The sequence below is a fragment of the Pagrus major genome, chromosome 13 (assembly GCF_040436345.1).
Source record: "Pagrus major chromosome 13, Pma_NU_1.0".
Lineage (NCBI taxonomy): Eukaryota > Metazoa > Chordata > Actinopteri > Spariformes > Sparidae > Pagrus > Pagrus major.
This window is the reverse complement of record NC_133227.1, coordinates 11,200,612-11,428,166: the sequence shown is the minus strand read 5'-3', so window position 1 is coordinate 11,428,166 and position 227,555 is coordinate 11,200,612. Positions and strand designations below refer to the sequence as shown.

General features: G+C 41.9%; 6 protein-coding genes across 13 annotated transcripts; 5 read left to right on the top strand and 1 right to left on the bottom strand.

Moving 5' to 3' along the window:
* The first annotated feature begins 26,806 nt into the window (after positions 1 to 26,806).
* On the top strand, positions 26,807 to 74,475 carry atp2a3 (ATPase sarcoplasmic/endoplasmic reticulum Ca2+ transporting 3). The gene is made up of 21 exons (XM_073479850.1): positions 26,807 to 27,186; positions 40,360 to 40,377; positions 41,030 to 41,112; positions 46,946 to 47,050; positions 47,607 to 47,745; positions 53,446 to 53,526; positions 53,789 to 53,874; positions 54,205 to 54,669; positions 61,675 to 61,763; positions 62,741 to 62,843; positions 63,787 to 63,918; positions 66,597 to 66,713; positions 66,893 to 67,111; positions 68,282 to 68,617; positions 69,575 to 69,795; positions 69,893 to 70,095; positions 71,120 to 71,205; positions 71,495 to 71,628; positions 72,330 to 72,447; positions 73,705 to 73,822; positions 74,120 to 74,475. The coding sequence occupies exons 1-21, from the start codon at positions 27,069 to 27,071 to the stop codon at positions 74,161 to 74,163; spliced, it is 3,015 nt and encodes a 1,004-aa protein (XP_073335951.1). The 5' UTR covers positions 26,807 to 27,068; the 3' UTR covers positions 74,164 to 74,475.
* A 12,256-nt stretch (positions 74,476 to 86,731) lies between these two features.
* On the top strand, positions 86,732 to 157,091 carry camkk1a (calcium/calmodulin-dependent protein kinase kinase 1, alpha a). The gene is made up of 17 exons (XM_073479722.1): positions 86,732 to 87,061; positions 110,727 to 111,181; positions 117,742 to 117,789; positions 119,875 to 119,928; positions 126,320 to 126,371; positions 129,669 to 129,802; positions 134,779 to 134,815; positions 135,198 to 135,219; positions 136,932 to 137,020; positions 139,504 to 139,703; positions 142,545 to 142,598; positions 142,856 to 142,929; positions 145,522 to 145,609; positions 147,193 to 147,321; positions 148,366 to 148,469; positions 150,683 to 150,730; positions 151,030 to 157,091. The coding sequence occupies exons 2-17, from the start codon at positions 110,849 to 110,851 to the stop codon at positions 151,097 to 151,099; spliced, it is 1,536 nt and encodes a 511-aa protein (XP_073335823.1). The 5' UTR covers positions 86,732 to 87,061; positions 110,727 to 110,848; the 3' UTR covers positions 151,100 to 157,091.
* Positions 157,092 to 157,139: 48 nt separating this feature from the next.
* Positions 157,140 to 173,418, bottom strand: p2rx1 (purinergic receptor P2X, ligand-gated ion channel, 1). 5 transcript variants are annotated; one of them, XM_073479211.1, is made up of 14 exons: positions 173,131 to 173,418; positions 168,467 to 168,611; positions 163,623 to 163,694; positions 163,198 to 163,267; positions 161,958 to 162,045; positions 161,691 to 161,771; positions 160,390 to 160,531; positions 160,138 to 160,283; positions 159,693 to 159,783; positions 159,538 to 159,603; positions 158,462 to 158,557; positions 157,966 to 158,055; positions 157,774 to 157,818; positions 157,140 to 157,691 (listed from the first exon to the last, which is right to left on the bottom strand). In XM_073479211.1, exons 1-14 carry the CDS (start codon positions 173,265 to 173,267, stop codon positions 157,686 to 157,688), a joined length of 1,275 nt encoding a protein of 424 aa, XP_073335312.1. In that variant the 5' UTR covers positions 173,268 to 173,418; the 3' UTR covers positions 157,140 to 157,685. The 5 variants fall into 5 exon arrangements, with proteins under 5 accessions (XP_073335312.1, XP_073335311.1, XP_073335309.1 ...); XM_073479210.1 differs by having other exon boundaries at positions 157,601 to 157,691; positions 163,623 to 163,699; positions 168,472 to 168,611; positions 173,131 to 173,361; XM_073479208.1 differs by having other exon boundaries at positions 157,601 to 157,691; positions 157,774 to 158,055; positions 163,623 to 163,699; positions 168,472 to 168,611; positions 173,131 to 173,361.
* Positions 173,419 to 179,720: 6,302 nt separating this feature from the next.
* Positions 179,721 to 189,021, top strand: dhx33 (DEAH (Asp-Glu-Ala-His) box polypeptide 33). The gene is made up of 12 exons (XM_073479207.1): positions 179,721 to 180,094; positions 180,370 to 180,530; positions 182,617 to 182,844; positions 183,033 to 183,203; positions 183,516 to 183,701; positions 183,938 to 184,049; positions 184,869 to 185,028; positions 185,165 to 185,253; positions 185,337 to 185,464; positions 185,577 to 185,780; positions 185,882 to 185,968; positions 187,166 to 189,021. The coding sequence occupies exons 1-12, from the start codon at positions 179,884 to 179,886 to the stop codon at positions 187,472 to 187,474; spliced, it is 2,046 nt and encodes a 681-aa protein (XP_073335308.1). The 5' UTR covers positions 179,721 to 179,883; the 3' UTR covers positions 187,475 to 189,021.
* Positions 189,022 to 190,366: 1,345 nt separating this feature from the next.
* c1qbp (complement component 1, q subcomponent binding protein) lies at positions 190,367 to 194,137 on the top strand. The gene is made up of 6 exons (XM_073479251.1): positions 190,367 to 190,774; positions 191,563 to 191,713; positions 191,806 to 191,896; positions 192,024 to 192,119; positions 192,219 to 192,344; positions 193,287 to 194,137. The coding sequence occupies exons 1-6, from the start codon at positions 190,522 to 190,524 to the stop codon at positions 193,434 to 193,436; spliced, it is 867 nt and encodes a 288-aa protein (XP_073335352.1). The 5' UTR covers positions 190,367 to 190,521; the 3' UTR covers positions 193,437 to 194,137.
* Positions 194,138 to 194,861: 724 nt separating this feature from the next.
* mlxipl (MLX interacting protein like) lies at positions 194,862 to 222,114 on the top strand. 4 transcript variants are annotated; one of them, XM_073479008.1, is made up of 17 exons: positions 195,054 to 195,432; positions 197,876 to 197,982; positions 198,258 to 198,340; positions 199,154 to 199,243; positions 200,196 to 200,237; positions 204,435 to 204,609; positions 206,995 to 207,075; positions 211,022 to 211,173; positions 212,101 to 212,713; positions 212,821 to 212,894; positions 213,977 to 214,244; positions 215,842 to 215,957; positions 216,166 to 216,288; positions 216,510 to 216,637; positions 218,517 to 218,640; positions 221,348 to 221,477; positions 221,609 to 222,114. In XM_073479008.1, the coding sequence occupies exons 1-17, from the start codon at positions 195,086 to 195,088 to the stop codon at positions 221,773 to 221,775; spliced, it is 2,820 nt and encodes a 939-aa protein (XP_073335109.1). In that variant the 5' UTR covers positions 195,054 to 195,085; the 3' UTR covers positions 221,776 to 222,114. The 4 variants fall into 4 exon arrangements, with proteins under 4 accessions (XP_073335112.1, XP_073335109.1, XP_073335108.1 ...); XM_073479007.1 differs by having other exon boundaries at positions 213,974 to 214,244; XM_073479011.1 differs by lacking the exon at positions 200,196 to 200,237 and having other exon boundaries at positions 194,862 to 195,432.
* The last annotated feature ends 5,441 nt before the right edge of the window (positions 222,115 to 227,555 follow it).

Here is a 227,555-nt window from a genome sequence, read left to right as displayed (position 1 = left end):
ACTCGGAGGAGTTCCCTTTTGACAAGTTTTTCCTGAAATCAAGGTTTTTACTTGATTTAATACAGATTTGCCTCTTTTACCTAAAACGCATAAAGTTGATTAGTCACTTTATTCAAGGACTTTTCAAACTTTTGGGCTGGAAACAGGTGAAATCATCTCCCTGCTCTGCCAGAGGTTTGTAGTACAGATGTGAGTCTTTGATAACACAAGGGTCACCACGCTGTAATCGGACAACTCTCTTTCGTATTCCAGTTTTGGCGTGCTCTCCGTCCCGTCTTGTGTCGTGTTGTACTGCACCATACTGTACTGAGCCGGGCTTTGCATCTAGGCCATGTAGGCACGCTGCCTTCTGCTGCATGTGTCTGAAACTGAGCTCTGTGCCGGGAAGAGAGCAGTATAATCAGGGCAGTGTTTTATTTAAAGACTGTAACGTGGGCAGCAGCAATTCTCCGGGGCTTCGATGCTTCACAGCACAGCTCTCTCATAGAGGTGATCAGACCTCCTACTAACTTTTAACACCTCAGCCCTTTTCTCCCCCAACTTCGAATCTGGTGCAATCTGGAGCCGGACAGCCGCTTTTCTCCAGAGCGCGTGATGCTTTCTATAAAACGTTATAAGAGATCGAGAGGGGATGGAGATGGAGATATTTAAAACTAGAGAGGGTGGACATCTGTTTTGCATACAAGACCATTTGTCACACGTGTTTGTGCCCGCAAGGTCAGTGACTGTGTGTTTCATTAGCACTGTAAACATGTGGGCGGGCAAGTGTATGTCATGTGCCTGTGAAAACATGACGAGAAGGTTTGTTTATCATGTGTGAGTGGCTCTTTTTCTGTGAGTGTGACCCTTTATGAAGATGGCAGCTCCGTCAGTCACCGAGCTCTTTGTGTGTGTGATGGAGGCCCCGGCGAGAAACAACAACAATAACAACTATTACAATATCAGGATTTGCACAACAGTCGCAGCACCACAAAGGACAAACAGGAAGATAATTATGTAACGGCGAGTGGTTTCAGCTTTAGAAATTGTGTGTGTGTGTGTGTGTGTGTGTGTGTGTGTGGCCAAGAAAGTTCTTTTTCACACACTAATCACACTAATCACACAGCTTGCACAAGACCCATAACTGAAGATTTCCGCCAAGGACGTAGATCCGGATGCAAAACACAGCTCAGTATTGGTGCACCACTTCCGAAAAAGGGCCAGACTAAGACTGAAAGAGCAGTGAACGCATCAGTCCTAAAGTTCCTGAAAACTTGATTAGAGTTTATGGTATTCTTCTAAAACAGTTAATATTCATGGCTTAAAAAGCAAGGATAAAAGTTATTTATTCAGTGTTTAACTCAGCTAATCTGCTTGATCAGGACTGCGTGGGTGTGGTTTTATCAGATTTGGCTGACATTAAAAGAGCTGTCTGCTGAGTTAGCATTACACTCACAAACAGTGACTGTAGAGAGAATCTTTCACATATTTAGGGGCCACCTCCAGATATGGGGTATTTTGTTTGTTGCAATCTACAACCATACAGCTGGATGTTACTGAATCCCACACACTGGTCCTTTAAGATACGGCCAGAATTCGAAGGTAGCTCCAGAATTATAGGGGGCAGCATATCACCAGAGTGACCGATAACTGCAGGTCTTTGCTGGAGCTAGCTACTGTTAGCTGATTAGTTTGGTTAGATGTGGAGCTAAGTGGCCCGGAGTTTGCCTGGTACATGACTTAGGATCACTCGGGGAGTCAGCTCAACCAGGTTCAGTCGCCTCCCAGTGAGCACGGCTGGACACCAGACTGGGACTGGACAGGGGATTTACAGCAGCTCTGAAAAGGACTAGGACTGCAGGGATGAGAATACACGGCAGGTGTTCTTGTGTCTCGAAAGTGGTATTAGGAGACAGGACAGGCAGCTCTGAATACAGCCTAAATAAATAGGGATAATTAGCTTGTTATGGTGTCTGACAGTGTGTTGACGAAAACTGAGTAATGACAGGAAAAAAGTGTATTTAATGAAAAAAGCACAAACTCAGGAGGTTGCACCGAAATATTGCATGATTGCTGAGACCTTGTTCCATCAACATGTAACTGTAGATTTCTAAATACTTTTTAATAATTTTTTTCTTTTCAAAAATTGAAACCTGTTTTATCCAAATTCTCAAGAATCAGTGAGTTCATTTTTTAAACGTTTTAAACTTATTAAACAATTCTGGCCATATCTCACAAATGACACCTTCAAGTGACATCACTTGAGGCAATGTATCTTCATCACACAGCTCCCCCCTCCTCCCCAACTACTGGAAACTGGAGTTTGAAAGATTTGCGTGACAACATAAAGTAAGCCCGAAACTGACGTCAGATTTTGTTTCAAATATTGCTAAATCCTGGTTGGTGCACAGAAATACATGACATCACATAAGGACCAGTGAGTAGAGCACAAGACAACAGAAATCATGAATGTGAAATAACGAAACCTGTTTTAAGAAAAATAGCGTGTTCATGTAGCATAACATCCGTCAGAGTAAGACAGTGATTGAGACAAACGTTTTCCAGGGCCTTTAAAGTGTCCATGCGGTGTGTAGATCCTCACACGTGAACGACACCTACACAAATTGCTCCCCTGCCTGCGTGCCAGATTGGAGAAAGTGTTGAAAGACACTGCAGAGGCTCTAGTTTGCAGCATCACACTTCCAAGGAGCTGTTGACCACACAGGTATAAAACAGAGCCGTTAAAAGAGGAAGAATGTGAGAGAGGTATAAGAACGGGAAAAGCTGGATTCATAAAGATGCCTTTGAGGTTGATCTTGAGGGGTTAAAGGCTGAAAGATTTTGAGGAAGTTTTTAAAAATCACTTTGCAATCTGATAACACAACACTTTCCAAAGAATATTTGAAAAGTGTTTTCTTCTTATGGTGTTACATAAGTTGTCACCTAGGACCTCTCCTGAGTTGACAACACCACTATAACTCAAAATGTAAGGTGGCCTGTAAACTTATCAGACTTCAGTGGTTTTGTCTTTTCAGCAATTTTCGAGCGAGCGGAGTGGGGCGAACCTGCCTTCGACACCAGATGACTGTCAGGTCCGCTGATGAGTCATTTCTCCCCTGCTCAGACACACCACTGCTTCCTGAGCTACTTCCCATCTGGAGGAATAAACCTGCTGGTGTTCTGCTCATTAATGCTGTCATCAGCGATGTGCAGGCCTCTCTTTGCAGGGCTGTTCTCCACACTACAGTATGTCTGCACTGACTCTGTGGAGCTGAGTTTACCTGTTAGCTGAATGAGAGTGTCTAACACATCTCCTCCTCTGATAGAAAATCATTTTTCTCTGCTTCTTGTACTCAAAAAAATAGTCCCAGAAGCAGCCCAATCACCAGAATAGATGTTGGCAATGTATGTCTCGCAAACCCCAGATATGGTGAAACTTTATGTTTAATATGTTGAAACTTAACATTCTTTTATGTTGCAACTTTACATTTCTTTAGGCTCAATTTTAAATTTTATGTTGTGACAACTCTGTGCTTATGCTCTGGTTGGGTTTAGGCACAAAAAACACTTGGTTAGGGTTCTGAGTAGATCACGTTTTCTCTTCTCACAGCTGGAAATTCGCTTAATGTTTAGTTGAAAATATCACGTAGTTTCACTCTTACAAATGTTGAAACACCATTTGAAAAGTGGTAATTGTGTCACTAGAGCTCTATAAGAGGAGATTTCACTATTCCATTGCAGAAAACTGCCTGTAGGGCCCGTGTCCTGTACGGTGGTTCTGACTGAAATTAGCTAAAACTCTACGGTAACAGACAGCTGACTGACAAAGCCATCAACATGCTCACAGACATTCAGTGTATGATAGTATGCTCCAATGACTTGACATTGCCTTTTTTTTTTTTTTGACTGTTCTGATAGTTTCCATCTGATAGCACTCAGAACAGACAGAGACAGCCAGAGCAAGCTTCTCCTCCTTTTTTCTTGGTTACCAGGGTGACAGGTGACAAGTCCTGCCTGACCTAATATATGATTGGTTGCCTGACAAAGAGCAACAGTGACGACCCCGGCGTCGGTCTGATAAGTTGATGGATTTCCAAGGAGAAGTGCTCGGAGCAGCCGCACAGAAAAGCAGGCAGTGCTCTGACAAAAATTGACTCTCCTCACTGGGAACAACTGAAAAAAGACGCTGGAGCACAGAAATACACTTTATGTGGACACGGGCCCTTAGTCAGTCAACCTGATCTGTCAATACAATTCCAATTCACATTAGGCCACTTAACACCTATAGATCCTTTAGTAAACATCTGAAACAGTGTGAGATGTCCACTGACTGTCTGCCTGTTTTCCAGGCTTTAAACTGCATGCTATGTTTTATTTTGTTGTGTGCTCTCGTTTGTTCTGCTTGTTTGTTCTTTTTGTTTTAACACCTTTTATTTATACCTTGGCCAGGGAACTGCAGATGAAAAATAGACTTTGGGCTAAGTCTGGTATTTTCACTTGTGTTACCATGTGTTTTATTAATTTGCCTTGTCCCTTCTTAAACAAAAACTAAACCCTCTACCTCTACCGTGAAAATCAGTCCATATACATGTAATGTGAACGTGATATGACGAATATGAACATATCAGATGATTCGCAGAAACGTAAAACATGCCAACATTTTATTCTGCTGTCTGTTGCATTTTATCGGCTCTCCAAATTTGCTATTGGAGGTGTATGTTGGTTCCTGTCACCCACCAAATGCTAACATTATTGTATTGTGTAAAAAACATACATACAGAAAGTAAATATCCTGGTTTTCTTGGGTTCAAATAATATTATTTTGCACCTGTTGATGATAATAAATGTAATAATGATCCCACAACAATACACTTTACCAGACTACCATTACCAGACTCCTCTGCAGCCCTGTTTTATTTGTGATATTCATCCTCTCTTGTACGAGGCTCCTCTGTTAATTATAAAAGCTCTGAGCTCCGTGTGGTGCTGATGCCTCTGCACACCACGACGCAACAGAAGTAAATGTGTGCTTCCCATTTTGATTGCCTGTTTGTGCTGCTGGACATGGTTTTAGTTATAGGGAAAGCATTAGCATGCCTATTAAGCCTTTATTTCCTTCCATGACGTCATAAGTGCCATTTCTCTTCACATTTGGTAAACTGAACCTTCCCTGAACTCTCTCTGTTTTGCACATTTCCCTCTCCACTGCAGCAAAAACAGTTGTTCTGCTTTAAACCTTGCCTCACACAGAAAAAAAGAAGCTCTGTTCATACAAAAGCAAATGCAAAACTGCTGGGCGCTTTAGTAAAACCACTGAAGTGAGGAGGCCCTGTGTTTAGAAAACCAGATCATTGTCCGGGCTGTTCACAGGAGACCTTTCCTGTGAGACTACATACTTGTACATGAGTGTGTGCGTGTGTGTGTGGCTTTATCTCTGCATCAGAGCCTTACGGACTTCAGTTCTCCCGGCAAAGATGACAGGAAATGTTCTGTCTTACATCTTTGAGCGTCACCGTGCAGGATGACGGCTGTGCAGTTTGACATTAGAAGGCTGTTTTCACATTCAGCCAAAGGGGGAAAGTCTCTCTGTGCTCACCTTAAATCTGAGTTTAACACCTGGACGTAAAAGCAGGATCTTATGACATCACTAGCTTGCAAGCCAGTCATGGTCCAGTATCTCACCTATATGTGGAAACCTGAAACGTCACGTACACTGAGGATGGACTTTACGGTCTAGAAGAACAAGACAGACAAGTCGAGCTGTATGAAATGTACCAACGTATTCTAGTGAAACTGAGGTATCCTCGTCCTGACCTTTGTCTTTCAGCACTGTTGACACAAAGAGCATGACGTGTTTATTGAGTCTTTTTCAACCCATTTTGTCAACATCATCCTCAGACTTTATGATGAGATGTTGGCGTTGTGACCTTTGGCGGCCATCAAGTTTGCTCTAATACATTTCACAATGGACATCAGTCTACCTAAGGCTTCGATAAGGAGAACTGGTAGAATATTTTAATGCAAAAATAACAGATTACCTTAGCTGGAAAACAGAATGGGTCTGCATCATGTAGTCTTACGGTCCAAGTTCAAGTTTTATAATAATGTCAATGGCTCAGGAGAGAGGGGATGGAACAAGGAGTGGTCTCCTGTCTATGAAATCACTCGTTGGCAGCTGCAGGTTATAGGGCAGGCGTAGAAGCACCTGACTGGTCAAATTAGGTGTCAATCAGAAGTTCATGATCACATACATTAGTGTTGGCAAATGCAGTCGAAGAGCAGACAGAATAGCAGAACACTGGCTAACTGTAGCTCCAGTTTGATGAGCACCAATGGAAAAATACAGCACTGTACATGAAGGAGATTTATTCCTCTGCAGTGGCAAGCACGACCGACAATCTCCCCCACAAATACACACACACCTGAGAGCCTCTTTTAGGTGAGTCGCTAGTTGATCTCCAAAACAGGTGCCCACACTGTGACTCTGTCAAAGGGCCATAAATGTGCTTTGAGTGAGTGTCTTTCCAGTGGAGAAACTCCGGAGTAGCTCCGCTAGCAGACCGGTTCTACCTCGTCCCCTGACCCCCTGCATCACACACTAAGCAGCCACAGGGCCTCGTCTCCTACAGTCATTGCTCCCTCACTCCTCTGTTGAATTTTTTAAATATGCTGGTAGAAAGTTTTAGCAGAGCTGGATGGTGCACTTATCTTTCGAGAGCACATTTGTTCTGTAATGTGCACCACTAATGTATGAGGGCCTGAAAGTGGCTCCTGTATAATTGCTTAATACTGAAGCCCCCTTAAAATCTTAATAATATTTCAGTTCATATTCTCTAGGGCTGCTCAGTTAATCAAAATATTATCAAATTAAAGGTGCAGTATGTAAAAGTTGGCCACCTGTCGAATTCATACTCTAAACAAACAGGGGGCAGTGTATCACGAGAGTAACTGCTAACTGCTGCTAACTATGGCTGCTATTAGCTAGTTAGCTCAGTTAGCCATGCAGCCATAGTGGTCCGGACCGGGCATGGTGGTGTTTGTGTTAACCAACCTGCTCCGTACACACAGGAGCTTTGGACCGGGACGAGAGAGGGCTAGCTGGTTAGCATGCTCACTTCAGTAGATATCTCTGCAGTGCAATATACAGACATCATAACATCAGAGCTGTTAAACACAGTTTTAGGTCATTTTTGAATCTTTTTTTCTAAAAACCTTCAACAGTAAGTGCAATATCCAAATCACGGAAGCTGCATTTAAAAATAAAATAAAGGTCAAATATGTGACACAACAGCATTCTAATGAAGTACTGTAGTGCAGCAGAGATGTCCTGGCCTACAAATCTTGTTCTCCAGATGTATGAAAACACGTTGATGTTTGGTACAGACCCAGACAAATGCCACATCATCATTATTTTATTTGTTTTTTTTCAGTGAAAATGACATTTGGCTCAAAAAATGATCATTCCCACTAATAATGAATCATATGAATCATATCACAACCATAACATGTGTCTTGTGGCTTTCCATTTCCTGTCTTTGTCTTTTTCCGCCCTATTTTCTGCTCACCTGATAACAGTAAAATAAACAGTGACTCTCCCAGACTGTCTCCTCCAGGCGGTCGAACAACGAGTGAGAGTCAGTACATGTGAGGTGTTTATTTGAGCAGCCAGTTCCTGGCCACTATGAGGGAAAGTCATGGGGAATGCTTCATTTGTGTTTCATTTGTTAATTAGTCCTTCTGTATTTAAGCCTGTGTTTGTCCCTCACTCTTTGTCAGTTTGACTGTTGACCTCCTGCTGTCAGTTTGCGTTTGCTCCTCGTGTGTTCTCTGTGGTCCAGCTTTTGTTCCCCATCACTTTCTGGTTTGTTCTTAGTTTTGTTACTCTACAGTAAGTGTTTTCTCGGATTCTCTTTCACAGGCCTTTTTGTTGCCAGCCTTTTTGTCGCCTGCTGTTTCACAGCCTTCATCTTGATTTTTGGTTTCCAGCTTTGTGAATAAAGAGAGCAATATGATTTCTTTTACCATATTGTGCAACCCTAATATTCTGTTTTGCATTTAATCAAATTGTATTCAAACTAACTTGGGGAACCCAGCAGGGCAATGGAGAATGGGGGGAAGGGGGTCTGATTAGGGGCCCACAGCTCACTTTTGCCCCAGGCCCCGTTGATGTGTTAATCTGGCCCTGACCATGGGGTGGTTTGATTGGATTTTTAAAAAAAAAAAAAAAATCTTCAAAATTAGCTACTAAAAAAAGCCGTCAGATAAATGTAGTGGAATAAACAGTACAATACTCTCCCTGTAAGTAAAAGTATAAAGTAACTGGAAATGAAAAGTAGGTACAGGCACGTCAAAATTAAGTACAGTAGTTAAATAAATGTACTTCTCCTTAATAATATCCGGCAGAGAAGGGCATAAACAGACTAGAGGAAGGAGGACATGTAGAAAGGAGGACATGAAACCAAAGAACAAGACAGACTAGACACAGTGTGTACAGTTCATACTGTACAGGCCACTGGGGACGAACAGTCAGGGAAGTGTAGCTGACCAGAATGTTTGGACAAATAAGTGGAGGATGTCATTGGATCTGATGGAAAACTACTGTGGTTATAGACAGAGAACGAGATAGAGAGGCAGGAGGTGAGCTGTGTGTGCTTGTGTTTCCATGCGGCCCTCCTCCTCCTCCTCCACCACCTCCTCCTCCTCTGAGCCCGTCCGGAGTTTAGAAGCTCCAGCTCAGCTCACAGCTTGTTAAGCTGGACTGTCTGCTCATGTTGTCCCACCCACAGACAAGATGCAGCCTCTCACTGTTCTCAGAGCTTGTGCCGCACTCTGCCTGTGTGTGTTTGTACAGTTTGCACGCACACACACACACACACACACACACACACAGATCACATGGGTGCCTCTGTGTGTTTGCCTCTTTTTCTCACATTCCATTTGTGAATTTCTTTACATAAGCGTCGACTGCATTCCTCCTCTTAGAGACTCTCTCTGGATGTGTTCTTCGCTGCATAAATCTCAAGTGATGCGTCATGAATGCCATTTATGTCTGATAACAGTAAAATAAGCAGTGACTCTCCCAGGCCGTCTCCTCCAGGGAGTCGAACAGCGAGGGAGAGTCGGTACATGTGTTGTGTTTATTTGAGCAGCCAGTTCCTGGACACTATGAGGGAAAGTCATGGGGAAAGCTCAGTTCTTCAAATACAAACACTGGAATTATGTTGGCTTTCGTTTAGAGGAGACGGACGGATAAAGAAATGAGGTGTCAGGTGGACTGTATGGGATCTCAGCAGCTGACCACTGAGACTATAAAAAGAATGAGACTTCCCAGAGGACCAGCACTCCCCGAGGAATCAACATCCGCCGGCCTAATCTCTGACCTCCATCACAAGCACTCCTCTCTCCCTCTTTTTCCTCTCCTCCATCTCCTCTACCTGCAGTCAGGAGACATGCAGATCACACGCACATGTCAGCGGGAGAGTGGAGCACGAGCCCGTCAGCTTCTCGGGGACCACAGAAGAACCCTCCATTGATATCATAACATGACAAATGATCAAGGTTAATTATCTGTCTGAGTCTGATGGCGTGACAGCTCATTAAAGCATTACAAGGCTGCGTAATCTGCCCTGTCCCCATCTTTCTCTGTTAAAATTCAGCCTGCGTTGCGAGGCCTCTGACGAAGGGGGGGGGGGGACATCCCCGGGAGGATGAGCTGAGCATGACCAGACAGGCACGATCAAGAAGCGAGGCAGGTACAATCTCACAGTCATGACTGAGCATGCACCGGCGGCTCTCAAAACAAGGCGAGAGAGGGAAGACTTTTCTTCACCACTGAGCTGATGAAAAAGAGGCATAAATGGTCTCTTTTCTGGTTTGGAAAGAGTACTAAAAGCACTAAAAGATAATGACTTTTTGATTTACAGATGAATTATTCTGGCTAGTGTTGATGAAGTTAATGTCCTGGTCATTCTGGATGGAGGAGCTCCAGAGTACTACATCAGTGTGCACTGAGAAATGTGTAATATGTTGTAACAGTAACACAGGGACATGACAAAGTTCACACAGATGAACTAGGACAGTAAAAGCTAAATTGTAAATGAAGTAAAATGCAGTTTCAGAGAAGAAGCAGCTTAACAGGAAAGAAAAACATCTGCAGAGGCCAGAAACCATTTATTTAAATTAACTTAATAAGAAATTGTAAGAGCTGAATGAGAAAAAGTTAGAGGGAAGCAGGAATAATACATTCAAGGTGCTGCTGATGAAATGAGACCATAGCTTATTTGCGTCTAGACTGCGAGAAGCAGTTAGTTTGACTCTCAAAGTGATTCACTTTGGATATTAACTCAAATACAAACCGTCTCCTAAAATGTATTCTGCATTTATTATCAGTTTCAGCAATAAACGGCTTACCGCTGGCTCGCACTCGCCTAAAGCAGCGAGGTTTCCTCCCTGTCAATCATTTAGTGCGGCTTCAAGGGTATTCATGGTGATTTTCTCTAAGTGGTTGTATCTATGACAAGCAGATAAACTATTTTCCACCCCGAGTCGAGTGGAAACTGGGGTCCTCTAGATAAAATATGACACTTTGAGGCACAGTTACATTATTAAAGAGAAATCCATTCATGTCACAGCCTTTTAGTCTGTTACTTTGTATTTATTTATAAGCACTCTCATGGTCGTCTCTTATGATTCAGCCCTATTACATTTCATTACACATTCAAACTCGGACTTTTCTTCACATTGTGGCGATAATCACTTTTCTCTGCCATATTAAAGTTTCGTTAAAGGAACAGTTCACCCAGAAGTCAAAACTCAGTCATCGTCTACTCATCCTCATGCTGATGGAAAGTCGGGTGAAGTCAGGGCTAATCAACAAAACACGTCTGGAGCTTCACAGCAAAACAGCGCTGCAGCTTAAAACAAGTCCCCATCTGCTTCAGTTGTTTAGGAGAACGCTGCAACGCTGCTGTTTCGCTGTGAAGCTCCAGGAAGGTGAGTAGATAATGAGTGAATTTTTTTTATTTTTGAGTGAACTGTTCCTTTAAAATAATTCTCACACACACACACACACACACACACACACACACACACACACACTGTTTGCATGTCTGTCCTGAGTCCATGATGGAGGGCTGATTTTTGTTTATGTGGTTGTTCTATGCTGCATTTACAACTGGCACCATTTAACACCTGGTACTGGTTCCATTAAGTGCAGCTCTAGGTCCAGATATCTGCTGCTGATTGTTACAGACTAGATTGTTGCATGACTATTGTAAACATGTTGTGATCGCACAGATTATCCTGTGTTTCCACTATGTTTCCATCACAGTTGAAGGACTAAATCTGTCATAAGTTGGTATTTTTTCTCACTGCTCTTTACATGAGGAACCTCTCACTTCACTTCTGCATTTGTCCAGGGTTTAGAAATCGTGCCTGTTCACAGCAGACTGGTCTGTGCTGTCCACACCGAAGCTATTTTCATCTGCATTATGTGAGTGGAGCACACAACAGTTTTTGACAGCATGTTGGACCCTCCTGCCTTCAGAGTCTCACTCCTCCCCTTCCTGTTATTCTTTCCTTTACTGTAACACTCTCTGGTCGTGACTGGCAGCACACACACCTCACAAGTGTGGTTAAAACTGTTGTGAATGAAGAGGCTGACAGTGTCCTTAACCTGGGCTGTAGATCGTTTGTTTGGGGGACTATTAGAAATGTTAGCCTTCCCACGTGTTTACTTTATATACATAATATCAGATTTATTTATTTTTTAATCTTTGTCTGTATTTAAAGTGCCCATAATTCATATTTTTGGACAACCAACTTGGTTATATTTAGTCTGATTGTGTTAAGTTTATCCTCTGCTCAGGTGGTAGGTAGTCTCAGGTTAGCACCCACAATAGCACCCAACACCCACACTTAACCAATGACGCTGACTTCAAACATTGTAGTTTGCTGTTTCTGAACAAGTCGGGCATAACAGGGGGCAGGTGGAGCTCGCACACAGAGAATTATCACCCAACTCTGCAGTTCCCCTCAGCTCTATGACGTGTTTTACTTTATAGCCCCTCTAAGGTTTTGGTTCACTCTCTCCACTCTCGTAGTGGTGTTTTCGCTCGCAGCAGGCAGCTCTTTTCAACTAAAAGTCTGTGTACACCACTTCCTCTGCACCAAATGGCAGACAGACTCCTTCAGGTGTTGGTAGAGACCAAAAACAGAGCTAAAAAGGAGGGTGATTATTGGACTTGGATTCATCAGGAGGTCATAAAAATGAACTTAAATGAATATTAATGTTGTTCCGTGTTTGTTGGATGTGTAAATAGGCCACAATTTGCTAACATGCATGCAAATGTTAAAGGTTGTGTCAGTCATGCTTTCGCAATTTCTCTCCACTGTGTTCAAGTGGCTGAAAAAATTAGTTATGGCAGATTTGAAGTTGCTATTCACTCAAAAATGTGTGCTTATAATGTGCCTGTTATTACTTCAGCAGAATGATGTTTGTGCAGTTTGACACAATAAGGCTGTTCTGACCTTCATCTGACATGTGTGTACAAGACTGAGCTTGTGACATCATAACTAATACACTGAGAACAGACTCAGTGAAGTAGGAGACACCTCGTGTGCTTTCAAATGCTCAATATTATTTAAGAGAAGTCAGCCCACTCATTTCAATCTGGGTGCAAATAACATGTAGGTGATATGCCTATTCTTCCCAGCAACTTCTGTGAGAACAGATGCATCCAAATAGCATGCATACAAAAATGTCAGATGACGTAGTGTAAAGAGCAAGAAGGTCCAAGCAGGGTGGAGGTCGGGGTTGATGGACGGGTAACACAAACACAGCTTTCACCCAGGAGACTGCTTTTCATGTCTTGTGTGAAACCAAGAGTTGACGTTGACTAACGCACGTCCGTAAGTTCACTGACATCTTTAAATAACTGCAACATGTTTATTACCATGATGACGAAGGTTACCTGACAATGGATCTATTTTGGAAGGATTGGTGTGTCACCTGCGTGCAAAATTAGATTGTGTGCGAAATGTGTGTGCAGATTGTTGAGACGGGGCTAGTGAAGGAGTAGATATGATTTTAAGGACCCTTTTAAATGGGTGATTATTATCAAACATTGTTATCTACAGTCAAACATGGACAGTACAATATATGATGAAAATCTCGTTAAAGGATAAGTTCACCAAAAAATGAAAATTCAGTCCTTATCTACGCACCCTCATGACGATGGAAAGTTTCATAGTCCACAAAACATTTCTGGAGCTTCGCTGAGCTTAACTGTAGTAGAGGGGGACTGTTTTCAAACGTAAAAACAAAAGTATTAAGGCGCACTGTGTCTGAAGTGGGTGCACAAGCTCAACCGAACATCCAGGGTGCAATTAATGTCTTTTGAAATCAGTTTGGGTTCTCTGGGCTTCGGGGGACTTGAATTATGTCAGATGAGCTGTATGGAGCCATTTTATGTGATTTTTCTGTTGTTGTTGTTTTTTTCCCCCATCTGGTCCCCATCTATTTCAGTTGTTAAGGAGAATGCTGCAACACTGTTTTGCTGTGAAGCTCCAGAAATATTTTGGGGACTACGAAACTTCTCTTGACTTTCCATAGCCAAGAGGGTGAGTAGATAATGACATCCTTTTAAATTTTTAGAAGAACTATTCCTTTAAGGTGAAGCACTCATATAGAAAAATGTGTTTTGAACCACACATTGCTCCTTCATGCTAACTTGCTTTACTTCTATACATTTTGGCAGAATCTTACACTGCATTGTCTCCTCCGGGAAGCTGAAACACAGAATGTTAGTTAGCATCATTAGTCAAACTTCTAATGTTTCGAGGAAATTAAATGTTCACTTTCCCTCCTCTACGGGGCCACAGCACTTCCTCTATGTCTAGTATTTCATGGAGGTCAACAGGGTAAGCTGACGGGAGAAACTCGTTCTTCTTACAGTGTCGCACACGTGTAATCAGACCCAGAGGAACTCAGTCGTGTAATCTGGTGTTGCTGCTGTTTGACTGGAGTGAAACCTGTTCCATAGTGGCGCTGCTCTGTGACAGGGAGGCAGGACTCACGCAGAGGAAGTGTGTCTCTCTTGGCTCGTTTGAATAAGGTCACACATTTATTCTAAAAGGGGAAGTGTTGATATTCTAACTGAAGAGTTACCATCCTCGCCCATCTGTTCCATCTGACCGTGTTTGTCGCGTTGTAAGCCAGCCTCATCTCTGACAACAATCTAAACAACACCTCTGTACTCTCACTGAGGATGGAAGTCCCCATATGAAGGGCTGTGCACCTTGCACCCAGAGCTTTTGCCGCCGCTCTGCTTCTTTACATCGTCACACGGTAGACTGATGAAAGGATGATGAACAGAAGAGGTGATGACAGAGGGGGAGCCATCTGTCCCTCATTAAAAACGATCGGAGAGAGGGTAGAGCCAGGTCATCACTGGATGCAGCAGTCCTCATACATGCAGCCACACACACACACACACACACACACACACACACACACACTGAGAGAAAAATCTCCCCTGGGATGCTGGATCAAGGATGTCTCCCTGTCTGCCATGGCAACTTTGAGTGTGGAAAGACTAATAAGAGCTGCATCCATGTTAGGAAGCTCGAACAGTGCACATGAGGCTATGTGCGAAAAGGCCCTGGGTTCTGTCTTACAGGAATGTGTGTTGTATGTTTGTATTCAAATGACAGCCTGTGTGTATTTACCTTGCCAGGCTGCTGGATTCGTATGATCATATGATTGCGTGAATCTACCTGCCAGGCTGCAAAACAAAAATGGCGGCTCCTCAAGATGTTACTGTAGCTTGGCTGCTATAGCATCAGTTCTGTCAGAGCTGGAGAGTATATTTCATTGATAGAAGAACAAAGAGTAGGGATGGAGGTGAGTCTGATTTACCAACTGGCTTTGCTAGACAGGCAGTTTGCCCAAGTATTTTTTTAAAGTGTTATTTTAAACAGTTTCTGTCGGCACCTTTTCAGATGGCTCTGTGCCTAAAAGGAACTCAGCCAAGTAAAATAAGTATATTTTTCTGTAAAGAGCCGATACTGTAGAAGTTGCTTTCATAATAGAAACGGCTCTAGAAAGTCCCTGAACGCTACCTGCCCGGCAAAAATCAACAAAAAGACAAAGTTGGTGATTAGTAGCCATTAGCTGCAAGTAACCCTGAGGTGAATTCCCTACTCAATCTGCAGAATAACTGTTTGCCAAGTATGATTCTGCAAAACCACAGAGTAGTTGAAACTTTACGTTTTTTTAATGTTACATTTTCAATTTCTCTCTTGTCACACAGTTGTTATGCTCTGGTTAGGAAAACTTCATGGTTTGGCCTAAAATACCTGTTTTGACAGCCACAAACATGGCTCTAATAGCTGCCGCATAGCTGGAAATTGTCCAAGGGTCATCTGAAAAATATGAGGTCTTTTCACACTTTCAAATGTTGAAACGCAGACACGAACTGCAGTCACCGGCTTGGCAGCCTCATCGCCTGCAACGTCCTCTCCACCTCCAGACTTGAAAGTCAGGTAATAAACATGCAAAGTGAATGTGAAATGACACGTTTTGGGAAAATTTCAATATGGTACGTAGCCTGTGACTTGTACACATTTGAACGTATCTGTTGTTTGGAGAAACTTCTAACTGCTAACATTGGATCCTGGTGACTGGGCTGTGAATGCCAGTTGAAGCTAATATTTCCTCTTCTATAAACTCTCTCCTCTCGTCTTTTGCACCTCAATGTTAACTCGGGTGCAAGGTGTCACATGCAGGGACAGCAAAACATTTGTCCTACCTGCAGTGACAACAGGTGTAAATTAGCCGCTAGCTAACTAAATATTGTCAGCAGCTCCGGGCACTCTCCCTCATTCAGATCTTATGTTATTGCTTTGTGCATCACCCGCCTCTCTCCGTCTCCCCCCTCCCTCCTCCCTCAGCCATGCCGTCTATTTCCCAGGTCACTGATTGGTAATTGGAGCTGTCTGACAGGAAGTGACAGCCTCCGTTATTGTTGCACTCTGTCTGTTGTGATGTGAAGAAGCGTGTTTGTTGGTAATTTACATAAAAGCCCTTGGGGGATCGGGCGACCCGGCACTTGATCCTCTTTAATGGCCCAGTCTGTCCTTGGTGATGATCAGTGTGGAGACACGATTAGAAGAGGCAGGGGGCCCATGCAGAAGTTACTTTTGAGAAACAAATATTATTCAATGGGGCGGGATTATTAAACCATCACTTCTTTGATTTGTAGTACAATCTCAGTCTCAAAGTGTTGGGAAGCATCTCCATTTTTAAATATTCCAGATACAGACAGCCACCGAAGCACACAGGCCGACCTGTGAACGTATTCATCACTGCTCCGTCTGGATATTTATACCAGCAGCTCTAATGTCATGTCAAAGCCCAAGGTTCTGAAACCCCTGCACTTGTTGACAGCGTTTCATGCTGGAGTTAATTGGTGTAGATGACCTGTCAAACTGGCGCTGAGGAGCACAGGAGGAGATAGAAGGAGCCTTCAGAGGTTGATCATCGCTGCTATTAATAGCATTAGCAGGCTGGAGCCAAAGACAAACTAAAAGAGCAAATTCAGAATGCAAAATTCAATCCATCACCTGGACAGGGGAATAGCACCTGCATTTATTATTCAACGTTGTCTTTTCCTTGCCAGAGGACAGTACAACATTTCGTATTTGTGAACCTCTGTCTCCAGCAGCCCATTTGTTCCGCTAATGCTGATTTACAGTCAAACTGATTGAAAAGGTGACTGGAGATTTTTCCCTGGTGCAGTACATGCACAAATCTATCTGTTTTAGATTGTTAATTGGTGCTATAAAAATCAAGTGCATTTCAATGTTAATGTATTTGTACGCACAAAGTCATTCTCCCATTTGTCATGACCAGGATTAGCTCAAAGTTATACGTCTTTGTGACATATAAAAATTATATACTTGAGGCTTTTGGCTTCTTCCAAAGAGCAGAAGATGGTGAGATTTTAATGAGCCACATCTCTGGGTTGTCTGATGAAACCGTAGATTTTACATACGAAAAACATGAGACAAAGAAGTCAAATAGCAGGTGGCTGAAGTGGGAATTTACAATGCACGTGTTGTGTCACTAAATGTTAGGAATCTGATGGAAATATTTTCCTCTGACATCTCTAATATATCAATTTTTCTTGCTCTCGATCATTCAAATGCATGCAGCATCCACATTAACAAACCAAACAAAGCCTCTCAGGGCTGCTTGTGATTGTGGCACAGGCTGCTTTAGAGACCACTGATTTGATTGTGGGCTGAGCTCTGAGGCAGAGATACAGGAATGATAACACAGTAATATACTGTAGATATCTGTGCCACCACTGTGTCCGGTGCGATGCTATGACGGACACTAAAACCATTAAATATGAGTTCTGTAATGTCATGTAATCAAAACATGTAACTATCAGCTGTGTGATGTTGATCAGATGGAGGCTCAAGTAAAAGATGGGCGAGTTTCACATTCTTCATTTCAACGTCATGAATCAACTACTCCTTGTCCATGTCACGCTCAAACAAGAGTGGAAGGAATTAAAGTAGCAACAGTGCATTCGGCACAAAATGGCGTGCCATGTCGCTTGTGGCCAGTTAGATCATTCCAATAGAAAACAATTGAACCAAGCTAATTTGACACTTGCGTTGCCTACAGTTAGGACACGTGTTTGCCCTTAAAAAAACTAGAACGTTGCCAAGGCATTACAACATTTTTAAATATCTACAATAGCAAAGAATGCTTTATTGGGTACAAAAGAAGAATGTGCACATGTATGTTTTAAAAAATACCAGTGCCCAGTAAACCTAAAACAGCTGATATTTTGGTCACTTGGGGGCAGCAGACACAAGCTTGGAACAAAACATTATCGTATCGTCACCTTTTAAAGGAGACGTATTATGCTTTCTCGTTTTTTCCCCTTCCTCCAGTGTTTTAAATTTGTTCCTGGGCATGTAAAAGTTTAAGTGGTCAAAGCCTGCACCAACAGAAGCTCCTCTCTCCCGCCTTTGATTCCGTGAATTTGTGACATCACACTACGTCACCATGTCACACATCTGCATAATTTATGCCTAGCAGCTAGTTTGGCAGTTAAGAATTGATTTGGGTCAGTCCTGTGTGAGCTGACCAATCAGAGGAGACCAGGTATTCGGGAGGGGGGACCTTAAAGAGACAGGAGCAAAAAAAGAGCATTTAAGAATATAGCGCTGCAGCAATGGACGGTATGAGAAAACTGATGTGTTTTGTGAGCACTCAAGCATGTAAACCTGTTCTAGTAGTAACCCAACCATATGCAGAAAGCAGTTTCTGCTAGCAGAGATCACAGTAACACTAACCTACGTGAAGCTCTGCCATTGTAGCATGATGCTAACTGTCAGTCACAATCATCCGTTCAACAGTTAGACATTTAGCAATTATGCAATATATAAATAAATATGTCACAATGTCTTCAAGCACCAGGTGGGAGAAACTGAAATCCGTTCTATTGATATTGATGATGTCATGAGCACAGTTTCCATCTTGTCCTTTCCTTCTAAGATCTGATCTGGTTATGTGTGTGTGTGTGTGTGTGTGTGTGTGTGTGTGTGTGTGTGTGTGTGTGTGTGTGTGTGTGTGTGTGTGTGGGCCCATGCATTCATTGCTGCACTGGGCTGCCTATTAAACACACATCATAAATGACTCGGTTAATTGCTTCATACGCAGCGTTTGATTCCATTACAGACGGACTGATTGACAGGGTGAGCCTCGTCATTGCACGGTGACTCATCCTGCCCAAAATGATTGAGTAGACCATCACCAGTGTGCTTGGATATGGTGATGATGATGATGATGATGATGTGTGTGTTTGTGTGTGAGTGTATGTGTGTGTGTCTTGGAGCCTCGCTAGCCTATTTAGAATCGGAAGGTGTTGGCTTTGGGAAAAAAGGAAAATGAATAGTGACAAGTGTAGAAAGTGGGCTGTCAAAGGTTGTGGAGTTTAATCACATCACAAACAAATATCAACGTGAATCAATAGAGTAGCTCTGATTAATTCAAATGGCTTATTTAAGCCCTGCTGAAGGGAGAAAGAACGGCAGACGGACTATTTAAAAGTTCAACCTAAACAGTTCTATTAAAAACAATGATGTTAATATACACAATATGTTTTCTAACTACATTGGTTTCCCTCAAAATCCCCAAAATATGGGAAAAAACGGAAATTTTACCTCAATCAAATCTGATTTACTGGTTTCAAACAACACTGTAAGTCAGAGAGATGTTATCCACATTTCCCTTGCAGTGGCAGCTAAAGTGAGAGAACTTTTGAAAAAAAAAAAGTAACACATCCATTCATCTTACTTGGTCTGGTCTATGACCATTAGGTTGTGGTGGCTAATCTTAGCTAATGTTAGCAAACTTCAGATAGATATTGTGTGATGATGTAATATCCATTATTGCCCTTGTAGCCACAGTGGCCACTGTTCATCAAAAAATGTATAAGCTTGCTGTAAGGATGCAACCTGGGAACTACCTCAATATCTTAATTGTAAATGCGTTCTGATGCGTTTGAACGGTTTGACTTGCAAATAGAAAATGAGCCTGTTTTGATAAGCACACTGTTGCTCTTCCATCATGCACTGTCAGACTTTGTAGGGAGAAAAATGTCAGACAATCATTAACATAATTAAAGCAACTCTCTAGCTGCACAAACCGCTTTTACCGGCTTGTACAGCACATTGACGGTCACAAGGTCAGATTTTGGTTCATGTGTTTGATTTCTTTCCAGCGAGAAACAGGAGATGGGTGCTGTTCGTTTGGCTTCCTGCAACAGCAGATAGTATGAAGAATGGGTGACTGGTTAATCTTTCATCCATCTTGAATGACAAAATTACACGGACATACCTTACCAATCCAGTTTTCGCAAGACACAACACAGAAACAGCCTTGATTTATATAACCAATGACCTGACTTTTGACACCATGTCCCATCAGCTCCTCATTGACCGCCTGGCCTGCACTGGAGTTAGCAGAACTGTGTATCAGTGGGTTGCCTCCTACCTTGCAGACCGGACACATAGGCCATGTTCACACAGCGGCCATTTTACCCTGACGTCACGCTCTGGGTGGAAGGCTTGAATGCTGGGACGATGTTGTGCTGTTTTCTAGCTTGAGAATCTGAATGAGAATCTGACACATTTTTATTGTTTCACTTCCTATTTGATCCCCAAATGAAAAGATGATGAATAGTGAAAATCAAGGGTGAACTTGGGCCACATTTCAAGGTAAAACAACATATTTAATAATCCCGTTTGCTTCTGTTGGACAACAGCTAACATTAGCATTTAACCTCTTCCTAGCTAACCTTAGCCTACTGTCTCTTTGACACATTTATTTAAGCCTGTAAGTGAAACACACTGGATGTAATCAAACAGTAATGTTAGCTATGAAGTGGCTGAATGCTAACATTAGCTAATGGATAACTGAATATGTTCTTTTACCTTAAAATAAGGCCTGATGTCCTGGTGAAATGATAACGTTTGTTGGATTTCATATGTTTATACGACAACCCATTAGCTAACATTAGCATTCACCCACTTCATAGCTAACATTATTGTTTGAATAAATCCAGTGAGTTTTACTTCTAGGCTTAAATAAATCTGTCCGAGCTATGTGTGTTGATATTTTAGAATGAATTCACATCATTCCTGTTATAGCCTGAAGTGTAACATTATAAAACAATAATGTTAGCAAAGGAGTGGTTGAATACTAACATTAGCAGTTGTCTAATGGTAGCTGATGGTGATCAAATATGTTGTTTTATCTTGAAATATGGCCCGATGTCATCTAGATTTTTACTACCCATTGTCTTTTAATTTTTAATTAGGAAGTGGTGAAATTAAAAGAACTTTCCCTACATTTATAGGACTTGAACCTGTAGTCTATTATGTACAGATACAAGATTACCAGTCAGTGAGTTCCTCAGGGTTCAGTGTTGGGCCACTTCTCTTTACTATTCACCTCATCCTTGCTGCTTTTTGTATATTTAATGGTGCTTTGTTGTTTGACTGTATATTTTTATGAAGTAAGGTGAGTGTCATGAAAGGCACCTTTTAAATATTATGTATTATTATTGTTGTTGTTGTTGTTATCATTATTTGTATATTTCTAATTATTTCTGATGTTTAAAAATGTACTGCCTCTTTAATGCTAGATATGGAAGGTGTGCAGTGCTATTTCAAACATCATGGGACAACTACATTTAAACTACTGAATTGCTATTAAGACAGCATGGAAGCAGACGGTCCTCACTTGACCTGACATAAAACATTTCCCATCTCTTCCCGGCGCTGACAGGCTGCGTGGCATCCTGCTGCTCCAGATTGTGAAATGATGACTTTCTCACAGATGTGCAGAGCCCCCGAACAGGGTAGAGGGGAAGGAGGATGGAGGAAAGAGGGGAGAGGTTTATTAATGGTGAGGCGGCTGGGTGGGGCTGTCTTGCCACTTGGGCTGCTTGTCAGGTACAGCTGCTCCACAATTTTTTTTTTTTGGACTCGAAACACATCTCCTTGAATCAAAGTCAGTGGCAGCAGCAGCTGTTTGTCCCCAACACTCCAGCCTTTTGTGCAAGCAGTAAAGATGTTTCAACTAGACAACAGTGAGGGGAGTCAAACTAATCAAAATAATCTTGTTTTCATTTCAAATGTAAAAACCTGAATCATGCTTTGTTTTACATGGAGGCATAGTAGGTCTGTGATGCATCACGTGCAAGGTGGAGGGAAATATCTTTCTTTTTTTTATGCTTGGGAGGCAATGGCTCATTTCCCTCATGCAAATGAAAGCTGCAAGCAAAAGGGGGAAGGCAAATGCTATTGGAAGGCTGACAGTGCTGTGTGGAAAATGTTGTGTGACTGGCGCTGAGGCTAGCACAGTCCCCCAGTGTGTACCACTGAAGGGAAAGAGGGAGTGAGCTGTAGAGGGGGTCCGGGGTGGGGATTTCCTTTTTCACGAGGGCTTTGGCACCGAAGGGGTTCTCTCGAAAACTTATGTCACCTCCAGGGCTGTAGCTCTCTCTCTCTCACACACACACACACACAAACACACACACACAAGGTAGAACTTCAAAAAGTCGATGCTGATGATGACTAACGCTAATCTCACTGACTGCATGTGAGTGGGCAGAATAAGTTGGAGCCTGTGGCTGTCTGCTGGGGATCTGCGGATAGTGAGGTCTGGTTTTTAAAATAGAAGTCTTTGGATCTGAATATTGACGCAGAGGCAAAGGCAGAACCTCCAAAGCAAGTGAGAGGGCACTTGTAGGCACTCACCATCCAAGAACTTCATGTAGCCAGCTACCATCCTCCAGACAGCAGCTCTGGAAATTATGTAAGCTCCAGATATAAATACACTTTTTTTGCAGTGCGAGAGAAGAGGCCAGCTGTGAGCAGGGGACAGAATTGGAGCACCTTGTTCTCTTTTATACTTTGTGCCCAACGAGGTCCCAGTCCAGTGCCTGTGATCTCCAACAGAAGACCCATTTCAGTGTCTGCATACTGTGGGGAGATTGTGCTGCAGTAACCTTACACTCAGGATAAAGCGATGGAAGGAAATCTGGAGCGCTGGTTTCCCTACTTGCATTTAGTTGGCTGATTCTTCTCAAGTCAGTGATGAATGGAGAAATTCATGAAACTTCTACCACTACATGAATAAACTGCTGATTTCCCTCCTAAAGACCAGCTCTACTTGGGCCTCCACAGTCAACAGCTGAAAGGCATTTTTAACAGAAATGCTCCTTTAATAAACAATGCAAATTGAGGTCAAAGCAGCCAAGGCAGACAATACACAGTGAGGTGTCATTCAAAAGCAAACCAACAGGGCGTGTTCACAAATGTGTGATGGTTTCATTGGTTGGAAGTTTACTGTAGGTTACACCTACTGCACGTGTCGCATGAGGACACCTTCACTGTTTTCCAGGAAGTGGCAGTTTTCCAGGAAGTTCATGTCTCAATGGGGTCTTGGGTAAATGATATGCAAAATGATGTTTTTGTGTACACCGAGGGCAGAATCAAGTTTGTTTCTGATGCTCCGAGGCACCAATTAAGCCAGAACACGAGCAACCGGGGGGCTAAAAGTCTGAAGGAAAAAGCATTTTGATGTGTTGCTGCTGTAATTTCATGCATCTCTGGTGGAAACAGGGTGTTGGAATGGGCCAAAGTGAGTGTGCTGGACCGTGATAAACAAGGAAAGTGAATTTGTGCTTAAATGATCTGTCAATTGTGGCTGCATAAAAATGAATTATTTCAGTCATCAGGATGTAATCATGGAAAAGGAACATTTATTGGGAGGTTAACATGTCAAATATCCCCTGGTACTATATCGCCGCCGGTGTCATTTTGAAACTTATGAAATTCTTTCCTTGTCCTCCAGGAGGGCAAAATAAGTCATTTTAAAAAGGAACACATTCGATCCACTCGAGGAGATGCTACAAAATAAAACGATTTAAACAAATATGAACTTGTAGGTTATTGTTACACAGGAATGCCAAAATGTGTTTTATCATCCGTTTGAGTGTCTTGAATTGGATTTTTATGCTACACATAAGGGTAATATTTCCTTCTTCAGAGAACTATGTATATATATATATCTATATATATATATATATATATATATATATATATATATATATATATATATATATATATATATATATATATATATATATAATATTGGGAACCACTGAACTAAACTACCTAACAGTTCCACCTTGAGCAGATCCAACAGTAAAATGCTACTTATGCACTGATGCATTAATATTGATAATCAAATGATATGTGTGATATTATATCAATCAGTCAGTCACTCTGCAGAGCAGGTACTTTTGAAGCTTGAAGTACATTTAGCTGATAATGCATCTGTAGTCTTACTCACTATAAGTAACTTATAGTGACTTTTGAATTCATAACTTTACATTGCAACTATTGTAATGACACCTTAACTTGAATGAAAGATCTGAGTACTTCTTCCCCTACTGCACGATAGTGATTGATCGACCATGAATTAATCACATTCCAATATGTGGTCACTTTGTGGCCGTTATGAGAAATTATAACTAAAATTTTCATGTTTTTCACCTATAACAGTGACTGTCGATATGTGAGTACAATTCCTACGGATAACAATTACTTCCTGGGCCTTGATGTGTGATTCTGAGTGGAAAGCATGTTCCATGTTTCCATTTGAAGTGAAAATCAAGCTCCTGGGTGCAGACCCTGAGCTGGCAAACATCCTTTGAAGCAGTGGTATTCAGCCTTGGTCCTGAGGACTCAGAGGTGTTTTTTCAATACCAGGACAGCTAAGAATGGACTTGAGAAGGATGTTCTTGCCAAGTCTCCTTGAGACAACAGTCTGGCAGGACTGCAAGGACAGAGAACACAGCTGTCAGACTTTGTGACATTCTGTTTAGCTGCTATTGTGCAGCTCTGAATGTCCAGCTCCTTTCACCGGTGACAGGACCACACCAGCCTCATGCTGGATCGTGTTTGTTGGACATTTATTTTGCTTTCTTACATCACACATACTACTGATTTAGTTTATCTTATGTATGCTCATTGTTTTAACTATATTATCCTTAAATAAATAGAGTACAAACACAGTCAAATCTTGAGTTATTTAATGTTGATTTTAAGTGTTTTGATGCCTCAGTTCTGTAAGAAATCTTAAAGGAACAGTTCACTCAAAATTAAAATTCAGGTATTATCCACTCACCTGCATGCCAATGCTATGTCAGGCGAAGTTTTGTAGTCCAAAAAAATATCATGAGCCTCACAGCAAAACAGCATTGCAGCATTCTCCTAAACAACTGAAGTAGATGGGGACTTGTTTTAAACGGACACTATGTAGTTTTGGAGAAGAAATTCAAAGTCAGTTTCAAAGAATTGTAATATTTACAATATTAATGAGATAATAACACAAACTCATAAATATTTCTCTTTCCCATGACTGAATAAACAAGCTGTTCTCAGAGGAAAATAAGGTTTGAAGCCAGGAAGGTGGCAGGGTCCGCCAAAAACATAAAAAACTACTTTTACAAAACGCATAAAATGGCTCCATCCGTCTGCTGTAATCCAAGTCACTGGAGCCCAGAACCCAAAGTGATTTAAAAATATGTTTTTCAGACCCTTTCAAAATTGAAAATTTTAGTTATTTTGACTAAATACATACTGACAGAGCTATTAGCCGAAGATGCTCACCTCTCTTCTCTTGAACATAAGACACTGGAAGAACTGAACAGTTACAAGGACCATTTATGAGGAAAATTCAGTGATATTTCTTTGCCACAGCCTTCAAGCCATGATTTTCCTTGTGTTTTATAACAGAGCAATTTCACAGTGGCAAACAGCCTGGGGGTGTGTCTGAAGATTGGTCTGTTTTATATTTGTATGACTTGCAGTAGTCGAGTCTCAGAGCAAAACAAAGTCTGGCCTAATTGACCCGATTAACCTAATCTTTGTGTAACTGGCCACAGGGCTGCTCCACACACTCAACATGTTGTGCAGTACATGTATGAGTGGTGGAAGTAACACAAATTGATTGATTCAAATGGGGGTGATGGAGATGTTTGAGGATTGAAGAACAGAGGGGTAAAAATGGATGTGACCCTGCCACCTTCTAGCTTCAAACAGTGTTCTGCACCTTATCTTCCTCTGATAAACAGCTTGTTTATTCAGTTATAGAAAAGATAAATATTTCTGAGTTTGTATTATTACCTCATTAATTTAGTAAATATTAAAATTCTGAGTTTGACTTTCTTCTCCCAAATGACATAGTGCCTCTTTAAAACCAGTCCTCATCTGCTTCCTTTGTTTAGGAGAGTGCTGTAAAACTGTTTAACTGTGAGGCTCCAGAAATGTTTTGTAGACTTCACCTGAATTTCCTTCAGCACTGGGACGAGAAGATAATGACTGAGTGCTGTATGTAGGCAACTGGACTTGTTTCAGTGTCCTGAAGACGTTTCACCTCTCATCCAAGAGGCTTCTTCAATATAACTAACTGGAGGGGAGTTGCAGGCTTTTAAACTATGTGTGGGAGTGTCCTTACAGAGTCATTAAGGACACGTTTGAGCTCTGAGTGTCAGAGTCCTTAGGGCCACTTGTTGGTCGTTGACCCAACCGGTTAGCCTAAGTGAGCCCAGGTGTGAATGGTTGTTAAGCTGTCTGGGGAGGGAACCCAGTACAGCATTGTAGGATGTTGTTGGATGAGAGGTGAAACTACCTACGTGCCAGCTACATTCATCAACATAATGACTGAGTTTTCATTTTGGGGTGAACTTATCCTTTAAGTGGCAAGGTGGAAAGTAACAAAAAAAAAAAGTGATGAAAATGCTTTAAAATTCATTAACATGCAACTAGTACTGCTGCTCTGCACTGGCTCCCTCATAAAACACAGTGGTGTGGGTGCTGATGGGCGTGAAACCGCCGTGTTAACTGTGTCCTTGAGCAAGGCACTGTGTCTCCCCCAGCTGCAGGGGCGCTGATGTGCGGCTGCCTGTGTTTGAACTCGAGATGATTCCCCTATAAGGAGCAATGAAATGACGTCACTCGGCAGCATTAACCATAACCTGTCTGCGCGTTAACAACCTGCGGCACGACGCACACACGGGAGGCCTGACGGGGCCGTGCGCGTCCTGTTTGGAGGGAAGGTGCCCGAGGCGGCTGAACCCTCCGCTCAGGTGCGCGCAGCCAATGGGAGCGCAGGAGGGAGTGCTCAGCGGCGGAGAGGCGGTCCGCCCCGGCACACACACAGCACACCTTCAGATGGAGATGAAGTAGCAGCGGCAGTCGATCAACAGAGCTACAGCAGCGTGTGTACCGCGGACCCGGAGGTTTTTCTTCAGGGGGGACAGGTGACAGAGCACGCCGAGCGACTCTCCGCAGCCTCAGCGTCCATCGGTGGAAATTACTGCTGCTTCAACCCCCCCTCCACCCCCCGCGCTCCCTCCCCGATTGCCACAATAGATGTTTCTCAACTACATGCATTTCGACCTGATCATCTAAGCCCCCTCCGCTCCAGCAAGATGGAAAATGCGCACACTAAATCTGCGACTGAAGTTTTAGACAACTTCGGTGTGAACGAGAACACTGGGCTGACTCTGGAGCAAGTCAAAGTCCATCTAGAGAAATATGGACCGAACGGTGAGTAGTTTTCTGTCTTGCATACGTTTTTGCATCTTTAATGTTGAGTTGAGACCCGCTGCGCATTACAGCCCGCATCGATTCATGTGCCAGGAAATCCCAACTGCTGCCGTTATATGTGAGGTTGGTGCGAATCGTGCGCGTAAAAAAAACAAACCAAAACAACCATATTCCCTGTGGCGCACAGTCAGTGGAAACGTTGGGGAGCGTTCATTGATGCACATGCCTGCATTGGAGTAATGCACTGCGTATCAGACTAGTTAAAGTTGAGTCACAGCTGGACAAGGGTGCGAATAAACCTTAATTAAACTCTGGATTGATTGGAATGATTCACCCACAGCCACCTTTTTGTTTTTTATACCCAGGTTGCTTCATGTCAGCTCTCCTTTCAAACAAGTTCTCCAAAGAAAGCTTTATTCTCCTGGGAAAACAAACCCTGCAGCCCTCCCTCACTAACTATTGACACAGTAATGTGCTGCTGCTGTGTGTGTGTGTGTGTGTGTGTGTGTGTGTGTGTGTGTGTGTGTGTGTCTGTGTGTGTGTGTGCATATCTCTGTGTGTATATCTGTGTGTGTGTGTGTGTGTGTGGAGACAGACATCCCAGGCTGACATGCAGGGATCAGGAAGTGCAGAGCAGGCAGGCTCAGGCTGCTGGAGTGGAAGAAGGAGATGAGGTGTTGAAGATAATGAAACAGAAAATCTTGAACAACCTGTTTTCACTTTCAACAGTTGTTCCACACGTGGCCCGGACACTTTCCAGTTCAAATTACAAGATAAAACAGGCGGAGTGGATGTGTGGAGTCAATTGAAATCAAACTTTGACTGTGATAGAGCTCATTAACCTGTATTTTTGAAAATGGTGTCAGTGCAAGCTATTTATCAGGTGATGAAGCCTCCACCATCTCTTACACCCAGCTGGTGTCTGATGAGTGTTTTTCGTGCCGAGCTCGGACCTGACACTACCACACCTTTCCCTCCTGGCCTGTCATTTGCATGTGTGGCCGAGCTGTGTGGAGCAGAGCGGCACATTGTGCCAGTCGAACAGTAGCCCTTTTGTTGCAGCCAGCCACTCTACCCAGGGGCTTGTGATGACTTCATGGAAAAAAAGCAACGTCTTGCCACAGATAGCATCTCTTTCGCTTTTAGCTGTGAACTTCCTGCCTTGTGCGAGAGCGCGTTGCAGATAAACGCCGGAGGGGAGGGGATACCCTTTTTTTTTCTATTTGGGGATGAATATATAGGGGTCATCCACTCATGAGCCAAAAAAGGGGAAAAACCAGCATTAAATTGGCTCGGCTTTGTTTACTATTTTAGTACATGTCACTGCAGAGTGATGTACGGCTGCTAAACGGCTCCTTCCCCTCTGCTCACAAACCGCAGACTCTGTAGTTGACTGTGAGGACTCCACTCTGCGTGAGCCGGGGTGTTTTGTTCCAGGGAGCGTCCGTTTGCGGGTGGTATGCTCACCCCACATCGTGCACGGCGTTTCACTCTGAGGCGTAGTTAGCTGGATCTCATTATCGGCAGGATCATTAACCTAAATCAACAACATCTCCGCTGCGCTCACGCAGTCAGTGAAGGCAAGAAGGAGGTGGAATTGACATGATCTGCTGTCAGTTCACAGCCAGCACGCTGCTCCGAGTGTCCGCAGGAGGAGGAGGAGGCGTTGACATGCAATGGGGGGGGGAGGTGATGTGACATGTTTGACTCAGACATCACACTCCTCCGCGGGAGAGGGGAGGTTAACATGCTCCGTCGGCCTCTGGATCAGTGGGATGGATGAGGGGGTTTCATCACAACATCTGAGAAGTGTCTGTTAGCTGCTCAATTAAAACATGACAAGAGTCGAGCCTCGTTACTTCTATAGACGACTTGGAAGTAGAAAATGTGGTGAAACCGCATTGAGGTCAGATGTTCTGGCCTAGTTTTGGGCTTTCACTCTTATATCATCCATTCAAACCTAAAGCTGAGCGCTCTCATTAATTGCTTTTTAACGGCAGAATGGTGAGAAAGTCTCATCAGGAGGAGATCTCATTGATTTGACCTTGTTCTTAAGATTCTTGCCTTTCATAATGCTTATAGATGTAGGAAAGCACTTAAAATGTTGCCTTTCATTGCTACACAGTGAGTAAAGGCAGGTGAACAGTGTCGAAGCTTTGGCGCTTTCATGCGCTGCGACAGTAAAAACCCAGCTGAGCTGCGTCACAGTTTCTGATCCCTTTCTGAGATGTTGGAAAATGAGCTTAGCCGCCACATCTGGACAGTCTTTCACAGCTGAACTTTTATTCACACCTTTCATTCATGGTCCACGAGCAGCGCCTTTTATTTGCAAGACACACACACACACACACACACACACACATTCACACTCAAGAAATCCAGCTAATTTACTGCTGAGTATATCAAGCACCTCAATTGACAAGACAGTTTATCACTTTCATTGTGAAGAAGTCGGTTCTGATGTAGTAGAGGAAGTCGCAGGCGTCTCTCTCTCTCTCTCTCTCTCCCTCTCCCTCTCTCTTTCAAACACACACTCTTTCTCTCTCTCTCTGTGTGTGTGTGTGTGTGTGTGTGTGTGTGTGTGTGTGTGTGGGTGCACCAAGAATGTTTGTGCTGTTACAGCTTGCGCCCTGTCTGATGATCGTGTCCTGTGCACTCACAACCCCGGATTCAAAGGCGCAGTGGGTTCAGTTTTAGAAAGTGTCAGTAAAAGGGCATATTGTCCTCATGATCAATCATCCTTCTCTTCTGAGGAGGGGTGAGGGGGTCCCAGACAGCCATTTTTCTTTTTCTATTTTCAAAGGAGCTGACGCGCAGGTGAAGGAGTGTTACAGGAGCTGCTAATTTATTGATTCCTCTTCCTTTATTTAACATTTGAGTGGATTTTTGTGCCTTTTAATCTCACAATCAAAGCCCGAGTTCCTGACACTTCGAGAATTTCAAAGTAGTTTTATATGAGAGGCCTTATTAATCAAAGAACGTTAAAGCGAGTCCTGCTTGTGTCTCTCGACACTCCCTCCAGGAGAGTACAGTTGCGCAACACATTCAGGTTAAACAACCTCGCAATACATGTCATTGCACCATCGTGACACAGTGTCCAAAGTTGGATACAAATGTTGACATTCAGCCACAAAATGGTACCAAAGCTCTCAGCAAAGTCAGAGGCGATCACACGAACCCAGCAGCTTCCTGCACACGAGCTCCACTGAGCTTCTGTTCATGTCATCGACTCAATTTTACTTCATTGATCTGATTATTAGACACGTGGTGTTGTTTTGCTAAAGTGGAAATGCAATAAGTCTCTGGTATCTAAAAGGTGTTCTGTTTTCTGTCACTGATGCGGTCCCAGGAGTGTGTGACGTCGCTGTTTGGGATTATTAGATGATGCCTTTCTCGGTAAAATGATGCAATCTTGGTGAACTTTCCTCACTCTAGTTTCTGCCACGAATAATAATTACAACTTCCTCTAGTGGAACCTCACTCTGTGTTGTTTCTCTTCCTGTTCTGCAACTTGACATAAAAGCAGCCTGACTTACTCGCTCTTGCGTTTGAAATACGAGAGAGCGGCTTCCTGCTCCTCCTCCTCCTCCTCCTCCTCCTCCACACCGACACTATCTAGACTGAACGTTGCAGTACACTCCTCAATCAGTGGTCGTCGGCTTCCACTTAACTGTCACTTGTGCTAAAAAATTGTCCAGTCGGGAGTTAAATTGTGGTAACAGCGTTGGAGTTGTGTGGGCTGAGGAAGGAGAGTTAAGTTGTAGAAAAAGTGATTTGAAGTCCTCTGGGTGTTGAGTCACTTCCCTCTTCTAGTGGGCTCTGTGTGTGCCTGCCCAGCTGCCTTCAAAGGAGCTGTGATCCTGTTCGAGCTTGTCACTTGTGTGCCTTCTTCCCTCCCACCTCTGCATCTGTCACTCACCATCATGCCCTTATGGTGAGGTGCTGTTGAGTCACCGGACTCTAACGCACTGTCGCTGCCGTCTGCTGCCCCAGCCGCTCCGCCACAACGCGGCCCGGTCCACTCGGGAGACGTGTAGTTAAAAGTGTTTGTGTTTCGGGGAGGGGAGGCTGTGTGTACACAAAGCATATGTTGTACTATGTCTGCCTTCAGGCCATACTGGAAAGTGAACATAAGGTAATCTAGATACATATAGAGAGATGAGTTGTGTGTGCAGTGTAATGAGCTGGTAGAATAATGGAAGAGTCACATGGTTGGATGTGATGGATAAACCTGTTCAGAGACAAGTGAAGACGCCACAGTGTCAAAACAGAAAGATGACATGAAGAGACATGACAGTTATCTTTCATAATAATCATTTCATAATGAGTTCTTAAAGTAAAAATGTAAAAGTCATTGTAGCTTTTTATCCAGATTCTTTCTCTTCTCTAATTTAAACAGGTTCGTGTTGATACTGTTTTCAAACCAGTCACACATTTTCAGATCATTTTTAAAAGATACAGGATTTTTTACACCTCAAGATGAGTTATCTCATGATCAGTTCCTCCTCATGGTTTTAGATTCCTCACTAAGATAACATTTACATTTCTTTTTTTCAAATTTAAGGTGTGACAAAAAAGTTGTGACATTATCTAGTAAGTTTCCCACCATTTATTTTTTATATATTTATTTATTTTGACATACAAAAAAAAACAAAAACTTTAAAATCCTTACAAAATGGCTCCTACGTCTTCACCTCCACTAACCTTTCAGAATATATGAATATGCAAACATTTTTCGGTTCACAAGTTTAACTGCTGGATACAAGATGTCTCAGACTTGTGAAGTCATTCTCAGTGTGCACTGGAGGCTGGAGTTTTCATATCACACTTACAATGATCGTAGGCCCCACCTCTAAACATTTCCAATGAGCACAGAGAACATTTACACTTTCGTCAGATTAATGTGAAGACAGCCTTCGAATGTCAAACTGCACAGTGAAGCTCAAACATCGAACTGTAGGAACAAGAAGAAAAAGACGTTTTTGACTGCAGGGGGACTAACATCATGAATGCCTCATAACATCACCTGTCAGAGAATTTGGAATAACATTACAGAGTAAATTGACTTTTTAGGACAACATGGCAAAGTAAAGATATCAAGCTTTCAAAGCTTTAGGGATAAGGCTGGGCTTATTCTCTATTTTTGTTGTTGTAGGCAAAACATGTCAGTGTGTCTCTCAGTACTTTCCAACTTCTCTGTACTGTATGGCAGACTCAACCCGAGGGCATGTGATTCGATTGAAGATTTAAAGCTCGAAAAACGGGTCTTAAATATATACTTACTTCCTTTTTCAAAGGGTTAATCATTTCATAAAACAATTAGGCACTGTTGTTTTTAGCAAAGGCCACTCAAACAGGAATAAATGGTGCATTTACTCTGGACTATTTTCAGCTGTGGATGTAGTGCGCTCGTGTCCATTTACAGCTGCGGGACAGTGTATATTGCATCAACTTTAAAAAAACAAAGTGCCTGGTTCATTGTAATAATGTGATGCAACATCACGACTCGCTCATGTCATGTTTAATCATTTTTGGACAACAGTGGAGCTCTATGGCTCACAGAAATACAATAAGCCTTACTTTGGGTACCCAAACATGATTGTTGGTTTTGGTCTTTTTCATTGAAATATCTAGAATATCACCAGACTTATCCTTTAATATCATTTTGGCACATCAAAGAGGAATGTAATCCAGTATAGGGATACTAAAAGTGCAGTTTGTCACACCATACTTCACAGTCACATATACGTCTCCTGTTAGTGGGTGTATGTGTAAGTTTCCTCTAATCGTTTCATAAATAGTCCCACTTTTTGAAATTTGTACTATTTTCACAGCGGCCTCCATTACTGCAGGCCTCAGATCAGTAAAGTTGTACTGAACCTGGCATTTGATTGGATAAAAGTGTCGCTCTGGTTTCTAAACCCAGAATAAAGCCTATAAATAGCATGGTGGTAACACAGATATCTCAGTCCGCTGTTTCAGGGGGATTGCTGACTATTTTTCACTGCGTTCGGCTTCTGCAATTGGCTACTGGGTGGCCGGGTGCCATCCTCCTCGCTAGCCTGTTGGGATGTTCAAAAAATGGCTCCTCGCACAGCTGTGACCTTAAAGAGGAAGCCTCGAGCCCTGACGAGATATCGGCTCTGTGCTAATCACCTCATGCATGTCCTGCTCTGTTGACAAGCCCTCTTCCTCTTCCTCTGCAACGCATCATAACGTGAGTGGCAAATGTGGAGCAAAGGCGCTCATTTGCTGTGTTTATCAAAACTTTAATCTACGCAGATGTTTGATAATTTGCTCAGAATGGTCAGAAGTGTCACTGTCACGGCTCAGATGACCTACGCTGTTTGTGGCAGATGGAATTTCATAATCAGACCGACGTAAATGTGTTGATTTCAACATTAAGCAGTCAAGAACAGGCTGCTCAGTAAGATACGGTTTGGTATTTTTCGGTAGATGTCGTAGATACTCTCTCAGGATGGATATGAGAGTGATGGTGCAGTTTGATTTCAGCATACCCTATCCTGTGCAACATCCTGAGGAAAAATCCAGTCTCTTTTTCCCTGACCACAGCCTGATGACGGCAGAAACAGCCCAGCCAATAGGCGGCCGCTGCAGCCACTGAACTGAATCTCATGTCATTTTCTGTCCTAATTGGCTCGAAAAGACAAAATCGCCACTTTGAAACTAATTCTCCTTCTCTGACACGACAGCCTCACAAAAGAACTTATCTCAGCGCAGCTCCGACAGTTGATGGTGTTTCCTCTCTGTGTGCCCAGCGTGGAGACAATTACAGGCCGGTCAGTTGATCATACAAAGCAGCGAAAATAATATCAGTTATAATGAGCAGGACATCTCATCATCCCTCTGCGCGGGTGTCTTCTCTGTCTCCCGTTTGAAATTAAACTCTCAATTCACTTCTTTGTCCAGAGTATGCAACACTATAAAAAAGTCAAAGTCATTTCAGCTTGGGAGTCCGGATGTGTCAGCAGGTTTTAAACATTTAACTTATGTTAGTCGGGAAAAGTTTCTGCAGATTGAGACTTGAGAAAATCTACTGTGGTTTATGGTTTAGTGTTTTTCAACCCTGGTCCCTCGGGGTCCTGCCCTGCATGTGTTAGATGTTTCCCTGCTCCAGCACACCTGAATCGAATGAACGGGTCATTGTCAGGCTTCAGCAGAGCTTGATGACGAGCTGATCATTTGAATCCCGCGTGTTGGAGCAGGAAACATTTAAAACATGCAGGGCAGGACCCCGAGGACCAGGACTGAACTGGACAGACAAAAGGTAACAGCTGCTAGCTTGTTTACGTTGGTAGGCTACTGTTAGCAACCAGTTTAGGGACTGGGTAACTTGCCATTTTCACCGTGCATGTCGCTGGCCTGGCTGTTGCGGACGTCACCAGGTCAAAATTAACAGGTTCCCTCAGCCTCAGTTATACTTTGAATATAGTGCTCATTAGCAAATGTTAGCATGCTAGTAACTAAACTAAGATGATGAACTTGGTTAACATTATACCTGCTGAACATCGGCGTGTTAGCATCGTCGTTGTGAGCATGTGTGAGCTGCTAGCATGGCTGTAATCTCTTACTCCTGGTTTTTACACAGCTCCATGTGTGAATTCGAGTTTCATTGTTTTTTACGGTCTGAAATGTGCCTTATTATAAAAAATAACTTTTCCGGACAGGCCGTATGCACTGTGTTCCACAGGAAGTTAGCATAAATAAATTAGCTAACCGATTGATGAACGTAATATAGCTCCATTTATACATTTGTTCTAAGAGAAATGTTCAATGTCATATTTAGCATTTTTAGCATGCTAGTTGTGTAAAATATATAGAGTGCAACATATTTCACAACACTGGCTACACAAGTGGGAGGCATTTGTTATTGGACTTTTTTTTGTCTAGCTATCAAAACAGAAAATGATCTCTAGTGGTGGCGTTTCTATCCACCTGTAAAGAAACACATTACTCCACATTACAGTTACTCCTAACTGTTAATCACAGACATAACTATAACTATAAACTACATGGAAACGAGGCACGAGTCTTGTTTTATTTGATCCTTGTGTTAAAGTACAGCAGCTTTAATCCAGTGCGAGAGCTTTCAGGGCCTGTAATGACTGAAGAGTAGCTGCATGTCAGGGCTCCGTGTCCTTGTTTCATTACGCTGCAGAGGAGCGATTAGTGACTTGGTACCACTTCCTCCTCTGATCCCGTTCTGTTCTGTTCGGCGGGGCTCTTAAAGATAGCTGCTGACACCCACCCACTTGACATGGTTGCGTATGACTTCCTCAGAGAAGGAAACCCCTCCGTCGACAGTTATGTAAATGAAGGAAACATGGACTGTCAGACTGCAGACGTCTCCCCTGCATTTACCTGCGACGTCTTCTGAGGAGCAGAGATGATAAGGTTAGGGAGGAGAATGGGCTTACATTTATAATTCACATTTGATACGGTTAATGCATTCAGACCTTTTTCCGGTGGGGAATACATTAGCAGAGTGAGCGGATATAGGAGGCTATAGTAGATGTCATTAGGGGTTGCCTCATCATGGTATTTATAGCCTGTTTTACATCCTCATGGTTAGTGGATGGAGGGAGATCCTGGAGCTGCAGCTACTTACTGAAGTCGGACTACTGTAGCTCCATGCACCCACTCTACTGCTGCTCGCACTTAACCAGCTGTCTGCTAAGCTGTTTATTCGGAGGTGTGTCTGCTCGCCTGCATGCTAACTATGTATTAGCAGCCTGCGGAGGCTCGAAAATGAGCCTGTTCACATCAGAATGTGTGGGGTTTTTGATGCCTGCAGTCAGAGCGTGCTGTATCAAGGCCCTGCTGATTGCATAACAGTTATTCTTGGTGAATTTTGACAGACACTGGCACATTATCTTGTGAAACGCCTGTTTTCAAGGAGCCTTCGTGAGCCAAGTCGCCATGGTAACGGCGGAAAACTTTCTCATGTTTGTAGTTTACACAAGAGGGCCTGAACTCCGGCTCGTTAATACGGTTTAACCACTCTCAGATGTGAGGTTTACTGGGGGTCCCAATAACCTGGGATGTAATTAGTTAATGGACTCGGTCAGACTAGAAAGCGGAGCTTGCAGTCAGAGCTCCTTCATCCACAGATCCTATGATGCAGTGCAGATGGATGGCCACTTTCCTGCTTTTCTTCCTGACTCTCTGGACACACAAACCAGCTCCCCGCTGTTGTTGGCAACCGTCTCCAGGAAGTGTCTCCCCTCTGCTCGGCGCTGCTCGCTTTTTCTGCTGCGACGCGTAAACAAGCTCTTTTATTCATTGTCTGGGCCGGGAGGGAGGAGGCGGGGGGAGGTGCTGTGGGGACACGGAGAGAGAGGTGAAGTCAGTATTCAGGAATGTGCCTGGGCAAGCCTGGGGTTGACACGGCCCAGATGACTGCGAGGGAATCCTTGGCAGAGGGAAGCCGGGGAACCCCGTTCAACACCTCCAGCCCTTTCCCTCCCTCCTCCCCCTCCTCTCCCTCTCTCTTTCTCTCTTTCCCCTTGCGTCTGTCCTTTGAGTCAGTCCATCTTTGTCTCTAGCCCTGGAGTCCCAGCCAGCCTGTCTGCCATAAAAACATTATACAACCAGGGAGGCACTGTAATGGGGAAACAGGCTTATGTCAGACTGGTGGAGCATGGAAAACAGCAGAACCCACTTCTCCACATTTCTGCAGCCTGCAGTGCAGCCAAAAGTCCCCCGTGAGTTCAACCGTGTCCAACCTGAACTCTGAAAACCCTCCAGACAGCAAGTTAGGAAAGCTATTCTCAATGACTCATCAGCTATTATTAAACAGGCTGAGGATGAGAGGCGACCTCTGCACAACGGTCAGTCGTATCAAGAAGGTTGTTTTCTAATAATTGACGCGAAACCTACAAAATTCAGCTGAGGTTTGACTGGAGGTGTTTTCAAATCAAAGTGCTCGTTTTAACGGCTACTTAAGAACGTCAGTGTTCTTTTTTTTCTTGTTTGCACCGCAGCAATCCATTTTTCCTCCTCTGGTTTTATTTCAAACCAAATTAAGAAAGTTATCAAACAGCTTTTTCGTCTCTACAGGAAAAGTTTGTGGAAGTGAAATAATTCCTCTTTCTGCCAGTGGCATGTGTAAAGTGAGTGGCTGCAGGGCTTTTTAGTTTTTGGAAGGAGGCTGCAGGTTCACGTCATGGCCTCTGCTCTTTTCCAGCCTCTCTCTCTCGACAGGGTCACGTTTGGTACTCGTGTAGCGCGGTCCGGTCAAAACATGCGCAGGGACACGAGGTTTCCACTGCTTAAAGGAGAAAAGCCACTTTTCCGGAAAGAAATCATGTCAAAACCAAGACTTCGTGGCCGCCAAGTACACAAAATCGAGCAGAAAATTTGCCGATCAGACGTGTGCTACGATCACTCATCTTGATCCTCAGATGTGATGGATGCGGTTTGTTATATTGGACCTGTTCGGCTGTGGCTTTGCGTCGGACTCAACGAGGACCTGACAGTGACTAAGCACGCCGGTGTCTCATTGTGGTGACACTGATCAACAGTACTTGTCAATTGAAATGTTTTTAGAATATGACTGATGTGTTTTCTACTCAGACCAGTGACTCATGTGTGTGGTGGGTGTTATGTTCTGGTCATAAAATCAGAGTGGAGAAGATGATCATGTTGCCTCCAAATGCCCAAAAAATACAGCTTTTCTTCTGAGATGACAGATGAAAAATGACAAGATGATGCAAAAGAGAAAAAAGCAATGTGTTTTCATTCTCTGGTTCATTTTGTGGGAGCTTACCCACATACTGATGCGAAGGGAGGAGGGGAGCTGGTGCACTCCAACAGTTTGGAGAGCGAGGCTGCAGCATGAATATCAATGACATCACCACACTTCTGATTCAGAAAAAGTGTTGCCTGAACAAGCTGACAAATGCTGCCTTTATCCTGATATTGCTGTCAGATGGAGCTTCGACTGTTGATTATTTTCATCGTTTAATCTTTCGTTTATTTCCCAACTAATTAAAAATTAGGCCACCAACCCAGAGACAGAAGTGACACCTGAAAATTGCTTGTTTTTGTCTGAGCAACAATCCAGACTAACTCACCAGGGCTGGCTGATATTTCTCAGGATTTTGACAACTCCTCAAAGTGCATTTCATATTGATTGTTGAAGAAGAGGAATCTTTATTTAAGTCACATGCGATGTATAACATATGACTGGCACTCTGCATTTAACCCATCCCGAGGGAGCAGTGGGCAGTGTGTATGCACCCGGGGACTAACTCCAGATCTTAGCCAGTGCTTCTGGTCAAGGGCACTGACTGGAGAATCAACCTGATGTACATGTTTTGATTCCTCCCTGGAGGAAACCCACACAAGCAGGAAACCAGGACCTTCTTGCTGTGAGGCAACAGTGCTGACACCACTGCACCACCATGCTGCTGAAACATTAAGGCAAAGAGAGTCTTAGTAAATAATCATCAGTAATATGGATATAATGACTAAGTGGGTAAAGTCATTTCTGGTGCTGTGCTGCTCGTCTGTGGTGCCTTCACTGCCTCGGTTTGGTGGTAAGCTAGCTGGTGATTCTGCAGATTTCCACAGAAGTCGACAAACAGCCTTATCTTTATACTTCCACACACACTTCTCAGATGCTTCTCAGATGTTTTGGTGTGGCCTCTCAGGACGGCAAAACAATATAACAACATTAACGTTAGCTGAGTTTACTGATGGTGAGGTTTTAGAGCACCCTCTGAGGGATCACAAGGCAAACTAGAACAAAAGGCCTATTGCTGTTATAGACTGTCCTTTTCGGACAGGTTATTACTGCTCGGATATGAACTTTTATGAACCCCACGTCCTAATGAATGTCCAAATTTCAAATATAAAGTAACAACCCTAGTATGTGCCTTTTTAAAGTTGGTAAAGGAGAATAAGGGCAGCCATGCAGACACAACAAGTCTTATTGGAGGTATGCAATGTTAACTTTATCATCTTTGCTCACTGCATCTTCACTGTTCTCACCCTCAGGTGTGCTTAAACTAAAGCTAAATCCATATCCATATTGTCCATCCCTAGTTTCTTTATACAAAAAAACCCAAAAAGTCAAAGCTTCCAAGCTCTCAAAGCTCTCAAATGCTCTATGACTGTTCAACCCTGGTACTGGTCCTGGTCCTGGTCCTGGTCCCCTGTCCTGCATGTTTTCGATGTTTCCTGCTCCAACACCTGATTTAGATGATCAGCTCGTCATCAAGCTCTGCAGAAGTCTGATAAAGAGCCATTGATTTGAATCAGGTCTGTTCGGGCAGGGAAACATCTAAAACATTCAGGGCAGGGTGCCCTCAGGACCAGGACTGAAGAACAAAATAATCTTTTTGAATATGCCATCAAGGCCTTCGGATTATTATATGGAGCAAATGATTGATCCAGAAAATAGTGGACGGGTGAATCAATAGTAAAACTCATCAGTTGCGCTCTACAAGATTTATTAAAACTTACAAGATTAAGTTTGAACGTTCATAGAAAACAGAATTTGTATTACAGAGAAATGTGATCCGACACAACTGAGATATTCAGATATTCATCACGCGAAGAAGCACTCGATCCACTTCATCGGAGATATATCGAGTCCCGCCTCGCAGGTGTTTTGAAACTATTTGTGTGCTGACGGACCATCAGTGATTTCATAACCTTTACAGGAGCAGGAGATGAGCAGTCAGATTGGTATCAAAGGCCTCGGTCGGGTCTGATGAAGCCGTTTGTTATTACAAAATGTTTGAGAGGGTCATTATGCAGCGGAGTTGATACTGTTGGCCTGAAGCTGCACACGAGGCGCCGAAGGTGGAATTTAAAACCTCTCGAGTCGAGAATCCATAAAGGATCATTTGTCTCGGTGGCATTTTGTAGCCTTGGATCGGTAGTTATTCAAGTCGGTAACAATTCCATGGCAGATAATAGTCCGCTTGAAAACCTCCCTGCACCGAGCATATTATCATCATAACCAAGAGGAATGATTCTGCAGAGCGGTTTGTGCGTCTCAAAGTCAGCCTGAGTTAATCAAATGTATTAACTGCTCTTTGTCTTTCTCCTCCACCCTCCCCTCTCCACCCTCTCCACCCTCCCCACTCTCTCGGGCCCCGCCAATCCGATTCCTTTACAACCGCCGTGGTGTGACATCCACAGAGCTCCCAGCTGAAGAAGGTAAATATTGATTTTTCCAGGGAGCTGCGATCCTCCTCCCTTTACTACCTGATTAAGTGTCTCAAGCCAGGATCTTTTCTTTTATGTAGAGCGAGGGCTAAACTTTGGGAGTGTACACACACGACTGCAGCTTTCCATCCATGGACACACAAGCATACGTCTCTGTAAATACAGGGATTGTCTTTCTTTTCAGCTGCTTATCAGTGCTGTGAAGCTAATGTCAATACATCTTAGATATCCTCTCCATCCTTATAAGGACACACTTTCCTTGCTAACAGTGCATGACTCAGACATTAAAGGATAAGTTCACCCAAAAATGGCAATTCAGCCATTATCTACTTACCCTCCAAAGATTGAAAGTTGGGTGAAGTTTCTTAGTCCACAAAACATTTCCCTAGCAAAATAGCTTTCTCTTTTAAGAGCTGAAGTAGATGGGGACTTGTTGGTTTTAAAACTTAAAAAACAAACAACTGAAAGAAAACAAAGTGGCTAGTTGATTAGGGGAAACAGTGTTTTGTGGACTAGGAAACTTCATCCATCTTTCCATCTGCATGCGGCTGAGTCGATGACTGAATATTCAGTTTTGGGTGAACTCATCCTTTTAATTGCGTGTGATGCACACAGATGTGTAACATGTTTTTGTCTATTTCAGGGAAGTCCCTGTGGGAGCTGGTGGTGGAGCAGTTCGAGGACCTCCTGGTCAGGATCCTGCTGCTAGCTGCCTGCGTCTCTTTTGTAAGTATGACCCAGCTAATTAAAATGCCACTGGCCTTCATCTTATTTGTTCTTGATCTTGGTTCTCAAATGAGTATTTGAGACCAAAATTGGACACAGGCCAGGAAATTGCCACTTAATAGACTGCTCCATTAGCTTTAGGCAGCTTTACACCCCTGTCAGAACATCCCCCAGCCTAGTTAGTGGTCCCTTTTCATGTGGAAACATGTGTATTGCAGGCTTTTCCACCCAGTGATGATATGGTTTCAGTGGAGCGAACAGACAGAGCACAGCTGAAAACAAAACTATCAATCAAAGCTGTCTCTGCTGCAGCGCCTCAATCTGTGACCCTGGTTGCAGTCCGAGGGTGGTGGAGGTCGGAGAGGGGTGGAGTGGGGGAATCCTGACTGCATAATAACTTTTTTCCATCTATTACAGCATGTCCCCGGTGTCTCGGGGTGGAATTGCTGTTGCTATTTCTGAAAGTAGGAAAATTGCTCTAAAAATGTATATGACACAACATATCTTCTCTAACTGTTGTTGGTGAGAGGCTCTTAGAGCAGGCGTGGGTTGTAACTGCAGGATGTTGCAGTGTGGGCTCACTTTTCCTCATGTAAATCAGCCTTTCCTTACTTTTAAAAAGGTTGTTTATAGTGGAACACGGCCCCTGTTCCACTGCCGCACAGACCCTTATGCTTTATAATGTCATCGCTGCCTGGAGTGGTTTCAGCTCAGCAACTAAAGTGAAGTTCCTCGTGACCTGATCTGACTCGAAATCACAAATAAAGTATATGACAGTCCGGAGCAGCTTGTCTTAATCACACACATTTGCAGAGCTTGTCTGCTGATGAATTATATTGCTTTAGTCCTCTATAACCTTTTGTATTTGCTCAGTGTTTTGTATGTCACCAGTATACTCAGGGAGTGGCTGAAGTAGAGTCAACTGGAGAGAAAGTTAGACCTCAGCCTGGGACTCATTTGGCTGTTATTTTGAATATATTCAAACTGAGATGATTAGACTGTCCTGCCTGCTTTGCATAACACCAGAGTGAAGCTTTTCATTAGACAAAACAGAGCAGGTCAGTCTACTTTATGTTGTTGTTTCTATGACAACACATTTACAAGTTAATAGTTAATTCACTGTTAACAAGCAATAAAATGCTTTATCAACCATTTATTGAGTAATTTTATAATGCCATCCAAATAATATTTATAGAATAAATAATAAGAATTTATAAATAAACGTAATGTAAATAAACATTTACAAAGTAAGACAAACATTAGTTTTCACTTTACATAAACTGCCAAATAAATAGTTTATAAAGCATTTCATAGTTTAACAGTGAAATAACTGTTAACAAATGTTTATTTAACTGTAAATTTACCATATATTAAAGGAGACATATGCTCATTTTCAGGTTCATAATTTTATTTGAGGTTACTGCTAGAATAAGTTTACATACTTTAATGTTCAACAAACACATCAGTGTCCTCACACTGTCCAGTGCTGCAGCTCTGTATTCACCCTGTCTGAAACGCTCTGTGTCAGCTCCTGTCTCTTTAAGGCCCGCCTCCCAAATACACAGTGTCCTCTGATTGGTCAGCTCACACATGCCTGACCCAGCACCATAACAACAGTGCAGCTGTGCTAAATTAATTCTTACATGCCAAACTAGCTGCTAGGCATACATTATGCAAATGTGTGACATGGTGATGTAGTGTGATGTCACAAAGTCACGTATTCAAAGGCGAGACTACTGACGAGGCGTTTCAGGAGCAGTGTTTTCTGTGGGAGAGAGGAGCTTCTGTTGCTGGCTGACCTTTTTAACTTTCAGGATCTTTTACATGCACGAGAACAGATATAACACTGATGGACAGGAAAAAAATGAAAAAGCCTGATAGATCTCCTTTAATTGTTAGTTATTTTATTAAGTGTTACCTCAAAAAAATGGGGAAATTAATACAGAAACAATTCAGTGAGGTTCCTGAGCTGTATCTCAGTTTATCAAATCATTTTATATCCTTTTTATAATGATCTATTTTGCTGAAGTGACAAGCTGACAGTCAGCCCACTGCCTGGTCGGATTAAGTGGAGCAGAGCCACACAGAAAGCCACCCTCGCCACCTGAAACAATCACTGCACTTCCTCCCTTTGAGTTGAAGGAAGAGATCTTTTATTTGGTTTCCACGTCACTGCAGAAAATTGAGCTAATGTTGAAGAGGTCAAAATAGAACAGGAAGGGTCATGAAAAGTCAAGTGACACTTGAATTGATTGATTGACTTCTTGTTTACTGCACATTTTTCAATGGGTGACCTTTAGTATGTGATTTTCTGATTAATTTGTTATGAATAAAAGACGTGTTTTTCCATTTTTGCCGAGCACCACGTGATGTTCCAAAACTCTGGAGACGTTCAGATATAGTGGGCCATCTGTCGGCATGTGTCTCAGCCTTTAGTTATGCATGCGGGGTGTGAGGAGTGCAATGTTTAAAGCTGTTAGGAGAGGTTTATTTTGGATGAAGCTTTGATTTTAAAACCTAATGTTGAATCTGAGCTTAATTTGGCCTCAGATTGCCAAATGCAAGCAGTTAGATTTCCTCCAGACTCTCTCCATTTAAACTCCTATTCAGTGTGAAAGTAGGAGTTAGGCATTCAAACCCCTCTCTGAATGTGTGCTGATTGTGTAAAGCGTCTTCTGAATCGTCCTCACTGAGAGGACTGCCATTGTTGCCCTCCAATCTCAGCTCAGTCAGAGGGGAGATTTACCGTCCCAAATGATGTGGAATGATGAGCTATCGACCAGGCTCAGGCTGCTGTGACGTACACGCCGGTGCTCAATACTTTGTGGAGAATATACTCTTTTATCATTTGATAAGCCCCTTCAGATCATGGAGAAGTAGCTCCACTTTATCTCTCCTTCTCTCTCTGCTGCTTTTGTTGTGCAGTAGGTTTAGTTTCTATCCCTGTCATTGATAAAATAATGGCGACGTACGGTAGATTTGACGTCATTTCTGTGTTGAAGCGTAGATCTTTTTTTTGTTATGATCTCCTGAAGATGTCCTTCAGTGCTTATTATAACATCTAGCATTGAGTATAGCTGTCATTACTGTATCTGGTTATAGAGAAGCTGAAGAAGAAGTGTAGTGACATGACTTTGATTGCACAGGATAATTTACCATTTCTGTGCATTCTCCAAACTCACGATTTGATTCAAACTTTCGATTTAATTTCAAGGTCATGATTTGTTTCCTTTGGATTTTGGATTTAAACATTTCTTTCCTGCCCTGACAGCGATGCCATTGTTAGACCTGCACATCTGGATATGTAAAGATCAACATCATTTGTTTTGTCCCCTGACAATTATATTACTATATTTTATTCTTTAAAAAGCTGTTTTACAACAACAGCTTGACTTTATCATGGTGGCTTTTTGCAGGTTAGGGTTGGGCAAGTTCAGATAATATTAGGGCTGCACCTATGATTATATTTTTATCAATGAATCTGTCGATTGTTTATTGGATTAATCTAACTATTATTTTTTTATGACTTGATTGATGTAACAACGAATTTACCCAAAATGACAATTTAAAACTTGTCGAACAGGTCGTGGATTTATCAGTTTAGCATTTTGTTTTGCTGACCTGCAACTTTTTTGATTTATGGTTCTCATCAGCGCTGTTTTCAGCCACAGTAAGCAAATGTTGGACAAGATATTATTTCAGGTTAAAGTCATGTGGTCAATTTTTGCCACATATGTCATGATTTTTTGAGTGACATTAGTGAATTAATATCACCACTAGTATGACAACAGCAGAACAGAGCATGTTGTACTAAACTTAAATGTGTTTTTACGTATAAAAGGGACCAACTTTACTCTATTTTAACGGTCTTGTCGTTCAACCCACTCAAGCCCCATGTTCTGGTACAGTCAGCCGAAAAGACAAAGAAGTAGTTCTCGTTAATCCCTATGTAAATGTTCATTTGTATTTGATTTTCCTACCATCCAGGAGCTTTGGTGTACTGAGTCTAAGCCGTGCTACAAAAACACTCCTGCAAATCTAGGCTTTGTAAGAATGACTATGCTTAAAGTTAGCCCAGTTCATCCAGTCTAATACCAATGATTTTATTTCCCCGATGATCTAATTTCCTGCAGGATTTAATTTATTTTTATTGCCCTTGTCATTTCAGGCATCGTATTGCTGCTCGAGGCTACCAAACTCATGAGTTTTCTCATTGCTTTTTTTTTTCCCGTGCATTTTCTTCTTTTTTTTTAGCAACTGTTCTATTAAATTTATGTTTTTACTTATGAGGATTGTTTTTGTAAAAAATCACATCGATCATGTTTTTTATTTTAGTTTGATCCTCAATTTTAACTTTAAAACCAAAATGAATGACATGGTCCACTGAGGGACAGAGAAATTCTTGCACATTACACCAATTTTAACTCTTACAACTGTATTAATTTCATTCAGAAGCTGCAGTATATTTCTGTTGCAGTCAGTTCCAGTCTGAAATGTCTGAAATGTACTGCAGAGGCGCAGGTCTGGACCCTCTGGCCATTTACCAGCCTTTCTGTTTCAAGTGTCGGGGTTGTGAAAAGAGCGGAGCCATGAGTGCATCTCTCCTGATTTCAGTTACACTTAATCACCTGCTCCTGGCTGTGGAGGTCGGAGGTTTACTGCATAGAGCAGCCATTCATAACCAGAGGTACTTGTACCTCAGAGAATACAGTACTTCTGCACCTGGTGTGTAGAAAGACTGTATAGTGGCTTCAGCTTAACTAATAATAGAATGAATCAGTTTGAATTAGAATTAATCAATTAGAATAATCAGCTTAAACACCTGTTAATAGACATGACTATTAAGAGTTCATGACAAATTTAGCAAGTGAGCAGAGCAGTCTAAACAGTCAGACAGAGGTAATGGATGAACAAAAAGATGGCTAAAGTGATGGATAAACTGTTAGAATGGGTAAAAGTCATGGATAAAAAGTTGAACTTACAGTATTGGATAAAGGTAAGTTAATGGATAAATTGTTGAAACAATAAGATAAGTAATAAATAACAAGTTGAACTAGATAGCTCGCTATAGGTAGTAGATGAATGGTTGAAATATATAATGCTAGCTAATAGTAGGCTAAGCTAATTTATAAATGGTTAAAGTAATTGGCTAAAAGTAGCCTAAGTTGATGTATTAATGGTTGAAGCTTAAAGTAATGAATAACAACTTGATAAGTTGAATGTACATGGTGTACAAGGTTAAAATAACCAGCTAACAGTGAGCTAATGGCTCCTCTTAAAATAGACAGCTAAAAGTAGTGGTTAAATGGTTGAAATAATTACATCTAGCTAATAGTAGCCAAAGCAAAATGATTAATAGTTGAAATAATAAGCTAAAAGTAATAAGTAACAAGTTGAAGTAACTAAAAGTAATTCCAAAATGGTGGAAATAATTATTAGCTAAAATTAGGCTAATGGTTCAAATAAATATAATAGTATGCTTATAGATAAATGGTTGTAATAATACGCTAAACATAATTAACAACAAGTTTAAATTGATGGCTAAAAGTTGTGGATAAATGGTTGATAAACGTAATGCTAGCTAATAGTATGCTAAGGTGAAGTAGCGAGTCACTGCTAAATGTAACACTGGAACCGAGCTGCAGCTCCTTTGTCCAGATATACTTTGAGTTGGTTTGCCTTCTCTACAGTTTCCTGCAACAATATTTAAGCATTGTTCCTCCCACACATGAGCAACTGTTCCTGAAAACTTATATAATGAAGCTACTGTGGGACTTGAGGAGTTGCAGTATAAAATGTCTGCTAAGGTAATGTGTCCTGTGTGTTCATCTAGGTGTTGGCTCTGTTTGAGGAGGGAGAGGAGACAACCACCGCCTTTGTTGAGCCTGTTGTTATTCTTCTTATCCTCATCGCCAACGCTGTTATCGGGGTCTGGCAGGTGAGATACACTCTTCTTCCTGTGTAAAGTGTATATACACATGATTAACATTTTCTCTCCACGAGGTGATCACATGATAATGAAGGCTAATGATGCCTGAGAAGACGGCGAAGTCAAAACATTTGATCCTGTCCTCCAGCTGTTGCAGGATACATGGATTCACCTTTAGCGTTTTGTTAGGCGTCAACATGTGCTAACATCTGTATGTCCAAACGGCGCATTGGGATGGGATGAGGCTGTCAACACTGGAGAATTTGAGTCTGTCCGTCGAGTGAAGACATGCACAAAGCAGGGAGCTAATGCAAAAGGACCACTTGGTTCATTTAAGTTGAAGAGGAAGAAGGAATTTTTTATGCATGTGTCAAAAATAGAAACAGGGCGACCATCAAGGCTTATGACTCTGTTATGACACGGTGTACCAAGTGAATAACTCTAAAAACATTCTAAATTGATGTAATGTTCAACAGAGATTAACTTAATTTATTGTAAAACATCATTTTACCAAGAAATGTACAAAGTGCTGTTGACTTCCTCTTTTCCACGTCTCTCTCAACAGGAGCGTAATGCTGAGAATGCCATCGAGGCTCTGAAGGAGTATGAACCAGAGATGGGGAAGGTGTACCGTATGAATCGCAAGGCTGTCCAGAGGATCAAAGCCAGAGACATCGTCCCAGGAGACATAGTGGAGGTGGCAGGTAAGCTGCGGCTGCACCCAGCCAAACTCTTACTGCCACTCACCTAGGCTAATTTATGCTCTGTCGACTTCCAGAGGACTCTCGCTGCTGTCACCTAGCTGCCTGTTTGCTCTCAACATGCACAGAAACACACTCTCACACAGCCTTTTGCCTCCCATTCATGAGTCTGGAAACACTATTGGAATATCTCAACCTAGATTACATAAGAGTCTTTTCTCTGGATGTGCAGGTGCCAGGGCTGCTACCCAGTTGTGTCTGTTTGTGTGTGTGTGAGGTTCTGTGTAAGTGGCTGTGGTCACCCCTTGTATTTAAGGCCCAGTTTAATTTTCCACAGCTTTCCCCCCGTTTCCCTTTGCTTTCCATGCTCTCAGTCTCACCACCTGGACGCTGCTGGATGTTTGTCAGCTCCTCACTCACACTCCCCCACGTTACATGCACATACACACAATTCCCCCGCTGTAAACTCGCCCATGTGTGGGCAGCCTCGTCTAAAAATAGTCTTGTTGTCACTCTGGTTCCAGAACATCTGTGTATGCCAGAGTTAGTGTGTGTGGACACACATGCAACACCAAGGAGATCACTTCACCGTCAACGTGAGCAGTTTCAAGAGTGTAATCCTCTGCTTTGGCTAGTGATTCGTCTCAGGCGGCTCGGAGTGATGTGTGGGAAAGGAGGGAGAACTACGGATGTGTGTGAGAGATCACAACGTTCATTCATAATCGCAGCACAGAGAGGCAAGCAGAGATGCATGCTGCGTTGGTTACAGTGAAGCCCTGCCGCTGTTTCAGCAAGGTTTCAAAAATGACAATGAAATTATCCATCCAAGGAAGTCTCATTGAGTCTCAGATCAGCCCCCTTAAAAACTTTTACAGAGAGCCTACTTTACATCACTTGCATGGGAAAACATGAAATACACTGTGTGTGTGTGGTTTTGTGTGTGTGTGTGGTTGTGTGTGTGTGTGTGTGTGTGTGACAGGTAGCGCTTCCTTGGAATTCGGGCTTGTTACAGCCGGTGTCCTCGATCACACATGCGTGCGCACACAGCCAGGCACAGACAAGCCCACACAGGTAGCGAGCACCAAAATGACTCTCTTTTTCAACCCCCACCTACCACCACTACCACCGCTACCATGGCCATCACTGTCAACACCAACAGTGTCACCATGACAACGATCTGTGCTCCGTTCGGCTCGTCTCTGTGTCGCTTAAGTTCACAAGGGGTTGAGGTTTTAACGACACCTGATGACAGTGTGGGGCAGGGGCAGATATGACTTGAAATGAACCATCTGCTGTTTGAATAAGGGATGTGATATTATTACACAGCCAGTCAGCCAGCAGCTGCTGGTGGATCCATGGTGGTTGTCCCATTGTTGGGGAAGAGGGGGCAGGCAGCAACACTGACTACTTTTTATATTCAGTTTCTTTTAAAAAAAACTGGCCACAGACAGTGAATGGAAATTAGATTTCATAGTCGGTGTTGCAAAGTGTTGCAGAGTAGCACGATTCACATTTCACTTGTAACGCGACAAGATGAGGACGACAAAAAGATGGTGGAGGATTTGTTGTCAAAGCGACAAACAAAGCACCCATTTGGCAATATTTCTGATTTAAACCCAGTGCTAATAGGGAACCTGGTAACAGTTATGAGGGAAAATGCTGCAGCTGTAGGAAACATTGAGTTTCCATTAGCAGTAAATGAAAACAGCGAGCAGATTTTCTTGTAAAAAGCCAATTGTTTTTGGTAACAGCAGTGTTATCGTTAACAGCGGCGTTATCGTTAACAGCGTAATCCGTAACGGCGTAGTTTTCAGTAAAAGGGTGACAACACCGATATCGAGCTTATTAGTTGTGGGGAAATTTTGTCAATGCAGCAACTGTATAGTTGACAATATTATATTTATATAAGGTTTATGATGATGGAGATGTATATTAGCCACCGTTGTTGGTAGTGTGCACTCATTTTTTAACGTACTTCATAACTATGGTGATGTAGCATATATGGCTCAAAAGGTGAGGATATTTGCTTTGCAGCCAGTAGAGACGGCTGGATCTCGACGTAAGTTTAAAAATCTCTGTTTAAGTCAAGCGAATAGTTGAAGCCGTAATTCAAGCTTGTTTTAAGTACAGAATGCATTAACTGTCAAAGTTTACTCTAAGAGGAGTGGTGTTATGCACCCTGCTGCATTTTTTGTAAAATATACACAGTGATGTATTAGGCGCCTCGTTTTGTCTGACACAATCTTGTTGCTAAGCAGTTTTAAACAGGGGTAAACAGCTGAGGTAGGTGCTGCACCGCACACACTTCTCACTTAGAAAAATGTGTGTCAAGGATCTTCAAGCACACACCTCTGACTAAAATGTAGGGGTATGGTGACAAAGAAAACAAGCAAATATTTTCCTTTCCTCTGCTGATTTCCCAGGCTTTACTGTACTTCAGATTAGCCGCTGGTTGTTCCATGGGGGCTTGATTCTAGGGGGTAAAATAAACTGTGTGGAGGTATCGGAAAAGGACACTTCTGACCAGAAGTGCCTTTGAGGAGAGAAAACATAAATATATTTACTCGAGTTTCCACCACTGCTGCCCGCCTGCCTTCTTGTAGGTACATTGCCAGTGATGCCAGCCACGGTTACGACATAGTTGTGATTTGCGCCTCAACTGGAACTTTCCTGGGTTTTTAAATGGAGTGACTGCAGCGGTCAGGCTTTCAGGGACTCCTAGAGGGTTTCCACAGGACCTGAAGTGATGGAAACCTGCCCTGTGCCATTCCCACTAACAAGTCACGGTTATCCTGCATGTGAATTAAGATCTCTTTGCCAGTATATTATGCAACACATTTTAGGTTTTGTTGGGAGTCCAGTTTTACCAAATGGAAGGAGAACTCTGACTGCCCAAACCAGCTCCTCCTCATTTATTCTGATCAAATGTCCAGTTTGTTCATGAATCCAGAGCGCGATGCACTACGAAAAACAGTCAGACAGATTTCTGATCTTTCTGATATTTAAAAGACTGGTTATCTGAACTCACCATGGCTGTATAGCATTTAAATTTCTCTTCTAGCAGATGGAGAGTGTCTGTGGGAGGCCGTGGCAGAAAGTGGAGGTTCGATAGGGGAGCAGGAGTCTGTGGGTAGGCGTTTGAAAAGCCTCTCTTTTCTGCCCTCGGCCAGTCCTGCTGCAGTGAACCTGTAGCCCCCAGCCGTCTCCCACACATACATATCACACACTTCTCTCCCCCTCCACCTCTCCCACTCCTGTTCTCTCACAGCCCATGGGCGTCAGACGTAGAAACATGGAGAAATATGGACAAGGAAGTACTGGCTATTCAGCTACACACAGTCTCTCTCTCTCTCTCTTTCACCATCTCTGTCCCATCTGGAAACAGACTGTGATATATTCCCCCTCCAGTCTCTGAACATTGACCAAGTGTCAAGAGGAGATGATGGAACTCTGAGAGAAACGGGGAAAGATCAAGAAACTGAACCCTCAAACTTATCAGCATGAAAACCACTCTGAAAAGTTTTCACTGTGAAGTGTGCTACAGTAGACGAACTGCCTGTTGAGTGTCTTTCAGTACGTGAGCGAGGAAAAGCAGAAAGATGTCCAACCTTATTCATGTCTGAGAGTCCTTGTTTTTGTTGCGATTACCATTGCGAAGAACTGATGGCTGATGACTGGGAATTGGCATTAATGAGGCGCTCATTACAAAAAGTAATGATCTGGTCTTTTTTTTCCTTCTCTGTCATGCTGGAAATAAACTTGAGACAAGAATATTACATCTGTCTGGAGCGCTTGGAGCAGTTTCCCACTCTGAGATCATCGTCTTTGATCACATCAAACAGTCCATTTTTCACAAGCTAGCTCTGTCCTGCTATTATGAAAATATTTCCATTAAATGTTCATTTTCAGACTCTGACAAAGGGGAAGCAATAACCATTTTGTTTTGGGGCATTAGAATCTTACAATGCTCTGGCCATGAAATACGATTTTAATATGCAGGCTTAATAAGCACTGTGGTGGATAAGATGAAGCGCATTTTTGTCGATTTAATGCAGGCTTCATCTGTAGTTTATGTCTGACATAATGTAAGGAAGTGGTGTACCAGAGAGGAAGAGAGAGGGCTGCAGAGAGTGAGGAGAGAGCAAAAGGGAAGGGGGCTGATCAGTCATTTTAAAACTGCAACGTGACTCCATCAAGGTTACATCGAGCAGTTGTTTACCTGCGGCTGCAGCCTGAGCTCGGGCTAAACCGGCCGATGCTTCTTTGCTCAAGGATTTATTGTTTGAACACAGACGTTCAATGAGATGTAACTGAGTGCTCACCTGCAGCTACACCTACAAGCACAAGTGGACTCTCCTGAAGGTTTAAACACAGTCCTAACCTTCCGAGGGGAAACTTATTAAAAATTTATCTTGCCCTGTTAGCTCCTGGAGGATGGTATTCGTATCATTTTTTACAATGTCAATATCGTGCCTCTAGAGATTACAGTGTTTGTCTGTCGGTTGCTCAGCCCGTCCAAAACTTTGGCCCAAACTGAAATAGCTCAACACCTACTGGATGGATGGATGTGTTTCAGATATCAAAGGTCTCTAGAGCATACATTTTGTGACTTCTGTGATCTCCTGACAGTTCCTCTTGTGCCACCAGCTTATTCAGGAAATAGTTTGACATCTATGTAATGGATAGACACTAGATTTTGTGCCGACATTTGGCTCCCAGATGGCTTTGTGAGCCTCTGACTTTTCCTTTGGGTATAATGTCTCAACAACTGTTGGATGGATTGCTGTGAAATTTGCTCCAGATACAATAGAGTCAAACAGTCTGAGACCGGTCAAAGACTATTTTGCACTTGTTTGTGTGTAAAGCTATTTTTTTTCATTACAAATAATAATATCTGCATAACGTTTTGAGTGAAATGTTGAATCTTTGAAAGACAGTCATAATGTGTTTCTGTGTTTGGTACTTCCCTCTTTTGCTTTAATGATCACATGCACTCGAGCTGGCATGGGCTCCACAAGCAAAAACCTGCTGACCCAGCATGATTTGACAGTGTTCCAGTGAACATTGTGACGGTGGATTATGACCCCAAACACACCTCAAAGCTTTACAAGAACTACCTGAATACCAAAGAATCCCAACTGTCATGGACATTCCTCCACAGTCACCTGACCTCAACCCCACTGAACATTTATGGGGTCATTTGAGGACTGAGAAGGTCAAGCATCCTATGACATCACAGGAAGCTTCGGGGAGCACTGGGAAATCATGCTGGGATAACATGAGTCATCAGGTTTTACACAAACTTGTGGAGTTTGCCATCTGAAGATATTCTGAAATTCATGAAGATTTTCTGAAGATTTAACTTTTCACTCCAGCTGATATATCATTTGTAGTAAAAACAATACCATCACATTAAACACAAATGGAAAATAGTTTTAAAATACTTCCTGCATTGTGCTAATTATCAATGTCATCATGCTAACAAGCTAAACTAAATGAGTGACCATGGTCCAGATGATACCTGCTAATCATCAGCATGTTAGCATTGTCATGTTAGCATGTAGCACTGATGTTAGCATTTAGCTAAAAGAACCACTGTGCTTTCGCCTCACAGAGCTGCTAGTATGGCTGTAGACCCTTTCAACGATTTTAATATTTTTTGGTAATTCCAGCTTGTTGAGGTTTGTGTGTTTGTTTTTTCAGTTGGTGACAAGGTACCTGCTGACATCAGAGTGACCTCTATCAAGTCCACCACCCTGCGAGTGGACCAGTCCATTCTCACAGGTACTTATCATTTCCCATCAGGCGCCAAACAATCCCGCTTCAAGGCTCCGCTCCCTTGCACCTTTATTGCTTGAAGACCTACAATTCTACAATTTTAGCCTCTGATATTATCTATCATAGCAGTTTCTCTGCCCCTTGAGGCTGTAAGTGTTACTTTGTCCTGCTCCGTCACTGTTGAAATATCTGATGGTTGATCTCATAGTTACCTGTCGCACTTACAGATCTAATTCTCTGCATTTGTCTCATACAATCTTCTCTTTAGGGGAGTCTGTGTCCATCATCAAACACACTGACCCTGTTCCTGACCCCAGAGCTGTCAACCAAGACAAAAAGAACATGCTGTTTTCTGTAAGCAACAGCACCCCGCAGCTTTCTGAGTCATGTTTATCTTCTGCCTTCATATCAGGAAGTGATGATGCCTTTTATAGATAAAACTTTACAGCCCTGACTTTTAGTCGCTTAGTTGAACGTAGTTACTGCAGTTCTCTGAGAGGTTATCACATTTTATGATTCATTGCACGGTTCAATGGAAATACTCTTTTCCCATGTTCGCCGAAATCTGTTAACTGATCTGGTCATAGAGATTAAATTATAAGCTTTCTCCAACATTCAATTTGTGAAATGTTTTTTTTTTGCTTCATTTCCCTACACTCATTGCTGTGACTCTTTTTCCCTCAGGGCACAAACATCGCTGCAGGCCGTGCCATAGGTGTTGTCGTCGCTACCGGCGTTACCACAGAGATCGGTAAGATCCGAAATCAGATGGCAGCCACTGAACAGGAGAAGACGCCGCTGCAGCAGAAGCTGGATGAGTTCGGCCAGCAGCTCTCCAAGGTCATCTCCCTGATCTGCGTGGCTGTGTGGGTCATCAACATCGGCCACTTCGGAGACCCCGTCCACGGCGGCTCTTGGGTCAGAGGGGCCATCTATTACTTTAAGATTGCTGTGGCCCTGGCTGTGGCCGCCATCCCCGAAGGCCTGCCTGCTGTCATCACCACCTGCCTGGCCCTCGGCACGCGTCGCATGGCCAAGAAGAACGCCATCGTTCGCAGCCTGCCCTCAGTGGAGACCTTGGGCTGTACATCTGTTATCTGCTCCGACAAGACAGGCACCCTCACCACCAACCAGATGTCTGTCTGCAGAGTAAGTGTCATTCAGGAAACTATAAAATGCTTTTAACTGCTGATCATACAGTTTAGCACATGGACCAACATATTACTGCATCTTTTAACACAGCTGAATTGGTTCAGAGCATAAAACGAATCCTAAGTATTTAATGTCCACATCCTGTTGTTTGATTGACATTTCATAAAAAGCCTTTGGGAGTTTCCTTTGTAAAGGTGTAATGGAGGTGAATTCTACTAGATGAATTCTCTTCTAGTTTTTTTTTTCAGTGTAAGTAGGGCTTTAAGAGGGATGGAAAATCCTTGTGGTTTTGTAATGTTTACCTCCGTTTGGCAGGTTTGAGATAGCTGCTGGTGGAATAGCACAGGCTGGCATGACCCAGCAACACCCAGCGTGTTAGAGAATATCACCAGATTAGCTCTCACGTACACAGCAAAGGTTCCCCAAATGTCACATTGCCTGAATAAACACAATACAGCGATCCATAGTCTGAACTGTCTTTAAGTTTCAATGTATAAATGGTCTATTTATGAACACATTACACAGCAAAACACTAAAAGATCTTATCCACAACTATTCACGAGTAGTTCAGTAGCACATGGCCTCACCCATGCCTTTGTCTATTTGTGTGTGTGTGCGTATGTGCGTGCGTATGTGCATGCGTGCGTGCGTGCGTGCGTGTGTGTGTGGAGTAAAGACGGCTAGCAAACAACACATAAGCACCAAGTAAATGCCAGCACTGCTGCTTGTCTTGGCTCCTGTTAAGGGCTATTCTAGGTCTACACACGCAGAACACACGCACACACACATAGTCTCAGTTAATGCCTCTTGTCCTTACATTCTCCATCTCACCTCTTACCTCATCTAATGGCCTAGGAAGACGTACTTGGCAGTATGAGAAGGGCAGCACAGAAGTTATATCCAGACAAGACTGGTATCACTGGACAGTGTTGGCAGCTCATTCAGTGACTTCCAATTTTGGTAGAATACTAATTCTAGGTACTACAATTTGACAGTTTGCAAAAAAAAATCAAACATTAGCATTTGACATCGTAAACAGGTTTTTTAAAGACATTTGAAGTCTATAGTAAAAAGTCTTTAAGGGTCTAAAATCTCTGAAACCTCACCAGAAACTGACCAGCAGAAAAACCTACCCAGTGTGCATAATAGAGACCTGATTCGAAATAGACTTAAGAATGATGAGACCTGATCCAGTTTTGCAGTTGAACTGAACAGCCCCTAATAAGGAGAGAAGCACACTAACACTGGCAGCAGCTTGATGTGCTATCAGTTAACCAGCAGCTTCGGTCGAAAGAACAGCAATACAATTATAATGTTCCAAAAATGATTTGAGTTCATAGAAAAGTAATTCCAAAAATAATTTGTTTATTTAAGTCTAATTAATAGATATAATTGAAAGTCCTGTTTTCACCTCCTGCACCAACAATATAAACATTCTGTTTCCAACTTTGGAAGTAACAGATTTAGTCATTCACTAACTATTTATTATCTTTGAATTAAAGTCCAAAAAGAGAATTGTCACTCATTAGAATGAATCTTTTGCAGACTGCTTTCCTAAAATCTTCTCTCCCATGATTATAACACACCACATGATCAGAGCTGATGCTGTGAAGACTCGTATCCATTTGGATCCACACAGGTATTAGACATATTAACACGCAAACCTGAGACCCACAACAATAAAACGAGACCAAAGCCAAACCAATTAGACTGAGTATAATTTCCTGCTCCAGACCGGGTCTCGGTTCCACAGGACCCATAAAGACCTCGAGTCTAAAGCTGATATTACTTCTGAAGCTGGATGAAAAGCACAGTTGGGCAGAGTGGTGGTGCCTTGGTTGAGGTTTTGTGGGCTCAGTAGCAGGCTGAATGTGACAGCCTGAGACACATGTCAATCAACTGAAACCTTACCACACGTTAAAGCGATCCTACAGTGTGACTTCTGCTGAACAGAGTCCAGTGTGACAACAGATGATAACCGCAGGATAATGGTAAACGTTTATCACTGAAGTTAAAGATGCAAAATGTATGAATGGGCATCTTGTAGAATTCATACTCAAAACAAATAAAGTATAAAGTATATTACCAGAATAACCGCTAACTGCTGCTAACCGTAGCTACCATTAGCTAGTTAGCTCAGTTAGCCGTGCAGCTAGCAGTTGGGACTGGGCAACTCGGGGCACTGAGGGAGTGTTGGTGTTTATACTGCTAGCACTGGAGCTTTGGACGTAGACAGGCCAGGGCTAGCTGGTTAGCATGCTAAAGTCATTCGATATCTCTCTCTGCAACATAATGTCAAAACTGTTATTTCTTCAGTCTCTTGATCATTTTAGTTAATTTTTGAATGTTTTCAACAAAAATTCTTATTTTTTATGAAATATTAAATATTGCATTTATAATGCAGAATCTGATTCTCCTGCAGACTGCATGTAGTGCTTTGGCTGTTTGGATATGACTCACTGCAGTCAGGAAAGGAAGGAGAAGACATTTTCTTTTTCTTTCTTTTTTCTTTTTACTTCTATATGATCTTTGCGTATGCATTTTATATTCTTGCCATTTCAAAATGGAGTTTGCATCAGAGGTCTGTGCACTTCCTGTACAGCAGACACTCGTGCTCTTGCCATATGAGCGCTCCTCCCTCACCTTGCCCACCGAGATGACGTGGAGTATCTGTGTGATTAATGCGTAGCAGCAGGGAGTTCCCTCTAGCAGGGAACCAACCCGGACAGGAGCAGAGCGAGGCAGCCCGCTGCTGGTAAATATTGACGCTTCTGGCTTCACCTGTACTCCCTGGCCTGCTGCTCTCGGCCCTCTGCTGGGAGATAAGGAGGCACATACACACTCCAACTCTCACAATTACAAGTCAAACTTCCGCTTTACATTTTCTTTTTTTTATCATGGTGTTTCCTGGAGATAGCAATTTGTGTGCTTGCTCAACTCCTCATGCACACTTTGACAGCTCTGTTTTTATGGTTTTTGTGCGTCAAGGTTTAAATGCCCACATGAATGTTTGCTCAGGATTATCCATCTGTGCTTATTCTCTGACTGGTCTCCAGCCAGTGGCCCTGATAGCGCCATGTGTCTCCCTTGCCTCAGGGGCATCCCCATTTCCACAGGATTTCCAGGGATTCCCTTCTGTATCCTGACATCGTACTTCCCTTTTCCCTCCACACACACACAAACATAAAGGGACACGCACACATAAGAAGGGTTACTCATCATTCATCCCCACAGCAGCTCAGAGGAAATGAGTAGCAGAACACAAACTTGTGCCACTTCTGAGTCACGTGGTTCACACTGGGCCTTGTTTCCTTGGAGACCACAGCGGATCAGATAGAAAACTGACCACAGATGAAAGAGCAACCTTATTTTCTTCCTTGCGGTGTGTGCTTATGTGGAGGTTATCGGGTCCCTGAGTAATCATCATTGTTGATTTGTTGTAGAATAGTGGAACAGAGAGTGCTGAGCCTAGGGCCTAAAATGAAATGAAAATTTTGTGAACAAAAATATGGGAAATAATGGGGAAGCCTGTGGTGCCCATATTTCAGTCAGAATTTTAATGTTCATTTTGGGATATCTCTTAAACTAAGGTAATGTACCCAGGCTTCCCTCGCTGCCCGAGGTTTAAGCTGTTAATTATGAGACAGCGAGGCAGTCAATAAACTGACTATTTAACGATCTTAACTGGCTAACCTTTTATATCTTATATGGCTTTTTGAACTTAAAGTTGCTCATATTCTGTCCTGGTTGATTCGGCGACACCCATGGTTAGTGCTGGTAACATCAGGTGTGTTTTAATTATGCTGCAATCAGTCGCTGAGCAACTACAGAATATGAGACATTTTCCAGGTAAGAGCAGGACACAGTAATGTAGTTTGACTTACTGAGAAGGTTATGGAGTTATGCAGCCTGTCATCTAACCTGACTGTTGCACTGCTGCCTGCTGTAGTTAAAAGTAATTGGCTGTCAAAAATGCTCAAAATGACCAAGTCTTGTTGCCTAGATGCATTTTTGTGTTAAACTCTGTGACCACTGCACTGCTTCACATCATAAGCCACCTCAGCTTCCATCTGTTGAATGTTCGTTTTTAATGTGAACTAGCAGGGCTGAACTAACCTGGGCAAAACAAGGGCCCCAATGAGCCCGAGCCCGCTGTGCTCCCAAATTTAGTTCTGTTTGAAGTTGATTAAGTGCAAATTTAGGAATATGCACCATGTAGCCAAGAGATCAACTAAAATATTTAAAGTATTTAACTTGGTGTTGACACAAGGTCACAAGATTACTGTAGGCACACATGCAGGAAATGTCTTTCCAGTTCCAGTTTAGTGACTCAAAGCTCGGGTTAGTAAATTATTCTCGAGCGTTTTTTGTTATATTTGTAGAAAATCTTTCAACATCACGACAGCAATCAATAAGTAAAATGCTCTTACAGTAGAAGAAAAAAAGAAAACTGTTGCTGTTGCAGACCTCAACAATAAGCCCATCCAATTGTCTTGAAAAGCTTGTTCAGTGTAGCAAACTAGCTGCTAACACATCTCCCTGTTGGCCAGTGAGAACTACAGGGCCGTCGGTGTCTGTGTAATCAGATACTGCCGTCTGACTCTGAGGGGAGGTGGTGGGAGTTTACTTTCAAAATGTAGTTTGTTCTTGCTGGTGTCCACAATCTTACCAACCCCAGCTTTAACACAGTGTGATAAGATACTGAACAGAAAACTGTGAGACCAATTTAAACGAGATGAACGATAGCACTGCGTTACATATATCATTTTCTGCATCCCTTGTGCATAGGTAGGTAATTTGAATCTGTGTTGGAATGGGCCTCACAGTGAAAACTTCTACATTATAAAAAGAGGTAATTACAGAATGTAAATCCATTTAATGGCTATTGCTAAAAGAAAATAAAAACTGCATACCATAAAGAGTATTAAAAACAGGGTTTGATTCATGTTTATAAGTTTTTGACAGACTTGCTTCTGATATAGTGAAAGTAACTAATGATATCCCTCCCAATAGTACCACTGTTTACCTGTGTAAGAAGGAAAATTTCAACACTGTTGATGTAAAAAATTACAAACGCAAAATTGCCTGTTCTGACAAAAGCTATAATTTCACAGAGGCTATAATCATGATTCAGTATGACAGTTATTTATAACTGACTTTCATCTTGTTCAGACTAGACTACATCAGTAGACTTAATGTAGTAACCCCGTTGCCGCAGTAATAATTACTCCATTAAAAGGCTAAAGTGGGCCTTTTAAGCTCATGTGCGATAGGGACGACAGCAGCTACCTCTCAATTGAAATCTGTCATTGATTTTGTGTTCCATTTTAAATTGGTAGGTGCTGGTGAATGACACACACACACACACACACACACACACACACACACACACACACACACACACACACATATATTGACGGAAGAACCAAATTTAACCAAGTAGCTGCTTCATTAATTCTTCAATCAGTCAGATTTAATGGAGTCTCAAACAAGTTAAGTTAGGTCGTGGGGGTGTTTTCCCTCTGCGTGTGTGTGTGTTTGTGTGTACTGTTGGCTGAACTTAAAAGTCAAGTTATTAAATAGCTGAATATTAATAAAGCAATAAAGGTCAAGGGCAGTCTCGTAAACTATTGTATATTTGATTATGTCATTCAGATGCAATGTGAAGATGCACAGAGAGGCCTCAGACTGTGAATGGTGGTCTATCTCATTCTTATAAACCACCAGACACAACACTCCCTCCTTGTTTTTATCCTTATATTAGTATTAGCAGTACATCGTAGACCGCCCTTCCTGGGGGAATTTCAGGAAGAAGATTTGCCAACAAAGCAGCCAACAAAGCAAATCCTTGGACAGCTCTGGGACTCCAGAGCAGAGTCCCGACTTTTCTCCGCTTTGCTTTCCAGCAGTTGACTGGAGCGTGTTTGGCAGTGCGAGTGACTGATGAAGCTTTACATCAAGACATGTGAGCGGTGCAACTCCCATGTTGCCTGCGTGTTTAGAAATACTAAAGAATCGGGGAAAGAGGCGACGATACAGCGACTGCTGCACAAACTGGCTGTCAGTGGATAATAGCCTTCAGTCGACAGGGTTTCTTGCCTCTCGGTCGCGGTTTAAACTCTCTTCTGTGACCCTTTTCCAGCCAGCAGCCAGAGTACTTCCTGTTTACATCCACTATTTGATTTTCATAAAGCTTTTTTAGCATTTTTATATTTCCGGAGCAAGTCAAATAGCAAGGCAGGAATAATTGGTCTTTTGTTAGCTGCATCCTGTGCGTCTAAGTATTTACACAAGCTGCAGCCTTCACTGTTTATCTGAAGTGTGTTTTGACACCATGCCACCTTCCAATTCACACACAGCCCAATTGGAAGCTGATACGCCACGGCAGTGAATTACTTCTGGCAATTTGACTGCTCAAGATGTACTGAAATCACCACTACAGTTCCACGTTGGCATACTATGACAACAAAGGTGTTATATCACCTCTGCGGGCACATTAAATTCAAGGACAGGCCCACCCCTTAGAGCTGCCCTTTAAGACCGGTTTTCATTGTATTAAAAATTCAAAGATTAAACTCCTGAACCAAGATTTCCATCTTAATCCCTGAGCATGGGACCAGGGGTCTCAGGAGTTTCTGAATCCGTGATTCTATTTGACTTTGATTTGAAGGTCACGATTGGATTCATTCAGCCATATTTTTTTAATGTAGCACTCTGAGGGCATGTGGTCAAATTTAAATAATGTATTTAGAATTTAATAACGGTAACTTGTTTTACAAGTCAATTGGAAACAAACTGTTAGTCATTTGGTGGCAGAAGGATATTGTAATGTGTGCATTATTTTAAATGCGTTCCCACATGTGAAGACTATGTAAATGAATGAGGAATGGAGGAAAAGTGTACTTCAAAATGTACCGTAGTCATTACTCTAACTATCTACTGTGCAGTTTTGCTCATTAAGCTAACCATATTGCCTCTGTGTTTGTCTTCTCTCCACTCCAGATGTTCGTCGCAGACAAGGTGGAAGATTCAAACTGCTCCCTTCATGAGTTCTCTATTACTGGTTCTACATATGCCCCTGAGGGACAAATGTGAGTGTCACATTTTAAAGATATATTACTTTTATTGGGGATAATAAGCAGACTGTTTGTGAGCTTTTCAAATTCAACCAAAGAATTTCACACTTAACTCGAATTTAATTCTATCCCCCTCTTTCCCTCGTCAAGCCTTTGATCAAACTCTGAGTAGCTTTATTTCAAAACAAAATATAATATAAATAGCTGTAGTCGAGCAATCAGTGCTAATGATTCCCAAAAAGTGCTTCTAGCTTTGCTTTATGCGTTTCTATGGCAATTTCTGTGAAAACCAGGGAAATGGTAGGAAATTTCTGTTGCACATTGTTATGTGTGCTTGTTACTTAAAGAAAAATCCATTCATAGTAACCATCATATAAAATCACTATTACAGCTGCACCTATAACTATTTCACTACACCCCCTTTTGGTTTTAATAGTGTTGAAGTGAAGCGTTTACTTGGGCAGATGAACGGAACAAAGCGTCAGATTTTCAATTGTGTGGTCACTTTGGTTTGAGGAGGAATGTAGGTAGTTGTCGAGTTATTAGGTAGGAGAGAGCGTCTGCAGTTGATTGTGTGTGCGTGTTGTTTATTTGGCTGTTTGGTGAGTACAGCATTCTGACTCTGCATGAACCTGTCGATTTCATAACAGCAGAGTGTGGGTTATTGTGTGGGAGCTTCGCTAGCAACCGTTGCAGTCTCTTCTGGGAAGGGATCCATGGTTGTCATGCAATCAGCACTGCTTGTCAGGAACACACGCGCACACACACAGACACGCACACACACAAATAGACTGTTTACTACTGTACAGCCACTGTTTCTTCAGTCAACTTTGGGATGCTAAACAACTGAATGTGTTCCCCACTCATACATATTAATGAGGTTCCTGTTTTTGATGTGTAGTGAACTGTGAAGTGTCTTTGCGATTTATTTTGCTTTTGTGAGTGACGATCGTGCGTGTGTTTGTGTGTGCGTGTGTGTATTTTTCTCTCAGACTGAAAGGAGACAGGCCCATCCAGTGTGGAGACTATGATGGACTTTTGGAGTTGGCCACTGTCTGCTCTATGTGCAATGACTCTTCACTGGACTACAATGAGGTCATTAAAACAAACACACACACACACACACACACACACAGGCATGCATGCGCGTACACACATTTGAATATTTGTATAGTTAGAATTTGCTTCCTCTTCTATGCCTGACATCATGTTTCTATGCAAAATAAACCCATCTGTAAAAAATACAGGATTGTGTAGGTTAGGTGTCTTTACAATATATAAGACATGTATACACACACTGCAATGACTCCATGAAATGTAGAGCTGGAGCACAAACACACCACAGAAAGCTGTCTCTTCTTTTCTTATCTAGCTGAGCTAATTTTACTCCGATTTCTGATCTTTTTTCTCTGCTTTGGATTGCTTTTTCTCACCTCTTTGTCATCACCATGGTATCGTGGTAACCGTGATGAGGAGAGAGGCCAGGGAGAAGCCACATCTCAACTCCCATATATCCTCCAAGGCTAACTGTTTCTGTTCTTGCAAATGATCGTTTTGCCACCAATTTTGTACGTTTTTGAATAAAGAGCCCGAGTGTGACATCAAAGCACGCTCGTACAGGAGAGACAAGGGGGCCAAGTAGCCAAGTGCCGGAGGGGAGTGAGGTGTTTTTATTGCCGTCTGCGCCCGCTCAAACAAACAAACAAATGATGTGTGGTATGCCATTACTGCGTCACCTCACCTACTCCACATCTCAGCGGATAGGGCCACACTCAAAAACACTTTGCATGTATGACTCAGCGTTTGCGGAGGCAGAGGTGAATGACCCACAGATTTGCTCAGGAGTCGTTCTCCTGTCATTGTGAAGAGAGTCGCTCACATGTAACAATGGAGACAGTTTAAGTCTGTTTATGTTCAGACGTCTGCTAAAACGTGTCACTATAAAGGGTGGAATTTAATGGCTGTCACTCAGCTCCTGTAAAATACTTTCTGAATCCAGTCCAGCAGCATGTTCTGATGTATTTCTGTTCCCTCCCAGGCCAAAGGCGTTTATGAGAAGGTGGGTGAAGCCACAGAGACGGCTCTCACCACCTTGGTGGAGAAGATGAACGTCTTCAAGACTGACGTGTCCGGACTGAGCAAGGTGGAAAGGGCCGGCTCCTGCAACTCGGTAGGCTACATGTGGAGATGAGTTTGTGACCCAGAGCTGTGATGTTGACATGATTTAAGTCATCAGATATCAAACTGACTCCATGTACCGATCCAGATTTGGTCATCTGATGTTTTTATGAAATTTTAAGCTCATAGCCAAAATGTTGCAGCACAGATTAATTAAATGGACATTAATTAAATAGTTCTACATATCAAGTAGACGCCATATTTGTGTCTTCTAGAATTCTATGAGGAGCTTGTGCCAGACCATAAACCCTCCTCAAAGGACCTATTAGGCACCTGAATAGCCTCGTCAGTAGTCCCACCTCTAACTCTGTGACTTTGAGACATCACACTATGTCACCATGTCATGCATTTGCATAATCTATACCTAGCGGCTAAGTTTTTGGCTAGTTATTGATTTAGCACAGCTGCTCTGTCGTCGTTAGCAGCGCTGGGTCAGGTGTGTATGAGCTCACCAATCAGAGGAGTCTGGGTTATTTGGGAGGAGGGCCTTAAAGAGACAGGAGCTGAAACAGGGCATTTCAGAGAGAGGGGGAATACAGAGCTGCATCACTAGACAGTGTGAGAACACTGATGTGTTTTTGAGCATTGAAGCATGTAAACCTATTCTAGTAGTAACCCAAAATAAAATTAGGAACCTGAAAAAGAGCATAATGTGTCTCGCCTTAACGAAACACGAGACAGTTTGCATCTGAAAGAGCAGGTAACAGATGGCTTACTCAACAAGTCTTCAGTTTGGATATATTTTAGTCTCGAAACACAGAAAAGAAAGACTGCAACCTGCATCAGTATCAGCAGATATTCAAATTCAGGTACTTGCATCGGATAGCAGCTGCAACCCAAAAAAGTGGGTCAGTGCATCTGTGATTGAAAGGGACCTCCACAGATTTTACACATCTAAGATACAAAGAAGTGACCTTGCCTGACCTCCATAGTGCATTACTCATCTCTGCTCGGGGCTTCATTGGCTGTTACTAGCATAACACATAAATCTCCAGTCAGGGTTTATTGTGGTGTAATGGAGATGCCAGGTTTTGACTTCCTAGGAAAGAGGGCGTGTGGAATAAAACAGACAATATCTCTGGTTCTGCTGCAGTCTGGTAATGTTATAGGAGTGCAATGGTAAATCAGTGAAGCACTATTTTAGTATGTCTGATCAATAATGTATGAGGTATTCAAACCAAGTCTGGTGGGATCTGTAGTTCACATCTTAATTCATTCATTCACCTACAGTGAGCATATTGTTTGCTTTAACAGCTGGCGTATCTGCTGCAGGCGCTGCACTTCTCAGCATGAATATGTCAACAAGACTGTAATTACTCTGCTCATTATACTGCACTGTACACTGCCTGGCTGTCGGGGTGACATAATGTGCCCCATGTTTGTGCCAGGTGATATTTTATTATTTTATTCAATGTTTTATCCAGAGCGACTTATAATGAGTCAACAGGTTAGGATTTAGTGTCTTGCTAAAGGACTATTTAATAAAGGTTGTTGATGCACACATCTGTATGACTTCAGGGTGTGAACTATGATTGTTTGGTTATGAGTTAAAAAAGTCCTCAGCTTATCGTAATTTAATACTTGATCTCCTGTGATAAGGTCAACGTGGACAGTGCTGAGTCTGACCTGTGTAGAGAGTACGTCTTGATTAGATTACTAAGCTGTTGTTGGTGTTCCAGTGCCGAGGGGCCTGTCATCCACCGAGCTGAAGTCTGTCACCTCTGGGTGCGAGCCTTTTCACTCCACTGTAGATAAAGGTCATTAAAATCCCTGTTGGTATCGCTTCCAGGAAGAACAAAGCTCATCAGTGATGAGCCTTGTAGTGACAGAAGGCAGGGGGGTGGAGAAGCAGAAGTGTGACTGAATATTTCCTGGATCAGCCCAGTTTACCTGTTTAATAGATACATGGATGAACTCTTAACAATAACCTGCATTGTCAGCAGATTTTAGATGAGATGACCTCACCTTTTCCAAATCTCTGCTGGGTGCACACCGCTTGAAAACGGAAGTCAGAGGAAGAGAATATTTTCCCTGCTTGTCGTGCCAAGACAAACCTCCATGTCTCTGCCTGTTTGATGGAGAGGACAAGTTTGTCACATTGACAGATTTCAGGACATCCATCTCCAGTCCCCTGACAGGGTGTGTGAACATCACAACAGTGTGACCAGACAGAGAGCATGATCCGTGTTAATCTTTCATGTGTACCGGATCAGCACAGACTCTGAACGAGAGGGACACCTACTGGCAGGAGAAGACTTGACACTGAATGCAGATAATGCAGTATGTAAGGAACAGGGATGTTTTTAGGATGAAATTTGTGTTCCTACAGTAAACCTGCAGTAATCTGGTCTGCCTCTTTGTTTGCATTTTGATCAGTTGTTATCGCTAACCGGCTTCAGACAGATCTCCATTATCATGTGCTGCTGTGTGCAGACACCTGAGGCCGCAGCCAGACATCCAGACAAGGTGTTTGAGTGCTCAGTCTGAAGTGTCATCCTTCAGCTGTCAGTAGCTCAGCCAAACCTCTCAGTCACCCACAGGCTGCCAGCCTGACAGCTGCCCACGAATACAGCTACTTAGCTCAGCCCGAGGCTCTTTGTCACTTTTTCCTATTTCTTCTTCTTCTCTGACATTTCTTCTACTTTTTTCTCCATCTTTCTCATCCATCAGGTGATCAGGCAGTTGATGAAGAAGGAGTTCACCCTGGAGTTCTCTCGTGACCGCAAGTCCATGTCGGTGTACTGCACCCCCGTCAAGCCGGGCTCCCAGAGCAAGATGTTCGTCAAGGCATGAATGAATAATACAATCACAAATTGATTGATGATGATAATAATTCTAATAACAAATATTTTACAAATAAGATGCACGGTATACTGAATAAATATAAAAATACTAAAATGATAGAACTCAAACATGTTCTGATGAAGTTCTTGATGTTCTTCTCTTGTGTCAATTCTTCCTCACAGGGTGCTCCAGAGTCTGTGATTGAGCGCTGTCAGTACCTGCGAGTGGGAACAACGAAGGTGTCGCTGACCCCAGGCCTGCGCGACCAGCTCCTGTCTAAAATCAGGGACTGGGGGACGGGCAGGGACACCCTGCGCTGCCTGGCGCTGGCCACTCATGACACCCCGCCACGCAAAGAGGACATGGATTTGGAGAATTCCTCCAAGTTTGTGCAGTATGAGGTACAGTAGAGGACTGCAGTAACATCTGATGTTTAGCTCAGAAATCCATGTTGTTTAAATAACCTCGTATTTAAATCTGATGACTCATGACTCATGAATTTGAAGAAATAGTTTGACATTTTGGGTAATATGCTTGTCTGCTTTCATGCCAAGTGTCTGTCTGCTAACTATGAAGGTGGATCCAGTAGGCAAGCCAGGTAACTTAGCTTAGCTTAGCTTAGCTTAGCATAAGGACAGGTAGCATGGGGAAACAGCTAGCTGTTCTTTAACAGGTTATATCTCAGTTTCCATCCTTACAAGTTTTCACTTGGTTTTTGTATACATTAAACAAACGAGCAATTGAGAGCCAAAGTGACAAAGTCACATCTGGGCTAGCTTCTGTTTCACTCGCATGTTCATGAAGTACCGGTTTCACTTGGGCTCTATAATGTGTTAATGTGGACAGAGCCTGGCTAGCCATTTCCCCGTTTCCAGTCTTTATGCTAAGCTAAGTGTCTCCTTGCTGTAACTTCAAGGGGTAAGAGATTGTGATGTTATGACATCAATGTATTGTGTTGCAAAGCGTGTTAAGCATGCTAACCAGCTAGCCCCGGCCCGTCCTGGTCAAAAGCGCCTGTCCTGGCAACGTGAAAACCAACACATCCTTGATGCACTTAGCTCCCAGTCCAGACTGTTAGCTGTACAGCTAACAGAGCTAACTTGATAATGGCATCTACATTAAGCAGCAGTTAGCAGTTACTGTGGTGACATGCTGCCCACTATTTGCTCTGAGTGTGAATTCAACAGGTGGCCAGCTTCTACATATTGCACCTTTAACAGACAGATAGGAGAGATATTGATCTTCTCCTCTAACTTTTGGCAAGAAAGCAAATGAGCTTATTTCCCAAAATGTCAAACACTTCCTATAATGTCATCTTTGCTGCGGTGTTTCTTTTGTTTGAACCACGGCGGTGATTAAATCTGTATCCAAGCTTTTACAATTGGTTCCTCTTCCCTGGAACCATTCTTTTGTTGCGTAGAAAGTAATCTGTCTGATGTTTTCAGCAGCAATACGGCTAAAATGAGCTGAATTCAATTTCTGTGAAACTGAAGTGAGATTCTGTTCTCAGATAGTCCTGTGTGACCTTAATCCCCCTTTTTCTCTTTCTTTTATTCTCTGTTTCTATTCAGCTGGGTCTCACATTTGTTGGCTGTGTGGGCATGCTCGACCCACCCAGGAAGGAGGTGATCGGGTCAGTGAAACTGTGCAACGAGGCCGGTATACGTGTTATCATGATCACAGGAGACAACAAGGGCACAGCTGTGGCCATCTGCAGACGAATCGGCATCTTCGGCGAGGAGGAGGACGTGACGGGAATGGCCTACACGGGCCGCGAGTTTGATGATCTCCCGCAGGAAGCCCAGAGAGAGGCCGTCAAACGGGCACGATGCTTCGCCCGGGTCGAGCCGGCACACAAGTCTAAGATCGTGGGATACCTGCAATCATTTGATGAGATTACTGCCATGGTGAGGAGAAGTGATGATGACTCTTTCTAGTTTATTCAACTTTTACACTTTTCTCTGCTTCCTACAAATCCACACATTGTATTTCTACTTTTTCATATATTTCTGTATGCCTTTTGCAAGTAAAAAAATGAGAAAAAAACTTTTCTCCTTCCTTCAACTGCGCATTATTGGAATGACTTGCGGAGAAGAGGCCAGTGAGGCATGACATGTTCCAGGTCTCTCTGAGGCTGCTCTCTCAGACACTGCTATCAAAAGCTGTCATCTCCGGCCCGCTCTGTTGCTTCCTATCTCACATGCGTCTCAGATGAGGGGTTGATCCGGGGGGAAGACGGGTGGGAGGGAGACAGACAACAATATCACCATTTGCCTGTCAGACTGGCTCCACCATTCACCACTGTCTGAAGCTGCTTTAGGCCCTGCCATGACGGATTAATACATCTCCCTCTCTCAGCTTTGGCTTAAATCTTGTCTGGATCTGAAACGATAATGAGACTTAAACATAATGAGATAGCGGTTCATTTTCAATCATCGTTAGATTGTTGGACCCATCACTTCTCTAATATAAATGTAATGTGGGTATTCTAAGAATAAACAAGCAGAGACGCGGGTAGGAAAATAGATTTTAATTAAATCATGTTAATACACCAAAGAAGAAGAAGAAAAGGAAAACAGTTATTATAATATACTTTTATTCTTCAAAGAAGTTTTTCAGTTTTCTGCTCCTGCAGGTATTCCTCCGTTACTTTAAAGTCATTTTTGTTAATAATGCTGCAGTGTCCATAAAATCTGCCTCTGTTTACAATTAATGTCTTATTTTTAAAGGTGCAATATGTAGTTTTGGGGAAGAAATTTTAATGAGAAGAGAAAGATCTTCATTGACTGATTTTTTTTTTTTCTGCCTAAACAAACTGAGTCTTCTGAGGCATCAGTGACACAAGAAATCTTCTGTCATCACAGACAGGAGATGGTGTGAACGACGCCCCGGCCCTGAAGAAAGCAGAGATAGGCATCGCCATGGGCTCCGGCACAGCTGTGGCCAAGTCGGCATCTGAGATGGTGCTGTCTGATGATAACTTCTCCACCATAGTGGCTGCTGTGGAGGAGGGCAGAGCCATCTACAATAACATGAAGCAGTTCATCAGATACCTCATCTCCTCCAACGTGGGAGAAGTCGTCTGGTGAGGAACGGAAACACGCTCAGATACAAACATTACTTCACCTTCGACCTGATGTCCTCAGCTGACTTCTGTGTGTCTCCTCACTGTCTTTTTCCAGCATCTTCCTGACAGCCATCCTGGGTCTCCCTGAGGCTTTGATTCCAGTCCAGCTGCTCTGGGTTAATCTGGTGACTGATGGCCTGCCTGCCACCGCCCTGGGCTTTAACCCTCCAGACCTGGATATCATGGACAAACCTCCCCGCAACCCTAAGGAGCCTCTCATCTCTGGCTGGCTCTTCTTCAGATATCTGGCCATAGGAGGTAGTACTAGCTCTGACCTGCAGATGTGTAATGTAATGTCACAGTATTGTCTAGATCACTGTGACATTGTACCAGCAACAGTTACTTTAGGTCAGACAGCTAAAGGTATGATATGTGAACTTGGCAATCCTATTTTAGTTTCTGTTGTAATTTTCAGCCATAATGGTAACTCTAACATCTAAACACTGCTCTGACCGGTCTGACCTTTCTGATATTTGTGATGTGTTCAGATTATGTACTGTGCTGAATTACTATCGTCTTTGATAGTCTAAAAACTACCCAGCAGACATCTCACCACCGGTCAGACTAACTCGAGCTGTCGTATTATTTAGCCTGTGGCATGACAGGTAAATTGGGTCTCCAACGTAATGTTAGTGGGAGTGTTTTTATTATATGTAAGCATCAAATATACATTTTATGAATGAGATGGATATAGCACAAATAATGCTAAGTGAGACTAGACATAGCTGTGTGCCCAAGACCATAAACAGACATCTCAGGTTAATACACAGAAGCCCAGCCTCCCATACATGTAATGTTAGCATTGCAAAGCACAAAAAACAAATAATGTTGGCATATATGAAATTAAGTCAAACTGTGTCGATATAGGATTTAATAATAATTGTATTCATCAGCCACAGAAATATTATTTGCGTAACAACGTCATGCATTTTCCATCTAAATCCACGACTCTGCCATCTTTATTAACTGTCACCAAGTGACAGTACATGACGATCTGCAGATGAGACTCAAAAATCAACTATCTTTCTCCAGGAAGATACATTGTGTTGCTTTAAATTACAGGGCTCTGACCAGGTCACTGCATTCACACAGCTAAATATTTAGCTATTATTTAGTCCACATGCATGCACGTCTCCAAATGACAGTGTTCTAAAACCAAATTCCTACCTATATCTAAACAGCATCTATCTATATAATGATGGTAACTGAGTCCTTTCTTTCATCCTAACCACTGTCTCTGACTTCTGCTGTAAACAAATGTCTCTTGCTGTTTATCCTGCAGGATATGTGGGTCTTGGAACAGTCGGTGCTGCCACATGGTGGTACCTGTTTGATGAAGAAGGCCCACAAGTGTCTTTCTATCAGCTGGTGAGTTGCGTTATTCTGCTCAACCTCCTTTGTATATGTACCGTCTCTCTGTCTTCTTTATGTTCCCTGCTGTCAGACACGGTAAGGTGGGCGATCCTAGCAGTTTGCAGAAATAGAAAAGGAAGTAAGACCCATGTGGTTTGATTGCACACAGGGTGGGAACGAGGCCAAGATGCTGCAGCTGTTCCCCCATCAGATCTTAGCTCCATCGAACCAGGTCACAGAGGTTGTGGTGACATCCTGCTGACACACAGACACACACTAACTCCCCGTCTATCTCTCTCTACAGAGACACTTCATGCAGTGCACTGAGGAGAACCCCATGTTCAAGGACATAGACTGTGAGGTGTTTGAATCACGCTACCCCACAACCATGGCCCTGTCCGTGCTGGTCACTATTGAAATGTTCAACGCACTCAACAGGTCAGTCATCTTCTGCTGTGATGTCGGGGGGGGTTGGACATTCCTTAAATGTCACGTCTGTCAGATATTTATCAAAGAGGAGACGCTGTCATCCAACGAGACAGCACTGCCTTTGAAAAAGAATTACAGAGGCGCGACAGGGAGACCAGCACATCCATCACAAACATCAACTCTTTTCACTGCTGACGGGCGCAACGTTACTGTTTATAATGCCCATATCTTTTAGATTCTGCATTTGGTTAAAGTGAGAAAGGAATTTAGCTTAGGCACACATCTTAAGAAATGGAATAATGCTTATTTGAGGAGGCAGGAAATAAAAGGAACAGTGGTATGAAGGGAAAACTTCTCATGTTTTTGCCAGGATTGCTCATGGAGCAAGTCAGTCAGTAGCTCCCTATAGAAACAAAGGCGGATGTCTCATTTAGGAAAGAATCTGAGAAAAGGAAGGTTCAAATAAAGAGCTGGACGACCAGTGAAAATGTTCTCCACAGCCGAGACAGTCATTGAAACTGTCAGACGGGACACGTGAGGCAGACTTGTTATGATGAATGTAGGGTTACATTCAATTCATTTCAAAGACAGTCTAATTCAATTGTGTGATCTTTGCAACATAAAAGAAAAACCTCCATGTAAGTCCTTAATGTCAAGTCGAGCAGCTACATTGTCAGCATGTTTTGATCTATTAAACTTCTCCCCGACAGTTTGTCTGAGAACCAGTCTCTGGTCAGGATGCCTCCCTGGGTCAATATTTGGCTGCTGGGAGCCATCATCCTCTCCCTCTCCCTGCACTTCCTAATCCTCTACGTCGAGCCTCTGCCGGTGAGTATATTCATACATGGGACACTTGTAGACTCTGTCAGTGAGCCTGCCTTGTATCTTTGGGGGAAGCTGTGAAAACATACTGATAATACGTATTCATATCATGGTCCAAATGCATGACAGTCTATGACAATGTTAACATAATAGTTGTTTCTAATGATAAAAAAACTAAAGTGGCCCTGAGAGCTCAACGTACTGCAAACAGACAAACCACAAGCAAATGACAAAACATCTCAACCTGAAGGGCAACGTGTGTGGAATTATACAAGAACACAACCAAATACAGTAAAAACCCCTGCACCAACCGACTATGGGAAGTTTCCAGGGGTCACTAAATATAATGGGCCACATTCATCACTTTTTATTGCCTCCTGGAAAGCCGTGCTCTGTGCAACTGCAGCTTTTCTTTATTTGGTTTGCGTTTTCACTTTGCAGCAACTTTGTGTAATTGCTGCACGTGTGTTGTCAAGTTGCTGAAGATGCTTTCTTCATTTGCTCATGTGTTGTCTTCTTTTGATTGTGTTTGTTATCTTAAAGGGGAATTCAGGTATTTTTCAACCTGGGCCTTATATTTACATGTTTTGGTGTGTAAATGATTCATACACACCAAACGTTTTGGAATCGGTCCAGTAGATCACCTCAGCTGGCAGCTGCGACACTGCTGCAGTGGCTGCGATGTAATCCTTCAGAGCAACTGCGACTGTCAAAGTTAGATTGATTGTCAAAATCATGTAGTCAACCATGACTTTGGACCTTTGTTGGCAGTTCCTCTAGGTAAACTCCAAACTCCTCTCCAACTCCGACGTTTCCACTGTAATCATCCTGCAACAACCTCAAAAAGGATCTTGTTTTTTAACAAAACGGTCTAGTTATGTCGGATTTTTTCCCAAAATGTCATCAGACACTGAGAATAACAACCGCAGACTGTTCGTAACAAAAACAAGCACTTGTAGTGGACGTAACTTTGTCAGTCGCAGTTGCCCCGAAGGATTTACATTGCAGACATTGCAGCCGTGTTGTGGCTGCCAGCTGAGGTGATCTACTACACAGATTCCGAAACTTTTGGCAATTATCAATTAATTACACATCAGAACATGTTAATGTAGAGCCCAGGTTTAAAAATACCAGAATTCCCATGCTTTGAGCCGTCAGGACCGCTGTAAAAAAGGCTTCATCGCACAATGTCTGTTGTGGCTCCGTCTACCATCTGATGCATTACTAGACCTTTCTGACTTTGTGGTTTCCTCTGTCCTCCAGTTGATCTTCCAGGTGACCCCCCTGCACTGGTCCCAGTGGATCGTGGTCCTGAAGATTTCCATCCCAGTCATCCTCCTGGATGAGGCACTGAAGTATATGTCCAGGAACCATCTAGAAGGTACGTTGAGCCTTTTTAATTCAGGTGTTATGCGTCTGAAATCAATGAATGATCTTTAGATGCTGAAAATCAGATTTCACTGACACGTCTCTTCTGCTCTTTTTTTCTCTCTCCTGCATTTCTAATTCAGCCTAAATTCTTTTTGTCTCACCTTCTGTGAAAAGGTACTCTATTTCCAGCCTCTTCATGCTTTTCTTCTCTCCCCTGTAGAAACTCGCAGCTATAGACTGATCAGATCACCTAGTATGTTTTCTAATGATGTGCTTTTTTTCTGTTTTTTTTGTTTATCCCCGGCAGGTGATGAAGACAAGAAATATCGGAGGAGATGGCAGCGGGACTAAGACCTCTCCCTCAACACACTCACACACTTAGACACACGCCTACCCTCTTCCCTTTATGAGCTAGGAACCTTTTCTCTCCCCTGTCCTCGTTCCCCACTCCTGCATGTCCAACAGACCACCACTAGAAATGAGCAGCGGCTTGCATGAGGGCGAGTGTGCAAGAGAGAGAGAGCATGCGTGTTCCTGCGAGCATGGCTTCGTACGAGTGTGTGAGTGAATGAGCAAGCGTGTGTGTGTGAACAGGCAGATATCAGCCTGTCTTTATAGTTGCGAGAAACAACCGCAGAAAAAAAAAAAGATAAAACTCTGCTTTTTAAAGATTTCTGCTCATTTGGTTTTTTGACTGTACAGTACAAACATAGTGGTGCAGTAACTGGACTTTGGGGGGGGAAGGAGAGGGAGGACAGGGGGATGGAGGTTGATAATACGGGGTGGGAGGCGAGGGGAGGGGGGGTGGGTTTAAATTAGTACAGAGAACCAAAAGAGAGATTGAGAGGCCTGGCGTGGAGAAGAGACTGGTGTACACAGTGGCGAAAGAACAGCGTCAGCAAGAACGTGGAAGGTGAAAACAGCCGGCTCTGGAAGCGGCATGACCAGTGTAGAGAGCCATCGTACCTGTGTGTGTGTGTGTGTGTGTGTGTGTGTGTGTGTGTGTGTGTGTGTGCGTGCGTGCGTGCATGTGCGTGTGTGTGTGCACAAACACATTATCTAGAGGTACGGCTTTGGCTCCTGCCACCCACACTACTGGCAGCCAGCTCTGCAAGAACACGACCTTGTCAGCACAACACAATGGTATCTCTGGCCAGTTTGTCACAGCGCTGCTCCTTCATCACTCTTTGTCCAACTCCTGTTGATCGTGTTTTATGCAGAATTACTCTCCTTCCTCCTGTCCGATCTCTCCATCTCTCTTTCTCACTCTCTGTCGAGGAGGCAGCTGTGGGGCCCGGGCGTCGGGATGCTTTTTCGGGCTCTCTAGTTTGGGGTGTGGAGACGTCGCTGCACCTAAAGGTGTGAATAGCTTTACGCTGCTTGGCCGCTTCCTTCGGCTCTTAATTCGAGGAGCTGAGGCCAGCTCACAGATAGATAAATAAAAAATAAAAAAAGAATTTAAAATGTCAAACATCAACCAAACCAGCATATCAGTAGAGTAGTTGTCAGCCAGTTCACCCAGCTGGTCCTGTTAAGCCTCACTTTAATGTCCATGTGCTGTGCTGCCAGTGGAGTTTTAGCTGTCAGATATCTAAATTAAATGTAGATCTGAACAACAGGATAATGCTCCACAAAGATAGTCTCGGAGCATCGTGTTGCTGATCTCCCTTTAATTTCTTCAGTTATTTCTAACCCTGCACCAGCGCTAAGGTGTGTGTGCATAGAGCCTTACTTGAATTAATTTGTCTAATTTGACTCTTTGATAGGATTTCAGTCGTTGAATCGCACAGATGATGTAGTTAAAGTAAGTTAAGGAATGGCATCTAAACTGCTTGACTGTCTCAGTGTCACTCGCTCATCTATCATTTATATATTAAGCACATTTTAACACCATGCCTTATACAGCCCACTGCACCTCCACATGAAATATGTGGTCGAAATGAATGTGTTCCTGCTAATCTTTAATTAGCCTTTTACCCACAACCCCCCACTGCTCTCACTCATGCGCGCCCTGTCTATCAGTGATGTTCATTCTGATCACTCGAGGTCTTAAAGACTCTGAAGGTCCACCTGGACTGAAGCATGTTTGATAGGAGACCCGTTTTGTTGTGCTTTGTGCGCTGCTCCCTCAGCTCCTCCTGCTCTCTCAGTGCTTTAGCGACTCACTTGGGTATTGTTTTATAATGACTAAATAGTAATGTATTTGACTGAATTGAACCCCCAGGGTTTGGATTGTGTCTTTAAGTCTTAATTATGGGTTTTGTGATGGGCCCTGGTGCTCTGTGGACTGGGTGAGCGGTGTGTTTGGCCTCTTCCACATAGGAAAGAGGAGAGTGTGTACATTAAAGAAAAAACTTAGTAAAGGTGCCGGATCAGAAACAGGAAAAAGGATCTGCAGTAATGAGTAAAAATGAATTTAATAAAATGTTTGATGACCCAAGATCTTTGAGGCAACTGCTGCCTGGAGAAGATATATGTACTATTTTCTTTAAAGGATAAGTTCACCCATGAATGAAAATTCAATCATGTACTCACCCTCATGCTGATGGGAAGTCTGGTGGAGTTTTAAGTTCACAAAACATTTCTAGAGCTTCACAGCAAAACACTGTTGCAGCATTCTCCTACACAACTGAAGTAGATGGGGACTTGTTTTAAAATGTAAAGAATACCACAAGAAAACAAAAAAACAACATAAAACTGCTTGTTTTCCAAGTGTCTGGAAGCCCTGAGATCCCAAATTGACTTTAAAATATGTTATTTACACTATTTTAAGCTGAAATCTGCACTGTAGCTGCTAAGCTAAAAGTGTTAGCGTGTAGCCTGTCTACGTAACTTAAAACATAAATGAATAAATAAATTATAAACATAAATGGCTCCATACAGCTCATCTGACGTAGTCCAAGTTTTGGAAGCCCTGAGATCCCAAATTAATTTGAAAAGACATTATTTACACCCTCGATGTGCAGTCAGGCGTGGCACCTACTTTGGTGTGTGCTAACACTTTTAGCTCAGAAGCTACAGTGAAGATTTCAGCTTTAAAAAAGGTGTAGCTAGCATCTTTTGGAATCAGTTTGGGATTTGGGATGTTTTATGTTTGCTTTTTGACTATTTTCAGTTGTTTTTTTTTAAACATTTTTAAACAAGTCCCCATCTACTGCACTTGTTCAGGAGTACGCTGCAACGCTGTTTTACTGTGAAGCTCCAGAAATGTTTTGTGGACTACAAAATTTCGCCCGACTTTCCATCAGGTTGGGGAAAGTCGTGTAAATGATGGCTGAACTTTCAGTTTTGGGTGAATTTATCGTTTAAATTAAATTAATTGTGAGTTAATGACAAAATGTGCAGTTGTTTCTTCCTTTACCTTCCTCTTCTTGCTTCCAGACCTGATATCAACACGCAGTACTGATTCCCACAGTTTGACATAGAGCCTGGTTTAAAATCTAAAGGAAAATCCATCCTTAAACACTTTGACTTCAGTGGTCCGTCTGCTGTCTGCTGCTTACAGGACTGTATGTAGTTGTATTCATCTGTTTTGTTGCTTGGTGATGTTTTTTTCTTACTCCAGGGAATAACTTAGATGGCATGACATCATTGAATCCAGATTATTTCCAGTTCCACATGCTCTCTGGGCTCATTATTGGAAACATACAGAAGGAAATCACTCGCTTAAATTGATGAGAAGTACACGAACATCACCAGGCACAAAACATCTCAGCCTGATGACAATGTGAGAAGGCGTAAGGGTGGAATATTCCTGATTATTTTAGACCAGAGGCTGGATTTTATCTCAAGTAAATAATGATTCTGATTATACTTGACATAAAACTTATCTTCAGTGATTTCTTCAGTTCTTTATTAAGTTTTTTTTTTTTCACCACCATGAGAATGTGGCGCCTCTGTCCAGACCAGCTGTCCCTGTCCCAGGTCTCCATGGCTCTGTAACATGCTGGCACTCTGGCCACCAGGCACTATAGGTCTGTATAGCCTTGTTATTTACTACTGAATCCTCAACTCTGTACAGAAGATGAGAATATGATCGCATGGAACCTTGTTACTGTAATAATAACCTATACAGTATATAATATTTAATTTTTTGATAACTTACATCAATGAAACTTACTTACCAACAACAGACAGACTTGCGAGAAACCATTTTTTTTATTTTTCTTCGAGCACATGGTATCTAAGGATCTCATTTTTTTTTTGTTTTTTTTTGTTTTGTAGAATAGAAAGGTTGTTTCTTCATTGTTCCCGTTTGGTTTTTACAGTCGCTGGGGTTTTGTGTCTTTTACTGTAGGGAAAAGAATATGACGTTACCATGTTTAAGATAGACAAGAATCATGCTTACGCTAAATAATGATGATGACGCTGATCAGCTCAGCGATGGTTATGCGGTGTGAGAATGGTCAAGAATTTGTGAATGAACTGTGTCTGGTTTACACTGAGCGATAAGCAGTGATGAATCCTGGGATATGAAGTTTTATGACTGTACATTGAAGGGCTTGGTGTGGGTGCAGGCTCTAGAGACCCCTGACAATCCTTTTGGGTCCGACAGCTCTTCCAGCGTGGAACATGAAAGTCCTCTACCATCTGTAAACAGTAACCACCTTTACTAACAATGAAGGAGTGATCAGGCTCATATCAATAACATCTGACTAATAGTTCCCATTTTCTTTGTCTGTATAGACGAGTAAACAGTCTCTAGAGCCTGAGTTCCACCTCTAAGAAATTAAAGGATTCTCTGTATTGCCTTGTTAATATTAATTGTGGACACATAATTTTATAAATGACAAAGACGTGGAAATAAAGATAATTTATCTTGTTATTTATTCAAGGTTGTGTTCTTTTTTCATGTACCATTTTTTTAAAATGAGATGTGAATGAGTTTTCTTCAGGCCCACTGTCTCCTGAAGGAATAGTCCCAGTGAAAAACTGCTGACGGGGAGGTTTTTGCGGATGATCATTAATGACCAGGAAAGGCCTATTTCTGTGAAGTTTTTTATCTACATTTTCAAAGCTTTACAGACCCCAAACAAAACTCCACACAGAGGTTTGAGATATCTTGCAACCTGGACGCTCAAGATAAAACCTTCTGCAGGGTGAGATACCACTGGAGAAGGTTGGTTTTAAACTGGCCCTTTTTACAGAGCAAACGCACCAGTAGAAAGATCCTGCTGGTTCAGTTTTTCTCCATCATTTCCATCCAATGTTAGAAACAAAAGTCCTACCTTTTTAAGAAAAGGCGACAAAGACACCAATACTGTCTCAATTTGCAAAACAAGATCTGCATACTCCAGAACTATTCATGACGGAGTTCAGAGTGTGCACGACCGAAGTCTGAAAAATGATCTGCACACTAAAATCTAACAGATCTTTGTCAGGCACAGAGCAGATTAAGAAATATATAAACACAAACACATCACTCATCAGTCAGGTGGTTGTCACCTGCATGACTGAGAGTCCATTCACTCTCAGACTGGACCAATCAGAGGAGAGCTGGATGATACTGTGTGATACTCATATATGTGGGACAAAATAAGCCTTTTCCATCTAAAGAAAATAACACTGAACAGTTTAAGAGCATATTCAATCTAATATGTCAAAGAGTCAGAAAAATATAATACAGGGATCACATATAGTATCATACAGTCATCTGAACAGGAAACAATGATAAAGACTTCCACATAGAAAAACGGTACATAAAAAACATATAACATCTAAAGGAATGAAGTACAAACATTTGTCTTCATCCAAAAGTATTCATATAATAATCTGAATCACACACCATTGTTTAAAAGGAAAACTGCAATATTAAAGTCGTAATGTAAGATCACAGACAGCACAAGCATGCTTCCAATCAAAACATCCGACCTGTAAACATTTAGAAGTGAAAGTCAAATAGAAAGACTGATGCAGTCTGTTACCTGCTCTGTAGCCACACAGCTGCAGGGTTCTGCCTGCTCAGAGAGTTTTCACTTTAGTGCTGTTACATCAGAATACATTAAAACACACAAAGTTAAAGATGAGCTGAAAACTGTTGGAGAGCTCTGAAGTCAAATAAACCTAAACCTGTTAAAATATGCAATATACCATAATTAATGGCATATTATGAAAGTCAGCCATAAACAAAATACAATACAAAATATTTTCAATTTTGTTAATGCTGTGTCTCCATTCAGGGTTTGCAAAGATTGTAGTGCCAACAAATTCAAACCTTCTTACATGTTCCTAATCTTTTCAGTTTTTTGAATGTTGACAGTTGAAGGTTATGAGCACAGCACCAGCTCATAAGATTTAACACCTCCACACTACATCCTTACGTGCGCTTTACACGTTACTTCATACTGATTAGAGTCAGATGTATTGTACCTCTTCATATTTTTACACAGTGACACATTTTAGCTTTATTGGGAACAAGATTTAGAGCATCATAAGCACACACCATGCTTCTTCTGCGTCACTTGCTTTAAAAACAAGGTTTGCAGGAGTGCATTAAATCAATGATGACAAAACTGTAACGCCATGTGTGCATTGAACCTTTGTAACCAGCAGGGGGAGATGTGACACCACCATGCCTGTATGCAAAGAGCTGTAAGGTCCTGACAGGTTGTTTTGTATGCACAAGTCTGTCACAAGTAGAAGAAGTGGGAACTGGTTTTGTACACCGCCCGTCTCATTACCACACAGCCATGAGTACTTTGTCATGCTTCCTCCAGTTGCTTCCTCAGACCTCCCTTGTGAGAATGACACACGCCCTCTCCGGGGGAAGCTCCTGGAGCGAAGGTGGGATCCCAAGGGCTGCAGGGAAAATAGAAGAGGATCTCATTAGCGCCGGGTGGTTATTTCCACCCTGAGCCTCAGAGGGATACAGGATAGGGAGAGTCAGCAGGGAGGCTGTCCCAGTGCAACACACAGACACACAGCTGAGGAAACTGCTTTTGTGAAATGATGAACTATAATGGAAAGGTCAGACAGGGACAAAGGTGCTGGACTAGATTAAGCTCTTTATGTTTATGTATTTCAGTCAAAGTGTGTGATGTGAGTGCTGTTTAAACAGGGTGGAAAAACTCACTCAGATTGGATATAGGATTATTGGATTATTTAAGTATTTTTCTGAAAGATGAAAATAAATTATGAAACACTGATTGAAACACAAGAAAAAGCCTTGACGCCGTGGACGTGCAGGTGAAATAACAAGAACCCAGGGGCTTAACACTGAGTTGCAGAGTTTTGGAGATATCAGCTGTAGAAATGTCTGGCTGCTCTCGAAAATAATGGAATTAGATGGCACTCGTCTCATGGTTCTCAAAGCACCAAAAAAATAACAATACAAATAAAAATACATTTGAAAAACTCAAAACTATTTTCTTTCTACTGTACTTTTGCGCAGAATGAAGTATTTTCTCATGGACAAGAGACTAATGTCCATGGTAGCGCAGAATGTAAACATTAATGGCAATAATGGCCTCGGTTGAGCTGTAACATTGGCTAGCTTTGTTAGCTTAGCTAGCTAGCTTCTCATTTATAAGTGATTCCACGCTTCCTTCGTCTTCTTTCTGGACAGAAACATTTCTGTTAAGTTTTTTTAAATGCATTTTTTGGCATGGTAGTTATTTAGAAGTACTTTGGCATTGTTGTTGATAGTTTTGAGAAACACAAGCCGATCTAGTTCCATTAGATTTGAGAGAAAGGCAGACAGCTCTATGTCCATTATCTCCAAAAGTCAGCAACTCACACCAGAACAATCAATATGGATAAATGACACTACAGGTAAGAAAAATATGTATATTTGATTTCGGGGTTGACTGTCCCTTTAAAGGGGCAATATGTAAGCTAAAATGTTCATCAGAATGTGAATAAATAGCACTTTTGACATTATGATGTTTATGTATTGTGTCACAGAGACTACTGATGTTAGCATGCTAACCAGCTAGCCCTGTCCCGGTCCAAAGCTCCTGTCCCCATGGTGTTAACAGTAACACCCCCCTGGCCCTCAAGTTTCCTGACCGAACCGCTGACTGCACTGCTATCTGAGCTAACTGGCTATAAGCAGCTACAATTAGCAGCAGTAAGCAGTTACTCTGGTGGCATATGAATTTGACAGATGGCTGACTCTTACGTATTGCACCTTTAAAGAACTTTTCTGTGTTTTGTTCTCTCTCTCTGATTCACATTTGTTTACCTTTGTGGTTTCATCATAGACTCCCACTCAGGATATTATTAAAACATCACTACTGTGGAACCAGGACACAGATCCGACACAGATCTTTGATAATGATCTAGTCATGCACCATGCCCGTGGACTGGTCTTACTATGCACATACAAGGCTGTGTGCTGGCTGATTTGCACTATGACTCATATGAGAATAAACAGAGGCTGCCTCTTGCTGTGCAGAGTGGCTCTCTGAGGACACACATCTAAAATCTAAAAAAAATGCCATGAGACAGAAAAAGGCTTGAAAATATTTGAAATTTGGGGGTGACTGTGCTGTGAGGGAGGACATTCTGCCCCCTGTCCCACAGTGTCAACCAGTGTTACGCCATCAGGCTGAAGCTGTTGCCAAGAAACTCACTGAACTTGTGATGAACTTCCCCTTCGGCTTAGACCGCGGGGAGAGCACTCTGAAAGGCTGCAGCACCCACAGAACCACTGTCCGTCTGTAGCTGCTGATGAAGAGTCTGATACACTGAGCAGTGTTTACACTGACTGTAGGTCAAAACCAGTGGAGTTAAATGTTACTAAGTCTGTTTATTCAAGTACTGTGTTTATGTACAAAATGAGGTACTTGTGTGACTATTTGCCTCTTGTACTACTTTATACCTGGCAACTATAGTTACTAGTTGCTCTACAAATAGGAAAGCTTCTGCATACAAAACATATGAAGAGCTTATACATTATGATGCTTTGTTCTATATTGGACCAATTAATCCAACAGTGTAGATAAGCAGAGGTCAATTAAAGGTCTGGTGTGTAGGATTTAGTGACATCTAGCAGTGAGGTTAAAGATTGCAACCAACTGAACACCCCTCAACTCAAAACCCCTATGGAGGTGGCTAAAAACGCGAGAAATGCAAAAGGCCATCTCCAGGACCAGTGACTGGTTTGTGCATTCTGGGCTGCTGTAGAAACATGGCAGTGCAACATGGTGGACTCAGTGGAAGAGAACCAGCTCCCTCTGTAGACAAAAACACACTAATACATGTATATTATACACTAATGGAAACATAATTATGAATATTATATTCAATTTCTGCTCATAGATCCTCTTAAATTCCACACACTGGACCTTTAATTGATTAAAAGAGAAAATAATTGATAATTGTTTAGTAATTTTACATGCAAAAAAAATTAAAACATTTTATTGGCAGCATAAGAGTAACCACTAACTGCTTCTAACCGTAGCTGTCATTAGCCTGTTTAGCTCAATTAGCCATGCAGCTAGCGGCCCAGACTGTGAGGTAGGAGCACCAAGTTAGTGTTGGCATCAAAGCTGTTCTTTCTTCACATTCTGTTGATACATTTATAAGAATTTCTTAAATGTTTTCAACTAATATTCTGACATATTGCACCTTTAATATGATAAATGGCAAAAATATGTTTCATTTTGTTTTAAGATACAAAACATCATAAAAGGACCCATAAATAAAAATATAAAATAAATAAAATGCTCCTCTTCATCCAAATAGAGCAGTGAATTCCTACACATGAGAGAACGAGTACTAATAACCCGATTACATGATGTGTAACAGAGTAACACAGGTTATTTTTCTGATTAGACACATACATTTTTTTGCTTATACCTACGATCATGTTTTCAATTCAGGACTTTTACTAGTATTTGCGTATTTGTACAATGTGATATGAGCACTTTTACCTAAGTAAAGGATCTGAGTACTTCCTCCGCCACTGGTTCATTTCCATGTGCTCATGAACAGATTGTAGGTGTAGTGATGTTAGATTCATGTTAATCGTGGTGTCAGAAGATAAACGATGTTTCTCTGCAACATCAGTTTAATTAAAACACAGTTAGAGTTTTCAGAAGAGGGAACGTGTCTCCTGGGATTGTGAATTATGTTGCATTACTGTATGAAACATATTTTATTAAGAGTGACTGAATCGTGTTGACACCGGCCTGCTAAAATTGTCAGCATGTGTTAGTTTGCGGCTGACATGCAATCATCCTCACATCAGCTTTCTCCTCAGTACGTATGTTTTAACACATCACAATCGTCAATTATGTGCCACACAGAAGATTATGGTCTCAGTTATCACACGGTATGTTATCATGAGCCTCCCCTCAGAGATCCATCACTGCTGTCATACAGCACAGACGAGATCTGATAAGGAAATAAGCACACACAGCAAAGAGATGTGTTGATCTGAGTCCACGTTAAACACATTTAAGCGCACAATCATTCATGAATACAAAGCACATCATTGTTGACACACACACACTGTATCATATCATACATCATACACATACAGACACACATTTACCCTACGTACATTTCCACATATACGCTTCAGTAATGTGCCCATATATACACATATTCATCTACTTTGTGCACATTAATATCATACCATTACTAAACACCCTGCCAACAATACAAACGTATAACGATAACTACGTTTTACAACCAGCATCCCAACAGTTCTGAGGTGGGTTACTGTAATAAATTCCATAATTTCATATTTCTGAAAATGATTGTCTGTCTTCCCATTTCAGTCTTTACTTTTGGGAGCACATGGTTTTTTATCTCTTACTCTTATATTAACTTGATGTTTATCACGTACTAGTGACAGCGTTTGAAACTTTTTGATCTTTTAAATGGATGCACTACGGTGTTGTCTCACATGCTCTGCCAGCCCGTCACACTATGAAGCTCTTTCTTCTGACCCACATCCTTAGAGCACTCCGGCTGCCTTGTTCAGTGTGATCTGCAGCCGCCTCAGATCCTTCTGAGCTGCATCACCCACATTGTGCAGCAGTAATGAATGTGACTGTAGATCAGACTGTGACATACTACCTTGAGAATGTCTTGAGATGAAATCTTTGCCATTCATCCAACCATTCCTGACATTTTCATCGCTCTCTTAGAAAGAGATTGTATTTTAACTCCCAGTAATTCAGCTTCTGTACCCTCTTTTTCAACATTGCCATAAGTACCATGACTCCAGTATCTTCCTTTTCCCTGCAGTAAATATCATCATAGTTTTTGTTTTTCTTTATTTACATTTAATTCTATTTCAATAATGTTCCACCCATCTGTTGACACGTCTAAAGTCATTTGATAAACATTCCTGCATCTGGATTTGTGAATCTGCTCCTGCAGTGATTGTTGCATCATCCACACACACGTACGCATTTGAACTGGCTAACACTAAAGAAAGATCATTTGTTTATGTGATAAACAATAATGGTTACAGGCAACTTGCTGCTTGTGGGTTGCTACAGATAAATAGATTTAGTTTTCTACCATTAAAATAACACTTTCAACCAGTTGATTGCATTCTTGCTGAAGCCATAGTGAACTGATATTTTTAAGAAGAACGATGTGATCTATCAAATCAAATGCCACAAGTGATCCCTTGATGAAGGGAACCTAGCCACCCATCCTTCATATGTATCAAAGCAGGTTCAGTAGACTGATTTTTAAGATATGCATGTTGAGCATGAGTTAGACGATTATTAATGGGGCGACTGTGAGGTGCAACAAAATGTTTGCATATTTCCATGTGGTGGGAAACTTTCCTTGTTACAAAGAAAACTCAAACAGATGCTTCACACGTCTCAAAACGTATGGAGCTGCAGATCATACCATATATAATTACTATCAGGGATTGAAATCAAAGTTTTCATTCATAATTAACAGACGTGGTCTCCTTCACTCTACACAGCACACAACAGTGATGGTCTGAGACTCTTTGCAGTGTGTTCTTAGACGTCTGTTGAGCAGGAATGAGTGGATGATGAGGAGGAAACGTGAAACCTCCAGAGGGACGATGAGTGGACGTACATTCAAGATTTCTTTTAACTGGTGAAATAAACTTTTTTGAGGGGGAAAAAACATATCCGACAAATTATGAATCCATGCAAAGCATTTTCATTCATTCTTTATCACCTATGACATAAATGAGCATCATAATCTCACACAGAATCATGTCTCATCTAGCAAAGTGAAGTGAATCCAGTCTCAGTTATCCGTCGCTCCACTGGCTCTGCTCTGTGTCTACCAGCAGGAGACAACATTAGGATTCACCTGGCAGCTCTGAGGTGTGAATGTATCTCATTCTAATGTACAGCACAGGACCACTTTTTGCATAAAAATAAATAAATAAATAAATAAAAAACCCTGGGAAATAAAGGTTCAACTATTCCCTCCTGGGAGTGTGATTGATTCTGGTGGCTGCAGCTGAGGAATGTATCGCTTCCATACAACATGTAGAGTAGAATATGGTGAAGCCAGTGATCAGACTCTCAGAGGTGACTTCTCTGCTCTGCTTATTTCCCAATTACTGACATGATCATTTGAGTTTTGTCTATTGAGAAATGAGAGAGGAGATGGCCACTAGGGGCGCTGGCTGCACTTCTGCTCCATAGATTCCCTGTTTATCAAATGTAATCTGTAATGGAGGGAATCCAACATGTGACACCTGTGGTTATGAAACGTACAGTCGAAACACCTGCACGTCACGGTGTGTTTTCTAATGCCAGTCATTAGCAGTGAGGCTGTGGCGCGCAGGCTCGCAGTGCAGGGGATAAAGGAGGGAACAGGGCGGGTTTTAGGACCCGTGGGTTCATTTCTGGTCGAACAATAAAAGTTGGGGTTGCCGACGTGCAAACAAACCCGAGTCAAAGTGTGTGCGAGCCGCCGCTGTGTGCACATTGCAGTGGTGCACAACAGCCAGCTGAGCTGCGGGCTGTGTGGACGCCTCCAGCCGCTGGGTGTGTTCAGGCTGTGACAGCAGAGGGTCGGGGAGGCTGTACGACCCGCTCCGACCTGCTCCGACCGTGTTATCCGGAAGAGAGGGTGTGAAACATGGGACACATCTGAGGTCAGCAGCTGATCCCAACACACATCTAACACCGCGTGTGGATGTGTCTCCGTCCGGTCCGGTGTTGATGATCGGCTGAGAACAGGCTGAATCCAACAGGCACCGCGCGTCCGAGCGGGACATCCCTCCGGATCTGTGTGTGTCTGGACCGCTGACAGGAGCTCCAACCCGCCCGAGCCAGCACTCGTCTGGGTGAGTGAAACTTTTACCATCATCTCGTTTAAAGCAGATTGGCGCTGAGACGTGTGTGTGTGTGTGTGTGTGTGTGTGTGTGTGTGCGTGCGTGCGTGCGTGCGTGTGGACATGGGGAAGTGAAGCAATGCAGATGGAGCACCGTGCACGTGTCTGCTCACCGTGGTGTTGCACGGTGGTTCATGAGCAGAGAGCAGCTGCGCCTCTGGTTTGGAAGCTGCACTGAGGTGCACCGTGTCAGTGATGTGCAGCTGATCTGTGACATGCACCTGTCAGCAGCACAATACTGGAGCCTCAAGCACGACATGAGACTTGTGTTGGGCCCCTCAGGTTCCTCCCAGCTGGACCCCAAGCTTCTTCCTTCTGCTTTCTGTCTGGTCAGCCCGCTTGTGTCTGATTTGCAGGTTTTCCCCCTATGACCCTTAAACATGATTAATTGTTTAGTCAATGGAAAGAAGATTAACACTTCTGGTTATAGATCAGAGCCTGTCGCTTGTTGGAGCCGATGCCAATACCAATATTACAGAGTAAAACATTCCAGTGTCAATATATCGACAGATAAACACACATGTGGGAATCATGCATATGTGAGGCAGGATGCTTTGTGTAAGATTTAAGCTTAACAACAGGTTTTATCGTCTTTGAGTGACTGAAACGGTTAACTCCACTGGGAATTTAAAGCAAAAATTGAAATAGAAATTGGCATAGAATTTTCCCAGTTTCTGAGTGCAACACCACTGTCATAAATACAAATCCCAGGTCTGTAACAGTTACAAAGTTACATAATGTTGCTTTAAAAACACTTGTGGTTGTAGGCAAGTGCCTGTGGATTGTCGGGGTCGATGCCAATACTGATCTTAGGGACTAATTCAATTAATATACACACATGTTTTGCCATTATAGCTCAAATGTAGTTATTAGAAACTCACTATGTAACAGAGGCAGATATAGTACATTAGATACAGTTTAACAATTAATCATATTGTTTCAAATGACAGCAGTAAAGTTAAACTGGGAATTTAATTATTATATACAACCCTTATCGTCTTCTTCTGCTCTTAGAAAGATTTTAATATCCGCACATATCGGACAACATACACGCCAGTACTGATGATATTGGGCTCTGTTATCGATGAATCATTTGAGCCATTTATTATGACAAATCCCAAACATCTGGTGATTCCAGCCTCTCCAATGTGAGCATTTGGAGCTTTCTTCTGTGTTTTAATATAGTAAATTGAACATTTTTGGGGGATTTTGGACAACTAAAAGATGTCCCCTTGAGCTCTGGCTAAGATAAATGTCTTCTAACATTTTGTGTAAGGTTGACCTGTCATTACAGACAGTAGGATTGTTCAGTTGTAACTTTAATCCTCTTTTGTGACCTCATTTAGCAGAAAGTTCCTCTGCTTTGTGTTGAGCCACAGAAAACGAGACAGAAAACATGTTTGAGTGTTTCAGCATCTAATTAAACCAAGCGATGGGCTTCATGTCCGCCTCGAGTGGCGCTCATTTCACCCTTTTCACGACTCGTTTAATCCCTCATTCATGAGGCACGAGGCTCAATTGTTCCTTTTGAATTTACTGAACGACGACTTCAAAATGAACCGTCTCCAGAGCTGCACCTTGAGAATCAGAGAGTACGAGAATGACGTGCAGCAGATCACTGCGGCGTCGTCTCCACTTTTGTTCTGAGCCCCCGAGTGATGAGGCGCCGGAGTCTGCTCGGCAAAGACAGAACTGGTTTCGGTTTTGGCCGGCTGACTTTGACAGTGTGATGATTTTAAATATTCACAGGCTGATACTGGATTTAAAACGAGCTCCTGTGAGTTTTGCCCACAGGCTGTACTGATGTATTTATGAGAGTGGTTGCTGAGCAGTTCAACTTCCCCTTTTATGGGGTGATATTATCTTTTGTGTGTGTAACTTTATGGGCGTCAAATGCCAGAAATGGGACTGTGACATATAGCATGCCGGGGTTGATTTTTTTGTCTCCCTTTGATAAATCCTCAAAAACATACAGTCTAAGGTGCATTTTTGTGGAAAAGGACTTTGGTTTGCGTGTTTTACACTTGAGACAACCGGTTTGCTTGGTGTGAATTAGCAACACCAGTATCACTTCTGTTCCTCTTGCACACATTGTTGCTGAATGTGCAGACTGCTGCGACCACCTTAACACTTTTCCACGTGGTAATCATACCAGCGCTCCGGCCCGGCTACTGAAAAAGAGGACATGTCATCAGCTCCCAGCTCCCTCAGCCCCTCTGGGAAATCACTACAGTATAAGGCGGGGGAGAAAGAAATCAGCATTGTGTGTGTGTGTGTGTGTTTATGTGTGTGTGAATGCGTGCAGGTTTGTGTGTATACTACGAGTGTCTTAAATAAATGTCATAAACAGTTTAACAAGCAGGCCTGGACGTCATCCAGCCAAATAATGTCAAGCAGAGTCTAACTCTGAGACTCAGAGGATAAACAGGGAGCGTCTCTGCTCTCCCGCAGGTCGATGCTGGCTGGCGGCGCCTCTCCCACTGCAACAGTTTTCTATTTTCTGTCATCGTACAAATTGATTGGGATTACTTAATCACTGTACAGCTCTGCATAATTCGCAGGAAGTGCTTTTCTTTGAGACCCTTGTATTTGTTCGACGTGTGATTGCAGTAAAAATCTACAGGCACTCAAACTGGATGAAAATTGAAATCTGTGCATGACCTTGACCCAGAGGAGACGAGCATCGGTAGGGTTTAATGCTTTCATGTGTGAGTTATAATTTTCACAAATGGCGCACTTAAAGACAGCCCATAATTAGAATCCTAATGTCCTTTGTATTTGAAGACCTTAATGCTGATGAAACATTTGCAGGAGAGCGGTATAAATACTTCCCCTCACTCTTAGCGTACGACTGAACTGTGTTTTCCAAGTCGTGGTGTTAAGACGCTCGGCCCTGTGGAATCCGCAGTGAAGAGCTCTTTAATTGATGTCTGACGGGCTTTTACATTGCTGCTGTGAGAAAAGAGTTGCAGCTGCACCTGCTGCGGTGTTTCTCCGACAAAGCCAGAACGGTTAGCACCGCATCCATCACGTCTTCTGTGGAACTGGCTTTCAATCCCCGGAAGCTCTCGAGGTGTGTTCGTGGAGCGCCGCTGTCATGGAATCGCTCCGGCGTGCGCTCGCACCATGTTTAAGGGCTGATCGACACGCAGAGTTAACAGCAAGCTTTTCCGTCTGTGTTGAGACGTCTGATGGAAAGAAAATCGTTCTCTCTGTTGATGCACCGCCACAGTGAGCTAAAGCGCTTTTGTTTTTTCGAACAAATTTTCAAATCTGTCCCATGTCTTTAGACCATGTCCTGATGATTCAAAGAAAACGCTGATGATTCGTGGTTCTGTTAAAGCTACATTGTATAGAAATGTGTATTTTGTGACATTTTGTCATAAATATAAATCCCTTTACACCTTGCTAAGACATGCTGCCAGCTAAAGCTCTCTCCAAATGGGCTGAAATGCGTTATGATCTCTCCTTAGCTTCCTCCATCAACAACCTCTTCAGTCTTTTCACCTCTGTCACGATGTCCATAGAGGCTGCTGAGCCCCGCTCTGTTGACCGCTTGACCGACTCCAGTTGAGGTGCCTAATCTGGTCCTTCACCTGAAAACCTCTTCCTACTAGAGGTCCAAAGCTATTGTGATAGCGGTGAAAGCACCAACGTTCTCTGAGCAGAGTCAGCTAACAGAGCTGACTCGTAGCTACAGTGTGCAGCAGCTACAGGTTGTTTTCCAGAAACACAGAGAGCCGTTTGGTTTTGTTTACCGTTCGGTTCCAGAAGAGTAGCTGGAATATATTCCTGCACAGATGTTGGACCGCAGCTCTAATCAGTCGTGCCAGCTTGGGCATCATTGTTGCACTAAAACAGTTTCAACAACACAAACTGCGAGGTAAAAAAGACAGAGCCAAAGCTGTTCTGTACTTTGTAAACTATGCAAAACAAAAACAAACAGTGCCTTTTGAAAACAGCCAATAGACAACTTTATTGCTTCAACTTATCATTCTGAAGTAAATACTGATTGCACAGTGTAATGGCTGTAGAAAAATGACACCATCAGTGTGTAGATTTTTTCCCTTTGCTTAAACTTTCCCGCCAAAATAAAGGTTCCATTACGGACCAGATTTCCGGGTCACTATCCCCAGGTGGCGGTGGAACATCTGGAATAACTGTGGAAACTCAACACTGCAAAAGATAAGAACGCCACTGATGGAGGAGGCAAAGACGGGGGGATAGGGAGAGTGATAGAAACCGAGGTAAAACAAAAGTGAACGGACAGGCATTCACTCAATGGAGAGAGCTCCGGTGTTTTGTCAAAGTCTGTTCCCTGGTTGATATGTATTCCCCCTTACCACTGGGACTTGAGACAATTCAATCCCGGCTTTCTTTCTACTAAATCAGTAAGAAAAAAAACCTGACAACTTGTTAATACGGGTTTCTTATGGTTGTTTTTGGCTCTGGACAGTAGCCAGGCTGCTGGCTGTAGCCGTGTTGCTTGTATGTAACCCTGTGATTCTTCAGTAACATACAGGGTGGAGGGGAAAGTGTACAGAGTGCTGCAGTCACAGATGGTACTGAGCAGTAGCTAACAGTGTCAGTCCCCTGCTGGTTAACTACCTGTCTGGCAATTGGCATTAATTGATAATATAACTTTGTTTAACTTTGTTTTCCTGCTCCCTGGAGAAGGCCATTATTGGGTGCACTGTCAATGCAAAAATAATAAAACTAACATCTCAACATTTGTTTAGTCAACACTATGTAATTTCCCTCAGGGGAAACAGCTGCAGACAAGCTGCAGAGGGTGAAGACAATATCTTTGACAGTATCTCATTTCTCTCAGTCAGAGGAGCCAGAGAGAAGCCAGTGGTGAGGACTGGCTAGACTGTGAGTGGCAGGGTCGAGTCCACAGAGTTCAGAGAGGATGACTCCTAATAACTCTGGTGATCCCCGACTTCTCCTCTGTCGCTTCCAGTAGGTCTAAGTACTTACCTGAACCTGTGAAATATCTCCACGTGTACTGGATGGATTGGCACAAGATTCTGTGAAGAATTAGTTCCCTTGACTTTTCATCTAGAGCCACCAGTAGGTCAGAATCTGATTTTATTACTTCGGTTCAGAATGCGACAGAAATGAGTCTGAATCCTGGAAATAAATCAGCATTTATGCACTTCTGGTTCCCTCGTCTCCAAGTCACTGGGTTTTTTAAATTGGTTTCTGGTTAAAAGCCTTATGTAAGGATATTTTCACGTTTTGTTCCATGACATAACATTTTTCAGTTAATACCCAAAACACGTGAATTATAAAGTGTTTACGTGTCTCAAAAAAAGTCAGTATCTACATGTGGCCAAATGACGCTACAGAAGATGTCGGGGACAATAAATGTCATCAGACCGAACACGGAGACTCGTCTCCTCACTAGTCCACTACTTTACAGGAAGACTATAGTTGCAAACTATTCTCACTCTACCTTTACTTAATTTATAGTAAAGTCTGTATAGTATTGTGTTGGTGGGTGGGTGAAGTTGTGCGACCACAATGTAGTCTAGTTTGTTTGTTGCCTAACGTTAGCTTTTTACTTCTGGCGCATTCCTTACTGAAAAAAACATGTAGGTATCATAAACTTGTGTTAGCCACAGGGCAATAATTACAAATCTGATTTAAAAAACCTGTTGGCTCTTTGTCGAGGGCACGCGGACGATGCTAACTTCTAGGTTAGCCTCCAAAAGTACATCATCCCTGCCGCTCTCTATACCTGCAAACAGTTGACTTTCACACCTGCCTCAGTCGTACTTAGTGTTTTTTGCTAATTAGCAAATGTTAGCATGTTAGCAACTAAGATGGTAAAACACTATACCTGTTAAACATTGCCATGTTAACATTTCCATTGTGAGTATCACAGCGCGCTAACGTTTTTAGCACACGGCATCTTTGGGTTCACCATTTGGTTCTATTTAAAATCCACGCTGTAGACTCAGTTATCATCAGATCATGAAACTTGAAGTGAAACAAGTAATTAACAAATGTTTTCTGTGTGTTTATGGAGAGCAGATACACAAAGACATTTCCAGGCCCTCATTAGTTCATGCAGCGACAGGCGCACAACCACATCTGCATATTAACCTTCATTATTCAGAGCACGACCAGTAAGGACTCCGGGGGTTCTCAGATCTTTGAGCTAACCTCTTCCAAGTGCTAGCCTGCTCTCCACCACCACTTTCACTTCTCCCATTAGCCTGTTAGACACCAGCGTGAAGGAGACACCCGGTGGGAACCTACAGTGGGTGATTTTTTTTTTTTTTTTTTTTTAGAGGAGCATGGCTCGGTTGTAAGTAAAACCAAAGAACATGTATTCATTAATTTGGTCCTTTTGCTTGATCGTGTTCTTAGCCCTCATTTAAAACCACTTGTTAAAAGAAAATGTCAGCAGCACGGTCAGGCTTTTAATTTATCAGCGCATTTAAACAGCACAGTAGTTTTGTGGGATTCTGTCGGCTTTAACATGGATTATATACAGCACCAGTCCCCACAATCAGTCAAGTTAACTTTAAATCTCTCTGCCTTATCTCTGTCCTGTAAGCTCCAGATGCTACTCGGCTGAGTGTCCCCAGAGCCCTGCTGTTATTTCCATATGGCTGGTGAGCTAACTGGAATAGTTGATGGCTGGTTGAGTTTGTGTCTCTGTGCTGTCCAAAACTCCTCCACAAACCCTGACACCGGCTTCTCCTCCGTGGCCACTTGTCGCAGTGGACTCCTCTGGGAATGCCGTCGACAGCCAAGCCCTGCCTTCTTTCCAGGTTCGCCTCTCATATATGCTGGAACACCATTTCATGTTCTCTCCGGAGGGGACGACAGTGTGCAGAAAAGTTATTGATTTTAGCTTGAATAACAAGCGGTTAAAAATAGCGAATACTCCTCTGTGTGGTTTCAAGTGAATGCCCACACATTCACAGAGGCCTTTGCAGTTTGCCACCCAGCCCACATGTGGCAACTATCTTATACATAACGTAGTAATGCGGCATGTGCGAGCAGATGGTATTTTCTTTGTTTACATCTCAATGGAGGAACGTACGGGTGGTTTAATTATGTGGATCCTTTGTGTGTGATGACCAGGTGCGCTGCTGCACCCAACAGGGGTGTGTGTCACACTCTATCTACCATATATAAAGAAAGGGATTTGTTCCATGTCCCTGTAGCTGACTGCAATTGTTGTATAGGTCAAAATCCTAAATAGTGCAAAAACCTGTACATGAGCTGCTGAAATCTGTATCATCATCCATGTTGGTTTTGTATGTATCAGTGCATGGTGGGCGACATGTAAGAGGACACTGGGAGGTTGAGAATGTACTTTTGGTGGTAATGGCAGGTTGCGCATCATGTGATGGCAATGTGGTGTGTGATAGACAAGTTCAATAATAAACTAGTCAAAGAGAGGTTTATGAATGACTCTTTTTAGCCTACAAGGTCCTGGCCTTGTACAGTGTATAATGATTATCCTACCACTGCAGTACAGGAGGTAAGGTCTGCAGACCCTGGCTCTGGAATCTTTAATCCAGGAATCTAGAGGTCTCGTTTGGGTCGGCTCAGCATCAACTTTTATTCAGCTCAATAAGCCTGACCTGCAGTCATTGACATGGACAACATTGTTCATCAATCACTTGCCTTTCTGGTTTGCCAGGAATTGTTCATTCCTTTAACTTTAATATTTTTATTATATAAATGTATTGTATTATCATCATATTTTTATTTATATAGCTCACATTGCCTCAGTGGGCTTTACTATCTGTACAGTGAACGACATCCAAACTCGCCATATTGGGGAAAAAAACAACCTTTTAACCGGAGGAGAAAAAGATGGAAGAAACCTCAGGAAGAGGAGGGATCACTCTTCCAGGACAGTCAGACACTCCACCGTGGAAGAGGAAAGCCACACAAGATAATAAGCAAAAATAAACAAAGAATCAGAATGTAAAAAGATTTTAATTTTACAGAAGTACAAATATATGGAGATAAATAATCTATACAGAAAGTAAGGGCATGTAAAGCCTACGTATGGGAAACACTGCTGGGCCTGGCTACCTCCACCCGGACAGGTGGCTGCACAATATATCATTTCAGCACTGACATCACAATGTGCACATGCCCAATAGTCACATCACAGGATGTGCGATGTCAAGTACGGCAAATAAACTCAAACATGTCCTCCTACAACTTTTTTGCTCCCTGATAGAAAAGCAAGACTGACACCGTTCTCATTTTCCATGACTGATCTCCAAGAGATGTCTGTCTAATATTACATATTTTAATGTTATTTATTGGTGTGGGTACATTGAAGTATACATATGTTGCTTGAGAGTGACATGCAGCCTCTGCATACACAGCGGACCACCAGACACAATCACTCTTGATCAGAAAACCAAAATATCGCAATGTCAGTTTTTTCCAGTATCGTGCAGCCCCATTTGCCGTTGACAGTCAATGACACTCAATATATAATGTGGCCTGTCAGTAGCTGGCAAGGCTTATCAATCATTTGTCCTCCAGATGTAACAACAAACTATTCCTCCAGTACTCCCGTGCCGTGCCAACAGAAAAATCACTGGTTAAGACATTCAAAAGAAAGTTTTCTCCTTCTCTGCTTCTATAAATGATGTGTGCAGCGGTGGTGGAGGAGGCTCTGGCAGATTGTCTCAGAGTGTTTCGCTGTAACAGCGTTGCTGTGGGAGGAATCGGCTCTCATGCCTCCAAAGACAGGTTAGTGTTTTCGGTGCCAGCTAAAGAGAGGGAGCTTAAACCTCGGCTAAGATCTCTGCTGACAGACCTCTCTTCTTCAGCGCCTCTATATGACATGCTTGACTATTTCTGCTCAGGTCTCTTTGCAGTAGGCTGGTAGAAATATCCCTCCATGTGGATGATGGAATTGCATGAAAGAGCAGAGCTGGAAGTGTTTTTTGATGAAATCCCGGAGGAGTGAGAGGCAGAATCTGACCCTGGGCCAGCTGACACCGGCGCGCTCCTTTTGAGAAAGCAACCTATTTCAGTGAGCAAACCGTTCCTCTGCTGGAGAACGGAGCAACCTCGGCTCCCCTCTCCTGGCTCCTGCATCTAGATTTCTCTTTGTAGCTTACACCAGGGTGGAGGAAGAGAGACTCTTCAGCGCTGCTGCTAACATTATTGATGAAGGGAGAAGGAGACTCGCAGCTCCGAGGGATGAAATTTTTCCATTTCTCAAGAAGAGTCTGACCCTCACGCTCTTGGGGGAGATAAACAGAGCTGGCGCATCGGATGAGGGTGAAGAAAAAGGTGCTAACACAAGTCAGTACTCACTGTCAGGTAAAGTAAAAGGATAGCTTGTTAAATGGAGAAATTGAGTTGTGTACTTAGATTTAAAAGTCCTATTTTACAGCCTAAAATATAGGGTTGCTTTATGTTCAGAGTACAAAATAATAGCTCAGTAATAACAGGAGAATGTTCTGCTGTCGTGTTGGTGATTATAAAAGGGACGCCTCAAAAATAGCAAAAGAAAACCCCCAAAAAAAGACAAACAAAATAAAAGTAAAAATGAAAAAACTAATCATTTCAACCTGTTCTCTCTGTGTTCTCTTTGGTCCTCTGCAATCTCTGTAAGAGCTCCGTGAATAAATTCGGGCTCCAACTAACAATTATTTTCATCAATTAATTTGCAGAGTACTTCTTGATTAACCGTTAAAGCTGCTGTAAGCGCTGTCGTCTTTTCAGCTGACTTCCTGTCTGTTTTGCAGTATTTTCTCTACATCACCACGTGAACGCTAAGCAGTGATCACCAGACATGACCACAAACAGCAGGACCCTGTTCTCAGGACCGCCTCTTTATGGAGTTCTCTGCCCTGATTGGATAAAGTGGGCAGGGATACCAGATCATCTCTTTTCTCTTTCCTCTCTTTTCTTTAACAGTTAGCGGGACACTGTGTAGTTTTGGAGAAGAAATTAAAACTCAGAATTTTAATATTTACAGTATTGATGAGGTAATAATACAAACTCAGAAATATGTATTTTTTCCATAAGTGAATAAACGAGCTGCTCTCAGAGGAAAATAAGGTCTATTGCAGCTGAACAGTTTGCTAAAATAGGTTTCTGAAAACATTGTAGGTGAGAAATAGGCAGTGTAGTGACAGAAACTTGGTTTATACAACCAAGATACAAGAGAAAGGTCTCTCTCTCTTTGTGTCTGGGGATGTGTGCCTACAAAAATGTGAAACAGCAATTTGTAGTCTAAAATCTTTCGAAGTGATGTATTTTGTATCATCTGGGGGTTTTTGCCAGGAAACTAGTGGTGGGCTCTGGGTGCAGGCAGAATGGAAATAGGCTGACCTTTGTTGGTTTGCCTGTACAACACTGCAGTGATGCAAAGCTGGTTGAAAATCTACTTTGACTTTGACTTAAAACTTTTGACGCGCAACACAAAGCTGCAAATATGCTCGACTTTATCTTAAGAAATGTTGAAGGAACTTTTTAATCACATAATCTCCTATTAATGTAAATAATGATCCTCTCTTGTCTTCAGGGAGTCGCATTATTAGGATGAGCCACCAAAGAGCCGCTGGTGCTGTGATACCAGCAGCTCGTTACTGACGAGGCCTCCGTAGCCTCTCTGCCTGCGACCTCTACCCAAACCCAGACACAACCTCAGGTCTGATCTAGTTTCTGAGAGGGTTTAGTTGTTTTTCTGTTTTTAAATGAAACCACCAAAAGCACATTTAGGAACCTGCTCCAAAGAGATAAGCTCCAAAACAAAAATCAACATTTTGTTTTGATGCTTTAAACGGCGTGAGAGGCAGATTAGCCCGAGGAGAGTGCTGCTTCATCCTCTTTTTCAGTCATGATTCTCTGAAATACAGTTCAGGATTTAAGCCGGCACAAAAACGAGTGGTGATTACATGAGAATGACATCAAGGGTCAAAGCAGGTCACAGAGGAAATTGCTATATTAAGTCTGATTACTATTGACTGCAGTCTTTGCTCATTTTGAAATGACTAGCCATAACACAGCCAGTGTAATTACGTGACTAATTGTGTTCATTAGATCATTATCCCCAGTCAGAGGCCGTGAACATCCTCTTGTTAGTCATGCTGCCGCTTTAGACACCTATGATGTATAATATGCACCTACATGACTTCACACACTCACACAGTCAGGTTACATACATTAGACCTTCAACACACACACATAAAGAAAGACTGGGGGTAAAACACCTGTGGCTGTGTGCTGTGAGAGGAGGATATCTGTAGGTTTTGACAGCGTGTTCTCTCAGAATATCAGGTCTGCACAACACTTGCCAAACGAGCAGGGTGTAAGGATGTGAGAATGTTGGCTTCTTGCAAACAGGAAATGTCTGAGTGTAAATACTGGAAACACTTTCATACACGTGTACTGGGAAATATTCATCGTTGACCCTGAAATCTATAAAGCCCACCAACGGGAGCCTGCGTCACCAGTGACTGTTGTGTCTTGATTGACAGTTTATCTGTCTCAGCTTGGTGTGAGCTTTGAGACCATGTTTTAATCATTATATTTGGTTTGCGTTTTTAGCCATTAGCGGTGTGGATCTATGGAAAAAATGGATGTAAACTATTCGATAGATTGCCATTAATGTCTTTTTCACATACATCCATTGTTCCCAGAGGACGGCTCAGTGACTTTGGGGAACCTCTGACCTTTTTCTATTGCCAACATGAGGTTTATATTTTTGGCTTTTAGTCAAATTTCTCAACAACTATCGGATGGATTGAAATAAAATGTGGCACTGTCATTTATGTCCCCTTCAGGAAGCATTGTAAAACATGTGGTGATCCCCTGACTTCCTGTATAGCACCATAATCAGGCCATCTCTACAATTTAACAACAACAACTCCAGTATTTTATAGAACGGTAAACAGTAAAAGTATTTGATTATCTGATGCCCAGTGTTGGAAGCTACTTTGAAAGCATAGGTTTGAAAGCAACCAATAACTTCACACTGGAAACAGTTGAACTACAGCAAAGATACCCTCAGGACAGTTTTGTGTATCTAGTTTGGCTAAACAAAGCTACTTAGCATAAGTAATGAGATTGATGATGAACATGTGGTACAAAATTATAATACAATAAAACAATACAGATATGCAATGCCAACAAAACGTGCCACATGCAACTCAGCTAGTCCCCACTTGTTCACAGGTCATACAGACACTAGTTAGCGAGTGTTAGCATTAGGGCTGTCGCTTTTTTACAAAAATCACATCAATCCTATCAAATCAAATGAGAAAATACAATTCTGGTCATCCACCTTCTGATCCAAATTATTTTTTCTTTCGTGTTTATGAATTAGGAACGGGTGAAAAAAAATGTTTGCATGGAGTTCCTTAAGTATTTTTTTACTTTCCTCTCAGGGCTTCAGTATTACTGGGATACCAAGTTCCTTTAATTGAACTGACTTCCTTTACAAATTTTGCCCTGATTGTGAAAATAAATAAATGTAATAATAATAATATTAAGTAATAATTAGGGATCCCACATATTTAAAGAGCATTTTTACCTTACAAAAATAAAACAGCATGAACAGTTATTGATATAATTTTCTGATAATTAATTTGAATATTTTTTTTCGCAAGAAACATCTGGCAGGTCAAATCAGACCTTATGGTGGGCCACCTTTTGCCCACAGGCCCCACGTTGGTCAGCCCTGCTGTAGACTTAAATGACGGTGACGGGTTTGATTTAAAATATATGTATTTATCTCCAAAACTGTTCCTTTAATCGTGGTCAGCTGATGGACACACTGATCCATAGATGGATCTTATCTCCTTATACCTCCAGATGTAAAAATATGTCTTCAAGATAAACTGAGACTTTATTAATCCTGAAGCAAACTGTTGACTGAATCAGGTTCAGCACTTGCTCATAAAACATACATATTTCTTGTTGAGTCTGTAATGAATATTGACAGCTGGCCTTGTTTTCTTGCTCCAGCTGAATCAGTCGGTTAGACGAGAGTAAGCTGCAGCCAGCTCCATTCTCTGTGCATCAGCCTGGCAGCCTGCCAGCCACATGACCACAGGTTTCTGACAGCGACAAGTGGGGATAGAGATCACTGGGATATTCTGTCTCTCTGAGGGATTTAGAGGGCACTGAGTATCATTCCCAGCGGAAAAGATGGATTGCTTCTCATTTTCAACAGCAACAGATTAATCCTCTACAGGTGCACATCAGCACAGATTTCCAGCAGCACGGTATTGAAGGCTCTGAATGGGATTTTAATGCTCGATGGAATATGGACTGTCTGCCTTCATTTTTTTCTATTAACACTTTAAGCTTCTCTTGCTCTCTCGTCCGGACTCAGTGCTTCTAACTCTGTCTAGAATTAGATGAGCAGCTAGTAGCAGGTCAAGCTACCGAGCAGGGTCACAAGGACAGAGGGTGGAGCTGGCATCAAGGCCGTCCCACCTGAAAATATAAATGTGTAGATGGGTTTTCATCTGTCCGCTGTCTGGAAGCGGGGGAGGCTCCTGTCTTTGTGAGCGGGATCCTTTTTCAGACGACATACCCAGGATTCCAGGAAGGTCAGCCATGCTGGAAGCTGCAGACTCATTGTCAGTGTGAGTAGAGGAGAAATAATTGGCTCATCCAACTTGCCAGTTTGCACTCTTATATCCTGTGTAATCCTGGGCTTATTATTGCCCGAGGCAGCCAACCTCAGAGAGGGTGGCCCTGGATTTGGTCAGGATTGTAGCAGAGTGTATTTCTGTCCAGTCAGATTGATCGCTGCTCATGGAGCCTGTATCCAGTGTCTAGCCTGGGGAGAGGAGCGGCCCATTTTCTCGATCACATCGCATTGATTGGCTGCACAAGAACGTGTTTAAGGGGTTCACGGATACGGCTAGTTGTGTCTCGTATAGTTGGCTGTTAATCCTGTGGATTGAATTAAAGAGTTCCAGGGATTAGTCTGTGACAGGTGAACACACAGCAAAGTGTTTTCCCTGCAAAGTACCGCAATTATGGTGTTGGCCTCTGTGCGCTTAAAGCTAGAATTTGTGGAGGTGGTTTTGTTGACAGAGATGAACTTCCTGTGCTGTCACTTTTCATTGTTTATCTTCAGTAATATGATGAGACAGGACCTGGACCGTATTTGCTCAGAAGCAGCATTTGTTGACATTCACACATTCTTATTATGTTCTTGTGTGCATACTGAATGTTTTCCTTGAATGCACAACTTAGCATTCCTAAAAAGTCCTAAAGGGAATTTATCATCATTTAAGATATAATAAGTAACATTTCTGCATTAGAATGTCTTAAAACGACTAGACATGTGTTGTTGTATATATTGTTGAGTTGTGTACTTATTCCAAATGTTTCCAACAACGGCCAAACCACAAGAAATCCCAATTTTATTCAAGGTAATGGTGTGTTTCATTAACTCGCCAGCTGAGGAGGGAGTCAGAGAGTGAGGAAGGAAGTCTGTGAACGTGAGTCACGTCAGATAGATTTTAATCAGCAGTGGTGGTTGTTTAACAGTTAAGACAACAACTCCCATGATCCCATGCTACTTACTCTTTTGTTTTGTGTTGATTGACAGACCCCTAGCATACTGTCCGTTTAAGAGAACATTAAATGTGATTTTGTAGACATGCTTTTTTAAAAACTTGTAGCATGTGTGTTTAGTTATTGTGGTTTGCCCTGTAGTGAAGTGTTGGCTGCAGCATTTAACAAATGTCTTCCAAAACAAGAGACTGCTGTTTTAAAGATAACAGAAAAAATAAAATGGTGGTGTGGAGTTACCAATAAGCAAGATTAGCAGATCTCTGTCGTCCTCTCCACATCTGTTCCTGAGGCCGGCAGCTTGGAGCTACATTAGCCGCTGCTGGCATAAGACACCCAAATCATCTAACTGAACTGTCAGCGATTGATTGTGGGTCATATACATGCCAGGTGTTTCCCACTGTCAGTCTGAAAATGTGATAGGACTGCAATGCTTAATTGGTAGAGCATTCATTCAGGTTAATGTAGGTTTTGGCACATAAACATTGAGGTTCGGGGAAAAATCATGGTTGGGGTCAAAGGAACAACTTTTTCTCCTTGGTGGAGGTAATTAAACTTCAATTAATAGTTATTTTACTGTTAACAAAATATATTATGTGTTATAAACCATTTATTGAGCAATTGTTTATTGTGAAACCTTTACAATTGCTGAATAAATGGTTTATAAAGCATTTCATTAATTGTTAACAGTGATGTAACTATTAACTAAAATGTAATTAACTACATTTTCCATTCATTAATGATGGTCATCCAACATGAGGCTTGAAACAGGAAGTAAACAGTGTTCAGCCGTGTCTCTATAATAACATCACACCTCTTAAAAATGTGGGTGTTTGCTGAAACAACTGATGCTCATATTTTCTCTTTGAGGACCATCAACTGACGAACACACCGTACTTTTCATTAAAACACTCATGCCGGCACAGCAAAACCAGTAATTTTAATTGACGTAAATGTATTGTGTATATCCACTTAGAACGTCAAAGTTCATATTAGGTCAGAAAGCACTTCTGTGATAATGTGGGTTCTTTTGTTTTTGTTGCACATCGATCTGTAGCCTGCTCTCTGCGGCTGCTGGTGTGATGCGTTGAATATCCGCGGCTCTGATGAGGCACTCTAGGTGCTGATGTGTCATTGTGCACCTGTTACTGCCTCTAAAAAGAAGTCGTCTTTGACATTAAATATATTCATTTGTAGCGCTGAGAGTTTCCCTTGATCACAGCTGATATCTGATCACTATGCTCTCTCACTTGTTCCAGAGGCCCCTTAAGACGCCGCACACTCCATATGAATGAGGATCACTCAGTCAAAGATGATGAGGCATAATCACTGCCAACTGTTTGCAACCACATAAGGAGGAACATGGGGGGGGGGGGAACGCTAATTCTACTGTGTATCTGTGTGTATGAGGGGCTGAAATGTCTCCCTTAATCCCTTTTTTTAAAAAAAACAAAAGTGTGTGGGTTTGTGTGAGTGGGCAGGTGCGTGAGTGCATGCAACACAAAAGCCATGCAAATCCAAGCTGTTCCCGAGGCTCGCTCAGGAGCAGCCCGTTGACGTTCCTGCCGGGCTCTCCGCCCTTCCCTTCCCTCTCCTGCGTTTTGTTCCCTGTGCGGTTAATGTGACCTATTCTTCGCTTGAGTCGGATGAAACGTGACGGGGGAAGGCGACGGTAGAGGAGGCTTGATCAACCTGTGGGCTCAGGGAGAGTGAAGCAGCAGCAGCAGCAGGAGGAGGAGGAAGGAAGAACCTCTTTAGTGTAAGAGCTCTGATTTAATATTCAGACAGTAGAGTTTTGTTTTGGGCTGATTGTGGCCTTTTAATAAGAGTCAGTGAGAACGCCGTCTGCAGTGTGTAAAACCCTGCTGCATAATTGTTTCTTCTTTACTGAAGAGAGACAAAATGCTCGCTGCCTAAAAGGGTTTTATTAGCAGTGAGTTTTATTATCTCTTGATTGCATAAAAGCTGCTTCCGCCCGGCAAAGACTGTGATTAGTGGACGGGGAGCACTGGATCTTTGTTATTTTGCACTTGGCTTGACATTAAAATGGTCACGAATTAAGACAATATATTACATATGGGCAGATTAGTGACGTTAATTTAATAACATCTGTACTGATGGTCAAACTGTGACACAGATTGTGTTTAAAGCAGATAAGTCTACAGATGAAGTTAATTTGATTACAGTGCCCTTTAATTAGAGACACAATTATCGCTGACATTTTCCCTTTATGAGGTTTTAATGTTTTTATTTCTCTTAATGCTGTGAACAGTGGAGATGGAGCTGTGTACAGCCACTGCAGGCTGCCATTATCATCCCTCTGGCCCCGATATCTACTTTTGACTCAAATGGCACCCAGCAGAGCCGATGTGACTACACAGAGGTCCAACAGTCTAATGTATGCACACGGCCTCAGCGTGAGCGAGGCTGTAAATGTTTATAATGTGACCTTCTCTTTTAAGCGCAGGAGGAATCAAGGTTCAAAGAATCGGCTCGTACTTTCAGCCGTGAGATAAGACATTTCATTTATTTTGATCAGCTGACATTTACTTAGCGTGCTGAGATCACCTTGTAGGTACCGTGTGCTTCCCTGCTCGGTGGAGAGTGCAGGCCGGCAGTGTTTCTGTTCCGCATGCATTTAACAGAGAACTCAAACACACACACAGGCTGTGTGACCGTGTGACACAGCGTAATATCTCAGAGTCGTGCAGCACTATTTTTAACAATTTTACTGTCTTTTATTGTTGTACAGCGCATGTTGTCACAATCATGGAGAGTGTGGAAAGCTATAGTTAAAGAGAAACCTTATCCAGTCAGGACAGAGAACTCTATACAGAGGCGGTTCTGTCGTATATACTCATATATCACATATACTTATTAATCAAGCTGGTTTAAGGCAACACTTGAGCACCCAAACCAAATGTGGAACCCTTATTTTTTAGAGTGTAATCAGCTTTAATTGAGAGATGCATCCGTCCTTGTTTCTTGTCGCACGATACTTAATGTGGAAGAGTAACAATATAATTATCTTTTTAAATTTGTTAATCCTGCACCTGCACACAGTGCAGAGAAGATTACAGCCCACCACATCATCTATAGCGACTGTGTGTTTTTCTACACTGGTCTCCAGAGGAGGTTACGCAGGCGCGAATACTCTCCCACAGTTCTGAAGGAGTTTTGTACACAAAAGAAAACGCAGCACACAATATCAAGATGATTAGAGTGTAATTCCCCCTATAGAGCGCTCCATGTGAATCCTCTCCGTGGTGTTGTACCTTGTGTAATCCCTGCTAATGTTCTTTCTTACTGGGCAAACATCGTAGGCATGTGTCCACAGCACGTCGTCCGTCACTATGTGCTCTGTGCAGGATCAGGGGTTCACAGTTTACCATCGTATGAGACGAAACTGTGTTTTTAATGTAATGCAAATTGGGAAAAAAAAGTCTGGTTTGGCTTGAAGTCATTGATATGCAGATGTCCTCCAGTCACTGCTTTGTAATCAGTGAACAATCAAAGTTGATTGTCTCTGAGTCTGTTGAGCGAGGTGGTGCACCTCCTTTTTAACTATTCAGTTTCACAGTTGATGAGGAGTTTGAATGAGAAGGACACCGTGTGTGTTCAACGCTGCCTCCCATCAAAGGAAGAGAGACCAGGTAAAATGGAAAAAGACTGTATTTTTCCGAAGACACAAGCCACGGCACGTCGGCAAGATCGGCCATGAGTTTTATTGAAGTGTTCTGTTGAGTGTACACTGTACATAATGTGTGTGCACTTCAGAATACGCTGGACCAATATGACAACAACCACTCGATGAATGATGCTCTATGGGAGCATTAGTATGTTTTCTTCCAGGTTTCTCTGCCTTTCTTGCCAGCAAATGAAGAATTTCATTTTGATTGTGGCCTTCCATGTCTCTGTTTGCTGTCTGCTGCGCTCGACAAAATGATGATAGAGACAAATAGAAGCCGGGTTAAGGGTGAAAGTGGTTCACTAATGGAGCCAAATAGATTCATTTGTTCACCCTCTTCAGCCCACTCTCTCCTCCTACTGTAATTGGCTCCGCTGAGGCTTCTTTCCATCTAAACTAGTTGAAAGACGGCAGCTACTGAACAGGCTATGCTCAAGGTTCTTGCTGGTTTAAAGGGACGGTTCACTGAAAAATCAAAAATACATATTTTTCCTCTCACCTGAAGAGCTGTTTATCCTTCTAGATTGTTTTGGTGTGTGTGTTGGAGATATTAGCCGCTCTTATTGAATTTGAGAGGGGGAATGTGCGTCTACTCGGTGGACAATACACTTGTGACAACCTTGGGATGTAAACATTAATGGTTTCCTTCTCGACTGAGCTGTAACTTAGTTAGCTTAGTCAGCTTAGCTGCTAAGAAAGAAAAATCTTGAAATAAGGGGGCTTTTATTGAAGTAATAAAAAAAAGAAACGTACTGTTGTTGGTCTGTTTCTCTGCTGCCTCGGCGCTACAGCAACATAAACATGAGCTGCCATGGCTGAGCCCCTCTCCTCGCTGGCCTGTCTAGTTCGCAGCACCAATTATGCATCATAGCTAGTAAAACGACAGTGTTGAGCAGACGCATGGAACGCCTGGAAGGATACAGCCAATCAGAGGCAGAGTTGGGGCGGGACTTCCTGACACAAAGTGTGTAACAACTTCAAATAATATTTCACAACTTCTCTAGGAAGACATTCAACCGTAGTGTACTCTGACTGTGTAAGTCGAAATATGTCACAGCTGTGTGATATAGAGCAAAAGTGTTTAATTTTATTTCCAACATTTCATACAGCAAGACGGATGTATCCAGTGGAAATGAATTACATCGATATGAAAGCAAATATTACACCTAATGAGAAACTGCCTCTGTAAACAAACAGAAGTCTCAGTGCAGCTGAAATGAATAACCCGACCACCGCTGCCTCCTCTGCCTCCCACTTCTGCCAGGATATTGCTCACACATGCAGCGGGCTGAATGCTGCTGCAGCGGAGAGCCACCCGTTTCAAGAGACAGATAATCACTGGTTGTGATAAGAATAAGCAAAATATGACAGTTCCTTTTTGTTTTTGCTCAAACGAGTCAGGAGTCAAACAATATCTCCCCCTCACTGCTAACCGGTAAGGTCTTTTTTCCTGCACTCGATAATTTACATGAATAACAGTCATCTGAAATATGCAAATGGTGGGCAAATGATGATGGGTTGTGTGTGTGTGTGTGTGTGTGTGTGTGTGTGTGTGTGTGTGTGTGTGTGTGTGTGTGTGTGTGTGTGTGTGTGTGTGTGTGTGTGTGTGTGTGTGTGTGTGTGTCCCTGCCTCATGACAGGCCATTGTACTTGTATGAATGGTGAATTCATGGATATTTTTGTGATCAGCCATGACGATCGTTTTGTCACCAGTATGCGAGGTTACCACTTATTATTGGCAGTTACACCGGTGACATGGCTGCGCTCCTTTTTAATGTTTGCACATCACCTTCCTGTCTCTTCCTCATTCTGTGTTCCTCATTGCCAATTTCAAGGGGTCACGAAGGGATCGTGTCCCAGAGGAGAACAGGAATGGCTCTAAAAAGATTTCATGGCAAACCACTGAGACATTTCACTTAAAACTGCAAATGTGAACCTTTCGATCACCAGAATCATTAGGACTAATCCTCTGGGACATTTACGTTTCCTGGCAGTCCTTCCAATAGTTGTTTAGATCAGGGATATGTGCGATTAGTCGTTGATTAAATGTTGCTATCCTGGCTAGTCAGCACCAGGCACCAGTACTAATGGGTTAAGCTTACTGTTATTATCATTTTATTAATACACATTCATAATGTCAAAAATGTGAATCATTAATAGGTCAACCGCGAGAATATTCCTGACCGGTCCTGTATGTCGGCCTATAGGTCAGTTTGCATACACAAACCCTGTTGGCTGACAGCGTAGATAGAGCAGTCTGAGGTCCAAAGTGAAGCGTGTTGAGATGAGCTCATTTCCCCCAGAAAGGCAACAAAGTCAAAGGTAAGTTAAAGCATGTGATGCTACCCTTCACTTTCTAAATGTAGCAGCAGCACCATGCTGGACCACATTAAGAACAAGCGCCCTGCTGCCGCGTCCAAGGACGGCTCGCCCCTGAAGATCACATTGCTGCTAGCCGGGGAAAGAAAGTGCGGCGCGCTGGTCCGAGGAGACATGCTGCCATTGTGTTGAAGGGCGAGGGACTAAAAGAGCCAGTTTGCAACCTCGAACCCAAACACGTTATGCCATTAAGAGCTGCTGTGACTAAACACATGGAAAAACACTTTGAGAAGAAGAAGGATGAGCTAAAAGCCAAGCTAGCCAGAGCAGACCAGCTAACGTTAGCTCTGACAAACGACTGCGGGACAGCTCTCAAGACTGAAAGTTAACTTTACAACTACCTGTAACTTCCTCTAACACATCCCTTGTACACATTTTAATTAAGTATAGACATCATTTTCACTAAAATATCATGTCTTCCTAGTTAAATGTTGCTTTAAAAAAACGCGCATCCGCTACTAATGCTAACAATGCTGGTTAACTGTTGTGTTGAAGATGTATTTATGTATTTATTAGTGAGCTGTTGTCATGTTTTGGTGCCTCACACATCAGCTGCATTTAAAATACGATGTGGTTATTGACAGACTTAGCTGACGGTTTTAAAATGGTTCTTAATTGCAATATTTTTTCTGATAATATTGACATTATGGAATAAATTGTGCTCATTTCTCACTATTTATTTTTGGTGCGTTTTCTCTGACCATCTAAAAATCACTGAAATTAGCTGTCAGAAAACATCCCTAGATGAGATATTTCAGTCTGGACCGAGTGGTAGACCGACCGGCCAGCATCCCTAGAGCCGTGCTGGCATTACAAAAATATGATTCACTGTAGCTGGTATTGTGCCGGCTATGCAAATGCATGAATGAGTGTGACCCACCTGGACAAAGTGGAACGGCGTGTTATTTCTGAATACAAAGCTCTACCTGTCTGACACACTTCAGGAATAGCGTAACTTGGCCTATTTACTGACCACCTCTTGTCTGATTACCCTCCAGAAGTCACTTTGTATTTGGCTCCATTGTTTCTCTTGAGTCTGTGCAGACTCATGGCACATATACTGGACAGACCTGGCTCCTCTGGGAAAACGACAACCACCACTGCACTTTTTCCTCTTGATTCACGGCGTTACATAGATCGACACTGTTTGAGTATTAGAGATTTAAGTGACCTTTTTCCTTGGGTGGCGTGCACAGGCTCACTTTGCATATCTGTGTTCTTCCATCTGCAGAACAAAACCTGAACCAGCTGTACAAGAGAGCTTTGATACTCCCTGTCTGTGGCAATCTGCCGCTGACTTGATTTTCATTAAAGATGAAAGGGGGAAAAGCACAGTAAGCAAATCCCTCTAAATATCTGGGTATATACATACATATTGTACACACACACAATACCTTCAGTCTTCTCTGTTCATGCATCTGTTTGTGTGGCGGCCCACCTACAAGCATTTGATGAGGATACAGGGAGCCGCAGCCAAAGGCTCTGAGCATAATTAGCTTTGCAGTATTTGTGTCTTGCTTCATCAGGGGGTCATTTATTTCAATTTATGAGCTCACGTCTACAGTAGGTAACCTGACCCACCAACCCACCCACACACACACACACACACACACACGCAGAGGACGTTTTCTGTTTTATCAGACTGCTTGATGAAACTCCAGTCTCACAGTTTTGAAAGGTTTTAATTCACATGCAGTAACAATGTCATTTTTATTCACATCGATGAACAGAATCAAATTCTGCAATATCTTTTATATTCTTATTGCATTCATGATTTTTAAGAGGCAGTGTTTTGTGGATGGCAAGCTACTTTAAGAAACAAGACACACCTGAGAAACAAAACTGCTTGTAATGTGGAGATGATGAGCAAGAATATGAGGCAGTTAAGGCAAATGTTATTATCTAATAAGCGCAGAAAATGTAATTGTGGCGGAGATTAAACACCACAATGAGATAACATTTAAAGGTTCAGTGTGTAGGATTCAGGGGCAAAAACAGAATTTAATAATCAGTTATGTTTTGATTAGTGTGTAATACGGAAACTAAGAATTGTTTCCGTGACCATAAAATGAGACTTTTACCTCAACAGGGGGAGCGGGTCCTCCTCCACTTACTCCACCATGTTGCACTGCCATGTTCTTACAGTTCAGTAGAGCAAATAGCAGCCTGACCTAGTCAGCACAATGATAAATGTTGAATTACATTATGGAAAGAGCAGAAATGTGAGCTGAGCTAGCGCTGTAGCTTTAAGGTTGGCAGTGTCTGTCAGTCCAAAACTATTGGATGGATTGCCATGAACTTTGGTGGAGGCATTCATGATTTCCAGAGTATGAACCTTAAAGGTTAAATGTGTGAGAATTTTAGTTGAACAACAGAATGTGAAGAAGCTTTGACCGAATGACATTTTGTTGCAGAGATAAGTTAGCATGCTAACAGGCTAGCCCTGACCCGTCCCCGTCCAACATTCCTTTGATAGTGGTGCGAACACCAACACTTCCCAGGTGCTCCGAGCTCCCAGTCGGAGCCACCGAGACCACCGCACAGCTAACTGAGCTAACTCGCTAACAGCAGCTCCAGTTAGCATAACTTAGCTGTTACTCTGGTGGTATGCTGCCCCCTGTTTGTTTAGAGTATTAATTCAACAGGTGACAAATTCTTACATATTGCACCTTTAATGACTTTGGTGATGCCTTCACTTCTTATGTAGCGCCACCAGCAGGTGTGTTTTTAGTGAAATATCTCGACAGATATCAGATTGTTTAGCATGAAATTTGATGCAGACTTTTATGTTGTATAGATATAACTTTAGCTGATCTTGAAATGTTTTCATCGTCATTGGGTCTTAATTTGTCCATTTGTTTAGTTAATGACTAAATAACCAAACCCATGTTGGCAAGCATTTGAAACTAAGATAACTGTTGACAAATGATTTCTCTCGATCCAAAAGTGGATATACTGTAGCTCAACTCTTTACACTGTAGCTCACGGCCTCTCTTTCTCTCTTTCCAGCCTTGGTGAGACCCTGAACGTTGCGACCGCAGGCTGGCCCAGGTCACGTTGATGCTGGTGGGCAATCCCCGGTTCCCTCCCTGCCACCTGCTCCTGCGCCGCTCCCATCTCCCCATTCCGCCATGGCTATGAGCAGTGACCCTGGCAGCGAGAGGCTGGACCCCGACTCTGACAAACAGACCGGCAGTCTCACGGACACCATGGCTGCCATGACAACCAAAGACTCGGAGGGCTCCGCTGCCAACGGCGTGAGGAATGGCGGGGCTCAGATGGACAGGGCTCAGGCGAAGAGGACTCATCCGCCGCGGCCTCACCTGACTGGGAGGAAGTTGTCGCTGCAGGAGAGAGGCACTTACCTGTCGTCAGGCTCTGGGGGAGGATACACGCACATCTCCCCTCGTGTGGCTCGCAGGCCCACCGTGGAGTCTAAGCGGGTGTCCATATCAGATTCTCAGGTGAGGAAGTCATTTTGATTCATTTTAATTAATAATCATAATCATTTCTGCACAATGAATCATTTGTTTTTACTTTGACATGAGCAAAAATAACACCTTTAACACCTTCAAAGCTATCCTTCACCTGCAGTCCTCAGATTTGGGCATTTGCTGACATGAATTACTGCAGTTGGGTGTGACAGGTGGCACCATGGCAGGGAGTGAAACACAAACACAGTGAAAGCACCTCCACTGTGCTTATGAGAGCAGTGGTCATTACAAGAAACAAGCACCGTAGCTCAGTGTCTCTTCATGATCATCAGAGAAAGAGCAGAAGGCCGGTGGACAACATGACAGGATTAAGGAAGCATGAGAAGGTCTGTACGCTTGTCTCCCATTAGCACCCATCGTGGAAACATGCCTCTGTGCATTAGTTGATTTATGCAAATGCATCATTATCCCGGCTTCTGTCACCGATGTGCAGCCTATGTAAATGCTCCACACTCTGCACTGCGAGCAGATGTGTGTCGTAATGAGATGTGAGAGCATTGTGTTCTGATGTCGGCTTTGACGAGAGCACTTTTGACTGTTTCATCAGACACACACGAGGTGCACTGTGTCCAGCACTGTGCTGCTGGAGCCTACATAAAAGAAGTGGGGGCGGGGGGCGGGAGCAGCTAATCTTCTGCCATGGTAATCATGTGGAGCATGTCTACTTGTTTTCCTGTCCGTTCACGTCTGTTTGTTTCACTGGTAAGACACTTGATACTGCGTCGGTGACAGCTAATACCTTTCCTTTTGTATTTTACATACTGTGGTTTGAGATGCAGGCTGTTCATGTTGTTACAGACATTTCTCGTGAAATGCTTTTATGCTGACTGTTATGCTGGGAACTTAAATGCCCGTTGCATTTCTGATGGGTTTTTGTTACTACACATTCAGGAAATAAATTCAGTGTCCAACCTGTTAAACTACCTGCTTCATCACCTGCTCTGCAGGGTTTCTGGGAGGCGGTACATAGCATATATTTTAAAGGGGCTCTATGTAACAGTGTGTAGCAATTTACATGTATTAATCGATTGTAACGTGACGTGAAAAATGAGACCTTCCCTGCCTCCCTCGGTTGCCCGTTTCCAACCGTGGACACTCTCTCTCTCTGCTACGCTAACAAAGAGCAACAGTAGCTAGCGTAACTAGTAAGTATCTTGTCATATTCTCTAAAACTTTGTTCTGGGGTTAGTTTTTTGTTACTCGTGCCTGTAGAACTGGAAAGGCATTAGTTTCACATTCATGGAAATAAATACTTATTTGCCTTTTTGGCTGAGAGTGAGACAAGAAGATAGCACTTTCATCTCTTTACGCTAAATATTAACGTAGAGCCAGGAGACATTTAGCTTAGCTCAGCTTTGTTTAGCTTCGCTGGAAACAGTGAAAAAGCTATAGCCTTCTTCTGGCTAAATGCCCCTCTAATGCTCACCAAATAACAACCTGACAGTGAGGGTGGTGGACAACCAGCAGAGACACCCTGAAGTCACTGCACCCGGCCAAGAAGTAGTCCCGCAACCTCCTGTAAAACCCCAAAGAATAGTTTTTACACTTGGGTTCAGGTATGGAATGAACAAAGAAGATTTAATGTGTTTATTAGCGAGCTTCGGAGATGCAGATGAAGATATTGCTTTTCAGATTCAGATTTTTTCTTTTTCATTTTCAGATTGCTTATCAATAATGATGATTGTCATTATTTATAAGCAAGGAAAACGTGGAGCTGAAAACATGCATCGTCTGTTTGTGCTAACCCATGAAAACTGAGTGGCTCAGGAAGCGTCCCGAATCTCCATTTCCCTCTGACTTTTTCCAATTCAGAGTGAACATTAAAAATTCATGACATCTGCCAGGAGGTGGAACCCTCTCTGAATTTAACAGACTGCTGCCACAGACTTGCCGACCTGTCATTGTGTCCTTTCCTATCTAAAGTGGAGTTGCAGCACTCTCACTGAACCATAACAAGGACTCGTGTTGCGTACATTTCCCTGCTCTCACTGGAGCTACAGTGTGACACAGCAGCAGGAGAGAGGAGCATTTCTTGCCTGCACAAAAATCCCTTATGACTGACATATTGAGTTTCCTCACGGTTGCTTAATATAACAGTGTTACCACAGTGGGAAAATGCACAAGATTGACTGACACATGCATGTTGTGATACTTGGTGTCAGTTTCTGTTATTTCCCCACCTTTAGTATAGACAAATAAAATGTGGGAAGTCCCATACTACCAAACAGAGCAGCATGAGGATATACATGAGCAATACTGTGTATGCAGCTTATTTAATGGTTTAACTAAAGCACAGCAGCTTCTTACTCCTTTTGTTTTCTGTTTGTTGTCGGGAACTCTTCCTTCGGTTCTCACGCCTGACTTTCTCATCACATTTGCGTCGTATGTCTTTCACTCTGTTTAGTACACATATGTGGAAACTTTTCTCTCCCTTTGGGGTTTTTAGAACACATTCACTTCTCTGTTTTGGCTGAAAGTTAGCATTAAGAAAATCCAGAGAGAACTAAAACCAATAATTTAGGGTTGACTGTTTTGCCCTCTTACTTGGGAGCGTGATAATTTTTGTCAAAACCGTAAAAACAAGTCAAGTTTATTTATAAAACCATTAATCACAGGGATCTACAATATCCACAGTGTAGTGCTTGTACACAACATTAAAAGGGAACTTTGGTTAAATTTGTTAAATCAGTAATAATTAATGATTAATCAGGGATAATTATTAATTAGGATGAATAATGATATCCAATTTACATTAGATCACCTCAGGAGCACCAGCCTCAAAGAAAGGAAAAGAGCCAAGTCAATAATTCAGTCTCAGAAAAAGGTACTAAACTGTCAGTTTGTAGCTCTGATTGATAATTAACTTAATAACTACAACCAAAATGAACATAACAGCTAGTAATGGTCAAAGTGCCTATAAAAAAGTATACACCCCCTTGGATGTTTTCCCATTTTATTGCTCTTATAAATGGAATGGTCCAGATAATTTGGCTTTTTTGACAAATACTACTCTTTAATGTCAAAGTGAAAACAGATTGTTAGCAGATTCAGTAAAAATATACCCTGCAAAACACACAAACCAAATGTCCATCAACAGGAAACTAAACATTTCCATACTAACCAGTGCAGCAGGACTCTGTGTGGACTCTCAGGGTCATTTTGCAGAATAGATTTTTGCAGCCGCTTGCTGATGAGTCCCCTCTCTGCTTGTATTGGTATTCATGGCCACTTTGTATTCAGAGCAACTTCGCACGCCAAAACTGATTAAACTGAATTACTCTGCCCGTTTTCCGAGCAAGGAATAAAAATCACCGTGATATTGGGAATTGATAGAGTGCTGACTGTGTTAACTGTGCCAACTGTTCGAGTTCTGCATGTCTGAGGCTCTCGTGGAAGTTTCTTGTGAAAAGCTCACACGGTCATGTAAGTTGTATCTGTCGTGTCTGACTAACTGTATATTGAAATATATTAGCAGCGGAACACGTTTGAAGATCTGTAGCTTTGGCAGCCCCCTTGAGCAAAGATGAATTTAGCTGTCTGCTCGGCTTCACAGTACATTAGAACAGCAAATTATGTGCTTATCTCCATCGCTGACAAGTACAGCAGCTACTGGACACACGCGCAGAGCTGAATCTGTGTGTGTGTTCATTTAATATTTCATCGTTGGTAAAGTGATGCAGTCATCTCTCCTGTTTCTCTTCATCCTCCTCCCTTGTACCATAACTTAATTCTACACATTTCTTCCATTTGCACCAGCCCCAAGGACACATATAATGGCACTCAGTAGAGCACATACCTCCGCCAAGGCCCAACAGTGCCCTTTAATTCAATCTAGCCTAATCCAATATTAAACTCCATAGCCCCGTATCACTCTAAATTTTAAACCACCCACAACTGCAACAGAAGACTGGAGATGGGATCATAATGTCTGTTGTGTTTAAGAATAATAATAATAAGAATAATGATGATAATTGAGAGACGAAGTAAAAAAAAAAAGCACATTGGTGGTAGTTGCAGATTTCTTTACCTATTTGTTACCGAATAGCAGCTGAAAGAAAGACTTCCCTCTGTGACAACATATTTAAATCTGCTGGATCCGGATTATTTTTAAGATCCGCGTCGAATTGTACTCACTCATAGATACCAGCCACCTAAATACGCCTGATTTTTAAAAATCAAGATCCACGCACTATTCCCTGAGAAATTAAGGGCGCTTTTCAACATCTACTTTCTCACAATGTTAAAGAAAGTGAGATAATTCCTGGATCCATCAGATCCACAACAAAAGATAATGGGCTCTGTTCTGGACCCAGACCCATCCTCCATCCAAGTTTAGTGGAAATCTGTTTACTAGATTTTGTGTACTCCTGCTGACAAACCAACCAACCAACAAACCGACATGGCTGAAAACATACTGTAACCTCCTTGTCGGAGGTAAAGCTGCATTCCTGTCAACGTTGCATGTCGGAATTTCCTTGTAGAAATGTCAAGCTTCAGACCTCCAAGTGTTCCAGGCACACGATGCCAAAAGTGAACAAAAAACTTGTCTGACAGTAACAAAAAAAAAGTTTCTTTGGCACCCACACCCACACCCACACAGTTGAAGTGCAGCCTCCTCCCATATATAAATGAAATGGAGGAGGGAAAACGACACATGAGGTGACAGACGCCGTTATACATTATATTTTACGGCGCTTTTATTCCCGGAAACATATCTAAATGTTCCATTCACTCATCTACAAATACACCCTAAATCGTTCTCATGGGTGCCATCATTGTTTTGTGACGTCAGACAACTGCTTCCAGTAGGAGGTCGGACATTTTCGAGTTCTGAGTTGTCTGGAGCAGAGTCAACGATTCAGAATAGACCACGTGCTTCTGCAGGAGTCGCATTGTGCTGCAGCCTTTGCATCATTCTGTCAAAGTCTGACAGCTTGAGGAAATGATTTTACAGTTACAGCCTTTAAATACTCTCAAACACAAGTTCCCCTTTTTCATGACATTCTTCCTGAGGCGGATGTGCTCATTATTCATCACAAGAACGAAATGCTTGGTCATTGATTCTGAATGTAGCGGTGGCAGTGATCTATTTGCTATGCGCTGGTATTGATCAGTTTTAGAGCAGTGGATGAAGAGATGTGGGGAGTTCAGTTCAGACCAGACACAAAGGAGCGAGATATGAAACAGGGAGGGGAGAGGAGGAAGACGGCGGGGCTGCAGCGTTAGCAGAAGTCTAACGTGACAGTCTGACCGACAGAGCCCTCTAACGATTTATCGTGGCCCAGTGGAGCATTTGGTTCATGAGTGTGTGCGTGTGCACGAGTGGCAAACGTATTTAAAGCGTTCTGCATCTTTATCCATTAGTGCTGTCAGAGCATTAACTGCAGTGCAGCGCCCACTGAGCATGTGCCGGCGAACTGTGAACCCAGCGGAGGTCCTCTCAGACAATCCCTCCTGCTGCTCTTTTCTTTGGATTCTCCTCATTTGCCTCTTCCCTTTATCCTCCGCTGTCCTATTTTTCTCCCTCTTTATCTCTCTTCAGCCAATCAAAAGCAGCCCCCTTTTTCAAGTTCCACTGCTCGCCTCACCTTCCACAGCCTCATCCTCTATTCTGTCTCCCACCCTTTGTCATAATCCCTGCCCACAGTACTTCACAGCATCATAGCCTACAGTGCATAACACAATCCTTACCTCTCCTGCAGCACCAAGAGCAGCGTTCAGTGTGAGCTGCATGACCGGCGTATTATGTAACTCACTATTTAATGTCATATTTTCTAAAATACCTCGCCTGGTGGCGAGTGAAGTCCTGCCCTGCACTGGTGCAGTACTTTCTGTTTTGTTCTCCAACCTCCTCTCATCCTGCAAACACGTTCCAGTATAAAGCCTCAGGCGCTTGGTCCGACTCACACACAGACACACACACACACACACACACACACACACACACACACACACACACACACACACACACACACACTATAAGCCATCATCACCCCGCCTCACTGTAATGAGAGAACTGCTTTCAATCCATTTTCTCTGAAGCTCCATTTCCTATTTTTTCACACTTGTATTAGTGCTCAATTTCTGCTCACTGACTTTGCTGTTTATCCCCCCCCCAGCCCAGCACCTATAAATGCTCCCCACCATCAACCCCTTCCATCTCACTCCCCCTCGCTCTCTCTCACTGTCCTGCGGTGGTCTGCTCTCTTCTCTCGTGCCCCCGGCTGACTCGGCGCTGTGGCGGTGGTTGCTATGGAACTGCAAATCAGCCATTTAAGCAGTGGCACGCTAATGGATTTGCAGACAGTAAACAGAAACTACAGACTGCATCGTTGTCTACATCTCAGGCATAAATGACTCTCCACACATGTACACACACAGCAGGGACGATTTGTTCCTGTACCAGAGACTCTCCTGTTCCTCCTCGCTTTAGTGTAGATGATTAAATAATTCTCTCTGCTGCTGATCAGGTTTGTTTTGATGATTTAGTTCCTCATGCTTGCTCCTTTTTTCTCTCCCCCATCTCACAGGACTGCATCCAGTTGAACCAGTATAAGCTGAAGAGTGAGATCGGAAAGGTGAGTTTGTTGGTTTTCTGCCATTTTTCTTTGACTGTGGCCATGAATCACACATATGATGTTTGTAATGTAAAAGATCATTTTGCCAGTCTAGAAAGTCACAGTTTGTTGTAAAGATAGTAGAATACCAGTTAGTATTAGTATTAGTAGTTAGTATTGTGTGAAACAGCTCAGTGAACTACATGTACGGCATCAACACCAACATGGCCGTCAACTTGGCATAGAAAAAGTTCTGAAAAAGGTGAAAATCACGATAAATCTGCCCATACGGACAGCTGAAGTTATGGGAAAGGACAGTTATAGCCAATATATAGGACCGGCTATACGAGGTTTCATTCACGGCTTTTGGTGAGTGTTAAATGAGTGTGTAATCTTTCTAATTATGTCTTTTCAAAGTCTCATACTTGATTAGCTTTTTGACAAACTGTGACTTTCTTGAGTTGAAAAATGATCTTTTAAATTGACAAACATCATATGTGTCATTCAATGTTTGTCTCTCTCCATTCACTACTGTACAACCTTTGTGAAATATGGTCCTATGGCGGTCAACAGGAAGAGAAGGGACTTCGCCTGGCTTCATATCACTTGACTTCTACCTGTAGCTAATTCAAAACTGTCCTGTAATGTTTTACAGTTTCTACATTGTTGAGTAGCTCTGACTTTGTACTTGCTCAAGTTCTAGGCACAGCAGTGCTTGGAGCTAAATGATAACGTCAGTGGCAATGCTAACATGTAGCAAGTGATGTTTACAATTTCCATTATCTTAGTTCAACATGTAACATTTGCTAATTAGCAGCTGAAGCTGAGGAATGTCAGCGTCATGATAGATGAAAGTTCAGGGGATCACCAAAGTCATCAACATTCATTCTTTGGGGTCTGTGAATGTACAAAAAAATGATGGCAATCCAGTCATTTAGAAGTAGCCTATTTCAGTCTGGACAGTCCTACCAACAGACCAACAGTGCCATCACGAGAGCCGCACCGCTAGCTTAGCTACCAAAATAGCAATGTCTCTCTCAGTGTGACAAAAACAAGGTTGGATATCGTGAGGAGGAGGGAATAAAAAGCAAAATGGCAAAATTTCAAAGCCTGCATTGTCAGTGTTATGAAAGACAGAATTAGTATTATAAGCTCCAACATTTGAAACTTTACAGAGGACACACTGAACTGCAACATGTCTCAGTTCTGACAGCACACCAGTTCCACTCAAGTTTTGAATTTCAAAAAGTGACGCTTCGAGGAGATAAACACTTCTGTGGTTAACACTTGAGGGAATTGATTGTGGCAGCAACAGAGAAGAAAATTGAGAAACTGGCAGGTTAAAAAAAAGTGAAGCGCAAATCACTGATGTGACAAGTCCGAGCACATGAGAATAAAAGATGTTACGGAGGAAGAAATGGAATTGAATTTTGTGGTCAGAGCTGAAAAGTGGCACGAAACCATCTCTATTAGAAAACACAGAGATTGTTAGGTGTTATCATCAAACACTGGAGCAGCCATTGTTGTGATAGTTGTTAAACTTTGTTACATACATTTGGAAGAATTCACTCTCTTACAAGTATAGACTGACTGAGACTCTCCTCTCTGTCCGTACGACCAGTTTCTTGTGAGGATGAATAAATCCAGAGTCATTTATGATCTGCCGGCTGGCAAATCTGGCTGTACAAGACATCAAAGGTGATGTGATTTATGATTTATGTAATTTATGATTGATCAGATTTTCACACAGTTTCGTTGCTCATCAGAGAAGAAACCATGCGGGGAAAGAAGATCCGTGGTGGAAAACACACATCCTAGGGCTGTGTGTGTGTGTGTGTGTGTGCGCGTGTGGGAAGAGCCGCTCAATGCTGCCAAAGAATAAAAATGTTGTTTTTTAGTACTGCCTTCAAAACACTCTGCCAGTATGGTGCTGCCGTCTGTTGTCAGAGCGATGCTTTAGGAATATTAACAGCATCCCTCACTAGTTTTGTTGATGACCCACTTTGTTTTAACCTGGAGCTGAACAACACACATTGAGTTATCCTTGAAAAATGCTGCTATGAAATCACAGAATTACACATGAATGTCTGTGTCGTTGTGTTGCAGGGCTCCTACGGCGTGGTCAAACTGGCCTACAATGAGGATGACGACAAACACTACGTAAGTCCGTGCAATCGTTTTACATTTCAGAAACCTCACCCTGATTAAAACCTCAAACTCGGTCGCTCGCAGCCACAGACGAGCTTTACAGGATCTCACCAGTGCTATTGATTTTTTTTTTTTTTCAAGCTGTGAGCTCCATCCTCTCAAATTGCATCAGTTGCCTCGGAGGAAACGAGAGTGGCGTCTTCTGGTGCCGCCGAAAGTGCACCTGAGACTTTATTATCCATCTTCAAAGCTGAGCCTCTTTGTGCAGCTTTGAGGTCACTTTGCAAGGGAGGTGGTGGATGTGAGGCGGCACGCTGAGATTAAATCATTTTAGTTGTTTTCATCGAGGTGATTTGTTCCCGTTAAAGCTCTGTAAACTTACCCCCTCTAAATGTAAGCCATTTCATGTTTGAACATAACTAAGCCCGCCTGTACAGTAACAACAATGAAAGTGTTTGGATGAGTCACGTCGACCTAAGCTGCCAACACTGGATGGGTCTAAGATGTACTTTTGAATCGGAGCCAGTCAGAGCTCGGAGCTAAATACAACCCAATATTAAAACGACTGCTCGTCGATGGGCTGATGCTGAATAGTTAAACGACAGTAGTTTATATAAGGAAGCAGGCGAGGCCTATAAGATGAGTGAAATATGGTAACAAGGGAGTGCAAATATAAACTGTCGCTGGAGTGGAATAATAACACGCAGCTTTAAATAATGCCGACCTGCAGAGCCGCTCAGACGAGCTGCAGAATACTACCCTGTCTCCTAGAGACGACACGACATAAACAGCAAGCACGTTCTCTAAGGAAGTTGACAGTGACTTGAAGCATGAGACACAACATGTTTGCTTTATAAACATTTATAGGGGCACTGTGAAGTTTTGGAGATGAAGAATTCAAACTCAGAACTGTAATATTTACACTATGAATGAGGTAGTAATACAAACTCAGACACATATAAACAAAGTAAAACAGTATAAATTGTGTTGTCCTTTAAGGTCAGTTTGTTTATTCAGTTTGTTTAGGCAGAAAAATATTTCTCGTCTTATAAAATGTCTTCACCAAAACTACATATTGCACCTTTAACTGAAACCACAATCATTCAATAGCCTTTAAGGGGCACTGCTTCAGTTTTACACGTGAGGTTCACTTCACTCAGTAGTGGAGTGCTATTTGCTTCAGCATATTAACATGGCCGATAGGGAGGGAGTTGCTGGGGATATTTATTGGCGTTCACTGTCCCGATTAGCGCTGAATGTTTGCCATGGAGCTACTGGTCTTCCAACTCAGCCTCCGAGAAGATGGAGGCCAGTTTTTTGTCAGAAGGGAACACAATACAGAGGTGGTGTTCGTGCTGTGTTTGGCTCCCGGCGCCCCGAGGCTGACCCAGGAAACAGGTCCGCTAACCGAGCTAACCAGCTAACAGCAGCTACATTTAGCAGCAGTTAGCAGCGACTTATACACATCAGGAAACTTCATAAATCACCTCGTTACTGTGACTGGCTGCTTACGGACCTGTGCCATAGGTGTTCATTGAGAAGCTGCTGGTAAGCAGTAGATAGGGACTTACTTTAGCAACAAGTAGCGGAGGGAAAACTATAAAATGTGAAAATGTGAATATGATCCAGTTTTACTAAAATTATATGTACAGTAATCCGTGAGGCCAGGCCCCCAGAAACCCTGCTGCTCTGGTGGCGTCCTTCTTTTTATACATCCATGGCATTATCATAAAAATTAAGTGAGCGTTTACTGGACACAATGGAGGTACCCATCCAGTGTTGAGTGCAGGGTGATTCATCATCACAATTTTTTTTTTTTAGCATTTTCCAGAGAAATACAAACTCTAAAATACTATTGAGAATTCCTACACAACAACTTTTTTTTCCATTGTGGTTCTAATACTGGTGTATAGGCAAGATACAGAGCACGACACATGGGACCTTCAAATAAAGGCCATAAACACAGTGACCTCTGCACTCAGGGAAACAAACTGAAAATGAACCACTTTGTTTGTGCGAGCTACAGCTACATGAGAGTCCAGACACTGCCTACTGCTTTGTATCTGATGTCGTGCCTCTCGTGCATTTCCATCACCTTCTTTTGTGTGCTTTTTTTTTTATTTGCCCAATAAATCCCCCTAAAAAGTTGATATATTGCAAAAACGTCTTTAAATCTGTAACGGTATCGATAAAAACTAAATGCAACAAAGTAAAATAGAACTGGACTGAATAAATCAAAATGTGAATAAAGTGTGTGACTTCCTTGTCTCCACCAAAGAGACAAAAATGTCAGATCCTTCCGGACTGATAAGGGCGCTGTAACCGTCCTCACATTACTACATCAAACAAATGTTCCCGTCACATGACATCATCTCATTGTGCGCTCCTCTTCTGCACTGCTTTAATGGCTCCTGACTGGAGAATTAGCAGCACCAATGTTGATGAAGGTTCTCAGTTGTCCAGGTCACTTGTTTCAGTTTCTTGAAGGCGTTTCACCTCTCATCCTAGAGGCTTCTTCAGCACCACCAATGTTTTTTTGTGTTTCACTACACAATATACAGTACACTTCCACATCAACAAAGCAAAGACCCACAATCTGAACGACAAAGCGAAACAAGACCAGACTAGACCTGTTAGTCTTGTTTTAACAATAGCAAAAAGGAACTGTTATATTTTCAAGTTGTCTGACCGTTTGGTTAAAATTTGTGTTTCATTTGGGTGAAAACCTGAACAAAAAGTCCTCTGCTGTGTCCGCTCACCGTCCACCCCAACCTCCTCCATAAGACACACGCACTCGTACTGTAAATCCAGCTCTTCCCACACTGCTGCTCTAAAACATTTCCCTTTACAAACAGAACCAGCTAAAACTTATCAGTAGTATAAACACATATTTTGTAGGAGGCTGTTTTTGCTTTGTGGGGAATCCAAATGCAAATGTAGCCTCAGAGATTTTCTTTTTGGCAGAATCACCCAATCTGAAACCACATATCCCTGAAAATGAAAAATGTAAGATCATGTCCAATGCAACTCATTTTTCCTTCCTCTTCGATCTGTCCTTCCCGCCTCCACTCTTTCTCTGTGAAATCCTCCTGCATGTTTGCGGCGCGTGTGTCTACATTTAGTTTTCCTCTTTGTTTCTGCTTTCTGTGGAAGCGTTGTCATATTGGATGCTGATTGTTGACACTGATGGAAAATGTTACCTTCCGGGACAGACTGCGGGTTATTGCAGGCTGGCTGGAATGACAGACACATCTGCGGTAACAAAGCCAGGAATCAGGAGAGGAGCAGATGAGTAATGGCGGCATGGGAGGGTGATTCTGTTTCCTGGCAATCTGAGTTGCTTTCACACTAAACTGATTGGATTTTTGTATGCGGAGCATCTGCAGCATGAGCCCACGGACAGTATGCACGAATATCATCGCACACGCACACAGTGATTCATACACAGGAGAGATCAAGTCTAAAGAAAATCCTCCTGTATGCTCTGGTAGTTCACCTGTATTCACCTGGTTCTCATGAGTCTTTTAAAAAAGATCCAATAAGGTGGTAAATGTAAAAAAATGAAAAGTGAAATGAGCTTTTTTAGTATTATTGAGTTGATTACTGATATTTGTTTTTAAGGGTAGCACTTAACCGAGCTGATGAATATTGATGTTGAATGAGCAGCAGTGGTCAATTAAAAGATGAATGAAAATCGACTTCACAATCCCCAGGAAAAATAATATGATGACAAATTATTACCAATGTTTTCTTGTCCAAGTGAGAGCTGGGAGCCAGGTTTATATTCCAACACAAATTACTGAAGGTCTTTATGTTGCTGTCCTGCGTTTTATAATTACTGTGCTCATGACGTTATCAGCAGACATCCTACTGTGACTGCTGCAGATCCTGGTGAATAAAACGGCGAGGAAATCCAGAATATACAAATGTCAGTATATCAAGCCCCTGTGGCCCCGTACATCAAGGGCATCCAGAGCTGTGAGTTCACTGTATGGCAATTAGTTTTTGTTAATTTCATTAATTGCTGTGTGTTTTGTAATATGAGCCACTTTAACGCAGTCTTAACTGAACTCATTACATCAGAACAATGTTATGTGTTGAAAACTTGTATGTTGAAGTAAACATGTATGTTACGCTGTGATCCTACCCTCTCACTGAAGTTACACAGTGCAGAAACAAGTGATGGGGGGGCGGAGTGGCTGAGACAGAGACACCATTCACCCTGTTACAAGACACTGTACCATCAAAATGATTCTGAAGCTGTTATTTTAAGGTGAATAAGAGATTCATAGGAAGCGATGAGTCTTTTACGTCTACAGTAAAAATAAGTTGTCATTTTAGACATTTCCATTTTGACAGCAGGTTAGTTTTAAATATTGCAGTGAGTAACAGAACGCTTGACTTCTCCATTAAAATTGAGAAGTCCTGCGGCTCCTTACTTATATTTCAGACAAAATAGCTGCTGGAGGATCTGATGTCCGTTGTATAAAACCAAACCAGTACTTTTAGTAGAACCAGTTGTGCTGCTCTGTGCGAGTGCTGCGAGTAAATCTGTCCAGAAAACACAGATTTGTGTTGCTGCTGTGTGTGATTGTGTTTTACAGAATGATTCCTCAGAGATCAGCTGTACACACGATCAAATCAAACACATCACACATCAGAACCCCCCTCCCCATCATCTATGGTCATTTTAACTTCATTGTTGCAGAAGAAGCGACATCCTGCTCACCCAGGAACACATAAAAGGCTGCACATAGTAAATTCACGAGGTTATTATAAAGCTCAGCCCTGAGTCAGGCTTTATTAGAAAACAGCAGAGGAGCAGAACCAAACGTTCCTTTTCAAGGATCACTACATGAAGGTAGCTCCAGCATTTTTACCTTTCAATGCAGTCTGTGATTTTGAGCTAATATTGAGGGCCTGTTTTGTACAGGTACACTGTAACATGGTGATATCATTAAATATTGCGCGTACATGGTGAATAACCCAAATTAAAGCAAACTAACTGAAATACAACATCTGGTCGGTGTGGGGGCTCACATCTGGAGCACCCAATCAGATTACTCCAGCCTCGATGTCAACACTCAGTGAAGGTTAGCTCGGGTATGGGAACCTCTTTATGATCCACCTCCTAGAAAATGTAGCTGCTGCTTTTCATACTCACGAGTACCTTAGCACAGTATCAGAAGAGCTGGTCCTTACCTGAACCTACGTTACCTTTTAATCCTGGCGTTTTCTAAAGTTATTGCCATCGTCTTTTGAAAAGTGAAATTTGAGTCATTCCAAATTTCACATTTGGTAAAATACTGCGAGTGAAACTGTGATGAGGCACCGACACCTGCCTACACAGTCAGAATGTGGCTTTGAAGTGGGAAGCCTTTAACTGGAGCTCCACCATCAATACCACAATGTGTGATGAACTCTGAAACGGTCGACACTAATTTAATTGTCCGAGCGCCTGTGTGGCAACATGAACTTTGCGACTTGAAAGCGTCAATAATTCTAAATGTTGCATGACTTTTTTTTTTAACTGTTTGATGAGTCCGGCTGAGTCATTAAACACCCACCCACAAGTCTACAGACACACACACGCACGCAAACAAAGGCAGCACACAATGAAAACTGTGAACAGGAGAAGATCTGCTTTGTGCACAGTCACAGCCACGAAAAACACGACTGCAGCTTTACAAGAAACTGCTGAACTGTGCAGCACTGAAACTTTCTGTTGCTGTGAAGTAAAACAGAATGTTTCACCTTAACAAGAATAAGTTGCTCTGACAGCTGATATTTGGAGAAAATGTCTGAAATGCAGTAAATGTTATTTTCTCTCTCTTCTTCCTTTGCATAACTTATTCCTTGTAACAAGGCGTCACAATGACTTTGAGTTTGTCCTCTCTCTTTCTCACACACACACACACACACACACACACACACACACACACACACACACACACACACACACACACACACACACACACACACACACACACACACACACACACACACACACACAAAGTTGTCCTTAAATAACTGTTAGATGCTCTTTTCAACTAAAGCTTCAGTTGCCTCAGACTTGTCTCTTCTGATCCTCTCCTGGCCTTTTACAAAGCATAATAACGAAGACAACACATCCACACTAAAACGTCCTCATTCTGATGAAGGGACATGTTAGGACACTGCATTGCTAACAGCGATCATGTTTCTAGTTACATTTTGAAGGTATTTTGTTGAACTGTTTGTCGTCATGTACCTTTGTGTTACATCTTAACTTTATTTTATTGTTTTGGTATACATGCCTGCAGGGTTTTCTTTTCTTTGATCGATGGTTCTTTAGGCTTCACTTTACTGTGAATGGCTGAATGTGAACATGCTGTATGATCGAAATCATTTTCCACTCCCCTAGGCCATGAAGGTGGTGTCCAAGAAGAAGTTAATGAAGCAGTGTGGTTTCCCACGTAAGTAATATTTTATTCCGTGTAGTCTTTTGAACAAGAAATGAGTCTACCTAGAAATTAACTAATCACTGTCAGGTTTCACACAAAGGGACTCAAATACAGACAAACAAGCAGGCAGGCTGAAACAACAAAACATGAGCTTAAATGATGAAAGCTGCAATCCACAGTCCAAAATCCCCCAAAATCCTAAGAACTAAACTCCAAAAAGCTTCAAAACTAACAAAAAACAGGCAGGAGCAAAGCCACAAAAAAACAAGGAGATATACCAAACCCAAAAGAAGAACGAACATGAGGAACACAGGACACACAGGACTGACGTGGGGAAACAGAACAGATGAACCAACAAAGAGTGAGGGAACAACACAGGCTGAAATACAATCCAAACCAACGAGGGGACGAGGTGCAGGTGGAGAGACACTGGGAACAGGGCGGTGCTAATGAGACTGATGGGAGACAGGTGTGGGGGGGAATCAGACTGGGGAGGAACACAGGAGGGGAGTCTCATTTGTCTTAATTGTCGTTTCCTCGCTCCTCGATCCTCGCTTGAACCAGAAGTCGTTCCTGTCCACCATCTTGCAGGCCTTCCCAAAGCTCTTAATTGTGCTTGGAAGAGTGAGGATCGAAGAGCGAGGACACACGAGAGGCTGATCATTCCTGAGCATCAGGATGGATATGTTACATCATTTCAGTTTTCCCTGAAACATTTAGCTTAAAAATAGTACACCATAATCATAATCACATGATGATTTCACAATCAGAGTATCACTGAATACAGAGGCAAATGATGAATATATAAACACCTTTAACAGTTGAAATGGTTCCTGTGCTTCTGAGCAGAGAAGACAGTATAAATACACAGTATAAATACACAGAAGACAGTATAAATACACAGAAGACAGTATAAATACACAGTACACGGTATAAATACACAGTACACAGTATAAATACACAGTACATGGTATAAACACAGTACACAGTATAAGTACACAGTATAAATACACAGTACACAGTATAAGTACACAGTACACAGTAGAAATACACAGTACACGGTATAAATACACAGTACACAGTATAAATACTCAGTACACGGTATAAATACACAGTACACGGTATAAATACACAGTACATGGTATAAATACACAGTGCACGGTATAAATACACAGTACATGGTATAAATACACAGTGCACGGTATAAATACACAGTGCACGGTATAAATACACAGTACATGGTATAAATACACAGTACACGGTATAAATACACAGTACATGGTATAAATACACAGTACACGGTATAAATACACAGTACATGGTATAAATACACAGTACACAGTATAAATACACAGTACACAGTATAAATACACAGTACACGGTATAAATACAGACTGTTCTTCACAGCTTGTTCTTCATGTGCAGCTGTTTGTTAAACAGTTAACAGACAGGAGATCACCGGCGCAGTCTGAACTTCCAGAAGAAGTTTAACGTGTATAACAGAAGCTTCGTTTGAATGAAACTTAATAATCAGGAGGTCAGCAGGAGCATCACATCCCAACATGTCCAGTGAGTGATAAAACTGTGAGAATGAAACAGGAACTGAACTCCCAACAAACCACAAAACCAGACAGCAAAGCAGATGCAGATCCAGCTGTTAGAGTTTCTCCAGAGATCAGCCTTTGAAAAAAAAAAGTGATTATCCAGCACTGTAGGGCAGAGACAGCAGCTAAAATCATGCAGTCAGAGTAACTCAAAAGAAATCTGATTTAATCTTTATTTTCAGCCCTCTGTGAATCAAGTTCATCACAATCTAACTTCCAAGTGTAGACCTCAACTCTCTTCACTTTAATCACGTAAATGTCTTTACTGATTACACATAAACTGCAAAGACACCTTTGTTTTATAGTGATGTGTGGATGACAGGTCTATCCATGGACACCGTGGGAAATCTGTGCATTGGGAGGTCCAGGTCATAAAAATAAACATTGTGATTAATATCAGATGAGCTCCTGGTGGGTGAAATAATACATCTCATTACCTGCACTATAAAAATTGATGTAAGAGAGTCTCTCCGTTACCAGAGCTGCGTGCAATTACACATGCGGCACATCGGTTTAACTTAATTATTATTAACATCTCTCCACAATTATTAGTTCTATAATATATAATATATGTAGATAATGGCATTTTTGGCACAAATTCATCAAAAGTCTCAAGTTCTTAAAGCTTACTAACAACTGATCCAGCTCCAGAGGAAAGGACGTCTCATTTCTCTGAAGACATATCGGTGTGATCACATATCCTCGCATGGTTTCCTCACACCTCTCCACGAATCCTCAGCGGGAGGGACTAAGGCGCAAGGAAAAGACGCAAGTGAGGCAAACGTGGATGCAATTTAAGGGAATTGGGATGTGCCCTGGGAACACACATGAGCAGGAAGTGGAAAATGACAACAAGACACATGAGGATATAACTACAGACTAAACCAAAAACTCAAGCCATGACAATCAACCATCAGTTGATAAAACAAAGTAAGAAGTAAATCAACTGCAAAGAAAGATGGAGGTTTGTCAGTTTGGCAGATAAACCCGCAGGACATCCTGCAGGAGTTTCTTCACATCAGCAGCACGACTGTGTATTGTGTATTATAACAGCACTACAGGTTCCTGAAAGTAAACACACACGCAGTCATACCACGAATGACATGTTTGGCCATGTACACAATTCACCGTCTGTATGAGTGTTTACAAAGGATGTTAACGAGGAAGTAACATAATCGCAATTACAAACATGGTTGTTAAGGTGTGTCTTGTTACACTGAATGTCGCTTTTGTCTGCTACAAGAGAGGTTAAATCATCTGCAGTGCATCGCAGGTCTTCACCTCTCAGCTGTGTTTGTGCCTTTTAACAAATGTTAATGCAAATATCGGACAAGTAATAAAGGCACGCCCTGCGGTTAATAGGACTAACAGACCGGAGTGGATTCATCCCCTGGAGACAATGAAAGTCTGCACAAACTTTCACCACAATCAGTGTGTGAGAAAGCCGTGATATGATATCCAAACTCGCTGCGATCAATCATGTAAAGGGGAAAAGGCCTTAAAACTGCAAATGCCAATAGACTAAAACTCTCCAACGTGACATATAGAGAATGTAGAGGAGGATGAAAAACGCTAATTAGCATGCAGCTAACATTTGCAGCCGTGTTTGTCATTTTGTCTGAAGTTTCAAGATTGCGTTGTGTTTTTATCTTGGAGAATCTGTATCTGACTCACTCTAAAGACTGATGTGCGTGCTGGTCTGCAGGTCGCCCTCCTCCGAGAGGACCGAAGGCGGCCCAAGGAGAGCAGCCCAAAATCCTAGGACCCCTGGAGAGGGTCTACCAAGAGATCGCCATCCTTAAGAAGCTGGACCATCTTAATATCGTCAAGCTGGTGGAGGTGAGAGCGTCTCTGTCTTTTGGTTATTATTGAGGACAAAACATTAAAGAGTTGCTGGGTTTCCATTCATAAACCAACCAATGCATAAACTGTCTATGACTCACTTAATGACGGGTTCACTGAATGAGCGTCTTACATTCAAAACGTTCAAGCATACATGGATGAGAATGTGTTCTCAGCAGTTTCCAGCCATGCTAGCAGCAGATCACCTGGGATGGCATTGTCAGATGTTCAGCCCTATTTCAACAACCATGGGATGGTATAGTAAAGGTTGTAGCCTTTGGGAAATTTGGGTCGGCAGATGTTGATATAATTCCAGATTTGGGCAGGAGAGGTCTGAGTTTACAACAAATGGGATTTGAGATGACATTCAAAGCAATCCTACAATAATTACTGAACATGAAGTTGTGATTTGGATGGAGCTTTGTTTGCATTAGCCACTAGAGGTCGCTGCAGACCGTGAGTAGTATATGTGTTCTGGCGACACAAAGGCTTCTGGGTAACGTTAGGGGTTCACTGTATGTTTTGAGATAAGCTCAGTCACGTACGACTGTGGATGTTAAACAGCGTGAGTCAGTGAACTGAAAACTAAACATTGTGGCACTTGCTGTTAATTATAATTTACAGCCATGTACCAGAAGTGCTGTTGATAAACACAATACAGATATTTAACGCTAACAACGATAGCCCACTCAAATAACTTACGCTATGTTCATTCCCACTCAAACAAAAGGAGAAACCTGAAGAAAGTGTCCAGACGTTCCTCCTCAGCTCTGCATGTAGTGAGTTTGTGGTTTTCTCATACATTGATTGCCATGAAAGTTCTTGCAGTTGTTCATTTTCCCCAGGGGATGAACCCTATAGATTCTGGTGGTCTCCTGTTTTGTTTCATTTTCCATCTAGTGGCATCATCAGGTTTACATTCTCTTTGTCAAATGCTTTGGTGTAGATGTGGTTTGGTATTTAGTGCTAATTATCAAAATGTGAGCGTTTGCCATTGCTAAACTAAGATGGTGAACATTATGCCTGCTAATCATCAGAGTGAGGGATGTCAGCGGTTGACCATTATTTGGTTAGCCGTCGAGAGGTTTGTGAATGGTTAAGGCATGTTGCTCTATCGCTTAATTTGCATACAGTCACACTGTCTGCTAACGGATTTGCTTAAGAAGTGTGAAGTCGAAAATGAAGCTGCTCAAGGAAGCTTAGTGAGGGAACATATCCTCCTGAAAGGGAACAAATTCAAATGTAAGTTTAAGTGTGTGTTGCTGTCAAGCGAGCCAGAGCGGACAAGCTAACGTTAGCTCTGACAGGTGACTGCTGGACAGCAGCGGACTAAAAGGAAAGCGCCTCTGTTTAATATCATTAACCGGTTAGTTACCAGATAAAGGTTGTCAGGCTCTTAAAAGAAAAATTAAATGTAACTGGCATCCCTAATCAGAATGCTAGCGTTAGCATGCTGACATTAGCATTTAGCTCAAATCACTTTTGTGCCTTAGTACAGCCTCACAGAGCCGCAGGAGATGGCATGGGCTTCAGATTCTTAATCCTGTTACATAAATTTCCAGCACGAATTGTGAAGATACACACACCTCTTCATCAGTGAATCATGTTCTACACACTGAAATGTGGCATTTCATAACCGATCCTCTGATAATAGCATGTGGACAACCGCAACAGGTCTAAGATGCTCTGATTCATGCCTCGTACTTGTGTCATATCATTTACATCAGCACAAAAAGGTGGATAAAACCCTGCTGCCAGGAAACATGTGGGAAGATTGAGATAGGCTTCCCCTCCAACACTTGCATCACGCTTCTGTCACTTGGACCTTTGTGATGTTTCGGTGATATCTTCTGGAAAAACAAATCTTCTACCCTGTAAATGGATTGTCAGCCCACGTTCACAAAGTGAGTCGGGGGAAGTTTAAAGGTGACAAGATTTAGAGGCGGCTGTTTATGAAAAATGATAGGCGATTTGGAAAGACGTGACTCAAGATGCCCGCCGCTCCCTTGTGATATTATCAGAGTGTTTTTCAATCTGGGCCAGATGGCGGGGGCACTGGCGGCGTGGTCGGGAGTTAAGCTCAGGGAGTCAGTCAGTAGGAAAGCTGTCTGGCTTGCTCGGGCGGAGAGTGTGCCAGAAATATGAAAGAGTTTTTTAAGTGAAAGCCGAGTACTTCTACTCCTCTGCTCACTCCTGCAGTGAAGAGACAAACAAACACACACACACACACACACACACACACACACACACACACACACACACACACACACACTCATCTCTCCCCTTATTTGTCCGCCCTCACTTTCTCTCTCATAATGGGCATATGTGGGCATCGGGAAAACCTGCTTTCCTCCTCTCCATCTCTCTCTCTCCCTCCTCATCCATTTAAGTGGGCCGTGCTCGGGTCGGGATCACATTCATTATGGGCGTCCAACTGATTCCTGTGAGACTGCAGTCCAGTCCATCTAATTATGAAAAGACTTTTTCTTTCGTTTTGAAACATTAAAGCAGACGCAGAGTGGAACAGATTAAAACTGATGAAAGTGATATGGTCATTTGTCACAGATGGTTGGGAAGAGAAAGTAAGACCGGCCCCATACTCGCCGAGGCATGCGATTGTTATGAGAGCGGCCACTTGATGATAATAATAATGAAATGAAGCTGAGGAATGAGAAATGCTGCTCACAGTGCTGCACGACAAAGAAATGACATGCACATGCAGAGCTCCACATGTGCAAAGACATGGAATGAACACAATGAAAGGGGAAAAAAAGGGAGAATAAAACCCAATGATAATTATAGCAAAAACACAGTAAACTACAACATTTTAAATAAAGTTTCGGGGGTTGAATCAACCCTAACCCTAACCCATTAAAATATTATCAATATGACCTTTTTGGCTAAAGTAAAGAGATAGAGACTTTTTTAGCTTCTGTTTTAAAAATCTGAAGCCAGCTGATATCTTTAGGTGTGTTTTCCATTGCCTTGGAAGCGTAACCGACAAAGGCTGCACCCCTATTTTCTCTGGCCTGTTTCTGAGAGCCTCCAGTTGAAACTCCAACAGATGATCGCAGTGGTGTTGAAGTCAAATAGTGACCAGGGGCGTTAGGAATGTGAATATTAGGAGGCGAACCTGAAATATTTCAGGAAGGCAGTGGGGAGCATTGTAAAAACCCCAAGCTCATTTCCCCATAAGCCAAGATACACTTTAATGCATCTTAGTCGCTGCATCAGTCGACAGCTACAAATAGATAACTAGCATATTAATGGTTTGCACACAAAAGCAGCTAATTTACTGTTGGAACAAAGGGAGAAAAACAGTCCGTAATGCAAAAATAACAGTATTTATTAAAGCAGACGTGTATGACGGTATGAGCAAACATTTACCCATCGCCTGTTTCACCGCCTGCTAAAACTGGCGTGAGTAAAGAGTGTTCCTGTTGCTTTAGAGCCGATTTCCTGCCCTTGTTTTTCCAGCACCGTGTGTACTCACTGTGGTAATTTAAATTAACCAGGATGTTGCATTTAGACGGATGCTCCAGATGGCCAGAGTGTCCTGTGGTTTCTGAACGCTGCGAGCTGTTGCCTTGAACAAGCAAAGCATTGACCATGTAGTCCGGTGGGAGCACCTGTGTTCATTAACCTGTCCACAGCTGCATGCTCAACCAGCCAAAGTGACGCTGCAGAGCGAGAGAGAGCCAGTTTTCTTCTGCTTTGCCCTTGTCAAAACATGGCACCTGCATTACCCACAATGCAGCTCGACCTCAGACAGTTTGGTCGGAGATTCGAGTGTGTTGTGCAGGTAGCAGCTAATGTAGTCTGGTGCCTCGAGCCTCAGGCAGAGTTGAGGAGTGGGGTACAGGGAGATTTTTTATGTAGTCTTTGTCCTGTGTCAAAAACGTGTTAGTCTTTATCATATTAAGTCAACCTTATCCTGTTTCTTATGAAGCCAAATGTTATTTGACTCAGTCTGGGCATTTTAGTCTCATCTTTGTCAAAGAAAACTGTAAATATTTGAGTCTAGTTTCAGTCAATGAAAAGTGTTTTAAGGCTTTTAGTCTTTTCAGTCCTGCAATTATATTAAATATTTCACTCCATCTAGCCTAGCCCAAACCATTTATGTTATTATTATTATCTGATTGAAAAACACAGGTTGAATTATTCTAATTTGCATTTCTTAAAAATCATGACCAGTTATTTGACCTACGAGCCTAAAAAAACTCTACAGCAAAGTGCAGTAACTACAACCCTCTTGTCCTTTCCTGAGAAAATCTAAATCTATCTTTTATTCTTATTTTATCACATCTGTGTGTATTTAATTGTCGTAATGTTTGCATGTTTAAAAAGTTGAAATGGATAAGAAAATAAGAAAAATGCTCAAGTATTATTTTGTGAGGTTTCATCTATTAAGGTGGTTTGATATATTTAGTGTCATTGTCTATTTTTATAATTATATGCTCCCATCAAATACAATCTAGTCCGTGTTAATAGACAGTGCAGTAACTACAATTACTGTGGTCTTGTAGTTACTGTAATTTTTGCATCACTTTATCTCTAAGATGGATCTTAGAAATGTCACAAGATAATACAAACATTTAAGAGTTCATAGCTCAATGGGGGCTGAAGGGGCCCCAGAAGATCACCTAGTCCCCGGGCCCCCGTAGCAGGTTAGTCCAGCCATGGACCTGCCAGACTGCTGACTGTGTTTTAATTTACAGCTTCCATCAACAGCCTTCCTGTTGAGAATTACACGTAGCTTTCATATGAGAACAAAGTTAAGGCCAAAAGGTCATTTTCATCATCACAGTTCCCTCATATAACTCTGCTCAGTCCTTTGTAAGGAAGAAAAGACTCGGTCCTGAATGCAACATATCAGCTTTTTAAAGGTTTAGTTTGATATTTTTCACACCCACCTGTATCTACAATATAGGACCTTGAGGTTTTTACTCATGATGATCATGTTACTGTTGCAGGTGCTGGATGATCCAGCGGAGGACAACCTTCACATGGGTAAGCAGACCATATTTTCTCTGTCCAAATCTTTCACTCTATTTTTTGCCCCTTGTCAGCCTTTGGCACTCGGCACATATGCCACCAACAAGTGTTCGTATAACTTATTCATAATTAAGATCACCCCCTCGCTTCCTTCCACACCACCTCAGGGTAGACACATTATGCAGAAAGCCTCCATCAGCAGTGCCAGGTCACAGTTAGTGTAAAACCTCAAAGACTTTTATGTGCTTATGTGCTCATTCAGCTAATTCAATGTTATGGTAACTGAATAATGTGATGCTGGGGCGTTGCCTCAGTGGTCAACCCCGGCTGAATGAATGAATGGATGGATGACTAAATTGTTTGTTCCTTTTTCCTTCTTCCTCCTTTTCCCTGACAGTGTTTGAGCTGATGCGTAAGGGGTGAGTACAGGACATGTCCTTTTCTTTAAATAATTTAAGGCTCACCCCCTCTCTTCCTCTACCTTCACCTCCTCACTTCTTCATCCCTCCGCCCCTGCCTCCGTATCTGCAGCGTTCTCCTTCATTACTCCGAGCCGGCACAGCGCGGGTGTTTGTTCCATCCCAGACTTCAAAGAGATTCATAATGTTCTTAGGTTTTCACAGTTATTACCAGTGGCAGTCAGCCGTGTAAATGTTTCACGTCCCGATGCATGAGCTGTTCCTTCCTACACCACAGAATGTTTGTGATGATCTAATGATATAAGATGTTTTGTTATTTTAAGCGACTGGAGGTGGGAGGGAGCAGTCGGTGTCATTTCACATATGTGCATTAATAAGTTATGTTCTCCTTTTAATGGGAAGCTATGCTCTGTTTCATCAGGAGAAGAGGTGTTTGCTGTCTTGTTGCCACTGGCAGAGACATGATAGACAGCTGAGCTGATTAATACAGCTGCTACTCATAAAACTTTTTATGCTTCTGCTACTACTGCGTCAGCTTCTATTGCTACAGCTACTAATACTGATTGTACTAGAACTCATTCTACCACTTAGTACTTATATTTGTACCACTAATGTTAACAGTGGGAGAAAAGTGTTACTAGAGCTGGCACTGTGACCACTTTTGCTGCTACTTGTGTTGCTACTAGTGTACTAATGTATAGCAAACACTTCCATAACGTGACTTGAGTTTTGACTTCAAACCTTTAATAGTGCGCTCAGACTTAGACAAGAAGTTAATGTTTCTGCAGGACCATCATTGCAACTGACTAAGCAACTAGGGGGGGAAAAAAGACTGGAAAAACAAACACATGGTAGAAGTTATCCTGTCAAACATGTTTTCAATGTTATGAAAGGGTCTTTTTTTAACCCACACCATGTTTTCCGAAACCTAACCAAGTGTTTTAGTTGCCTAAACCAGACCAAACAGCGAAGGAAAAACTAAAAAGAAGTGGAATGTAAAAGCTGAGTGTAGTGTCAAAATAATAAGTGTGTACTTATAATGTTCCCATCTGGATACATAGATTTCCAAAGCTGAAATGATTGTCATAGAGCAACACTCATTATGATTTTCCAGGAACAACACCAACACAGTGATATCAAATTCCCTTGAAATTGTAACTATTTTCCTGTGCGTTATTACTTTTCATAGACAATAGACAATAAACAATTACAGTATTGAATTGCCTGAAGAATTGGGTACTCTTTATTTTAAACCCTCTGTGCACTGTTTGTGTAAATGGGGCTGAGGGTAAAATTCATTGTTACAAAAAGATAATCAAGACCTACGATGAAATATATGATGAAAACAGTCATTAACTGGCAGTCTTGTCTTTCCAGAAGGCGTTTGGAATAATGTCATAGTTGTTTATTTATGTCTGTACACTCATCCAAACAGATACTCAGCTGTTTTTGGTGCTGTCGGGTTCTGGATCTACGTACAAAGAAGACATAATGGTCTTTATCACAGATTTTTGAGCATCAGTGATGTTTGATCAGGATTTGTACGGCTGCTTAGATGTTTGAATGTCTTCACATTTGGTATCAAATTCCTGTGCTAATAAGGAAACGGCTAATCTGTGGATTTGTCTGCCTCGCTCTGTATGTGTGTGTGTGTGTGTGTGTGTGTGTGTGTGTGTGTGTGTGTTTGCTCTCCTGCCTACGTGGATTTGCAGTCCAGTGATGGAAGTGCCCACAGACAGTCCTCTGTCGGAAGAGCAGGCGAGGTTGTACTTCAGAGACGTCATCCTGGGCATAGAGTACCGTACGTATCTCTGTCTTTGAGTCTGTGAAACATATCTGTGAAGGGAAACTGATTAATGCATTTTTAGTGATTCAAATCTCTGGTGCCCCACGCCCACTCACAGAGCTACGTGCAGCTTTAGTGTTTCTAGCGGCCAGAAAAGCATGAGATGTTCCTTTTTCTAAAGATATCCCTCTTTATCATACCCGTTATGATGCTCACAGTGTAAAAACAGAAACATTTGGACCACTGTGTCATATGGTAGAATTTTCCGTTTTATGTAAAACAACAAAGTGTTCTTGACCCTTTGTTTCCATGGCCCTGGGGTCTGGCTGCAGTACTGAGCCTCAGTTCAGTGAAACAGATTTTCTCAACTGTGTCCTCATTTGCTGCTCTGGCTCCGTTTCACTGGGCTACGAGCCTAATGATTAGGGATCAATGCTGCCTCTCTCTGAGCTTTGAGGTCCATCTTGAAAATAAGGCTGCAGAAACTTACAGAAACAACTACAGTACATGTCGTTTATACACTTCTTCAACAGAGTTACATGTGACAGCATGTCATCCCTTGAAACGAATGTGTAAACAGTAAAAACAGTAATGTCAAAAAGTACAGGTCATTTTTCACAGGACTGTTTTTTAGTGCGTACACCTCATGAGTCACAGGTTACATAAGTCACAGTGAGGCTTAGCTGTATTTGGTGCTCAGGGGTACTTCAGCAGGGCGGATGAGCCCGGTGACTCTGATTGAAAAGCTACAATCTGCTTCTTTCTATTGTTGGCCCTCTTGAAAATAAAACTGTGGACTACTTGTATATCTGTATAAAGTGTAGCTTGAGAGCAAGGACATATTTCCGAGCCAACATCATGGTGACTAACAACATGGGCCGAACGTCTTCAAAATGAAATGCATAAAAAAGGCATTTGGAAAAAATGATTATGAATCTGTGGTGTCAGATATATAAAATAACCAATAATATGATATATGCCCCTTTTCAAACGTCTGTTTATTTTTGACATTTGAACTGTGACTTGTCTACTGTGGTTGTGGTTAAGAAGTCATAATTAACAAAACAGTTAGCTGGAGCTATAACGATGTTAAAATTATTCTGATCTCAACAAACTGGAAGCTGCTGTAGATAAACAGACACAGTAACTAAACCTCTTCAAGTTCATTCATATTGTTAGCAGCATCGGCTAGCTCCTGTTGGCCCGAGCAACCCCCGAAGAAAGACGTGTCTTTTTCTAATGTTTATAGCAATTGTTGGGCTTGCTAGCTTCATAGGCATGTGGCTGGTGATCTGCTGGGAGATTAGAGAGCAGTGACATCACCGATGTCATGTAAAGAGTGATGACATAATCAATGTAATTATAAAATCATCATTGGGAAAAAAGGACATTTTGAAATTAAAGTGTCAAAAATGAAATCAAAATGAACTCCTTTAAAATGGTAAGTGGAGGCATTTTTATAGCACATTTCTATTCAATTGACTATTCAAAGCACGTTACAACACCTGTCATATTCACCCATTCACATGCACATTCATCAAATGATGCCAGAGGCTGCCATGCAAGGAAACACCTGCTCATCAGGAGCAATACAGCGCTTCCTATCTGACATTTCTATGCTCAGCTATTCACACACACTCTTACCGGTGAATCAGGAGCAGTTTGGGGTTCAGTATCTTTGCCGAGGATACTTCAACATGCAGCTGAAAAAAGGATTAAAAACAGAAGAATAGTAAAATATTGTGTTTTTAATTATGAGCTGAGTTTCAATAATTTCCTGATTTATTTGCCAAATTATTGTTTCGTTCATACGACTTTTTATTTTATAATTACTGATACAGTCATTTAATATTGAACAAGGGCTCCATAACAAACCTCCTAAGTCTGTTAGTTTTTATTTAGTAAACTCATAATGAGGCATTTGTGTCACAATGTAAGAGACAAATCATGTCTTCTAATGCCTAAATTAGCCTCAATGATAGATGTCACTTGCCATTCTGTGTGTGTTTTAAACTTGAGTATTATTAGTGCTAATCATGTTTAATTGCTAAGACCTTTATTAAGTCAAGTGTCTCATGTTTTAATAAGACCTCCTCAGACAAGAAGGCGACACTTATCCAATCAGTGAAGTGTCCAGGGCATAGCTCCAGACGGCTATTAAGTCTTAAGGCTGAGAGAAGCGCTTCACTTTCGGTCTTCAATGAACTGAAGTTGAAAGTATTCACATCATTCTTAAGGTCAAAGCAACGATTTGTTAATCGTCATAATCATGATCTTTGCGAAAAACATATTTTTATAAGAAAAATGCACCCTGATATCTTGAACTGAAACACAAAGAGCAACTGGCATGCAAAAATTTTTTTTTTTTTTCAGCCCCTCTGCTGGTGAGAGTCCAAGAATAACAGAATCATCATGATTTCTATTGTCTGGTTTGTGGCAGCTTAGATGTTGCAGTAGTCCTAAAATCTGACAGTTTACTTCCTGTTTCTTGTCCTCAGTGCACTACCAGAAAATTGTCCACCGGGACATCAAGCCTTCTAACTTGTTACTTGGCGACGATGGCCATGTGAAGATAGCAGACTTCGGGGTGAGCAACCAGTTTGAGGGCAACGATGCTTTGCTGTCCAGCACTGCTGGCACTCCTGCATTCATGGCACCAGAGACCCTTTCTGACACGCGGAAGAGCTTCAGTGGGAAAGTGAGTTAACTCTTCATTCATACATTAAAAAAAATTCATTCATACATTATTAGGCTTTTTTATCTATGCTCGTCAGTGAGTGTGCCCGAGTTTAAACTCCTGTGGTTACAGCAGCTGCAGGCCTAAGCCTTAAAGTCACGATTTGAAAACGAGAACCATTAAGCCAAGATGAGTTTTCAGACCTTTGCCGGCCCGTTAATCCAAAGAACAAATTGTCATTGTGAGTCTTTTCCCCTGTGTGTTAGCTGGGACTAATAACCAGGGAGCCAGTAATACAGCTGAAAAACAGGCCCATTACCAGAGTCAAGAAATGGAATGAGGCTATTGGTTTTACATGCCTGGTATTGATTTGGAAAAGTTTCACATCATTACACTGTTCCTGCAGTTTCTGCAGGTAATGATCCGTCATGTTTGTCAAGGATAACCCGACAATCGTCCGTAATAGCCCCATTCACACTGCCATTTCAATGTGGGAATCATGTGCCGATACTCCGCCTCGACGTCTGTGTGAAAGTTACAGATGTGGAGAGGGGGGACAGTTTGGCTCTGGCTCTCATCTGCCTCAGGAGGTAGTATCAAAGCTGCAGCAGAGGCGAGACGGCGTCTGTGTGAATGGAAAAGCCGGCAGCGTGGAAGAGGGTTGTGTCGATCCGATGGTGTTCATAGTCCGACAGCTAAACAGATCCTTCACTCATCAAATAAAAGAGAAATGTCCCACACTTCAACCCACAAAGCAACGTTACAGGACCAAACAACAGTAATGTGGTAACTTAGTTCAGTGTGAACAAACAAAGGCAGAGAGAAAGGCGAGCCTTGGTTGCGGCGATAATGCAGAGTCTATGTGTGAAAAGGGCTAATGATTGGATTGATTACCACCTGCCTCTACGATTTACTGTTTCCATCATTCCTACAGTGTGAGAGATCTTATTAGGCTTGTGAATCAACCCCACCTGCTAAGTTAAGAACAGTTAAAGGTTTACTATGCGGGATTTGTTGGTTGCTATCTGTAAACGTCACATTCAAAGTCAGCCCCTCTTCCCCGGCTCAACGATACGAGACGAGACAGAGAGAAAGAGTCTGCTTGTGTAAAATGTAATCATTCAATAATATGTCATTTAGCTTTGGGAACAATGCAGCATAAACATTCATGCCAATAAAGCTTATTTGAATTTGAATTTGAGAGAGAGCAGCTGTGGTCGTGCAAGCTAGAGAGTGAATGAAGAGGGGGAGCAAGTGTTTGTGAGGACAAAGCAGTGGAACAGAGAAAAACTGGAATTACTGCATCGCAGTTGTTTGCCTCTGTGCACCAGACAAGTAGCTGTTCCTGAGCTGTGGCATTGAGTCATGGCCACAGTTTTTTTGCAGAATATTATGATGCCACAGACCACAGTGACTTTGACCTCTGACCTTTGGACACCAAATTCTAATCAGTTCATTCTTGAGTTTTACTGTACACTTGTACAAAATTTGAAGAAATTCCCTCAAGGCATTCTTGAAATATTGCGTTTATAAGAATGGGACAGACGGATTGAAGGACGGACAGAAGGACAACCTGAAAACAAAATGCCTCCAGCCACAGCTGTCGCCGGTGCAGAGGCATAAAAACATTATTTTCTGAGGTACAGGCTTCATCCTGTCTATGTTTGCCTCTCTGCTCTCTGCTCTCTGCTCTTTGAGCGTGCGTGTGCCTAGCTCAGCCCTGCCTGCGGTCAAACAGACACACAGGCCTGCAGCTCTTTATACATACATTTATGCGTGCTGCTATTGGCAGGGGGCTTCGCACTCGCTGCCCAAAAGTTGACGACCAGAAACATCCCAAACACAGAAAAATACCAAGATAATACAGGCTGAGGGCAGCTGCCCTCTGTAGATACAGACACCAGCACCCTTTTACTGGGTTGTAAGTGATGAGTGAGAGGGATTACTTTTGGAGTGTTTTAGGAAAATCCTGCTTAGTATAACTTTCATAACCAAGAATCCTCCCATTCAACCCCCCTGGTCTCAACACTGACATCCTGTTCTCGCTCACTATCCATTATAGTGTCAGGTCATGTTCCTTCCTCCACTGGTTATCACAAATGGCAGACGGATGGATTCGCTCAAGGAAGGACCTTGAGTGTCCATAAAAGAGGGGCCAGAATAGAATATTTGATAGCAGACAGAGGGGATGTAAGAGGCGTTCAAGTGTCTCAGCCTCAAGCTTTAGATAAATATTATGCAGTCATACTGGCCCCCTTTTTCTCTGATTAGTCGTGTTTTCTAACCTGATTGGGATTTGATGTTTAAGCTGTATTCCACAGAGCTCTGTGTCCATTATGCACCACCATTTGTGCATTTGGTGTAATTCAGCAGTGAAATATTTAATATCTGAAACTCATATGTCGCTTAAACCCCCTCAGCTCTCAGTCCCAGCAGTGCATCAGGCCATTACAACATGTTAGTCATACAGCTCAGTGCCTGATAAGAAATGTCTGTGACATTCAGATAGATTACGCAGGTGAAGAGGGCAAGTTTTATAATTTTATATCTATCAAGGAATAGAAATGGATTCCTCTGAGAGCTGCTCATACAGGAAGGGAGAGGCTGAGGGGAAGACAAAGAGCCTGATGGATCGCTGCGTTGCCTCCACCTGATCACACACATCCATCTCCAGTGTATCAGACGGTAGACGTCCCCAAAAAACAGGCTTAAAATGTCCCATAAATCACCGGAGGCAGTCTGCACTGACTTCGGTCAACGTGTTTGCTTGTGCGAGTAGGTTTTTGGACCTCTTCAATGTATGTTTATCAGTGCGTTTGCCACTATGTCACATTTAATGTTACTTGTGGCACTTTCTTGAAGGCGCTGGACGTGTGGGCCATGGGAGTCACTCTCTACTGTTTCGTCTTTGGGAAGGCAAGTCTGCACATTTTTCTGTCTCTCAGTCACTTATCAACATCTGGTCCACAAAAGGTAACAGTGAAGTGTTTATTTCACGGACACCCATGCTTGTTGGTCACAGCACCTAGTAGAAAAAGCAATCTATCACGATTCTTTTTTTTTACATTTGCTGTTGTTGTTTTTCTTGGCTGTCTTTGGAGATAAATATTTTCTCAGTAATTCAATGTACCTTCCTTGTGTTTTTCACTGTCTTTCTTCTGCTTCACCTGCAGTGCCCATTTATTGACGAGTACATATTGGCTTTGCACAATAAGATAAGGACCAAGCCTGTGGAGTTCCCAGAAACGTAAGTCAATCTCCCGTGTCCTTCCCTCTCCTCCAGTTTATTAAACGAGACAGCATCGATGTTCCAGCCACCTGCAGTCCACAGCTGTTGTCCTCGCCGTTTGTTATCTTCTGCATCTCAGTCGCCAAAAAAAACAAAACGTTTTCTTCTTTTTTTCAGTTGCAAATTACACCTACAAGAATATGAATATGCTGCCACAGCAGCCAGTGCCAGCACACAGTAAATGTCACCTGCATGTGATCAAAACAAGCATTGAGAAAGCAAACAGGGGCATCAGTGGCTTGGACATATACGAATGCAAGCCACTGTGCCCCTATCTCCCCTCTGCCATGAGTTTAAAAAACATGGAAGAGAAGAGAGAGAGAACAAACAGAGACAGGAAGCCAGGAAGAGGCTGACAGTGGGGATAGACTGAGGGAACACTGATCAAGTATAAACACGGAAAATGTGACGGGGCTGTGAGTGGCAGTCGGAGCGTGTGTCATGTTGTTAGTGGTAAGTGTTTTCCGCCAGAGACAGTGGCCGTGCAGAGAGCTTGTTCATTAAACATCAGCCTCATCCTGAACAGAATATCACATCTCACTAATGGACCCATCTACACTCTGAACCAATCAATGACAGTTAGCTGCACCATGTTGTTAGCGCTGATAGAAACATTATCCTGTAGGGAGGTGTGGTTACTTTAATGCTGCCACTGTCACTGTGATCAATGACTGAGCTCACATCAACTTATTTTGCTTACATACATATCTATCATAATAAATCTAACCCAGATGCATCTTTTATAAGCATGGGAAACTATGGTTGTTTTGATTATCTTACCATTTCAAATATTTCAGAGCACTGACATCACTTGTAGCTCATGAAGTCCCAAACAGGACAGAATGTCCTCTGAATCAGTGGCTACCGAACTTTTTTTGTCAGACATGCCCCTAACAACCCTGGAGCCTACTGGAATCCATCATTTAATCCCTAACTATTTAAATGTTTCTCCGTTCATTTTATAATTTATTTGACAATTTGTGCTTTTTTATCCATTACTTTTAACTATTTTAACCATTTATCTCTTTTAATTAACTATTTTAACCATTTATCACATTTAGCTAACTGTTTTTGTCTCGGAATCAGAATTCCTTTATTAGTCCCGCAAACGGGGACATTTTTGCGTCATAGCAGCCAAAGGACAGTTCAATATAACAATAAACAATTATCATAGTAAAAAATAAACAATATAATAAAAGGGTAAGAAATAGAAATAGAATCGTATATACATAATATATACATTGTAATTATAAACAGTGTGGGCAGTGTATTGTTATTAATAAATAATAAATATGAGTATGAAAATTGCCCAGCCAATGCAAACCAAAATGAGTAAAATGAGAAATGAGTTATGTTATTGCTTATCCATTAGTTTTCGCTCAATATTTCAGCTGTTCATCCATTATATTTATCTACTTCACATGCATCCATTCTTTAAGCTATTTCACCATCTGTCCGTCTCTTTTAGCTCACCGGCTATTTTACCTGGTTATCCTTTATTTTTATCTTTCTATTTGAACCATTGATCCATTACTTTTTGCTACCTTTCACAACTTCTTAGCTCAGGTGCTAACTAGTTTTCACACCATCTCAATCACAACGTGTAGTGCTCAAATATTCCAGCTGACTTAATATAAGATTGCCTTTTTTAATTGGATTTTTTCTTTTTTTTTCAAATTAGTTGAGCTACTCCACAACTTTCCCATGAGCCTCTAGGCAGCTGCAGATGTGCCCCCATGGGCACGAGCAGCCCTGGTTGGGAATTACTGCTATACATTGTTTTCAGTGACTTGAAAAGCCAATTATTTTTTATTGTTTCATTATATTTTCTTCATCATCGCCTACATTAGGGTTTGGTAGTTAAGTGCGTAACAAGAACATAGGCACTTAAATTATCCACGGGTCATCATCATCATCGGTGTCATTCATTCTGCTGCTCAGTTGAGCAAACATTCAATTGCATGTTGAGTGAAAGTGACAAGTGACAAGTTTTCTCTCAGAGGTTAGAAAATTAAACCTTCTGTGTAGTTTCTTTCTGTCTGGCAGGCGACAGAATGGGCTGTCACTTTGTTCCTGTGTCCATTGAACACAGTGGCAAACTGCACGGGAGATAAATATCCTGCTGCTCGCTTTAGTATGAATATTTTAATACAGTAAATTAACTTGTCACTTTTGTTTTTGATTTATTGTTATTAACAGCCTTAATACTTAGAAGTTAGTTATAACAGAAGATCAATTTTACCTTAATCTCCTGCCATCTCTCAATCTGGCACATGGTAAAATGTTACTATGAGGCACTGAAAAAAGCTTTAAAGGGCTCATTTTCTCTCTCCTTGATTGTATTCTGACATTTGCATTTGACATTCAGATGTTAGCCTCACATAAAACCAAAAAACTGGTCTAAAAAATTGTCCCACACTTTGACTTATGAGTAAAATACAATTCTAGTAGAGTATAGTAGCTGGGCCATGGATGACCATGGTGTCCATGTTCTCAACATGTAAAGCATGTATACAAACAATCCTGTCTCATTATCTTGTTTCTGTGCAGGCCAAAGATCAGCGAAGAGCTGCGGACTCTGATCTTGCGGATGCTGGACAAGAACCCTGACAACAGGATCACCATCCCTGAGATAAAGGTAACATGGAGGACAGAACAGATGTCTAATGAGACCATGGGGTTTGTCGCAGCTAACTCGGGCATGATCGTAATGAGGATTTCATTGTAAATGTTTTAACACAACATGATTTGGCTTTCCTCTGATGTGATTGGCTCAGAAGACTCTGACCTCACTGCGGTATATACAGTAGGGTTCATTAGGCAAGCTGTGTAGCTGCAGGGCATGATGAAACATGTCTGTCTCTACGGAGGGCTGCGCTAAACTCGGTGAGGTGCAGGGAGGTCCAGGGCCGGCCATGGACACATGTCGGTCCCCACTCCCCACCGCGTTTCCATGACACAGTCTAATCATGTGTCAGTGAGTCACCAGAGACTCTGTTTGTGTTTATGGAGCAGGAGATAATTAGGCTGTCAGACATCATGCATACCCAAGATGCCGCTTTGTTAAACCCTTTAAAGTCAGTGGAGATAACAAACAATTGATTCATGAACTACAACAAGTTTTGAATTCAAGTTATGGTACAAAAATAAACTTGCAGGGACGTGGAAGTAATTTTATTTCAGAGCCCTTATGAAAGCAGGAAGGGGAATCATGACATAAACAACACAGGGAACAACTGTGATAGGTAAATAATGAATGCATATTCTCACATGTAAGCGTACAAACACCTACACACATATATTCTTGTCATTTACTTTTTCACTAATGTCTATTGATGCCCACTGATCCTAATATCTGAAGGAGCTGCAAAATTATCTGTGATGTTAATGACTGATGATTGTATTCATCTCTCAAGTCCTGGATGTCAGAGCCTCCACCCCAGCATGTGAATGCAACATGACATTTTGTGGATAAGTCCGGAGAAAATCCTGTTCACTGTGGCCAACCAATTTCATGAAAAGACCCAAACCAACACTGAATCAATCCAACTAATAAGTATAAACACGGATTACAGGGAATGACGTGTTTGTGGAAATCCAGGAAACACCAGCCTCCTGCTGTGATGATCACAAGGACAGCAAATCTCAGATGGAGAATAGTTCCCAATAAAAGCAGTACTTTCTCCTGTTTGAGTAGCATTTGAAGAAAACTACTGTGCCCAGCTGTTTTAGGACATTACTGAGTCTTTTTTTTGGCAATTGAAGTTGATCTGCTCTTTAAAGATCTTCAGTAGGAATGAATGGGCTGCAGCTGAGAGCCACAGGCAAGCTGGGGGAGTCAGTATAGAGAGACTGACTAGCACATTGTTGTTTTTGGCCATTTTGTGAGATTTGTTGACAATAACAAACAAATTGTGATGGGTTGTCAGTCTCAAGCTACTGTCAGTCTTTGCAGTTGGAGCATAAAAATAAGAAATCCAAACAGATGGCTGCCTATCTGGTAGAAAATGCCCAAGTATGAGTCCAAACAGTGCTGCTGTCTTTAGAAAATGATCAATAATAGCGTAAAATATACATGCACAGAGCCAGGGGTCCTATACCTAAGAGATACAGGTACAGTTACTTTATTTTACCAACTATGGCTCCTAGCTGCAGTGTGTAACAGTTGTGTCTCCATGTTATGACACTATCGTATGTCTGTGTGTCTGTGTGTGTGTTCAGATGGACCAGTGGGTGACCCAGGGAGGCACCGACCCCTTGCCTCTGGAGGAGGAGCACTGCTCTGCGGTGGAGGTGACCGAGGAGGACATCCAGAACTCAGTCAAGTTTGTTCCCAGCCTCTCTGCAGTGGTAAGGAACCCTGACTACCTCTATTCACCAAGCACTTTGTGGCAAATTGATGTATTTACGCTCATCATTTCCAGGAGATGAAGCCCTAAGAGGAGCTGCATCCCTCTTTTGAACTGTAATTGTGACAAAATGCAGCCACACAGAGTGATTTTACATTTTGGGAGGCAGCCTGGTTCACCTTCACAGATGGCAAGGCTACCTCTTAACATTGCTCATCACTGAAATCTAAAAGAAAAAAGAAAAAGATATGAAAAATACTTTAAGTGCCTCTGTACAGAAGAGGTAGCTGAAGGAATGATTCATATAAACTAAATGAAAAGGAACAACTTCCCTTTGGAAACAAGCTCAAGTTCTGGCAAAGGTATGCACAGTAGTATAAGAGCGCTTCATAAAGGAAAAAAATTACATTAAGGGGATAGTTCGGGTCTTCTGATGTGGGGTTGTATGAGGTAACTTACCCCTGGTCAGAACGTCAGCTCTCCCCCTGTGTGGAGAAGCAGCGAGTAGTGCCGGCAGGAAGGGGGTCATTGTACTGCTGTAAACCGTACCAGCAGCAAGACCATCGAACAGAAGTCCCACCTAAAATATATATCCATGTACAACATTTGTGGCGCTTTACATTGCCATCAGACAGCCTTTTCCTTTGGCAGCGTAAGTATTCCTACGCACAAGGGCAGCTGTACCTGTGCCGTTTACTCTACCAGACTCCATTTGTCAACTAAAGTTAGCTAGCCTACTGTTGCTCTCTGTTAGCGGAGTAGAGACAGACACTAAGACAAGGCTCTCCAGGACGTGCATACAGTCCAGAATGTTGCAGCAAATGTTGAGTCCATCACAAAGAAATCCACAGACCAGCATTAAACAACTCAAACAAATCATCCACAGGCTTGTATGGGCAGGCCTCAATTGTCACGTCACATTAAAATAAATAAATCAAAATAAATGACAAAGTGATTTAAACATGTAAATTGCTACAAATTTTCTTTACATATATTTTTCCTTTTGCACATCTTTATAACCATCCTGTGTTTGTAAATGTTTCAGATCTTGGTCAGAGCCATGCTGAGGAAGCGCTCCTTCAGCAACCCCTTCGAGTGTCCAAGCAGGAGAGAGGAGCGGTCCATGTCTGCGCCCGGCAGCCTGCTCATGTAAGCACACAGTCCAGCTGCCTGACAGTCATCCATGTCCTGATCTCCCTCGTACACTTAATGCCTGCAGGTCTCATCCATGAGGATAAAAACCAAAAGTCAAACCCCACAGGCTCATTCTGATTGCAGAGATTGGTGGAGACTGGTACATACGGTCGATCGGTACTTCACACCTGTCTCGTCTTTCTGCTGTATCAGGTTAACTTACATTCATCGCTGCAGCAGCTGCTGCTGCTGCTCCGGGTTGCCATAGCACCATAATTCATTCTTTCATTGTATGCAGTTGAGCTTACAGCTTTTATAAGTGTTTCTTTGTGTGTTGCTTTCAGCTTTAAAGGGTATAAGGAGAATGACAGAGATTCACTAGGGCCTCGGGCTGACCTTGGACTCTCTCTGACATGATTTGAAAGCATCACAGAGGAAACGGCCAATCGCCTCATCCCGTTGTAGTACCAGTACAGTACAGTACAGCCGAGGGCAAATAGGAGCAACTATAGCTGTTCCCTGCTGTCGTGCAGGTGCCCTTGGACAGTAATCTGTTTTATGTGTCCAGCAGACTTTGTCATGAAGACGGGCCACAGTAGGTCACACTCTAATCTCCTATTGTGAGGGTTTAATGGGATGATTTTTCCTCTTATCTAGGCCGAGGTTTCCCCTGTTGCACTGCAGGCAGGCGCAGAGCTGCAGTCTAAGGTGAAAGTGTTTTCAGACGACGTGGAGGGAGTTTAAAACAATACTGCCCCCTGCTGGATAATAAAATACCAAAGGCTTTGTACAGCTAAGGCTCACAGCAGCATGAAGCCCTGAGATGAAACGTTCACTGTGTTCATCAGCTTGTTGTTTTCTCTGATTCTTGAGCTTCTTGCAGTCATGAATAATAACCCTTGTTGATTAATGGGGGGGCTATAAAAAAAGCCCCTAAACAACCACCTTATGGCTCACATGGAGCATTTTACCATCTGTGTCATTGTGAGGCATTAGCAATGCACACATATGAGTCCATCAACAACACGAGCAGCCTCAGGAGATGATCTACTTCAAGACCCAGCTGCTGCTGAAGCTTTCAACATTTTTCAAAATGGCAGGTGAAGAGGTGGATGTCTAATGGTGGAAGATAGTTCCAAATTAATTTCCTCCAACTTCATGTAAAGGAGAAAACAAATGTGCACAGTCATGGCTGTAGGGTGGTTTGTGACAGAAATAATAATGTATGGGTCATGTGGGTTCCTATCACCCTGACAATGATGTCATCTTTATTCACATTAAAAAATAATGATCTAATTAGTGTAGATACTATAGTATTATCTTTTACTGTAGTATTGCGTCCTCATATAGTTGTGAGATCATAAAGAGACAAGTTTAAAAAAGCTCCAAAAATACTGGATCCTACGTTTCCCAGAATGCACAACATCTTTTTAACATCTAAGTACCCATTCTCAGTTTGTAACTGAGGCTTTATGTCAAAGATTTGTAGTTTTACAGTCCAAGCTGAGGTATCTATGATGACCTCACCAGGGTTATTTTCTAAGACTTGATGAAACGTCTTCTCAGCCACAGAAGATGTTATGCAAGGGATGAAACCAAAAGAACAGAAATAATAAGACCATTAAAATGTATGTTGTTGTGTGTTTTGAGATCATGATAGAGAGTTATCACAAGCAACATCTCTGTTTCCCTGGCAACACCTGGTGGTTTGACTAATACCTGCATCAATCATTAAGGTTCGTCTGCAGTGGAAACACTGTTCACTACTCCAGTAAATAGGATGAGCCTCAGATACGACTCGGCAACAAGAGAACAAAAACCTCGTCCAATCAGCTCAAAGGACTCTTTGGCTCAGCTATTAGCCGGAACGCTAACATTATGCTAGCAGGATTTAAAGTCAATAACATGGTGTACGGTTGAAAATGGTTAATAAAAGTTGCTTACAGCTGCTTTAACTCAGAGTCTGAAGAATTTCATCAATTATGATTATGATTATTTTCCTGGACTGGTGTTTAGGCTCTAATATTGAAGCTAGCACCTAGTTTATCAAGAGCAAACACTGAGTTTCACCTGAGATTTGAACTAATACCTGGAACAATCATTACAATCCCATACGGTTATATGGTGTATAGGCGGAGGTCATCTCCACCTCCACCATGTCTTTGACCCACTCAGGTGACCTTTTCCCCGTCTGTGACTTTTCCATCTTTTCTCCCACTTTGCTGCAGGGACTCGTGGCCCTTCCGGCCCTCTTTTAAACTTCACCCCTCACTCAGGTAACACTTTGTGCAATACAGTCTGCAACACGCCGCTGTCTGTCCAACATGTACCAGCCGCTGCGCCCATATCATCATCTTTAGACCGCTCAACTCTCGCTTTACCCCCATCACGACAAGTGATGGAGCAGCCATCCCCCAGCTGTCCTACCATCCCCCCTGCTGCTGTCATTTAACGCTGTGTCACATTGACAAGGCTTTTTTTGTTTTGTTTTTAACATTCATCTCGTAGCAGTCGTCCAGGCTGAAATCAGAACTGCTCATACTGACTGCTCTCTGCCTCTTTCTCTCTTTTCCAGAAAGAGCAGCACAGGAGAGGGACCCCGAGAGGGAGAGCTGGAAGACCTGCATGAAGACGAGCCTTCTTGAGTTTTAATGGTGCCACGTCAGCAGAGCTTTGTCTTCATCCTCTTTGCTTGAACCGTTTTCACGCTCACCCCTTCTTCCACACATTTCCCTCGAATCAGTGACACACTACAGGCGTACCATCCCACACACTGGAGAGACTCGACGTTTAAAATCTGGTACATCGCTTGTGTTATCATTCAGACTTGTATGCTCAAGCTTCCTTTCTCACCCCATTTTCCCACCATCGTACTTCCCCAGTGTGGAGTCCCTGGGCACCAAGTTTTGATCTTACACTGTTCCTCGTCTTAACCGCTCAACCACTCACTGTTACGTCTGGCATCAGTGAACCGATAAGAAGGGGAACTCTGCTGAATTTCTGGATCATTAACAGCATTAACAGAAAGACGTGAACATGTTTGGCAGTTTTTTTTCCCACGTTGGAGTGTAATACCAGCTGACAAACTCAGATTTTTGTTTTTTTAACCAGTCTGCATGATGAATAGTCGAGCGTCATCGTCAGACTGTCAGTGACCACCTGTCACAGCCATCGCCAGCCTGGACAAGAGAAAAAAACCCTCTTCCATAATCAGCATGTAAATTACACCATATTGTTTCTACAGGGCTTTTAATTTATGATCAATGAACAGTCGTTTTAATATTGTACATAGATGTCTCGAGGTGTCGTCAGTGTTATTGTCTCACAGCCCTGTTCCCTGTACATGTGCCATCAGTAGCTTTTTACTCGTGAGTCGGGTGATAAAGGTCCAAGTCCTTCCTGTGCTGCCTTCACTGTCCTCAGGCCTGACTGGCTGGACTTCTCCAACGGGAAGTAAAGGAAGTCAGCTGTCTGAGGACGATCACACACAGCGACACGTTTCAAAGGGACTTTTGCCGCTGTGTGATGCGTCCATTATCTTTGTGTTAGGGCTCATGTCACACTTCTGTGTTCCACGTGTTGTTTGTCCGTCGAGTCCCGTCTCTAACGTCGTCTCTTTTCTATGTGATGTGACAAAACTGCCACATTTCGCAGCGTATGTTATGTCACGTTGAGTGTGAATACACTGAAAGCAGGATGTATATTACTCCTATTGCCTGTCCTTTGAATAACTCCTCTTCCAATTTAGCATTTATTGTTAACCAACATTCTTGGACGCAGAGCTGATATAAAGGCACGAATAATCCCATTGTCCAAGTTCAACATCAATGTGTTCTCTTATAGAAGAAACTGAATCTGCTCCTGCAAAGTTATCCAGGCTAAGGGACTGTAGAACATTACCATGGGGGAGAGGGAGTCGGAAAAGGGGCAGTTGATGCCATTTGGTTTGTTTAAATGCAAATTTTGGACAAATACTATGGCTCTCTGTGCAGTTAATTGAACTAAAAGACCAGAGCATCTTAACAAAAAGTTGCTTTTTTAAATAAGTCAATAAATAAAGTGAATATAATTGTCAGCCCATTCTGTAATTCAGTTTCAGCCTTTTGCTTTGCTCACCATTGGTGGCTATTGTGAATTTTATTATTCCATTAATGTATATTTAATAAATATAGAACGATATATTAATAAAATATAAATCAGATTTAATTTCTGTTTGATTAGAATCATAAAATATTAATAATGCAATGGGGTTTGCGCAATTGTGCACTTTTAAAAGCTTTAAAAGACTGAACCACCTCTCTTCACCCCAGTAACTGTCATACAGTCCCTCACGACACTAATGTGCCTGGCTGACCTTTTGAAGATCCAGGTAGCCTTGGAAGTTCGTAGAGCTGCAGGGGCTAGTCAGTTAACATGCTAATCCTGTTAGATCACAATGGAAAAAGAAAATGTTATTCATTTGCGACTTGAGTGCTTTGTTTGCTTTCCAGGTGGTCAGCTAATTTAAAAAAAGCCTCATGTGTGGGTTGTTTTGTCTCCGCCGACTCAAATCAATGGGAACATTTCTGCCTCCGCTGCAGCTCTGCCTCAGATAAATGTTTACATAACTCCATTTGATTCCTCCCTCCTCCTCGGCCTGGTGCGTTGCTCTGTGAAAGGAAGCATGTTTGGCCATCGGAGTGCTCTGACCACTTGAACCGCAGTGAAAAGAAGCATTTCAGTGTCATGATTAGGGCCCCGCTGCCAACAGCAACAACACTTCCACATCCACTCGAGCGCCGGCCCCAGTGTGGCTGATTAGAAACGCGGAGTGCAGCGTTTTGCATTTCCTCCATTAATCTTGCCCTCGGTATCCTCCAGTGAGGGCTGCTAATTCAGGCTCAGAGAGGAGAGGGATTGGTCGAATCTGAATAGGAAAGCATTTCACATACTGCTGCTGAGCCTCTGTGTTTGGGGATTAATGTTCACAGAGGCGGCGGCTTTATGCATAAAAGCCACTAATGCTGTTGACAAAAAAGTGTCAACTTAATTATCATGTGAGTGATGGAGAATGTAAAGCTTTATATCTTTTTATTTTCTGGGCCAGTAAAAGATCTATTTGTAGATGTTAAATGTATATCTTAATGTCTGATTGCCTGAAATGTCATATATTTGTAACGAGGGCTTATTGTCATTAATTTAATTAGTTTTGTTCCTTCTCTCTGCTGAGGATGATGGAAGTGAAAGAAGCCTGAGGTCTGTTTGCAGAGTAACCTTCAGTGAAGGGCTGTTTGAACCAAAAAGTGTAAAATGTTGTGTAATATTTTTACAGTTTAACACTTTTTTTATTTTTAATGTTTCCAGCTTTACATTTGTGTGTTTGTACGGACATGTTTTTCAGTGTCAGAGGTGCAATATTGTTGTCGTCTCTATCATCAGTGCATTATCGGCTCATTCCCCTGCTGTCAAAACACTGCTACAGTACTGCTTCTATTTAAATATTTGCACTTTACCACTTACAGAAACATATTAAAGTTATTGTGATTACAGTACATAGAACACTACTGGTACCTGTTCACCATTTAACACTGTACAGTTCACGATCGAGGTTCACCTGTAAAAGACCATATCTGCTGTGTATCAGTGTGTTCTCACAGTCTCCTGTGCTTTTTAAAGCATTGCTCTTTGATATCAATCTGCATGTCACAGCATTGCTACGGGGGTTTTGACTTCTTTTTTTTTTTTACAAATGAAACTTCAATGTTTCCATTTTCCGGTAACTTATTCTCCCATCTGTGTCAAAATACTGTAACAGCTGCAGTAACAGCTGAGATTGCTTTTGAATAGTTGTTTTTCTCGTGCATATCCATAAAATAATGATGTACAGTATAACTGGGGCAAGGGACTTCTGAGTTTTACTGCAGAGATGATGTAAACTCCATTACATGAGCAGGAGCAGCTTGGAATAGCAGCGTTGTGTTCAAGATCATCACTGGCGAGACGGTAATGAAAGATGAAAAATAATGTTCATAGTTTATTTACTTTATTTCATCTTGATCATCTTTACCTCTACAGTGGTCGTGTTTTCTGACCTACTTTTCTGTTGCTCACTTAGTTTTAAAGAGGTCATATTATGTTTTTTGGGTTTTTGCCTTTCCTTTATTGTGTCATGGAGCATTTTTGTGCATGTAAAAGGTCTGCAAAGTGAAAAAGTCCACAGAAAACACTGCTCCTGCACTGCCTGAAACGCCTGGTTTGGAGTCGAGCCTTTACTTCTGTAACTTATGTGCATCACTATGTAACAGGCGTTATATAAATGTATATATTATAAAATACATACACTCCAGTCAGTCAGCAGACATACAATTGCTACTGCTGTAGCCGTGTTATTTTAGATCACACTACCTTGCTCGGCATGACCTGCCCTACTCTGCCTCTGATTGGCTGCATCCTGCCCGTTAAGTAATGTGCATGTGCAACTCTCACCATAGATTGAACAGAGGCGAGATGTCTCACTCGCACAGTAAAATGGAGTGTTGACACAGTGTGAAAAGCGATGCTGCAGCAGTGCACCATATGAGAAAAATAATGTGTTTTTTGAAAATTAAACTATGTAAACCTATTCTGCTAGGACCCCCGAATAAAAGTATGAACCTGAAAATGATCATAGTACGACCTCTTTAAGGATATATCTACATTTTCTAAACAGATTTAATTTACATTTGGTAGAAAATAAGACAACGTGCTGAGGGAGAGATGTTTTTGTTGCAGATTACATTACTATGTGGCCATTTTGAAAACCTTTTACACCCAAGTTTTAATGTTGTAATTCCTGAACTGATTCTTTTTTTCAGTCAATTCATACAGGATCTGTTTACCTCTGCAGACATTTCAGCAATGTTTTCTGGTTTTGTGAAAACCACTTCTACACATTGTTGCCAATCTTTTTAAAACTTAGATAAAAAAAATGTAGTCATACCAGTCATAACTCTGATGCAATGCACAGTTGCAACTTCATTTAAAGAGGCAATTTGTGAGATCAGATGGCCAGAATTTATGTTAAAAATAACTTGAAGTAACATCATCAACAGACTGGGAAGAAACAACAATGTTGACATTTATGTCTGTGTTGCAGAGATGTCTACTGAAGTTAGCATGCTAACAAGCTAGCTCCAGCCTGTCCTGTCTCTTAATACCACTATGTATCAGCAAGAGCCTGGAAGATGTATGAAAAGTTGTTTTTTTAGTCAAAAACTGAAGCTTTGGGAAGAAGGCCGACCCATCCTACAATCCTATAAGTGTCATTATTTGATGAGTAGGGATTGAGACTCAAAAATCTACTTTTCTGACAAATAGCACCTGAAGTGCCACAACAACTAAACAAAACAGACTCACAAAATGTCAAGACAGGAGATGTTTTACACCAACTTTCCACAAACAGAAAAAAAATAGACTTTCTCTCTTTTACCAAAGAAATTGCCTCGTTAAATCAGTCAAACTCGACATAAATGGAAAAACCCACCAACAGTCTGGGTTTGTTTTTTCACTATCACCACCGGTTTGGTCAAAATAAATCCTCAGTTCACACAGGAAGATGTCGTCCTCTGCTGATTTCCGACTCTCCCTCACTCCTCTCCGCCTGCTGTGTCTTCTCATCCCTGTAGTCATAGTCTTGGTCAGAGCTGCTGTAAATCAGCTCCCAGCTGTACCCCCTGTCTTCAAACTGGCGGCTGGCGGCCTCTGAGGCTGTATTCAGTCCCAGTCTGGTGTCCTGCTGAGTCCAGCGGGAGGCCAGCGTTGACTGACTTCCCTGTCATCGAGGTTGCAGTGCAGGCAGACTCCTGTCAGCTAGTCTGACTCAGTGGATGTAGACTGTTTGTGTGAGTCTGCGGTTTGCCACCTATCTCAGGCCGCGTTCTCGTCCCTCTGGCTTTCTGTGTGTACTGTTTTCACTAAAGGCAAATCCAGTAAAGTGTCACAGTATTAAGTGGTAATGCTGCCCCCTGGGGTTTTGTAGCTTCCTCCAAGTTCTGGCCATTTCTCACAAATTAGACCTTTAAATGAATAAAAAAAATTAAAAAAAATAAAATAAATTGCCTAAAGGTTGTAACTTAGTGATGACATGTATGATTCTCTTGAAATTCATCACAATTCAAGCCCACACTTAATTATTCTCCAAAGATAAACACACTTTATGAGTTTTGATCCACATATTGGACGCTATTTTGAAACTACCAAATGTCTTGGCAGAGGTCTGCTCAGTGTAAATGGTTTCTTGCTCAGAAACTGTAGTGAGACAGAAAAAAATCAATGGCAGGAAGTGAGCGACAGCGACCGATTCCTCATGATTTCAGGTCATTATTATGTCCAAAGGAGGAGGACTGAGGGAGTGAGTGTGTACATAATGTGAAGTCAGGGACGACTGTGTGATGTGTGTTTTGAAGGTGCCTGCTGCCTCTGTGTTTCTGTCTCGTGTCGTCTCGTGCATGTCTCTGAATGTACTCACTCGCCTGACGCTCATACAAAAACAGAAGCATGGCACATCCCTATTGAATGCAGTTGTTACAATGTAAATATGTACCAATATATATAAAGAAGCTATTTTTTGCATGCTTTTTGTACACCTAGACATAAAGACAATAAAAAATCAACCTGAAACCCTTTTTGATTTCATGTTTTCCTGTGAGACAAAAGAAAAAAGGCCCGTTATGGTACTGTACATCATTTATTTAATTCAGTTGTCGATCACAAAGTGCACACAGGATGAATCACTCCAACAGTGGCACATCATTCGCACGTTATCCGTGTGTATCTTGCTTTGACAAAGACAGTGACAGAGGTAATGGACGACTTGTGTACACACACGAGCGCTGATGTGCCAGAATCTGTCACCTGCACGGATGCGGAGACAATTAGGAGGTGGAGGTTACACCCAGAGTGTGGACAAAAGCAAACCGAGCTACACCCAAAAAAAGTACACAGCTTAGCTACACTAGGGCTACGACAGTAGGAGTCACAGTCTCTCAGAGGGGAGGATGCTGCCGGAGGTCGAGAAGAAGAAGAGGAACGTGGAGCAAAGTCATTTGACTGTGTCCTCTCCAGTCCCAAGTCCATTTGTGTAAGTGTGTGTGTGTGTGTGTGTGTGTGTGTGTGTGTGTGTGTGTGTGTGTGTGTGTGTGTGTGTGTGCGTTGTCTTGCAGGGTTCCAGTGCAGCACACCTTCAACGCAGCACCTTTGAATTTTTCTCCCAAGTCACTTCTAGACAGAAACAGATAAATGACACATCAGACATCACAGAAATGAAAGCAAAGGCCTCTTACTCTTTAAAAAAAAAACTTACTCTAGATGCCTCAGTCTCTGAGCTTCCTGCCTCTGAATCAGGGTCCTGTAGGGTAAAAGTCAAATCCACAGGACAGGAGACATTTAGACCTCTCGGGGTAAAGACACAAAGGTTTCTCCTCATCATCACATGAAAGTATACATTGAAAATAAAAACATCTACTCTGGAGTCTAGACTTCTGCACACACTCACGTTGGACTGGTCAGTGCCTTGGGCTTGTCTTGCATTTGCTTCAAGGGTGTAATAGACGCCTGTGTCTAAACCAAGCGACTCGCTGTCATGCTGTAAATACAAAACGTCCTGCCTGTTTCAGTAAAAGACGGAAACTGTCTGGGGGAAGGATGTAAGGAGATTTCATCTTCTATCAGATTAAAGGCTGTACTGTACCGAGCATAGATGGTCCTACACTGGCCATGAATGTTATGGGAATAAACACAGCATTAATCTGATGGTGGCTGAAGGTTGCAGCTACTCCTGTGTGCGTGTGGGGGTGTCTAGATATGATGTATGAGGCATTCTTTCACAAGGACTGAGATACATCCATAAGATAAAGAAGGTCTGGTCTGTGTCTGTCCGGACTGTTGGTTACTGTTAAATGCGTCTGTGCTGCCACCTTGTGTTCAAGTTAATCTCACATCACAACAGAGTCTACATCAGATACACAGTTCATACGCATCATAGAGCTTACCTGAGCGTGTGTGTCTGTGTGTTTGAATTTCATGTTCTTGTAAAATTCTCTTTTTGGGAGCAAATAGAGCAGCACCAAGTCACACACTACAGTGGCCTGAGAAAGAATCAGAAATGTTTTAGTTTGTATACAAATCATTTGACAGACAATGAATAATGATGGAACATTTTATTTTACACATCTGGAAAGTTTGTGGTAATTCGGTGGTAGTTACCAAGCAACATATTTGATTTTTGTATTATTATTTACCCCCAAATTACTTAATTACTTATTAATAGTTACCTCAAAACTTCATTAATACATTTCCAGGAAACTTCCAGATGGTTTCTGCTTAACTTCCCAACTTCCCCTCAGCAGGCTAATAAACTGAAGTGAGTTTCTGCAGTTGAACCTCAAACTAGTTTCTGTCTTACTTCCGCTCAACAGGCCATTCAATCAAAGTTTCTGCAGCTTAACTTGTTGTTAGTTTCTGTCTAACTTCCCCTCAGCAGGCCACGACATTAAAGAAAGTTGTCGCAGCTTAATTTCCAACTTGTTAGTCTAACTGCTGCAGGTCAGCACATTATAGTTCATTCTTTAACCATTTAAATTGATTATGAAGTTGTATCGGTCTGTAATTAGCAATTTATGGTGGCTATCTACAGAAAAATTGCCATTTAGGAAAAAATATTTCAAAGTTGGACCGATCTGCTGAAGTGTTAGTAATTGAAAAACAAAATGTACTTCAGCATACTGACCTTCAGAATTTGGGCTGAAACTAGTTTAAAAATTAAGCTGCAACAACTCACATCAGTTTAGTGGCCTGCTGAGGGGAGGTTAGACAGAAACTAGCTGGAAGTTAAGATGGAGTGAATTAAATAACTTACATCTGTGTATGAACTGATTGTTGGACAATAGCAGATAAATCATGTTGGGGTCATTTTTAATACATTTTGAAGTGAGTATTGTGGTCATTGGAGGATAATTTCAGAGATATTTCCAATATGTCACCTGGTAATTATCACCTACTTACCATGAAATTTGCGATCTGTAAAATGAAGTGTTATAATTATTTTAGGTAATTATGTATTTCATACCACTCCAAAAATGCCCACTCCGGAGCCTATGGCAGTCAGTGTTGGGATTATGTCAAACTTTCTTGCCTGTGAAGGACAGAGAGCCGATCGTTTAAAATTCCTTTCGACTATCTCTCAAGTCAGAAATTAAAATAAATCAAAATTGTATCACTTACCAGTGACTGCACAATGATATCAATCCTGATCCCAAACACTTTGAGAAGGGTTCTTTTCTGAACGTTGGCGTCCAAATAATGCTTTGCGTACCTGCGAACAGCCATGGGATGTATCACAGGATGTCACATCGAATGCATTTGCCAAAGCATTTGGTAATCATTTATATTTCCCACACGAGGTGTTATATACGCTCCACTGAACAGAGCCTGACAGGCTGGCTCCCTGCTTCCAGTCTTTATGCTAAGCTAAGCTAACCTCCTGCTGGCTCCAGCTTCATGCATAATGCACAGTGGTGTCATTCTTCTCATCTAACTCTCAGCGTGAAAACAAATATGCGTATTTTCCAAAATCTCAACAGCAGGGCTAGAATCAAGAAGCATATCCGCAGGGTAAAAACACCTGAGTGTCTTTTTTTACTCAGTGAAGTGTACAGTATCTACACACCTGAAATTGAAGCCCACTGACCCACTGGTTTTGTCTGACTCATCAGGGTTTCCATACAAGCCGTGGAAGTTGTACTTTGGTTTACAGTGTTTTAAATCCACATCGAAGTTACACGTCCAGTCGACCACAATACCAATGGACCCTCCCTGTCAGGACACAAGCACATCATACGTGACAATAATATGTACAGCTGTGATCAGTGGAATATAAATCTGCCTCTCCACCAGTGTAGAGCTGATGCAGCGGACTTACCTCTTTGGCTATTGTTTCGAAATTGAAGCCAGACAGTTTAACTATGTCTCCCAGTCTGAATATGGGGCACAGCGGAGCCTTCTTTGGATCATGAAGGCATTTGCTGATGTAAGCATTATCAATACCCTCCACCAGGTTACTCCTGAAAGCACAAGAGGTCGTTATAAAACCAAGCCATACTCTACACAGAGCCATTTTAGCATCCAGGAAAATGTAATAACATTAAATTGCATATAATAGATGAAGGGCCATTCTTGTATATGGTCTACTCAGGCTGTCTGCATGATTTTTTAAAGGATTTTTTTCATCTTGGCGCAACTGAGTCCAATAATTTAGTTAACTGACCATCTTCTAATTACTTCTTTGTGCAATTAAAAAAACAAAGTCTATTTCTAGCTTCATTTACAGCATGACTGAAATGGATGCTAGAGGTGATTTTGGTAATTAAGTATTTAACAGATTTTTTGGGGTGTGACATTTTACATGCCTGCTTTTACCAGTAACATGAGTTTAAACACCTGGCACAGCTAAACGTTCAAACTTAAAGGTTCAATGCGCAGGACTTTTTAGGAAATGGAATATAATATTCGTAATTATGTTTTCATTTGTGTTTAATCACCTGGAACTAAGAATCATTGTGCTCATGTTACCTCAGAATGAGCCTTTCATATCAACAGAGGATCTTCTTTCCGAGAGTCCACCATGTTTCTACAATAGCTCAGAATGGACAAACCAACGTGCTCTAGAGAGGGCCTTTCACAATTTTTGTATTTTTAGTATTCACCATAGAGAAGGGTGAGATGAGGTGTATTCAGCTGGTTGCGATCTGCAATGCTAGATGCTACTAAATCCTACACAATCCTACATAATCTGCCCCTGACAGGGACACTCCAGTGACTTTGTGTCACACTTTATAAAGTTTGAGGACTTTGAGAGACAGATTACAGAAAGAAAAATCTAAATTAGTGCAGTTGAAGCTTGAAAGTTGGATGAAGCTTTGTAGTCCACAAAACATTTTCGGGATCTTCACAATAAAACCGCGTTGCAGAATTCTCCTAAACAGCTGGTGACTTGTTTTAAAATGTAAAAACAGCTACATTTACAAACGTACCTATTATGTCACTGTTAAACCTTCACTAAGCTTTTCTGTTGCTTTATTAAGATTCATACATGTTATTATGCATTTATTTGCAGTTAACTAGGCACATTTCAAGTGTGATTTGTACAACTAGTGCATCTCCTGATCCATTATTCAGTTTTTGCTGAGCTAAATGTAATTTAATATGAATGAGGTCCATCACCTTGTGACCTGAAATAAGGGGAACGTAACAGAGTTTTTGATGAACAGCGTGTAGTTCTCTGCAGACATCAACAGAGGGGGGCTGGATGGAAATGAACAGAAGAGAGAGGGTTGTGTCAAATCCAGTACGCTGACAAGCAGAAATGATCACTGATGATATTTTTTGAAATGCATCTAATCCAGTCAACAGCACAGATTTACTACAAAGACAATCATCACACGCATTACAAGTCAGTATCAGTTTGCGTTCTGAATAATTTCCACATACTCTGGTATGTTGTGATCATTCTCAACAGGACACCAAGCCAACACCTCACAGGTCTTAGTGGCAGGGACACACAGTCCTGTCATTTGTCCTTGAAACAGAAACATATCTCATCAATAGAGACGAAACTTAAAACTGGAGCAAGCATTAGGCAAAAGTAGAACATGTGTTTCGAGCAGCAGAAAGAAAAAAAAGGCGTGGGCTTTAATCATCTTATCTTGAACTAGCATCAAACGCAGCAAGCGAGATATAAAAGTGAAGCAAAGCAAGCGCAGCAAACTAGCTGTTCCCCTTATCTGGCCCCCGACATGTCATTTCTTTTCCATGTGCTCCGTTGCTATCAGTCTCTCTGATCGTGTGCTGCATGAGTTCACAGACAGTTCTCCAGCAGGCGTTTGGTCACTCCGCTTCGGTCTCCGGAGCCCACCAGTCTGTTTGGCCACGGGGGCGCCCCTCGTGTTTACTTGTCTACAAGCATCGAGACAGCACGCCACATCTAAAGAGATACCAGCACCTCAAGGTGAATTTGACTGGTCGGAAACAGACAGATCTAAAGCTTCGGCTAACATTGGTCTTTATTGAAGTTGATGTGAGTCACAGAGGACTTGAAAGGCTCAGGATTTAACCCTGGGACAGATGGAGGACAATAAATTTATATAACTGCTCTTTGAACTGGCAATACTGTACATGTTTGGACCTATTAAAGCAGCTCCTGTCCCAGTGGTTATTTGTTTTTAATGTCTCTGTGAGCTTATGATCTGTGGCACCTCCTATGTGCAGGAGTTATTGTGACGTCTGCGCTTATATATGTACATGCGTGTGTCTACTTGCTCAAGGCAGGGTTTTACTTGGACGCTTCCATGATCAACATGCCATAATACGAACACACACACTGTGTGTTTGGTTGCTACGACGTGCTGGACATGATGTCTAAATGTTTACCTTAGCAGTGACACTGATGTTTGTATTTTAGTTTCTACCATGTGATCCCATCCTACAGCAGTTCTCAAGAGCCACAACCCATTTTGCAAATACACTCACTGATCCACAACCTGACACCATACCTCAGCGCATCATCGACCTGCCTCTGACTTTAGGAGGTTTAAGCATGAGAAGTTCTGTCTCTGGCGAAACAAAGCAAGATAACACAAAGCGAGAAGAGTTGGACAGATGTGAGTGTGGCCACAGACGTACAGAGTGAAGACTGCTAAAGGTCACACACTGTCAGGCCGTCAGGATTTACCATGTCCCGTACGTTTGAAACTCCCTCCTTCACAGTCGGCGTTTGAGGTACAGTTGTGCTTGCCAGGGAGCTGTTATACACAAGAGATCTGGGTCAGTGTGTGTATACAACTGTGGAATGTGGATGTGAGGAAACCAGAACATTTTACACATGAAAACAACAATTTGAAAATAAGGTTTTGCATTCATTGTGATATTTGGCAACATGCAGAAGCTGCTCGTGAGGCATGAAAAGTTGAAAAAAGTTATTTTCTGTCATCCCACACTCAAACAATTACCCAATTATGGAAACAGTCTTGGAATGAGACACAATTTCCGTTTTGTTTTACTATTTATGGAAGTGCACTAGTTGGAGGGAGAAGGAGAAAAACAGGGGAAGAAGGAATCAGTGAGAAGGGGAGAGGAAAAACAAAGAATTTCACCGACCTCTGGACATTTTCCCATTTTCTGACCTTCGGTTATGATGTAGTTTGTCATCACCACAAAAGATGAGTCTCCCTGAGGTTTGAGATAAAAAGAAGTAAGGCATTCATTTTTTAAACAATCTCATTTAGGTTATGAGGTTATGCAATAAGGGATGAGCTGTTATCCAACACATGTTAACTTTATTGTAGGCAGCCTGTTAAACATTAATCAGTTGTAACCTGAGACTGACCCTGCTGATAACTCAAATACCTTCAAAACAAAGCACCTTACATCCCAAAAAGTCACATTAAGCCATGTTTAGTGTGTAATGTGTGGGATTATCCTTTGAGCATTTAAAGCCACGTGTGACATTTTACTCACTTTGTGTTTCAAACCCCTGGCAGAGCAAACCTTCAAACTTAAAGGTGTACTCTAGTGATTTAATGATGCTCTTTTATAACGTTTAGGGGATTTCAGCAAACAAATTAAAAAAATAAAAGACAAATTCAATGCTGCCGAAGCTGCGATATCTTGACTTGTAGTTCCTGGTATGAGTCGAGCTCCAAAAACACTGGATGCTCTACTGTTCCCATAATGCAATTCAGTTAAGTCTTTCAATGGTTCTTACCTGCCTCATATGTTTTCACATCTTTTAAACTCAATGCCCAGGGCAAGTTTTCTGTCACATCTTTTAAGTCTCAAGCCTAACGCAACGTGACGTGAACAGAATTATTTTCCTTAAACTTTAGACTGCTTCTCCAGAGTCACAGAAGACATTATACAACTGTTTTCTTTTAGCTTAAAGGAACAGTTCAACCTCTTGGTAAAAAAAATGTTTTGCTTTCTTGCTGGCAGTTACATAAGAGGATTGATGCCACTCTCGTAATTGTATGTTAAAGGAGACATATTATGCTAATTTTCATGTTCATATTTGTATTTTGTGTTACTACCTGAATAGGTTTGCTTATGCTCAAAGACATCTGTTTTCTCATACTGTCCAGTGCTGCCGCACTGTTTTCTTCCCCTGAAAGACTCTGTTTTAGCTCCTGTCTCTTTAAGACCCGCCCCCCCCTCCTGAATACCTGGTCTCCTCTGATTGGTAAGCTCACACATGCCTGACCCAGCACCACTAACAACAACAGAGCAACTCTGCTAAATCAATTCTTACGTGCCAAACTAGCAGCTCAGCATAAATAATGCAAATATCTGACATGGTGATGTCATAGTGTGATGTCACAAAGTTGCGGTTTTTAAGGCGGGACTACTGAAGAGGCGTGTCAGGAGCAGTGTTTTCTGTGGGAGAGTGGAGCTTCTGTTGGTGCAGACTTTGGGCTTTTTAACTTTCAACGTACATGCACAAGAACATATAAAACACTAACATGTTTCCCCTGACTTAAGCTAAGCTAAGCTAGCTAGCTGCTCGCTCCAGCTTCATACTCATGCACAGACAGTGTAATAAGGCATTGTTCTCGCTAGATCATGTAGCTGCAAAAAGCTAACACACTGCTAACTGCTAATACATGTATAATAAAATATGTATTAATCTAAACAAAGCAACAGAAAAGCTTAGCAAAGGTTTTTTGACATAGAAGGTAAATAAGTTAAACTCCATAAATGTGTTTGTAACGCTATGCATTCTTAACAAGTTTCCTATTAGTGCCTAAAACGTCTAATGATAAGCGATATATAATAATTATATATATATATATATATATAATAATACATATTAATAATGTTAATCTGTAATTTATTGGACTTATAAGGGCCTTGCTCCCAATCAACTAACACTTATAGCTGCCAGCACTTCCAAAAGCTCACTTATTAAAGGAAACCAATTACGCTTTTTAGTTTTTTCCCTTTCCTTCAGAGTGTTATATATATATATTCTTATGCATGAAAAAGATTTTGAAAGTTAAAAAGCCTAAGGGGAGCTCCTCTCTCCCACTGAAAACACTGCTCTTGAAGTGCCTGAAACACCTTGTCAGTAGTTCCACCTTTAATTCTGTGACTTGGAAGAGACAAAAGAGACAGGAGCTATAACAGAGCGTTTCAGACAGAGGGGGGATACAGTGCTGCAGCACTGGACAGCATGAGAAAGCTGATGGTTTTTGAGCTTTGAAGCATGACTCAAAATAAAATGATGAAACTGAAAATGAGCATAATATGTCTCCTTTAACAAACAACACTTTGTGGATTTATGAGGTGTAATGAGGTGTAGTGAGGTGTAACAGCTCCATTGTTTGATCGGTTCAAAACGACAAGCTGTGGTTCACTGAGGTTTACTCTCAAGTAGCCAGAACTGTAACAGGGTTATGTGATGCACTATGTCTTGGCAGCGAGCAAGAACTTTCTGGATGAAATGATTTGAGAATCAATTAGCTCTGAGCTGTTTTCAGACAGAGAGCGAAGCAAATTTCTGCCTCACGTCACTCGCACAAATTTGACTGCTGGACTGTTTGTGCCGTCCATGTTGATATGCCCCAAACAGCCAGTGTACCAACTGTACAGACATTAGCTGTAAGCCTGCTAGCGATGGATGCAGCAACCATGTCAATGGTGGTGTGTGTTTGTGTGTGTTTGTGTGATAGCTCAGCTCTTGAACTCAGAACTCAGAGGAAACTCAAGTTCCTATTCTCTGCTTTATCCTTTCTCTCTCATGTCTTTGCATCAATTTCACGCTACCCGCGGGCAAATTCACTGCAAGTCACGTCCTTCCTTTGACTTTGTATGCACTCACACCGCCTTTAAAATTTGCTTTGCATCCTGTCACAGTTAGAGGTGCTGGTGGGAAGATTTTGGTACATCTGCATAGAGTCAGGCACGCAGCTTTGCCAGGTTGTATGCTAGGCTAAGCTAACCACCTTCTGGCTGTATTTAGTAGACAAATATAAGAGTTGTATCGACCTTCTCATCTAATTCTCCGCAAGAAAGTCAATAATTATATTTGCCAAAACATGGAACTATCATTTTAAATTAATGTATATATATTAAAGGATAAGTTCACCCAAAACTGAAATTCAGTTAATATCTGGTCACCCCAAAAGTAGGGTAAAGTTGTAGTCCACAAAACATATCTGGAGCTTCACAGCAGGATGTTCTTTTGAAAGGTTGTAGGCGGATTTTTTCCCCCCTAAGTTTTGTTAGTGCTTCTGTTTTTTCTCGCCTAAATTTTTTTATGTAAAAATAGGCCTGCAGATGACCTGTGGCCACAATTAGCTGGATAACACAATGTGCTTAGGTGGAAAAACAGCCGATCAAAGAGCAAAAGGCATAAAACGACATAAACTTGCATAATTTCCATTAATAATTTCAGTTTATGGCTTTAAAAACGTATATAAACTATATATTGCTGGATATGAAATGTCATTGGCTACATGATGCATCAATCATCTGGAGGCTGGCGTGGAAGTGGCTCAGGAGAGAGGAGAAAGAAGAGTGAGTGGGTCACTTGTCTACATGATCACTCATTGGCTGTTGTAGGTTCTAGGGTGGGCATAGGAGCTCCAACCACAGCAACCGTAATTTATTGCTTGTTTGTTTGTTTTTTGACATTTTGCCACTATCTAATCATAAAATACTGTATTTTGGACTAAATATGTCACTGAAATGGATCTACTGGACATTTGGGAATAAGAGAAGTTGGAGTTTGATGCATTACTGAAAAACCAGGACACTTTATTGGTGAGTTGGCAAATCTTACATACATATACACACATGCTAGTGTGTTAGCTTGTTAGCTTGTTTGTTTGTTCATTGTACCCTGCTGTTGTGATTTCATTTTGAAATGGTTTGCACGAATAGAATCCCGAGAATCTAAGCTTTCTAACGATGTATTGCACGACCATTCACTTAAATTGAAGCGTTATCCTACTTGATCAGCTGTGTTTGTATTGTTTTGGTGAAATAGCCTGAACCAGCTAGCTTAACAGGTTAGGAGTGCTGTGAAGCTCCAGAAATGTTTCCTGGGTCTAAGAAAATTCACCAGACTTTCCATCAGCATTGGGGTGAGTAGATGGGTGAAACCATCCTTTAGGCTTTTTTATGTTCATGGGAATTTTATTTACATAACACGGTATCATTGATGATGTTAAAAGAAGACAAGATGCCGGAGGCATCAATATGCAACTTTTTAGAGAAATGTGAGTTTATTGTAACAGACAGGATGTCATATTCAGGGTCGTTCTCTCAAACTAAACTACACTCCATTAAAACAGTAAAACAATGAGCGTCTGGGGATTACTCGCAGACAGTGAGGTGGATTTCCGAACAAAGACGAACTGGCAGTTGATCAAAGCATGAGACCAAAGGAACCTTTTCATCTTGTTGGTTGGGTTTAATATACCAAACCAGGTCACCAACCCGCTCTGAATATCAAAAGGCCCACACCCAGACCTCAAAGCAAACATGACAATCTTCGCTGTGTCTCTCTCAACAACACTTTAGGTAAATACATTTGAGTGTTCCTTTTGACAGCTTGTTTTCTCTGCTCTTTTATAGGATGCACGCAACGACTTTGGGTAAGTAAGATAACTTGATGTTGACAGAGATGGGTTATCAATGTGTCGTCATCGATTGGATCTGGCATAAACTCTAGCCAACACGGATGTTGAAGAGGCATGACTAAACCTTGATATGCATCACGATCTGACCACGAAGCAGGCCTTTTTAACGTTTCTCATCTGACTCAGCTCGATGGTTATTCACTCTGACAGTCTGATACATGGACTGTACATGTTGACTTCATGACATCTGAGTGTGACCCAGATTTACCATAATCCCAACAATGGTCAGTGACTGAAAACAAAATTTAAGTCATGTGAGGAGTACATGTTAAATGTTCCTGCATGCATGAAAGGCCTCCTCACCTGAGGCGGGAAGACGTAGTCGGCCACGTCCCACACTCTCTCCGATCCGTTCACGTTGGTGTAGCCCACTCCCTTCATTTTGCTGAAGACGGAGCTCACTGCCGTGTCTGTGGACTGGTAGCCTTTCTCGTAGATGAACACCCACCTGTGTGAGACACAGAAAGCATCCTGTCAGGCCTATCAGCACCTCAGAGTCTCCCTACACCCCAGCCAACCACCCAACGAACCCCACAGGCAAGGACACGCAGCGGTGATGTCGATATTGTGCACGACAGTGGCACGTGCCAGCAGTATACCTCGCAGGGACACGTGTGCAACCGATTGTGGTTGTGTAATGTAATGTCACAGTGGTCGTACTCATCACTAAGATAAATCACACATATGGAATCTCAGGATACAGACTTTTACTAATATTTATTTCTGTGGCAACGCGCCAGTTTTAAAATGTGTTACGTAATGTGTTACGTGTCTGTTGAGTTAGTGGAAGTGGCTCAAGCAGAAAGTAAATACAATAGGGTGTAACATGGTTTTGCCCTTGAGTAATAATGAAACTTTCACACAGACCCACAGATTGTATCACTTTCGGAATCTGAAGCTCACGTAAAGATATCAGCTTCCACATTTATCAGATGAGACAGATGCAAACCATCCTCCTCCATGTCTACTGAGTGTGATAATCAGCAGTTGAAAGGAACTAATTCAACTTACTGTAATTAAGTACAATTTAAAGGATAAGTTCACCCAAAAAATGAAAATTCAGACTTCATCTACTCGCTCTCATGCCAGTGGAAAGACTTGTTGCCACTTGTGGCTCCTTGTCATGCTTCAGATATCTACGACTTATAAGGTGTGTAGGAGTCTATGAGTGTGCAGTTACACTAAAATCACGTTTCCCCTTTTCGATGTCCCAGATGGTTTCAATTACGTAACCGTTTGAGGCCCGGTGAGTTAAACGTAGTCAGTGTTCCTCATAAAAAGCAAAGATTAGAGAAGTGTCCTCATCAACCGTCTCACGACCCCTCACACTTACAACAATTAAATGCTGTTTACACATTACACAATAACAATCTAACTACAATAATATATAGGGCTGCATGATGCATATGGGACTGAACAATGATTGGCACAATACAGTAGGTGGCAGAAGAAGAAGAAGAAAACAGTTGTTTATAGTTTTTAACGTAACAAACTACGTAATATGAAATCATCCCTCTCTGCTCACTATATCTGAGCCTTTCTTACCCTCAGGTGTGTATAAACTGCAGGGTACTTGAAAAAACAAAAATGGGAAATTATCAGTTATATTATTGGTTTTGGCCATGAGAAGCAGCTAATTATCGGCATCAGCTGAACAAAAATCTATATCTATATATATATATCTATAAATCTATATCATGTATCCTTCATAATATAGCAAGTACTTTTACCTTTCATACCTTAAGTACATTTTCCAATAATAATTCTGCACGGTTACTTAAAGGCATTGTACGCAGGATTTGTCACTTGGTGTGTCAAACACACCAGGTTGAGTCAACAATTCTGGGAAAGACAGTTGATTGTCACATTTCCAGATCATTAATACTGACACTTTGGCTTGGCAAGCCACCAACTACTGGAGTCGGTATTAACGGCTTGTGAACGAAACTCAACAAATCAACAGTCTTTCTCCAGACTCGCTGATGCATGGAAACGTCCAGAACACAATAAAATATTACAGATACAGACACCACCACACCTCTAATGGGTCATAAGTGATGACTAAGAGGGATTACTTTTGTGTGAGTCTATACATGCACAGAACACCTTTAAGTTGGATTTTGAATGCAGGACTTTTACTTGCATGTAGTATTTTTACACTGATTGGAGAATCTGAGCACTTCTGCACCACTGGAGATCATTTTTTCAGCATTTTTTACTTCATAGGATGAATGTTAAATATTCCTATCCGGGTTTGTTCAGGTTATGAGGACCACAGAGAGACTGCAGTTATGTCGAGGTGACTCCAGAAGAACAAGTCCCTGAAGTGAACCCTCTGTCACATAAAAGGATTGCCATCAGGCAAAACTGCAGCTTCACTCTCAAGTCTCTGACTGTGTGTCTTGCCAGGAAGTAATGGTAACAGCTGGTGTGCGCTGAGGAGATACCGTATGTACACACACGCACACGTACATGCAGAGCTATTTTATATAGGGTGTGAAAAGCAATTACCCCCTGGCAGGACGCCTACAGGACAACATTTATTGCAGCATACGTTCATTTGTCTGAATGAAAGCAACTCAGGGCAACACAGCGAACGGAGACATCTTTTAAAACAGTGCTGAAATAAAGTATGCATGGTGAGCTAAAAGCCACAACTTCTATCAGTTTGGCAAATCAAATTATGCACGTTGGAGCTTACATTCAGGAGGACGGGGCAGAAAAAATAGAGCACATTAATGGAATAAAGAAACCCGTGAGCGTGAAATAATGGAAGGATCCTCCAAAACAGCAGTCTAAGTGAGATCTGTATCTGCTCCGACAGAAGGAGGCAGGGAGGAACGGAGGAGGCTGCTGCTTGATGTGCGGAGGGGCTTTTCTTCTTCTCTACCACACTGTGGCTCGGAGATTAGAGTTCATTCTGCACCCCAACGAGAAAAGAAATCAAACTCCAACGAAACGTGAAATGCAAACAATGGATTGGCATTTTTGTCAAAGTGACGAGAAAGGAATTAATAATGGAATTGTAATAATGGCTGCCGTCCTCTATTGAATGAGTCTTTTCTTTTTGAAGAGATTTATTTTCACACATCAAATATTTTCTAAACCAGTCACGGGATGTTTTGTGAGAGATTTATGCGGAGCACCATCTGGTATGCGTACTCCCAAACTGTAGCAGGCCAGGGATGTAATCATCTTCCATTTATGAGAGGAAGAAAAGTTATCAGGTGAGGTAATAAAAGCACAAAAATATACATATTAAACGCACTGCCAAGAACTATAATATGTGATTTGTTGTGCTAAAATTGAAAAAGTAAAACAGCAGCAACAGTGTTTGTGGCAAGGCTGGGGTTAAAACTGAAGTCTAATATTCCTGACAGGGCAGCCAGTGGTTCACCGGTTCACTGCCAGTGCCTGAGATGCACGCGCTAACTTCTCCTCCGACCTGACAGCCGGCTGCTCGGATCTTGAAGAGGAAGATCTAGACAGCTTTATAATCACATCTCCCTCCATGCCCATCACAGGCCCTAATGTGGCCTGATGGCTGCAAAAGGCAGGTGACAGGACAGAGCAGTCTTACAACCAAAACCAAGCCTTTGAAAGAAACCCTGGCTCTTCTCTTTTTTCTTTATTTCAGCTACCTCAGCTTAAAGGGGCACTGCGTAGTTTTGAGATAGATCTTCATTGACTGTTTTTTTTTTATGCCTAAACAAACTGAATAAACCATCACTCTTTGTTTTCATGACTGAGTAAGCAAACTGACCTTAAAGGACAACACAGCTTCATACTGTTTTACTTTGTTTATATGTGGCGGACCCTGCCACCTTTCTAGCTTCAAACAGTGTTCTGGACCTTATTTTCCTCTGAGAACAGCTTGTTTATTCACTTATGGAAAAGATACATATTTCTGAGTTCATTAATGAGTTGGAATTTCTTCTCCAAAACTACATAGTGCCTCTTTAAGATTACGCAGCGTTTGCAATAAGAGAAACGATCATCCACATGTCATTTCTTTCGGCCTGCCTCTGAAGCTTGTCAAGATTCAAGCACGAGACGTGGACCAGAAAGAGAAACCAACTGCGTGCCGCTTCACATCAGCCTTCTGTTTCACTCTTTGTTGAAAGTCAACCTTGCCATTAGCGGAAGAAGATTCCCTCACATTCGTCTTTCTCTGTCACATTATTGGTCAAACGTCACCAGAACAAAAGGTAACACATCTCCGTCTGCACCGTGTGGCAGCGAATTGGCCAGCGGTTGATCTTTATCCGTGTTAGCATATGTCTCGACGTGTTCATCACACACAGCTCCTCAGGTTCTGCTGCTCAGAGGTGCAGACACACACAAACACACACACACACACACACATGGAGCACATACACAAACTGCACATGAGTAATTTCATACTAACAAAATACCCAGATGTGGTGCAGTGAAGTGAGATTAGACTGAATTTCCAGCGAACGACTCCAACGTGTCAAAGCAAGTGTGTGTTGATAGCGTGCGTAAGTCAAAAAGCATGCTGCTTCCTTGTCTCGACTTGAGATGGACAGATAATAAAGCTGATTGTGCCATCACTTAATCGGTCATTGCTCTTCTCTTGTTTGGTTTACACAGCACCTGTGTCAACAGTGCCTGGCAAGTTATGATATGTATCCCTGACCCTTTGGTAGCACCCTCCAGAAGTCACATAGAAAAGGAAGTCTTCCTTCTGAAAATGATCTTTTTCTAATAATCTGATCAGTATGTGATGCTTTTTTTTATCATGCAGTGCAAATGAAGGCAACAAGGTTGTGTCACTGGAATTGTTGGAATATCTAAGGTCACTTTTTGCACCAGACTGTCACTACATGCAAGCTGAAACATGCAGAACAATGCAAAGCCCCCCTCTGCACTCAAGTCTGCCTGTTGCCTCTCCAAACACCAAGCACATTTTTTCAAAAATAAAAGGACCAATGTGTGGGTCTTACCCAATGATGTAAGCCAGGACCCCCAGCTGGATCAGGCGACACACCACTCCCACCCTCCTGTTCCTCACCAGCACCTGGCGCGGGGTCTCATACTCAAAGAAGAAGTCGGAGAGGGCGTTGGTGATTTGGCTCTTCATCGTCTCTCGGCGGCTGACCCACAGAGGGGAGAGGAGGGGTCTCTCTCTTCACCCCACTGGCATGCAGCTCCACTTCTTCTCCTCCTGCCTTGTTCCTCACTGGTGGCAAAAGGTCCACCGCCTCCTCTCATAAGGAACGTCTGACGCGTTTCATGAGAAGTCCTCAAGTGTAGGACTTCCTCCCTCCCACGCTGCTCAGCCCTCTCTCTCTCTCACTCCCTCTCCCTGTCTCTCTCTCTCTGTCTCTCCTCAGGGTCAATCTCCTTTCGGTCCATCCCATTTGTCCATCTAACCATTCTCACCGCTACACCCCCTAGCTTTTCACTGCATCTCTCTTCCCTTCTTCTTCTTTTTTTTTGATTTAGAGACAAAACATTTTTTAGGAATTCACTCTTGTCCTGTTTGCAAGTTCAAATAGCTCAACAGACACACTCCTCCTCCTCCTCTGTGTGTGTGTGTGCTTGTGTGTGTGTTTGCAATCAAACCTTATCGTCTCACTCACTGACACTCTCTTCCTGCACACCAGCCAGGGACAGAAACCACATAAGCTCAGCAGAAACACACAACGTGTGTACGCCACAGTTCAGCTTGTTTGCCTACTCTTGTGTCACCATTTGCAGACGTTAAGCCGTCTTATGTTTTATCATCAGTTTGTGTGGGGGCACTCACTGAGAAATATTCTGGGTTTCTCACCCCACTCAACAATCCAACCCCCCCTCTCTCCTTTCATATACCGCGAGGTGCTTTGCATTTCTAATCCCCATTCTCAGAGGAGAGAAAGAGGCAAACACACAACTGTAATAGAAGGGAGTCACTTCGTTCCAGTGTGAATAAGGTGAAATATCAAGAATATTACATAAAACGCTTCCCATCTGAAATAGGTTTTTCTCACTGGTGTGCAGAGCTTCCTAATCCCCAGAGATTAGCAAAGGGAACATCTTATTTTGGAATCATGTTAATAATCTAAATCTAAATCTGGTTAAAGCCTATTTCAAATGACATACCAATAAACTGTACATCAGAAATCGCCACAAAATGGCCATGCCTTGAATGTGGTAGGATTGCAAGGATTTGGCAGGATTGTCAGGAATTTGCAAGGATTGCAAAAAAAAAGGCTATATGACAGTCTGGATATGAACCTCAAATAACACAGTAGACACAATATGATGTGTGCCAAGTGGCACAAAGTGCTTTTTTTAAAAGAGACACTGGGAGATTGAAATTGTACAGTTAACTCTGTGGATTCTCCTCTGCACTGGACTGATTCTGGAAAAAGATGTTTTTATACCATTTTATATTTGCTGTGAGCAGCACAATGTAAAGATGCACTTTTGAGGAAGAAATATTAAGAGAAGAGAAAAATCTTCACTTATTGGTTTTCATGACTGAATAAACTGAAAAAAAAACTGTCCTCAAAGGACAACACAGTGACAACACAATTTATGTAAGCAGGACCTTTCTAAGTAGCCACCGTTCTAGTGTCAGACAGTGTTCTGGGGACCTTTTAACCTTTGAGAATGACTTGTTTGTCTGGAAATATGTCAAATAACTATATCTGAGTTTGCATTATTACCTTTTTTTTAAATCAAAATAGTAAATATTAACTTTTTGAGTTAGATTTTTTCCCCCAAATTACATAGTGCCCCTTTAAAAGAGGCCTATTATGTGTTTTCCTTTCCTTCAGTGTTTCATATGTTCTTGTTCATGTAAAACATCTTGAGAGTTAAAAGCTCACAGCCTGCAGCAACAGCGAAGAGTGTTTCAGACAGAGGGTGAGTACAGTGCTGCAGCACTGGACAGTATGAGAACGCTGATGTGTTTTTTGAGCATTAAAGTATGTAAACTTATTGTAGTCGTAACACAAAATAGAATTATGAATCTGAAAATGAGCATAATGTGTCTCCTTTAAGTTTTATTCACCTCATTTCTATTAAAGGTACGGGCAGAAATCTTAGAGACATAGATGTCCAAACCAACATACAGATAGTACGTGACAAAGATTATCTGCTTGGATAGATACCACTACATGTAAATGTGTATATAGTTTTAGTAATTTGAGTGAACCAGCCATTTAAATAAACAATGGGCAGCGTCAGAGGTTGCATGAGAAAGCGAGTGTTGGCAGCATGGCTCACCATCACATGATGATGTTCAGCAGGTGTGTTGTTTACCTTGCTCGCCTTCTTAGTTTAAACTTGTTATGTTTTGCCAGTAAGCACTAACCACTAAGTACAGGTGTGGCTCAGATATTTGGTTGTAAATTAAAGAACTGGAAAAACTGAAAAAGTGATGCGATCACCTCAGTCATTAGGATTCATCTTCTGGGGACATTGAATATCTGTACAACTTGTAATGGTAATCCATCCCTTAGTCTGGACCAAATGAGTGTCCTGACCCAGAGACAGACCAACAGTGCCGCGGGACTTTCCTAAAAAATTCCAGTTATATCAAAGAGGACGGCGAGGCCAGAAATCCTGACGTTCCTGACAAACATCAGACTCACATTTTGGGGGAGGATGTCAAAAGATGTTAGAGATGAAGTGCACGGCCTCATCTGTACAGACAAACTGATATTGATGCGTGTGAATGCGGCCAATTAACAACCTCATTCTGGTGCTTTGATCATTTTATTAGTAAGCTAATTAGCCCGTTCATTATGTCTGGTGCCAAGGGCAGAAATGCTCTTCTTTCATTAATAGCTTTTAACCCAGGCTTTTTAAGCAAAGGGGGATACGGGAGAGAAAAACTGACAACCTACTTCTAAGGCTGAAAAGCATTGTTGTGCATCGTTTTTTTATTGCACTTTTGCATAAGTTAGTACCTTTATTGAACCAGGAAAGATACAATGAGAAAATTCTTATTTACAAAGGCACAGCCTCTCCAGGGAAAAAAAGGAGGGGGTTAAAGAAAAAAAATCCAAAGTTAAAAAGCAACAGTGCATCAAAAAATTCCAACACTAACACTGCTTACATAAAGCATGACATAAATGATATACAGTCTAGCACACATGCGACAGGCACATAGCTGACAGACAGATGCTTTAGACAGTAGTTAATCAGGCCTGCCTTAGATGATCGTGATGGGGGGTTTTGGACAGCAGTAATGAACTGAGTAGACTGGAGATCTGCTTAATTCAGTCCCAGGTTGTCTGAGCAGTATATCATATTGAGGTTTGTAGAAGTGGTTCATTGTTACAGCAGACTTACAACACTGGGCAGCTGAGCGTCGTCTTTGTTCGTGCAAAGCGGCGTTTCAACACAGACAATCAAGTCAGGACACAAACTCTGTTTCAAAGAAATACCAAAGAAATGTCAAAGCCTCGCCTGTTGGGACTGACCCAACAACATCTCACACCACTCATTTCTCTGCAATCAAACGTGTTCTATTGCATGTTCACACCAAGTCACAAAAGACTTGTTACATAATTTCCTGTTTATTGCTAAATAACCTGTCCACCTACCAAGAACATGCTGTTGCATGAATGTTTCCTTCAATCTGACCCAGAAATGATAGCGAGTCCTCAAAACGCACGCCATGGTTGTGCGCTACTGTGTAGGCCCCGTGCTGCACTTTGTTTGTTGAGCTATTTGAGGACACTTTCTCACCCCTGGCTCTGCATGTAAATGCTGGTGCTGAAAATCAGACCTGTTGACACACTGACCAGGGGCAGCAGAGGGTGATAGTAACATGTCTAATTGCTGTTAATCAAAGCAGAACATGAGAACATTGTTTTGCTTTTTCTTTCCTGTGGAGCTAAAGGACCTAAAATATTAAGGGCATATGATAAAATAAATACTTTAATAACAGCCATAAATGCCACTGATGCTCATTATTGTGCACATTCTCTTTAATTACACAGTAACCTTAAATAATGCTGGTTTATCCGGTTATGAATAGTGTTTCCTTAAAACATCTGCAAAGTTTTTAAATTGTTTGTCTCATGTGCTAATGATGTTTGTACCAACAGACTATAGTCAGAAACTCTTATGTTGTAATTACATGTTACAGTGGATATATTACATGTAATATTATTGATAGTCAGGCTGGCAAATAATCCCAAATTGTAGTTTTTATGGGAATCATGCAGTGACAATATGATCATGACGTGACATCAAATGTCTGTGGTCTCCCTCGGGCAGATTAGAGTCGTCTAGCAGCAGGTTGAATCTACAGCATCGAAGAGCTTATCAGAATCAGAGATAGATGGTAAACAGACCATATGAAGCAGACACACACACACACAATCTGCAACTGGCCCCTAAAGCTGATTTACGGTCTGTCCGGTTTGTGAAGTGAAGCCACCGCGTTGCCCCCTGGTGGCTGCATCCAAGATCAACACAGTCGTGACTTATTCTGTCTGAGCTCAAAGGTTATGGAAGATTTAAAACGCCTAAAAACAAACCACAGAAATAAAGAGACATGTAATACACATTATGACATGTGTTTCACGGATATGTTTACATGTAGTTTGGTGACATTGTGAAGTGTTGTGGGATCATGGGAGTTCTAGTCTGGCGATGGTAATCTATCTGATGCAACTCATGTAAAATTGTTCACAGAGGAGTTAATGAATTAAAGTTTTATTCACATTATGTTTAGTCTTCTTCACTGACTTCCTTCCTCACTCTCTGACGTATCATCTGATGAGTCCCTGGAAATTAAAGAGACAAGAAACTAAATAAAGCACACTGTTACCATGAGTAAAATTAGGATTTTCTCTGGGTTTGTACATTGTCGGAAATGAATGGGATCATTTATGTGCACAACTCAACAATATACACAACAAAGGTAGTTGGTTTTACACATTTTACATAAGCAGTTGAGAGAAACTGTAACACAGAAATGTTACATATATATTTAAGAGGACAAGTCATTCAGTTAAATTAAATAAAATAAAATAATTGAATTAATCACTTTTCATTGTGATATGAATTTTCCTTGTCACAGCAACGTGATGCTAGTAGCTGAGGTACAACACAAGGATCTTGTTGGCAGGTTTCTTGAAAGGGGCTCACAGCTTTAGTGCTACTTGGCTAGTGTTGGCTTCAAATAAACACTGACTGTTTTAATAGTACGGGATTAGCTAATACTAACAGAAGTCTGCCAGTACCGCCACCAGGAAACTGTCACTGTGCAGCTTCCTGCAGCACAATCCATCACTTCAATCTGCAGACGGCCAGTGAAACTCAAAGCACCGTATGTGTTAGTGCCCCTGCAGCTGGTAGCCCACAGGAAACTGTTGTTATGTGAAAGGCTGTCTGTCGTGACCATGACCAGGTTGTGTAAGTTGAGAGCACGCACGCCCGAGACTTCTGTTTGTTTGTTTGTTGTTGTTGGATAAAATAATTTAATCATACAGCTCCTCTAGAATTTCCAATTGTTATTGGATGGAATGGACAAATTGAAAAATGATTAATGGTTAATTAATGGTTAATGGGGGAAAAAAAGCTTTTTTGGGTGTCACATGTAATCCTGCTATGTATCACTCCAGTTCTGAGGGCTTGCTTCCACCTCCTCGTGAAAACGAATGCCAGTACTTTGCACATTTGCACTGGTGCATCCTTTGCAGTGATGCACAATACACCTTTTCACTTTGGTTTCAGTGTTGTGGTTTGATTTTAATGGTGCATGTAAAACTCATATTGTAGTTTTAAAAAAAGCTAAATAAGCCTTATTTTAACAAATGATTTTATTTTACACAGTAAATTCAGCGTCAATTAGTTTTTATTTTGGCATTTTATATCTTCCAAAGAGGATGGTTTAGACAGATGAGTAATATTTCATATTTCATAAACTATGAAAGTTAATACAAATATTGATAAAAATAATATAATGCAAATATTTTATTAGTGCATTGCAGCCAAATAGTGTAAATGGACCTATAGCGCTTTTCCAGTCTACAGACCGCTCAAAGCGTCAAATTCACCCATTCATACACTGTTAGCAGAGACCGCTGTGCAAGGTGCCAACTGCTCATCAGGAGCAATCTGGGGTTCAGTATCTTGCTCAAGGATACTTCTGGCAGCAGTGGGAGCCAGGGATTCAAACCAGCGACCTTACAGTTACTGGACAACCTCCTGAGCTGCAGCCACCTGTGCGTTTAGAACAGTATGCACAACCAATGAGTTTGTGCCACGAGTGTACACAGCTGTGATTGTACCAATGTAACACCTTGATCTATTTTTATCCATCTTTTTATTTTCTTTTTTAATGATAATTTTGTTTTAACCATATTCTATTGTCTGTGTTCATTTTATTTTGTCTTATTTTATGTGTTAAGGAGTGTCTGTGCACTCTGAAACATTTCAAAATAATTAATTGCCCTGCAGTTTGTACTTTCGAATTATGTGAATAAACAAGTAAATAAATACAAAGTTGTGATGGTACCTGTCAGTCCGTACGCGGGTTAAATTTCACACGCGAATCATGACGTCAAACAACTGCGCCGATTTTACACCACGTGGGGACGTTTTTGCAGAGGTAGCAAAACATCCGCAGTGACGCTCGCCTGTGTGTCAGTGAGCATGATACAAACTTTTAGTTTCTTCTAGGTCATAAAACAGTCTGAAGAAAGAGCCGCGAAGCTTTTTGCTGCCAGAGTCACTTTTTCCAGACCATGCCCCACGACCCCGACCCTCCTCCGGCTAAAAGGTTCAAGCCGGGGTCTGTTTTCTTCCGTCTCGATAAGAATAAGCCTGGAATGCTGCTGCCTAGAAAGGGAAATGCAACCACTCCGATAGAAGTCCAGAGGAAACAGCTTCCCATCTACCAGGCGAAACCTCAGCTGCTGAACCAACTGAGACAGCTTCACAATGCTATCCTCATAGGTGAGCTGCTGTTAGCTAACTGTGCTACAGCGTTAGCTTCTGTTAAAGGGAGAATCCACCCTGAAATCCACTCATGTTGTCAGCTCTGTGGGGCTGCACAGCTCAGGTTTAATTCTGGAAATGTCAACAAATGTGTTTTTCTGAATCACAACAGTGAACAGTATAAGCCTGGATATATTTCCCAGCTATATTAGAAAAGGTCATCTCTGCTCCATGGATCCATAGTGTAGCACCTGCACTGTTTCTAACCTGACCCACTTTCTCTCACACATCAGGGGAGACTGGCTCTGGGAAGACCACTCAGATCCCCCAGTACCTGTATGAGGCCGGCATCGGACGACAGGGCATCATCGCCATCACTCAGCCCCGGCGAGTCGCTGCCATCTCCCTGGCAGGAAGGGTGGCAGAGGAGAAGAGGACTCAGCTTGGCAAGCTGGTACGCACAATATACAGGCTTCTCACCTGCCCGATGAATCTATTCTTTCAAATATGGGTTAAAGGGGCCCTGTACGTTCATCAGGATACACACAGTGAGATCACATTCCTTGGTATCCGTCCAAACTCGTTGTGTGTATCCTGAACGACAAACCTGATGAATGCTCTTCCTTCCTCATGACATATTTGCAAAGCTATGATATTTCCTGTTGACTTCCTGCCACATTATCCTCAGTGCTGCAACTAAAGATTCATTTCATTATCAATTATTCTGCTGGTTATTTTCACGAATAAACAATTGCTTGTTTTGTCTATAAAATGTAAAAAAACAACAAAACATGTGAATAATGCTCATCACAGAGCCCAGAGTGTCTTCAGATTGCTTCTTTTGTCCAACAAACAGTCCAAAACCCAAAGACTCTTCATTTACTGTCATAAATGACAAAGAAAAGCATAAAAAATGAAATGTTTAATTCATTTTCAAAATAGTTAGTTTTCAAAATCTTTCTTTTGGTCGGCTGATGGATTCATTGACTCATTGTTGCGGCACTTAAAGAGGCACTATGTAGTTTTGGAGAAGAATTTCAAAGTCAGAATTTCCAATATTAATGAGGTAATAATACAAACTCAGAAATATGTATTTGTCCCATAACTGAATAAACAAGCTGCTCTCAGAGGAAAATAAGAACACTGTTTGAAGCTCGAAAGGTGGCAGGGTCCGCCACATATAAACAAAGTAAAACAGTATGAAGCTGTGTTGTCCTTTTAAGGTCAGTTTGTTTATTCAGTCATGAAAACAAAGTGTTTGATAATTTAGTTTGTTTAGGCAGAAAACATCAATCACTAGGGCTGAACGATTTTAGGAAAAGATCTAATTGCGATTTTTCTGGCAGATATTGCGATTTCGATTTGATTCACGATTTCCTTCAAATCAAGCTTCAGTGCAATATTCACAATGTACAGTAACATTAAAACATTAAATGCTATTACTCTAATGCAAGGATGAAAACTAAAGTTAAAAATTGCTTCCAAATGTATTTATTAACGGATATTATATATTAGATATTTATATACGGAGTTACACTGGCAAAAGATGCTGTAATTGTAGTCTGTTTGCTACAGTGGGCCTGAGTATCATTTTCACCGGACTTTTTCGGACTCGTCATGCAAATGCCTGTGGTGATTTTTCAAGTGCCGGTATAAATTGGTTGTGTTTCCACTGGATGTTGCAACTTTAGCGCGACAGGTTTTGCACAGTACCTGTTTCTGGTGCACATCTGCAGCCTCAAACCCGAAATACTCCCAAATGACCGACGTGCTGTTTTTCTTGGGGATTAAATCCCCTAACTCTGCTTCTGGTCCAACTGAAGCCATTTCAGAACACGTTAAGGAGCAGGTTAACACTGATTGGTTAGCGTGACCTGTCCACGAGTAGCATGCCGCTTCTGATGTATGTGTAAAATAGTTGACACAACAGATCCTGGGTCAGTCAGGAGCACTGCAAAAACCGCAGCTTTGGCGATCACATAATCGCCTTGTTTGAAATCGCAATTTCGATCAGAAAACGGTAAATCGTTCAGCCCTATCAGTCACTGAAGATCTTTCTCTTCTCATTAAAATGTTTCCCCCCAAACTACATAGTGCTCCTTTAAGGCCTTTGCACACCAAGTTGTTTTATTTTGTTTTTGTCCAAAAATTGCTGTTCTTTGTTCAAGAAGTGAGAGGACCACAAACTCGTCTTCAATGCCTGACAACTGTATTTTGTCTCGTATTGCGAATTTTTCTGATTTGGTGTGTCAAAGGCTTTAATTAGCACCATCTGTAGATCAGTGGCATAGTTTGAAACAATTGGCAGCAGTGTGTTCTGTGTCACCTTCATGTGTGCAGACAAAAACAACAGGGGGGCCACTCTCACTCCATCCACAGAAATATTAGAGGTCAAAAGCTCCACAGCATAACAATAATAATAATAATACCATGCTTATTACAACAACATATGTACTTGTGATGGCTTTATGATTGGATATAGTGATATCAGCTGAAGTCTTCCTCGGCTGTTTAGAGTAAATCTACATGCTTCTTCTCAGGTTGGTTACACGGTGCGTTTTGAGGATGTCACCTCCTCCGAGACGAAGCTGAAGTTCATGACGGACGGCATGCTCCTGCGCGAGGCCATCGGAGACCCCTTACTGCTGCGCTACACTGTGGTGGTCCTAGATGAAGCTCACGAGCGCACCGTGCACACCGACGTGCTGTTCGGTGTGGTGAAGACCGCTCAGCGCCGGCGCAGAGAGCTGAATAAGATTCCCCTGAAGGTAGGAGGACAGTTCCAGGTGTCCTGGCTTACATAAGATATTCACTTTCATAGAAAACACCAGGCTAATCCCCTCACTGCAGGAGATAAACTGCCTGCTCCTCATTCATTGCTATAAGCTCATTTCTTCTCCTGATATTCACCCAAATCCCACAGTGCAGCTTCTTTTATTGCGTGTAACCCACACAGGTCATAGTGATGTCAGCCACCATGGATGTGGATTTGTTCTCTGAGTACTTCAACAAGTCACCTGTTCTGTACCTGGAGGGCAGGCAGCATCCCATCCAGATCTACTACACCAAGCAGGCCCAGTCAGACTATCTGCAGGCTGCACTTGTCTCGGTCTTCCAGATCCATCAGGTACTCCTTAATATTTGCCCTCAAGCAGGGAAAAAATTCTTGTTTCCATTGTTGTAGTGGCTTACCAACGTCTTAGTTCATCCTTTGTGTTGTGTTTTTACTGCAAAAGACATTTTTTCTTACTTGATCTCTCATGTGGAATCAGCTGTATTTCCAATTTAAATCAACTCTAAACCAAATAGACTCCCTTTCCCTTAGTATTACAGGAAACACAAACCTGTGAGCAAACAGTTTTTCTTGCGTGCGTGTCCGTGCTCTGTGATGATTCCTCTTGACACTGAAACAGAACACTGTCTTGTTGTCTGTGCACAGGAGGCCCCTCCGTCCCACGATATCTTAGTCTTCATGACGGGTCAGGAGGAGATCGAGGCTCTTGCGAGAACATGCCGGGACATCGCTAAGCATCTGCCTGACGGCTGTGGTCCCATGGTGGTTATCCCTTTGTACGCATCTCTGCCCCCAGCTCAGCAGCTCAGGGTGTTCCAGCCAGCTCCCAAGGTAAACATGCAGGAGAAAGAAACAGTTCAAAAGGGCACGATTGTGAAGAAATAGCTACAGTGTTTTTATCTGTAGACTGTCTGCCATTGTTTTAGCTTTACTGCCATATAAGTGACAGAAGTGTCATATAATAGTGAATTATTTTCCTATGATTTTAAAGCTATGTGTATCATAGTCTGACTATGTTATAGTATTGTATACCTCATACAGATTGTTGTCCTTTCTACCTTTTTCAGGGATCTAGGAAGGTCATCCTGTCAACCAACATCGCCGAGACGTCAGTTACAATCTCTGGGATCAAATACGTCATAGACACGGGGATGGTGAAGGCCAAACGTTTCAATCCAGGTCAGATTCAGTCATCACACACACACACATACACACAAAGATTCTACTAACATGAAAGACCTATCAGCAACTAGTGCCCTATCAGTCACAGAATGAGGAAACCAAGAGTTAAATTTTTCACAGACTGTTATTTCTTCTTCAAAGTAACTAGTTACATTTACTCAAGTACTGTATTCAAGTACAACTTAAGTTTGTCCATTTAATTAAAACAACTGTTTTACAAAATGTCTATTATACGTATATTATATAAATGTCTAATATTTCACACCAAAGAAAATATTAGAGAAAGGTGAAAAAAAAATGTCTTGTATATCAGAAGTTTGTTTCTTCTTCTGTTCTCTCTCATTAATCATCACACAACTCTTCAGATCTATCTGGTGACCCTTTGAAGGGCCACGACCCATAGTTTGGGAACCACTGGACTAAACTAGCTAACTGTATATCAAATTAAATCTAGCTCCACCTCATGCGGCAACACAGTTATGGAATATAACATTCATAGTTGTGTTTTCATTAGTGTATAATCCACTGAAAGTAAGAACCGTTGTGTTTTTGTTACCTTAGAATGAACCTTTTATATCGACAGGGGGAGCAGGTCCTCCTCCAGAGTCCGCCATGTTGCACTGCCATGTTTCTACAGTAACAGTAGCTCTAGAGAGGGTCTTCAGCTTTCCTTTGTGTTTTTAGTGGCCACCGTAGAGGAGGGTGAGGCGAGGGGTGTTCAGTTGGTTGCGATCTGCAAACTTGCTGCTGTCCTCCAAACCATGACATCAGAAATTCATTATATTTCTAACATCCAAAATGTGTTGTGTGACTCAGACAGCGGGCTGGAGGTGCTGGCAGTGCAGCGGGTGTCTAAAGCCCAGGCATGGCAGCGAGCAGGCCGGGCAGGCAGAGAAGACTCTGGCTCCTGCTATCGCCTCTACACCGAGCAGGAGTTTGACAGCCTCATCCCCATGACCGTGCCTGAGATCCAGAGGTACTGTTGGACTGCTTCATATTCACACACATCATGAAGCTCAGTGTGTACACTGAGTCTCTCCCATGTGTTGATTTATTTAGGTCAGTGTGATTGAACGGTCTGTTGTTTTTGTGTGTGTCTGTGTGTGCTGCAGGTGTAACTTGGCTGGTGTGATGCTTCAGCTCATGGCTCTGGGGATTCCTGATGTGATGAATTTTGATTTCATGTCCAAGCCGTCTCCAGGTACAATGCTTTTGAACATGAATCACGCTGCACCTCCGGTCATCCAGCAGGGTTGTAGGTTAACCTGTGTGTGTTCATCCTAGAGGCCGTCCGTTCTGCTGTGGAGCATTTAGAGCTGCTGGGAGCCCTGGAGAGGAAGGAGGGGCAGGTTTTCCTCACTGCTCTGGGAAAGAAGATGGCGAGCTTCCCTCTGGAGCCCAGATATGCCAAGGTAAAAAGTGTTAACAAATGCATAGCATTACACAAACACATACTGATACTATCCTGTCACCCAGGTAGAACTTGCTGTAACACTCCCCTGCCTTGTTTGTTCCGTCTCCCAGACCATCCTGTTGTCCCCCGACCACTCCTGTTCTGAGGAGATTTTGACCATTGTGTCTCTGCTGTCGGTGGACACTGTACTGTACAACCCTCCTGCCCGACGTGAAGAGGTGCTCGCTGCACGCAAGAAGTTCACTTCAAGCGAGGGAGACCACATTACACTGCTCAACATTTACAGAGCGTTCAAGAAAGTCAGCGGTAATAAGGTGAGTGAAGCTGGATGAGTAGGGGAGGAAAAGTGAAATCCAGAAGTCAAATTATGTTGCTGAGCTTCCTTTTCTTATCCTGTATCTGTCTACTGTTAAAGGAGTGGTGTCGGGAGAACTTTGTCAACAGCAGGAACATGGGTCTGGTCAAAGATGTCCTGGCCCAACTCAAAGATATATGCCTTAAGGTACCCGTCTGAAAATCCTTGTGAATACTGTGTATGTGATTGTTCTATGTGGGGCTGGGCAACATCACCTGAAATCAATATCACAACTCATTGTCACATTCATTCAACTCACACACATTCATGAAACTATCATCTTGTTTGCTACACCTGTGCGCAAGATTTTACATCCTTAAAGGAGCAATATGACAGAATTTTAGTTAAAACATTCAGAAATTAACTAAGATTATCGACACGATGTGAATAAATAAGAGTTTTGGCGTTATGTCAAAGACGTCTATGTATTGTGTTGGAGAGATATCTACAGAAGTTAGCATGCCATCTAGATAGCCTCTGACCTGAAAACCTCTTTCTCCCAGTGGTCCAAAGCACCTGTGCTAGCAGTGTAAACACCCAGGTTTCTGTAACAACGTGTCAGATGTAATGTACAGCAGCATCTTGAAAATGTCATGTTATATCTTGAAACTTACTGTATGTCTTGAAGTAAACATACACGCTCAGGCATTTTTGACAGCGGTTCAAAGCCGCTGTGATCGCGGTGTGAACACCAACACTCCTGGGTGTTTCTAGGCACACAGTCAGTTAGAAGAGCTAACTTGTAGCTACAGTACACAGCAGTTAGTGATTGCTTTCAGGAGACTCCATAAATCAAAGAGAGTTGAGGACATCAGACGGAAAACCACCAAAATCCCTGATAGTTGGTACTCTGTGTGATGTACTGGCGTAAAGCATTACAAATTTTGATCCTACCCTCTCACTGCAGGGTACGGGGGCGGTGAGGCAGGGACACCATTCACCTAACTACAAGTTAATGCACAATCAGAATGACTTTGAAGCTATTATTTTAAGATGCAATGGTTGCATAATGTTGTATTTGTTTGCTAAAACAAAAACACAGTAAAAAGACATCATTGTAATTATAACGATTGTGTAATAGACTGCTGCATCTGAATAATCCTGCGTCATCCTCCAGTCTGTGGTCAGGAAGCACAGGGGAGACGTCACTGCTTCAGGGTGAAATTTAGAAAACAAAGCTCAGGAACTCGCTTGCTTCATTTGTTGCAGGAGCTGTTGTCCTTATACAGTGTCACAGTTGTTAAATAGCAGCCTTTCTGAATGTATTAATAACTAAATTGTGTAACATGACTACTAGTAAATCACCATTTTGAACAAACACATCCTGTTCTGTTGTTTTACCAGCTGAATGTGAAGCTGGAGTCGTGCGGGCAGGACACAGGGAACGTCCGCCGCTGCCTCGCCCACGGGATGTTCGTCAACGCCGCGGAGCTCCAACCTGACGGCAGCTACTTAGCTCTGGACACACACCAGCCTGTGGCCATCCACCCCTCCTCCGTCCTTTTCCAAGCCAAGCCAGCATACGTGGTCTTCAATGAGCTGCTGCACACGTCCCGCTGCTACATGAGAGACCTGTGTTTGGTGGACGCCGACTGGCTGCTGGAGGCGGCGCCTGAGTACTTTGGCCGCAAACTCCGACCGACCAAGAGCTAACAACAGAGAAACAGGACTGAAGTTAATCTCTGCAAGGTCACCTCCCTCAAATAACCCAGTGACTGTAAAACTGGAAAATGTATTCTCTGAATTTGGATGAAGACACTTGATACCAGTGCTAATCAGAACAGAACATTTCCCGTGCAGTAAACTTCTCTGGATCACTACCTCCCAGTTGACAAGCATTTGGCATGTGTCACTGCAGCAGAACTCTGCGTACTGAGGCCTCACAACTTTGACTTCCTGTAAGACTGTCATTCAGATTTTATAAACTGTCTTTCTTCTGCCTGATAGTATTTCATCTTGCCATTCGGCCACCTATTCAACACCTAAAAAAAAAAAAGAGTCTTTTTAAAGGTGTCATGCATCAATTCTTTCAACATATGCATGCATTTTGTCAGCACAGATAACCTCACAGGAGCACCGTTCTTCAAATAAGCAATGTCTTGGGCTGATGTCTCTGTTCATTCTTTCTCCACAATCTGATCTAATCAGAGGTATTTCTTTCACAAAATATTATACTACATCCTCATGCGAGACCAGCTAGTGGTTGTTCTTTTCAGTGTAACATTGAATAATAGAGCTGCAACAGTTAATTGATTTGTTGTCAGCTACTCCACTTAATCACAAACTATTTTGATAATCGATTAATCCATTCGAGTCATTTTTGAAGAAGAAAAAAAAGTAAAATTCTCTGATTCCAGCTTCTTAAATGTGGATATTTTCTGGTTTCTTTCCTCGTCTGTATCAGTAAACCGAATATATTTGGTAACCAGACATTTGAGGACTTCATCTTAGGATTTGGGAAACACTGATCAACATTTTTCTGACATTTTATAGACCAAACAACTCATCGATTTAATCGAGAAAAAAATAAACAGATTAATTGACAATGTTAGTTGCAGCCCTATGGAATAGCAGTGAAGGGTTAGCCGACATGTCACATTTTGTTTGCCTATTCTCAGAAGCTAAGAGAAGCAGACTTGTCTCGAGCTCTGCCACCATGCAGTTTTTAGGTTTATACAAAGTGTCTTAAAGGGTTTTATATATGCAAGGACAGTACATTTGTCTAAACCTATGAGATTATATAATTATAAGAAAATGTGAAAAAAGTTGGAGTTGAAATAAGCGTTTTCTACATGTCACAGAGACATGATCTCACTTTGATAATTACTCCCAGTGCAGCACTCGTCTTGTTATCTCATGCATGCCTTTTTTTCACTCTATGATTGTATCACCAGTTCCTCCAGTCCATGCGCATCAGGAGAAGCAGCATGCCTTATTCTCCAGGTTCTACTCTTTGCTGTTGTATGTGACTCAGCCTCTGCACAGACTAACCACAGATGTATGCTGACAACAAATGTATGCAATGCATGGAGATTATAGTTAACGATCTGATCACTCAGGTCTTTCATACTTTGTAGAGTCATCACCATGTGGAGGAATCAGATGGATGCTCCTCTCGTCTTTTTTACACTGGACTCAGGATTGTACATCATACATAATAATCTGAATAAATGACATAAATGGTTTCTCACTTTTAAAAATGCCAAATGCATCTGGGTTTGCTGTAGAGAATCATCAGACCATGTAACACAGAGGTTATATGTTCAGTTCATGTTCTTTATAAGGTTTTTTTGTTTTCATCCACAAAGGAAAAGTAGGCCATTTAAGATCTGCATGTTATGAAGTTTGTAAGATCAAATGCACGCCTTTGATGAATTTATTAAGAGTATATTTAATAGGATTTGTTAAAGTCTTACCTGACAACTATTGGTATAATTTCTAATAAAAATACAGTCACTGTCTCACAGAACAAGTCTAGTTGGCTCCACCATAAGGTTTGATTTGTCCCTCCAGATGTTTCCAGCAAAAAAATACAGAAAAAAATGAATTTGGATAATGATTATTTAAGTGTCATTTTTTTGTGAGGTAAAAATGCTCTGTAAACGTGGGCATCTGAGCGTGATGGGAGGAGGGACACTTTGCACAGGAAACTTGGGATCCCAGTACCATTTTGCATAAATAGCACAGCAGTGAAATGCATTTTCAGTCAACCACAGCTTGGTTATAGGAGCTGATGACCAATGATGCATTTATTTCTCTGATTTGTTATTAGGAAAAGACATCCTACTATTAAAGTGACAGGTACCAGGTGATGCTCAGTGCACTCAGGAGGGGAAGTGAAACAAAACCTGTAAGATGCATAAAGGCATGAACCAACCATCCAGTAGTTGAAATTAAATATCGTTTAAAAAAAAAAACGACAAAATTAGAAGCTGGTGTTTGAGAGAGAACAAATACAGTCAGTCCTGTGTTAGATGTTTGAAAACAGCTCCATCTTCTGGCTGCAGGGCCTCATGTCTAGATGATGCAAATAACTCTCCCCATTACAGTAAAACATACTTCACTTGAAATGATGCAACCTTTCCCTCCATGATGTCCACTGGAGCCAGAAACAGATTTTATTAAATGGATCTTGGCTTTGCTGGTGCAGCTTGTGTGTCAGGAAGCACTCTTGATTATACAGGAGACAGTTTATTAGATTTATTTATTCATATTTACGTTTTCTCTGGTCTCTTTTGGATAGATGCTGCATTCACTGTCTATCAAAGGGATTCCTGATGTTGTGGTGTTGACACAGAGGGAAGAAACACATTGATGAAAGACAGACATAAAACCTATAACGTTGTTCTTTAATCAGCCACAGGGGGCGCTGTTGGGTAGGTTAAAACAACTCCTTACCTAAACCTTTTAAAAATATAATTTACTTTATTAGATTAGATTAGACAGGTTATTCATATAATATGTCTACTATATATTTTTTAAATATTATTTTAAATAAAGACAGTAATTTTGTTCCATTTCTTTCGCTTCTGAAGTATCACTTCCGGTTCAGAGGTCATAGTTATGATAGGTCAATGTGTCCTTCCACACGTGTGTTCAGTAATCTTCCAGGAGCAGCAGTAACGGGGTGCTAGCCGGTTATTCAGAGCTGTCAAACTAATTTATTCAGTAGTTACGCGTCTTTATATTCCTGTACAGTCATGTTGAAGTCAGTGGTCCGCGCGGTGGGAGCCGCTGTCCGTGTTTCTTCAGCCACCACCTCCACAGCCCGAGCTCTGCCACTCAGCTGCCCGACACTGCGCTCACCAAGTTCGGCAACAACTCGGCCCTTCACCCGGTCTCTCTGGATGCTCAACAGCAACGGAGCCTCGTCGGGATACAGACCCAAACTGTTCAGCTCAAAAGTGTTGAATCCCTCAGTATCGTGTGGATGTGGAGGACTGCACACAGAAGGTAACATTTGAGTTAGAAGTGTGTATATCAGCTAGCTAACGTTAGCTCGCCTCGTATCAGGCGATGTGACACGGCGAGAAAGAAACGTGTTAGCTGTAGTATAAAGAAGACCTCCAATAACATGTTGACTTCTCCTTTTTAACACATTAAAGTAAGTCAGCACTCACAAAATAACGTTCACATCCTCTCACTGTGAGCAGCTAGTTAGCATTCACCTTGAAACATTATCTGTAGGTGTCACCACAATCAGTAAAAGAGTAAAACTGTGAATTAAAACGAGTTATAAACAACCAGTTGTTGAAGAAAGTTCGTATTGTATGTGTTAGCCGTGCGTCCGCATGTGCAGTAGCTGGATGAGTATCCAGGTTGAGGTTTAAAGGTCAGTCAGTGGAGGACTGATGAGAAGTGATGAGAAGCACCTGTGATATCCTCTTATAATTATATTAACAATATTAACACACTTTGACATCAGCCTGTGTGTATTATGTTGATGACAGTTGCATACCTTTTTTCTTTTGCCTACAAATGAATTATTGTAATTAAGAAAAGGCATGTTGTCATTGTGTGTACTGGTGTGTTAGTACCCCATGATGAACCTCAAGTGCTCTTTGGATAAACTTGTCAAACTGCCAGGACCATATAGAAATCTGCCACAGTGAAAGGGAAAGTTGTCAGTAAAGCTGAACTAATGAAGGTTGTCTTTCATCTGCTGCAGGAGAAGAAAGATTGAACTTCCTGTTACACAGATTTCGCTATAACTCTATACTCCGTTTTTTCTTTTCCAACAGGTGACAAAGCATTCGGCGATTTCCTGTCTGATGAAATCAAAGAGGAGAGGAAAATCCAGAAAAACAAAAGCCTTCCTAAAATGTCTGGAGGATGGGAGCTGGAGATGAACGGCACAGAGGCTAAACTCATAAGAAGTGTTGCTGGAGAAAAGTAAGGAGTTGCACTTGGTGATTGTCCAATCTTTGTCGACACTTAAGCAAACTCATTGCTAATGATCTGTCGTCTTCTTTTTCTTTTCACAGGGTCACTGTCACATTCAACGTCAATAACAGCATTCCTCCTAACTTTGAGGAAGAGGCCGAACAAGGACAGCAGAAGCCAGCAGAAGAGGAGGTGAGTTACAACAAAAATTATGGTAATGGGATAAAAAAAATGGGCTTAAAATAGAAAATGACTGATTGAAGCTGCTAACATTAAAATATGAGCATTATAAGGATTATAATCCTGTTTTTCTTTACAGCCAGAAATTGTGTCAACGCCCAACTTTGTTGTTGAAGTAACAAAACAGGCTACAAAACATTCCCTAGTGTTTGACTGTCATTACCCTGAAGATGAGGTAAGCATAAACTGTATTCATTTACAGAGAAAGGATCATATAAGATATCCGTCTTCTCTTGACAATTCAGTTTTTGAGTTAAATTTGAACTTTTTGTAGGTGAGTCATGGTGAAGGAGAAGAGGAGAGTGACATCTTTGCCATTCGGGAGGTCAGTTTCCAGCCTGAGGGAGACACTGAGTGGAAGGAGACGAGCTACACACTCAACACAGACTCTCTGGACTGGGTAAGATTTGAGTAAAACGAAGATGATGATAATAATAACTTAATACACATATATACAACAGTTAAAGGAGAGATTTGTAAGATATGGCCAGCATTTTAGTTTAAAACATTCAAAAACTAACTGAAATATCAACAGAATTTGAAGAAACGGTGTCAAAGACACGTGTGCTGTGTTGCAGAGGTGTCTACTGAAGTTAGCATGCTAACCAGCTAGCCTCGGCCCGTCCTGTCTCGTAGTGCAACTTTGTTCCACCAAAAGACGATAGTTTGATAGCTCGCATTCAACCCGCAGATATATGCCACCTGTTTGTAAATGAACAAATTACAACAAAGTTGAACTTTAATTGCTTCATTAACTTATCGTAAAACACACTTCATTCAAACTTACCAACACAGTCTTGGTTTTTGTTATCAGTAAGAAATATTCGGGCTCTACACGCTGTTTTCACGTGCGCCTCTTTTCTGTTGCACGCCTCTCCCGACCATGCCTGCTGTCTCTTGTCATGCCTGAAGTCAACCTCCTGGTCAGAGCTGCTGTAAATAACCTCTTAACTGTATCCACTGTTGTCAAACAGCCGATGTTGCAGACTGTGTTCAGTCCCAGTTAGGTTTTGAGCTGTGTTCACTCTCATGTCAGGGTGCCAGCTCCAGTTGAGCTGTCACCTGTGGTGACATGCCTGATCCAAGGTCCCGGTCCAGATGACCTCTAGGCCCACTCGCTCGACTGTTAACTGAGCAATGAGCCAATTTGCTAACGGTAGCTAGCTACAGCCCAGGATAGCTAGCAAAGAGCAGCAGCTGTCAGTTACTCTGGTGATATGCTGCCCCCTATGTTTTTTGGAGCTACCTTCGAAGACTGACCATATTTTACAAACCCCACCTTTTAATGAAGCTGATGATAGTTGTGTTGAATGTGAATCGTTTTATTTGTGTTGGTTTTCAGGCCCTGTATGACCACCTGATGGACTTCCTGGCTGACCGGGGGGTTGACAACACATTTGCTGATGAGCTGATGGAGCTGAGCACTGCTGTCGAGCATCAAGAGTACATCAAGTTCCTGGAAGAGCTGCACGGATTTGTCAAATGTAACTAATGTTACATATAACCAAAATTTTACCTTTAGTCAGTACACATCCTGGCAAAGTTGGACTATAATAATACAGTAAGAATAAAGCAAGTGTTGCAGCACTGATTGATTGATAGCTCTGGCACTCTACAGAGACTGATTGTTACCTGCTTTACTGTCTGTGATCAGTGAACCATGTTGCCAGAAGCTGTCACATTAATATTTGGCTGCAGATGTGTTTTCTATGTTAAAATGTGAGTTTATTTTTTCTGTAAGTTAAAAGGAGGTACAGTTTAAATTAAATATACGAAGGCCATAATTCATGACGATATGCAGAAATCATCATGTCTCTCAATTTTAGTCTCAACTGAGGTGGTTTACTGTGATCCAGTCAGTATCTGTGAGTGTTCAACGATCCTAAAGCCAATAAAGGGAAGATTTGTCAAGATGTGAAATCCAAACAAAAACTCCACAAAATGATTGTTAACATGTTACAAAATCAGTTCTCACTCACATCACTCACATGTATGTGACAGCTTCTGGTTTTACAACTTGACAAACCTGTGTTGAGTCGTACTTCTGGCTGGATTTGCAGGGAAGTTAGTGTTGACTAATATTGATTTGACTCCTAGACCATAATAATATGTGAAGGCTAAATTTGAATGTCATAAGTCAGTGTGTCTTCAGAGAATGGAAGATAAGTGTCCAATAAAACAGTTTGATATTAATGGATTATTTTATGGTGTTTTTGTTTTGATGCCAAGTATATCAGACCATTACTGACTGTGTTTCAAATGCAGAAGTGGCCATGTTGCACTTAGCAGAAATACTGAGCCATTAAAAACCCTCTATGAATTTAGCTTAGTTTGATACTAACACATTTTTAACATCTGGGTTTCAGGCCAAGTGTGAGCTAAAGTTTAAAGAAGAATACTGAATATTTATGTATAATTAAGCATTATATAGGAGTCCGCAGCTATTAAAAACAACATTTTGCAAACATTGTCCTTGTTAATCTTGGGTAAAAGAACAAAAAGTTGCATTTTTCTAAGTAACAAAGTAAAACAGTATGAAATTATGTTGTCCTTTAAGGTCAGTTTGTTTATTCAGCCATGAAGACAAAGAGAGTTTATTTAATTTGTTTAGGCAAAAATAATAAATAAATCAGTCAATAAAGATCTTTCTCTTCTGATTAAAATTTCTCCATAGTGCACCGTTAAGTGTAAAGCTACTGTAATATTGAGGTTTTTAGACACAATAAGTCCCACTACTACTACAAATTGTAATAATAATAATATTATTAATAATAATAATAATAGTACTAATAAAAATGATAATTCAGATCAGAATGGGTCTATTAATAATTAGCGGTGTTGGTGAGAAGGACTTTACCACCACAGGAAGTTGACATAATGATAGTAGGTGTTACACAACAGACAGACACACACACACACACACACACACACACACACAGGGACAGGGACAGTCAGTGGTCTCAGCTGACAGATGAGGGGCCTCACCGCTGTGACTGAGCCACACTCGTTGGAGGAAATATTGGACTGTCTGGAGACAACAGGGGCGGGGGGAGGAGGGGGGAGTTGAGGGGGAGGAGGGGGAGTCAGTTGAGGAGAAAGTTCACCGTTGGACGGTCAGTCAACCCGGAGTGAGAGCGCACCATGGCGGGCAAAGACAGAGTTTGTTCAGCCGGACGCAGCGAGCTGCACGACTCCTCGGACTCGGACTCGGAGGCGGAGGGGGAACCCGCTCGGGTGGTCGGCGCCGGGCCGTCCGCCGGCACCTTCCCCGGCACACAGGTCATCCACAGCGGACACTTCATGGTGTCGTCGCCCCACAGCGACTCCGCGCCGCGCAGGAGGAGAAGCGGAGGCTCCCTCAGATATGACTTTGACACGGTGAACAGGACGTGGTGCCAGACGTACCGGTACGGGCCGCTCAGCTCCGGGAGCCTGAGCATCGACCCCACTCTGACCCGCCTGTTTGACTGCATGTCCCTGGCCTACAGGTGGGTCATATCATCTAGTCAGGGACAGCAGGTTAAACCCACCTCTCATTATTTTCAGCTGACTTTATAAAAAAGTCCAGAGACAAGGTTTAATTTCACTTGTGTTTCCTGCACTTCTGCACACTCAGCTTCTTTCTTAACCTGCAGGAGCAGATGTTTAAAGTTAGGAGCTTTCATGCATCATGATTAGGTGAGATCATATAGAAGTTTTCAGATGAAATAGCCCCGAGTACTAATACAAAAAGTACACATTAATTTGAAAAATGAACCTGCAGGCTATAACTGATATTCCTCCCTCCTGCAGTGATCTCCCTCTGTAGTGCAGATCTTTACATGTGTCTCTATGAGGCTGTTCACAGAACAATGTCTGTGTTTCAGCAGGTTTCTCTTCTCAGACTGATAGTCAGGGGCTGGGCTGTACAGCGTGTGGATGTGTTGGAAGAGGGGTTTCGCAGTCAGTTGCGAAACAGCTTGGAAAATCTTGACTGGAAGGTGGACTTTGATTCTAGTTGGCAGCAGTGGAGAGATTACAGTGTAACTGAGGGAAAGGAGAGAGGATCCTGAAATGATGCCTCTGGTTTGTTTTTTTAAAAAAGATGGAGTGTTACTTTGACTTCACACAGCATGCTTTGTTAGAGGATAGTGTACACACTAGATCTAACATCCAGATTTGCATTTTAGTTTTATTCCCTGTGTTTTTGAAACTGAGTTTTGAGTGACAGACGACCGTGAAAAGAAAGCACCTGTTGTTGCTTGAGACCAGGGCTGCCACAGTTATGCTCATTATTGATCAATCTGCAAACGATTAACCCTTCAGTCTAGGGGTGCAAAAAAACTTTTCCCTTGGAGAGCCGAAACTGAAACTTAAAGGTTGGCAAAAGGCAAACACCTTTGTATTATACTGTATAGTGTTGTATTTTTAAATGGTACTAGGATCCCAAGTTCTGTTAAAGCAACATTATGTAGACATTTTTGTGTGATTTGGTGGTCCCAGTCATTTCTGAGCACAACACAACTGTCGTAAATATAAATCTCAGGTTTCTGTAACAGTTTGTCACATGTAATGAAACGTTGCGTGCAAACTACGAACGAACCTCGACACGTCGTAACAATGTTTTGGAAACTTGGTAAACATGAATGCTCCGTGTTTTTGCCATGCGCCAGTCAAAGTTTGCACATAACTCAGAATAGCAACAGCACGACAAGCTAAGGTGCTCTGAACCAGAGACAGTAACACCTGGCTGTAAAATGATCAGCTAAACCTCTGTCCAAATGATCAGATCTTTGGTAACAAAGCCAAACATCAGGCCGCGATATGATATACGTATATATTTATTACTTAGCATGTCAGCTAATGGTACTTACTAACTAGTCCAACAGCAGTCCAAACAGAACAGCATAAAAAGGGTTTGGCTCACTTTAGGCAGAGCTGGTTAGTCTGTAACATGTCAGAAAATAGTGAAACATGCTCAGCAAAATTTCCCAGTGATGGCTTCGAGTTACTTCTTATGTCCAACCAACAGTCATAAACCCAAAGACTCTTCATTTCCTCTCATAAACGACAAAGAAAAACAGCAAATCCTCGCATTTAAGAAGCTGGAACCAGCTAAATGTTTGACACCTTAGCTTGAAAAATGACCTAAATACTTGGTTGTTTATTTTCTTTCAATGAATTCATGAAATAATCAACTAATCGTTGCAGCTCTACAGAGGAGAAGGTAAGTTTAGTGCTGCTCTGTTTGTTTATAAGAAGTGCCATCAGCCTTTGGCCCAAAGAAAACATTTTTCTTACGGGTGACTCTGTGCCGATTTTATATTCGTTTTATAGTCCGATGATAGCTGCACAATAAACCCTGAGCCAGGAGTGGTGACCAGAACAACACACCACACACGTAATGATGAAGGGATTAACATTAAGGACATGAAGAGCGTTATTTTCTTTAAGCTGAGTAGCAGGTCGACTGTATGCGTGCTATCTGCTGCACAGTATTTTACATTAACCAGGCTGCTGTTAATCACTTCTTCTCCTAATAGGTGTTTTTTTTAGTAATGTGCTGTCTCTGCTGTTTTGGAGCGCGTGACATGCAGCGACGTCGCTCCATTAAAAGCCTGTTGAAAATGCTTCCTAGCAACTCCCTGAGCACCTCACATTAGGGGGGCTCTTCTCAGCACTCAGCAGGCTGAGGGAAACTGGGAAAAAAGTGCTAACAGCCTGACAAGTGTGCTGGTGACGAAGCTGATTAGGGACTATTAGTCAAAATCAGGACAGATTTCTAACAGGGTGAGGCTGCTGATCATTTTTCCACTGTGTGCCTTCTCTTCTGAAGAGGATCTACTCAATTCTAGTCTGTCCCTCAGAGGAAAAAACACATTTTCAAGTGGCATATATTTTTTTTTATTTTCCAAAACAAGCACAAAACTATGACTGTATGTTTTTTTGCAGCGGTAAGATAGTCTCTCCGAAGTGGAAGTCTTTCAAGGGCCTGCGGTTACTGTGGAGGGATAAGATCCGGCTGAACAATGCGATCTGGAGAGCCTGGTTCATTCAATGTGAGTCCACCGCTCTTCACCTCCTCTCTCTCCGCCGCCCACATACACTTCAACATCTCTCCATTAATATCGAACAAGGACATCGCTGCCAAATGCAGCAGAAATTGTCATACAAGAAATCTAAAGAGAAGAACATCTATGTGACTAAAAAATATATGAGGAGCTGAACCACTGTTTTCACGAGCTGTGTTCACTAAGACACCACTGTAAATGTCCTCTGTTCAAACAGCTAGAAAAATGTGTTGATTGTGTTGCTGTGTGTCTGCTATGTTTAGATGTGGAGAAGAGGAAGAGCCCAGTGTGTGGGTTCGTCACACCGCTGGAGGGCTCGGAGGCAGATTCACACAGAAAGCCTGAAGTGAGTGAAGTAAAAGCTGTCGTTTTCAACCGCACTTTATCAATCAATAAAACATTAGAGGAAAAGTTCACCCAAAAATGAAAATGTATTCGCTACTCACCTCCTTGCTGATCCACAAAACATTCTGGAGCTTCACAGCAAAACATCGTTGCAGCATTCTGTTTAACAAATGAAGTCGTTGTTTTAAATTTATTTATTTTATTTATTAATTTATTTTAAGAGACGTTATCTGCACCCTTGACACATGGTCAAGCTCTTGCACCCACTTCAGACAAGGTGCGCGCTAACGCTTTTAGCTTAGCAGCTAAAGTGAAAATTTGGCCATTAAAATCCTGTAAACAACATCTTTTCAAATCAATTTGTGATCTTGGGGCTTCTGGAGACTTGAATTATGCCAAATTATCTTTAGGGAGCCATTTTATGTTGTTTTCCTTTTTGTTCAGTTGTTTTTTTATGTTTTGAAACAAGTCCCCATCTACTTCAGTTGTTTAGGAGAACGCTGCAACACTGTTTTGCTGTTAAGATCCAAATATTTTTTGTGAACTACGAATCCTCCCCTGACGTTCCATCACCACGAGGTTGAGTAAATAATGACCACATTTTCATTTTTGGGTGAATTTATCCTTTAATGTTTATATTGCTGAGCTGTGATTTTTGATTTTTGATTTTTTTTAAATTTTATATTATATTATTATATTTATATTTTTTTAATTATTTTTTTTGTGATTTTTTTTCACTGATGAGATCGGGCAGATGTATGATTTGCTTTGTACAGAAAGTTAAACGCTTGGTATTCCTGCCTCATGTCAACAGGCGATCGTGTTAGAGGGATGCTACTGGAAGCGCAGGATTGAGGTGGTGATCAAGGAGTATCACAAATGGAGGATTTACTATAAGAAGAGGGTGAGCACTCTTTTTTTTACAGAACACATGTTTCTCTTGTTGATTTTCAGCCATACTAGCGGCAAGGCTCTGTTGATGTTGGTTGGTCCACACTGAAAAAATCTCAACGACTATTGGCTACAATGTCGTGAAATTTTCAAGAGACATTCATGGTCCCCAGAGGATGTATCTTGCTGACTTTCCTGAGATTTCCTTGAGGGCCAAGAGCAGGTTGACATGTTTGGTTCAGAGTGACATCTTGAGATTACTGGATGGATTGCTGTAAAACTTGTTACAGGTCCCTAGAGGACAGATTCTGATCACTTTAAGATCCCTGAAATGTCTAGCAGTGCCACCAGCAGGTCAAACTTTTCACTTTTCCAAACCAAAGTCATTACACCTCTCGGATGGATCAGCACTAAATTCTTTACAGATGTTCATGGGTTCCCAGATGATATATCCTAATGACTTCGCTAATCCCCATACTGTTCTCCACACACACACACAGGGGTGCCCAGACTTTTTCCCTTGAAGGGCCAAAACTGAAACCTCAGGCTGGGTCACTGGCCAAAAGCAAATACCTATTGTATTGTGAAGAGATGCAAAATGGTTCTAGGATCCCAATTTTATAAATAGATAATAAATAATATTTAGGGATCCTACATAATTAAAGAGTGTTTTTACCTCACAAAAACATCTGGCAGGCAAAATCAAACCTTAGTAAGATGGATTGCTATGAAATTTGGTGCAGATATTTATCTTCCCCTCAAGGTGGCTTGTTATATCTTTGGTGATTTGAAGCACCAACGTCACATCAAAATTATGATTAGTGCCAATTAGCAAATATTAGCATGCACGGTTGCTAAACCTGGCTGGGGAGCATGATAAACATTACACCTGCTGCTAGCATGACTGTAGAGTCTTAGTTCATTTCCAAATCAAACAACACACTTTCTATTTTTGTCTTTTGCAGCTTCAGAAAAAGAAGGATGATATTCTATCAATGCTACAAGAGGTATGACAGAAGTCCTGCTTCAATATTATTCTATTGTCTCTACATAAGTTTTGGAATAACACTAATGTAGACCAATACTGACCTTTGAAAACTGAAGCTGGCCGATTGACCTGGGCTTCAGTGTGAGCCTGCTAGCGTTGTTTACTTTTGATGCAGTCGGAGATCAACATCTGAACATCAAAGTCCCCCAAGCAGCTATTTTTAGCACGTGGATTTAGTCCCCTTGGTTAACTAGAACAGAACACAGAGCGTGCAGAAAAATAGAATCAGAAACGTGCAAAACAACTTGCGTCATGGCCTGGCATTTGTAGGCAATTGACACATATTGATTGCCGACAGCGACAATACCTCGAACTTTATTCAAGGGAAATGGCTGCAGAATTTAATTTCATTTAATCAAATCTGACCTACTTCTGCTTTGTAAAAGGTGAGCAGCGGAGGGGCAGCGAGTATGACAGTGACGTCACAGTGGCGGAAAACGAACAAAAGACGAGGAGAGTGGCAAAGAGAGGGAGGGACCCTGGGGAAGCACCTCATTCATGATAGTATTCACATGAATGAATGTGACATGTGCCCTCGCGAGGCAAAGCCAACCGTCCCACCGTCTCATCCCACTATTCCCTCTTTCACCTCTGACCTCTGTTTTTAATTCACTGTTACATTTAGCTTATCATTGGAAGCCCAGATTTTAATAGAGGTCAAAATTATGGCTGTAAGCTGAGAGGAGAGGAGAGTGAGGAAGGTAGACCACACTACCACACACAAGCACAGACAGGGAGAGAGATAGGGGAACACTGGGAACACTGGGAAACATAAGAAAACACTGTACGAACAGTCTTAACAACCACTGCAGAGATCTGTCTGTCAGTCTGCAGCCCGAACTGCCCATTTATTGTGCGGCACTTCAAAGAGGCACATATCAGCGTGTAATAGACAGGTAGGTCAAAGATCACTAAACCAGGTTTTTATGCTTTGTGTACCCAAAGTGTTATCTCGACTTTCTCTTAAGAGATTCAATCCAGTGCCAAGGAAAAACACCCCAGTAAAACCAAGTGGTTGTTTTTGTAACGTTAGTGCTTATGTCATATACTTTATAACAGCTTACAGTAATCAGAGCTCCAATCTTAAATTCAACAGGCCGTATAATTTAAGCTTCAGCCCAATAATCAATACACTTTTAACCATATGATTTGTGTGGATGAAGTAGCTTTATCTGCCTTCGCCAGGCATCAATATTCCACAAGCAGCTTTTTTGGAAATCTATCACAGATTCAAATTACATACCACACTGTCAGTCCGATAAAACTCAGGCAGTTTGAGAGTGAAACAAAATCGCAGACAGACAGACAGACATTGTCATACCCTGGGCCACACGTGGACGTGTTGGTCGGTCCACCTCTCTGGTCCGGACTGAAATATCTCAACAACCACTGAATGTATTGGCATGAGATTCTGTGCAGACATTCATGCTCCCTGGAGGATGAATCTTATTGATGATCCACTGACTTTAGTTCCACCATGACGTTTGTTGTTCAGACTGAAATATCTTGACAACTATAAGATGGATTGCCATGAAATCTCCTTCAGATATTCATTGTCCCCAGAGGATCAATTGGTCAAACTGGTACATAGTTGGAGTGCGGCCACATCCTCTAATGTAACCCAACTAAACCAAACCACCCAATCCTTGAAATGTTCTTCAGCTCATAAAAGTCTTGCTGCCATTTTTTTGCAAGTGCCCAATACTGTCTATGTACAACTCTCATCAGAGATAAGAAGAGATAACGTTTAATTATTTTTTACTACTTGCCCGATTGGGCAACTGAGTTGCTAGATTTACTAGCCTGACATGGTATGTTACTTATTACCGAGTCTTGTTACTGCACCATCATCAGGTCAAAATTTCACTTTGGTTAATGAGCACATACTTGCAAAACTCATGACATTTCCTTTAACCTCAGCTGTACTTGTGTTTGGTTCTAAATAAGGAAATGTTAGCATGCTAACATGCTAAACTAAGATGGTGAACATGGTAAATATTATCTGGTAAACATCAGCATGTTAGCAATGTCATTGTGAGCATATTAGCATGCTGATGTTAGCATTTTGCTCAAAGTACCCAAGAGTCACTAGTGCAGCTGTAGAGTCTTGATGTGTGTCTGTCCTTCTCCTCGAGGCTTCTCTCTAACTGAGACACAAACACAAAGGCAGGCAGGTAGAAGACAGGTGTTACTGATAACGTTCAGCCACTGAATGTGGCATTCCATCTCACGTCACAACACCACTGTCCAATCATCTGCCCCCTCAAGTGGTTACCAGTTGTTAACTAATATTAAGGTTGCTAGTGCTAGCCAGCTAACGCTAACATTGCCAACGCCAGCTATTATTAATGTTGCTAAAGCTAGTTAACATTAACGTTGCTAACATGAGCTAGCTAACGTTAGGGAAACACAATAAGCTCAGTGCATACTGTAACTCAGCCATTTTTTATTATTTTTTCTACAAACTGGCAAATACCAAGACTCGCTGTTGAAACACAGATACCACATGATACTGACGCCGTTATACTATTGGCTCACAAACCTTGTTAGAAGTTGGAACCAACTGTCAGAATTATTACACAGAGATTAACAAAACAATCGTTTAGGGCACGACAAAACGCAAGACACGAACACAGGTGTTCGCAGAAAAAGAGTGGGAAAAAGACAAAGACAGGAACTGGAAAGTAAAACATAAAAGAAAAATAAAGGTCAGCACTCCCATCAAACTGTTTATTCTTGCCACACGGTTGTTTCGGGCAAGACGCCCTTCTTCAGCATGTATTCTGGCAAAATCACAGTAAAACTTCACAGGTGTGCTAAATAGGATATCCAAAACAGCACAACAGATATACTCCGAGAGGGGGAGCTGTGTCCTTTTAAAGGAGAGCAAAGGACCGCACAGGGTCTCATACAAACACAATAAAATCTCACAACAAAATAGCACCTAACTGTATCACAGAAACAACATAGCACATGTTTGTATCACAGGAAACAAGTACAAGTTTCCTGTGATACAAAGTAAAACATAACACACAAGGATATAATCTACAAAATAAAACAGGAAACTACCAAACAGAAAACCCAAATAATGTCATGTTCCACCTGGTTGCAGGAAACCCCTCAAAAAATGTAAAAAAAATATCCATCGGAAGTGAGAGCTCGTGAGGCGCTGATATGCATGTTCATTCTCTTTCCTCTCCACTGAGACAGCAGCGGTTTGTGTTGGCAGGGGCCTCAGATCTGCCTGTTTGCCTGGCCGCACGTGAGTGTGACTGCCAGAATTAGGTCAGGGACAAAAGGCTGCAGCACTTATTGAAATGGTGAGACATCAAAATAAAGAAATGAACAAAGCAGACATAATGATAAACCTGCAAGGGGCTTGTGTTTTTGAACAATGTGTCAAAACTGCTTTTTCATCATGCAAACACAAACACACACTAACACACACATGCATAAGCACACAAGCAATCTTACCTCATTTCTACTTGCACACTTACATTCTCCCTCAAAGAAAACAAATCGAGCGGTAAATGAATAAATTATGAGAGGGGATGTCGTGTGCTTAGACGTAATCAAAACAGTTTCCGGCTCGGTCTGGGCTTCCCTATAAATATGGCTTCAGACTTAGAAGTGGAGGGTAAAGACAAGGAGATCAGCGTGAGGCAAAGCATCTCAAACCGAGCGGAAGAGACCGGGCTGGAGCTTCAATTTCTGTGAGTTATATTTTATTGGATAAGAAGAGGAAAAAAGGCACTTGGAAAAATGTTGCATTTTCGGTTGGCTAGATGTGATCGTGGAGCAACTGAAACTGCTGTGTGTTTGTCATTTTGTTTTTGCTCCGGTGGAAGTAAATTGTGTTTTTCTGAACTTGCATTCTCGTATTTTTGAGAGTCATTGGACCCACTAATTTTACACATAACCAACAACCTACTGCGTAAGGAATATGTAATCACATCATCCTGCTCTTTGGTGTTTACATGCATTTCTCAGGTAGTCATTCCCTTTTCACACTTTCCACACCAAATGCCATCAATGCATCACTTTGCCTTTTTCAGTCTTTTTTGTAGGGAGCCCTCTAATGGATAGATCAGGGATTGACTTTGTCACTAAAATTAGCTTTGAATTGTTTTTTAAACTCTGGACCAATGTGCTCCAGGGTCAGATCTGCCAGGCCAAGCTGGAGAAATGGTCTAATCAGATGCACCAGGAGCCTGAGGCCGCGCCGGTGGAGGCCCACATGTTTGACCTGGACTGCCTTCTCTCCGACATCTCCGACACCCTGTTCACCATGACGCAGAAGCCATGTCCCTGGGCCGGTGACCGACAAGACAGTGAGTAGTCAGCACCCTGAATGTTCAGAGTGACTTTCAGCCGTGACTTTGCAGCGATTTCAGATCGGTCTCAGATGCAGCATCAGATGATTGGAAGTGTTTAAAAATAAAGTCTGGTAACTAGTGGCCTGAGAGCTGCATGACGAGATTACATTTTGCATTTGCGGACATTTATCATGTGAATTCTGGCATGCACTTTATTTTCTTTTTTTTTTATCAAATCTGTCAAAACTCAATCATCTAGCTTAATGCCATTTCTGCCACGGACATCAGCCTAGAGGACAGAATTAATGATAGAACAATTGTGTACAATTTAATATAGTGAGTGAGATATGACATACCAGAAACAGGAAATCTGCCATATTTAATGTTTTAAAGGGCCTGGAAACCTTTTTCTAAATTAGTGTCTTACTATGATGGACACAACATTTTCTAACAATGTTTGAACAGAACTATATGCTTGTATTTTGTGTTTTTGGCTGTGCCAAACTGGTTTGACATGGACACGTACTCCATCTCACCTCAGTGTCAGTTAATTCTGATGAAACCACACCTACACATGTGTCGTGTGGTTTTGACTTTAACTTTTAATAAAAAATGTACTGAGTATATATATAGACTATTTAAAAAAAAGGATTGACTTTTTGGAATTTTGCTTTTTTGCATAAATGCTTTCTTGCTTTCTTTCTCTTGAGTTAGATAATAAGATCTACATCCTTTGCATGTCTTTTGTTTTATACACCACAGCCAGTGTACGCTTAGCTAAGCATAGCATAACATTGGGCCATCAAACAATGCTGATAGATTTGAGAAAGTAGTTATTTTAAGCGAAGCCATCATCTTTTCAGCGACCAAACCATGTTGTTTTGATAGCTAAACCTAACCAAGTATTTTTGGTGCCTTTATTTTGAAAGGTTAAAGGTGTTATTGATAACATTCAACCACTAAATGTGGCGTTCGCTCTCCACGTTTCCATTGCATTCACGTCACAACACCGCTGTTGTTCGAACCATCTGCCCCCTCAAGTGGTTGCCAGTTTGTTTGCACTCCCTAATGTTGCTACCGCTAGCTAGCTAACATAAACATTACTGGTGCTAACATTAGCTGTCATTGCTGGGCACGTCCTGTAGAACTCAGCCATTTTTATGTTTGTTTCCACAAACTGGCAACCACCAAGAAACACAGATGCCAACAGCGTTATGCTATCAGCTCACAAACCTTGTTAGAAGCTGGAACCAACTGTCAGACATAAACAAAACAATCATTTCGGAATTTTTTACAATTATTGATTCACAATCATAATAATGTTTTGAAGGAAAGATACTTTTTCTGCATCTTTCTACAAGCTCTGAATATATACTAGTTTTGAAAAATTATTTTTCTACATGGAAATGTTATCAATATGACCTCTGACTAGATGATGTGTATTGATACACAGATCATGAGTGCCTACAAATCTTTAAACTGAACAAAATGATTCCAATTAGCTGTTATTTGTACGTCTAAATAACACGTAGTGTTTCATTTGTTGAACATGTACAAAAATCAAAGTGTACAATGACTATTTGTGGTGTTACAGTGTGTTATGTGCAGGACTATTTCTTGGTCAGGTGCAGTGACTTCCTGGAAAACAATATATCATTTTTGCACTTTTAAATTCAACAAATGAGATATAATGTGTTAAGAGGTGCTGGTAGGTGGTTTCAGACAGAGCAAGGCTAGCTGTCTTTTTCAGACTAAGCTAATTAGCTGCTGGCTGTGGCCTTGTGTTGAATGAACAGATATCAGATTGGTAATGAACTTCTCCTCTTCCTCTCAGTAAGACAGCCAATAATTGCATTTCCTAAACTGTTGAACTATTTCTTTAATTCGAGAGAAAACTAGTTTTCGGGCAGCTCAGGCTGTGGCTCAGGGGTAGAGCCAGCGTCTTGTTACCGGAAAGTCGCTGGTTCAATTCCCCTGGTCTGCATGTCGAAGTGTCATTGGGCAAGATACTAAACCCCAAACTGCTCCTGATGTGCTGGTCGGTACCTTGCATGGCAGCCACTGGCATCAGTGTATGAATGTATGAATTACTGTAAGTCGCTTTGGACAAAAGTGTCTGCTAAATGTAGTTTTTCAGGAGCTTTAATATTTTGTTGTCAACGCCACAGTTCTGTCACTTGGTGTAGCTGATGGTCACATGGGTCAGCAAGTCAGCTGAAGGAGCACACCCTACAAATAAGGAAATTCCTTATGCCGAACGATAACCTTTTAAAAAACCCCACACACAATAAGACCGACACACTGACAGATGCACTCACACACATTCCTCTCTCTGTCTCTCTCTCTCTCTTTCTCTCTCTCTCTCTCTCATGTCTGATACTACTGTCTCTTCCTCTTCAGCATACACAAGCAATGCTGATATAATCCAGCCAGGCCTGACTCCACTGCAGCCCAACCTGGACGATTTCATGGATATACCAGGTACTCTCCACACGTCCCTCTGTCTGTCTGTCTGTCTGTTCGTCTGACATGTGGATCAGTTTCCTCCCTTTGTTTCGCTTCATCTGATTATCCATCAACTGTTGATTTTTGTCCATGATAGTTAATTATTCACTGATGGTGCGGTTAATGTATGCTTGATTTTGTGTCCTTGGGCCACATAAGAGGTATCAGAGTTTCAGAGTCATGTCAACATTTCAGACTGACAGTGTTTATATATCTGACAAGACACAATTCTACACATTTATCAAGATTAATGTTTTCCCTCTCAGATACACTGCAAAAAAAACTTTATGTATTGTCGTATTAAGTCTGAATTTAAGATAAATTACTAATCCAGATATTTTTACGTGGCATTTCTGATAATTCTCTGTTGCTTTAAAAAAAAAAATCTGTTCTCAAGTGACACTCCTTTGCTTATGTGCTGTGTCTGCAGTATATTATTTGGTTCTCAGAGGTGAAAGTGGGGTCAAAGCCAGGGTTGAGTCAGGAGAATGGGGAAGTGGAAGAGGATGTATTTAACCACGACCCCTGGCTCTGGCACCACATATGAGGCCTGGGAAAATAAAGGGATGGGCTGGGAGATGGTGGAACTTCCTTCTCCAAACACAAGCTCTTGATGACCTCTGTTCAAAGTCCTGAATTTTTTAAGCTTGACATTGTCTGTCTGAAGCATTGGGTTTAACACGGCAATCAATACTTTCAGAATAACAAGTGAACAGTTGTTATCTGAAAAGGATGTCATGAACCCACAGAGAGTTACCACCTAACTCCATGAGGCTTTTTTGCATCTTTCAGCTCACAATATTCCTGTTTTCGGTTCACTCTCACCGCTCTCAACAGTATTGTTTTCAGCCACAGCAGGCAGCTTTTTTGTTGTCAACTAGATATTTTACATAGTGAAGCATTTAGCAGCTAATGAGCCAGGTATTTCCCTCAGGAGGTGGAGGTGGAGACCATAAACAGAGATAAAAGGACAGTGAGTATTGGACTTAAAGGTGCAGTATGTAAGAATTTTCGTTTTAAACATACAGAAATTAGCTAAAATTATCAACAGAATGTGAAGAAATGATACGTGTTTGACGTGTTGGATATCTCTGTATTGTGTTGAAGAGATATCTACTTTAGTTAGCATGCTAACCAGCTAGCCTCGGGCCTGAAAACTTTTTCTATCAGCGGTCCAAAGCTCCAGTGTAGTGGTGTAAAACAAATACTCCCCTGGTAGTCTGGCTAGCTGCACGGCTAACTGAGCTAACTCACTTACAGTAGCTAGTCATGGATATATAAAAAAAATAAAGTTAAGCAATTAGCAGGTGCTCTGGTGATATGCTGCCCCAATTTGTTGGGAGTATGAATTCAAGGTTGCCAATTCTCACATATTGCACCTTTAAATTAATCACATTGACAGAGAGACAACTGCAATGGATGCTAATGTAGTTCCATATTTTCTGGATGTGTAAATAAGCAGCTGCTAGCTAACTCATCAACTTAAAGGGGCCCTGTGGAGACAAACAAAAGTTATGTCTCTATTCAGTGTTACTCACCAAAATGCGTTGTTCGTATCTTTGTCATCTAATAAATGCATTGAGAGCATTTTCTTCCTCGTGCTTGCCCTTCTAAAACTGGTTTGTAATTTAAATCCAGAAATGTTTACATGCATAAGAGTTAGCTTGCAGTCTGTTGGCACATTGCTGCATATCTTTGTGCATTACTGCCACACATAGATGGAGGGATGTGTATTCTGTCACCCTGTGTCCTCATGTAAACAATAAAAATAGCTCCATTGCACTACTAGAGGTCACTGAACCTTTAAAAGTACACTATGTAAGTACTGGCCACCTCTAGAATTCACACTCCAAACATATAGAGGGCACCATATCTCTGGAGTAACCGCTAACTGCTGCTAACTGTAGCTGCCATTAGCTACCTAGCCCAGTTAGCCATGCAGCTATTTTTATGCAACTCACTATCAATATTTTTTAGGCTTAAAGTTATGTATGATTATGGGCGTGGCTACTTTCAGTGACAGCTGTCAGCTGTGTGTCAGATCAGCTCATTCCACAAGACTTTATTCGGCCTGTTTTAGCCCCTCCCATTTTTGGATTAGCCAGGATTAAGGCGGAGTCAGGCACAGCCCTGAAAGTGACCACACAGAGCTTCACAATGCCTCCTGAGTAACTTATAGGTGACATCACAGAGACTACGTCCGTGTTTTATACATTCTACGTGCATCCTTCAGAGTGTGAGAGGCAGGAAATGTTAACGCCCCGGGGCTGCTTGCCTCTTCAGAGTGAACAGCTAGCCTGCAGGGAGACACAGAGAGCTGGAGAGCTGGAGAGCTTCAGACAGGAGGGAGTTTAGTTCCTTGCTCAGGGGCACAACGGCTGTGGTTGTTTTGGCCTTTGTGTTACGTTCAGCTAAGCAATCCAGCAGCCCTGTGGCTACAAATCAGCCTTTGTAACCCAGAGACAACCTGCTGCCCACTGCTGTAATGTGTGTGTGTGGGTTTGTTCCTGTGTGTGTGTGTTTGTTCCTGTGTGTGTGTGTTTGTGTGTAGCTGTTTGTTCTCACAGCACTGGCAGGGTCTTTAGGGATCAGCTGTCTGCCTTTCTCTCGGTCACAAGGTCCAGGGAGCTAGCGAGTGTCTGTCGGAGCGACACAGCCATGAGTTTAATTTATGCACAGTCCTCCACCGTGCTTCTCTAGAATGGAAATACACATGACTTTGTCTGAGGCAGCATGTTATTCCAGTAGTGTCTCCTTACTGAGATGAAAACTCAAACATACTGGTATGTATTGTCAGATTGTGCTACACTTGTTGCTTTTTACTTGACAGAGCTTGTATCACTTGTATTGACATCTGTTCCTCAGCTGATCAAAACTTGGTTTGAATCCGATGAGGTCAGATGTGAAGAAACTGTGGTAAACCACAGCTGGCAGCCTGCCACAGTCAGTGGCTCCAAAAATATGTGACCTGGCAGATACGAAGCAAATACCTTTCAAGATCACGTCACACAGAGAGCTTCGCAACATTTTGGATGATATTTTATACTTGCTGTTTTGAATTTCTGAAATGAATCCCATGACTTTGACATCAACCTACAGACTGATGGTAAGGATTTCAGGCTAACGTTACTTTAAAGCTCAACCTATTGATTGGATTAAGTATGATACCAATAAAAAATATTAGTAGCCTTTGGATCGAATAATCAAGCATCCTTTTTGCTGTTTTGTATTTACAGCTGTACAAACACCATGTTTACCTTTAAATTTTATGCAATTTAGTTGAAATGCTACAATAAAGACGTTTCACATAATGTTTGAAGTGAAACTATGAACTCAAACTGTAGTCACTGGTCACATGCTTCTGGAGGTGACCATACACCTGTTTACTGTCTGTTCCAAGTGCATAGACTGAAATGACAAAGAAAGCTTTTAAGTGCACTGCTCCCCTCAGTTGGAGTAGCCTTCAGAAAGATTGGACGTTGACGTCCTCTGCCTGATTTTAAAGCTCTTAGAGGCACTATGTTGAATGAAGCGGTTGGTAATTGTCCGTAGGTATTTTAAGTAACTCTATATCCGAGTGTGCATTGTCTATGTTCTGTTTCCTTGTTGTGCTGCCTTGAGCTGCAACAATTAATCATATAATTTGTTGATGTCAACTATTCGATTTATTGCCAACTGCAGTATTTTCAAAATGAAAATAATGGTTATCTGCAGCCCTAGGATTGTCTGTTATTAACTGTTTATGTTCTCTCCTGAAGAGGTTATTGATCATTTTTAACCAGGTTAGAAAGGAAAAGAAAGGAGTAAACTGAGGTCACAGCATATGTTGAAGTTTGGAGAGTTTTTAAACATAATTATGTTGGCTCATACCAATTTCTAACGTTCCATCACACCTGATTTTCTGTGTTTTTTTTTTTTTCAGATATCTTTATGAACTACCGGGGCCAGCCCACTGAGCAGACTGGTTTTGCTGACTGTGGCTATTTTGAGTGCCCATCCAGCACAGAGTTTGCTCCAGTCCCCTCCCCTGTGGTCACTACTCCTCAGCTACTCATCGACAACCAGCTGGCTCAGGTACTGCTGCCGTAAACAGCTCCTCCTGCTTGTGAGATGTGTTGCTGCGGAAATATTTCATTAACTTCTAAAAGTACCAGAGCCCGACCGATCCTGATTTTTGGTGCCAATACTGATATAAGCTAGAAAATAAAAAGTTCCACTATTGATATATTGGCTGATATACAAACATATTTTTAATAATAATCCCTCAAATATGGCTGTGACAAAGATATATAACAGAGGCAGGATATATTACAGTTAAACATTAAACTTCACCTGGAATTTTATTAATTATTAATTATTCAAAGCATCTTTTTCTGCATTAGAATCTCTGAAAAACAGTTTTGATATCATCACATATCGGACAAGACGTACACTAATGCTGATGAATCCAGTGGTGGAAATGGGCACATTCTGCTGGGGGAACCATGCTTTTCTACTTAAGCTTTTAACTATTATCTATCCAGTTTTACAATTTCACTTTTTTCATTAATTCACTGCACAAATTTGCATTTTACATTTTGAATTAATCTTCTTCTTCTCAGTTTAATTACGGCCTGATTATTCCTCTTACTGTGATAACTTAATAAAATCTCTTTTAATTTTCTATTTTGAACTGTTATTGTTCAACCATTGAATTTATCAATACACCCATATTTATAGCTAAAACATCAGCAGGCTAATTTACTTTGAATCATTAACCCATGTTAGTATAGTTAGCCTGCTAGCATACATAATACCTGAGGTGGATGGGGAAACGAGAGATGGAATATGAACTCAGCATTTTGTGCAGCGTTTCCATGTGTTCCCCCCCATTTCCACCAGTGGATGTATCTATGATAGGCCAATATCAGCCAATGATATCGGCTAACCAATACATCGACCGGGCTCTAAATAACACTAACTGTTCAATCAGTAAAAAGACTGAATCTTCCTTTTTTCCAGCCCAATCTGTCATCTGACAATTTGTCTCAGCCCTCCTCATCCAATACCCGGCCAGACCAGACCAGGCCGCACCAGGGATGCGGTGAATACCAAACATCGAGCATCATATCAGGTGCCATGCCATATGGACCCCAGTCGTACTCTGATCCACCTGTTTCTATAGCATACACCAGCAGCATCGAGCAGCTGGCCTCTTCGAGCGTTCCTTTTTTGTACCCACTACCGTGCCACAAGTTTGGTTACTACACAACGACCAGCGTGACCCCCACTGTCATCACTCACACCGCCTCCACCATGGGGGCCCAGGGCTCTGTGCACCAGGCTCACGGCTACACTCACACAGGGGACACGTACCCCCTGACTCCCTGCCACTCTCTCAGTTACCCAGCCGCTGTGTCTGACCCGGTCCACGTGGCACTGCCCTCTGTCACTGCAGCCCACTGCTTCTCCGTCCCGGAGCAGGTGGCTGTTACAGGGGTCAGAGGGAAGCACAAGCAGAAGACAGGAGGAGTGAGGACAGCTGGTCCCCCTGTGGCTCCGTCTGGCCCCCCGTCCACTGCACCCACACCCACTAGCTGCCTGGCTAAGCTGCTCTCCTCCAGCGCCCGTGAACGTGAGTCACTTCTGTCCATCTTAATGTCTTTTTACTCATCTGAAAAATGAGTGGGCTCAACTTTCTGTCAGAATAAATGAACTAACTTTTGGGTTTTCTTCTTTCAGGGAAGCCATCACTAGGATTTGATACTACTCTAGTGGCAGCCAAAGGTCAGAGGTCATCGTCTCCCAGCAACCCGGTGAGCCCGTCCTTTAAAATCACAAGAGCCGTGATTATTTGTGTTGATAACTAGCTTAGCACAGCATCCAAACAACAAATAATGAAAAAGGAATAGAAATAAGTTGAAATTTTCAAAAAATTAGGCAAATTCACTTTCTTGCAAAGAAGATGGTAGTGGTAGGTTTGACTGAACCAAAATTTGCCATTTTTGTAGACTGTTGTCAACTGAAGCTAGCATGCTAACCAGCTTGCCTCAAACCGTCCTGTAATACCATTATATACCTCAAGAGGCAATAATCAGATGGTAAACAATACAAACACTACCTCGGTGCTCTGAGCTCCCAGTCCAGGCAGAGTCAGCTTAAAGGACCCCTAGCTGCACTGCTAACTAGGTAAGAGCAGCTACAGATAGCAGCAGTTAGTAGTTACTCTGGTGATGTACTACCCTCTATTTGTTCAGAGGATGAATCCGACAGGTGGCCAGTTCTTACATATTGCACCTTTAAAGGCTGTTGGTTCTGCACCTTCTTTATGAAGGCAGTTTGTTTCACTAAGTAGCACCAGTAGAGAAAAAAGAAACCGTACCCATCATAGTTTTGAACCTATAGAGGTTCATAGCTACACTTACCCTGTTATTGTGATTATGAGCTTCTTCCATCTTCTTAAAGTAATTGTTGAGGTAACTAGAGCAATCACTTCCTGGAGTCTTGGGGGGAAAAAGAAAATAATTAGCTGGATTTGCAATTATTGTAATTATTTTTACAGGTAGCAGCATACTTAAGCAGTGGAGTCTGTGAAACCTCAAACAATGAGCAAGTGAAGACAATCTCGACAACAGACATCAGTTAAAACCCACACTCTAATTTGTTGGGTACTATCTCGAACATTACCAAAACCTTTAATTTTGTGATTAAAAACTATTGTAGATACTTTGTTCAACATGTCAAAATTAAAATGCAGTATCAGTTCAACAACCCAGTATGTATATGCATTAGAGGTTCATAATTATATGAAGTTGTCTCAGTGTTGCTGTTGCTTGTTTAACATTATCTTCAGGGGAAAAACATTTTGGGAAATTAAAGTGTATATCTTTTTTAGCAGTCAAGCAGCAGTACGCATGTTGGAGGAGCTTCATCGCAGCATCACCATGGAGCTGTCTGGCCTGCAGGGATCCCGGTGTTGACACCTCTGCACAGCCAGAGTGCCACCCTGGGTCACAGTGGACCACACGCCAGCACCTCCAGAGGCTCAGCGGTGTCTGCCCTGCTCACCCAAGGCTCCACGCACACGGGCACGACCCTTCTCGTTCCCAAGACGGAGAAACTATCTCCGGTCCAGCTCTACGGCACGGACAGGAGCAGCTTAACAGGTCAGACCTCAGTGCTCCAAACCACTCAAGCGTTGGGCTCTCTAGTTTTTTTCAAATACTAGTGTGCAGACTTGATTTTTGTATTTTTGTCCAGCACATGGTGTGTAATGTGCTGGGATGTGCTCGCTTTTATAATCTTTATACAGCTAAGTAGAACATTTATGTGGGGTGCAGTGGTGAAATATTTATGTATATTGTGACAACAACGTAGCTGAAAGTGTTTTTTAAACTCCACGATGGTTCAAAGAATAAGCCTGGCTACATGACGTCTGCAGAGTTAATGATGATTAATTATTTAAATTCTTAAATCTGCAGCCCATAAAATAAAAGACACATACTGTAACTTTTCATTTCGATGGAGCCTCAAAATGTACTAAAAGGTTATCAGACAAGGCAAAAATCAGTGTAAAGATCCTTAATTTAAAACATTATGCAACTTTTTATCTTAAAATAACAGTTTCAAAATCATGTTGTTGGTACAGTGTCTTGTAACAGGGTGAATGGTGTCTGTCTCTATCACTTGTTTCTGCTCTATGTAACTTCAGTGAGAGGGTAGGATCGAGGGTAGGGAAGTTTTCAACACAACATTATTGTGATATAATGAGTTTTGTTTGTAGTTATCACCTAAATTACGTCTGACAAGTTGTTACAGACCTGGGATTTGTGTTTACGACAGTGGTGTTGCACTCAGCAACTGTGGGGGGCGCCAAATCATAAGAAATGCCAATTTCTACATAATGTTGCTTTTAAAAGAAGAACAGATTCAACTTTGTGGTAATACTACATTAGAAGTGAAAGTACAGAATTATTATCGGCAAAATGTATCAAAAGTAAAAGATATAAAGATAGATGACTGATAAGTTATCATATATGACATTAGATTAATGCTGATACTGACACAATTTTTCAGACTTTTCTCTAATCTTCTCTTTTTTTTAAAAAAAGTATTGAATGATTTATCCTTTTGGGAAATAAAAAATTTCAGTTGGGTGGAACTGCAAACAACTCGTAGACATCTGAAATGTGGCTAAGGACGCGTATTTAGGTGGCTGGTATCTATTGACAGAGGTTTGTGCTCTAGTGGATGCCAGTCTAGTGTCATGTTATCTTAACCTGAAAAGTAACTAGTAATCAAATAATTGTTATGGAGTGAAAAGTGACATATTTACCACTGGGATATAATAAAGTACCATAAAGTAACAGAAAATAGAATATTTTTGACTTGTCTGATAAATGTTCACTTCCTCTCGTCAGACATGGGGCTTCTTAATTATCACACAGCAGAGGGAGTATGCTTAAGTGTTGGCATCTTCCATAAACACATGGATGGTTTTGGTTTCTTCGTTATGTTCTCATCAATTCTGGTGAATCTAGCAAAAAGGCTGGTTAAAAAACGAAATCTAAACTAAAATCCAAGTAGTGAAGAGCCCACAGCCATTGTGTACTGTATACGTAAATGTATCATTTACATCACACTGCTGACATCCGCAGAGTTTGCGCTGGATGCAATTTGTGCGTGGTACATGCCGACATGTAAAGGTCATCTAATTTCCCTGCAAATATAATGATTAGATATTGTTATTTGTCTTTCTATTAGTTAATTTTCCAGGACATCCAGGCCAAACATCACCACCAAACCCCATAGATAAAGTCTCCAACCTTGAGTCCTCACACTCAGGCTTCTCAGTACTCGGAAAGATAGAATCAAGTAAGGTAGGACACACTGTCTCATTTCATTTACATACAGTATATCTATGTTTTCATATAGTGCAGCATGCCGCTTTTATAAATATTGATATAATCAAATCGTTCTGGAGTGCTAAAGGAAGTGAAAAGTGAAGAATACATGAAACTGATTGTTTGGGAATCTGGGTGTGACCTGTGATGTACAGTAAATGTTTCTATGCTGTGTTATCTGCAGCAAACAGAGACCAGGAGGATAACTCATATCTCTGCAGAGCAGAAGAGGCGTTTCAACATCAAACTGGGCTTTGACACTTTACATAATCTTGTGACAACACTCAGCTCTCAGCCGAGCATAAAGGTACTGTGAAAAGATGTGCAGCTGCAGTAGAGATAGATGTGCTGAAAGGTGGGGGCGTCAGCAAAGTGCAGTAGAGGTCAAGCACAGTTTAACTGGAAAAAGATATGAGGTGGAGCTCAAGACATCTCATATTCATGAGCGTAACCACTGTAATGTTGAATATTTGTGAATAGTTTTATTGTATTTCTGACATTTGGTAATTCCTCTGTCTGCTGGCACAGATCAGTAAAGCCACCACACTGCAGAAGACGGCTGAGTACATCAGTAAGATGCAGCAGGAGCGAGCTCAGCTGCATGACGAGGCTCAGAGGCTCAGAGAGGAGATCCAGCTCCTCAACTCTGCCATCAAGTGAGACCTTTAGCTAGGCTTGACCTCTGTGTGTAGGTGTGTGTCAGTGTGGGTGTGTGCACGCATGTTAGTGTGTATGCATATTAACTAAGATTGTATGGATATTTTGGTTTAATATTATATGATATGCGGTCCCATTTCAAAGGTCCCATATTATGCTTTCTTTCAGGTTCATACTTTTATTTTGGTTGTCTTTTAGAAAATGTTTTAATGGTTTAATGTTCAAAAAACACATTGTTTTCCTTACTGTCCATTGCTGCAGCACGTTTATTCATCCTGTCTGAAGTTATTAGTGCCTGTCTATTTAAGGCTCCTGTCCCGAAAAGCCCAGTCTGCTCTGATTGGTCGGTTCTCACAGGCCAGAGCCTGAGCAGGCACCACCCACTGTGTTTCCACATCAGCTCTCTGCTGGTGTTTTTCATGAATGTATTATTAAGACCTGGATATGGCAGCCTGTTGCTCAGTGGCCACTCACAGTATTGCAGTGAAAAATGCGGCCCAAAAAAACATTTTCCCCATTGACCACTATTATAAGAGAGATGTCTGTAAAACTGTTACTGTTCAGGAACTGCAAACAAGGTCAGTTATGACTCTTTTATTATGATTTTTTGATTCATTAGGTCTATATTTGTACAACTTTCCTCGAGCTGAGAAAAGTGTTTTAAAAATCTGTAATGTCATCACATGATAATGTCTAAGGTCAGAAGGGAGCAACTCTGCTGCGTATATTCGGCTTCCGGGTAAGTAAACCTGGAAGCTAGAAAACCATTTTGGCGTATGCACCAGGCGAGTAATTCTCATTGGACTGAATGAACACCATTTTGTGTTCACTATCTAGTTCTATCTAAAATCTGTGGTGATTGCACCTATGGCTATGCTGGGAGCGTGGCTGAGGGCGGTGACTGTGTACTTGTGACATCACAACCCTGCAGACACAGTTTGTGGCTGTGGGCATTTCTCAGTGGATTGAGTGTTTTAATACGTTCACCGCATTTATAAAGTAGCTAGACCTGCTTTATAATTAAATCTAACTTTTTACATTATTCAACCTTTAATTTAAAGGATAAGTTCACATATTTTGGACTGTGGATTCTGTCCCCCATCATTTCCAGTGGAAGTGGGGGAACTCTTAAGAGCCAGTATGATCAGCAGGGACGACTACAACAAGCAAAATCTGTTTTGATGTGCATATGAGTACCTGATTATTATTTTAAGACAGACTTGAAAAATTGAGGACCTTTCCTTTAAATTGGACAAGTTTTCTGCTTCAGCGTATTATGATGAAGTAAAGGCAAGGCAAGTTTATTTGTAGAGCACAATTCAGACACAAGGCAACTCAAAGTGCTTTACAGGGGCATAAAATTACATTAAAAGACATTAAAAATTGCAATTATTAAAACAAGTAGGAAGACATCAAGAAACAAAACATTAAAACAAGTCGTAAGCTAAAACAGAATAGGTTTAAAAGAGACAAAACTAAAAGTCACAGTGCAGTTCAAAGCCTTGAAATTGTAAATGTTGTTTGCACAGTGTAATGGATACAGAATAATGAAACCATCTGCGTTTACATCGGTTCCCTATAAACCTCGCTTTAGCGATGCAATTTTGTCAATGGGCACGCTGTCACCAGGAAAAAAGAAGCTTAACTGACGATCCATTTCTATTAAATTACTACATGATTGAATAAACTAATGTTCTGTCCTGTGTTGTTGTTATTTGTCACTTTGAGGAAAACGGAAACAATCCAGTTTTTCTCTGCAACAGAAAGGAAACAGGAGGAAAGCTGTCTGTTGCCAGTTTAATATCACATATATGTCTTTCCCTGCTGATATGAAGATGGACTGCGCTGCTTTGTTGACGTGTGTGTCTCTTCCTGCAGTGTGTGCCAGCAGCAGCTACCAGCCACCGGTGTGCCCATCACACGGCAGCGCTTCGACCACATGAGGCAGAAGTTCAGAGAGTACGTCCAGGCGCAGACGCTGCAGAACTGGAAGTTCTGGATCGTATCCTAATGAATGTAAATCTGGTTAATTAAAACATCACAGTGCCACAAACACAACTTAAAAACCTTATTTACCCTGCATCAAACATTATAATCCAACATACCCATCTATTCCTGTGTGAGGCTCCTCTGTTTCACTACTTTGCAGTACTTGGCTGTAGCATCTTCAGACTTTGGAGGAATATCAAATTTTATTTTGGTCCCCAAACTGGTTTCTTTGAATCCAAATGAACTAATTAAACCAAACATCATGCCAATCTGGAAGGACACACAGTTACAGTGTTTTTGAAGTGTTGCAGGAAAAAAAATCCCATGAAATGAGCTTTTACTTTGATACAGTACATATGGAAAGAGACCAGAATCTTTGCTCAGATTCTAGTTTAATATAATTTTAATTTATACAAAGTTAAATTATTCATGATTATTCATCTGGGGTGTGTCAGTGTCATCAGGCAGATAGGATACATGTCTGTGTGTTGCAACTGCCAGGTGCATAAAAACACTCTTTCCTTAATCATCACCATATCTTTTACTGCTGCCTGTATCTCGCAGGCAAGATAAGAACATCAGATTAGGATTTTATCATCAGAGGGTGTTGCACAAAAACAACCTGAGGGTGTTTTCTTTCCATAAATATTAAGGAATTTTCTCTGGTTCCTCAGGGGATTGTGCGTTTATCTGACTGCTGATATTGTAAATTAGAAACATGCAGCTCTCCAAGAGGGTATTTTCTCATTACATAGTCAAGATAGCTGCGTTGGATCAGATGTTTGACTGCTAATTTTCTAGCCTCTCCATAGAGAGTGGTGTTCAACAATGAGAGCTGACTCATTTAGTTTTTGTGGACCATTAGTTCATGGGTGCTTGCAAAACAGTGAACCAATCACTTGCAGTGTTATGACTGAAATAACTATTAAGGAACTCATGATAACAGTGAATTGATCCCACTAATAGTTCTTATTCCTGTGTGCCATAGGGCTCCATTATTGTTGAAAAAATCTATTAAAAAACACATTCAGTGAGGCACACCGTGGCACTAGATGACAAAAATGAACATGCACATTGCAGTTATTTTTTTTGTCAGTCACACACAGCTGCTGCAAATACTAACTAGCAGAGCTAATGCGAATCAATCCGCAACTGAGGATAGATCCCAACTAAATTCCCGCTTTTCTCTTAATTGAGTAACATTTGCTAAAAGCTACACTGCCCAGCTGTTATCGGAAACTATGTAATTATGACCTGTTTTCAAAGGTTTATGTCTGCGGTTGGAACAGACTTTGGGCTAAGTGGAAGGGAATTAAGAATTAAGAAACTATTGAAAGATGGACTAATTATTTTTTATTTTGTTGTTTTTGGGGGATTTGTTGACAATTAGGAAGCTATAGAGACATTAAAGGTTCATTTATTAGTCCATTTACAACTCCAAGGTGGTAAAATGAAACTGAGTTCAGGTCTCTTTAAGCTACATAAGAGAAATTAAAAAAGAAAAGTTCTGGGCAGTTTGCCCCACTGTAGAGCCTTCCTGTCCTGCGTGCCAGATTGTGATGTTTCCAGTCAGGATGCTTTCTAGTGCTCCTCTGCATGATTGTTGATTTCCTCCGGATATGAACTCTCATATTCTTCATAATGCAGCCGATAATGGTGTTGTGGTCTGCACACTTCACAATAGAGTTCTGTTGATGCCCAGGAGTGCAGTCATAGGTGTACACTGTGAACAGGAGGGGGCTGAGCTCACAGCCCTGGGGGGCTTCGTTAATGAGCACTAAAGTAAAGGAGGTGTGACTGCCAGTCTGAACTGTCTGGGGTCTGCTTGTGAGAAAGTCCAGTATGCGATGCTTAAAGCAGCTTCGAGTAACTTTCATTTTTTGTTGATCCTGGCAGCCCCTGTGGACAAAAGCAGCATGAGCACCAGCAGCTCCTGTTGTAAAGATCCTGATCTGGCTAGTGCATGCATCTGTGTTGGAAGCATGTGAAAGAAAGAGCAACCTATTTTTAATACTGTTTTTCCTTTTTTATCACAGCTGTTTGCATAGCGATGAAGTAATGTGTCTATTTGTGGTTATATAGGATTAATAACTGTAATATGATGACGGTGAAACAAAGTCAACTTTGTTTCAGTGTCGTACCATTGACCTACAGAGCAGCTCTGTTCCACGGGCTGTGAGACTCCTCTATTCATTCAACTCTGACATAAAACATTTCTATTTCATTACCTTTCCAACCCTGATACGTCAGAATCAGACCCTGTGAAACACACTGAGAATAACTATAATAGATAGAGAGAAACAGCCGATCTTGACGCTGATGGTCTTGGTTGTTTATGTAGGTCATACAGAGGCATCGGTATTAAAATGAGATTGTGTCATAACCAGTTAAAAGTTCCGTTCAATATCAGTTCTGTAACATGGTGACAGTATTTCTCAACCCTGGTCCTGTGGGCTTCCTGCCCTGCATGTTTAAGATGTTTCCCGCTCCAGCACACCTGATTCAAATGATTGGGTTGTTATCAGGCTTCAGCAGAGCTTGATGACGATCATTTGAATCAGGTGTGCTGGAGCAGGGATTTATCTAAAACATGCAGGGCAGAGGGCCAACAGGAACAGGATGGATAAAAAAAACTGCATTAGGAAAACAAGACAGCTGAAGAATATTTATGAACTCTGGTGTTTGAATGAGCCACACTTCTTTCCTCAACTCAGTGTCAGTTCAGTATCATCATCGAGCCGCTGTTTGAGTCCTATAATGGAATGGTGTCCACTGCCAGTATGGAGGACCTGTGTCGATCCACTCTGTCCTGGCTGGACCAACACTGCTCCCTGCCTGCGCTCAGACCCAGTGAGTCCAGTACAGCTGGTTCCTCAGTTCACATCTAAACCCAGATTCATACAACAACAATGTATCGTTTGATTGTGTCGCTATCATTCCTCGTTCTTTGACATTACATGTAATCTGTCATTTACCCTCAGTGGTTCTGAGTTCACTCCGTCTCCTGAGTACCACCACAGCCATCCTGACAGACCCCAGCGTACTGCCGGAGCAGGCCACCCTCGCCGTCACCCAGGGCAACCCCCCCGCCGCTGTCCTGGACCACTCCTTACAGCCCGCCGCTCGGGACAACACACACCCCATGTGACCCTGAAGAGCAGACTCAGTGGACACTTGAACAGGAGACAACAAGTCAGAGGAGAGCATGTGGACTGATTAATAAAGACTCAACACTCAGCTCGGAGACTTTTCATAACACATAATCACATTCCAATAAAACTCACCAGCTGCAGAAAGAATGTATTCCACTACACCCAAGAATCAGAGGAGCTATATGTGATCTGTGTGTAAATTCTGTTGAAGGTATACCACACTTGTAAGTATTTCTCTGCCTTAAAATCATTTTATTTGGTAAAGTCCAGATGATTGGAAGGAGATACCAGTCACTGTGACTGTTAATAAAATGCTTAATTTACTGTTCAAATAACATCTCAGGTTATCTTTCCTATGTATAATATATTACTTCAATTACTGATATTTAGTCACATGTATCTTATGCTGTAATGGGTTTCTCACACTAGTGGAAGTACTAGAAAAAAGTAAGAAAAGCTTGAGTTAGCAGGGGTTATTTCAGGATATTAAGTGTAGCGGTTGTCAAAGTGGATACTGCAGACCACCAGGGCTTCTTGAAAGGAGTCCAGAGGGTCCCAGTTATACTTTTACCCGCTCATTATATCAGAATGTGAACGGATGGCTGCTTTGATGTGAGATTTCAGCCTTTCAGTTTTTCAGTTTTATCCTAAATCCTAACAAAAGTCTTTTATTTGAAATAGGACAAAGGTTCACTGAACACAGGTGGGCCCATGTCAAAAGCCCATGCAGCTGGTATAATGAAACAGCACACAGTTTATAGTGGAACATTTCTACTGAATGAACTCATACAAGTGTTTTCTCTGCAGACAGTTTGACCAGTCATTGTAGGAAAGGCACAGGTGTTACGAATAATCTTAACGATGGCTCTGTTCTATTCAAGTGTCAAAGAAGCAGAGATGTGGACACGAGTCGACTCAAGTCACTGTCTTCATGACTTGTAACTTGACTTAACAGAAAATAACTTGAGACTCAACTTGGACTTGTAAGTTAAAGACTCGTTATTTGACTTGAGACATGATGACTTGAATGACTCTGTGTTCAGGTTAGAGCCTGACTCATATGCAGTTTTTTGGGGTCGATGCCGATACTGATATTTGGGAGTAAACAATCTCGATATCAATATAATGGCTGATATACACACATTTTTTGCAGTGATCCCTCAAATGTAGTTATGGAACACGAAAATATGTAGTGCAGGCAGGATATTTTACAGTTAAACAATACACTTGTTTGTCTAAATGACATCAGTGAACTGAAACAGTAAACTTCACTTGGAATTGAATCATTATAAATCATTATAATCAGCATAAATCAAATTTCCGGAACCCAATGAAAAACAGACTCAATAGGTATCAGACAGACAGAAAACCTTTAAGTCAACACAGTACAAATATCTACTGATGAAATAAAACAATTGAATTGATATTACAGCCAGTAATAGTACAAAAAGTACAAAAAATTCACTTATTTAAAAAAATTATGAATGATAAAGGACTAATATAACATCTTTGAATTTACAATGAACATTTTCACATACAAAAGTTTCAAGGAGATTAAAATAATCCTTCCTGGGAAAATCCACAGGCAAAATAACCTAAAAAGAGAGTTTTTTCATCTCTGAAGCTATATTTAACAAGATCTGTGGCACTCAATTTTTTTATGCAGGGACAAATAACTTATGTGTGTCACAGAACTATATTAGTACTAAATAGAACCAAAATTTGGTTCAAAGAAAGTGAAACCTAGTGGAGATATGATTTTTTGAAAATTACAGATTCTTCATTCTGGTAAAAAAAAAAAAAAAATGACTTCCTGTTATTAATTTAATTACTGTAACCATTCAGAAACAACAATTTAAATGAATGACTGTTGCCAAGTTTCCTCAGGGTCTCTTGGATGTTCAGGACAAATTTCAACCCAATCCAGTGAAAAATGAGCGATTGGTGAGGTTTAGAGTACACGCACATACACAGATTCACAAAATTCTGAAATTTTGGGCGAAACTTAAAACAATCATAATTAAAAAGTATTTGGAGTACAGCTGTGGGATTTTACAAGGTTTTAATAGAATTTAATAGAAGTTTCAACATGATTGTTTTCAAGAAAATCCATGACCTGAACTGAGAGGTGAGTTGACATGGAATGACCCCTACTTCATTGTATGTTTTCAGTTTATTCATTTATTTATTTATTTTTTGTCTGTCTGTCAGTATTTCACTGTTTGAAAGTGACAGGGAGGGAATATATTTTGGAAATCAAGAAATACACTTTCATAAAGTTATTTGTATTTTGTTTGATTACATTTATTCAATATATAACATGTAATATCAGTAATTATATAACGTAAAGTCAGACTTCATGAACAGGTCAAATAATATCATTAGGGGAGTGCTGACTTGACTTGGTACTCGCTTAGTACTCACATACTGAAACTGGAGCAGCTACATAGAGTCAGCCATCATGAATTAAAGCATACACCTGTGCTTTTCCTACTGCAGCACGTTAAAACACCTTTTTTGGGATACCACCTCCAGAATAATAATACAGACATTGAACTGCTCCATTATGGCCCATACTCAGGTCAATGTCACCCACAGAAACACTGGGGAGTCACCGCGCTAGGTGGCGCTCTCCCAGTACGCTTTGACTCCCATGTCTCTCCGGGCTGCGGCCGCTCCTCCGGCCCGACAGAGGGCGCTGTGCCGCAGGCGCGGCCGCAGAAGCGCAGTGTGGGGGTTTTTGTTCCCAGCTCTCCTCGGTGCGCTGTCCACTTCAGCACCACAAGCCGAGCAGAGGCAGCCGGGCTAGCTAACGCTGAAGAGGAGGGACTGAAGACACGGCTCAGCATCAGCACCAGCACCAGCGCCGACTCGAGTCCCGAACACAGCAGAATAAACAACGATACCCGCCCGAGACGCCGACACGGGACCGCGACGGGACCGCAGAGAAGGTAAGAGTTTGTGAGGAAGCTTAAATCGGATCAAGTTGGTGGAGGCAGGGAAAACAAGGAGCATCACTGGAGAACAACACGCTCCCTTCCCTTCCTGGTTCAGAAACACTGTACGGCCGTGTTAAGGCGGTGTTTACGTTAGCTCCTGTGCTGTGTGCGCCTCATACTCTCCTCCTGCGGCCAGTCTGTTAGAGATAAACACGGACTCCTCGGTGATAAAGGGCTGGACGGGTGCCGTGTGCTCGCTGGGCAGCCTGTGCTCGCTCTGCAGATGGTGGTGTTTTATAACTCGTCGATTTCCGTCGCTCCACTGTGGCCAGCTGCTGCTTCTTCACCCCCCCACCGCCACCACCCGTCCCTCCGTCCTGCTGGCCCCGGGACATTTAACCTCCCCGGCTCTGTTTCCATGTTGTTGCCGTTCTTGTGTGTGGCTGCACCGCCTGCACTCCAGTTTACACACCGTGTTCATTCAAAGCAGCGTTTGAGGGCTGACATACACAGCTATAATATATATTTATATACGTGTGGATGTGAATGTTAGTCACATTATTTTGTAAAAGAGGCAGAAATTTGAACTGACTTTTGTTCAGCAAAGTGGTTATTTATCATGATCTGGATAGTTTTCTTCACTTGCATCACAGACACATGACTTGTTTGTTCATTCACTGTTTTTGTCAATATGATAAGAGGGCTGATAGTTCACCCTGCTGGTAAATCTTTAATATCAGACTATACTGTAGCTGTTTTTAATGACTTACAGAGCATCAGGTTTAACATTGGTGGTGCTGATGCTGTAATGGAGGCAGTTGACAGCTTTCACTCAGTGTCATTTTATTAACAATGTGTGAATCCTCTCATCCGGCGCTGCTGGGCTCAAGTGTCAGGTCTCATGAGCAGCCAAGCTGTAAATTGTTTGTAAACTGACTCAGGGAGGGTTGTTTTGTTTCAGCGTCTGATCCATTTGAAACTTTGACCTCTGCAGAAGAAGATTGAGCATATATTTTAGAGATTAAGGACATCTATTTTAAAAACAACAACAACAACAACAAAAAGATAAAAAAACATTAGCTTGTAGATCAGATTTGAAAGATTTAATGATCTCAATTGAACTCCTTCTTTATTGGCTACGTAAGATTCCTTCCCCATCCTGTTATATGATATCATGAATGTCTGCGCAAAGTGTAACATTCTTTCTGAATAATATAGATATGTGATGCAGAAAAAGGTTTCATAAGAGATCATAATACACAGTAAATCCATACAGAGAGGATGTTAGTGCTTGTGACTCGCTCTGAGCTGTCTCCTAATACATGGAATGTTGTATCAGGACACAAAATATTGATACGAGAGCTGAAACAATTAGTCATAGTCAATTTGTCGATCCATTAGTCGATTTACAGAAGATTAATCAGTGTTTGAGTCATTTTTCCAATAAAAATGTAAATGTTTCCTGCTTCTCTAATGCAAGATATGCTGCCTTTTTTAGTTTTATATCATCATAAAATTGATATTTTTTGTATGCGGATAAAAAAAGAAAGAAATGCCCTGATGAAGACTCTTTGAGTCAAAACACGTAGGTGTATCCATCAACTTAATAAAACATTTTTAGCTATATCAGAGTGCCACAGATTCGCAGAAAGACTGCCCACCCACATATGGACTCTCTTTGCAAGTAAGCTGGACAGTAATTTAAGTAAGTCACAGTTTTTTATTTATTTATTTTTACTTTGCACTCAGTGTTTCTGTGTGATGTCCTCATCCTTGAAGAACACCTGATTATTTACATCTACATCACACGCCTTATTTTTTCTATAATATCTTTGGATTTTGAACTGTCGGTCAGGCAAAACAAGCAATTCGAAGATGTCACCTTGGTTTTGGCGCATTTGTAATGGACATTTTTCATTATTTTCTGAGAATTTGTAGGCAGAACGATTAATCAAATGTTTTTTGTGTATTCAGGCGGCTGGTATCTTTGAGTGAATTGCATGTGGATCCTAATGAAATCTATTATTCTTCTACAACATCACAATGGAGATTATGATTCCTTCTGCATTGTTTTGTTGTCCTAGTGGCTGGCTGTTTCAGAAGAAGTTATGGGTGGTTTCAATTTTAAAGTGATACAGGGATATCAAGTTTGATATTGGATTAGGCTCGATTGAATTAAAGAGGACTGTTGGGCCTCGGTGGAGGTATGCACTTTACTGAGTGCCATTTTAGTTGATAGTGAAATGAATCTTCAGTCGCAGCCCCTAACTGAGGACAAACACTCACAATCCATCATGCTGCTGCAAATTACCTCACGATATACAGCTGTGTGACTAAATTCACAAATACCTACCATGTCGACATGGCAAATGAGTGAACAATCAGCACTCAGTGTGTGACGTGCAGCTCGGTCAGCAGGAGCTGTGTGAGTGACAGGACAGTGGCGGTGCTGACCAAAGACTCATGGGAATGTGAGCACCACAGTGCTGCTCTGGCCACAAACTGAAATACTGAGTGTATCTCCGGAAGCAGTCTTCCATTTTGTCAGAGGCGAGATAGGCCCAGGTGAGGTAAGAGGCTGATAGAGGGATTAGCTTGTATTAGGATGTGGCTGCTCATAGTGGTGTGAGGGGAATGTCACTCACTCCAGCTCTATCTTCCTCCGCCGTCTGTCTCTCAGTCTCCTTCCTCCACAAAGCATCTGTCTCCTGACTGCTCCACACTCACATTGTTCCTAGATGAGCAATGATACCCATCCCCACTGCCACCACCACCACCACCACCACCACTCTGCAGCATCTCAGTTCTCTCCTCGCTGTCCCTCCTCGCCACATGCA

Excerpts from the sequence above, each read along its gene's own strand:
- atp2a3 (XM_073479850.1), top strand. The coding sequence starts at position 27,069 with ATGGAAAATGCGCACACTAAATCTGCGACTGAAGTTTTAGACAACTTC. Across the intron at positions 69,796-69,892 it reads AACGTGGGAGAAGTCGTCTG|CATCTTCCTGACAGCCATCC; the intron begins GTGAGGAACGGA and ends GTCTTTTTCCAG. Across the intron at positions 70,096-71,119 it reads CAGATATCTGGCCATAGGAG|GATATGTGGGTCTTGGAACA; the intron begins GTAGTACTAGCT and ends TTTATCCTGCAG.
- camkk1a (XM_073479722.1), top strand. The coding sequence starts at position 110,849 with ATGGCTATGAGCAGTGACCCTGGCAGCGAGAGGCTGGACCCCGACTCT. Across the intron at positions 111,182-117,741 it reads TGTCCATATCAGATTCTCAG|GACTGCATCCAGTTGAACCA; the intron begins GTGAGGAAGTCA and ends CCCATCTCACAG. Across the intron at positions 139,704-142,544 it reads GGAAGAGCTTCAGTGGGAAA|GCGCTGGACGTGTGGGCCAT; the intron begins GTGAGTTAACTC and ends ACTTTCTTGAAG.
- p2rx1 (XM_073479208.1), bottom strand. The coding sequence starts at position 173,267 with ATGAAGAGCCAAATCACCAACGCCCTCTCCGACTTCTTCTTTGAGTAT. Across the intron at positions 163,700-168,471 it reads GGCCGACTACGTCTTCCCGC|CTCAGGGAGACTCATCTTTT; the intron begins CTCAGGTGAGGA and ends TTTATCTCAAAC. Across the intron at positions 160,284-160,389 it reads TCGAAACAATAGCCAAAGAG|GGAGGGTCCATTGGTATTGT; the intron begins GTAAGTCCGCTG and ends GTGTCCTGACAG.
- dhx33 (XM_073479207.1), top strand. The coding sequence starts at position 179,884 with ATGCCCCACGACCCCGACCCTCCTCCGGCTAAAAGGTTCAAGCCGGGG. Across the intron at positions 180,531-182,616 it reads GGACTCAGCTTGGCAAGCTG|GTTGGTTACACGGTGCGTTT; the intron begins GTACGCACAATA and ends GCTTCTTCTCAG. Across the intron at positions 185,465-185,576 it reads TGGAGCCCAGATATGCCAAG|ACCATCCTGTTGTCCCCCGA; the intron begins GTAAAAAGTGTT and ends TCCGTCTCCCAG.
- c1qbp (XM_073479251.1), top strand. The coding sequence starts at position 190,522 with ATGTTGAAGTCAGTGGTCCGCGCGGTGGGAGCCGCTGTCCGTGTTTCT. Across the intron at positions 191,714-191,805 it reads AGAAGTGTTGCTGGAGAAAA|GGTCACTGTCACATTCAACG; the intron begins GTAAGGAGTTGC and ends TTCTTTTCACAG. Across the intron at positions 192,120-192,218 it reads GTCATTACCCTGAAGATGAG|GTGAGTCATGGTGAAGGAGA; the intron begins GTAAGCATAAAC and ends AACTTTTTGTAG.
- mlxipl (XM_073479007.1), top strand. The coding sequence starts at position 195,086 with ATGGCGGGCAAAGACAGAGTTTGTTCAGCCGGACGCAGCGAGCTGCAC. Across the intron at positions 212,895-213,973 it reads CATCGTCTCCCAGCAACCCG|CAGTCAAGCAGCAGTACGCA; the intron begins GTGAGCCCGTCC and ends TATCTTTTTTAG. Across the intron at positions 221,478-221,608 it reads CCTGCCTGCGCTCAGACCCA|TGGTTCTGAGTTCACTCCGT; the intron begins GTGAGTCCAGTA and ends ATTTACCCTCAG.